This window comes from Buteo buteo, chromosome 10 (genome assembly GCF_964188355.1).
Source record: "Buteo buteo chromosome 10, bButBut1.hap1.1, whole genome shotgun sequence".
Taxonomy (NCBI): Eukaryota; Metazoa; Chordata; class Aves; order Accipitriformes; family Accipitridae; genus Buteo; species Buteo buteo.
In genome coordinates, this window is record NC_134180.1 from 18265815 (window position 1) to 18480830 (window position 215016).

Sequence of the window (215016 nt, forward strand, 5' to 3'; positions counted from 1 at the left end):
CCATTCCACTGGGTGGGGGGGGAGTGAGTGAGCAGCTGCACGGTGCTTAGTTGCTGGCTGGGGTTAAACCACGACATTCCTAAAGCCATATATTATGCTATTAATATGAAAAAACAGTTCTGAAAGAAGCAAACCAGCCTCATGCCCCTTAGCAAACAGCCACCTCCGAACCTGCCACTTGTTGCAACTATAAGTTTACTTAAGGTCAGATTGCAACATTTTAAAATGAACTCACATATTTTCTGAAAAGCACATTACCAGGTAAGAAATTGTAACCTAGAAAAAGTCACCAATAACTCAAACATTTCAGGAGGCTTATTAAATAAAATCTACCTTCACAGTCATGTAAGCAGCAGAGATCATTATAATGAATGAGCAGAATACACTGCAGCAGATCAGGAATTATAAAACTAAATTAGAAACCCAAATCTCATTTGCTATAAAAACAAACGGCTCTTTGTTCTTGAAAAGGATGTTGTTAAGATAATGCAATGAATCACCCTTCTGCAGTCAATTTCTGATTCTTAATCCTTTCTATATTTCTCTTAGCTAATTATACATGCATCATACATTGTAGCATTTTGTGAAAAAGTGGGTATCATTAACATCTCATCTCACAGCTTTATGAAGTTAAATTACTCAAAACTACCCTTCCTCCATATAGTGGACATCTAGGTAAGAGCTAAAATTCCATGGCACATTTCAAGAAAGGCTAGGGAATGTATTCACTTCTTTCTCTTAAATGATTACATTCCAAGATTCAAAGTTGTATGCCAGTAATGACCCTACCTGAATTTGATGTGAACAGATACTCCCGTGGCTTGCTAAAGCACCATGCATTACACATATACACAGCATCCCTGCCTGTCATTTTACCTTTATGCCTGCTGCACTGGGTTTGGCCAAGATGGCATTAACTTTCTTCATACCAGCTCTTACAGTGCTGTGTTTTAGATCTGCAACAAAAACAGTGCTGACAATACATTGATGTTTCAGCTATTGCTAACAGTGTTGCATAGCATCAAGGCCTTCTCTGTTTCTTACTCTGTGCCATCCTCCCAAGCGAACAGAGGCTGGGAAGGGACACAACCAGGTAGATGACTCAAACTAAACAAAGAGATACTCCATATCATATAATGTCATGTTCAGCAATAAAATGGAGAGGAGGGAGCGCTTCCTCTGTTGCCTAAATGGAATAAGCAGTGGTCTCTGAACAGAAGTTGAATTTCAGGTAAAATGGTAATGTAAGGCTCCCAGCATCCCAGTTTGTAGCAAAGAGGTAAGAGTTAATTTACTGTAGTGTCAATACAGTTGGTGAAACTGTATGACAGTGCTAGTGCATAAATTATATCTGCCATTACAGCTCTTTTTCCAAAGTGTTGGCAATATTGATTGTGAAATAGAAACAAACATTTTTGCACTGAACATCGAAGTCAACAGAACAAAACCTAGGTCTGAGGTGGGGTATTTTGTATAAACAAGCCCCACTTTTTTCTAGACAGCACCCCTCTCTCAGCTTTATGAGCTGCTAAAACCTTGAGAAACGACCTTTTCTTCTCCTTCATAGAGCACCTAGAGCTTGCCTGTGAGGCAAAGGAAAAAGGTATCCTGGTTGGCATAATTTTCATTGTTCAAGTTAGATTATTTTTTTTCAAGCTGAGATTTTCAAATAAGCTTCCAAGCCTTACAACTGAAAAAAATTATTCAGAACACAGTCACAAGTGGTTCTTATGCCCTAATTACAGTGCTTTCTCAATTTCTCACCCATCAGAGGACACACATCTCTTCTCGCATATAAGGGGAAGGAGAACGTCTGTGACTGAGTGTGATATTGTTAACAAGAGAATTTAATTGAGAAACATTTTTGCATCTCGCGTTAGGTGTGACTCTTAGTTATGTGATATGTTCATGGGTGACAGGAAAATTATGCCTTACATCTGTAGAGATGTGTAAATGCCTCATTAAGTTTAATAATTATCTGTTAGAAGGGCAGTTCCACAAGAAAATCTCTGCTACTGAAAAATAGAAGGGACAGAATGAAACAACACTGCAATCACATCATCACTGACCTTCCTGAATTAATTCACCTGTTCAGAAATATTTTTATAAACATATCAATAATGAATGTTATATTGTAAAAAATGCATGAATGGGTTACACCATGAAAATATTATCAAGTAGCCCATGAAATTAGACACAGACTATATTTTCAGATTTGAGCTCAATTCAACTTGAATTTGCATGTTAATTCACATATGACAGAGGGAGAAAGCAGAAGGTGGAAGAGAAAGAACATTGCTACGAAACATGACACATAAAAGAAAACTTTTTAAGAACAACTGCTTTTCAATCAAAAAACTACAAGTATCATCTCTGACACAAAAATCAATAGTATATGACTGATTCCACAATGTTCTCCATAGCTAAAAAACAAAACAAAAAAACCCACCACCTTCCTGGATGTGGCAGAAGGCAAATTATCCTGGCAACAAAAAGCTCTCAAGGAAAGCTATACTATCCCATTTACATTGACAGCTCCATTTTACAGCTAAACAAGGATTATACAAATCTGGGAAACCAAAACAGAACATTATCAACCTCTGCTTGCTATGAGAAGGTGGTTAGACAAACAAAGCACAACCTTCATACTAGACAACTACACTTTTTGACGCATACCATTAAACAAAAAATTAACCAGTTTATTATATTTAACATATTTACAAAATAGTACAAATTAAAGTACTGAAATTCCATTATTGCATGACAACAAAACCTCCGTACAGGCAAAAGCAGCACATGAAAGAGACACTCCAGAATATTTAGGAAGTCTTTGGTACTCAAAATATAGTTTAAGATGCAGCATTAACTCAATCAATACAGGGCATTAAACACAGACAATGATATGTAGATTTATGCCACAAAAGTAAGTTTAGCTATGGCTTTCATTCTTATCAAAGGCCAATTACTGGACTCAGGAATTGCGTAAAAGCTTTACAGCAACTTCAGGATGGAGAGACTACTCAAAATTATCCTAAAACCAAGCTGCTGAAAGTGACTGATGTATTTCTCAACTCATATTGAATTAAATTGCCTCCTCTCAGAACTCTGTGACAGCAAAGCACTAAACATTTCACAGGCCTAAAGCTTACTCCTCTACCCCTTGAGAAGGCAAAACTGTGAAAGAATCAACTTCGTCTACTTAAGGAATATAGGATCAAGCTCACAATAGACAATACAACTGCATGGCAAAAAAAGATCAAAACCAGCATACTCTGGTCTACACTGTTGTACACATCATTTACAAAATATGTTTTATGCATAATCTACATTATTTACAAATGGTCTCAATTGCTCCATCAAGTAATGTACTCAACACAATCACAGTTTACATAATTTCGAGGTAAATCCTTGAAAAGTTAGAGCATCAGCAGAGTTTCATCTGCAAGGCTGAATCTCACAAGTGGAGAATTTTTAATTAGAAGATCCTCTCTTTCACCTGGTCACACAGCAGTGTATGCTAGGTGTAGCAGATGGGTAAGATAGTTGCAGAGACAAAGAGGATTATTGTGAATCCTCTGTGCTGTGCTTGGTCCTTCCTGAGGGCCAGAAGGAGGCCAGAAAGAAGCAAAGAACATTGGGGACAGCCAAAGAGAATCTGAAATACGTACTAGCAGATTCTGCTCTGTGGACGAACAGTGGATATGTTTCTTGCAGAGTGGGAACAACTGCAGTGTTAAATTGTGCTGTATCTATGCATGCTAATTGCAAGACACCTATGTGAAAAGAGGATAGGGAAAAGCAAAAGAGACGATGTGGGACACGATGAATTAACTTTCTTGATTGGTCAACATCACCCTAAAAACAAAATGCATTTAAGAGCCTTACTTTCTTAGAAGTTTTCAAGCCAGGTTAGAAGTTATCTAAATATTCAAAACTGCACATCTGAAGACACCACCCACATTTATTTTAGCTTATAACTACAGCACTTCTAACCCTCCATAAATATATTAAAACACTGCCTCACCAAAGGGTGGACACCACTTTACAAGGACTGATGTTTCAGGCTAGCTAACCTAGGCACTTTTTTCCTTGGGGATGCTCATAACACTGCAACAAGACCACTCAATCATTGAACTGCCGTTAACATCCCAGGGAACAAGAGAAGAAAGGGCACAAAGTAATCTGCAAGTTCCCTTTGCATGACTTTGTAAGAGCACAAAAGGTGATAGAAACTCCTGTTTAACCAGGAAAAGACAGTTTAGGATTGGAAGCATCGAAGTTTATCTGAATCAATCAAGAGGTTAAGATAAACAGTTTTGTTCTTGAGAATTGACATCATCTTCCGTTAGTATATTCTCCTACAGAATAGGTCTACAATATTGATTTAATGTTAATGCTGAAAATTTTAAAACTCATCTTGTCATGACTCTCTTCAGTTGCACTTTTATGGTCAGCTGCTTAAATGAAAAGAAACTCACACAAAAAGACTGACAAAAAAAGGATCCCACAATTCCATTTTGTGGATGCTTGTTCAAGCAATACCACGTCACTACACCTTTTTAAAATGTTGTCTTTCAACAAATTGTTAGACAATTCAGGCAGGACCTCAAAGTAGTCAGTTAACTAATTATATATGCATGAATGCTACTCATGTTTACTACATATTTCCTTCAGAATGTTTTTATGAGTGCAAAACTGTTTGTAAGGTGATAAGTAGTTTGATGTTTCAAGACAAGTCTACTGACTGTACTTTATGCCCACTGGAATGACTGAACTCTGTTTTCTGCATGCAGTGATAAGGAATAATAAGCCTTCATCTCCTTGTACCATCACAGATGTTAGCTAGAAGAAAAGAGACTTATTAAATATTCAGCCATAGCTAGTATTCATGGTGTAGTACAGGGTGAAATGAAAAGGAGCATAAAGAAATTTGTTTTCCAGAGATCTTCTGGGAAGGTGAGGGTTGGTCTTTGTACTGATCCCCAGTGATGGCAAACTGGCAGGTTGTTTCTTGCACAGCTCTGGGCAAGGTAATAATCTGTCAGCACAAACTTCTGTATAAATTCCAACATTAAGACTGGAAGGTTCAGACTGACAAAAATGCTGCTGTTTAAATACTTAACAAAACCAGTAACACTTTGAAGATATTAAATTTTTACAATCCCTGAAACTGCTGGTCAGCAGAGGAAAGTTTTTAATTCATTCATCCTCTTCAACATAAGTTGATGGAAACCAGCCCACCTAAAACGGGGAAAAGCAGAACAAAATAATACATGAGATGCACAGGTTTTTTTAAATGGCTGAAGTAGGCAAAACAAGGATGAGTCTGTTCAGTAAATATAAGAATAAGATTACCAAGATAAACTTGACTGATCTGCCACAGTTAGGGTAAGTACCCTAAACAAAAGAATAACTTGCAGATATGACAATTTGGAGACTAAACCTCTCTTCCCCCTCCACTCAAAACAAACAGACAAACAAAAAACCCAAAAAACCAAACGGCCCCATCCCACAAAACACACACCCAAACCACTTTTGCCCAAATTGGAAGTCTAAGCATTCAGAAAAAAGTCTAGAAATGCCAAGAGCAGCAGTAGCTTTACTACAGGCAGGATACTGCTATTTTTTTGAATGAGCAGTTATATATTTAACAGGCTTCAGTCAGGTCCAGGGAATCCTCTTGCGAAGGAAATAGCAACTGATTTGATTGCATTACACAGAGTTAAAATCCATTGCCATTTAAATAAGACAGAACTGGAAGGCAGAGTCCAGTGTTTTATACTTCATAAGTTATAATGCTATCTCCAGTCTGAAATTAATGATTTGTCAAATAAGGATTATATAAGACATACAGGGAAGCAATATCATATATTCCTTATTGTCTTATCTATCTGATTTAGGTTTTTCACTCAGACTTCTTTATATCAAAGTCAATTTAACACTTATGAAAGACCTCAAAACCAAACCTAGAGCATGAGTGGAAGGAATAACTGCGTCAATTTTGTTTTAGGCTACCTTGCCAAAATATCTCCAGAGGTGAGCTTATGATCTCAAGTCCAGACTGTGAAAGAATGCTAGCACATAACAGGGCATCCTTTAGGATGTGGGTAGCTGCATTAGAATGACATGCTCAGTTTTCTTCACATGTAAAATGTATATAGGATGACCACTATTTCTTCTGCTTCCCTATTAGTTTTCTTCACATGTAAAATGTATATAGGATGACCACTATTTCTTCTGCTTCCCTATTTCTTCTTGTCTAATTGACCATCTCACTTTAAGTTTGTAACCAGGCTCATGTACATTAAAAATAAAAATAAAAATTCTCCAAATTGCATGAAACAGCAAATCTGGACATCTGCTTCAACCAGGCTTTCAATTTCCATTTCCAGCTTCCAGCCAATCTGCTTTCTTCCGCCTTGCATTCCTTGACCCTGCATCTCAGCCCTTTAGATATGGAAACAGCAGCCTCAAATACTTCTGACTAATCTACATTAAAGAGCAAGCAATATGCTAAGACTGAAGCAATATAGCCTTTATAGGTCAAAACTTAAACTTTACTTCCATGCAAGTCTCAGAGTGCAGTGTAAAGTGACTCTGTAAATATCCCTGCTAAATACGCCACTTCGTATGAGCCACATTTTTAGAGATCAAAGCAGCAGCCTCCTATAAAAAAGGTGGCTGATTCCATTGCATTGTAGTCTGGCAGAAAGGTGTGGAACTCATTCTGTGTTAAACTGCTACACAGACTTTCACAGCACCAGGAACCTGAGCTTTTGACCCCAAATACATGTGTGCAACACAGTTCAAGAAAGTTTAGTTGTAGCTGTACTATTAATGCTGGTTATTTTCCAACCATATAATCTTGCCCAAATATTCAGCGTAGTAGGTCACATTAAATAACCAATTAATTTACATGCTGGGAAAGCTGCCTGGCAAGAGCTCTACCTGGCTCCTATGAAACACAAATGAGAACATGTTGTATCTTGTGAATTTAAATATATAAAGATTTATGATGTAGGAACACACCTTATTTTTTTACAAAATCACTGTCAGCAAAGGCAGAAATGAGACAAAGGAAAACAAAAAAACCCAACCTTACCCTTCCATTTACTTCACCTCTCCACCAGCCATTTGCACTCATCTTTGTATAAATTTTTACAACATCCCCTTTCAATAAGGACAGCTCTCTCATGTCTCTTGCACAGAAGTCATACCTGGCTATGGCAATGCCTATCACCTTCGGGCTTAGCACTGAAATGAAACAGACATTAACATTATTAGGGTTTGTTAACTGAAGACTACTAAAGTAATGTATATAGCAGTACTGTAAAAAAATAAAAAACAATGATTTCACAACAACATACACTGCCATTCATCTTAGGCAAATGTGAAAGCATCTGCACTACACAGATCAAGAAGGTTTAGACATAGGTGAATGGTGTAAAAGTTGAAGGGATTTTATGGGATTTTTTAAAAAAAGTTCTTTTTTATTTTTAGAAAAAAGTCAAACTAGATGAACCGTAAATAAAATATCCCCCACCCCAAAATTGCTGAATACGTTTGCAATTATTGTATTTTTGTGCTTCATAATAAAACTTGCTGCCAGTTACATGCATCAACATATTTTACAGGTCACTAGTTTCTTTCCAAAAGAATTATTAGCATTTACAGTTGATTTAACTTTAAACCTCTAATGAAGCAAAACAAATAGAATAAGGTGCTGTTCTTTCAAAAACAACTCCCAAGTTAAATACTAATGCACTTAAAATTGGAAGCTAACATCAGCATGAGCAAAAAAGTAAAGAGTTTCCACAGGAAATTTGTATGGATCATTTGTTACAATCTGCATGAACATTGGCTGATGTAAATTTACTCTTTTCAGGACCTTATGCTGTAAATCACCAATGAATTTGTTCTACAAAACTTTTCATGAAGAAGAAAATCCTTACAAATTTTTCTCCTAAGTTTCAGTGAAATTAATACTTAAAAATTTTAAGCTACATCAATGTAAGTATTTTGCCAATGTAAAACCCAGACATTTTAAGCAATGAAAAGTTGTGAAATATTTTTAAAAAGCAAATGTGAAAAAAGCCTAATTTCAAAAACCAACCCCCTTCTCCCAAATAATTTTATAGGAAAGTGTGTTTTCAACCCTGACGTAGAACACTCAAACTTGCAAAAGAAATCCTCAACTCTTCCAATGAGAGGGAAGTGGGCATGGCACCTAAAAGATAAAGGCCTTTGACTTGAGCAGTTTAGGAAAAACATCTACTGTTCTGCTACATTTTGTAGTTGGATTATTTGTCCAAAGCACTCTTGCTTTATTGTTTTCCACTAATGCCATTGTTTTCCTATGTAAGTCACTGTAGATAAGAGTTTACAAGCACAAGCAAGCTTCCCACTGAAAAGATTTCAGAAGAATTCATCATACGATCATGATGGATGACTTGATATAATGTACATATAATCATATTTTTTCTCAGAACCCTTTCCAATTTCTTAGAAATTCCCAATCATCTTTAGGAAATACCATTAAGAGTCTAGTTTTCACAATGCCTTCAACAATGTAATACTAAAAGTTCACAGCTAGTTGCCTTTAATTTAAATCAGGAACACAAAACATGGCAAATGAGCTAGAAAATCTTGACAGTTTCAGCTCTGCTTGCATTTAAGATTTCTTCTGACCCCACTAGGGACATTTTATTGGAACTGAGGCTTTTGCATAATAGTATTAAATATATGAAAATCATTATATGTTCAAATATTTTTAGCTTACAGAGACAATATAAACAGTTTATTTTAAAATAACAACAAATACTATATTTTAAATATTATTAGATATATCACAAAAACAGAATGCCTAAAAACTGTTTTGGCAACAGATCATGCCCTTTTTTATATCATGCCATTAAAGTTTAGTCCAACATTTCAGACTACTTATGTAGAGTATGCTTGCTCATCAGATACTTGATACAGGATGCCATATAAAAGAGAATCAAGATCTCAATTTATTGCTTATATTTACAACATAAAGATGTTGTAAAAATCTAAGTGATACATTAAGTATATTAAAGTTCAAACATACTTTTTCCCCCTCTAAGCAAGTCAGATGTAGATGGTACTTGTTTAGATCCTGACATGAATGTTATGTCCTATACCTTATCAGTATTGCAGTAATCAATTTTACAGGTAAAGAGCACATGATGGGCAGCAATTATTTTGGAGAAAGAAAAAAAAAACAAAAAGAGCAGTTATTGATTGTAAGGTCAGTAAGCATTTATAGGTGTGCAGCAATATCACTGGCAGATTTGGGGAAGCACTGCAGGATGCAAGGAGCGATTCTGGGGAACAGGGTATCATTTCAGGTTCTATAAAGGAGATAAAGGGGCAAGGAAGAAGATTACATGAGGCAAAGATGAACAAATTTGGGAAAACATGGAAGCAAAGAAGTAAGGAGGGAAGAAATGCATGGAAGAATAATAAAAAGGAAAAATGCTGAGGAAAATTAGGGTAGAAAAAGAAAGAGGGGCAGATCTGGGGGAAAGGAGGACTTCTATGTCTTTTTCAGGTTGTGAAGCCAGAGAGGAAAAGGAAAAAGAAGCAAGAGAAATCAAAGCCATATATCTCCAAAAGTCTTGAGGCAGCAAGTAGCAGAATTTAGATTAATTTAGAATCCAACATCCATATTTTCAAATAAAAGTAATGCTCACGATAGGAAATACATAAAAGGAAGCCAGAAGACTGATGCAATACAGGAAAATGACAGTGCTAATTTTGGAAAAAATATTAACCATCTCTCTCTGGTGCCATAGTCACAAAAACAACTTGAGTAGAGTCTATCAGCCCTGAATTCCCAATCAAAGCTGTCTCAGGATAAATGAAACTTGAGGGAAGACAGTCAGCATGTGGAAAGGACATCTGTACAGGTGGGAGAGAGAATAAACACTGAGTGAAGAAAAGAAAGAGGATAGCTACAGGCAGAAATGAGGAAGGAGAGAGAGAATGGGGTTAACAGCAGAGATTGATGGAAAGGAAGTGCCCAACAGAACATGAATGAGAAATTAAAGAGGGGGAAAAAGAAAAAGCAAGAAAAAAAAGAAAATAAGCTATTGAGAAAGCAGTAATAAATAAACCTTGTGTATTAGGAGGGAGATACTCAGAGGATTAACAGGAAATAGAGTGAGAAATCTGAGGGAGGTGGATAAAAGATACATGTGTGAATGAGAAATATACTTTTGCTTAACCTAGCCCTTCCTTCTGCAAACAGGAGGAGAAGAAAAGACAGAGAACTATAGTCAGCTTTGATTCACACTAGAGTATGTTGGAAAAGTTTCTCATTGACAGTGAGATACATGTGCTGCAAATTAATTTTAATATTAGTTTGGGCCACTGATGAAGGAACTGGGGTGCAAACAAGACGTTCCATGTGATCACAGCAGGCTGGTCTAGCTCATGTTTATGCCTGTGCTTAAATTTCACAAGGGTCAATGTATCTTTATAAAAGCTGTGAGTGGGTTTTTCTCTCTCCTGGTGGTACAGCCTCCTAGTAATTCTGCAGCCATATCCCCTAAAGATTGCTCTTGTGTATTTGTTTCCATGCTTCTTGAACCAATGTACATTTACTTGCACTGTTTAACCAAACCTCAGTTCTATTATACAAGCATGGGCAGCACCTCCAGTAGTGCTCAGTAGTCAGCTTAACCCTTTTCCTGTGTTACCAACTTCCATATCAGCAGAACTAAACCAGCTCTGAAGACCCTTTTGAAAAAAAAAAATACTTGTAATATCATGAAGTAAGTATTTGTTCATTTAATATAAGAAAATTCTTTGGCTATTTTTAAAAGCTTAAATTAAGAATTACTAATCAATATTTTCCTTTAGTATTTTGTACTTGTATAAAGAAATACTTTACACAGCATATTGTGATATGCAAGGCATTGAATCCTTACTTATTGTTACAGTTACTTAAGAATTTTCTGATAGAGCAGGTTTTCATAGGAAAAAAAGGAATACAATTATAACTTGTTGAAACTATGCATGGGAATATATGGGAATGTATGATAGGCTTAAAGTAACCATGAGTCTTGATTACTGTTCTATCACTGTAGGCTACTTCACAATTTTGTCTTCATGGAACAGATACCAGTTTCAGTAAGAATCAACTTTATGATCAAGTACTGTGCAGTTGAAGGAAAGAGGTCATCTTCTATCTCACCCAAAAGGATAGAAACTCGCAGTATTTACCTACAATAAAGGGCCAAAACTTAACTGCTTTGTGTTCTCCAATTCAAATGAGGTGAGCGCTTCAGACGTTCCAGATGAATGTCATGACCACAGGGTAAATGGCTATACCAGAATGGCTTTCTATTCATCTTTTCTACAGATGTGTCCCTTTATGTAAGTATATGTCAAATGGAAGAGTGCCTTAAAGCCTGAATTTTCAGTCAGTGCTGTGACTACTGAAAGGAAGTAAAAATATCTGCCGCCTCCCCCCCCAAAAAAAAAAAATCTATGTAAGGAGATAGAAATGGAAGAAAGAGACTCCAAAACATTGAACAACTGAGGGGCAAAATATTCAAGAGCAGTATAGGACATTGCGATTGAAATCCCTAGCATGAATTGAGGGAGGGCTCATCAAAGACATTCTCAGCACAAGTAAGCACGCTAGCCGTTCTAAAACTGAGCTGCCAACTACGTCCTTTTCCCCTCTAGAAACTATGGAAAGCCTTAAGAGTCCATCTTGGAGCACTAAGCAATTTGGATGACCTCTGTGGGGTAGGTGTAAAACATACTGCCTACTCAGATCTCCTAGTCAGATCTTGATTATGACTACATCCATGCTCGCACGTGCTAGACACCTTCCTTTCCCTAGTGCAAAAGCCAACCTCAATCCTGATTTGCACACCTAAGGCCAAGTCCTCCATTCCCTGTACACAGGGGTATGTCAGTGTCACATGAGTGAATGCTGCGTTCTTAACAGTAGTAGCTCCTTCCATATGCTCCTTGAAGGCATTTACCTTCCTACTAGCAAAAATTCTTCTTGAATTGTCCAGCGGTACAGTTCACTTCTTTGAAGACTAGGTCTTAGAGACCAGAGCAAGTCCTAGCCATACTGATGCACTCATTGAGACCACCCACTGCTGCTACTTTACACATTTTTATGCAGTCTTAGTTTAAAATGTTTCCATCTATTAAAGCCAGAGATGGCTAAATGAGAATAAAGAAAACAATATTTAGAAAACAGATGGGTAAAATTAATTAAACAATGTTAATACAGAATATAAAGAAAGCATTTTCTACAAAAAAACGTACTGTATTCTAAGATGCTGCTGCAGTATGTTTGCTGCAGGGATGGGACGAATATATTATTTATCTACAAGCAGTGAAATTTTCAGGTTTGTACATTTGAACAAATACATTAAAATACATATAGCTCATAGATGTCACCTACATAACAAATTAACTGTCAAGTGATCATTGATTGAATCTGGTGCAACTACTGAGCTTTGCAACACCTACGCAAACTTCTTATTGTAATTAACACTTTTTGAAAGGTTTAAGAGTTTAGTTTTTGTTACGCTCCAAGAATAACATGTAAATAACTCAGGTTTTGGAATCAGAGAATAACTGAAGTATTAGATTCGTCCCTTCCCTCACTTGCGGAACACAGAAACAACAGAAGAAAATTTAGAAGAAATATAAAAGCAGTAAAGCAGTACCTGACCAGAAAGGAGTGGAGGAAGGGGGAACAAAGCTGTAGTCTGGAAGAGTTACAAAAGAAAACCCACAGAACAAAGAAGGGGCTTAGAGAAAGAAAGAGAAAAAGAGAAAAGCAAAAGAACATTGAAATATTGGCACAAGATTTAAATATAGTTTTTAAACTATATAATTCATTGATAATAAGGAAACTAAGGTTCCCTACTAAGGATGTCTGGAAGGAAATTGACTATAATAACTAGAAAATTTGGATCTATGATTTAATTTTTAACAATTGCATTTTTCAAAGAGTAACATAGAAAGAAGGCACCCATTCAGGGCTTCAGAGAAGCAAATTAAAACTGCAGACTCTTGCAAATTTTTTCAGATTTAACAGATTATTTTTTTTTCTTCTTCTTTGTGTGCCCCACTTCTTAACAGTCCAAAAGCAGGAACTCATGCATACCTAAGAATTCCTCTTGAATCCAGGAAGACTAGTCACACACCCTTAATTAGGAATATAGCCTAAATACCAGTTGAACCGAGGTCTCATAACATGCATGGGAAAAATCATGCATTTTGCCCTGATAATCATTAACATCAATAGGAATTGCACAGCTAAACTACATCCTCTAAGGCCCAACAGTATTGCTCATCTTTGCAGTTTTCCCTGACTTGAGAGAAAACCCTTGAGCAAGCAAAAAAAAAGCCTAAGTTTGGCATAGGCAGAATCAACACATCACCCTAGTCCCTCCAACAGCTTCCTCGGGTGAAAGGTTAGATGTGCACTTGCTCTACTGCCAACAAACCTAGGGTCAACATATTTTTTAAATACAAAATTAAACAAACTAAAAATCTCTTTGAATGGAACTACAGTTTGTTGACATGTTCTCAAATTTTGTCCCTCTTTTGAAGAAGCAATGAAGATACATAGTGTACAAAGTCTAATAAATTTGGGATCTTTGCTCCCAGCTGTGATTTGGAAACGGAATTCCATCTTCAACTGGATAAATGATAATGTAGCCTCTAAATTATGCCTACTAATATCTATAAACATTGAACAAGAGTGTTCCTTAAAAATGTAGCAGGGTTATAGTCATCACATACAGCTGCTTCCCTGAATTTATTCTTGTGACTACACATGAAACAAAATCATTTTGCTTCAAAATGGCTATTTGCAGGAATGATGACTAGAACTATTTTATGCAAGGAATTAACAAAGAATCCATGGTGGAGGTAATGATACATCTTTGTGCATCTTATCTGGATGAGAACAGATATGTTTGTGACAATGAAACTACCAGCATAAATAAAATAAACAGGACCAATGCTGTATTTTAACATTCATAAGCTATGGGTTATTTGTTTTAAAAAAAACCACAACACAAAACAACAGCAGTTCAGGTTAGGATCTCAAAGTAATACAAAAGAAACATACTCCAGGACCTCCTGCACACTGGAAACTCCCTTCTGATCCTTCACAGTGATGATCCTTTCTCTGCCTCTAATAATAAATGGATTATCTGAGAATGCATGAGGTTACCTGAGGAACTCCTTTATACTGGAGCTAGTAACCCCAGGTGACAGCTCTGTGTGGAAATACATTACATAAACCGAAAGGGCAACTTGACTGAAGTAGTGTGCCCATTCTTAGAGAAAAATAACTGCCTTTATTTCTACAGAAGTACAAAGATGGTGTGCAGAAGTAGCTCACAGGAATAAAGACAAGTTAGGTGCTATATAAGGGGTGGGTGGTCCTTTCCTGTCCACACATTATCTTAATTTTTTGAGAATTTTTCTGTCTGATATAACTGGAGGTTTGGTTTTACATGTGAAATTCTGGACAACTAAACCTATGTGGGCATGGAAATCCTACTAGATTTCTACAGATATTCTGGTTTTAAATGTCACTGATAAGGGTTTTGGTGTTGGCTCTTAAGGAGAAAGGCTGGGTTCTTTTGTTTCCTTAAGGGCTGGAGTGACACTTGTTTTATTTTACTTTATTAACAGATACTTTTACACAGTTAATGCATTAAGTGGTAGAATGATGTGATATAACTAGTTAATGTACCTACTCCTAGTCTACAGGTGATGAAAAACAGTCACTCAAATAGTATTTGGCTTCGTGCTTTAGGTTACATTAAAATCTAAATTTCAGACCCAGATTTCTCAATATGATTGTGCTCTGCATCAGCAGATTAGAATAAAGTGCCAAAAACTATTCTGTAGAAGAATGTCAACTTTTTCTTCCATTTTTGCCTTTATTTCATTAAATGGTCGATCACCCCTCTAATCTAATGTAAGAATTAGTATTCTTCCATATAGCCAAACAGAATTTGATCATACTATGTACAGAAAAGCCTAGGACTGAAAAATTAAGAAGAAAAAATGTACCATTTCCCAAAAAATCTTCCTAATTAACTTGAATTTCTATATTGAGAAAAGTAAATGTCTGACAGCTTTTACAACCACATTAAAAGTGTAAATAAATATCAGAACAGAGTGGGTGAGTTCTGCAAGACCAGGAGACTAAAAAACAAAGTTCTAATTAAAGTGGAAAGCCAAATTAACTATCTCCATAACATGAAGATTTTTGTTCTAAAAATCTAGTAGATGCTGAAGGGAGAATCAAATTCCCTGAAAATTTAAGAAGTTACAAGGTGATTTATTATGATTCACATCAGAAATCAAAAGTAAACTGAAATGCCACTTGATTTTCTTTCCTTCAATGGATAGATGAAAACACAACAATTACAAAAGATTAATATAATCCTTTCTCACATTGTTTTAGAAAGTGCAGTAAATTTGGTATTGCCATTTAATTTCACAGCAGCTCAAAGACTTTGCCAGCAGAAAATGACACAACTCTGTCAAAGTCTACAGTGGTTCAACTCATGTTTTTTAGAAACACTTTTCCCACTTATTCTGTCAATTATATATGCTGAAGACCAGCTGTTTTGAATAAGCAGCTGATGTCTTTTTCAAAAGATGGCCTCATCAAAAATCCAGATATAGTCATGTGAACAGTATAGGGCAAAATACTGAGTTGAAACCCAAAACCTCCTTAAAATCATCTTCAAACTGCCAAAGGCCATTGTATTCAATAGGTTCAGCCCCATGCTTGTTAAAATATGGTGAATGTGACACCAAGTAGCTACACAACTGAAAAAAAATGGGGAAAGTGGGAAGAGGTCAAAAAAACAGCTGTGTGGCTGTTCTCACTGAGGGCTATGAAGTCAATTCAATGTCCAACCAACGCCCCATGACTTATTTGCTTCCTCTACTAAGGAAAACAAAAATGCAGCCTAAAGTTTACCAACTTTTTTCCAAATTCAGCCCAGCAGGGTTTACACAGCCTAGATATATAGTTATTCTAACATTAACTTTGTAAAAACTAACAGGATAGCTATAAAACTGAGCAGCATGACTTACAGATGGGCTGTTAATCATAGAAATGTTGCTTAACAAAAAACCACAAAACAAACAAACAAAAAAAACCCCATGCTCTTGGAGACATGCTAACACTTTAAAAGAAAACTGCCAAATCCATTAAATGAAAGTGTCGTCCAGAATCAATCTAGGTAGGTTAGCACAATTGTGGAAATCTATTAGATTTTGTATGAGGAGTCTGAGAACTGAGAGGGGTTTTTGATCGGTTTGGCCTAAGACAAAACCTGCCAGTTCCCACCAGTATAGTTTGTAACATTAAATGGCTGGTATTTACTGCAGCAGAGATGCACTTTCTCATCCCTTTGACTAAAATGAGAGCATCCCACACTCATTTCTCTTGCTCTTCTATATACTGCCTAAAAGATCTTGTTACAGGAGATGGGTTTTTTGGCATGTGGACTGAAGGTAATAAGGTTGTACCGTAAGTCTTGTATCCTGTTGTTATGGGTTTGTGTGGCGCGGGGGTATTTTTGGTGGTGGGGGAGGGGCCGCAGGGGAGTCTCCTGTGAGAAGCTGCTGGAAGCTTCCCCGGCTCCAAGCCGGACCCGCCTCTGGCCCAGGCCGAGCCCATCAGCGACGGCGGTAGCGCCTCTGGGAGAACAGATTTGAGAAGGGGAACGTGCAGTCAGTAGGGGGATTGGGATGGGAGAGGAACCCCTCTGCAGATACCGAGGTCCGTGAGGAAGGAGGGGCCCCTGAGGAGGTGGATGCCCCCCCCCGCAGCCCCTGGGGAGACGGCAGGCTGTCCCCCCCCCAGCCCATGGAGGGGAGCGGGGGAGCGGAGGCCCCCCAGGATGGCCGTGACTCCATGGGAGCAGCGTGTGACTGAAGATCAGCCCGCAGAAAGGACCCACGCCGGGGAAGTTCATGAGGAACTGCGGCCTGCGGGAAGGACCCACGCCAGGGTAGTTTGTGAGGAACTGCAGCCCACAGGAAGGACCCATGCCAGGGAAGTTCATGGAGGACTGGCTGTCTCCCACGGCGGAGCAGGGGCCGAGTGAGGAGTCCTCCTCCCCCTGAGGAGGAAGGAGTGGCAGAGACCAGGTGTGGGGAGCTGACCCCAACCCCCATCCCCTGTTCCCCTGCGCCGCCGGGGGGAGGAGGGAGAGAGAACCGGGAGTGGGGTTGAGGCGGGAAGGAGGGAAGGGTGGGGGGAAGGTGTTCTCAGGTTTGGTTTTGCTTCCTAATATCCTTGGTTTGTTTTGACTTGTAGTAAATTAAATTGGTTTGCTTTCTTCCCCAAGTTGCGCCTGTCTTTTGCGGGCGACTGTAAGAGGTGAGTGATCCCTCCCAGTCCTTATCTCGACCCACGAGCCTGCCTTTCTATTTTCTCCTCATCCCACTGTGGTGGGGGGAGTGAGCGAGCAGCTCCATGGTGCTTTGTTACCAGCTGGGCTTAAACCACAACACCTGTAAAGCATGAAACAATTGAGTTAATGCTCTTCCAGACGAATAAGTTAGTGGACACTATAGATACATTGTAACTGGCCTACGAAAGGAAAGAAAACAAATTGGTTCTGCTCACAGTCATTGATAACGAAAGCAAATGCAAAGTAAATTAAGCAGGGCATATCTTGTCAACAGTTCAAGCCTCAATGCTGTGAGGAGACAAGGGATGAGGAAAGCATGAGAGATGACAAAAGGAAGAGAAAAGCAAAGGGAGATCACAAGCTAAAGGGAGAAGAAAGGACAGGACAGATAAATTCACCACGAACAGAGATGTACTGAGATACAGCATAGCAGGGAGACAACTGACTGAAATCCTGGGAAGCAGTCAAAGAAAACAGAAATGGAAGGAATAAAGAGGAATTGGGAGATAGAGACAGAGTAAATAAAATGCACAGACACACACATTGGTTTCTTACAATCATCTGTCCTAAATTATCTTCACTTTAATTAGGAGAGGAAGAAAGTCTCCAAAGTTATAAGAAATGTTATGGAACAGAGGCAAGCAAATAAACAAAAGCTCACAAACACAGCAAATGAAAGTAACACAGCCAGCTTTCATCATCACAAAGACAAGACCAGACTCTATGGTCTTTCACAGAAGTCTTCATATTGTTAAAATCCCCATTAATTTTTATTTTCGTCTTATTATCTGTTGCAGTACAAAGATACAGCTATTGTTTGCAGAACTGCAAATCTAATATTTGCTCTTTGACAGAAACATTACATACTTCCCAGAGGCCAGCCATGTGGTAGTTTTCATCATTAACATTGAACTTGTACATGTCCTAAAAATCATGCTAACTTCCATTTAAGTTGTAATAGGTTAAATAAAGGATACCACATGCATTGTAAATCTTCTCAGTTTACTTATAAACTTCAAAACTTAACTGCTATTTACACTCTACAGTAGTTCATTAACTTTCAGAAGCTTAGAGGCCTGTAATAAACATTTAAGGTTAAAAGGCAGGCATAAAAATAATTATGATACAGTAAATCTAATGGGTTTGTTGAGAAATTTATGTGGTATTACTGAGATGCTACTTCATAAGGCTACACTACAACACTGATTTATTTAAATCCCTTTTTAAGGATCAGAAATTGTCACAGCTATTATTAACACTTGCAGCTGCATGTATGCAAATGTCTGAAAAAACTAGGCAGGATGCAGTTTAATCTCTCACCAGCATGCGTAATAGATTTTTGAATATCAGGGAGATTTTAAGTTTGGCAGCAAGACAAACTTGCTAGACATGTTTATAAACCTCCTGGCAGATCTCAATCTGCTTAGCTTCAAAAAATCCTAGCTAAAAGCATTACCATATTAATTGGCTATATGTCAAAAATGGAAAATGAAGATGTTCAAAGTACCTTGTCCTTTTAATATTTATATGAGAGAAAATAATATACAAAAATCTATAATACTCACAGTTGCCACCTGTTCTGTTACTCCTTTGTCCCACTAAGTTTTCAGATTCTTTGTATGGAAATTGAAGAGTAGTATCCAAACTTCTAAAGCCTTCTTTGAGAGAGTGGTGCTTATAGTATTCTACTAGTTCCTTTCAGAAAGGAAAAACACTATGTCATTGGAAATTGAAATCACATCCTTTTCAACATTCTGGTGTACAGTCAATGACCATTTTATCATACAAGTAACCTTATTTTATAATACAACATGTATTATAAACAGTACATGTTTATTTTTAAAACATCAAGTATCCTAAATACTGACTGCTTTTACACTGCCACTTAACTGGATTTTCTTGGGGTTATTCTAAGTAAAACCTCATTGTCAGAGTCAACACCTACTGCTCCTTTGAGCCAGGCTGAGCATGTATTTATGTTTCTGAAGTCAGGCAGAAGGCAAGGTCAGCTGCCTGTTAAGTATATAATGGTAACTTTCTTTGTTTTCTCAAATTTCTTTTCCAATGATAAGTGATTTTCTCCACAAATGCATTTGTAAGTACACATCCAAAATAAAGCATAAGGCTTGCATGTAAGCATATAAGTCAACAGTAACTTAATGAGCAGATACACAGACATTGTAAAACTTTCAAGGCTCTGCCATTAAAATAAGGGGGGAGGGGTGTTGGTTGGAGGTTTTTTTCAGATAGCGTACACTGGCTGAAAAATCCAGCATTTCACATTCTCCTTGAGCCCAATCCAAAAATTTGTTGCTGTGTGTGTTTATGTGTGCATACATATATATAAACATACATACGCACACACAGAGACAAATTTTATGTATATGCACAAATTTTATATATATGTGCACACACACATATATATGCAAATATAAAAAAATGGCTCAAATAGTTTATTCAAGGAGATAAGTTAGGTTAGCTTCTATTCTAAAGAAGGCAACTCCCATCAAAATACTAACAGCTCATGTTATTCCTTCGCAATCTTCAACCCCTGCCATCATCTCTTACATTTGAATTAGCCCTAATAATGTCAATATCACACAGTTTGTACACAGAGCCTAGAATAAGATTAAAAGTGACCAGACAATTCAAGGCAAACATATTTCATTTGATTAATGATACTTCAACTGTGGGATTTCACTCTTCAGAAATGCAAGCACAAAGCAATGTATTTACTGTAAACCCTTCATTCCTACCAGTAACTCAGTCACTCCATTCTACTTACTTACATTTAGATTTCCAAAATCGAAGTTGACCAAGCCAAGCTTAGGTCAAAATAAGGAAATAGTACTGTGTTCAATCATTTCCTTCTAGTTAAAAAAACAAACAAACAAAAAAAAAAAAAACCAACAAACCAAAAACGAAATTACTAGCTTACAGCAGCCTACATCAGCCAAACAAAATGACTCTTGAATTATTTAGTCCAAGATCTGGTGCATAAACCTTAAGTTCTTGACAACAGTCTGAAGATTATCTTCTGAACTCTGGAACACTTCACCCCCCATGCTGTGAGCTGTTGCAAGTCTCTGAAACTGCTTCTAAGGCAGAGTCCAAAGCTAAGTAAAAACTACACCTGCTTTTAACAGTCCATAATCACAGATCTGTCAGACACTCCAAGCAAGCCTAAAGGCCCGGACTCTAAGAACTGTTTGGGCTTTGTTGTCTGATATCAGCACAGCACGCAAGCTACAATGTCAGCAACCAAATTTTCTGTCACATATTAATCATCACTGAGTACCCAGACATTCAAATTACCAAGGCAACAGAGAGGGTGATTTGTAAGTAAGCAGCATTCAAAGTAGGATATCTGGATAAATGGAAAAATAATTAGTATGAAACTTTTGTTAGCGTTTTGCACCACATAAGTAAGAATTATGCTGTTTGGTAAAAATATTAAGAATTTCAACTGGACAGATTTTATCTGTTGGAAAAATGAGTAAAAACAGTTCGAAACCGAGGAAAAATTTACTTTGGGTCACAAAAATTCAGTTCCTTTTAAAAGTTTAGGTTTTTAATACCATTCTTCCATGAAAACAGTCAACAAACAACCAGCCTCTAAAACATTCATTGCAAAAATCACAGTAGCAAGCTTACAAACAGGTAAGTAAAGGTAAGTAGCCCCTGTCAGCGTGGATGGGCCTCCCCAGGAGTCTGTCACATTACCATGATCCACATCGGCAGCAGAGCTGACCTTTCACTGCACCTTGGCCTGCTTTACATACTCAGCACATTTTAATGACTCTTATGAAAGTTTTTCAAATGTACTGTGAGAACTATGTAGGAGCTGTTCTACTTTTGTTACCTCCAAAGTAGTACAGAACACTGTGTCACTGCAGATCACTACTTAGGTTTCCATGGCTGCTGGCTTTGTCTCTCTTCTGCTCTCAGTTCTACTCAGACTATTTTTGTTCCTCTCTTCTTCCAGACACTCTTACTTTTTCTCTTGGATCTACCCAGAACAAAGCAGTTGTTCCACAGCATATGCAAACAGTACTAACACTACTACCACTTGTCTATTTAACTCTCAAGGGCAGAATTCATAATACCCTAAAACTGAGTTATGAAATGACTTTTTCCTAATTGAATGTTAACAAGGCTAAATTGGTAGCAATGAGGCCTTTACACTAGAAATTTCTTTTGTCCTCTCAATTCTTTGACGCAACGCATATTCTTTTTGTTTCTATTTTATCGAAGTTTGTGTCCTGTACTATCTCTGATCATTCAGCTGTATTTTAAAACCTGCATCAGTGCATTAAACTGCATCATTGTCATAAGAAGATATCTGGCAGCATGCAACTCCAGCTCAGATGCTTTGTCAAGATCCTGAGAGGGCTCATATGTTCTCATTAGTTTCTAGTGACTCTTTTGTAGTGTTTGCAGACTAAGTAGCCATCTCCTTCATGCATTTGAGGAACGCCACAATTTCTGTTGCTACCAACGATAAGAACTCAGGGTTCCCAGCCCTGACACTAAACACTTCACTGGTTTTTAAGTGTCAAATGAAGACATTACAGTGCGGAAACAGCTTGATGCATTCTTCATCAGGAAATTTATGTTCTTCCCATTCTAATGAGCACTTATTTCAAATAGGGTCAGGCAAAGCATAGATTTCTGCTTGATTTTTTTACCACTTGTAGAATGCTCTTGCTTTACAGAGTATCAGTGGTTAGATTAAAACAATTTCTAAGGCTTCCTGGTTTTAAAGATTCTCTCCCTACTCTTGTTTTGCATTGTCCTTCATTTTTATTTATCGTTTTAGACTACTTGGACATGCATGCAGGAAGGCTGCAGCATAAGTTTTAATCCAATTGATTGCACTAAATATATTGAATGAGCTTCCTTTAACAATGCATCAGGAAATGCTTAAGCAGTAAAATTTTACAAATGCACTAATGTAATTTATTCAGACACCTTGTATTTATGAGTCTTGTCTGAGCAAAAATGAGCTAAGAAATTCTTTAAAATTAAAGTTCAAAACAAGGAATTTCTTCCCCATACAAGATGACTCTGACATAACATTGAAAACTCACTGATCTGGGCAGTTATAACACCAAACTCTGTTGTCTGGGAATGAACTATGCCTATAGTTGAAGTGAAAGTCAGTGAGAGAGCCTATGTTTTGTGTCTTACTACTACAGTTTGCTAGTGAGTGGTTTGCTGCCACAGAGTGTAAGTTCGAAGTAGTCACACAGTTGCTTTAGTTTAGACTAGTCAATATTGACTGCAGATTACTATTATTCCAACAAGGATTTCTGAGCTATTAGCAGTTAGACAGCCCCATTCTCTAGCTGCACTTCTTTGCCTGGTGCACCAAGAGCAGGAAGACCAGCCTCTCCTGAGTTTTTCTGGGCTCTCTGACACAGCTGCACCTTATATCCTTCTCCCTCTGAACTTACACATCAATAGGTATCATTAAGTTCAGCAATACACATGTACATGTGCTGGGCTGGGAAGGAACCTTCACCTAGCTACTTTTAGTGATCATTACTATATAGAGAAAGATTTCCAAAGACATCAAATTGTCCTTTCAAGATTCAGCCTAACTGCATAGTGGGCTGATGCATAGGATTCAAATTCCTCCTTTCTTCAACATCACTGCAAGGGACACAGTCCAGTCCTAAATATAAATGTGTAGTTTTAAGCACATACTACCATCATTTAGAACATAAATCATAAATATAAAAAATTATCCTATTAGCAGGTAAAGACACAATTCAAATCTCTCACTCTCACAGCCTTCTGTAACTTCACAAACTGAAGTAGCTCTCACTAACAGCAACAGCTACATAGAAGATTGTGCTTTGTTAAAAACCTAATCAATGCTTACCATTAAATTTTTAAATTTTCTGTTTTCTGCAATGTGGAAAAAGCCATCTCTTGTTAAAATCTTGATGTGTTTCACTTCGTTATTGTACCTGTGGGCAATGAATAACTTATGAATATAAATGTGTTTTTAATCAGACACAATCAATAATTACCTGAGGGCATGCCCCAATAACACCACATGAATAAATTCTTAAGACAAAATGTATATCTGTGCCAAAAGAAGGCTGACATCTAATTAACCAAATATATTTATTAAAGTACAGCTGAAGGGGTAATCTGTATTCAGAAAAAAAGTCACAACTAACTGCTCATTCTAATTGGGAATTCCCATATATTTCTTACTTTCATATTCATGTTGATGAACAACATGAAAGTAAACAAGACCCTCACAATAATTTGCATCCACAGAATTTATGAACCCACATTTTACTGAAATGTCTGAGATGCAAAGGGCTTCAACAAGTTCTCACTGAAGTCAATGAAACACTCTTACTCACTTCAGAGAAGCAGATCACATTACACTCCAAACACTTGCTTACTCTTACCCAATATACTAGACCATAATTTTTGTAGACCTGTTTGCTACATCAGCATTATAAAACCATTGCTACTTTTGTACTATAAATCCTGGGTATTTTTGTCAGCAACTTCAGTTTTCCTATATCAACTCTCTTAAAGACTGCATATGATTATATAAATTGAAACCGGGGGGGGGAGGTTGGGGGGGGTGGGGGGTGGGGGGTGGGGGTGGTGTCCTTATTTATTTCAAATATCATCTAGACATAAATGCAAACAGGAAAACTTTCTGTAGGACATCTTATTACACTTACTTAATACTAATTGCATATTCTCCTGACTCTTTGGTCCTGTGCCGCACCAGGTAAGTGCTATTTACTCTGTTAATAAGTTCACTCTCTGCTTGCAATCTTTCCATTGCTCCTGCAAACCTGGAACAGAGAACAATAAAAACTGCCTATGATTTTTTTCAAAACTCCAAAGAAAGGTCTATCAGATATGCAGTGCAGAGTCCCAATATTCTGCATATGATGGGGACCTAAAAATACATCAGTTGCAACTGAATGCCACTTCCAGATCTCTGAAAGAAGAATAAAGCATGAAAAAATTCCACACTGGGGCAGGAAGAATTCTTAATTAGAACAGTACTTGTGCAGGCGTTGAACACAATGCCTGTTAAGGAAAGTACTCAAGCCTGAGCATTAGCTTAATGACTACTGGCTTGAACAGCTCATAAACCCAAATGTTTTTCTGAATCATGTGTTGCAAGTGAAACAATAAAACAGTGGTTCAGAACCTTTGAACCTTCCTGAGTTCTAGTGGGATGTATCTTAACAGAGTAGAGAATCAGCCAGTGGTAGTATATTAGGTCAAAAAAAGACCTATACAGAAATTTGGTATTTCTACAAATGCACTATTTTATTTGCTTTCATAATTATTCATAACCTCTAAAGGCTAAAATGTAATGGGTAGACTAAACATCCACAACTAAAAAAAAAAAAATTCAGCCTAATATGTCCAAATTTGAAAGAGCTGATGCTAAGAGTTGAAAGCTAAAACAAATAAGTCACCAATTCTGCAGCCTGACTGCATAAGCAGATTTGAGCCCTTGATCTGTCTTGCTGGTTTGGGTGGGACTTCCTGAGAGACTGTCAGCAGACATTTATTTGCAAAACAAAAGGTTAAACTGTTAATTGAGGAAAGTGACCTAGCTTACAGGGAAATGATGCTTATTTTACCATTTTACAAAGTAGTCTAAAGGCAGTCAACATCACAGAACACTACTATGTAAAATTTCATACTAATACATCACTACCAATTAGAAGGGAGCTGTAAATAAAAAATAGTTATTTTATGAAACACACCAGGGAACAAGCATTTTGAAGTTTATCACAAAATACATGACTTTTTACAGCAAGTTTCAGCCTAAAGTAATTTTTCAGTTAAGTATTACAAATCCTTAAAAGACAAACTGATCCCAATGATACGCTTTCTTCTAACAAATTATAAATAGAGCAAATGCTAGAATTTAATTTAAAATACCAATTTTAAATATTAAACATCCTATTTGGCTTGTTATGGAAAATTAGTATTTGTTTCAATCTGATTCTGATTTCACTTTTGGCAAACTAGAGGAAATCAGAACTTGCATATAAATGACAAAGCATAAAACCAGTGAAAGAACACAAGTGACACTCATTCTTTTCTCTCGAAATCACCATGACTTTTTGAGAAGTGAGGTGAATTCCGATAAAGAGTTCACACACTACATAAGGCCCAGACCAGCAGTGGTTGTAGTTTCGATCCACTGTCCTTTTATATCTCTACAGTCTTCTCTTTTTTTTTTTAAAGGAAATGCAGAATTATTCATGAGACAAGATGCACTTAACATTATTCCCCCTCTTTATTCACTTAACATGTAAGATCTACTTGCATGCTTCATATTATGTTCATCTCTTACTATTCTATTTCAGACCTCTGGGACTAAGCCTGCACAGCTACAGACTTGTAAACAAAATGTCAAAATCATTAAGCACTTTATTACAACAGAAATACTTTTAGGCAATGCATGGTGTTGCTTTCCCAAACCATTACACAATGCCTTCTTCAGAAGCCTAGGAAGGTTAAACCAATATGAATTAAATTGTAATAAACATAGTTGTCTTTCTATGACTGCTTCTTTCAGAGAGATTCTTGTAAGACTAGACAGGGACTCACCACAGTTGTGAAGAGTAATCTACTGGTTTAGGAACCTAGGACATGAAAAGATACAAGAGAATGAGGATCAAGATTTTTTTCTAATCAACACAAATCAGACAGCATTGATCTAACTGTCAATATCCAGATGAAAAAAGTTAAAAGAAACAGATGATCCAATTCATCTGCAAGTAGTATTTTCTTTTGAAGAAAGTTATAATAAAGGACAAATATTCCATACCATTCTGAAAGTAGTACAGAATATTTTAACCCTTTGCTGCTGTGACAGATATTTTTTTACTTAATAGAACTGTTAGAAGTTTTTCTGACAGTGCCTACATTCAAACTTCATACATAAAATAGCCCAGTGCTACATATTGTTGAAAAGGATCATTAAAATATGCAAAAAATTTACAGTAACATGTACAAAATTCACTTCATGATTTCAGGATTGTATGGCCTTAAAAATACTGTCTACTAGGAAATATAGTATATAACCTTCAGAGATGGATCCATAGATTGCATTGTATGACATCATTCATACCTTCCTATTTGACTTGGTTAACTCTTGTACTGGATTTTAATAAGCATGGAATTTGTTTCTCAAATTCAATTTAAAAATTAAGCAAACTACAAACAGTTTGCAAAATTGATGTTATATGTATACATAAACATATGCATAGATAATGTTTATACATGCACAAGATGCACAGTATAGCAATTCCCATGAAAATCAGCATTTCATCTTTACCATCTCCCACTGGTGTATGATACTTTGGTATTATCCCACTTTTCTAAAACAACGTGTGAAACTTGCAAAGTAAGTATTGAAAAATTGATTTTGATGGAAGCTTAGCATACATCTTGCAGACTTATAACCTAATGTCATATATTCTTAGATAAGCAAATTATCTCTTTTTTTTCTTCCAGTAAAACTGTAATAAAACCTGGGGTTTGTTCATTATATAAACTTCATCCTGGAACCGGCCAGAAGGGTGGTAATAGGGTATTGATAAGTAAATTAGTGGTATAGAAAAAGGGAGGGGGATTGTAATGGTTAAGGTACTAATATGTTGACTAAGCAATGATTCTTTAAACTAATTAAATAATGTGCTGTTAGAGTTGGTTGTGTAAGGCCCATTGTAACATAACAGGGATTGCTTTGTTAGAGTTGATGGTGTGAAACTTAGAAACATGCCTTGTGAGATAATTGTAGCTTTGAAGTGCACACATGCAGACACAAGAGATAAGATCACCGGAGAAGAAACAAATGGGCTATTACAGCCTCAAGGACGAGAAAAACCAGCAGTTTATAACATAAGACAGACCACAGACTCCCCTGCTTCCCTAGACAGGGGAATCTTGGAATTTATAACCCCTAATAGATAAAGGTTAAGAATTTATAACTCATAAGTCATTGTTAACAAAAGCCAACTAACTATCCAAAATAGCTATGTAAAAAAGATGTAATGAATATGTATGATGTACTGAAATAAATACCGAACACATTAACTGTTTGGCGCGACAGGCCTTTGGAGCAAGACTCCTCCTGTTCGCCCAGCGCTGTTTGCTTAGCCATAGCCTGCTAATAAATTACGGACTGGTTATCCTGATTGGCTTTTGGATTTCCCTTATTCGCGTTTATAACAAAACCAAAGAATGTTTTATTATTTTCTAGAATCTAATAGGGGAAAAAGATTACAGTAACATTCTTCTCACATTTTTTTATTTACGATATACGGAATGTCTTCAACAGAGACTTCCAAATACAGATCAACTCAGAAAGATATTATTATACAAGCTTACAAACTTAAATTAATTGAAATGAATTACAACTCCCACTAACTTGACCTCAGGTATCAACAAAGATCTCTATCAAGTATCTAGACCTGACCTTGAAATAAACTTCAGTGATGGGACAAACCCCACCCCAACCCCCCAAAAAATCCCAGAACCAAAAACCAAAACCAAAACCAAACCAACCAACCAATTAAAAAAAAACAAAACCAAACCACAAAAAAACCAAACAAAAACCACCTCCCTGCATATATAATCACAGTATTCTGCAGTTAAAGTTGCAAGAGTCAAGAAATGCAAAATTTTTGTGTTAACCTGTCTAAAATGCTATGGTATATTCTAGCAGTATTGCTGAGGTAGTAGTAGGCAGCTTTTGAATGGAAAAAAAGCAGAATAGGAAGCTATGAAGCAATTATTGAACCAGGATATTGTAAACTAGATGACAGCAGATGGTCCAAATTGAGGGAATGTACAGAGGAATATGATATTTACAACCATTTGTGTTAGTAACATATCTTACAACCTCCTCAAAAAAAGCTCAGTTACTGGAACGCAAGATTAGTAAATTACTGAAACAAGAAAGAATTATTACAATTTCACCATTTTAAGGCTCTCATCTTCATGCTAAGGAAGCATCAACACTAGAATTATATAACGCACTTACTCCAAATGCTTCACTTAAAACCCTGGCTAAGTATATTCTTAGTTAACTTCAGAATATTTTTTTATTGAGAAAGTTTTAAAAAAAACTTAGATTAGGAATTAGATTAGTATCTCTCCTAACTTCTCTTCTCCACAGAAGTAAACAAAACTGCTCAGGTTTTTGTGATAGGATAGGGTTTTGGCTAACTTCAAATTTATTTAAGATGTAACTTCCATCCCTGCACTGTTAAGATTCATTTCCATGAACCGAAATTTGCAGAGTTCACAAAGCTCTGCTTACTGCCTTTGACATAATGGTCACTCATACTAAATACATGACCACTTAACTCAAATGCTTCTCAACCCAAGATTTTTATGATAAAATTCTGAATTTTACAGGTCAGCCCAAAACTCACATTTTTTCTAAACAGCAAAGCAGACACTAGTGTGAAACACATTGAAGTTCTCTGTGATAAAACCAGGGTCACATCTTAAGCTTGCAAAACAGTAAATCTATCCAGGTGTTAAAACAGTCATTAAGTTAGTCTAGTTCGAGACAGAAAAAGGAAACGTGCATTATTCCCAAATAGTGTAGACAAAGGGCTCTCAAACAGTAGCATTTGTAGTGCTGGTGGTATGCAAACCCCTTTGAAGTTTAGGGTTTCTAACACAGCCAGGTACTACCACTGGCAGCAGCAGTGACTCTTCATATCCCTACAACTACTGATGGTGTTACTCTGGCACCTCTGCTTCCAATGGTGAGACTTGGAAAAAAGTTAAGATTATGAAAATGCTGACAAAGAATTCCTATGAGAAATGTTTTAGCAAAGCAACCAAATGAGACATTTCAAGGCCAACTAGGCACTTACATTGTCTTCACATGCTGTGAGATATTTCAACAATACATTTCATCTACAGAAGAATTGCACCTTTAATGATTTGTACTACCCCTATAGGGCTAATTAAATAACATGCATTCTATCAGCAGCAGGAGAAGAAAGAATAGTTTTAAAAAAAAAATAAATCTGTAATTTGTCAAGTAGTCCTACAATGTTGGAAAGAATATAAAAATTCAAGGACGGTTTAAGTCCATCCCCCAGAGAAGTTAAACAATAGATGAGTAATCCTTTTCATTAATTTTGAATGCATAGGTATATATAGAACAAGTGTTGTTCATTGTCATGAAACGGAGTAAAATCAAATGTTATTCCAGAAGCTCTTGGCTCATACTGTGCTATGTATCCAATGCCTCCATAGGAATGAGAAAACTGGAGGAAAGCTAGGAAGAACCAGATATTACTCATATGGTGCAGAAAATGTCTGCTGACATACACTACTTATTGCAAAGAGGGAAAAATTGTTTATAGGTACATCTGTGAAAAGTCTGGAATATAGATATTCTGGAGCTCAGCAGTTTTTCATTCAATATTCATTCCTAAAGTCTTTTGATGTATGTATTTTATGCTGTTTCTGGGCATTTTTATATCAGCTGGCTGTAAAGTCTGTTAGACTTAATAATAACATTAAAAGTTATGGCATGTTTAAAACCTGACTGATGTTTCAGTATCTTTAACTGCATCACTTATCATAATAAGATGTTTATATTTCATCCTTCCAAGTTAACAGTGGTGAAGCATCAATTTATCTTTTTGTTCTGATCATGACACCAGTTGGTGACATTTCATGAATAATATTTATTCATTCTGTAAAACTGTATTATTTTCAATACTCCTTTAAATAGTATATTTCAAATTTAGCAGAAACCTTTATCACTAGAAAGCAATCTTCACAACACCCGAGTAGCATTTTTCCTAACTTTGGATATCCCACTTCCTCTGCTTTAAAGTATAGTGGTGGGTCCTAAAATATTGCTACAGTTGCTGTCAAAAATACCATACAATGACTGACTAGGTGGCTCCAACCAAGAACCTAATGCCAATACACAGCAGGTACTGCCTGCGTTCAGGACAGTGACACCACGGCACGGGAAATCCGCAACTTCTACAATAACCAAGGGGTCGAGGGAATCATAGAATCATTTAGGTTGGAAAAGACCTTCAAGATCATTGAGTCCAACCATCATCCATGCCCACTAAACCGTGTTATGGAGTACCCCATCTACTCGCTTTTTGAATACTTCCAGGGATGGTGACTCCACCACTTCCCTGGGCAGCCTATTCCAATGTCTGACAACCCTCTCAGTAAAGAAATTTTTCCTAATATCCAACCTAAACCTCCCCTGCCGCAGCTTGAGGCCATTTCCTCTCGTCCTATCTCCAGCCACCTGACAGAAGAGACCAGCACCCACCTCACTACAACCCCCCTTCAGGTAGTTGTAGAGAGCAATAAGGTCTCCCCTCAGCCTCCTCTTTTCTAGACTAAACAGCCCCAGTTCCCTCAGCCACTCCTCATAAGACTTGTGCTCCAGGCCCCTCACCAACCTGGTTGCCCTTCTCTGGACACACCCCAGCACCTCAATGTCTTTCCTGTAGTGAGGGGCCCAAAACTGAACACAGCACTCGAGGTGCGGCCTCACCAGTGCTGAGTACAGGGGAACAATCACCTCCCTGCTCCTGCTGGCCACACTATTTCTGATACAGGCCAGGATGCCGTTGGCCTTCTTGGCCACCTGGGCACTCTGCTGGCTCATATCCAGCCGGCTGTCAACCAGCACCCCCAGGTCTTTCTCTGCTGGGCAGCTTTCCAGCCACTCTGCCCCAAGCCTGTAGCGCTCCATGGGGTTGCTGTGACCCAAGTGCAGGACCCGGCACTTGGCCTTGTTGAACTTCATACAATTGGCCTCAGCCCATCGATCCAGCCTGTCCAGATCCCTCTGTAGACCCTCCCTACCTTCAAGCAGATCGGCCCTGCCTACCAACTTGGTGTCATCTGCAAACTTGCTGAGGGTGCACTCAATTCCCTCATCCAAATCATTGATAAGATATTGAACAGAACGGGGCCCAACACCAAGCCCTGGGGAACACCACTTGTGACCCGCCACCAACTGGATTTCACCCCATTCACCACAACCCTCTGGGCTCGGCCATCCAGCCAGTTTTCCACCCAGCAAAGAGTACGCTTATCCAAGCCATGAGATGCCAGCTTCTCAAGGAGTATGCCATGAGAGACAGTGTCAAAGGCCTTCCTGAAGTCAAGGTAGACAACATCCACAGCCTTTCCCTCATCCACTAGGCAGGTCACCTGGGCATAGAAGGAGATCAGGTTGGTCAAGCAGGACCTGCCTTTCGTAAATCCATGCTGACTGGGCCTGATCCCCTGCTTGTCCTGGACTTGCCACGTGAGTGCTCTCAAGACACGCTGTTCCATAATCTTCCCCGGTACCGAGGTCAGGCTGACAGGCCCGTAGTTCCCCGGATCCTCCCTCCGACCCTTCTTGTAAATGGGAGTCACATTGGCAAGCCTCCAGTCCTCTGCGACCTCCCCTGTTGACCAGGATCGCTGATAGATGATAGAGAGTGGCTTGGCAAGGACCTCCGCCAGGTCCCTCAGTACTCCTGGATGGATCCCATCAGGTCCCATAGATCTGTGAGTGTCCAGATGGCGCAGCAGGTCACTAACTATTTCCTTCTGGATTAAGGGGGGTATATTCTGCTCTTCATCCTTACCTTCCAGCTTAGGGGACGGAGTACCCTGAGGATAGCTGGTCTCACTATTAAAGACTGAGGCAAAGAAGGCATTAAGTACCTCGGCCTTTTCCTCATCTCTGGTGGCTACGTTCCTTTCTGTATCCATTAAGGGATAGATATTCTCCTTGGGATTCTTTTTACTGTTAACATATTTGTAAAAACATTTTTTGTTGTCCCTTACAATAGTGGAAGAAAGCTAAGTTCGCATAACATTTTCATCTTGATTCCAGATCTGTTCTCTCACCCAATCTAACATACCTTGTACCTACAAATACTCCGTACATCCCTCTTCAAACAACATTCTGAAAACACAGGGTACTAAAGATGTCTCAAGGTATATTAATGTATTTATACTCTTTAGAAGCACATGTGTATTTGTTTTAGAAACTAGGCACAATATAAGCCTTAAAAGCATATCAAAATGCAGACACTAACATCTGATTCCACCTACTTACAAACCATTTAAGTGGCATATCTTGATTGCTGTAATGAAAGCAATTCTATTAATAAGCCAAACTGTTGTGAATCCAGTTAAAAGAAGTTAAAGCTGTCTTAAAGCTTTGATATGATTCGTCACTGGTTTTATGGGCTTATATCAATTAATCTCAACAAAGGGACATATAGTAATCTGATGCACAATGTTACAGAAGGCAGAGAATGAAGGAGCAAGCATACAGTATATTAATGCATCATCACATCTGTATACAAAATTCTTGAGTACATATTATGAAATAATTTTTCTTATTGCTATCCTGAACTTTTCTAGATTGAGAACATCCTTGTGTGAAATAAAGGCAGGTAAGAACCTACAGAAAGGAGAAAATTTATTGAGCAGTCTGAATTTGAAATTTTATATTAGTTTTCCGCATTTTTAAATTCACTGCTTACGGTGTAATCCCTCTCTCTAACCCAAAGTGACTGAGGAATAGATTAGAACCACAGCATTCTCACCTTAATGCTGTGGAAGGAAGAAAGTGCACTTTCACATAAAACGTGTTTGTTCCATACTCTAGAAACTCTTTAGACAGTTCAATTTATTAATATTCCCAAAAGTTAAATCTGCTTCTCAAACATGTTTTCTTGACATGTCCTACCTACATCTGATAACCGAGAGCATTATAATGCTATATTTTATGCAATATTGAACATACCACAAAAACACAAAGGAACTAGAAACAATATGATTTTCGTAAGGTAAGATTAATAAAGCAATGGTATGAACTAGGCAGTTTTTCTGTAAGATGACAAACAGAATTAAACAATTGTACTTACACATGGGCTGGGCTTTACTGCATCACTTGGGAAGAATCCAAGCTCTCCTGTTGTTAGATTTCTGCCCTAGAAATAAAACCAATATTTTCCATTTTTGAGACATAATGGTGACTAATAGTAAATAATAATACATGCATAGGGATTTAGGACAATAAGAGTATATCAAAGAGTCTTTAAAATAAAATGCTGTTCTAATAAATTGTGTTACTCAACAGTTGCGTGGGTTTTGTTTTTTTGGTTTGGGTTTTAATTTATATAAGCAATAATTACAGCTGATACACCTGAGATCTCTGAGAGATGAGATGCAAGAAGGGGGCGCAGAGCCTGGGTTGTGATTCCCAATTCTGTCAATGTCTGCCAGTGTCTTGTATCTTCATTAACATTAATTATCTCCTTTCAAGTTACTTCCTCCTCATTTGGCATCACTCTAGCGAGAGCTGCCACACCACAACATTACAGATCCCCAGAATGACTACACCACCATGCAGTGGAAGTTGCAGCACCTGAGAAATCATGCTAACTCCAGTGGGAACTTACAGCTAATAATCCATCAGTCAATTCAGACACAAAGTTCTACAGTTAAAGGCTTCCATAAGTGATTCAAATCACTGGAAATCAAGTGGGCACAAGAGTACTAACAGAATTAAAGATTAACCCTCTGTCTGTGATACATTCACATGTTGTAGATGCGCCCACACAACTGGGAGACCAGCTGCAGAAATGCATCCAGCATGGCCTAAACTGAGCCTTTTAAGCAACACAACTGCTGCCCCAAGTTGCAGGACCACCAATTTACTCTGGGCTTCTAAGGGCCAACAGTGACCTGATCATCACAGAGCCATGCCTCAGCAGCTCACAATTCATCATCAAGCTCTCCTGAAGAACATCTCCCCAGCGAGACAGAACAGCAAAATAAAAACACCTTTCTAGTCCTAGTAAACATTCAGCTGTGACCATGCTGACCACATTTTTCAGAGCAGAACAGAGCACATAGCTAAAATTTCTAAACAGAGATACATAAAATAAAGGCATCAAAATGTGTATTTTGGCAAACAAATGTTTTCGTTTAGCAGATTTTTAAAAGTACATAAATGCCTAACCTCCACTAAATTTAATATACTGACTGTAAACATAATACACTATCAGCATTTGGCAATGAGAGTAAGAATGAGTACTTTACAAGCACTGTAATCTTGAAAATTACATTTATTTTTTATTTTTGATGGCATACCTGCAACATAAAAAATTAGAAGGAGAAAAAATGCTTCAGACACAGAATTTCTTTGGGGTTTTAGTTCATTTTGTTTCTGTAACACTAAATGTGTAATTGTACCCTAATACCACCACACAAAACAGAATTCAGCAATTTCAAACAGGGTGGAGCTGAATGTAAAAGCAAGCATTAACAAGGTTTTATGAAAAAATGAAAACATTATTTGATTGTGATACCCTAAGCACAATAAACGAGTACATCATTTCCCTAGGGAGATCATTATGCAATTTATCACACACAGATAGTAACCCCAGTAACTACCACCTTTACCAAATATACAGAGAAGTGCAGAGGAGGTAGAGAAGAGAGAAAAGCAGTCAAGCAGTATTTAAGCTATAATATACTGAAGAGCAATCATATTAAAAAAAGAATTATGCATAAACAAGTGACAATCTTATAGATCTGAACCTGTGTTCAGCAAAGCTTCCTTGCCCTCTTTGCCACTACCTGCCTGAATACAGGTTACCCTTTGCAACTGTATGTTCTATTTACTCCCGAAACTTGAATCCCTCTGAAGCAGACAACTTACAAGCAGATTTCTGACACAGTCTCCCATCTAAAGTATACTTATTTACAATACTAATCTTATCTGAATAGCAAGTGATATCACAGTCAACATGACCAGCCACTGAATAAAATATATTAACGAGAAAAAGCATCTGAAGGAGCGCAACTGAACATTAGATTTGTATGTGCCCACACACCATTGCTATTCATGAGAAATATTTATATAAAGAAGCTGAACAAGATGACACATCATGCAACATATGTCCACAACAACTAGAAAGCAGCCAAGGATCAAAATTTGATGAGCTGAGGGACATACCCTGTGTTACCTTCTGAAAGTGCAAAAAGGGACATAATTTCAAATGTTCAACAGCATTTCATAATGTTTATAGTGCTCCTCCTGCAAGTCAGAAATACAGTCTAGATACTTACAGCATACTCACTCTTTTTCCAGAAATGTGTTTGCATACCCTGAAATCTAGAACAAAAGCTAGCTTTGATTTGCAGACATTTAAATGCTTCAATCTGCACTGAATTATACCAAACTGAGCTGTTCTATGACCTCAAGTAAATGTAAAAAAAAAAAAACAAAACACCACCAACAACAACAAAAAAGCCACATTACAGCCACTAAAGAAACTGTAGGATGTACAGAAAGACCAGACCATGGGACAATATGATGTAGAGCCAGCATTACATTACCTAGCTTAGATACTGCTAGCAGTAAGTACACAGTCATATGAATCGCAGCTTAAAAACTCAGCAGAGCAGCAAGGATTGGTGGAGAGTAGCGGTGGTCCTTACTAGCTAAATCATTATCACAATGCAGACATTATAAGGTATACACATTCAAAATAAGGAAACTGAACTGCAATCCATAGGCTGTATTGCAACACACGTGCATTTTCACTTTAAGTATTCTGTAGGTAACAAATCAATGGAACTTGCAGCAAAAAATCAATCATCTGGAGGACACTGAACATTTGTTGAAATGGTGAGAAACTACACCATCAGTAGACAGACTTATATGATAGGTACAGCATTAAGAAATACTCTCTGCCCAAGCAACAATTTCCTTAGATGTCACCACTTGTTGGAAGAAGGTGTTCTGTGCAGCTGTGGGACACAGATGTGTCACTTCATTGGGCTAGGGGAGGCTACAAGCGAAGCATGCATTCTATGGACAGTACATCAAGACCAAAGCAAGAGCAGCAGTAGAGAAGTCACATGGACAGACTCTCTCATCACACAAAATATCCCCAAGTACTGTGACCAGTACAAAACATTGCTTTTGCATTTTGAGCAATACCATGAATGTAACTAAGCACTGAGACAACCCAAGAAAGGCTTTGTTTTCTGAAGACAATCTTCACATGAGATAACTGCAGATGACTTTGTTAGTTAAATAAATGCAAATCCTTAAACAAAACAGGGTTTGATTTATTACACATTGCTGAAGGAAACAGCTCACGTTAAAATGCTCTGTCCATAATGAGCTCGTACAAATAATTTGATAATGTCCTTACGACTAGGTTATTTTGTTTAGTTTAGAAATCCTAGCTAAATTCATCAAGCCTTGGTGTCATTCATACACAAAACCAAGACCTGTTGTCAAATAATTTCAAAATTTAAGATATATCCCTAAACACATTAACAACAGCAAAATTATTATGCCACCATATTCACCTCTACTTATCATTTCTTTCTACTTTATGTTTCCTGCTTGCTAATTGCTTATTGTTTGATGAGTAAGCATCTCCCTTCAACGCTGCCCTATAATGGCTTATGGTCATTATAAAAGTAGAAACAAAGGACTGGACAGAACTAGTTTTAAAATGTGTATTATGTATATACTATTACATTGTATTTCTAAATTATTATATTATATATTAAAATATATATTATATGTATACGTGTGCGTACGTGCATACACATATTCATCTATATAAGGGCCAATGAAGCCTTTCAGTCTATTTCTTTCAATGACAGTCTCAGCAAGACTAGAGGCTGATTCACGACCCTTGTACCTGTTTTAATGAGGGAGACTTTCTGAAGCCATTTGACACATTTGCTCTAAATTTCCAGACTGCTGCCTGCTACTTAGCTATGCTATGCCCATTAACTTCATTGGACATGCACAGAACTGGAACTCCAGGATAGCTAAAATTCATAAATTATTATGTCCTTCACCCATTTTTGTTTTGTTTACTGCAAAGTGTGGTGAAGAGAGGAATGAGACAGATGAAAAATTACAAACCAAATTACAAACCAAAAATAAAAAAAAGGGCACTTTTACAGTGCTGCCTTACCAATGTTTCAATTTTATATCACAAGTATATTTATAATATACTTAATGCCTTTAGGCTGTTTACAGCAGGACCACTAACTCCTGAAGCTTTAGAAAGTACATCTGTAATAGCTATTACTTGAGATGGGGTTAATATGCATCAAAGAAAAGCTGATTTTCAAATAGGAAAGAATCAGTCCAGGAAATACCTGTATTCTTTCGGCATACTTGAGAAACGTGATTGCCTGAGGATGACAGGTAATTGCAATACAAAACTGTGAAACTAGAATTACATTGTATCTTATGGTAGGCATTGCGGCACCCCTGAAAGCCTACTCTCAGGTTTAGTAGGTACCAATTTACTCAAACCAAACTGAGAAGAGGAGAGAAATATTCACATCTATAATAAAAATCTGACTACTTCAAAGCTGCACTACTACAGCTGAAACAACTATTAGTGCTCTGGTTAAGGGGGCTGACATTTCCATTTAAAAGACCAAGTTTTCTCCTCTCTCTCCTCCCCAGCCCCTCTTCCTTTTCTTATTTTGTTCTGCAAGTGATGTTAGCCAAACACCAGCTAGGCAAGCAGCATGGGTCTTTTAGTCTTGTTGCACCTTGACTGAGCAAAGAAAAGTAGTCATGCACAAGGGGATGCATGAGCACAAGGACCACCCTTCCCTTTTTATGCAGCCAGGTGTTTACTGAGGAGAGTAAAATAACTTGTGACAGTATCAACCCCTTCTAATATTACACATTCTCTTTGAAGAAAGCTTAGGTTTTGGATGATAACTGAAGCGGCAGAAAGGAAATTCATGGAATTCAGAAATGCTTATCTCGGCCATCTTATTGTCTCTGTGATTCCTCAGTTTGCCTCTCAGACAAGTATTTGGTGTTTCATAAAGAAAAAAAAAAATACTTCTCCTGTTTTCCAGACTGCGTAACCAGTAGATTCATATGTGTATATGGTCTTGAATTACCACAGAACTTACCACAACAATTGCTATACGATCATTCAAATATTAACTTAGAAGAATTTTAACATCTATCAAAACACATTTGATCACACTTAAGCTACAGTTTAAGCATTGCTTAGTAACCTGTGGTGTTTATTTGATGTACTTTAAAGAATGAAAAGATTATACTTAAACCACACATACTTACCCATTACACTTGAATTTCTGAACTGAGTAACGGTCAACTTAAAAATCCATTCTAATATTAGTCTTGCAGGTCAGCTGTAAATTACTCTAAAACACCTCTTGAATAAAACTTACAGATTTTAATACAAATTGCATTTTGCAGGGTTTTTTTTCTTAATATACATTTTAAAATGTAGGTGTCATCACAAGACTTATGAAAATCTGTATTAAGCAGCCTGTGACAAAACAGCTTGTGAGGAAAAAAAAATTTCCTGAATGATGCTAATGGAGATGACAATTTCCATTAAGATTCAAATCTATTACTAAGGCTTCTGTGGAAAAAGCCTCACACACTTTCAGGTTTCTGCTAGTTAAACACAGTGAGATTCTAGCTAAATTCTTTAGCATGACAGGTACAAATAACATCTAAGACAAATTCCAGTAGATTGAGTTGACAGATGTGTACGAACATGGCAATACAATCAGTCCCACAAGGTGCCAGTAATTCTGGCCTGTACTAATTGTGTTAGTCAGATGATCACCCTTCTAGCCAGTCCCAAATCAAGAGCATGATTAAAGGCTTCTCTGGATCAGAACTCAAGACCTTGCAGAACCAAGCCCTGCGTATACAACTACATAGACCAAGATATGCCAACCAATGTTTGAAAAAATTTCTTTTCAGTGATGTGAAGTATCTATGGTCTGCTAAATAACGGGGGTGGTGGTGGTGTTCATTTGTTTGTTGGGCTTGTGGGTTTTGGGGTTTTTTTTGGCGGGGGGTGGGGGGGTACAATTATCTACATATTTTTTAATAGATAAAGCAATTCTATTGTTTATGACTTCCCTTGGTTAAAAGTTGTTCAGGATGATGCCATGGCATAGAAACAGAGTTCACTGATTCAGTGCTGGAGAGTTTGGAGAAGATTCAATCCTAACTGAAGCCAGTAAAAAAAAAAAAAGACCTGACTAATGTAACAGACCAAGCAGTTTTTATAATTATATTCATTAACTTATTATAGCCTCAAAGGAAAAAGAAAATCATGAAGACAAACACAGGAACAACAATTCAAGACAACGACAGATGCTTCCCAGTTGTTGTTCTATGAATATCCTGGAAGTTCTATTTATCCCTATTTCCATTTATTCAGTAACATCAGTAGTATGCAGGATTCTAGTACGAACAATTAAGAAAGCAATCAAGAAAAATGAGACATGCTTTAATGCATTTATCTTTAAAGTGAATGCAAAACAGCATTTTGAATCTTTTTGTAGTTATCAGTTAAAAAGAAATTTCAGTAACAGTAGTAGCGATGTGAATCATGTGATGCTAAATTTTGCCATCACTAGAATATATTTTTCCCATGTACATAAAAAACTGTCCTTAACTGACTTGAGAGGTCATCAAGAAGTTTAGGTGATTCTGTTTTGCAGAGCTATTTCTCCCCCTATAAATCTAATATTCGTAACTGGGTTTTGCCAATATAGCTTTCAGTTCTGCTATGTTAGAAAAGCAGTGATTGAAAATTCACAGGACTTTGCTGTTTATGTGCCAAACACTCTCCTTAACTCTTACAATTTCACTAGAAGGACTGCTACCAGTGCCATGTTCTTGCAGATTTATTCACCGGGACTTTTACTCTAAGGCTGCAAGACTGAAGCTTTACACAATACAGGAACTAATGGTAATTGAAAAGTAAAAATAGTAGTATTAGACATTTATTTTGGGTAAAACACAAAGATATTCTTTTGTTGTTCAGAAAGGAAAAAAGTTACAAGAGCAATATAGCAATAAGAATTTAATATTTGGGACTAATGGAATATAGCCATTTGCTCAAGCATACAATACCTGCCAAAATAAGCTATGTGCATCTCCTCTAATTAGTTCTATAGTGTCCCCAATCTGGATATGCAATGGTGGACCATCTTGTGTGGCTGGCTGTGGTATTCCATTGTAGTTTCGAATTACTTGCATTTTTGGTAAACCTGAACAAAAGAAAAAAAAAGAAACAAATAAAACATAATGTCATCATATATATTTTAGTAATGACAATTTATAAAATCTGAAGACCACAAAAGCAATCAATCAACAAAGGGATACTATGTCTTTAATAGCTACCTGACTAAGGCACTAGGGCGATGCCTCAGTAATGTATCATGTACAACCTAATAGAAAAGAACTACTTTGAAAAAAACATCTTTGTCCTCCCTTCTTCTTGGGGTAAAGTTGATTTCATGTCTATGGAGGCTCTTTCCTCTACATGTGCACCCCTGGCTCGGCATAAGGTTGAAATATTAAGGCTATCTTTGTAGTTCAAGGCAAAAATTGTAATGACCCAGTATTAAAGACGCCAATGTGGATAATCTCATTGGCTTTAGATCTGTATTACCAAAAAGCCTGCTGCTGATGTGAATATGTCCAAGAGAGTAAGGATGACAATCCTTCTAGGCTTCTTGTAAGACTTTTTTTTTTTTTTCCTTTTTTTTTTTCTTTCCTGGTTGGTTTTTGGGGTTTGGTTTGGTTTTTTTTTTAATTTTCAAGTTTTGACAATATTTTTTGATACATGTAGCAAAGCCTGGATCAATTTAAGGTTTCATTTTCAAGACAAGAACTCTAGCTGCACACTAGTCCTTCCACATCAGTACTGGCTGCATCTGGACAGCTGATATAGATCTGATTGTCATGTAGTCCCCATCTTTTTTTTCAAGGGGAGCAATCCACTTCTTGACACACAAAATATTTTCCCCAAAGATTAGTCTCTCCGCCTGTACATAAATCACTGTTTATAACTACAGTTCCAGAGCCCTCCACAAGCATGTATCAAATGGGGGACGGGAGGGTGGATTTCAGCAGGGAGAAAAACCTGTGGGTACTGTAACTCCATGTTCTTATAACTATAACAGAATTAAAAAAAAAAAAAAAACCAAAAACCACAAACCACAAACAAACCTTAAAGCATTATGGACAGCTAGTGTATTGCACTAAAAGAGCATGCTGTGATATTATAAGAATTCTTGAAATCAAGTGAAGTACCACCCACTTCATAACAAAGATAGTAAAGACTTAAAAGCTTTTAGAAAAGCATTTTTTCCATTCCTTATACTGCCAAGGAAAGCATCATTTTAATGTAACAGATCTGTTTTAATCACTCTCCCTCTATCTTTAAATAAAGCTTTATATAATAATTTCCTTGTTTTTAACTGCACGTGGGATGTTAAAAATTGCTACAATTAAGTGGGCATATCCATTTATAAACTTAACCAAAAAGTTTTTGTTCAAGTAAGATTTTGTAAGAATGTATATTAATAAATACAAATAAGAGTGAAAGCATGCAAAGTCAAGGTAGAGGAGCTGCCATATTTAACCAGTTTCTTGCTGGAGAGTCGTGATTAACTTAATTCTAACAACAATGTATCAGCAGGCCTATAAAAGACCTATTTCTGTTGCAAAATCACCACTATAATTTAGGTAGCAAGAAATACAAATATCCATTATCTCCTCTAAATTGTATGAAACATGAAAAGGATCACCTTCAATAATTACTACTCTGTATTTAAGAATAAATACTAATCCAAAGTGCTGATGAAATATTAAGCAAAGTAATACTAGTTCTTATGTTACTCAACCCAAATGACACCATAACTTTTTCTATTTCAAGTCACCTGGCATACTGAAAATGAGCACCTAATTGTTAGTAAGCTGTTATTCCAATTAGGTAAATACTAGACTTCACTTCATCTCTCAACGGAAGACTGTCATGCTTTCAAATACTGATTCAGCATCAAGAAATGCTGCATCTATTGCATGGCAAATAGAAGCAATGCTGCATACAAGTATCTACTCAAAACTGACAACTTCGTCCTAATGCAAGGGAACTACCTCATCACACTATGATAGCTCTGCATATGCGATAAACAAGCTGTAAGCATGCACTCACATGGAAGTTGAAACAAATGTGCAAAAAATTATTCATGTTATGAAACCTTGTATCAGGTGATTTAGTTTATCACATTTTTAGGGTGCATATACAATATACTTGAAACACTACCTTTGCACTGATCTCATCAGAAGATAATCAAGAAATACTCTCATGCACTTTTCAGTGCAAATCCTGGGGTTTTTTAAAGATACTATACTGCTGACATTAATAATCACAGACACACGTAAAAAGACTACTTATTTCTATTTCACTGGCAATTATGATTATTGGCATCTCTGAAAACCAGGCTAAGAGAACATGGGGAAAAAAATCACGCTGTGCCAACTAGCAGAATTATTCAAAAGTTAACACAGAATTAATCATATTAAAACATGTCATGCCTAGAACACGTGTATAATTCAATACACTTAATTCTGTAAAAATCTACAGCAATTTTGATTATAAAATTCCACTGGCAGATACAATGTTGGAAGATTTGATCTAACACCTCTTCACATCACTAGAAATAATCCTATTCATTTAAAACAGGCTAACAGGTTAGGGTCTTAACAGACTTTATTACCTTGCTTCAGATCCCTCCTTAAAACTTCTTTGCCATAACACCTACAGAAACTGCGACAACTACAGCACTGATATGCTACCGCTGCTCTCTACTATGGTGACCAACAAATCTTATTCTTCTACTGTAATTTTACTACCTACTTTTATCCAACTGTTGTCTTTGGTCTACTTAGGAGTTCTTTGCGCTCAGTGTTGTCTTTGCTAGGAACACACACTGCCTAGTGTAACGCATACGCACTATCACCAGACCTTATAAACCAGTATCTGGAATAACAGGGATACGTAGCTGTATGCCAGGATTCCCATACATGGCAATAATACAGAACAAGATTGTGATTTCATTATTTACTGTATTACTTTCATTCACCCACTTTAGGAACAATACTATGTCCTAGCTTCAAGGCCGCTGACCAAAGATGCACATATAAACAAGGGAAATTATTTTCTGGTGCTAATTATTTAAGCACGTTAGCCTTGACTCAGATTCTGGAAAGTACTTTGTACCTTGAAGTACAACAACTGAAAGTAAATTCACTCTCCAACAACAGGAGTGTCTGAGTCACAGAGAATATATTCATTTCAGTATCACCAATACCAGACACGCATAAACAGCCTGTATTGATCAAAGATATAAAAGCAGTGAATGTACAACTAATGTGTTCTACTTGTTGTATGAAAATATCATCAAAAGGACCCATCCCTGTTACATGATTTTAAATATTTTTTAAAAATCAGTTTTTCCAGGAATAAAAGACTAAATGAAATCTTTGAAACAATCAATCAGAAACAAGCACATATTATTCTGGAATAGCTATTTTTCTATGGATAAATGTTCTTCTCACAGAACTTCGCTTATATCACCATTAAGCACGGAAGAAATAAATGGGGTACAGAAAAGTTACTAAATTGAGGTAAAGAGTCAAAGACCTCCAAACAGAATACTCAACTGTCTTTTCACCATATAATTACAGATTTGATGATAGTAGCTCAGAAACAGTTTAGCAGATTAACATTCAGATGGTGTACATTTAATTGGATAGAATTTGGTCAGCCCTTCACATCCTAAACCTATACAAAGTACACTGGAGTGTGATGGATCAAGTCCCATCATCATCGCAGGAAGCAGCTCAAACAATCTTTCAGCTGTTTAGCAAGCTTACCCTAAAACTAATTTGTTTCTACTGTTTGTTTTAGAACTTTATTCTCTGAGCATTTAGAATCTTCTACTTTCCAGTGTAAAGTAGTTCATGGCCAACTTACATACATCTAGAGGAGGCAGTCTGAATAGTTTTTTTCCTTGTCTCCATTTATTTTCATAACGTAGTTATAGAGAGTAATCATACCCCTTTTAACCTCCATTTTGCTAGGCTAAACGAGCCAAGTTCTTTTAGACTCTTCTCATAACGGATCAATTCTTCTGAGGCAGTATACCACCCGCTTTACTGAAGTTCAGACACACAAGATGTAGAGTATTTTCCCTGTCTATCTTGAAATTTCATTCTTAATCGGCACATGGATTCATCACAAATATACTCATTAAGAATCCTGAGTGCTGTAGTATAATAATGCAGACAAGAAAAAGCGGTATGTTACAGAATCCTGAAATGCTTAAAGTGTAATTATGGATTATTTGTGATAGAAACAGTATAGAAACATTACACATTAATGACTGAAATGTGAAATATGATAAGCATTAGAGACACTGCCATTGTGATGTACATAGCTGCAGTACTGAGAGGATCTGACAACTCCAGAAAGCTTCTGGAAACATATCCAGCACAAAAATGTTGTTCATGAGTATGTTTACAAGCAGATAAAATTTGAACACACAGGACAAGGTCAGGATTCAGCCATGCATTACTATAATTATATATTTATTTTTTTTTTAAACATTATAATGTTAAAAATCCCATTGGCTTCTATGAGGTCAGATTTCCACATGACAAAGTTTTGTCAGGAAACTTTCTAATTTAAAGATGCAAAACCAGGCCTGCAGTTTCCAACCTTGAAATCAAAAAGCAAACTGATCCAGTTATTCCACCAATAAACAGATGAAATTTACTTCAGTTGGAAACCAGGAAAAACCCCAGATTCCTAGAGAAGTCTTCATAGCCAAGCTCTGGGTCACAGATCTAACACAAATTGATAATCTAAATTGTAGCTCATAAGAAAAGCAGAAAGTGTGCTAGAGTCACGGTTTACAAAGTACCAACTCAGCTATTTTATAGAAAAATAAAACCTTTCATAAACCATACCACAAATTTGAGTATTTAAACTCACAGTTACAAGTCAAGGAAGGTTACATTTTAGAATTAACATAGTACATCGTAAATTAGAATACCCATTATATATGAAATGATGAGGAAGTATAAACAAACTACTTGTATTCCTTACAGCAGCTCTGCATTTATGAACAGCACTGAATGACCCTCAGAGTTTCATGCTGAGATTCAAAAATGTTATTTTTTGCTAACAACATGCATAATGCATGCCCTATGATGACCTCTATCTGTCAAAACTGATTCCAGCATCTGTCACTTCCAAGCAACACAGAACATGGTTTACACTTTGGGCAGGGATCATTTTAACATACAGGATAATGACATAGAGTATAGAAGACCATGGTTCAAGGGTGAATTTGTGGATATACTATATACTATTAGCACAAAGATGTAAAACAGCTTTGTCTGCATTAAACACCCATTCCTAGTTAATATGAGTCTTGAAGGATGACTTTCTCTTTCTCTTGGGAAAATACAGCCTAGTCAACAAATATTTATAACCTGATCCAAAACCCACTAATGTAATGGAAGAAAGCCTCCTGACTTCATGAGGCTTTGAATCTGAAACAGAATTTTAGATTATCTGACAAGGCCGCATCTTAATATTTCCAGAATCTCAACACAATGACACAAGCCTCTCCTATAGGAAATGACATGAAGTCTCACTAATTCTGTCCTTCCTTTCACCAAAAGAGAGGTCTGGGTGTCTGTTTGGAGACTCTGAACTTGCTTTAAACCTTTTTGGTTTATATTTTTGTAGCTACAAAAATAGGGAATGCAGCTCTGCTGAGGAACAGACTGACATTTAGTGATTGATAAGCCTTCCATAGCAAAGACCAGAAGAAACACTCCATCTCAAATCTCAGAGCAAGTGCATCTCCAGCCCTCTTCACCGTCCAACCAGGAAATGAGGGCAAAGTAACCCATAGCAGTATCTCATTGTCTCATTGGATTAAATGTCTGACCAGTGACCCAGAGCATCATGAATCATTTCAACATCACAAACTAAAGACACACAGGTAAAGGAGACCCTGTATTTAAATAAAAGTGAAGAAATACAAAATTAGTATTTACACCACAGTAAGTAAAGTTAGACTGTGAAGGTTTCAAATCAAGAAGCATAACTACAGATAATAAAGTAACAAGGAGTTATGATAAAAAAGAGGAAAACAGATGGGTTGGTAAGGACAGCAGTGTGAATAGCAAGTGGACAGTTATACCCACAATCTGAGCATCCATGACAAAAAACATCAGCTTTTGCCAGCTTTTTTGGCAATATCTTGATCCAATACTAATATTATTAAAAGCTAGTTAAAGGGAAGCTCTATTCTGAGCATGGACTACATGAAAACACAGTCCTTTGGCATTCTCTGTGTGTTCTTCAAATCAGCTCTGCTAGCTTCAGCTGTTTAAAATTCCTGTTCCTAATGATTTTGTTGCAGACTTAACAGTAAACTGGATTCTCCTCTCTTGCATTTATCAAGAGAGCTGCTTCTTAATTCCTAATCAGTGCCATCTATCTCCACAACCAGTGGAAGTCAATAGCTTTGTACAGTTACTGCCAAAGGGAAAACTTGTCTAGAAGGACTTCTCAGCTGGTGAGGGGACAGGAGAAAAGCAATCCTACAAAATTTACAAAAAAATACTTACATTCAGTTTCTGGGGCTGTCTATTAATGACACAAAAGAAAATAGGTGGGTTTGTTGTTTGTTTTTTATTAACTTTAGGCTGAGTGCTTATGACACAAATTACACGTACATGTACTCACATACATGGAACATGCCAGCATAGTCTTTTAAGTGCACTCTTCAGAGTGGCAACTATTTAAATAATTACTATTGGACAACATTAATACAATGAATAAGTACATAGACATACCTCAAAAGATATTTTAATTGAACTTTTAATTCTCCCAGTCTTAATTCATTATTTTTGTATGTCATCATAATTAAAAGTTCTAATTTTAGGTGTTGCTTATAAGCCTTACATTCAGGCAATATGACTGAAATGCTGACAGTGCCTAAAAATCAGCTTTGAGTATTTCACTTGCCTGTCTTCTCTTTAGCCATGTTGTCATTGAGTACTCTTCAATAAAGTCTCAATATTTTTCACATGACTAACCACAACCCCTGAGTTTACTGCTTGACTCAATTTTAAGTCAAAAAACTTCAGAAGGCTGATTATTAAAACATTTAACAGTTACCATAAGCCTTACTCAACTAACTGTTTAAGCTTCTTCTTACATAGTTATACAAGTAGAGCAGCCCTGGCAGAGCTTTCTTACATAAACAGAGAACTCGCAAGCACCAAAAAAAAAAATCTAAAAAAATTAAAAAAAATCTTCACTATCTCATAATTCAAATGACAAATTTGTAATGCACTCCAAACATCTGGTAAACATTCATGTTTCACTTCCACAGAAACAGAAGATTTAATGACTGTCATTCTACAGGACAAATAAAACTACTGAAGGAGTTATCTTCTTTTTTTACAGCCCTAGCCCTGCGTGCTGTGACTGTCCTCCCTCAACTGTTCCTACCATTGTACCTCCTTAAAACCTTCTTGAAGCAGCATTTGGGGTTTCCTCCAGTCCTTTACTACCTGTCAAATCTTCTGTAATTATTCAAAGACTCAATTTTTCCACCATTTCTTTTTAAAGCTGCATATATAAGCTGTATTCTTGGCACACACCTCTGCAAAAATGGTCAACCATCAACTAAAATGAAGATGTGTGGGAGGAAAAATCTGTCTGCTAACAGCCTGATCAACAACTTGTTATCAGAAACAGAAAAACACCACAACTCAAGAAGTGCTTTTGCTTCTTCAGGTTTTGTAGACCTGATCATTAGCAAAAAGCCCCCTTTTAAGTAGCTGTATCTCCATTTTCCAGTTAAGATCCATGCAAAACTTGCAACTACATTGCAGATCATAGCAGAAGTTCATTACAAGGAAAATAAACAAGTCTAGCTATGTTATTCAATTTACATGGTTGCATTTTTGAAACTGTGTGACTTCTGAAATATTTCTACATAGGTTGTTTGGGGTTTTTTTACAGTAGTTTGTTTTGCTTAGAGAACCATGCACAGACAAATGGACATCTTTCCCTGCTCTGAATATCAGTATTTGACTTAGCTCAAGTGTTTTTTCAGCAAAGATATTTGAGGATAACCCTTTATGCTTAGTGACAACATAAATTAGCAAAATCAGCAGCATGGGAACATGGACACTCACTGAGGTGGACAGTACCGTCTCAGTAACAGCTTTTTTCCAGGTCTTCCAAGTCAAGGCCAAACTTTATGCTCAGCTTAGTGCTCCTATAAATACAGCTAGCATTTATTTTGATCAGAAATAAGCAATTTAGCTAAGAAAATTCAGAATCCAAACTGAAGTTTCAGAATTGATTTTTTTATTTAGAAAAATAACTCCAACAGAAGGCATTTTCTTACTTAACTCCTAAGCAGGGACATTTGGCACATCGTGACATTCATTTTAAGGAATCTGGAAGCTTGTTGCCTCTGTGCAAGAAAAAACAGGCACTGCAGAAATGCTTCTGAACAGCTATGTTTTTAAAATTGAGAAAGGCATAAGCGCTGCCCTTTGGGAAACAAATGAACCTATCACTATTTAGATGACCAATGACCATTTGTATCTTACGGTGGTTCTGCTCACAACTCTCACAGATTCAATCCTCAGATTTAAATTTCTTTTTTGTTTCTCAAAACAGAACAGAAGGAAAAGAAACTGTGAAGATTTGAGGAAGCTGGGGGACAAAATGTTACAACAGAGCAAAAGCAGTCTGAAAACTAGTTAAGTACCTGCAGAAAGAATCTACTGACATGCAAATGCCAACCCATTCCTGTTTGCAGAGCAAACATTGTCAGAAGCTGTCTAGGCATCATTCAAACACTCAGTCTTCTTTTAAAATACATACATTTGGTTTTGTACATCCATATGTAACTGCGGCAATAAAGGATCCTATTTTCAGAAAGTCAAGTACGAAGTACTAGAAAGGTCAAGCACCACTAGCTCCAGCTGCACTTGTCAAATCTTTTAAAAAATTTTTTTAAGCTTGACAAAGAAACTTTAGCACATTAATTTAGAAAACCTGGACATGCCCTAGATGGATAACTGTGGATTGCAAATGCAAGAAAGGATGTTTAAAATCATAGAAATTTCATGTGCAATTCCAACATCATGTCGTATTATTTATACCCAAAACCAGCTACTTGGCATTTAAAACTTTGATGTCTATAGTTTGTCCTCTCTCAAAAAAGAGGGCTCTCTCCAGGACTGCACTGAAAGAAAGCGGAATAGAGCTATGAAGGTCACTGACTTTATAATGGTCATAGCCACATATATATTGTGATAAATTAGAGTGCAAACTTACTCTACTTTCGCTGACAGACCTTGGTTTCCTTTTCATAGCACGTCTTCCTCCAAACAAGTGTTAAGGACAAGCTCTTGTGTTTTGTACAATTTAGCTTCAAATGCTTATTCAGACAACTAGTCCTTACTTGCAGTGACACAGGCAGCTGTCTTTGTGAGATCAAGGGGTTTTTTGAATTGTCTAGATTGAGAAGAATCTCAGCACTTTAAACAAACATTAGAAATGGCTGAGTGCTAAATGTCTTATCATGTGACTAAACAATAAAGAATAATCAGGTTTCAAAAATACAGTTTTCATTTGTTTTGACGAAGTAATGAAATTCATCATTTCAATGTAGTGTAGTAGGTGAACTGGGGACATAAGTTTTAAAAATAATGTTGCCTCAAAACTAAGAAGCTTCATTATTTTCTTTAAAATTGAGCAAACTACAGTTTTGGCATATGAATTAAAGTGTGTTACACAAGGTGTTGTTTTTTATAAAAGCACAAGGTATGAAAATTAACCAGTGTTAATTACCACATCTTTTAATGTGGTGCCACAGATAGGCACGGCATTCTAAAATGTGTATTTGTTCAAACAAGTACCTGCCCTGAGGAGCTAGCAACTTACATTGGGCAGATACTATAGGTGAGCTATGAAGGTGTGTCCAGACAGTAGTAGATTATGTGCAGCAAAAGACTGAAAAACAGGGGCAAAACTTGGAAAATACAAATCCATTATTCCACAGAAGTAATTACTCTGAGCTATATTTTTAATACTACCTTCTGCCTGCCCAGGGATGATTCTGCAGCAAGCAGTAAGAGGAAAAAGGCTTGAGAAAAGAGGCCCACTTTGGAAACTGAATTTAATACTGTGAAATCTCATGAATCTTATACAGGACCTAAATATTTTTCTGTTGTTGAGCATTCACAGACTGAATAATTTTGAAAAGAACTTGGTCAATTACAAATATAAACTCTGTCCCTTCTAAAAAATAAATACACTGCAGTAAGAATATGATTGTCAAATCTCACCTGCAGTGTACCCAAAAGCATGGCATGACAGGAAGCAGCCCTACCTTTCAACAAGTCTGTTCAGCATAAATGGATTTAGTCATCCTGCTGAACACACTGTACACTTCAGTGTACAGATACTGTACACTAAAATAATAATCATGGGCAGCAAGATGGTAACCCATAAAAACACACACCTATGCCACCTAGAATCTTTCACGGTCTCACAATTTTAAAACATCCATTGTTGAAAATGTGCTGAGATTTCATTCATCAAACATTGCAAAAATGAAAATTAAATTATCTTTCACACAATTTCTTTTGTGCTCAGTACTGACTAATAGCATCTGCCTCTTCAGTAACAGACTTCACTCTCCATTTCTGCTACGTACAAGAAATAAAGTCTCTGGCAATAGAGGAGTTTTCAATTATTACATAACATGAAGGGGAAGTGGCTGATGCCTGGCAAAGCAGACAGGTTCCAGCAAATGACAGAATAATCTTACCTGCACACACCCTCTTCATACTGATACATAATCCTTCAGCTTTTCAAATTAAACACTCTTGTGATCTTCCTCTTCGAGCAGTTTTTCTTTTCTGTGGCCTCTACCCCGATTATGACAGGTACCTCTCTTACTTCTTAACTGACAGTTCTTAATCTACATGCAAAAAAATTTCAGGCTATATAGACCTTCTTTGCATGGAAGCATCTGTAGATGAATGTTGCCAAGAATTACGGCATTACGTTAAGCAATGAAAAAACACTGTTGCTTTGGCTGAAACAAACTTGCATTCAAAAAGTATGCCTACTGATTTCTGGTTTGTACAGATTACAGCGAATAATTTTTTTTCTTTGGGGAAAGAGCACAAAACTTGCTTTCCTTACAAAATATTTGTGTTTTAAAAGTATAAAAGGATGAGTACATATTTCACTGTTACCGCAATGTAGTTAAAATTGTTTATCTCTAAATAACATACACTTGTGATTTTGGTTTTATGCCACTACTTTGCAAATTTAAAGCATTGGCAATCTAGGAAAATAAATTCTAAGACATCCAAAAGGCATAGTATTTTGTGATACCTCCACCTTTTCCACAAATTTGTAGTATCCCTAGCCTCATTCAGTTGACATACCTATACACAGACATTCAGACCACATTTTAAGTATCCACTGAGTACAAAAATATATATAACTTATATCTTATCTGATCTCACTGTCTTCATTTAGAAGTTACCCTTTCTTTTCTAGCAGGACCAGTGTATCAAAAATTATATACTACTCTGATGCACTAAAGCTTCTGCAAACTCCCTCCCTTTTTATCAAAGAGAAATATTTTCAATTTTAGTACTAGTTTTAAAAATTGTTTAAAAAATTGAATCACTTCATTTTCTGTGTTTACATATAAATAAGTCCTTAACTTGAAAATGGATCTCATGGTGAATAAATAATAAGCAGTAAAAGGGTGTTGTTTTAAAGATAAAAATGAAACTATACAATAAAATCATCCATGATCACTTGATCTTTGTTGCAAAATCAAGAGGTTATTGGTAAATTATCATAGGCAATAAAGATGGGAATCAAGTCCAGTTCCCTGTCAAGATGTCAGTCTTGCCATAATAATCAGGCTCCATCTTAAAGCCTTTTTGTTTCTTTCCCTCCCCCCAAGAAAATCCTCGTATATTCATCTTCCCAATAGTGAAGGTTCTCCTTCTATTTTCTGTGTCCAGCCTGAATGTGTACTCCAGCAAACAATGGGTAATTCATTAGGACATAAACCATACCTGAAAGCAATAAAGGATATAGGTTGAAGTTACATCTAACCGAGGATGAGTGTATTCTGTTGCACCCCCACTAACTGTGCAGTCTCAGGACTGAGCTGGTTCACCAACCGAATCAGAAAGAAAATCACTTATTTCCCCATCGCTGCCACTGCCTCCCATGACCAGTTTTCCATTCTCTCATTGAAGTGACTTAGCCCTATGACCAGACAATCATTAGATTCAAAAGAACGGGCAGTGAGGGAACAGCTGAGTAGGAAAATGCACCACACCTTGTGGCAACAGCCTGTAGTCACATCAAAGAAGCACCAGAGATCAAACTGACACTAGCAGAACACCCAGAGTTGGTTGTTTCTCCCAAAAATACTGCCCTGACAAAGAATACCACTTACACACTTAAATCCCAGCATCAGCTCTTTAAGATTAGTTGACCATTCAAAAGTTTCTCAGATGCCTGAGCCATGTGCAGAGCAATGTACAATTACAGGATTTAAATCAATACCACCAGAAACGGACAAATAACAAAACCAGCCCACAATGCACAAGAACAGTCAGAGACTTAAGTCTCCACCATTAAGTCTTACACTCTTTTCCTTTTGAGCTTTTCTCTTTATTTATCCTCTCTTCTCCCACAATCAAGCAAAAAAGGAAGAAGGGGAAAAAAACTATAGGGCGACCTGTAGAGTCTTACAGGGAAAAATAACTAAACACCCCACCACCACCACCCCAAAAAGACCAACCACATTTAAATTGTAGAAGACATAGGGGCATTAAGTGAATTCCACTGTACTAAAATGATTACTGCTAGTTGCAAGACAACTGCTAATGCCAGGAGTGAGATGCTATTCTGGAAGGAAAGCTAGGATCCATACATGCAGCTTTTGTTGTTGTATCATATTTCATGCAATTTATTGCTGTCAAACCCAATTAAGGAAAAAATCCAAGAACCATAAACATGCTGCTTTATCATCTAAACTAAAAGATATAGTGCCTCATGCTCTCTCCTCTCCCCACATCTGTTCCAAATGGGCTGGTTAAAGAATAACCTCTAAAGTTAGTGGAACCAAGGCATGTTTTCAAGATATCAGATAATGAAGTTACTATTTAATTCCCTGTTACACACTAAAGCTAAAGAAATGCAAGTTCTGAAACGTGCAAGACTGAACATGTCTTCTATTTATTTGCAGGTCAGCAAGAGCAGCAATGGGGGGCTGAACTCAAGTGCTTTCTCTAAATCCCTTATAAAGGTACCTGACCTTTTTTCCTGGATAAACTACATCAAAGAGTTAAAACAACTGGGTTGAATGAATTGATTCTACTGAAAAATCAATCAGATCAATTTTTGTACTGTCACTACTTGGAAAGACTAAGTACTAAATAAATTCAAATATGAAATTGCTGAGCAGTTTGTGATCTGCAACCTATTTCTTAAAACAGCCTCAGTACCATAGAAATAAGAGGTTAAGTGTGAAAGCAATGCTTTAAAGCAACTCAGTTATAATCAACAGATGTCCCAACACAGATATCTGATATTTGTACAAGGCAGACTGGTAAAGCCTACTATAAAATCAAAATTTGCAAATATATGGATAAATATAATATAAAGACTAAAAATACTTTTTAAAGGAAAATCAGGGGATATTGTTTAGAGTTTTTTTTGAAGTAGACAATGAAGATGAGGATCAAGATTACATATTAATACAGATTAGCAAAATAATTTTAACAGGACTCACTCTGAAGCTCCCTTCCAGTTTTCACAATATGAGAGGCAAAGCTCCCCCAAGATAAATAAGCAGCAAAAGGACAGGAAGTGAAATGTTGAAACAGTAACATCGTTTCAAAAAGAAGCTGGTTTCCAAAAGGGTCACCCAAAGGAATCCATGCTTGGACATCCGTTGTTCAAAAATTAATAAGCAGTATTGAAATGGGAGTAAAGATGGATTAAACCTTGTAGAAGGTGCAAAATTATTTCTTTAGAAAGAACACTACTTGCAAAGAATTGAAGGAAGATTTCATGAACTGAAGTGCCTGTACAATAGGATTACAGATTACAGAATAAAGTTGGCTGGAAGAACCTTTGGAGGCCATTTGGTCATAACTTCATGTAAGATGCAACTTAAAAAAATACAAAGTAACATATAGGTTGAATATTCATCCCTAATCATGGACTCTAAAACAGCTACCATCACACAGACAACAGTTCTCAGAGTAATTGCTAACTATTCTTTAAAATCAGTTCTTTAAGATCATAATCTAATTCTGCTATGTATGAATACTAAGAAATTTCTTGGAGCAGACCACAGAAATAGAAAGAACAACCACTCTTGGACCTAGAAGCATGCAGACAAGCAAACAGGATGGTCAGACATACAGAAAAGCTTCTGTGTCAAGAATTAAGCTGATAATGGCTCTTCAGGTTAGAATAGAGATGACTGAAGGGGATATGCCAGAGTCAATTCAAGAGTGGCACAGAGACAATATGCAGAGAAAAAGTATTCATTATTTCTTTATTTATTATTCACTTTCTTGATTCAAAAAATAGGAAGTGTCAAAAAAATAGGCAGCAGGTTTAAAACAAAAAGAAGTACTTTATTCACACAACTAATTATGAAAGTAACAGTTAAAGGATGTTGTGAAAACCAAGAATTTAGGTTGGCTCAAAAAGTGCAATGAAAATACGTGGAAGAAAAATTAAGACCTAAGAAACAAAAACACAAGGTACTGAGGGAAGTTACCACAACACCGTACCCCATATTCTATCCTTAAGCATCCATTTAATTGGCTACTGTTGAAGAAGGGATCCTGGGATAGATTGGCCTGCAGCCTAACTCAGCCTCATTGTTGTCTTCCCTGGGAAGCTCAAAGAGGTGAGCAGATTAAAAACTCTCCTGAAAAGCAGCATCAGTTTCTCAGGCTCTTCCCTCTGGCCCCTTCTACCAAGCTGTAAAACTTTCCTCAGGCAGAAGGCAGAGGCAGTTCTGGGAGCTTTTCTTCTGTGAATTTTCAGTAGTCTTTTTTCTCCCATGGGATGGCTGCTTTCAGTTTTACAATGTTTCCCAAATTCTTTGTGTGAGAATTACTTTGAAGTAGTGATCAAATACTGATTTAGTTAAATGAGTGAGCCACAAAAAAAGAAACCATATGCTTTAGAGTACTGTTAAAATTCAGTAACTTTTGACTATTTTTAATCATTCATTGCCTTACTGTCTTTGATTTACCTTCTGAGAATGACAGTACCCTGAAGATTTAAAACAGATCTGAAAATAGATGGGTAAATGCAATACTCCTCTTGAAGATGAATACAAGATTTCTAAGTCCCAACAAACTTTAGCAAAATGCTACAGAATTCCCTTCTACTTGCTGTGGTAAACTAAAGGCAACTTTGCACCATATGATTTCTGCACATGCCTTCTTTGGTTTTTTTAAGTGCTGTACTAATTTTTTGTGTACATAAAACACAAAACAGTATATTTTTTTTGTTTTATTGATCATACTTGTAAGCCCATTTTGTTCACTTTTTACCTTAATCTTTTTCTCCTTTCTGCCTGCCAACTCCCTTGTAGTTATCTGTAAACAGTGACGTTTTGCTTAGAACAGTCCATGCTGAGAGTGTTTATATGCAAAAAAAAAAAGAAAGATATTGTAGGATTCTTAATGTACCTCAACTTAAAAATTATGCTAATACATGCTAAGCATGTATTAAACACCATTATTTCTCTAAGAGAAAAATACAATGTTAGTTGCTCAAGATACAGAGACAGTCCCAAAAACACATCCAGTAAGACAAAAGAGCCTAAATTACTCAACTACAAACTAATCTTGCAATCCAACCAGACAAGGATGAAAGAGTTTGACAAAATAAATATATTTCACCCTTTGGCATCTGGGTCTTCTGATGTTTAATTAAAAGAAAAGGCTAAAGGCTATGTTCTTCTCTGAATGTTAGCTCACTGCTGAGATGCCAAAGGGACAGGCACCTTTCAAAATACCTCTCCCCAACAGGAATGTAAAAATAATTTTAATTTAAAATATAACAAGCCAAATAAAATTCATTAAACTGCATTTGAAATGCTTCATTGGAAGACAAAATTCTGCTTTGCCTTCCAGAAATGCATTAGTGGAAAATTTCTTGGTGCAAAATATTAGACATGTTCTTTCTTGTATCACAACAAAGATGAATTCGTTATTTTGGGAAACAACAATAGCTCAGCACACGGCATTAGCACAGTAGTAAAAAAAAAGTTAGGATCCTGAATGTAATATGTATTTTTAATAAATGTGAGATAAATTAATTTGATCTCACAAATTAGGTCACACAATTCAGTGTATCTCTAAATTCACTGTTGCTGAGGTCCACCTGGAAGTTGTCCCAATAACTACTCCTAAGAACATGGTGACCACAAAGGAATTCACTGACTCTGGTCTCAAACCCCAACACTGTACCAGCCACATGACGTAAAACATGTTAAAACACATCTATCAATACTAAGAGCTTGTCAGGTTAGAGCTGCAATCCAAGTCCTTGAAGGACTCCAGAACATTCAGAATTATACAGCACATCAGCAAGCAGTATTGCCTTTATCCTACTAAGGAGTCTTCCTTCTGCAGCAAGGGTGCTCCTAGCTGCCCTGTTAGATGAGTTCATACCTACGATTTACCTAGTTCACATAGATTCCTAGAGACAGGCACTGTATATTTTATATGCACCTTGAACAAAGTGTTTAGATCCTGTGTAGACAAGGAAAAAGCATCCACAACGCAATAAAATCCACCCAGAAGTTAAACGTATGTGTTACATATATGTATAATCAAAGCTCAGTTTTGGTTCTGTAGCTTAACACATTACCATGTGGAGAAGTCTTTAGCTACTTAGCAAATCTAATGCTCCGCAAACAGTACAAAATTATACCTAGGGAAAACACACAAAACTATATATACTTTCTTATGATTGTTAATTATTAGACACACTTTATGTCCAAGAGAAGCAGACATTTGAGTTCCTTCAAGTCTCTAGAACAGTAATTTCTCTCTCTCTCTTTTTTTTTTTAAGCCATATAGGCTGCATTTTTATCTATAATAGGAAGTTGCAAAAACTAAATCAAAAGGACATAAACAATCAGGTCATTCTGGTTAGTCTGCATGCAGCAAGCCTCCAAGTCTCCTGGTCAGTTACAGTATGTGATGGATGTTTTACTACTATCAACCTTACTAGGTTATCCCGTACCAGTAAACAACGGGGAAGACCTCAAACTTGTCAAACAACAAACTCTTTGCTAGAGGAAGTTTTGTGAAACATTTCTCTTTCCTCCAGTATTCCTTCAGGCTTTCCCTGATTTAATTTACAGTCAGCTGCTCCTTCACGTACACATTCATTTTGACCAGCCATTAAAACCCATGGTTATGTTCAATGTGAACAGTATCTAAAGCTGAAAAGAATGTCTTATGTATACTCTAGTACTTGAGTTCATGTTCCCCCAGAAGTCAACTCCCCCAGAAACTTTTCATAGATATTTAAGAGAGAAAGAAATAAGCCCGTGGGACTCTGAGCATGGTCCTGAGGGAAGATGCAGAAACAAATGGCCTGTAATGATTTGCTCTACTCAGTCTGAAAGGAAAGACAAGACCTATTAGAGGGGATTGCTATTCACTCCTATGTTTCATTGACAGGAAATATAATTAACACTACCAAATGTCTCAGAAAAATACCTATCGATGTATTTCTTGATTCTATACACAGAAACTCCTTTACTAAAGGAAAAAAATGCTACCTTGGTCTAATCCATCTTGATGAAGCGAGTCATAATAAAGAGATACTATTAGTGACATCAGTCAGCTCCTCACTTCTCATGAGAAAACTAAATCCTGGGGGCTTGTTTAATTGGCTTTTTATTTTTGGTAGACCTTTTTCTGTGGCTTAAAACCAAGATAAATTCTTGTTCTCAGCAATGATATTGACAGTCAGTTAGTAATGGACCACAGAGATGCAGCCAGAATCACAGGTAGCTGCCCCCATTGCTGAAATGGAGAAATAAATTCCTGAACGCCAGTTTTTCAGCACTGGGCTTCATGTTGCACAAGGTTATCTTTTCTTATCCATGAAATTGGGTATTCTCTATACAGGGCTGAACGAGAAAGCCAACAGTCAATCAGGACTACCAAGGACTTGCCTTAATAGTTCATTAAAAGAAAACGAGAGATATGCTTCAAATTCTCAGTTAAAGAGGGTAGTTTTATCTTTAACAACTACATGCTTGGCAAAGAATTATCTGCAAGTTGGGATATCCCAGCATTTGAATTTGGGCCAGATTTTGCTTTTGGCTGGGCATATGGTTGGAATGGCACTGAAAAGGAAATCAGAGTTAGACTTGCATATCACAGAGCACACTGTGTCAGAATTTGTTGAAATATCTCACAGTCTAATATACCTCATTCTTAACTGAAAAGGAAATTTAAACTGCCAATATTACACTATCCCCTAATTTTTACTGTGAAGACAAGACGCAATCATTACCACAATACACAAACATCTGAATATTGTTTCACTGCTTAGTAATCACATATAACAATGACATAACCTAGTTTAAACATTCCACAATCCAATTTCAACAAAATATGAAGCACACAGTAGCTCATTTCCCACTATGTCTAATTAAATAAGCATATCTCCAATGCTGTAGTTCTCCCTGCACAGATTTTTTTTTTTTTTAAACATATATACTTCAGGCCATAAACCCAATTATTCTCTTCAGATCCTTTTCTTTATAATCTGTGTAAAATCAGTATTACAAGATTGCTTCACAAAGCAAGTATGGACCAGGCACCAACCAGAAATACAGATACCTCTATTTAAAATTACTATTTGAACTTTGAACTCCTAGGCTGAAAAACAGCTTTGCCCAGGCTATTGCATTGCATACATTACTTGTGAATATTGTGTTCCCAAAAAAGAACCCAAGTCAATATTTTACTTTCTTTGAAGGGAAAAGACCTGTTGGTTCTGCCCCTCAGTTCAGAACTAGGTTTTCTAAGCTTTAATCCATGCTTATAAAGAAAACAGCTAGTTAAGAAGTCAAAACATTTTCAGTGACGTTCTTTCACAGATCAGATTTTGAGTTTAATCTGCAATGAATCTTGAATATAAGGCTTCTAGTGTTCTACTTTTACCAAGTTTATCCTTCTAATATGAAATATACTTTCACACTTTTAGAGATTACACTTGCAATGTTTATATTAGGAGAAATGTTTAGGGCAAAACCAGTTTTAAAAACATTAAGCTGTGAATCTATCACATTTAGACTCTTTATACCGTTAAAAAAATAAAAATATAGCAAACATACACTGCATTATTCCAATAGCTGAGAAAGAGAAATAAAATAATTTTTACTCTTACTAAAATACATAAAAATTAATTCTATTAAAAACATTGGTCAGACTGCATCATCCTTCTCAAGAAAACATACAAAGTGTTAATTTATGCTTGTGAATATACATTTGTCATTCAAGTCAATAGTGCGAATCACATGCTTAAAATTAAACACATGCATGAAAGTTTTCATGGCATTCCTTACACAAGGAAAAACATGTTATATAATTATCACTCCATATGCCCATTCCAGGCAAAAACTGATACCAATCTAAATCACTTCTCAAATACATTTAAGCAATATCATGTTGTTCTACAGTAAAATGCAAACTCTAGACCAATTTTTTCTGGCTTTATAGGTGCATATGCATTTACAGGTTCATTCTCTCCATGGCTTTTATTATCTGCTGATTAATCCAAAGAAAGGTTATCTAAAACATGTCTCCCCTAAAACTTAGTACATGGACCAATTCAGGAGGCCATCTGCAACTGGACCACAGGCTGAAGTCACAGTGCACAGCATAAAGAAAAGACAAAGTTGTATTTGCTTTTTATTTTCAATTTGTTCTTCACTTGTACAGTTTCTGCACATATTTCTTTTCTCATGACTGTTTCATATCCCAGGAATTTCTCTGCCTCATCATCCATTAATCACTTTTTCTTCTACCCTTCCTTCTTATTCAGCACAAAGCAAATCTCAAGGAGGAAACTGTCACTGTCAAAACTTTTAACCAAACTTCAAAGAACAACAAATGAAACAGCCATGAACAACTTATTGCTTTTAGGGTACTTCAGCTAGATAGGTTCCTCCATCAATGAGCTTCATCACCAGAAGATGAGATAATTTAATCCAGTATCCTCACATTGTTTTGTTTAGACCATCCTTCTACTCACTTCTCACCAAACTTAAATGACTTACCATTCAGGGCTAAGCAGTGTCAGTAAAAGTTGAATTTGGTTCTAACAAGCATAAAAAGAGAAGCACAATGCATCAACTTGACTATGCTATGCCTCCTGCATTCATTATACTTTACTAAAATAGCCAAAGACAGACAACAGAAAGAGACAAGACAGAAAATGATGTTGAAAAGTTTGTGCTAAAATACTTGCAACCCAAAATAATTGTATTTACTGCTGATATCAAACTCCATCAATATGGACACTGCAGGTGCCGGTTATTGATTCACAGCAAATGCCTGCTTTCCTAAACTAGTACCCATGATTCAGCACCATAACATGCAACACAGGTAGCGGCAGCATATTAAACCTCCTAAAGACAAACCAGTCTGGGCAGCAAACTTTTGTTTTTTTAAAAAAGACAGCACATTAAAATGTAAATGTTATCTCTGACTTTGACTACCTCTCTCAGTGAAAAAGAGCACCATGGTGCTAGGATTTCCAGAGATTTATATGCCAGTGTTCTCAAACAGCTCTTAGGATCAATGCTGTAAGTATGCCTGAAACAACTGATGTCTTACAAGTGCTGCTCTCTGGGTATCATCTTCTGTCTGTCAAGGCAATGCACAATCTGATGAGCAATATTACTTAGAATATGCCAAAGAGATGCCAAGAGTTTACCAAAGACATGTCTTTAAATCTCTACCAAGTTACAGCAGGACTCAGAATGCATATACTGACAAAATGCAAATAAAAAAGCTCACTTCAGTTTGAAAACTAAGTATATGTACGGAGCACATTAGTACATAGTATCTTTTTTATTACTATTTATTTTAAAAAATTATACTGTCAGAAGCAATTCTGTAAGACAGTCTTCTGCAACAATCTCTCTAATAAAGGGACCTAACCATAACACAGATGTTCTGCATTGCTACTGGCTTCCAAAAATGTAACAGGGACTAAGAACTTGACTCAATAAGACTATCCCAACACTCAAAGAACTGTTTTGTGTAGGTAAATGGATAGGGTGGGGTGCAGCATAACCATATTTTAGGCACTGGTTACATATAGCTTTTAAACATCTATTTAATTCAATGATTCTGGTGATTTGAATGGTACTTAGTCTTCAATAAAAATAAATTTTAAAGTATCCTTGTATATAAAGATCATGTAAATACTTCCGTCAGACTTCAACAGCAAGTAAACCACCAGTTTACTCAAAAAGTTCTCAAAGCTATATTACCCAACCTTTTAGAAGTCTACATGAGACAGCTATATTTAAAGATCCAGACCTATAAGGACTATTGTGCAAGCACAGATTACACTTCACTGCAACAAATACCACTGAATTGGAAGAACTCAAACAGTCCCACTTAGAAGAAGTATTCTCATCCTCTTCTGCATTATTTGATATTCTTGTTATTTCCCCCTCTGACTGTATTAATTTTCAGAGTTACAGGGCGCTCATTTTTTTCTTTTTTCTTTAATGACTTCAGTCAACAATACACAGAACAATTTAGGAGTATCATGAAGCAATTTTTTTTTTGCTAGAGGGAACAAAGTGACGATACGTGTTCCAAAACATGTCAAAGGTAGGTGAGTAAGAAAGGTGTGGTCTGCTTCAGCTAGTTACAACATTTAGACTTTCAGAGCCAAGGCAGCTGCAGTGCTAGTGGCACAACCAGCATTCCTACTTTTTGAAAAGTGCTTAGTTCTGCCAGGCTGTAATGTGGTGCATAGAGTTGCCAACCTGTTTCATGTTTGACTCCCAACTACTCTCAGGTGTCCGTATCTAGAAATATTTAATAATCTACAGCTTAGTTTTATTCCAAATAATATCTGCATAACAAATCTCCAGTAATTAAACTATACAAGAAACCTAAAGGACAGAAATGTAATTACTATAAAAACATGACACTAAAAATATGACACAGTTACACTGAAAACCATTGAGTATTTTATACAGACACATAATGGGTCTCCAGAGGAAATGTTCACCCACTTGAGTACACAGTGTATAAGCAAGTACTTAATTTTCGTAAGGGCTGCTGCTGCCATGATTCCACAAAAGTATCTACTATAAACAGGAACAATAAAATCACTTTGAAATTCTATATAAAACTGCAATTGGCTTATGCCTTTTAGAAGAGCATCTCGTATTCAATACAGCTAACCACTGAGCACCACTACAGTTAGGAGAGTTGAGAATACCCACAACTTTGCAGATCAGAACCTAAACTTTATAAGTAACTATATAAACTGTCTGCTTTTCATCACTTAGTTACTTCTTTTAAAACTGCAAAGTATAGTAGGGTGGGTCAGGTTAAACGAAAACACAGAGGCATTTTGTTGTTCAGATAGAACTGAAGCACTGCTTAAGAAAACAAGAAAAAAAAAATTAGAGTTCAATCAGCTGACCTTATCTTTGAAATCAGAAAAAGAGCAATCGCTTTAGACTTTCATGACTTTAGCAATAAAGTTCTCAAAATTGCATGCATTACAATAGCGTTCATAATGCAACTTGATAAAGTGAGTTATCTCGCTCTTATTATTTAATGTTTAACTATTGAAAAAGTCATGATACAAACCTGGGTCCACATGTCTAGAGTTTCTTCTAATTCCATTTGTTCGTTTCTGCATAGCAAAAATACAAATCAAGGATATGAATAAACATGTTTTCATGTAGGCATATTGCACTCCTTTGATTCCCACAATCTACTAAGCAAAGCTGGTTTTCTTATTTCCCCCAATCACCACCACAATTATCTTTACCTCGTAGAAAGATCATACTTTGAAAAATATTCTTAGTAATGTACAGGTTTTTTTCCATATATCCCATTTTTTCCTGACACTAGGCTCAAAAGATTCTTAGTCTGTAAAAGGTTTATTCATACACCAACAACTTTTGATACCAAGAACAAATTTATCTTTTAACCATTTATGAATAGGATAGTGGAAAAATGTGCAGTTTGGCACTATCTGCCCCAGATAATGTCCACAAACACCAAAGTATGGAAGCTGCTCGCTTTGCTTTAGTAAGGTAGAAACTTTCACTATTTGTACTTAAGGTAGCTAGAATTTCCTATGGAATTCTTAATTTTCTTATTTTCGGGGCGAGTACTTAAATATATTTAGTAACTCACGTCCCTCTTTCTTTTAAATTTGGATGAACCAGGGCCATGTGAAATCAGAAACTCTGATGAGACTTTTTTTTTTTTTAATGTATGTTGTACTCCAAGACCCTTAATATAGATCCCTGAAAATTTCAGTGTGAAATAAAGCATATCTGTGAACTACTGATCTGCTTTTGCAAACTGGTTTTAACCGGTAGCTTGCACGAAGGTTCATGCATTTATTTCTTTTTTAATCAAACCAAGCAGAGAAAAGCATGTTGCATAACAAAGGGAACAATTAGGTTCCTCTGATTTACTTGCAGTTGATATAAGCTGGTGCAGGACACACACCGAGGCAGGCCAGAAAGCAGTAACCTGAGGCACAACCAAATTACTAAGCCCTGTAGCAAGCTGGCAAAATGAAAAGCTTGGTTTAAAAACAGCTTTCAAGCTCTTGAGTCTCTGGACATGCTCTCTCTGTACCCCACAACTCCAATAAAAGAAAGGATGCAAGTTTTGTTTAATTGGCAGTGGGAAGAAGTAAAATTTAAAACCGCTGTTATGATGAAGGTAGTATTACCGAATAAGAACAAAAGGTTGAACTATATCCTAGTTTGTTTGGTTTTTTTTTAATGGAGGCTGTATTGCTGATCAGGATTGATGCAGACTGGTGATTAACTGCAGATTTGTACAAGAGAGGGAAAGGGGCAGGAGTGGGAAAAGGAAGCACAAAGGGAGATACAGAAATGTTTAACTGAAGTGAAAAAAAATACAATAATTCTGTGACAACGTAAGTCATGCACACCAAAGGACCGGATGGAAAACAATTTTAAGGAAATAATTCTTGAGCCGTATGAAAACATGCTCAACACCCTTAAATATATTGCAGTACCAGTAGATTTCATTACGTTACTGGTATGAAATCTGAATCCATGTTTTCCAAAACGACAGATCCTCATCTATGCTCAAGCTTCCTTCTGCACTGGGAGAATTAAAGCAGGCACTTAAACAAGAGTCTTGGTAAAAATGAAAGCAATCCTGACATTTTGGATCAACTCGATAACACATCAATAGCTCCAGAAAGGAAGCCATTTTTCCCTCACAAAAGAGATTTACCAGTCGAGCTAGAGGGTGAGAAGCCGAGGAGCAGAAGGGATTAGATACAAGCAGCATACTATTTTCTTCATCCAGCCACGGTATGTTCACCACAGTTAGCCTTGCTGAGCCTGGCAGCCTCGTCCACAAGGCCCAGTAAGCCATCTGTTGACAGCTGTCCCAACACTCACTGCCTGTCAGCTGCAGTACTGGGAGAGTGTTAGGCAAACTGACCGCGTTGTAGTTTCCATATTTTAGAGTGCCCTTACTTGGCGGGTATTTCTGGGCAAAGACATGAAAAGCCAGGCAGCAGGTGGCAGGAGGCACGTCCGAGGGAGCAGCGAGGAGCGCAGGCAGGCAGCAGCACAGGCAGGTCTGTGGCAGCGCAGCCCCCTCCTCGCCCGGAGCTCCTCCTGGGCCGCCCGGCCCTTGCCCTGCCAGGCCCCCAGGAAGCCAGTGCCCGCTGCTGCCGCGGCCTGCACCTGCCCGAGGCCCACAGCCAAGGAGCTCGCCAGAGGGTGCCAGGGCTCCCCTCACCCAGCCCCCGCCGCCACCCGGGGTCACGGCGACACCGAGACGGCTCAAACATCAGAGAGCACAGACGCAGTCGGCCCTGCGCAGGACTCCCTCCTGCACCCGCCGCGCCAGCAACGACACCCTCCCGATTCCGTTACCGGTTTTAGTGATAGCACCAAACACACGCGTGCTTACCGAAAGAAGTAACGTACACGCTCCTACGCTGTTCATAACCAGCGTGTCGTTTAAGCAGTTAAATTACCATAAGCTTCTGATCCAAAATAGATGTAGAGTGTAATAGTTTCTAGCGTTTGAAGGGCTTCCTCTCTTTCGTCAGAGCTGGCAGACAAAACCCAACTGCTGTGCCTTTCTGTACTTCAGTGGAAAGGCACCAGGAGCTGGCGAGAAAAATAACCCCGGGCAGCTTGCAGCCTTCTTGGGCTGATAGCAAGGTACACTACGTGCACCATGGTAACTCCTCTGTACAGGGCCCATTTTACCGTTCTCTCCAGCTTATATAAACTCCATAACCACTGGATAGCTCCGCAACTAAACTCTTTTTACACGAAGAGGCAAACACTGCCCTGCCAACCCTTCATCGCCACACAGTCTGGTGTGGCAGAGACTGGGACGCTAGCGTATTACTACAGCAGGACTCACTAGCATTTTAAAACAAAACAAAACAAAGATTACTTTTAACTCTACTGCCAGATTTAGTCAAGGAACAGTAAGGATTATCAGTTGTGAAACAACCTAAGGTTTTTACCTGTTAACTTAAAAAACAAATCTCCACCCCTTCCAGTGCTCTCAGCATTAAGCCATACCAGCTGAAAATCGACTCACACTTTGAACAGAATACATTTATAATCATGAATACCTTGTTTCTTAGACAATTTCTATTCTTCCACCACTCTAAAGAAATCTGTTGTTAAATGCAGAAGAAAAGCATACCTGCTCCAACAGCACGTGCACAAAGTAAATAAGGAGCTCTTATGTCACTGACAATACAAACATCACATGCAAAGGAAAACAAATCCTTACCTCATGTTTCAGGTTCCCATGTTCTGAAACATAAGTAAAAATTGGCATTATTGACGATTGTAAATTGTACGCTTTTTATATAGCAATCTCAGACTGTACCGTGTTGCATTAGAGAAAACACTGCTGCCTTCTTTTGCTACCTGATACCTGCAGCCGCCCCGGCAGCCCGGGGCTGTGCCAGGTCCTGTTGTGCAAACCCTGCTGCGCTCTCCTCCCCACCCATTGGTCCTGCCGGGCTGCGCCGAGCTGGCGACGAAAGGCTCCTTGCCGCAAATCATACTGCGCTTCCCAGCAGCGGCATGGCAATCTAGTCCACTCAACTTTATAAACTTTTAGAACACTTCAAATATACTTCATAAATATTGACTTGTTGGGAATTCAAAAGCTACAGTTCTTCACTGCAAGTCGAGTTTACACCTTTTCGTGTCTCTTGTCTTTTCATAGCATGCCAATGTGTATCAAGATAAGATGAACACCTTTAGCGTCAAAATTTTTTTGTATTTCATGTCTTTAAGTTCAATTCAGCATTGCCTTAGTATACCACAGACTCTGAAGCCATTGGTGTTTTATTTGCTGCTTTTGCTATAGATTTTCTAGTTCTATTTAAAAATGAAGATTAAAAAAAAAAAGCAGCCCTGTGGGTGATCAGGACTGCATCAAGACAGTAACACTTTTGCACACCCACACCACCACACATCACAAAAGACACAAAACCAGGTATTTTTTTACATTTTTCTTTGAATGTCTAATCCAATAACAGGTATTTGGGTGTACCCTAGATTCGGGTTAGGTGCCTTATCAAAGCACACACAGCTGTATTTACCTGTGTGCACTCTAGCACTGCACACACTGTTGAGGCAAAGCACAAACTGCATGTCTGGTCGGTACTTCATCACATTTGAAAACTTTTCCTGTAGTATCTTGTAAACAGTAAGCCATATTCATAGTAAATCAACTAAAAAGGTTTAACTGCAAGTAGATTTTGTTCTGCTAGAAAAAAAAAATACATTAAAGTGTAGGAAAAACAATTCTTTGGCTTTCTACCATTTTATGCAAAGATGATAAGGCATGCCAAGACGATAAGGCATGCCAAGACCAAGCACGCCAGCTGAGGACTCTGGGCCTGGCCAGGGAGGCACAGCCTGTTTACCACTGGCAGAGCTCTCTTCTCACGTACGCTTTCAGTCACTATTTCCTCTCTCATACAGTGCGCCAAAGACGCCTCATCTTGTCATCTGCAGAAAACACTTTTATGAGTATAACCTTTCCAAAAGTATTAATTTGCATTTGTATAGCAAGCAAAGAGAAGAAAATAAGCCCGCCCCAAAGGAGGAGATGCACGTACACTATTGAGGTTTTCTAAGGAGCCTGAGGGAGTTAGTTGCCTAAGTGCTACTGAAATTCAATATAATTTTGGTATTTACTTTTGCAATTTGATATGCCTTTCAGAATTTTTGCCAAAATCTGAATGAAATCACCTTTTTGAATGTTTCATCTCAGCATTATGACTGACTTCGAATTAAGGGAAGTCATTTAGGCAAGTACTCACAGGGGGGCCAAAACTTCAAACCCAGACTAAGGGTTTTTCTTGTTTGTTTGTTTTTAAATGGCCTATATTCAGTTCTGCAGATATCTTATCAAAAAAAATTAAATGGAAACATCATTCTATCCTCCAATGGGAATGAACGAATCTGATTTTTAATGGTGGCTGTTGAATATTATTTTTATCTCTAGGAAATATCCCAAACCCAACTAGATGAATGAGTTCCATTTGGTGATTGCAGCATCCCAACACTTTTCATAATAAATAATTACAAAACTCTTTGATTAACTTTCAATAATTGGATTCAAGAAATCACTACTCAGGAAGGTAATAAATACCCCCGATAATGTGCATAAAATAAATTTCATTAAAAGGGAGGTGGGGGGATTGGATTAAAAAGAAAGCCCGAAACTTCGCCAACACTGACAGACTGAAATGCCATTTGTGACTTCACTATTAGCACTTCAGGAATAGAAGAATATCCAGTATCTGTATTTCCACATAAAAGCCTATTCAAAAAAATAAGACTTATTCTTGTCTTGTTATTTCATTACAGTTTAAATATTCCTTGATTTCAGAACATTCTGTATTGAATTATATTAATTGCTTCCTCATGAGAGATCTTCTTCCCAAATGTTACACAAGTACAAGAGCAAAAAAGCCTCATTTCTATTTATTTTTATTTTTAGAAACAAACAAATATCTGGGGATATTTTACAAATATTTTACAAGGGACAATATTAATTCAAGTTCTTACTCGTCACCAATGTGCCAATAAAATTATCAAGCGAGCGAGTTCTCAGTTCTGACAGCAAGCTACTTTTACTGCCATAGTTCAGCACAATTTTTAGGTTGTTTTGTTTATTCACTGAGGCCATGATACCATTGGGTCACATTTTGATAATTATATTTTACTACAAAAGCAACAGGAGCAGCAGCTGGCCTCGGTAAGTGAGGGAGCACAGATCGGAAAATGGGAATAAGCCACTCCTCGGGGATGCAACAGAGCAGCTGGATTTACATGCTAACTAAATGGAGAATAAGAAGAATATGTATTAAACTACTCACCTTCCTATTTTAAAAGAAAATTCAAAATATTTAAAATGCAGCAACTATGAAGTAAGCCACTTTGAAGGAGCTATGGGACTACCTGCTCCTTTCCAGTCATTTAGCCAGTCACCGCATAATCAGAAGAAAAACAAACTGCGACCTAGAAGTACCATAGTGTAGGACTATGCACAAAATACCAAGCCCCATAAGTGACTTTTGTTTAGGTTGAGCAAGAACGGTTAGTTAAACAACACAGCTCAACCTCTGTTGCAGTTAAATAAAAAATGGCATAACTCCAACGAGCATTGTGGGACTTAAGCATTTACTTGTCAATTCTGTTGACATGGTAGATTTGGAGAAGAGCCAGCAATTTTGCAACTATTGATCAAGCCAGCAAAAAGGTAAACAGTGAAAGCTGCTGGTTTCTTTTTAGTTGTCAAAAACACATGCTTTTTATGAATAATCTCTAATGTGCTGTAGCAAGCAATTATTACATAAACAGCATGGACTATATTACTGGGCATATACATTACCATATGAAAGCAACTCTAAACTTAACCCATTCATATGGTAACATTTTCTTTCAAGTTCATCACACAGCTGAAGAAACTTCTCTTCCACCTAAGGAAATGTAGTACTTTTTCAAATGGAATTATCTGAAGGAGAAAGGAATCATGCATACATTAACTAAAAATTACTATTAAAATGCCCAGTTAATGTTGTTCTAATCAATTTACACCCTGATGAGAGATGCTTCTAACATCCCCTGGGAACAGCAATATAAAGAAGAAAATTTTGTGGGTTTGGCACCGTATTTACAATATTTAAAACATTTTCAGATTCTAGAACCATTATTGGAGGTTGATCTCATTGAAATATTCAATAGTCTGTGGAACAAGCAAACATTTGCCTGAGAATACCTAATTCAATATAATTGGACAGACTTGGAAAAATTCCAGTCTGGCAATAGAAATGGATTGTTAATTCTGCTGGTTTAGACTAGGAAACAGACTGGAGTTCTGCAGTATGTTCTGGGCAGAGTGATACTGTTTTATCAATCCTGAGGACCTCCGCAGAAATTGCAAGGGCCACAGAACAACCTGTAGAATAAAAGTGGGAATAATGAGGGAGACAGCTTCTCCCTTTGTCTACTAAAGGCGGGTCTTACTCATGCTGACTTACCAAAGTTCCCACTCTTAACCATTCCCAAATATAAACCCTTCCAACTAGTGGGAGAGCATCACCAGATAAGTAAAATCGCCCTGTGCCTAGAAATAAGGCATACGAATGCAGTTAAGAAGAAGAGGAGACCTCCACATCAGCTGCCAGAGAAAAGAAAAACACATACATCCTTATAAATGGTCCTGTCAGAGAAATATGTGCATCCATTTTGTAATCACTGCATTTAAAGATTTTGTAAGGCCTTGTGTTTAAGACTGCACAATCAGACTTGAAGGACTTCATCAGAACATTAGCAAAAAAGAGGGGGCATGGAGGGTTTCAAATCACAGAAAAATTAAGTGATAGGGCATCAAAGTAAAATATGTGAAAATGCAGAGAACTACTGCTACAGTGCAGCATTTCAGGGAGAAAAAAATTTAAATCAATGATGACAGAAATGGGCACAGAAGACTTCAACCAGCACTGCCAATTTACAGCAACAAGGGCAGGAACAATGACAAAAAAAACCAAAGGCTAAATGTAGATACTTGGTTCTATTTATTAATTCAACTGATTAACTCTGCATCTTTTATTGCTGCTACTGTTGAACTGGCCTTCTCTGAAGCAAAACATCTGAAGAGCTGGCGTATGTTTGTGTATAAGGCATAGCATGAAAACACAACAATTTATCTTCGGATTTTGTCAATGTGTATCATCTAAATCTGACACTTATTGAATTTGTCATTCTAAAGGTTTCATCTGTCTTTGGATGTCTGTCTTTTGACTTTTTACAAACTGTGACTTGGAATGAAATACAAAAAAGATTTAATCCACTCAGGGAAGTTGTAAAAGCATCATTTCAGAAAGGCTAGCAAAAACATCTGCTCAGTGGTCTAAAAAGAAAACAAAATCTTAAACTGTACAAAACCAGAAAATGCTGAGGAAAATTCAAATGCCTTTAAGAAACCTAATGGTATATTCTCATTGCAGTGTTTGAATTCTGATCACCTCTTTTCAAATAGACCTCTAGAAATAGAAGAGGTCTACAGAATGGGAATGAAAATTATTTGAGGCATAGAAAAGATTCCACTTACAAAGAGATAATAAAAAGCATTTAAGACTATTCAGTTCAGAGAGTGTACTAATAAAAGATCGTGAGAAGTTATAAAATAGTTTATCATACAGAAGGAGTCAGTCAAGACTTCCACAAAGTTGCATGTTAAATTAAAAAGGTAAAAAGGTCAAACATAACCAGGGCAAGATATGCAACCTACCAAAAAAAAAAAACAAAAACAACAAAAAACAAAAGCCAAACAAAAACTCTACAGAACTCACTGTTCCAAAACTTCTGAAACGCAGTTAAATATTTCTATCAACAAAAATAGGGAAGCTATGCAAAAGCATTAACAAGACATAAAAACTCTTAGAAGACCAAAAAGATAAAAAGAAAATTTAACAGGAATAAGAAAGTAGCATCATTCCTGGGCATTGTCTACCACACAGAGGATTTGCACTTTCCTAGGAAGCATCTGGAATCAACCATTGGCAGAATGACAGAACACCAGATTAAACGGACCACACATATATCAAGGGATACGTAGATATTCATTCCATGTCTGTGGCCGTAACTAATACCACATGACTGGGGAATAATAATGTCCAGTTTGCTAAAAGGATGATTGTGTTTCCTGTCCATTATACCCTGTGAAAAAGGCTGTAATAGTCCCCTAGAAACAAAAGAAATACATAGCAATACAATAAATGTTCCAGGCATTTTTTCTACTGCTGAAGCATTCCGGCTATGCTCCACAATTTCTTAGCTAATAGCACTCTCAGGCCACCTTTGCTAATTTCCCACAGGAGCAGCAAATGACACCACTAGAAAAATTAAATTTATCATAAATTTATTTCTCTAAAGTTTTCAAAAGGAAAAGCTTCAAAATTAAAACTATGTTAGAATTTTGTGCATGTAGAGCATACTTTTTCCACAAAATGCAGTGAAAATATTGAATTTTACATGATATCTTTGTGTCTACATTCCTTTAATAACATTTCATAACTTAGCAGGCAAGGCAGATAACTTATGGGAAACCTCATTTCTCAGCATAGCTCTGGAAAAGTGAAAACATAGCTCTGTAAAATCATTCATACTCAAGTTGCACAAACCAGTATTTAACAGTCTGAATTGTCCCATATTTTCTGGACCATACAGGGAAGCAGGAACTGGTAAAGCTACTCCTTAAACCCTTCCTTACTCTGTGCACATTATGAATGGGCAGCACTGCTCAATCAACACTTCTTTCTTTAAAAAGGCAAAGAGTAAAAATAGAAAACAGTAGAGAAAAATATCAAGATTTCCCTTCCTACTCATTAGCCGAAGTCCCTCATCAGGTAGACAGAGGACACTTTTTCAGCAAAGTAGGCAAAACCATTTGTCCTTTCCATACTCATTCATTCATAGAGGAAGGGGGAGCATGGCAAGAACTGTAAATCAGAGTTTGTTTTTGCACCTGTGATCCAGTCTCAGAGCAGGCTGTAAGGAAACCACAGCCTAGCACCTCCTGTCATTCTGCCTCATGAGCAGGTGGAAGATACACAACTCTTCTAGTTTGTACTAGAGCTACAGAAATCTGGGAGCCTTTGCACAGAAGAAAAATAAACTGAAAAGAGAAAGAGAAGTATGAAGAGGACAAAGATCAGAACACCTGGATGTAAGCTAAACACATAACACAAAACAGTATCTTAACAAGTTGCTTCCAATTTCACTAAAGAAAGACTCAGTACAGTATCATTTTACAAAAATCAGGGAAATTATTTAAAGGAAAATCCAAAACAACATTCTGCTCCTTTGAAGTTGTAAAATGATAATTTATTCTACTCACAAAGAAGCAGAAATGTGATTTTTTTGTTTTCTTTATTTTGTTCCATCTAGCAAGTGCACAGCATTAGGTAAGTATATGTGCACAGCATTAGGTAAGTATATATGCAGGAAAACTGCAAGGAATCAGATCTTGTGTTATCTAGGCATTCATGGTCATTCTTACTGATACACATTGCACCATTTGTGTCCTCAGATCTTTGCAGAGGAACAGAAAGACAAGCTCCTGCCTCCTGGGGTGCCAGCTATGCAATTAAAATAAAAACTACAAAAGCAATTAAAACAGAAGGTGCAAAAGAAAGAAAAAAGTAGAAGTAGGGCTGGTTTATACCACAGAAGATAGCTCTCTTGTGAAGAGCAGTATGTGTTTGTTTTTCCACTCTATCAATTTAAATGTAATTGCTTTAAAATATTCAAATTTTAATATAATTTTAAATATTTATTTTCTTTAGAATATCCATAGGAGGTTCTGTGAAAAACCTCTGTTCCAAAAAGGATTTCAATGAAAAATACTGTGATTGCTTGTATGGTTTTCAGATCTACAAAAGATTATTTTTTAAAAGGCCAGACTTGGAGGATAGCATGGAAGATCTCCAATACAGGAAAGTAACTGAGAAAATAAAGTTCACTGACTGCAGCAGAAGTCACTACCTGCCATCCTGATGACTTCATGAGAGAATGGAGCAGGCAAATAGCACAGTGAGCCAAAAGCGAAGTAGAGCTCAGGAAGCAACGCAAACAGGGACAAAGACAGAAACAAGCTTATGCAATTCTGAAAAGAACAAAAAGCTAGAACCAAAATCTTGAAGCAGCAGCTTAGTGAAGAACAGTGGATGAAGTCATGAAGTAATTCAAGCAGTGGGATAGAGATTATCTCTGCAACAGCATTTTGCAAAGACTGTAGATAATAATGTCAAAAGGAAAATAACCCAATGGAGGAGGTTGCAGTAGCTTATGAGAGACAGGAGACATGAGAAGCTTCACAAATGATTATGAAATAATTCTGGAAAGGAATGTACAGGTTTTAGAGAAGTGAGAAGGACAATTAATTAGAAACTTCCCCAACATATACAACTACACTTTCCAGAAATTATCATGTGTTCCAACAGCTTTTCTCTTTCAAACACATTCAAACTACAGGGGAGGGAAATTTGGGGGGGGGTGTTCTCAGTTGTCTCCCCCATCAGCACCAAATCATCTCTAGAAAGAAGAAAGAATAGTTAAGAACCTGGACAGAGGGAAGAGTCAAAAATGGCACTAGAGTTATGTGACTAGCTGGCTGGCATGTAACAAACTCACTGCCACCAATTGAATAGGTACAGGGAAGGGAAGGCGGGCAAATGATGAGAGCTAACATTTGGCACTAGCAGTGGGAGATCCAGAAGATGTCTGTGAGAGAATTACAGATACAATACTGAGCAGAAAGGGAAGAGGTCAAATTTGGAGTCATCTGAGGGAGACCAAATGGTAGCTTAAGTCAAGAGAGTTCCTTAAGGTCCCAAAGAGTAGAACAACAACAGAAGTGCAAAGTGACAAAGGCCAGGGAAGAAAATCACAGAGTACAGCAACCAATTAAAAGAAGAGGGGAAAAAAATGGTCCTTAGATGTGGGAAGTAGAGAACCATCAATCACCTTTTTGTGAATATTGTGAGTGGACAGAAACCATGGAAACCAAAGAGATGAAAAAGGAAGCTGAGGCAACACAAACAGCTTTAGGAGCAGAGAGGAAAATACGAAAATTGACATAGACATAAAGGGAGACCCACAAGGGTGATAGATGATATGCCATACAGTAGGTGTTACATATGAGCAGTCTACGATGAAAACAAAAGCAATTCCTTGTTGTATATGACATTGACGAAGAAATTGGGTTTGACCTATAACAGTTCTCTCCTGCTTTCAAACATTTCAATTTAGTAGCAATAAAAATCCCTATGAATTCTAAATGCAATTCTAATTGTGCTTATAAATGGTAGTTTCACAAGTATGTATGTTACAATAAACTCAAATTAGAGGTAAATTAAACCTTAATTATATCTAGCAAGTTTTATGTCCTAATTAAAAATAGTATTCTAACAATAAAAATGACTTACCACCTGAATTAGCTCTGCCACAGTTGTCTAATCTTCCTAAACATTCTTTGTGTGCTCCAACTCCACACTTAGAACATAAATAGCCTTGATAAAATGTTCCCCTGTAAAATAAAATTAGGTAGTGGTACATTAGAGGTGATAAATTCCACGCATAAAGGAAATAAGAGACATGACAGAAGGTATTAGAAGTCATCTGCTGTTCTGCATAATGATAGTCTTTAACGGCTGGAGAAAAAGTGACAACTGACAAGCGGCTCATCTGCTTTTCGTCACTAGTAGCCATTTAAAAACCACAACCAGACAGTTCTTCTGGACTACTAGCAGAATAACAATCTCCATTAAAATGTAGCCCAAAGCAACATGGGCACAGTACACGTGAAACTGTACCGTTATGTACCTATCCTACTTATAGATCTACACGTCATTTCATCTCAATGTAAATTTGCCTAGACACCATAAAGAATAAGATCCATTTCAAGAGAGTTGTAAGTTTGAATATATGTTTAAGCATGAAGGATTTTATAGGCTATATGGCAAATATTCTTGACTTTATATTTGTTCATAAAAAAAAAAAAGCTACATAGGCAGGTACACTTCAGTAAACATTCAGATCTGCTAAATAAGGGTCACTTTCCTTACTCTAAATGTTCTCCAGTTCCCCTTAAGGAATTGGAATCTGAATTTGAGTCTTAGGAAACTGATTTATTTTCAGATTTCTGCTTGACTTCTCTCTTAGGTACAATTCACTGAATGGCTAACAGGGAAACAGGTTTTTTACATGTACCTCTGAGCAATTTTGAGTTCCATCTACTGATGTATTTGCTTACTCTTCGTACTAGACTTATGTGTCTCCAAGATTATCCTGACCAGTTTGGAGTGATTATGCATCCCAGTCCAACATGACACCTTTAGCTTCAAAGGAAAATCAGGTGTCTCATACGGAACACAGGATTGAACAAGTTAAACCTGAAGGGAATGTACAGCAACTGCTATTTACTAAAGCAATTTCTAGGCTGTTAGTGATGAAATATATTTTTAATTAAATTCAGAAGCACAATATTTTTAAGTATCAGAATACACAAACTTAAAGACAAGTAAGTAGAAAGCATAAAAATTATGTTAATGCAGTCTTCCATTTTTATTTTTTTCCTTATTGCTACACAGGAATGCAAGATTCTCTAGATAAAAGTATAGGACATAACATTATCGCTCACTACAGATGCTTGTAAGACTAGGATTTTATCCCCACCTAGTCTAGGCACTAAGGTTCAGATTTTTTTGTGGGTTTGGTTTTTTTTTTTTTTAAGTATTTACACATTAGCTTATGTTTGAAGCTTAAAATGACAATCCATTTTAAAAAGTGATTGAGGCACTTTAAGAGGCTAAGTCCAGTAGATTTTCAATACAACTTAGATATCCAGGGACATGTCTATATACCACAAGGTAGCACACTTGGGGATACCCAAGCTATCTTTGAGCAAATTGCCATGCTTATGCAGAACAATGCAGCATCAGGTGGGCTGTGTCCTGAAAGCAAGACAGCCGCTTCTCAGCAACAGCAGTTAGTGCAGTAACAGAGACACAATGACTCAACTATACTGCTTCAAATTCAGAAATTAGCCCTGTCATCTCTAAGTTCAGGATGTCTGCACCTCTCTTCATAGTCACTTCGACCTGATTGCATTCAGGAAAAAAAAAAATTATCAAAAAAAAAAAAAATCTCTGAAAATCCAGGTCAGTCTAACTGTTCAGGAAAAAGGTTGCTAAAGTAAAAAATACATGACAAGGAGGAACATACCTGAGGCTATTTTATTCCATGCCTATGCTTAAGAAAAGAACTACCCATACTTCAAATGCCCTTTCTAAAACGCTGTGGCTACATTTTTTGGAACATCAACAATATGCAACATAAGCCCCCGAACTGGCCAAAGTTTACAAAGCTTTTGCATCTGCAACTTAAGACTATGAAATTTAGGTTCAATACATACCTCTTTACCATTGGACATTCCATATTTACAAAAAAAGTGGCTCCTAAAAGATAGCTCAAATAATGAATAAGAAACTACAGATGTGCATGCACATGTGTGTTTCAGAGGAAAGAGGCAGCAAACATGGAACTTCTTAGCTTAAGTTAGCCTTACAAATCCTTGTTCATGAAAGCATTAGTTGTCTGCTAGCATTTCTTACCTAGCTTTGCAACATCTATCTTCAATTTGTCTACATATCTCTGGTTCAGAAATGCCTGTTAATGCCTCACAGTTATTTTCTGTCTCACAAAGCAATCTACCCATATCAAACATTTATGAGCATCGCCATCCTCTGATTTTCTGAAAAAATATTCCATCTGTTCTTGTGACTGGTGGTCTACAGCAACGGGACCTGTGGAACAGCCATGGTAGTCAAAACTGTACAAAACGGTGGTCATTTACATAAGAAGTCCTGTATTAAATAAAGCAATTCACATAAAAGAATCATTATAAAGCAGCCTTCTGATAAGCGAGGAGCATTCTTGAGGTTTTGAGTTTTTAACAGCACTCCTGCTAACATTTAGAAACTTGCTAATACAACAAGAAATACTACATACAACTTCATGGCTTGTTTGTCCTGGACAAGTAAACAGCTAGCCATGTGTTTCCACATACTCCTTTGACCCAGATATTTCACCTGGGAATAAAACAAAATAAAATAAAAAAAACACATAAAAATGTTACCTCAGAAGCATCTGACAGACTTTGCAAGACGTCACGCGACTGAAGGTATGCATTTTGAACTCATGAAAGCTTGTATCTGCATAGTCTGGCCGTATGTTTGACCTAAAAAAAATTTTGAAAATCTGCTTTAAACCAATGAAAACCAGAGCGTAATGCAGCATTCACAGCAGGAAATCTGAATCCATGAACAACTAGTTTTATTTACACTCTGATGTTTTTCACTGAGGTGAACCAGAAATATGGACTTTACCACACACCTTGAAATGAAATCTAAATTATGATATGCGGACCTGGTCCTTAAAATACACCCTGTAACTACCTTAGCTGTCACAATACTAGAAAACTATACATCAAAACAAACATAATTTGTTTTTTATTCCCATTCAGTAACTAGGATCATTTTATGGACCTAAAGAATGCTCACATTTTCATTCTCAAATATTTTGTTATGTGGATATACAAAAAAGAGCAGCTCATATGGAGAACCACATATTGAAAACATGAGCAGCAAATTTGGGACAGTTAGGTCACAATTATGCAGCAATATGCTAGATAACACGAGTGATTTCAAAAGCAGTTAGAAAACATTTACTGGGGTTTGGCTAGTCTTTCTTAAATATGTTGCCCAATGCCTACAGCTGTTGCTTCACACACTTAATTTAACAAAATAAAATAGAAGATCACTGTTCACACTGCTAAGATACCAACACACTATTGGCTTATTTCCAAAGATCACATTTATGTGTGAAGCACTGGTCCATTTACTGTACATGTGTTTTGTTTATCCTCCCTACTGATCCCTTTTAAAAACAGGAGTATAATTTTAAAATGACCCACTCATCATTTTATGGCACTGGTGACTGTTTGCAGGTTTATTTAAATTTTATTAAGTGATCTATTCCTTTTTTTGTCATCTTCCCCATTTCCAAGACTGGGGGTGGAGGAGAAGAACAGGAATTTTTGATTGATTTATCCTTTTTTTTTAATTCAGTGACATCCCCAAACTAGCTTAATACTGTCAAAACCAGTAAAAATGAAATGCTAGGTACATAATTTAATATTAAGCTAGACTCATTCAGACAAGAAAAATATATATACAGTAAGGATTAATGTATTTTTAAATATTATTTACATTGGAATGCTTAGGATTCCATAAATTTCTCATATCTTTCTAGCAAAAACATAGGACTGCAAGACGCATAGGAATTAAAATAGGAAAAAAATCCTGAGACTAAGAATGCAATAATCTACAACACTCAAAGGAAAGACCAGAAGCTTTTCTGACACAAAAAATTACAAATTCATGCATTAAAGTTGGAGATACTTATTAGATAAGTTTCATTTTTATGTATTATAAATAACTTCTAGACTAAAACATAGACCAGCCACAAATTCCAATGAAACATAAATATAGATAATCATGCATCAATCTCTCCAGGACTGAATGAAAAGGCTTATGAAAAAAACATTCAAAGAATCTGTTTAAGTACCTAGTGTCAGAAAGGTCAGTCTTCTAATCCGTCTGCTGAAAATGAACGTGCTGAAAATGAAACTGTACTCAAAAAGCAAATGGGATTTTGCTTTTATGCTTGAGAATAACCTTACACTTAGTACTGTCTTAACTAGCTCACTAGTGTTTCTCTTCCTGCTATGATATACAAGATGTCAATACCACAACTCCTGCTAACTAAAACAGACATGGATACCCATTCACAGCAGGAAAGTACAGGTATCGGGATAAAATTAATCTCAAAAAAGTAAAGAACATTTTAAACCAGGAAAACAATGTATTATTTGGGGGCTGTTAACTCTGCAGAGCAAGGCCTGTATTTCACAACATGTTTGCCAAGGGGCTGCTAAAACCTCTTAGGCTACACAGTTAACTACGGACAATCCTGAAAACTCCCTAGAACAAGTTACAGTAATTACAACCCCAACAAAACCTGCTTTTTGTTGACCATTTGGTTCAGACCAGGATACCTTGCAAAACCGTGTTAAAAGTATCAGCCTAACATGAAGAGACTCATCAGATTTGAAAGGATATCAAATTAATCCTAACAACCTGACCACTTTTCAAGAACAAACCAAAGAAAAAATCCATTCATTTAAATAGAACAGGATCACTCTTCAAAAATAATAAGCATCGTGGATGAAAAGAAAAAAATTTACAACCTCATACGGACAGTTGTTTAACACAAACATGTGACTATATAAATTCCTTCCGTATGTAAAAATTTTCTTCTATTCTTCTCTCAGGCTATGTTCCACAAAAGATTGAAATACATGAACTACTGAAAATATACCTCCTATTAACAGAACAAAAATGATACACTGTGTTCATTCTTCTTTATATTAAAAATAGTGTTTTAATTTCTTCGTATTTTATAAAGCCATTCAGTTTCATTTTACAGTCCTTAATAAAAAAAGTTACTCTTGAGAGGATGGTGTGGTTTAACCCCAGCCAGCAACGAAGCACCACGCACTCTCTCCCCCCGCCCCCACAGTGGGATGGAGGAGAGAATCAGGAAAAGTAGTAAAACTCGTGGGTTGAGATAAGAACGGCTTAACAGAACAAAAGAAACTAATAATGATAATGATAACACTAAAAAAATGACAGTAGTAATAATATAAGGAATGGAATATACAAAACAAGTGATGCACAGTGCAATTGCTCACCACCCGCCAGCTGACATCCAGTCAGTTCCAGAGCAGTGATTCCCTGCCCCCACTCCCCCCAGTTTATATACTGGGCATGACATCACATGGTATGGAATACCCCGTTGTCCACTTTGGGTCAGCTGCCCTGGCTGTGTTCTATGCCAACTTCTTGTGCCCCTCCAGCTTTCTCACTGGCTGGGCATGAGAAGCTGAAAAAGCCTTGACTTTAGACTAAACGTCACTTAACAACAACTGAAAACATCAGTGTGTTATCAACATTCTTCTCATACCTAACTCAAAAACATAGGACTATTACCAGCTACTAGGAAGACAATTAACTCTATCCCAACTGAAACCAGGACAGAAGAAAAAAAGCATAGTGCTAAAATGGCAAAGAATGAAGCTGTTGCCTCACAGAACAGCTGTCACAAGACCTTCCACCTTCTTCCAACATAAGTTGTTTTATTGCACCTATGGGCTAAACTATCAGATTATAATGTGCTAAACAAGACAGACAATTTATTCAGATAAACAGACTTAAAACTTCAGCTCCCTACTGTATGCTAAAATTTGGATACATTTGTCCTACTTGCGTAAGTAGAAGAATATACAACTGAAAACATATAATACAATACAAACTTTAGAATATCATGCAAACTTCAATTTATCTCATCCACTATTACCTACAGGAGGACCTAGTTTGGTTCCAAGTACTACTCAGTTCTTCAGGATCACAAAAATGTATCACAAAGAGTGAATCCCTCTGTTTCTTTAGACCCCACCAAGTTTTAGTTTAGTGATTGTAAGATTCTAACAATTACCTCAATAAATTCTCTATCTAAAAACCTGTTCTATCTTCATCACCTACACATCTTTCATACTCCCTATCAATTCACTGCCATCTAACTTCATATATTACCGTGTTGGCTAAGGCCAAGCTAGCACAATGATCTTCTAAAATAGCTTTTTTTTTAAAAGACATGAGCCTGAGTAGCTCTTTTAGGGGCACACAGCAACTATTCATAAACCAAAAGGACCTTTTAAATTTAGCTAGCCCTTCCTTGCACCACTCAAAAGATACCATTTTTCTCCCTTTTTTCCCCAAAGCCACATCACCCAGCAGGAAAAGTTTCAGAATCCTTAAAATCAAAGGAGACACCACTGAAGTACATCATCCATAGATTAAATGAATCGAATCTGGAGGGGACTAGAGCCTCAGCGTATTACAGAAGACCCTGTGCAGAAAGAGCAGGAATCAACAAGGCAAGAAACATAACCTGCTGCTCAGTCTTTCTTTTTGTGCAGACTTAGAAGATTCTTCCAAGCAGTTGTCTCAAAATGAACAATGCCATTGCAGTCACTGAGAAGAACAACGTTCAAGTTTTCTTTTGTCTCTTCCTTTCTATTTCTAATCATTTGTCCTAATTGTCTTCAGATTTCAGGTCAAACAAGAATGGGAAAATGTCAAGTGTTTCATTTCAGTTTACACATCAGCAAAATATATTCTCAAATTTGAGAGTCCATCACATTTCAAGAAGATCAGGATTTTACCCATTATCTCATTATTCTCTTCATAATGAAATAGTCTATTAAAAATACTAATATTTAGATACATTGTTATCAGTTGATTCATGTTAGACAAGAAGGCACTTCATCACTGCTCAAAAAAAAGTATTCACATTTATGCAAAAGCAAAGTTTCCAGTCATCAATATTCTGATGAAGGCAAGAGAACAGTGCAAAATAAGAAATAATATGCTTACTCTGAAGCCAGAGTCCTGCAAAGTGAAGCACAATATAGAAAGATAATTAATGATACAACAAAAAAACAGAAAAAACTACAGCAAAAAGATAATGTGTATTATCTACTATAAAAGTAGAGGTGGAATAAGGAAAACTTTATAGAAAAATATATATTGCAGGGCTAACAGCGGACAGGAAAACTCTTGCACATTCTAATACCTGATCAGTCATGCTGCATTATGGCAAATCCAGTTCTGTAGTCACATTACACATCACATCAGATCAAGTCTGAGATAATCTGAGATGTATATACCAGTATATATCAAGTAGCAAGTCTTTTAATGTAAAGCCTGAAACTTAATGAATCTAGGGGTTTTATATTTTAGTTTTCAACATATTGTTCTTCAACAAATCAAAAATAATGCAAAAATAACCCAACTCAATACCACATGGAAGTTTCCAACTAGAGATTAAGGACAACTCATCTGTGACTGTTCAAGCCCAAACACTACAAGGACTGTAGGAAATTTTTTTCCACAAAACCTTTCACACTGAATAGCAAATACTATTTTTTGAGTTTTTAAATACAGTAAATAAAGCCAATAACTTCAACAGAAAAACAGCAAAGCACAGCATACAACTTTTCATAGTTGTGTCCAACCATAAAGAAGCTTTTTTCAGTTACAGCATTGAAGTCTTACACTGATACCCTGAGAACACAGACCAGAGCTGCCACAACACACTAAAGAGAACATTTCATCCTTCTCAAATTTTCTTCCTCCTTCTATTTTCCAACCTGTGGGCATGTTCCAAGACATAGAAAGAACCTCAGTATTAGGTCAATATTAATTTTAAGTTTAATACTAAGAATATTTTCTTCTTCAGAAGGAGGATTTCTTGCCAGGGGAAAAAGAGAAAAAAAAAAAAAGGAAAAAAAAGGAACCCACACACAATTGCATACATGATTGTTATAAAACTTCAAATATAGTGAAGCAATTTCTGTGGCTAGCATTAGTAAAGTCTAATTTAGAACTTAAACTGGGTTCCTTCCCTATCACAGTGAAACAGTCACCAGTCAAGCCCTCTCACAGGCTCCTCAGTCCTCTTTCCACAACAACTTCTACTAAGGGGTGTCCCAGCCTCACTGCAAATGAAACGTTTTATCCATTTCTGCTGTTGAACAATATTGATGAGTGGCCAGAGCAGGAAGTCACCCATATACCAGGAATACTTCATCTGAGGAAAATAACGACAGAGATTATGTTCCTCATTTTATGGTAGAACTCACTTATTTTTACAAGCAATGTGGGGAGTCAAAAGTAGTTTCCCTTCCCCTCTACTTTTTCCCCAGGCTGTTTTAACTCCTACACTCTAGCAGAGACAAAATGTCAGGATACAGAAACAGAGTGAATCTGTAATTAGGAATTTTTTTCCAATTCTCTCCTCAATTCAGCAGCAGAGACAACCACGAGTGCCCTCTCCTGCATAGTGCTGGATCCCCCATAATCAGATTTACTCCAGTCACTACAGCAACGTCCTTGGGCTGCCCCTAAGCCTTTGAGTAAAGCTTTCACTTTCCAAGGTACTCGCAGAATATTAGTCCCTCTGGGACCAATTCGCTGCTACACCACGAACCCAGAGGCCTGCAGATGCTTGTCTTGCTAGTCTCCTCTGTCATTTGGACGCACAATTCTTGTCTCTGCATCAGCCATCAAAGCCACCATTGAAGGAGCAGAATGACCGTCTTCTTCAGTCAATCCTGCATCTCTGAACAGATCTTTTGCCTGTAAAGTTTGCAGAGTTCAGTGTAGACAAGAGTTATCTGGGTATCTTATTTGATTGCCCTTGAGATCATCAGACTTTGGAGCACTCCATTTTTGCTGACCTTACATGTATGAAATATTCCCCTTTTAAAAATACTTCTCCACATTTACCATGCCACTTCTTTCTATTGACTCTTACTTCTCAGAAAAGTAAATTGATCATAGGCCAACTCTGTCTTCAGTCACCCACTTAATGCAACACCTTTATAAATGGTGTCAGAATGTGTCATATTATCAACAGTCCCCCACAAGCTTTTGCAGTCAGAATTCATTCTAGTAATAATCTTTGCCTAGATTAGTGGCACAGCTGACCACAGAATAATGCTATAGATAGCCCGAAATTATCTTGTCAGACAAGACATCTAGATGCCTATTCTTACGTCTATAGAATAAGGAATAAATTCTCTCTACTATCCTACCTCAAAACGCCAAAATAACTGTGCACATGAATAAAATGAAACAGTTTAAGCTACAGTTTTCTAACACTTTTGTATAGCGGTTGGGATAACAGTTCAAAAACTTAAAGTAATTCTTAACCCTCAAGACACCAACATGTCACAATCAAAACATTAATACTTAAGTCAAAATAAAGCAATGAACCTTGGCAACCTTGACATATCTGACAGTGTAAGTTCGATACCTCATTTTACAAAACTGAACTTTGATCATCTTGGGTCTAAAGCGTTTCCAAAATGCATACTGCAATGAAAAGTGTACATCATCAATATCAAGCAGCTTAGGTAGGATTTGTTACTGTCATTTCCTTACTTAATCAAAACTACAATCTGATGGGAAAACATAAAGATCAGAATGTGTCTGAATAGCAATAGCATTTGGCTACCTTATAGCAACACTTTAATTTAGCAGCATTCTTACATTCATGTTTGTTTCCAACAACAAAAACTATACAGAGTGCCTTTCACAACAGGTTGGACTAAACATATGAATTGTAGTTTCTTCAGTGGGCTAGGCACAAATATGCTTCCTGTTGCTGTCAGTTTAAACTTCCTCCACACAATTAAGGCTTACAAAATAAAATGCACCAGAAAACCACTAAACTTTCAGCCACAAAACTCTATCTTACCTCTCTACTAAATACGTAATTACTACAGATAACATGTCCCAAGAGAATAAATAAAAGGCTAAGAGATAGTTTACTACAGCTCCTTCCTTTTCCCATGTGGAGAATAAGTGCATTAGAATCCCAGTCTTCCTTTCCAGAAAGGCCATATTTCTAAAGATAGAAACAATGAAAAAGCCCTTATTTCACAAATTTTAGCATACTGAGTACATCTTCCCTTAGACGTTTTGCCCTTCAGATGTTTCAGTATTAGCCTTACAGATTTTAAGAACTATTGTCTCAAGTTTGTTTTGCAGGGACATATTACTGAAAGCCTACTGGCTGCCAACAAATCTAACAAAAATATAATAAAGGGACAAAGTATTATGTTGATTAGCTTAATTAAATTCTTATAGCAAGTTTAAATTTTAAATAGGAAATTAATGAAATGCAAATAACACTGCCTCTACTGAAAAAGAGCATACAAAAGAGAAGAGGTGGTATTATAAAAATGTAAAAAGTAGAAGCAATTAGATTCTGCAGTCTTTGGCTCCTGGTTATGGGTGTCAATCTCATAGCACAGCACTAGCAACAAAAAGGCATCCAGCAGCAGAGAGCACTGGAAGACTACCATCTTGTGGCTTCATATTCTGCAAGGAGTTAAAGGAAGGAGACTTCAGAACACAGCACAAAGAAAAATTCTCCTCTTTCTTTTATTCTAAATCTATTTACTATTACCTTTAATGCTACCAGTTAGAAACTGTAGTTTAAACAACCTGCCTGCAAGGTCCACTGCTGTCCTCCACTAGTGACCAGTTCTTCTGTATTTCTTGCTGTATTTTGAAGGGCATTTCTTTTAATTGCTTCCTTGGCAGCTTTTCAATACTACCTTGACTTCGCCAATTAAGACCTGTACAGATTCCCCCCCTCCCTGGGTCTAGGCCACCGAGAAGGTGTTGCTTAAACCCATTACAAACATCTCAATTAATGTTGAAAAATTGCTTCTCTGGAGTACTTAATTAACAACTCAACTTTTCCTTCCCAGACTTCACATATTTTTAAACTGAATTTATTTTTTCTTAAACTGGAAGGAAAAATGTATTACAGGAAGAAAAAAAACAAACCCTGAAAAATGTTTGCTATTGCTTGGATATATGCACGTCATTTTTCCACCACAAAAAGCACATACACACTTAATTGCAGGAATTGCAGCACATATAGGAAAATAAAGAAAAAATATATCATAGAGAAATGCAAAAGTAACCCTTTGCAAATGGATCAAGAAAGCTCCTTTCAAAAGTGAATTAGCTGCATATCAAGAGCAGGTGCTGACCTAGACACTGTTGAGTAGATCACTACTTCTATTAAATACAGAGAAAGCAAAGGCATTGTAAACACTGACTGAATCAAGCCATTCTTCTCAGGGGACTGATGATAAACCTCACGGGTATCATTTAAGCCCAGAGATGTTCCTCCAGATTGTCACAACTCAGTGAGGCTGTCAACTTGGATAGAAAACGAACCTTCTCTTTCCCCAGCAGCAATGTCACAAGCATGTTTTTCTGAGTGACCTGAACAGCAACAAATGCCCAGATCTGGATGCTCTTCAGTTGGGAACAGGCTGTCCAGCAGAGTCACAGGCTCTCCATAACAGCACAGTGAGACAGCTGCCCTTTCTTTGGGGTTGACAGTTTTCCCCAAAAATGGAAAAACATGCTAAGAAGTTCTAATGATACTACTTTTTTTTTTTTTTTTTTTTTTTTTTTTGACTCATTTTTGCAGAAATGCTATTTAGGTCAGGTTTAAGATCTTTTTCCCATATCAGTCTCTTTAAGAAATGCAGTTGTGTCACAAGAAATTACACAGGGTTCAATTGTATGTAGATGTTTGCAAGATATCCCATAATTTCAAAAGTCCATTATATTTGAAACTAAGTAGCTGTTTCACTTAATTAAAACTTGGCTTTAGAGAGCAGTTAATGTATGTATGCCCACTTGTGAGCCAAGAGGCATAACAAATAAGCAGATGAATGAAGTATCAGAAAAGGAGTCTGCAGTGAATTGCAACTGTTTTAAGTATTAAAAGAAGAAATACTATGGGGAGTTCAGATAAAACTCACTACCTTGAACTCTCCTCAACTCTCAACCCGGAGTTAGACCTTTGCATTTTAGAGCTGTTATTATTCTGCACTCCATGTTAAGCTTAAAATAATTTAAAATGCTCCATACAGAACTGTTCAGAATTATGGACACCCTGAGCATGAACTGCTGAAGAACATTTTAAAATGCATGTGACATGAAATCTGATGCTGTACTTATGCAGTATAGCCTATAAAGAAAATGGCACAGGTTAATAATACCTGAGGACACTGCAATTTTTGCTTCCAGTTTTACTTATTGTACTAATATTTGACATCACTGCAGAATATGCATCAATAAACCTAGATCTGCCATAAGTATTTCTAAGTTATTAATTGCTAACAGAAATTATTTACGAAGACAGTCCAAGTTAAAATTCCTGTTTTGTGCCAAAGTGACCACTTTTCAAAATTTTAAGTACCTTAGAAGTTAGCCATGACAACTGATACTAAGCATCTCAGAACATTTTGGAAAATTTAACTAAGCAATAAAATATAGCTAACATTTATCACATATTTAAATGTTTTAATTAATATCATGGACAGCAGAAGTTAAAAAACAGAAAACCATATATGTTACTGTCAAACAAGACAAAAAGCTTTCAGCCAAACCTCATATGAAGAATTTCATGCAAATGTGGTTCCAAGAGATATTCAGCCTCACTCCCTGCTCTGATACGCAGCAGACTTCCCTTAGAATCCCTAGAATCCTTTCTCTCCGTCCCAACTTTTTTTCCTTCTTAAAAATGTGATACACAGACGTGAGGGGTGGAATGTATTGGTTTTGTGCAGCAAGGCTCGGGGGGGGGGGGGGGGGGGGGGGAGTTACAGGGGTGGCTTCTGTGAGAAGCTGCTGGAAGCTTCCCCTGTATCCGACAGAGCCCATACCAGCCGGCTCTGGGACGGACCCGCCGCCAGCCAAGGCCGAGCCAACCAGCAATAGTGGTAACGCCTCTGTGATAACATTTTTAAGAAGGAAAAAAGTTGGGACAGACAGAAACAGCCGCCGGAGAGAGGAGTGAGAACATGTAAGAGAAACAAGCCTGCGGACACCAAGGTCAGTGAAGAAGGAGGGGCAGGAGATGCTCCAGGCACCGGAGCAGAGATTCCCCTGCAGCCTGTGGGGAAGACCATGGTGAGGCAGGCTGTCCCCCTGCAGCCCAGGGAGGTCCACGGTGGAGCAGATCTCCACCTGCAGCCTGTGGAGGACCCCACGCCGGAGCAGGTGGGTTCCCAAAGGAGGCTGTGACCCCGTGGGAAGCCCACACTGGAGCAGGCTCCTGGCAGGACCTGCGGATCTGTGGAGAGAGGAGCCCACGGAGCAGGTTTTCTGGCAGGACTTGTGACCCTGTGGGGGACCCGCGCTGGAGCAGTGTGCTCCTGAAGGACTGCACACTGTTGAAAGGACCCATGCTGGAGCAGTTCTTGAAGAACTGCAGCCCATGGGAAGGGCCCACGTTAGAGAAGTTCGTGAAGGACTGTCTCCCGTGGGAGGGACCCCACGCTGGAGCAGGGGAAGAGTGTGATGAGCCCTCCCCCTGAGGAGGTGAAGCGGCAGAAAATAACGTGTGATGACCGTAAACCCCCATCCCCGTCCCCCTGTGCCGCTGGGGGGGGTTTGGCAGAGAAATCCAGGAGTGAAGTTGTGCCCAGGAAGAAGGGAGGGAAGGTGTTCTGAGATTTGGTTTTATTTCTCATTGCCTTACTCTGGTTGATTTGTAATAAATTGAGTTAATTTTCCCAAGCTGAGTCTGTTTTGCCTGTGACAGTAATTGGTGAATGATCTCTCCTGTCCTTATCTCAACCCACAAGCTTTTTGTTATATTTTTCTCTCCCCTGTCCAGCTGAGGATGGGGGAGTGATAGAACAGCTCTGGTGGGCACCTGGCGTCCAGCCAGGGTCAACCCATCACATCCCCACAAACAGCAGAACCAGCTTTACATTTGCACTACCCTTTCTTTCCACACGAAACATTCTGGCTCTGTGCAACTATCACCATTTCAACTGATCACTTAAAAGAACATGCTGCCATCTAATAGACAAAATAAGAGTGCAGAGACAAAAACACAAATAAATAATGCTTTTTCAATCTTTACAAGGATTGTATTATTTACTGTAAAAAGGTGAAGAGAGAAAATGGCATTTTTAAGGGGTATTGTCACTAGAGGTGGGCAATGCCATTTCACGAAGGATGATTTTGAGCTTCTTTGCTCCTGAGAAAAGAAGGTAGAAATGCTGATTACTTACAGCTCATTCCCTTTCTCTGTTCCAGCTAGGCTATTATATTTCAGAATCATCTTTGAAGATGCCACTTACTGAATTAATCAATCAATCAATTCTCCACATGCTAATACTTAAACATTCTGGTTTGTCACATCAAAGAGTCTCCGTCAAGAAGACATGTTATATAATTAAATTAACCATATCACAAAGTAAATTGTGCTTTTGATCAAGAACACATAACTTCTAAGACTTTGCTAGGAAATTTGCTTATTTGATCATATGATGAGTGGCTTTTTTGAGATCAAGGAAATTATCTTGTTAACTTTTTGGAAATGTACTGCATTGTTTCAAACAAGATAATGGCTTTCTTTTTCCTTAACAGCCTACTTCCCTAAAAAGCATGGGAGATGGACTGCTTTGAGGTAATCTATTCCTGTGTAACATTTTTAAACACCACCTGATAGGAACAAAGCTCTGTCACACATCAGTATTTGTAAATCAAAAACATCAATACTTTACATACACTAATATTCACTGGCTGAGTCCTATTTGTGGAAGTTCTAAGTCTTACAAATCCAAATTTACAAAGTTGCTTGCCTTGATAATCTTTAAATATGTTATCATATATTTACACTTAACTGAAGACAAATATCTTGTTTTGGAGTAAAAAAATGTAAAAATAGAGGACGTATACAGCCATAAACTTGTAAATTACCAGACAAGCACCTAAATCTGCTAAGAAAAAAGCTATCATTGGTTTGCAAGGTTAAACTAGGACATACGGTCATATAGCCAAAGTATCGGGACAAACATGTAACGCAGCATTCCCTGTTTAAAGACAGAAAAAAACTAACACCTTACGCAAAAAACAATATTTAGATGGCGGTACTTTATGTTTATGATGTAGTGTCACTACAAATTTATTTCACTGAATTTTAAGAAACACTTATTAATTTTCACAGTAATATACCTCACATGTTGTAAGGTAAGTTGTAAAACATAAGGACTGGGAAATCTTTGATTTTTGTGAACCAAAAGACATAATATCAAAGTATATTTATCACCTCCAAGTGTTTACACACTCTTTCCATAAATTCTGTTTTGGTTTCACATTCTATGCTGCCTTTACACTGTGCTCTTAATCATATACGGAATCTTCACACAGTTCTTGCTGTGTCTGGAATAATCTAAAGAAATTGCATAACTATAAATATGGTGTGAATGGTTGCTTATAACCTAAAAAAACATTTGATCAAAACCAACTGGAGTCATAGGAAAAAATTCTTCTTTGGCAGACATGAACTTGGCATTCATTTTTGCAGTACTGAAATATTTATACTGATGGAGAAGCCCAGGCAGACATGTTTGTTTATTGCTTTGGTTACCTACGTGAGGTTGATATAAGTGAAACACCTTTGCAGGCTATTTGAAAAATGCAGCAGATACCTAAGGCTTTTAAAGTGCTCTGAGATAAGAAAGCTTTAATTTGTCAGTGTTCAGTATGTCAGAGCTCAAATATTCTCTCAGAAGAAGTCTTAATGCATATGTATTATTAATGCACTATCTAAGGGAACAGATCTATCTGAGCTGAATCTGACCAACGTCATTAATTACAGAGTGCAAACCAAATTTGGAAATAGGTATGGTAATAGGTAAAAGAACACTTTTCACCTACTTTGTTTCTTGTGTACTAGTTGTCTTTAAAATTTAGAAAACCGATGAGCTCTATCTACAATTTATGTAGCTTGCCTAATCTAAAATGTTGCATACACACCTATCAGATTTGAGAATCAGTGAATCTTGGGATTATTTCCTTACAATCAGATGATGTGTTCTGCGACCCCTGAGTTACAGGGTGTGAATTCATGTCTAACTGAAACGGTAATTTTTCAAAAACATATTAGACTGTACCTGAGCGGCTGCACAAACTCTATGGTGACCTAAAACTTAAATACAGTGTAATTAAAACTAAAACCACTAATTTTTTGAGGGCTGTACAGCTTTCATGTCTGAAATATCTTTTATTTGGATATTAAAAAAAAAATCAGATTCATTAACTCCATGCAATTAATGCATACCCTAATCACTATAATGATCATGTGTTTCCCACTGATTTTTCAGGCATTACTAATTAGACATGACATTAATATTGCAATTTCAGTAACAATGTCAAAGCAGAAACTACAATCATAGTACTTCTGAAGGTGAAATTTTAACCAAGTACATTAAAAAAGAAGGTCTGTTCCTCTGCCTGCAAGATGTATTCAGGCACTTCTCAGTTTGTGAAAGAGAGATGTTGAGTAAAGCCTAATTAAAAGGTGTGTTACAACACTGCTGCATGACACTTTGCAATATTGGTTCTGTACATCTCAAAATCCAGCAGTATTAAACACAAGCTGACAAGGCCCTGAGCAACCTAAGCCCTGCAGGAGACTGAAGCAGACAATCTCCACACACCCTTTCCAACCTAAGTTCTTCTATGATTAAATTTTAAACTGCATTTCTGTGTAATATGTTCCTATCTAGGAATATATACTGAAGCCAAATTTGCTAATGGCCATTTTTAGAGTGATTACAAAGCACAGTTGAGAAACCAGAGAAAGACTTAATTAAATTAGCAAACTGGACATCACAACGACAAAATAAATTCAGCACAAACCAGCATAAGATATTGCATGCCATGTTACACTAATGGATTCAGATATTAAGTCAGTGGGAAAATAAAATATGTGGCCTTTCATGGAAAAGGTCTCGGCTGTTGCGAGGAAGACAACACACACCTGCTCCATGCTCTACTGTGATCAAGAAACAAACTACATACAAAGAAATAATTAGTGGATGGAAGCAAATGTTTAGTGTCAACATGAGACAGCTGTAGTAATAATCAACATATTTTCTTTCAGTATTTATCATCTCAAGATGAAATAAAAGAGAATTAAATTGACCACAGCAATGACGAGCAAAGCAGTAGCTACATAATAAGAAATTAAGCCTGACAATTAGTCAGCTAAGTAATTCCAAAGTAATATAACCGAGGTATATATACACATACAATAGAGGAGGACAACTTCAACTTTCAAGGAGTTTTTTCTTTTAATAAAGAATGGTTAGCATAAATTCATTGACACATATGTTAGTCAACTACTTATAAAAATAAGCTTTTTCAAAATAACACAAGCATCTGTAGGAGAGCTTTCTGGGGGGGGAGGGGGGGGGAACATACCAATCAATGCTCCTACCTTTTAGCATAAGCTGAATAACATAAAAGTATCAAATATTTCACATAATTTGTAGGTATATTATGAGACATTACATATTTGTTCTGATTCTTCTGGTTGTTTTTAACACAGGAGAAAAGAAATAAGACACAATATGCTACTAGAAAATCTAAGAAAATTGTGTCTCACACTGACAACCAGTTTTTGAGGTTTTTAATGGCTCAGTTACAGCAAATAAACCATGCACTTTATCACATTGCTGACAAACTTTCACTTAATACATGTTGTGTTGCTAATTTGGCTGAGTAATTTGGTACAGTAATTTGGCTGTACACTTTTATTAATATTATCTTGGATACGGAGTGACTTTGCATTTAAACCAATGCTATTTGATGTGCTACATTAAATTTAAACATTCCACGTCTAGTACAGTAAAGTCTTTGTAGTACTATGTTTTAAAAGGTGCTTATTTACTCATACAGCTATAAGCTCATCCATTACTATGAACAGAGTTCCAAGAACAAAATAGCAACTGCTCAAATTAACCACTATCGCTGTTAAGCAGCGTATCTCTCCCAAAGCAGTAAGTGATTATGCTCCCCTTGTGCATGCAAAACTTCCATTCACATTGGTGAGGGATAGGCACACCAAGAGACAACTCAGCCATTTCTGATATGATGGCTCCTGTTAAAACATCCTCCACTGGTCTCTGCCTGGTAGCTTTATGAAAACCTCTGAAATTCATCAGATTTACAAGTCCAACCGAAGTTTCAGCTTCAAGAGCTGACTGCAATGTTAACTGTGCTGCCTCAGTGTCCTACTTCATTTTACTGTCACCTAGAAAATCCAGTGCTCCCAAACAACCTGCCATTTTGAACATTGTACACAATAAACTTGAAAAAGGATGGGGGGGCAAGGGGGGACGGGACGGGACAACAACTGGGGATGGACACAGGACGGACAGACCACATGACACACTGATGACACATGAGATGAGGTGACCCAGCCTCAACTGTGGAGATTACTGTGAATAGGTCAATAGCATCAAATTCAGTGCAACCATGCCACAGTACCATTGCTGCTGAGGATGTAACGTGTAGTGTACGAAAAGGCTTCATCAATAACCATTGTGAAATTCTTAGGAAAAATAGAAATTGAGGTGTTTTGGTATTATATATTTTCTAAATAAAGCAACAGTCTCAGGAAAAAAGCAAATACATACTGTAGCAACAGAAATGCCATATGAATAAAACCAATTTACTCAGTTTCTTATGACCAGTAACCCATCGTTCCCAAACTCCCTCACGACAAAACAACTCGCCATATACCACAGTAACAACAGAGCTGGCTAAGAAGTAGAATATTTTCACAGGTTTGTGAAACTAGTTTTCTAACAGAAAGTTACTAGTCTGAAAAGTAACACTCTGGGAATTGCATTGGGATTTCATCCTTCCTTCCTTTAAAGATTTTCCATATCAAGTGTGCCTAATGTATTCCTGCCCTCAAAACCTAAACCAAGGCCAGCCAGCAAAGCAGTGTTCTCCTCTAATTCATACTTCACCAATAACATAAGCTTCCCATATCTGGAGACAAATTCTCATCTCAATGACACCAGCATCTCAACAACAGATGTCTTTTCAGCAATATAACTATCATCACTATTGTTCATACACTGGTATAAACATCTAAGCTCCTAAAAAATAAAAAATTACAGCCTAGCAAACATAGTTATGCCAATAAAACCATTCTAGTAGCAACAAGGTTAATTCTTAATTTAAAAATAATAACAGAGATCCTAATGTGTTCTCTTGTTATGTTCTTAGATTAACACTTGCACAGACCTGACTTCATACAGAATGCTATCCCAAAGGCAACAAAACTGCATTGAAATTTCTGTCTGGAACTCAGTAAACACCATAATTTCTGATAATCAAAAAAGAACGTAATTCACCCCTTCAACTGTGCTGGTTTTGCAGTCTCAGTAAAATTTTTAAGTAATGAGAAGTATTTTGCCCATAGAAGCAGCAATTATAATTGAGTATGATGAATAATAGCATAATTTCAACCATGGCTACTTTTCAGAGCAGAATCACACTAGAACAAGATAACCTACGCAGTAGGCAATGAGACCCCTGAAAACAACAAAACAAACCAACCAATTGTTCAAAACTCTTGGCTTAGTTTATTCCCAAATGCAAACTCTTGTGCCTCAGCATGCATTAGAATATATTTATTGCTACATATATGCCAAGGTACGTTCTAGGAGAGCTGCTAAGGGAAATATGCTATGAAGTCAAATCCATGTAACGGAGTTGGGGGAAAGGTATAAAAACTTCAGAAAGCATAAAAGTTCCCCATTGTTTTCAATCCTAGTGGTTATAAATATAAAGGAGCAAAAGCATTGCCCAATGCAAATAATACCACTATATCATGTTGCACCTCAGCCCTGACCTGCAGCAACCCTTCTGCTCCAGTTCCCATGCCTCTGCATTACAGACTTTAATCACACGGGAAGAGGTTAACTAGAGGTATGGGTTTACGAGAAAGACAAACATCCATGCAAGACAAGGCTGATGCCACCACTCATTTTCAACAACCAACTCCATCTGCCCAGGAGGAAAGAGTAGCACACTAACTTGTCAACCCTTCAGGTTCCGTTTTGTTCTGCTCACATAAGGCAACCAGCAGCAATAAACTATTGTTCACAAAGGCATGCTCGTGAACAGCTCATGAGCGCTGGCTGTGCCTAACACTGTGTAAGGATATGCAGCTGCACTCACTCACCACATGCACAGCGGTGGGGGCAGGTCCTGCACAGAACCATAAAAATGTTTGGGAAGAACTGAGGATACGCTCCTGGGAAAAAACGTAGCTCTCCTACTGCTCTCCTTAGCTCCCTGGCTGACTTTTGTTTTGTTTGGTTGGGTTTCTTTGTACACTGGGCCAGGACACCTGAAGAGTGATCAATAGTTGCAATGCTAAAGCTGATAAATCTGAGTTCCTCATGCTTTTCATACACGTTTTATCTGTGTTTAAGTAAATATCAATAATGACATTACAGCGAGTGCAGCAGGGAGAGCACAGGGACAGAAAAAGGCAAAGTACTCAGCTTTCCACACACATACAAATAAACACGTCTTCCCATCCCCCACTCTGCTACCCAGAAATTTTTGCCAGAACACATGCCATTTTTGCCTTCAATAAAAATCAGCAAGAATGGGAACCCTACTAAGCAGGCCTTGTAATACCTATCCACCCCAGGCTCTTCTCCCTAATGTTTTCGTTTAAATCATTAGCACTCATCATACTAAGGTTTTAAAACATATATATAGTTTATGAGCAAGTTTCACTCATATCAGCTCATTAATAGCCTTTTTTCTGAATCCACATACCTTTACAATCACATCCAAAACAATCTTTATTAAGGCGCTCTCTCTGTTTTCACTGGGAGTATCTCACTCCCCCTCACACTTTCTTTTTTTTTTTACCATAAAGCAAGCATCACCTTGTCATCCGATTCCCTTGTTCACATGTTTTAAATTTAATCAGAATACCTGAGGTGTCAATAATCATGTTTCTCTTTCTGACAAGAATCAGAAATGGAAATAAAGCTCATGCTGCATAACAACAATGTAATCTGCAGTGCTGCATCTGAACAAATTTTCAAGAAGTCTAAAGCAAACTCCTCTTTTAGCTGAAAACATATAAAGGAAGTCAGCCTTTTGAAACTAAATTTAATAAGCCAAGCAACTGGATCCAAACACTAAAAAATAAATTAGTTAAAAGCCACTATGAAAGATGCCAGGATCCCCTCTCAAATCATCAGCATCACGTTTCAAAAAATATATTTCAGTTAATCAAAAAAAAGTGGGAGAGGAAAAAAAATGTCACTATTATGCTAGATATTTATTGCTAAAATAATTAATATTCCCCCTCGTTGCTTAAGACTGAATTACTAAAACAGTCCTAGCAGCAAAGTTAGAAAGTAATACATAGCCTAGAGTGCCCTCTTTCTTTTCCAAGAGGAGTTTCAGGGAAATAGTCTGTTCACGTAGATGTTAGTCAGTTGTTTCTCAGAAAGTCAAATACAATAGCTAACTAGGCTGTATTAAAAAAATCTAAACATGAAAGCAGTTCAGCATAATTGAAGTGATATCCTTGCAGTGGTGATGAACATGATTCTACCTTAATAAAAATATACTTACAGAGCCATCTGAAATTGCTCAAGCCATTTTTTCTTCAAGTCTTTAGTTTTGCAATAAACTTCTAAACCATTTTGACCTTGGATATGAATGAGGTAGAAGCCATAAGACCACTGCATAAAAAGATTGGCAATACAAAGGTCATCAGTTATGAAGAAAGGAAAAGGGAAAAAAAAATAAAGAAGCATTTGTACATTCCTTAATTCCCTTATTTTGGGAACAGCAAGACCACATTATTGTGTTCACTTAGGAATGACTTACTCAAACACTTCAATAACATCAAAATAAGAAAGTTGAAATCCCTAAATATTCACTCCAGCTTACATTTAAAACATAAAACTTCGTAAATAAATTGTATATACATTCTGAACTCCTGAAAAAATGTTTCAAATTGCTGCTAAAAATATACATTTTATATGAATTTGCAAGAAATATTTACCTTCTTATTTTCTTTATCAGTAGTGGGGTTATTTGTAATTTTGTATTTCTGAAGATCTATTATTTCCTTCATTTCATAATTATCACCTCTCCGTTTGCAAACAATTACAGCTAGATCAAACAAGAAGATATGCCTATGAAAATACAATATAAAGAAGGTTAAAAACACTCCAGAAAGCCAACACCCAAAGTCTTATTTTACACAACTTTGCCTGTGGCACTTAAAAATTTGAAGGTGAACGACTAAACTACTGAATAACAAAACAAAAAAAACCCACTGAAAGTACTTCTGCTAGAGACTTAGTACTTGCAAGGGCCTTAGGTGATCTTAGATGATAACATAATGGCTAACTTCCCATGAATCACTTTGCAAATTCACTTGGTAAACAGTGCATAGGCTCTGTGAATGGACAGGAAAGTACTCTCAAGAATCACTGAGCTGACCTCAAATCTAAAAAGAGAGTTACTTTACAGGCTTTTAAATAGCAAACACCAGAAGTCATGCCATCACCTGTCTTGCCTTGCACGTTTGTCCAACGTAGTTATCCTTATTTCCCCATCACCTTGAGGTCTTCCATACTGTAAGAGGGAATGATTCTGAAAAAGAATATGTATGATTCAATACAGCAAAAGCATCAAGATGACAGCACATTCAAATGTTAGACCACTCACTCCTTTTACCCCAAAAAAGGACTTCTCAGGCCTGAAAACAACATCTTTTCCTCACCACCATCTACAATAAAGAATCGGTCCATTCCATTTTTGTCTTCAAATGGGAAAATTTTTCCCATTACAAAAACACCTGAGTCACTGTACAAATACAAACCTTTAACTATGCAAATATATATTAACTACAGACAGAACCCTAAAATAGCAGAGATTTCTGTACTTTAATATTCATGTCATTCTAAACCAAGCAATGCATACTTACACTTAAAATATAACCAAGAGCACTATAATTTCATCTGAAATGTGGAAAAAATACATCTATCAATATATTTGATCAAAAGTCATTTAAAAACTGTATAAGAAAAATATCACTTACCAAATTCTCTATTGATAGCTGAAACTGTCTAATTTCACGGAGCGTTTCATTATCTCTCTTTACTTCATTTACATATTGAGCCAAGTCCTACAGCAGCAACAGAAAAAGGGAGAAAAAAAAGTTTTCCATAACAGACCACTTTAATACCTCATTTTGGCAAATTTATTTCTAATTTTGTCTTTGACTTATCTGCATATTTAGTAGTTTTTTTAAAAAAATATCTTTTATGTTCAAAAATTACCAATATGCATGGCTAAATAAAGAAGGAAAAAAAGCCTCTGCGTATCTTCAATCGTATTTACAACTTTCTTCCTCATATCCATTGAAGCACAAATTGAGTAGTAAGAAAGAGGGAAACATGTAATAAATTGTAAAAAAGGCCTGATTTTTTCTGAATTTTGTTAATGGCTTATATTCAAGATTAAAGATGGAAATGGAATTTATGCAGCACACTGCCAAAAAAGCAGTCAACAACATCCAATATCAGAGAATAAGACAGAAGATAAATAGAGCATATAGTAGAAAACATATATAAGGCAGCTCAAAAGCAGCATGTAAGGTGTAAACGTATCATAAGCCTGTGTGCTTATTAGGAGAGAAGCTACTGCCCCAGTAGTAGGATCTTGCTCTTACTGTTGCACCGCAGAGAGAAGCCATTACACAGCAGATTTTAAAAGGGGCCTTTAATGGGATATACTACCTGAAGTCACAGGTTGAGATCATTATTGTCCCCTTTACCAGAACATGTACTGTACACATTTCACTACAGCCTTTAAAATGCTCTGAACATGCTTGAGTAATAGTGACAATTTGCTGGGGCTTCTCTGTTTATGGCTACGAATGAGGAGTGAGCAGGAGTGGTAATTGGTAAGGTCAGGGATGCCAAGAGCAGGAGTTGGAAAAGACATTCTGGTCTTTACAACTTGCTTTTACAGTATCCCTTCAATATGGTCACAAATTTGGAGGGTGGGAGAAAGGTACATCTTCTTTCTAAGACAGTTTTAATCAAAATCTAAGAATAGCTGCAATCATTATGCTAGCTTCCCAAATGAATCTGTGCAGGATACAGTCACATAAGTCCTGAAAGAGTTAGTGTAAAAATGAAGTAGCCTCTTTTCTTGCTGCTAAAAGAAATCTGACAGCATAATGCTTCCTAGAATTTTCTTTCTTGGGGGGGAAGTACCACTTTGCTCGCAGTTTTTCAAAAGACATTTGATTTTTGAGCAGGCACACCAGGGTTTTTAGAAGCAACATACCACTGCTGCACAGTTAACTTCTACTACACTGGCAGGGACTATTTTAAGAGGATACAGTACATCGGGAGGGTAACAATGCTGCAACCTTAAGAGGAGATGCTCATATCTGGGTTGTTTTGTGGGTGGGTGGTGGGAGTAGTGGTTTTTGTTTCTTTTTTGGTGTGGTTTTTTTTCTCAGTTGGCTGGTAATGTCCTGCCAGCCAGCACGTAACTGCCACAGCCACTCTGGCATGAGATTTCTTAATTGGTCTTTTATTTTCAGTCCAACAGCCACCAAAACCAATGAAGCAAACCAGCAAACAGGAAAGAAAAAAGGGAGGTGGGACGGAATAAAAACCAAGGTTATTCTCCTAGCCAGTTAGCAGCAGCCAGGATGCATGGCTTGCCACTAGATGGAAGCAACACTGTGCCATCCCATTTCAGGCATCCTTCCGTGGGAGATTATCATGGTGGCTCTCTCTGCATTCACTGCACGAAACAGATAACAAAAAAGGGGAACCAAAATCTCATTTGTGAGCTGGTCTGTATTCCAGGCATTCAAGGCAGACAGTCACATAATATGAGACAGCTGTGTGACCCAAAACTAACTTCCATGGACCACACATATTACAACAAGAGATATGACCTATGTCATGTTGGCTGCTTTCCCCCTTTCCCAACAAAGGATAGAAAAAGTTTCACAATTCCAGCACATGAATGTCACGATTCATGCCGTGAAGCCAGCTGAAGCAGAACTGTGCTTCATTTCTGAAGCAGTGCAGAAGAACACATAATGTATTACCTTATACATAAGGCAGTACAGCTATACACAAAGTATTTGTTTGTACCACTTGCAGGTGAAGGTACAGTGACAGATATTCTACCTCCAGAAAGACACTACTGCTTTCAAAGGTAAAGCCACAGAGATCATATTAAGATGACAGGAAAAAAAAGTCTTGTAAAGAAAAATAATTGTCTTCATCTCAGTGGGAAACTACTGACCTTGATTAGAATTGACCTACAGTGGTAGAAATATTCCTAAATTTTGGAAGCGAGACCAACATTATTGAAACACCTATTTTTCATCTCATTATATGACAGCAAAATGATACAGAATTAAACTGAAATAAGGAAGTTCCATTTCATAAACCGTCCACTTCAGAAAACTACTGAACTTGTTTCCCAGACTTGAGCAAAGCCCTCAACTATATATACTTGTCCTGACATACTCACAAAGTTCACAGTGACCTGTGAAAACGTTTGATCTGCTGTGAAGATTATCTCCCCCAGGAAATACAATTCTGAGCTACTATTTTAACTGCCAACAAAGACATAAATACTTCATTGCCATGAATACTTACCTTCATTGCATCAAGCGCCAGTTTTAGATTTGCCTTCTCCATGGGATCAGTAGTGTGCTTTACCAGCTCCTGTGGACAGAGCAGATAAAACCTTTCACCCACTGTCTGTCAGTTTATAATTGAAGTTGTCATTGCTCACCCTCACCCCGCCTCCGCACCCTACCCCCCCCCCCAAAAAAAAGAAAAAAGCCAAAACCAGAAAATACAACCCAACACAATTCACATTTTCATCCCCACAGTTAGTAGCCTATAACTGAGTGGGGACTACTGCAAACAGATAATTGGCAAGTGTTTAAGAACGATTGCTATATAGCCTGAACAGTGACTTTAGCTGATAATAAACCATCACTAATTTGGTCTGTCTAGCACTTAAAACTTGCCAAATCAGATCATTACTGTACGTGTGTGCTGAAAGCACAGGTAAACACTAGAGTTCATTTACACATTACTATACAGTATATAACCCCATTCCAAAGCCTGCACTTGTCTGCTGAGAGAGATGTATGCTGGCAATAAAATCTCAGCTAAACTGTGCACTGCTTAAAAGAAGTCATTGTCTCATTAAGCCTAAGATAAAGCTGACTCAGAAGACATATTTAAATCAAAAGTGAATGTTTAAAGAATTTTTTAGCCATTTCCCATATGGAAAATAAAAGGGCTTTTTAGGTTTTTATGAAGTGAAAGAGTAACCTCTAGGGGAAACAGGTTATTTGTTCTTTATAATTTGAGAATTATATATTTCGGCTAACATAATAACTTGCTAAAATCATAGGAAATGAAGGAATAAGTACTTATACTTCATATTATAATTCTAATAATTTACTGGATTTTTTTTCTTTCAAAGTCTATAAAATATTTTTCTTGTACAAGGTATACTAGTGTCACACAACATAGTGACATATTGTATATCATCTTTTCATAATATACAGGTTGATTATAAAATCAAGACTCAGATCTCCTAAGTTTTTTTTAAAAAGCAGTTTACCATTCATTTTGTTTTTTCCAATTTTCCATTGATCAAAATATTGATAACATTTATAGAAATACTTCAAAAAATTTAACATTACAGAACGCATGTTGCTCTGCCGAGTCAAAATTATGCTTCACATACAAAGAGTAGATCTTTTTTAAATGACATTTTACAAGCATCAGCAGGGTTGACAGTCTAATATAGTAATATATTTCTTTGCAGCTGAATTAATGAGTCTCCTGGCACAGCTATCAAATTAAATTTATAAGACTCTCCACCCTTATTACAGGACTAACTGCAAAAGCTAATGCTTTGTGGGTTATAACAAGAAGCATTTCAAAATAAATATGGCTTTATTGTAATTTATGACAGCAAAGAAGTATCTTAAAAGTATGCTGTAGTATGGTCCAGCTTCCTCTTTTGGAGGGTAATGGCTCACATTTCAAAATACCATGATTATAGTTTGGTACAACTAACCATTTTAAACATAGCAAGAATGATAGGTTCAGTTACTGAGGAAACAATTGTGTTTTATTCTTTTTTCCCCAGATATGCTTCAGCTCTGAGGAACAATTTCTGTAAGAAAACCTGCACTTGACTGGAGTTTATTTCATAACAAATCAGCCTCAAACCTATGGAAATGTCAATCACGTCCTTTTGATAAAGGCCTTTAGCTCTCATTCTTACAATCCACTAGTGATAAACAATCACAGTTTTGCTCTCAGCCCCCTTAAATTTCAAAAATAAAATACCTGGAGCAGTAGGTGATATTTTAGCACTCTCTGCATTGGAACCACTAAAAGATCCCGCAATGTAAATTTCCCATTATTGGCCCTCTTGGAACATTCCTAGTTCAAAGCAGAAGAAAGAACAAGACAAGAGAGTTAGAAAATAAAAATATTCAAGTGATATATATGAAAATTTAGTGATATATGGGCCAAGCAACTATATTAAGCTTGAGATAAAGAATATCAACAAAATGAAGGAAAACAGCTGATAATGCAATGATAGCTAAGCAAAAAAAAGAAAACTGGGTCTAGACACTTGTTCTTAGATATTTCAACAGCATGAGAAGGAGTAGAATAAACATCACAAAGACAACAGAAATTAGGCATTCCATTGAATTAAAAAAAAAAAAAAAAAGACATTGCCTATAAGCACAGTGAAGGCAGAAAACATTACATCTATCTTCAAAAAAAGCAAAAGAGAATCTTGGAAACTACAGGCCAGTCTCACTTCAGCCCCTGCAAAAATTATGAAGCAAGTCCTCTTGGAAGCAATTTCTGGGCACATGAAGAAGGTGACTGGGAATATCCAGCATGGATTCACCACAGGTAAATCAATGCTTGACCTACTTGACTGCTTTCCACAATGAAATAGCTAGATCTGTGAATGGGTGGGGAGAGTCTACCCTGACTTTTCTAAGGCTTTCAACATCATCTCCCACAGCATCCTGATATCCAGGCTGGGATGTTATGCTCCAGATGAACTATGTACTAGGTGTATGAAAAACTGGCTAGATCGTGAGGCTCAAAGAGAGCAGCGACTAATGTTTCCTACACTACCTGAGAGACAGTTGCAAGTAGAGCTCCTCAGGGGTCTGTCCCCGGAGGGAGGGGGACCCCTCTCTTTTAATATCTTCAGCAATGATCTGCAGGAAAAGACAGAAGACACCCACAGCAAGTCTGCAGGCAATACCAGATTGGAGGGTGCAGGTGACACTCTTCACAGCATGTCCAACAGGAACCTCGCACAAGGGCAACAAGGTGAAGACAAAGTCCTTCACCTGTTATGTACTAACCAGGGACATGCTAACCAGAGGGCTGACCAGCTAGGGAGCAGCTCTGCTGGAAAGGACACGGGGGTCGTGGCAGACAGCAAACCCTGTGAGGCTGTGGGACCAGGGCTTGTTCAGCCTAGAGGTCCCTCCCAACCTGAGTGATTCTGCAATTCTGTGTTCTCAGCTGAGGTGTCACGATAAACAGAAGGGTATCACTGATGAGCACTTCCCAAAAACACTCCTAACCATACTGATATCAGTGGCAAAACTCCATTCACTTCAGTGCCAGGATGTGTACTGCAACAGCTCACATATTCATTTGATCAGAGGCTCCAAAAAAAAAAGAAAAGGAAGAGAAACACATGCCTGTATCAGTCCAGCTAGTTTCTTCATCATAAAGTTTTTGACCTGGATGAAAACAGGGCATATACATAGAAACATATATAGGTGGTTCTATATATGTATGTATATATATATGTATTAAAAAATACTGATACCTCTAACTTCAATTTAACATCCTCTTTTGTCTTAGAGATGTTGTCTAAGCATGATATCGCTATCTCCACTTGACTGCAGTACTGTCCATAAATAACCAATCTAAAACAAAGCAAGAGATAAAGAATAAAAGGAACATTTGCTTATTTAAGAACAATCCTTGATCATTTTTCACAAATACATTGTTAACAATCCTCCTTTCAAAAGGAGCAGTGCCTAAATAAACAAGGATAGGATTTAGCCACAGACTTCAATGGGCAACATGAATACAAGAAAGAATATTCAGGAGAACACAATTTTGATCTACTTCAAAATGCTATAAAATCATTGCAATTTCCTTTAATATTCACATGTATATGTTCTGATAAATACAGGACTCATTAAAAAGCAGCATAACTGCTGTTCAACAGAACAACAGTCTGTAGTATTTACAATACTGCAGACTTCCAAGGTTGTCGTGAATAAATTCTGTAACACAGGCTTAACAGGATTAATTACAGCTATCCTTTAAAAAACTTGTAGGTTACCCAGACTGATCCATCTCCAACAGTTTCTACCAGGTTATATCCTGTGAGCTCTCAGATCAAAATAACAGTGGATGAAAACTTAAGAAATTTTCAATAGTTGTCAAGGGCAGCAATGCTTCTTGAAGGAGCCTGGTTTTATGACAGGAGTTTCTTGCCCCTGTTTGGAGTGTTTCTGCTAGTCCCATTGCGAAGTGTACTGTTTCATTTCACCTCTTCATAAATTTCTTGAGGTGTTCCTTTGGATGCTTCAAATCCCTTTTTTGAGGGTCCCCATGAGATTTCCATTGGGGTGTCCTAAATTTCTTTTTCTCTTGCTTAATCTTTACCTTTTTTTTCTTTTTAATTCCTCTTTCACAACTGAAGTGATGATACTGATTTAACACCACATCTAATTACTTTTAATCACTACATGGTTAAGACACTGAGTCTACCTCCATCTATTTCCTTTTTGTATAATATAAACTTGAGGTTTCTTCTCAGTGTCCTTTTTTCCCCTTTTAGCACACATTTCAGAACTACTTTTGAAAGATAAACATTTTGCAGAACAACTTCTTGTCCCCTAATTCCCTCCTACAGCAGCAGAAAGTCTAACAGCCTGGGAAATAACTATGTCCTGCTCCAACATGAAAGCTTAGACAGAGGGTCTCTGAAGGCAAGACTGTTTACGGGCAGGCTGGGACACCCTCCTCCCTCAGAAAACAACTCTCCTTTCTAACGTTTTCTGGATGCTGCTGTCCAGTTTCTCACAAGCCTCTTATTACTGCAACAGTCCTCCTTCCCCATCTCCCTCAAGCAAATCCAATTAGCTCCCACAGGTCTTTCCCACTCCAGTCCCAGAAGGAACTAATTTTTAACCACAACCCAAGGGTTACGTCAAGGTAGGTCAGTACTGTAGCCCTCAGTACAAGTGTTTTTCAGCTAAGTACCACAGGCATGTAAGTTCATCTATACAGTCCAACAGCTGTTCAGTGCTGGCAGAAAAAACAATCTGAAAAGGTGGGTAAAAAAATTGGCAATTAGCCTACAGGGCATGGTATGCTGCCACAGCTACCCTGTTATCAGCTTGGCTGTTTTTCACAGTTGGAAGCTAGAGCATGCCTTCTTCACTGTTGCACCTTTGACTGCAGGGTAGGGTAAGACCCTAGTCTATTCTCTCTTCTCTTTTGCACCTGCTTTCTTGTCTTTCAAGTTATGACTTCCTCTGTTTTCTTGAACCTGGAATAGCCTTAATATATAGCCTTGCCTTATTTTGCCCCTTCTTCCTATTTTATAACATTTTATCTGTTAAACAATACAGGTACATGCTATAAAATACCTGGGATTATTTGCATGAAAAAAATGCTGTGCAAAATAAGCTATTTAAGTTTTGTTCAAAATACAGACGTTACCTGTCTATGTAACAATATTGCCAAAACTGGGGGTAAGAAGAGGGAGGGCTCATATAGCAATAGGTTCCATTTTGACTTCCAGGCTCAAAACACCAAATACTAGCTTAGTAAGTATACTGAAATCAAATTCAATCCTGTTTCAGAAATATTCGTTGAGTAAAAATATGGCAAAATATTTTCCCAAATTGAGCAGAAGTTATCACAATTAGTAAGAGTGCAAAAATCTTACCTTTCCTTGTAGTTAATAAAAATTTGATATAGGTTCTGATCATTTTTATTAACAATAGAATCATTGATGTCCTGTGTTAGACTCCTGTGAATTTTCACCAAATCCTTAAAAACAGTAATGGGGAGAGGGAAAGGTTTTTTAAAAAGAGAACAACTTAAAGCTTTGAATATAAAAATAAATTATTTCATGTTAGACACATTAATTTCAATAAATCGGAAAACAGATCATTTGAGAGTAGAACCTAATTTCAAGGTTTGCCACATCTTCCATACAGTGCGACAAGAAAAACGAAACTCCAAGAACTACCTATTAGAGACTAATTTATTCTAGCTTGGAACGTGCACTGTTAATTCATCTTCATTTTATAATGATAATTTTAAAATTAAGCAAGTCAAGTAAATGCTTTAGTGACAAGATAAAGTAATGATTCATGTCCCTGAGCTGTGAAAAATTAGTTTTGTACATTACATTGGTCAATTAGTGATGTTCTAGTGCTAAGTTAACTGCAGTCATAATGAGTTTCCCAATACAGCAGGCAACTAATGGCTGAAAGGCAAGAATATTACAGAAAGATTTGCTCCCTGAGTATAGTAGTAACTCACCTTACTTGTTCACTATTATACAAAAATCTGTAAGCAACTATAGGAGATTTCATCAGCCTTAATACTGTATGGATACTGTCAAAGAAGTCACAAGAAATTAAGTCAAAGCAGGTTAAAAAGTTTTGAAATTAGGGTAACTGACTGTAAGAAGCGTACTACAAAAATAATATGCAATACTGAGTTGTGAACTAAGTGAAAACATCTAACTTCACTCTGATGAAACTAAGAGTACATATGAGGTCAATCACATCACAGGTGAGGGAGCAAAAACTTAAAACACATCAAATTCCGTTGCTAGCAATTATGTGGCCATATCCTCAGTATCTTAAGTTGCACCAGACAAAGATGTTATTATAGAAAAGCTTCCCAATTAATATATTGCAGGAGCACATTTTCTCAGGAATGCACAGGGACTCAACTAAGCAACACCCCTGAAAAACAGCTTAATGCTAAGGGGACAAAATGTCTTTTTAAGCTTCTATCTCCAATTCAAAACCAAGTTTTAAATTAAACTGACGTTAGCAACGTTAGCAGTTAATGAAAGTTCAAACAAATTCAGTATGTTACATGTACTTCCATCTCTCTTTCCCTCTGTATGTCCATATATACATCTCAATTCAAATGCATTCATAGGTGTACATACAAATGCATCTATATATGTGTGCACACATATATACATAGACAGATGTACATACAAATGCATCTATGTCTACATATATATACATAGAAATATACATACAGAGATAGACACATAGAGCCATACATACATTTTATAGGCCAGAATTTTGAAATCTGAGCCCTAATGAAGGCCACTCTCTTTAGACTGGTGAGTCGTTTGGGGGCTAGGAGGGGAGGTTCTTAAAAACGAAATATATTTTGACATCAACAGATTATTTTGTCCAGCAAGCATCTTTTAGAATCTATATAAGGAATATACCATCACCCTAAAGCACTGATCCTTCACCACAACCCTTTAATAGAGGCAAATTCATCCTGTTCTGAGAACACCACACTTGCTCTCCACATTGCAGTTTGCTGTAGAGCTCTGCATAACAGCTATTTTTAGTTTAAAAGCTTCCACTGCCCTCCAGCCTTCCTGCTGAGGAACTGCCACAGAGACAAGGTCTGAGCAGACAAAGCATTTGCATGCATTTTTGGCTTAGACAAGCCCTATATCTCTTTTAATGTTTTTGGATGCCTATGAAATGCTACTGGAGTCAGAAAAAAGCACCAGCTTGCAACAGCAGAATACTGAATGCTGATAATGAAAAACAAAATAAAACAACCTAAATGTAACAGTTTACTACACGTCTTCCTAGTTTCAAATAAACAGGTTTTGTTCTTCTTACTCCTCTTATCTGATCCCCTTGCGTTTCTTTAACTAGTAGTGAATAGGCTGACCTCCCAGTTTGTGGTTACAGCGTGTAAGCCTTTCCAGCATGTAAGCCTTTTTAATACCCCTGTGCAGTGTTTCACGTTGGCTGGCTTTAGGTCTTTCAATGCACATAAGTCAACATGCCTGGGCACACAGAGCCTTAGGAAAGAGGTTTACAGGAACCTAGGTAGGGTACATCAGGGCCTTATTTGAGATGAATATAAGAAACATTAATGTAGGACAGAATATAAATTTGTTTTCAAAAGCCAAGGGATCTCTACAGGCAGCTGACACACTTCACGACAAGTAGGTTACTGATGTCTGCGGCAGTATTTCAGACTAATATTCAAAGAGAAGGAAATTACAGCAACTGAGATTCAGACTGAAAACTATAATAGCGGGACGAACATTGCAAGGTGTCAGGTATCATCATCAGTGTAATAACTGTTGTAATTTAATTTCTGTCAGGATGGTGCTGGAACAGCAACTAACACAGGTTCCCACAGAACAAAAAAAAAAATCCCCAACACCACTTCCTACAGCCCTGAGAGCCTGCGGGACATGCCAGAGATGGCCAAAACAGAGGTGATGTTTCACAGGCAATAAAGGTTTGATATGGCCCATGGGCCACGCTCTGGGGACCCTTTCTTTACAGTGTGCATCATAAAAGAACATTCCTTTCATTTGTCTCTGTTGAGAGAGGCTTCACACCACATCTGATGTCTTCTTTTAAAGTCAGATAAAGACATCTGCTGAATACTTTCATTAACTAAAAATATGTCAATTGTCATACTATTATGATTAGGCCAAAAATAAATGGAACAAAGTAATAATCACAGAAACCTTTAAGATTTCAGTCAAATAAAGAGATGTCCTAGATACTTCACAGAGGATTCCTTATCCTTTCCAGTGCCATATTCTGAATCCAAAACTGTGAGCTATCCTAACTTCCACATGTCTTCAATGGTGACAGAGCCAGCTTACATACAAGGATTTGCAGAGTAGCTACAGAAATCCTCATGAAAGAACCACTCAGCATATGGTTGTAGGCAACCTAACAGTCACAACTTTGTACCATCACTAAAATACCAGCATGTGTTGGAAGATAACCTGTCTTAGAATCATAGAATCATTTGGAGTGGAAGGGACCTTAAAGGTCATCTATTTCCACCTCCCCTGACATGGGCAGGGACACCTTCTACTAGACCAGGTTGCTCAAAGCCCCATCCAACCTGGCCTTGAACACTTCCAAGGATGGGGCATCTCTGGGCAACCTGTTCCAGTGTCTCACCACCCTCACAGTAAAGAATTTTTTCCTAATATCTAATCTAAATCTACCCTCTTTCAGTTTAAAACTGTTACCTGTCATCCTATCACTACACTCCCTCCTAAGAGACCCCCTCCCCATCTTTCCCGTAGGCCGCCTTTCAGTACTAGAAGGCTGCCATAAGGTCTCCCCAGAGACTTCTGTTGTCCAGCCTAAACAACCTCAACTCTCTCGGCCTATGCTCTAGGGGAGGTGCTCCAGCCTCCTGATCACCTTCATGGCCCTCCCATCTTCTATAAGTTATTAGCTTCTAAGGGTCAAAGATACTCCAGTTTATAACCATTCACTATCTGACATGATAATACCACTTATCTCATGCTATTCCCTCAAGCAGAAAAAAAAAACCAAAATAGTGCACACATCCTTTTTTATCAACTACCCTAATATCTACATAAATGCATTGTGCACCATATTTCAAATAATCATTTTGTGCAGTAACATACAACACAAATATATCATAACCAGCTATGAACCTTTTATCTGTTCATTAAATATGCAATTACTTACAGGAATGTTGATGAAAACAGTATCAAACTCTGATGCTGACAGAAACCTTTTCAATGGCACCATGAAAAACTGCAAGGGAAAAAAAATTTATATATACATTGACTATGTCATTATATTTTCTAGACTGTTATAAAAATACGGAAGTTACAATTCTATAAATAGTATCTTACTTTCTCTATCGATTCCAGAGTTTCAGTGTATTTCTCTTCAGTTTGCTTTATTTCAGCAAGACAACAGCTTCTTATGTCATTTTCAGTATATTTCTGCAATTACAGTGGAGTCAAGTTTAAGTCATTAACAGGTACCCAAAGGATAAGAAATGTATTTATTTGTTTAGAATTAAGGAATTAGGATAACTGCTTCCTGAAATTTTCTGAGTACTGCAGCCTCCAAAGATGATAGCATTAACCAAGAATATTTTAATGTTCAATTAGCTGATGACTTTAAGAGTTTTACAAAAATTCAGCATCAAAGGAGCATTATGAAAAGTTAATGTTTGGACATAAAACGCTGAACTCTCTGCATGTACTTCAGAAGCTGAAATACAAGGTCACATTTAATTTACATCCAGACTGAGAAATCTTAGTTAAAATACTCAGCACTTAATAATTCCATTAAACTTAATGGGGCTAAATCATGTAAGTAACTTTGTACTTCATCACTGTTCGCACTTCTGTTTGCTGTTTTGACATATCTCCTTTACCCTTCTCTCTGTCTCCATGTGACTCTACAAGCAGCTCCTGCAACTGGAACATGGCTTCTCACATCTACCAGATGCTATGTTATCTCAGAAATTACTCTTTAAAACCCAACTGCTGCAGTTTTTAATTTTCCCACAACAAACATTAAACTACCATCCTTATCAGCTGCAGACAGAAGTAACCATTTTGCAAAAATACAGTCTGTCATTACCAGTAGAGATGTACTTAATGAGCATCATCTGATGATCAGCCTCATCTCAAAAATCTATCATTTATTCCCAAATTCTTTGGCAGGGGGAAGCAGGCGCTGTCACAGTTAACCAGAGTTAATCTCAATAGAGTATTAGAATTTGACATTTTTCAGGCTTTTAGTTATTTTTCACCTTTAACTTACTGAGCAAAATACTGTTCAAATTGCTTGCAGTACTTGCACCAATACAGAAGTTGTTGTACCCAATAGGAGTTTATATCCATTTGCAAAATGTGGGGGTTTGTTGTTCACAAACTCTCACATAAGAAATGCAAACAAAATCCTGGGATTCTGCTTAAAACCATTGACTTCACTTTTGTGCTCACCTAACCCAAACAGATCATTCACACAGGCACTTTTGGCAGAAATTGACATATTGGTTTTCTATCTGTACCACAAACATCAAGAATTTGAGTGCAATAAACAAAATGAGAGCGGAAATAAGAAATAATGTGCAAATACCAGTCCAAGTGAGAAAAATTGCCTTTGAAGGTCAGCTATTGCTAGAGAAAATTTAGCGGAACAGTTTACTTTGCAAGATAATGACGATAAATCAAGGATGAGGGAGATGCAAAGTTTTTTGGCTGCTATTGGAGAATCTGAAAAGTATTGGGTTCTTTTAAAAATCTACTTGAAGATTGTCCTGCGCTAGTGTCTTCATATGCAATGAATTCTCACAGAGGATTCAAATGAAGGAACTGCACAAAATCATCACATTATCATGCGGTGTATTTATAAACCTGAGAGGAAATAATCACAAACCAGAAATAATTACCACATTCAAGAAAGCTGTCACAGCAAAACAATTGTAATGTCTCCATTCATTACATGTTGTGGAAAAAAATATTTTACTGTACCATGTTTTCACTTTTCCTTTACTTTCCATAAGAAACAAATACAAGTCTGTTCAATCTAAATTATCTAGACTAAGAAGCAACTAAAATTAGAATGTGAGAGTTCCAATTGCTATATTAATCATTTGTCAGAGACACATATGCGAGTGACATTTGCATCAGGAAAAAAAGAATCAGAGAAAACTTACACACTATCAAATGCCAGAGATTATCACTGTTACAGTTGAAGAAAGAAGGAAAAAAAAAAAGGCACCCACACTCATTATGTGAAACCCAAAACTCAACACATTTTGAGTTTAAGTTGAAAATAAAAACTCAAAAACAAGATCACAATAAAGGTTTCCTATGATTCAAACGCTTTTCTAAAACATCCTGCCTGCAAGTGAATGTGACTTCATTAGATATAAAACAGTGTTTTCAACTCAATTTTTAATTTGGCTTTCATTGAATAATCTAAACTTTAGGAGGCAAACAAATTTAAGCAAAATGTGAAAAAATAACATAACTTTCTGCTTATTTCATCCTTGATATAAATGCACTACCTGCAGGATTTTGTATTAACAGAAAAACAGGCTTGAAAACAATATTGTTATACTCGAAACAATAGAGATTAAAACAAGGCAGTGATCTCCCAAAGACAAGGTAGTGGTAACTCTGGGGAATCACCATAAAAGCAGAGAACACAAATCACACTAGCTATTTGAATTTCTCACTTCTTCATGTAACTATATTACTAAAAAGCAATATGGAAAAGTAGAGGCAATTTTCCAACTTAAGACAACAGGAAGCATAACATATGTTCATGTCAATATAGAGGAAGAAAACAACTGTCCTAAAAAACATATCCTGTCATGGCCACAGACTAACATTTTCCAGATCAGAAAGCACATCTCTGAGGAAGGGCAGACAAGTACATTAGGGTTTCTCCCAATTTGCAAGTAAATTTTATTGCCTAAGTTTAGATTTTTTTTCAAGACAGTTTTGAAAACTGACCATGGTACCTTTATATAATAAAGTAAATAAGCTACTTAAGTCATTCTCAGTAAGACCAACCTAATGATCAACAAAAGTTACATGGTTGAATAAGCAGGAATTTCACTGGTATGAAACAATTATCAGTTGTCCTCGGTAGATCAGTTGTCCAAATTATGGCTGAAACAACAGCATTTCATAATATTATAACATAATTTTGGAAGTAGGACACTTTGAAGCAAGCAGTTAATTTAATAGCTCTTAAAATAGCTGGTAAATCTTACTATTCGTAACTGGCAAACTTAACAAAATAAGTGATTATTGTATTTGATTTTTAAATTATATTTCTTTCAAAAAAAATTACCATAGTTAAGGTTCAACCCTTTGCTAAAACAGCCTGCAAAATCTTACACAGGAGATAATGCACTGCACATGACAGCTCCGGATGCAACTGAAGGTGAGTGAAGTTTCAGTGAAACTAGCTATAAAGAGATAATTTCACAAATCTTAACTTTCAAAAATGTAACTGCTATTGTTCGAAAATAGCTAGGAATTGGAAAACGTACAGGCTGCTGTGCTGCTTCATCTTTCATCAGGTCTTCATAAACCTCCCCACCTTCGTCTTCTCCATAGACGCAATCATACAACTCCTCATCTTCATCAACACCAGTTTCACTGAAAGGAGAAAACAATTAAAAAAGGGAAAAAAAAAAAAAAAAAAGCTGTGCAGTGCTGGCAAATTACCATCAGCTCTGCAAGGGACCACTCCTCATAGGAAAAGATTTCTACAGTAAACAAAGAGATTAATTAATAGAACTATCTAATGAAAATAACTCATTAAGTCCATTAATTTTCTTTCCTCAATGCATTTAAAATATGATTATACGAAATCGACACAACACTGAAGACTGCATGAATTTAGAACCACACAGGAACTAAACCAGGCACTGAAAGCAGCTTGTCAGGACAGTTTTGTCATGAGGTACTATCCAGCTGCTTTCTTCTCTTTGTCCCTTTTCCCACCATATCCAGTGAAGAGGAACTGCTTCTCCTTACTGCCTGGCATCCCACTACACTGAGATGCGAGACACTGGTACAGGTCTCCTTCCTGCCTAACGGAAGGATTATCTGGGGTAAAATACACTAAAGACTGCAGAGCCAGCAGCTGAGAGTCTGTACCTCCATACCATAAGCCAGTATCTTGATCAACTCATTGCAACCTCCAGCTACCCAAAAAAGAAAAAAGCAACCTTTCAAACTGAAAAATCAGACAGTTCAACAAAATAAAGTATACACAAGAAGTGTCCTCCTATTACCCAAGTTACAGAAATACCTCAGGATAAAGTCAATGCTCAACTCCACCCTCAGCTAATTCAGCTTCATTAGAGTCAGTCCTGCTGGAGTTTTGCCTACTTCGCACTAGGACCATATCAAGCCCATAATATCTCTTTCACCCACATTTCTTAGGGTATGTCTACAAAAGAACTCTAAAAGATACTGGAAGTAGTGCAGTCATGTACTGGGTTTGTGTGGCATGGTTTTGGCAGTGGGGGGGTTACAGGGGTGGCTTCTGTGAGAAGCTGCTGGAAGCTTCCCCTATGTCCAACAAAGCCAATGCCAGCCAGCTCCAAGACGAACCCACCGCTGGCCAAGACCAAGCCCATCAGCAATAGTGGTAGCACCTCTGTGATAACATTTTTAAGAAGGAAAAAAAAGCTGTGGTGGACACAGAAATGGCAGCTGGAGAAAGGAGCGAGAACATGTGAGAGAAACAACCCTGCGGACACCAAGGTCAGTGAAGAAGGAGGGGGAGGAGATGCTCCAGGCACCAGAGCAGAGAGTCCCCTGCAGCCTGTGGTGAAGACCATGGTGAGGCAGGCTGTCCCCCTGCAGCCCAGGGAGGTCCATGGTGGAGCAGATATCCACCTGCAGCCCGTGGAAGACCCCATGCCAGAGCAGGTGGGTGCCCGAAGGAGGCTGTGACCCCGTGGGAAGCCCACACTGGAGCAGGCTCCTGGCAGGACCTGTGGCCCCGTGGAGACCGGACCCCACGCTGGAGCAGGTTTTCTGGCAGGACTTGTGACCCCCTGGGGGACCCACACTGGAGCAGGTTTTCTGGCAGGTCTTGTGACCTCACAGAGGACCCGCGCTGGAGCAGTGTGTGCCTGAAGGACTGCACGCTGTGTATGGGACCCATGCTGGAGCAGCTCTTGAAGAACTGCAGCCTGTGGGAAGGACCCACGTTGGAGAAGTTTGTGGAGGACTCTCTCCCATGAGAGGGACCCCACACAGGAGCAGGGGCAGAGCGTGATGAGTCCTGCCCCTGAAGAGGATGAAGCAGCAGAAATAACGTGTGATGAACTGACCATAACCCCACTCCCCATCCCCCTGTGCTGCTGGAGGGGGTAGGTAGAGAATCCGGGAGTGAAGCTGTGCCCAGGAGGAAGGGAGGGGTGGAGGGAAGGTGTTCTGAGATTTGGTTTTATTTCTCATTACCCTGCTTTGGTTGATTGATAATAAATTAAGTTAACTTTCCCCTCATTGAGTCTGTTTTGCCCGTGACAGTAATTGGTTGAATGATCTCTCCCTGTCCTTATCTTGACCCACGAGCCCTTTGTTATATTTTCCTTCCCCTGTCCAGCTGAGGAGGGGAGTGATAGAGCAGCTTTGGTAGGCACCTAGTGTCCAGCCAGGGTCAACCCACCACAAGTCATAATAATACAGAAACTTCATCAGATGTTCTGATATTTTTGAGATTTTTACTGTTAGAAAACAGCACTGAAATCCTTCAGAGTAAAAAACAAATTGAGGATCGGTCCACAAGAACTAGGAAGGAGAACCAGTTCTGTAAGTGGATCATCAGTACTCAAGAAAAGGACATCAGAAGCTTTACTGGCAGAGACTAATGATTTTGAAGAAATCAAAATTAATGAGAATTGCTACCAACACAGCTGCCACATGAATTACTTGGAAATGCCAGACAAAGTCACTATGTCTATAGTCAGGACTACATACAGAAACCAAGTGAATTTTTTGTTTCTCATTAAATATGAGGGGGTTTGTTTGTTTTGTTTTAAATCAAGGGGATCAGAAGGATAAAGTTAGCAAGCACTAGAAGTTTCAATAGATGGAATGATTAAAAAAAAAATTTATTTGGGGGATTCAACAGGAAATTCCTTTCCTTTTCCAACATATACCATGCCCCAGGAGCACTAGAAAGCTCAGGTGCTCCAGGGTAGTCTAACATTTCAGCTTGCACCAGTGATGATGGTGTGTTAGCATTTCACATTGAACACTAGCAGCTGTGTCAGATGCAGCTGGCACCCTCCCTTTTACCACCTATGCTCCAGGGAAAAAAAGCTGGCAAAAAGGCAGAGTAAGGATAGAAAAATTTTAACTACTACAGCTCTTTCTGACAAAAAGCCTTGAATTCATTCTAAATTCTTTAGACACCATTTAAACTCAGGGACATTTAAGTTAATTTTTGTCAAATACACTTAGTAATTAAGAGATTCTAAAAAATGTGGGCCATTTGCATCATTCACTGGCACTTCTGTTTCTTATGGAGAGAGTACTTCTTGAATTGCTTCCTCCACAATTGAGACAGGATGTAAGTATCAAATTTCAGTGAATAATATTTGTAATTTGATGCAAAAAAAAAGTTAGGAATCGCAATTTCTTTTGATATGATTTGTTAACTTTTTTTTTTAAATGAAAACTGTCTCCGAGTACTGAATTCATGTACCTATTTAAAAACCGATATAAATATTCTTTTCAAACAGTGCTAATGCCACCACTAAGCGATGAGGACATCAAGTCTAGCCCACTTGAGTCTCAGAGGAGTCTGCAACTTCTACCTTCTGCATGTTCAGCTACACAGAGTGAAAAGCAGCTATCTATGAGACAGCCAATCACCTGCAGGAGACAAGGATGAGCTTTGCAGGGAAGGTGATAAATTGAATAATGCCATCCATGGTGGGGTTTCCCTTCTTTATAGGCAGTAAAGAAACAAATCTGCAGTGTGAACAGCAGCTACTTCAACCACATCACAGCAAGTGACATACAATGTGGCCAGAGCCAATATAGAGCCAGATGAGCACTAGTGAGGTGAGTGCTGGTGAACTTTGAGCTTTGGGACAGTGAACTCTGATCCAAGCTCTTGTCCAACATGATTCCTAATGGATCTTGAGAGACCCTAGCCATAGGATACAAGAGTAGTTCTTCCTGACAATTTTTATGCCCAGATGTATTCATCTCACCAGTGTGCAAAATAAAGCTGCAGTCTACTGCTCAATACTATACAGTATGTTCATGGCTATCTTACTTGCACCTCAAAGCCAATGTGAAAACTGGCAACAATTAATAATCCTGCAAACACATACCCAGAGAGGTAAATGCACTCATACAAAGAATTTCATTGACTGTAGGGAAACGACCCACTTGAATTATGATCCAAACATGCATTTTCTTTGCAAGTTCAAGACAATTTCCTTGGGTCCCTTACAACTGATATTGTAATTCTATGAAAGCTTTCTCACAGTACAGACAGATAATTTAAAAACACATTCATGATTTACTTTGCTACCAGCACCCTCTATGAAACATGCTTCCTTACATATATAAATGTATTGCAATCATTCAGATAAGCTCTCATAATCAATTCTTCCTGACCAGCATAACAGCTAACAAAATCTTTTTAAATCAAATAAATACCCCATTCTCATTAAAACCACGTGTTCTATAATGTCATATAAATAATAGCATGCAACTGAAACCACAATCTTTCATTTAACTAAAGATTTAAAACATACTCTATTAAATCAGGAAGACCTTTGTAGACATCTTCATCATCAACGCTTTCTTCTGTAGGGAAGGGCCTATAGAAAGAAAAATAGCATGAAGTACAGAGAGCACTAGTCTAGTCACATAGTGCGTTTTTGTTTGGTTTCTAAAATTTTCACACAGATTACTGTATGTTAATGTGTTTGTATGTTCCCCTCCTTCTCTGATAAACAGTATACGTGTATTTAGACTTCTCTATATGAATTGATACTTAATATAATAAAAAAAAACTACTGGATGGGGTTGTTATAAATCACTAATATACATCACTGTCAGTTGTTCAACTGAGAATATTAACTGTTCTTTTTAGCCCAGGACATGATTATGGGACTGGCTAGGAATTTTGTCTATGTTTTAAAAACATCATACATTTATATATTATAGGATTGCTGAATCAAACCATTCAAAAAGATGGAGAACACCAAAGCATGAAGTCTTTCACCTTCTCTCACAGCCCACAATTATAGTTCATGAGGTTAGGTTTGATTGGGGTTTTCTGGTTTCTTTCTGAAAATTAGAATCTCACAAACTTGGCAGTTTTGCTGCTTTTTAGAAAGGAGAAAGGAGAGAAAAATCCATTTTTCTTTACAAAGATCAGCACTACATCAGACTGACTTACAATCCGTGTATCACAATTATCACAAGTTCTGTAATACTAACTGCTCATTTGTTCACCTTGTGTTTCAGCATGAGAAGTAAATGTAGTTCAGGCACTTCAGTAAGTGTACCAGAGGCAAAAAAAAACCCTTTGGAGATCCTCAGAGGTCCAGAGCCTTGGTTAGCTGTCCACTGGGCAATATGGTTTACAACCAGAGAAGTTCTTATTGGGGGACACTGTCTACACTGCCTCTAACAACTTTGCCAAGGAGCATCATGCAAGAGGCATTATTCCCACCATTCACTGGGGCAAAACCATACCTTATTCCTGTGCCTAATGCAATAGGAGTGCGAGAAAGTTTTGAAAGTGTTTCTATCACCTGGAGAAGAAGGAAACAGAAACCATGATTAGTTGTAGAACAGAAGTAATAAAACATTCTGTTCTCTATTGTTTAATTATCAGCAACACCATTTCACACCAAAAGATATAAACAGACACAGAATCTGGCTGTGGCAAATACTGAGGGCACTGAACTTCCACGGATTTCCCATGAGCTGGTCTTCGGTGCTTTTGTATTGAGGGATGTGATGGAAGCACAAAGAGAGGAAAAGGGAAATTTGTTATTTACAAGTTTTAGCACAAGTAAAAGCCAATTTAAGTGGATTTGAAACCAGGTCACATATGTCACAAATATACATTCAATTTACAACTGGACCTGGATGAAACTGTAACCAAATTTTATCTTACAGACTGCTCTGAAGATTATTTTTTTTTAATTGTAGCTCCAGAAGAAAATCCAAGTATTAATTTGAGCTTTTCCAAACACTGGCCAGAAGAGGGAGCCAAATGCCAAATCAGCAGAAAGCCACCTTCTCAGGACTGGCTTGCAAAGGAAAGGTAATGTTTTATTAGCCAAACAATTAAAGAAGCTGCACATTTGAGCCATAAACTTTATTTATTTTTAAAAGATGACAGTAGTCTGAAAAATCTCATTCTAAGAAAATACCTCCTTTAAGTGCTCAAGGTTATACAATAAGAGAGGAAGAATATTAGGGAGGGTAGAATACACGTACATATGGTCGCACACACAGAATTATTTTGCTGTCAGCTGTAATAATACAAGACCAACTTGTACTCTGCCTAGCATGTCCTCTCTGTCACAAATATCTTCTCTTATTTTAAGCACTATCAGATTGGCAAGTCTTATTTGCTAGAGAGAGAAAAAGAGGCAAAATGACAGCCTGTCTGAATTTCCATACTTCCAATGACATGAGGGGAGCAAGTCTGGTGAACTAAATATCCGTTTCTTGTTTCAACATGTTATTTCCCAGCACACAGAAAATCTTTTGCAAACTATTCCACCCACGCAAACCCTTTTCCTTAGCGGGATTCTCACTTATCTAGCATAATCAAACCCAGTAGAAGTATAGCTTATTCTTCACAGCTAATTAGGGTTGCTTCAAGATAACATGAAAAAGATCTGTACAAAAAAAAATTATGAATTTTAGGAAGCTAACTAGCAAATGTTATTCTCAAGATGTACCACCAAATTACATTTTACAGCTATCAATATGAACACAAACAAAAGCAAGACTTAAAAATCATGAGGAATAGAAAAACTTTTTCACAAACTGGTGTCAAACCTTCATTTAAGGGAAGGAAAAGAACGGGAAAGGGAGAGGGAGAGAGGGAGAGGGAGGGGAAAGGGGGAGGAGAAAGGGGGGAGGGGGGGGGAGATAGAAGAGAAAAACAAACACACCACCACCACACCACACACACTGAGGAAGCCAGAAAAGTGTTCATGAGGACATGTACACACAGAAAAGGAGAGAAAGGAACTATGTGACTAGAGACAACAGAAGACTACTAATAATTTTCACTGCTCTTGGAACAGAGAAGGTCTCGCATTGCAGGAAGAGCAAGCTAACATGCTAGGAAGCCAATGGGCAGATTTCCATCCAAAACTGAACACCAGATAATCCACCAAGAAGAAAATGGTAATCATCACAACAGCAGTCAGTACCTCATCAGAGACACACTGCGTTCTCCAGAAGTACGTGATAAAGCATGGCCACACTGGCATCGCAAAGGGGAACAGTAATGGGCAGAGATCGCTATTCTTCTATTTCAAAACAAAACAATTAAGAACTTAAGACCATTAACCACCCCAGTGTGTATTTAAGAGCAAAATACCTAACTGAAAACAGACATAAATTCTACAAAATAAAAGGTAATGCTTGCCCGTTAACCGCTTCTATTAAAGCACAGCTTAAAACAGCACTCTGTCAAGAAACAGAATCGTTTCTACTGACGGTCTTCTTGCTGTTGTGGTTTCCTTGAAGAATTCTGACAAACTGTCAGGAATACATACACAAGTAATCCTAAGTGAAACTACCACTTCTGGTCAACACACTTTCAACATCACATACATGTAAATGTATTTGCTCCAACATGAAGTGAGGCAAGGAAAGATTCTCCTTCCACGTAAAATTTCAGTTCTTTGGTTCTGAGCCACTGCAGGAACTCTTTAAAGAGTTCCCGAATTTCTAGGTCCATGGGGAAGGTCACAGTTACGTATGGGCTGAGTTGTCAGAAAAACAATCAGAGTTTCAATAGAAAGTCATCAAAACAATCTAACTAAACACCGCAAAATGTCTGATTTTCAACAAACCAACAGACTCTGGAGTTTTTCAGAACAGTGCTGGTTTGAAGCCCTATACAGCTGACGTGGGAAGCTACAATATAGTGCAATTCTGAACTCCAAAATTACAGTGTACCATACATGTGAAAGTCCATAACGTTCAATTTAATGCTTTTCATGTGCTTTTTTTGCCTTGCTCGCTTCCTTTCAGCAGAGCTTTAATCCGTTCTACCCATTTAACCCTAAATGATTGCCTAGTTCTCTTCCACAGCAAGGACTCAGACAGATGCTCCTGTACTTTTGAACGAGGCTAAACTGGATCTTAGCTTAAAAGCAAAAGTAGCACTCCTTGCTTGTACAAAGTCCACAACAACAGGGCTTCCATGGCTGGCTCTGCTCTGCACCAAACAAATGTGCAAAGGACTGCAGGGCCTTTGCACACATGCTATTACCAGGAACGGGCAGTAAAAACTAGATACCAAGTAAAGATTCATATTTATGTTCTGGCTAGCTATGACACATGAAAAAAGAAACATTTATATTCCAAAACATCCTGCAACAACTACATCCCTTTGCACTAGAAAACTCAGTAACTCTATGACTCTCCTGCAGCAAACCTGAAATTGGGAGGTGTTAGCAACACACTTTCAGGCATAAAAGGAAGTCCCCCCTGCACCCACCTCTATATAGCTCCTTTGCACTGACTAATGGCATCAGACAGAGGTTAAGCAAGTCTTTCTTTAGAAGTCACATCAAAGCCACGCTCGCTTCAAGACGATGTGAACATCCAAGTTTGTTTTTCAGTATATAATCCTTTTATGCAAAATATGACATGAAATTCAAATCTACAGCCCTGCAAGAGGAAGCGTGCCTCAACCTGCGCCCCGGCAAGTGGCTCTGCTCCTCATTCATGTTTTGGGCACAGCTGGCAAGAGCAACGGTCTCGCACTACACATTAACTTTTTACTTCATTAATTACTCTAACAGCAGATTTTTTTTTGCTTCGCATTTATTATTTCACTTGACTTGCTGTTTTAGGTCAGACTCTCCAGTTTATGTAAGCACTTTTATATCCCTTGCCAAAACGTTATTTTGTAATTTCCTGCAGCCATACTCTTCAGTAAATCACATCAGATATTCCTATGCATACTTACAGCAGCAGTACACTAGAGGGACTATTTTACTTCTTTCCACAGCAGTAGTGTGTCTGAGTTTAAAACGTGCCTTATTAAGTATTTTGGTGGAGGTCACTTTTTAATCTCATTTCTTAAAAAAGAACTTACAATCATGCAGTTCAAGAGCAGACAAAGTACATCTTTTAAAAGTACTTTTCCACTTTTAGAAGAAACAGAAGTAAATAATTTTGCAACTTCTTGTCTCCCCAAACAGGCAACATTTCCTTGCTGTTGACAGCTGCTGTCAGGACTAGGCCCATGTTTATATTTCTGACGTTTACCTAAACTGAAAACATCAAGTGATCAACAAATGTTGATAGCAATGGTTTCATAGTTCATGCGAATAAAACCTAGAAAGACTTACTTGCGGGTTAGATCTTCAAAGCAGCCATTTCCATGTATGCACTTAAATCAGGATATGTTTTTCTAAGACACAGTAAAAGTCACTAAGAATTCACAACCATATTGCCTATCAAGTCTTTTTTCAAAATCTGAGCATCTAGCTTAGTATTTGAGTGTTGCATTTTGTTGAAAACTTAGCTTTACTCCCTCCCTTGAAATGAATTTATTTCCAATACTAAGGTGCTTTTTGACATGCTACTTTTTGATACATGCACATGGGTTTCTTCCCAAACCAGTCTTATTTTACTTCATCAAAGGGGGGGGGGGGGGGGGGGGGGGAATCTTCAATTATAAAGGAAAATGAATCCTTCAAAGAGTTGATAAGCTCCTTGGCTATTGTCTGTCTCCATCCCAGTCTCCGGGTTGGAAGAGTGATCTCGAGCACTCTTATATTCAAGAAAACTTTAGATCTCTAATTACACATCTAACATGCCCCCTTACCAACTGACACTGAAATAGTTCTGTTTGGTTAGCTGCTTTTCAGTTATATAAAAGTAGAGCACTGTAAATAGTACGTAAAAATAATACCTGCTTTACATGTAGTTGTAACTACTCTCACGCTAAGGTCTATGCATGAAGAGAGCCTGATGGCTGCATAAGACTGGTTTAGTTACCACCATCTCAAAAGAAACTACAGAGCTGCCATTTGCTTTCTCAGAGAAGCAAGCATACCTGCATTTTGTCATTCAGAAAAGAGGAAGTTTTTCTGTCCATGCTTGACAAAATCTTAGCGTCCTTCACTTTTGCATGCAATATCAGTATAATTAACCATTGTCGTTTCAAGAATCAACTCCTTCAAAAGCCCGTCTTGAGGACACTCAAATTTCCAATAGCAAAGAAGGCATTTGCTCATTTAATACAGGGTATGTTATACAAGAGAAATACTACACTCCATTTTACATGAGCTTCCAACTGGTTTCCAAGTAAAATTTATCAGCTAGACAACCATGAACATAAAATGGTTGCACATACTTTAGGCTACTTATCAAGGCTACATTATATTTTCTGTGGGTTTTTCTCACTTCATAACCTGAAAACTTTGATTGAAAGAAGAGCATATCGGTTTTGATATGGCAAATATCAAAGGGTTTAATTTAGTAGGAGAAATTCACCCTAGAATCTTTTAGACACTCAGATTAAGAGTACTGAAAGGTAGGGAGTGTTGAGATACATATGTGCACATATTAATTATCTGGATATATACATACACTGCCCAGAGCTCAGAGCACATTATGAAAAACAAAAAAACCTAATGCAAATAGAAAGCCATTGTTCCTAAAGAAAACAAAGACATATACACTCTGCATCACTAGGGTAAGGCAGGCTCTTACAAAGCCACTTCCAAGTGCCTCATATCCAGCATACTTCAAAGCCAAAACTGCTACTCATGCAGACATGCTGAGTGAGTTTTCATTAAGCTGTTTTCACTCATACATCAGATCGGGAGAGAGGGGGAGAAAAGAGAAGTCACCATTTTGCATCTCTGTCAGAGATAAGATGAAATTGCTATACATAAATATATTCTCAAATGACTTCTATTAAGACAGAAGGTTTATTATTTGCTACTCTGCAGTTTACCAGGCCCCGGACAACCCTGGATCGATACTTCATTTGGCACAGACGAGAGGGAGGGGAAAAAACATATCTTAATATTTGACAGTAATCCATCATTAACTTTTGAACCAAAAGACCTCTAGGAACTGTTACGTTTATATCTGCATTTAACTTGGCTGACAGATGTGAAAAAGAACATGTTGCCAGACAACTCCCTGGTGATTGCATAGCTGCTGATCTAATAAGCATATTACTCCAAGTAAAAGGTGTTCAAAAGTCAAACTGAACATTTTCTCTCCTTCTGCCTTGTTCTGGTATCGTGTTGTTACTCTGTGTTGGTTCAGGTTAGTTTTAATCAAACCACAAGCCTCTAGGGAAGGAAAAAGAATGAGGGTTTTTCCAAAAAAAGGCAGAATGAATGAAAACTCATTAAAGAGAAACGGAAGAAAGGGGAAAAAAGGGGGGGGGGGGGGGGGGGGGGGGAGAGATGGCCTAAAAGCAAACCCTTCGTTTCATGTAGTGGCACCTCTAACAGGCACTTAGAAACAAACAGCAAATTTCAAATATCAGCTATGCAAATACGCCTCTACCAAATACTGCTATGGCATACACTGAAGTGTCGAGGTGACACAGACACGTGAAAGACAATTTACAGCCTAAATTGGCACCCACACCAACATTTCCTTAGGAACACAACAGTCTGCAGACCTCCAGCAGGTAGAAATGTAATAGCCTGGTTTTACAGAAAGCTTCACATATAGCTGAATACTGATTTTCATCTTATTCAAATAATGAAATCCAAGCTTTAGGTGTAGAGCACTGATAGCTGCAATCCAAACGCAAGTCATAGATCTACTTTCCACAGGGGTAATCACCAGCTGCGGGATGCTGCCTGTTTCCTCCCTGACATCGCCTTCGGCTATGCCGATTCTGGCATCTCTCGTTGTCCACGTCTATTCTTCCATTTCCACTGATCTACATCCTCAGGAAATACACCCGAGGACTACTCCATCCTTCTTTCCCACCAAGGCTTGGTGCTGGCATAGTAGCAGTAAGGAAAATAGCCCAACTGTCCCAGGGAACCGTGGCAGAGAAATTCACAACCCCGAGCCAGGGTTATTGTGACTGACAGGAGCCTGCCAGCAACTGTGAAAAACAGTTTGTAACCAGGTGCCAAATGCTTTTATGCAGAGGCAGCAAGGGTGACGCGACTGCTGTAAAAGCTGGTTTTGGCAGTCGTGTGCGTTTCCTCTGAACGCCGAGCCCCAGCTCGCAGCTGTGAGCGCAGACCGCAGAGGTGATGCTGTGCTGCGAGGGGAAGCCTGGCTGGCTCCGGGCATGCAAACCTCGTATCGTACGTGCATTGCCCGAGGGAAGTCTCAATCTTCTGTCCATTTTCTCCAGCGTCTCCACAGTGTCTTCACGAAAAAAGGGGCAGGAAGTCTTTCTCCAGACTAAAAAAAAAAGAAAAAAAGCAGCCAAAAAATAGCCAAGACAAAAAACCTCCTGGGTATTGCCTCTTTCTGTTTGTAGATAAGCTAACTACAGAGATGCAAACTGCTGGGACTTCAAAAGCCCTGGGGAATCAACAACTATAAAAGGCGCAACGTTTTCTCCGAAGCCTTGCAAAAAGGAGAGGTGAGGCAGGGAGGAGGGCACTTTGGCACCAGGAAGGCAAGCAGAGCCAGAGCGACAGAAGAACATAATTTTAAAAAAACACTCTGGAAGATGTAAGAGGACAAATGACCTGATGTCCAAGAGGACAGGTTAAGGGTGGGCATATTTTTCCCTTTTAGTAAAAATAAAGCATTTGACATTAAGTTAGAAATATCTAAAACTGAAGAGTTCTGTTGTTGTTTTCTTTTCACATGTCTAAATTATACCAAGCAACACTTGATGTCATATGTTTACATTACAGATGTAAACTATCTATAGCTTTTTTCTCTAGGGCAGTACTTCAAATAAAAGCATAAATGTAGTTTCCAACAATAGCAAAGGGCAGGTTGGACCCCTCACTAACCAAACCCCTCCTCCACCCCTTTCGCACACTGAACATTTTTAACAGTTTAGCCCTTTTATAGGGAATGGTATCTCTGATCATGCAAACTCCTCAACTGCAACAGTGGGACTGGCAGACGTAACTACACAGGACTGCACACACGACTCCTAAACATTACAGGGCAGGGGACAAAACTGAATGCTCACCAGGAATTCATAAAACTCAATGCCGTATTATTAGGACTATAACGATCAAGTCTTTAATAATCGATATCCAGATGGACACAGATATATACACATTAAACAAAAGTTGTGCTTAAAATCCCATTTTTTCAAACTTTAGGCCAGTGAGGAGGTTACAGTTGCAAGTCCATGAAAGGTTCCCTAGACAGTTCTGCTCTTAAAAGGAACTGAAAAAGTCCAAATTGCACAAGCAGCACAGTCCCATTAGTCTCTCGGTTCATTTCGTCCAAAAGGCTGAGAGACTCACCAAAGCAAGCACGGGGAGGGGGAGGGAGTTTTAGCAGCCGCTTCCTGCCTGCAGCTTGTGGTTTTGGTTCTGTGAATACCTTCCAGACCTCACCAGGCCTTCAGGGCATTTAGGTTTGGGTATAGCTTTTGTTGGGTTTTTTTGGGTTGGTTGGTTGATTGGTTTTTTTAAGATGTTGCTTAAAGAATGACAGCCTTACTTCAAGCACTGCTGTGATATAAAAAGAGCACTTGAACGCTGCCACTAATAGCATGAACGCAGACTGCCTTCAAGCATAGTATCCTTGTAAAAAGATGAAGAATGAAATAGGATTTTGTCCTTTCTGGTGCATTTTCTCCATTCCAGGTTTTGCATGGAGGGCAAAGGAATAGAAAAAGCATATGGCTAGGACAGTACTGCAAAAGCTAGCTGCTATTAAATCATTCCAGTTCCCTTCATAGTAAACTTTATGAGGATAACCTGTACTTACAAACAGCATCTTCAAACAGATTTCAGCTTTGATCAAGTGCTCACTTTCAATGCTTTGTAAACACTTATTGATGATACCACAATTTTTTACCATGTTTTATATGGGTCAGAACACTAAACAATCAAGGAAAAACCAGCTTTTTCCTGCATTTTAAGCAGCACGTTTTAATATAATCTTAATTTTTTCCTAAATGTAAGCATCCATTTTCAGAGAAGACTGCGCGATGGAGCTTTCCTTCCTCTCCTCTGCTAAAAGGAAAGGAAGATCTTTCTCTTCCTGTCTTGAGTGAACCAGTCACTGCCACACTTCTCCCTTCTCTGAATTTACTTTAACCATTGACTTCGTAAGTTCAGCTGGAGCATGGCTTTGCTGAATGGTACCAATTCACACTTGAACCATGAGCTGAATTTACTCCAGTACACAATCAGACAAGGATATGTATTAGGGGTAAACACACACCGTATGTCCCCTTATTCTCTGCAAGAAGAAAAAATTTCCCCTGCTACAGTAAGCAGTGCAAAGGGAAGTGAGCTGTTCTCTTTGATGCAATTACCCTCCAACTCGCTCACAGTGGCTTACAAAACCCCCGGGCTATCTTTCAAGCCTTAGGTTCTAGAGATCTCTCTTCTGTACCAGAAGAGACAAGGGATTGTATCAGTCCATTGGAAAAGCATCGCACTTGCCTTCAACGCTACAAAAAGATACACAGCGTAGCGTAACTCACTTTAACTGTCTTCCACTCTTGTTTTAAAAATCATCATCTTTGATAGAGGATAAAAAAATTATACTTGAGAAGACATGCTGCAATGGGAATGGCAATACTATCAACTTCTATTATAGAAGCCTGATAAGAGCAGTGGTTTGGTGTTCTCCCTAATCATCTGTTCAGTTACATAAAAAAATATAACTACACTTACTATAGTGAAAGAAAATACCAAGTGAGATTTATGTTCTCATTATGTTTGTAACTAATTCTCCTTGAGCTGGATCCTGATACTGAAAATTACAAAATGAATGAAACTCACTTGCTAATTTTATTTGCTACTGCTTAATTATTCTCTTGCTTTGTTCCCTTCAACATGCAGCAGCTTGCAGGTTGTATTATCTATGTATATATCTTTCCCCTCAGAAAGAGTACTGCACTTCCAAAATGCCACTGCAGAACTGCACAACCAAGGGAAAGCGGGATTCCTCTCTATTTTCTTTTTTTTTTTTTTATGTTTGTTATATATTAGTACTTAACAGTGATAAACTACAAAATACAACTTCTGTGCTAGTCAGTGTCTGACATCATATCCTCCTTTGCACTGACATTGATGTTGTCCTTATGCCGCCTATGACAAAATTAAAACAACCAGACCTCAGAGAGCTTACCATCTAAAAGATCAGTTTGAAGACAGACAAGACAGACAAACAAGACACTTAAAGGTAGTTCACTTAAAATTACTTCTTTTTTGAATTTTCATGTTTATCTAACACACACATATCTATTTAGGTCAATACTTCTTGCAAAGCCAGCCACCTATTAACATTGTAAAACAATGTACAAAAGTATTTGAACACAAGAATAATTGCAGAAGATAAAAAACTCCTAACCTCTGTACCAGGCATAACATCATATTAGGTGTTATGCCCATATTATTAAAAAACAGAGTCAGAACCAGATCTCGTAACAACTCTACATACCCAGTCCATCCCATCCCAAGTCCTTCCTGCCCACCAAATATAAAATAGAGGTACTTCTTAAGCACTCTACACTCTATGACATGATGCCATCTCTAGTTAAGGAAAACAATATTTGCTTTAACTCTTCCTGCCATTGGGGGGGGGGGGGTGGGGGTAGGGAGGAGCGTATTCATGGATGCTCTAATACAACTGTGGGGTTTCAGGCACTCTTATTTCTCTTACTGAAAAAAAAAGAAAAAAGCTATAAGTACTGTTTTGAAGAATGCTTTATTCTGTTGTATCAATATCTGAAGATGCACAGCAGCCAATGTGTCTGATACTAATCAAAGAACTGCAGCACCAGATATAAACTGCAGAAAGAAATCAAATTTCTTTATAATATATCTAACAATGTTAAGTGACTCATATGAAACATTCTTCGGATAGGGACTCGTTCTTCAGTTTTCACCGGTCTAGAGATTTAAAAGAAGATTTAGAGTTCAAGTATATGATAGGGATCATACCATGTATTTTAGATGTAGATACTGTGATAAATAAGAGCAAACCACAGATACCTATCACTAGCCATTTAGTTAAATTTAATATTAAGATGTCTCTTGGGATTTCACCAGCACTATTGACTTCAGAAATTTCTGTCCTCTGCCTTGTGCTCTTCATCCACTTGTTTCTGCCTTGCGCTTCAGCTTGCTACTGTCTTAGCTGTGCTAACCCAACTGTTAGCATGGTCATGTCATAAATTACATCAGAGAATTGATACACAAAGAGGGAGGAACTCATTTCTTAAAATGTTATTTTAAAGGACAGATGAGCTCCTCTGCTTATTTCCCAGTTCAACCACACCAACGGGTACGCTGGCATGACAAAGGGAGCAGAGCAAAGGAGATGCAGTAACTTCTGTTAATACTGCTTCTTAGAGTACATAAGACTATACCTCACATTTACTCTATAGGGTTTTATAGGCATTTCCAAATATTTTGTGTGGAACTGTGTTTAAAAGTATTTGTGAAAGGGCACAGGACCTAACACATGCCAGATTGGTAACAGGATATAAAGCTTCATCTAAGGCTGACTTCAGTCCTCATTATTAATGATAAAAACACCAGTAGCACATAAGAGTTCAATGAAACTCTTCACACAAATGGAGTTAGGCATTTCAGTCCAACACAGCATGTCCAAACCAAACACAATATCCAGACTGTAATTTAGTCCCACTACAGTCCATCTCAGCAGAGGCCTAACAGTGAACGAAAACAAGGATCAAGCGTAGGCAAGCACATGCAGCTAGGTAACATGCCATGAGTAATGCTGGAAACTATTTTCTGTCCTAGACAAGAATAAGCTACAAGAAAAGGCCATGCTTTACAAACAACAGGCTCCCACATCTTTTGCAGTCAACACACAAAGTCATTTTGGGGTGATAAAACTGGGAAAAAATATATTGCAATCAACCAACCTTGTATAAGCGTTCTGGTTTTAATACATTGCAACCAACCAACCTTGTATAAGCGCTCTGGTTTTATCTAACATACAATATGAAAGATAAACCTTACATGATACCAATATACTCCTAGTACTTTGCCAGGTATTGTGGTCTCATTGAAAGGCAGTGTTTCTGGTAAAGACAGTTATGTTTTCATGGGTCAACTGCCCTGGGGAAAAAAAAAGAATTTCAAATATCTAAAACTTTTTTCAGGTCAGCAACGAAATTCACAAGTTTCACTATAAGCACAGGGTGGGAGCAAATGTTTTGAAGTTGTAGTCCATGTCCAGCAGCAACCTAACCAGAGTTACACCTCTGCCTTCTCCATTTTTTAGATCAAACCTCAAATCTAAAACAGAGATGAGTTAAAATGTACGCAAGTTGATGAATGCTAAACAAAATGACTGAAACAGCCTCAAAGCCAAAATTTCAGAGAAGGTGTTAAGCATTAGTGCGTGTAGTTTTATCCCACGCTAACGGTAACGTTTCTTAAAATTGTGTCCCTCAATATATCCCCATTTTTACTTGGCAAGCACTAATTTTACTGTTCACAGATATTTCCAACATCACAGAAATTCCCTTGCTGCACTTGTACCAAAAAAAGTAGCTGCAGGGATGAGACAGCATCAAAAAACAGTGAAATAAAGCAATGCTTAACTAAAGCAGATGTGTGAAATGTAATCTCCAGGCAGCAGTGAAGTTGGAGGGTTTTGAGAAAGAGAAATTTTGGGAAAGATGAGAGATGTCAACAGGAGAAGGATGTGAGAAAGGAAGTTGAAGGAGAGAGGGTGAGGCAATGGAGGAAGAGGAGAAATCTCATTCTAGGAAACTAATGTTGTCAGCTTCTGAAGGGGTTTGAGATGACAAAAATGTCATCTCAAAAACTAGGAAACAAGATAAGAAAAATGAAACCAAACCTGAAAAGCAAATGAAATACAAAATGAGAACAAAGTAAGTCACGGTTCCCTCAATGGTAATTTGTTTCCAAAAATGATGCTGCATGTTTTCCACAAAAAGGAACAAAAATATCAACATATGCATCTTCTTTGTTAGCTATGTTAACACCGTTAGTTTGTTGCTGTAGCTGACATACCTACAGCATGCACACACACACAACTTAGATTTTGAGGTATGTGGATCAGGTCAGTACAAGGTACAGCATTTGTTCTGAAGTTAGATGTAACTTCTGAAAAGTTTTAATTACTGCTGTTCAAGAATAACACCACCATTAAAACCACTCTTACACAATACTTTTTGGTATCACTTGTACTTTAGACTATGGAGAAAAGCTTTTAAGACCTACATTACAACAAATGATAACTATTTATTTTATATTAAGATGAAGGTCTAGTTCTCAGTCAAAATTTAGTGTTACATATGTAAAACAGGCCAGGCTACTACAGTACAAGTTTAATTTTTCAGTGGATTTTTGATTACTGATCTACTTACGTTTCCCAGTTTATGACACTGGGAACATGCACCACATGACCCCCATCTTCAGAAGCCTGCTACAGCTTACTAACATCCAACAGAGCAAGCAAGGAAAAAGGGCCTCTGACAGGATTCACTGCCTTGCTAGCTCAGGGCTCCTTGGGCTGTAAGAAGCTTCACAGCAAGGGGATTTTTCCCTTAAGAATTTAGCCTGCCAAGTCAGCTAACATGGATCAATTTAAAGCCATCATAAAGTCTGAGGCACGCTGTCAGAGGATTCTTCTCCACCAGCTGAGCAGCTTTGATACAATACTACCAAGACACAATACTTTTTTGAGAATGCTGACCTTGCTTTTAACCTTTTACCTAACATTATGAAACAAATTTATAGCTGAATTCCCCTGCATACCCAGAGCTCTGCACTTGCAAATGTGCAAGGAAACCCAAGTTACTTTGATAGCATACCTACATGAATGACCAGTTTCACTGTGTCTGAGCAAATTGTTTTCAACGTGCACACAAATAGCAGAACAATATCTAACATTAGTAAGTTTAGCCGAGTAGCTTCATCTACTAGCTACTATCTATTAATGAGTACATTTTACACTATATTAGGGGACTGAAAAAGTTTTTAAAATAATGGGATGACTTAGCATAGAATGCAGCTCAACTTCTACACAAGCTGATGTTATTTTTACTTGGCAAAAGCAATACTTTCTCTCAAATGCTTGTAAAAAACAGCTGCCTCTGAACCAGCACCCACATTCATCTTCGCCTCCCATTTCTGGGAAACCACTTGGAAAATAACTTAACATTTTGGGTTTTCTTTCTCAACAGAGTAATGCAATAAAGCATCTCTTGTGCCTCCCAGAAAAATACGTCTAAGGAGAAAAAAAAGCTTATGTTCACTAACTTATTCACTCTCCTAAATAAAGCACATCTTTTCTCTTAGCTATAACCAGGAACATCCAGACTACATCCCCAGTTGACTTACTTCCACATACTCATCTACTTCACCGGTAGGAGGTGAAGAGCTGTCTTTTAGCATCAAATTGTGTCTATGTTATTAGGCACAGGTGCCCAAATTAAACAAACCAATGCATCAGCATCCAAATTAGCTTCTACACGAACAAGCAAATACCATTATCTTAAGCACTCTATTTGTCTCCCCTGAACTAGGCAGAGATTTGAAATCATACTAGCCCTGAACAGTAACACACATAAGCTTTATAAGATCTCCTCCTGTATGCCTCCTGCCTTCCAGACACTTGCTAGTGGACAAAACAGCAGTAAGAGTGGCACAGAGAACAGCAACCCTTGCTAGCAGGAGCTGCCACAGCAGAACACACACCAGCAGCATGAGTGAAAAAAAGCCAGGGTCTTTCCATCATAACTCGAGGGTCTCAACAGTCAAGCTGTAGCCTTCTCCATGCAAAGGGAGAATGTAAGTAATTCGAGGCACTGCAACAGCCTCGCAGCCTGACTTGATGTCACAGTTTTGTACTCACAAAAGTAATGTCTCTGATTCCCCCCCCCCCCCCCTTTTTTCCTTTACATGCCTCGGACAACTCAGACGGCCAGCACTATATGGAGTCTCTGCTTCTGCGAACACACACACACAAGCAGAAATGCATCATAAAAGCACAAACATACCATAGAGCTCACTACACTTCCATGCCTTGCACTGCGCTCTCTGTTCAGCCCAGAGCTGTGCACTGGCAGGAGACTCTCTTGCTATTTCTACATAGCATTTTCTCTGGAAAGATCTTTATCAGCTTCCAGAGTTCATAATCCAGGCTTCTAAAAAGTGTCATCACTCAGGTACTTTTTATTACCTTATTTTCTATGACACGAGCCTCGTTTTCTGTATTCAAACACCAGTAGTAGTTTTCACAGTCATATTTGTGAGTACTGATTTGATTAGAAATAGAAAGCTAATGTTAGATTCAATGTTCTCTAATTCAGCTTTAAATGATGAATCAGTTACTGCATCTTAGAATTTGATAAATGAACTCTAAGAAACTCAGGAAAAGTAAACCTGGTATAAGTCCAAATTTCTGACCTCTTGAAACATCACAGTTCATATGTGCATGCATTGATCAATATTTGTTATAGACACCAGTACATGAATGATCTCTCCTCAACAACCCTCTAACTGCATAGCAAACTGACTATTTTTTAATGTCAACTTTTTTAAAAAATTAAGAGAGAGAAACATGGTTCTAATAAAAATCTACAGCTCAGATGTAAAACATCCTTTTGAGTCATTCCAAATAAATGAAAACATATTTTATGGCTTGCAAATTTTAAAATTTTAAAATAAATTTTATTGAACAATTTGTTTGTGTCAAAATTGTAAGTTCCTTCTTTGCAGCTTCATTTCAAGAGTTTGGGGGTTTTTTTCAGTTTAGACAGAGGAAATAAAACTTTACCAGAACATCAGTGCTAAGAATTCTTTTTTCTTTCCAGAGGTTTGCTGGTGCCAGCCAACACTTAAGACTGGTCTCACTATGCTATTCAACATATAAAAATATGGTCTGAATCAGATGCAAGAGGAAGCAAACAAAACCACACTTGAAAATTTCTTCTTTACATGACCAAAATGAAGAAAGAGACCCTCATATTCAAGTTCTAAGAAATGCATAAGAGGAAAAGAAGCTGAATTGCAGGATTTCCAATAGACCTCTAGTACTTCTCTTGCAAGTAGCGAGTACTTAATCTGGTCGGCAGAAAAATTTGAAGTCGTATTTAAATAAGCACAGGAGTAACAGGACTAGTCTCCTGGTAAAAACCAAGAGACAAAACTGCAGAAACAGATCTCAAATGCAGCAATAGAAAAGGCCCAAGAAGCACTGCAAGGAGGGGGACGTACATAAGGTGAAGTGATGAGAGAGGCAAAGGATGACGGCAGCAAAGGAGACAAGGCAGTGATGAAGAGCAAACAGTAATTAACCAGGGAAAATGAGTTTAAACATTATGTGATGAGAGCATAATTAAGTAGAAAGGGTTATACAGCTTATGTCCTTTAGGTGTAAGGCTAGAGCAAGGGAGAACATAGGCCAGCACCAAAAGCCAAGCATGGAGGAAGGAAACCAGCAGCCCTGCAGCCCAGAGCCTGTGGCAAGCGGTCAGAGCAGTCTGCTGTCTCTGCTCTTCCCACTTCACCACCTTTCTCTATCTCATCCCTTATCTCTTCCTTTTCACTTTCATCCAGACCGATAAAATATTGTCTATATTACTTCAAAAACAACTAATTTTAAGAAATCCCAGCAAAGCTATGAACAGAAAAGCATGGAAACATTGTATCCCGTACATGTCCCATACTTCTGAACTCGTACCATGAGGGAGGTAGGCGCTGCTTCCTGGTATGATTATTGCTTTGTTAACGTGAAGTTTGTCAGTAGCACCTTTTCCTAGTGTTTAGGAGACTGTTGAACGCACAGGTGGACTACTTGCTTCCACGAGGGAAACCGATGTAAGGAGCTATCTAAAAACTCTACAATTTGAAAAGAAATGTTCTCATGCACTCCCATTTAACTCCACATCCAGCATCAGCTTCCTTAGTGCTGCTGCACCAAGGCAAGATTTAAAAGCAGACTGGTTGCAGCTCCTACAGATTCCAAATTTATACCACCCACCTGTGGGTGGTAAATGTGCATCAAAAAACAAAATGTAAATATGAATTACTCTATAAAAGTTCAAAATGAAAGTGCATATTATGCTTAAGTTCCTAGTGTTTGAGCTCTTTCACCAAGTTTTGGATAATATTATCTAATGCTTGCTAGATAGAGGAAAATTACTTTCTTTCCTATGTTCTGAAAAAAATGAATTCATCTTCCATTTTGTTTCATTTTATAAGGAAAATGTCTGTAGAAAGTGAGACAATATTGGGATTTTTATTTATTTGAAATCAGATGCATGGTCTAGAATCCACTTTTTCAATCACAAACCACATGCTAAAGTGTGTTAATAACAATATTAATATAAGTAAAAAATACTTATCCTAATTTAAAGCAACCTTGTACTAATTTGGCCAGGAAAAAACTGTTTGTTTTCTCATTAAGGTACAATCATGCTTTAAATAAACATTTTTTGCCACAAAATATGCAACTGAGAAAAAACGTCTTATATCCCGTCTACATCCCACCTCCAGATCAGCACATACAAAAACATACACCTCACCACTTTGAAAATGGTATGACGACATTTCTAATCAGGTGGTTTAAGAACTTTCATTAACTTCACTGAGCTACTACTTCAAGACTCATAATGAAGCTTGTTTGTAGCACCCAGATCATTTCCCACAGATGACAGACTGACTGTGTCCAACCACTACATAGGGTACTGTCTAACCTTTCTTTTTAGCTAGCTGAAAAACTCTAAGGGAGGTCCTCCCCCTCCCCAAATCAAAACACATTAAAACTCAGTCTCAAAATAAACCCAGAACTATGACACTCAACAATATTTAGTATACCAGAATAAGCTGTAAGAGGAGCTACCATATACACAAGTATTTAAATCTCAACAGATGTATATATATTGTACTTTTCAAATAAACTGGTGGTGACCAAGAGATAAGATGAAATCATAAGAAATCGCAACAGTCAAGTAAATACCTTAAATGCAAAAGAAAGTGATCTCAAGAGAAACATACACAGCTATTCCTGGCTGGCCATTTGTTCCAAACAGCTATGAAGTTTCCTATTCATTAGCTATCCAAATGAGGAAAGCATTTAAAGGCAAACTTGCAGGTAAGGAAAAAAAAAGAAAAAAAAATTAAGAAATTCGGTCTCAGTCCCTGTTCCACTGCTTTTGAAGAGACAGCTTCTGAAGGCAAGAATACATTGTATGGGATCATTACACCACACACAAACTACAATCTCTTATCAGGACTTCAACAGCGATAATATTTACACAACAAGTAGAGCCAACTGTCTGAACAGTGGCTGCCACAAGCCTGGCATTGTTTCCTTTCCTAATGCCATCTTTTACTTCACACCTCTTCTGTGATGTGCTGGGTGATGTCACCTCCTAGTCACCTCCCCAAGCCCAGAAGCAACTCCCAAGGTATATTCAGGTACATCAGTCAGAGGGCATACACCTACTGCTATGCCTCGTACCACACAGGAAGATTATTCTCTTTTTACCTAGCACTGGTGGAAGAAAAAGCTACATAATATACTATTGAGTCACTGTGAAATCAACAGCATCTCTGCTTGACACTTTAAATTGCACTGTGAGTTTTGGACAACAGCTTACCCCAGTGAAGGCTGAATGGGAAATTGTAGAAAACTCCCCACCCCACCAGTGACCTACATTCAATATTTTGCACTACTCTCCTGCAAGGCCACAGGCAGTAAATCCTGCCTCAAGTCACTTATATATTTTGGTAAAAACTGGACTATATAGTGCACTGAATTACTCAGCTAGTATCAACTAGCCACTGCAGGAAACACATCATGTGCTTGTACAATGTCACTGGTGTATTTTTGCTCAGATCAGCTTTACTTTAGAAACACTTTAAACCTTTGAGCATCTTAAAGTTGATTTGGGGGGAATGAAATATATTCATGAGAACTAGTCCTCAACTGGTTTTCTTAAGTAATTCTGCCAAGTGTCCCTTACATGTTCACAGACCAAAATGGGTTTCAGTTGAAGATATATTCAGACCTATACACAACTCTTTAATTTGGGGATTTTATTTTATTAAGGTTAAAATTTGCATAAAAATATGCTCAGAAGACCACCTTCCAAAAACTCAAATAATATACTTTTGTCAGCTACTTCAGCATCACACTGCATTGTGCAGTGTGCCTATGTTACTACTTTGTATCAAAGGCTCTTTACAGGCAGGTCTTGAGACCTATGCTGGTATATTACAGTTTTAAACTGTAATTGGGTGAAATCTAAGAACTGATTTACTTGTAGAGGTTAGCAGCAGCTGAAGTGTGTCATTTAATTTCATTTTTGTTACTCATTTTATTTGACTGTACTTTTAACTTCTTCTGTAATATTACTTTTTATTTAGCAACTGTAATTATTTACAACTGTTTTTAAACAGGTTCTAAAGTTTATCAGCTAATACATTCATTATAAAATTTTACACTGAATGATTTAATTATTGAATGGTTATTTTGGAAATTAAATCCTCAGTTTTCAACCACCAATGTTTCACCTTTGAAATCTCACGAAGAAAGCCAAGAAATGCAAACAATCTGTTTTATAGAACTTTTCCAAATAAATCTCATCTCATGCTTCAGAGTTAAAACATTTAAGATCCAAAACCTAAGATCCAGCATTTCTGCTGTAACATATTTTGACCAAAAGAAAAAGCCATCTCCCTAAATATACTTAGTGTTTGCAGAGAAAGATGCATTAATTTTCCCAGCAAGGTTGTCTTTGTGATTTCAATCACCTACAAACCATATAAGCTTTTTCAGATTTATAGATAACTATGTTGGAGTACACTCTTCCAACTTATTTTTCCATTACCAAACTATTTCAAGTATCAATCCTTTTCAAAGGCATGCAGTAGCTGTGCATCTGACATTTATTCATAAGACAACTACTGTGTTGGAATGAAAAACTGCAGAACAAAATTCTTTATTAGCAAACACCTCTCTAGCCCTGTCACCAACATGTTAAGTAAAAGCTCTCTAACATTTTGTAAACATTTCTCATTAACTCATACCTATTTCCGTTTTATGAAATACTCAAAATGTTATTTCCTGCTGCAAACCATTCACTGCAGGTTTCACTTTCTATTGAAATTGGACAGAAAAAGCAGTGAATGAAATTACAACCAATCTAACTACCAAAGCATTCTTCATGCTAAACAAGCCCTGAAATTTTAATACTTACAAAGAAACAAGCAGCAACTACTGTCTTTGAAAATACGTTATTATTTGGGACTTTTCACTCAAGTACACTTCTGCTTTACGCAGGAGAACTACCAACCATAAACAGCTGGCAGGTGGTCTCCCCCTTGCCTGCACGAAGAGGGGAACTCTACAGACTGAGCGTAAAAATCACAGTCTGGCTTTCCACCAGCATACTAACAACTCCTGGGTTTGGCCCCATAATGTCATTAGCAGCTAGTCTTGGAGAATGCTTACATATGCTTGACTAACTCTTCACAGGAAATCCCAACACTGCATAAGAGATGGTTTGAGCTACCACCTCCTTAGCTTGCAATTTGTGCTTCTCGGGTAGAGTTCAAGAGTGGCCCAAACCTCTCTGGTAGAGGTTTAGCAATGTTTTAAACTCATTATATATATACACATATATATAGGCTAGGAGACATCTTTCAGTAAAAGAGAAGTTTAGCTGTTTCAAATCATTCCAAGGAAAAAATAGGAGGAAAAAAACAAACTTAGCAATTATACTTTCTCTAACTTTTTTATATTGGAATGGAGCAAAGAAAGTCACCAAATTTATTATTTTAAGACTATGCATAGATAATGTGTATCAAGTTAATTGAATTGCCTGTAATCATTAATGCATACAGCAAAAAGACATTTGGCAAGAAACATAGGGACTGATAACTACTTCAAGTTGCTCACCTCTTAATATCCTTTTTGCTTGTTTGTTTCTGCTTCTCTGCCTCCTAATCTTTGATTTTTATCAAGATGCAGTCACCTATGATTCAAAGTGAGCTGCAGGAAACAATAAGCAAAGCAGGTAATAGTGGGGGAAAAAAAATGTGTTCTAGGTAATTCATAGTGTTGCTCGTGTCAGTCTCTTGCTCAGACAAAAGGCCACGCAGAGGAATGACACTGAACTTTAGTAAGAACGGTTTACCAGTATCATAGTAATTAAGCTAGGTTTGTTGTAATCAAAACTTTTCAAGGATATACCATTAAGAAACTGAATGCTTTCTCACGTAGATCCTACACAAAATCATCTCCCATTTTAAACAGGGTGCCCAGTTTAGGATTACTTTTGAATAATCAACCTACTGTATCTTGAACATAACCTCATACCACTTATTTAAAGAAAAAAAATTTTTTTTAATCAAAGATCTTCTCATATTCTCTTCTATAGCCTTTATTAAAATCTCAAGTAGACAAGTAGAACTGAAATATGTCAAATGGGTTGATTCAGATAGATCCAAAACTAGAAAATACACAGCAGAAGAAAAAGAGGTAGAGACAAGTAAAACCAGGAAGGAGCATAAAGGTCCAACAAACATAAGAAGTGATAAGCCACATATTAAAGAGCTGAATAAATACTTTTACAGCAAACACAGCATCAACAAATAAATCATGAAGATACATTCCTTAAATCCAGAGGAAGGTGGTGGCATATGCATTTTTCAACAAGAATAGGAGACCACTTTTTGCATGCTAATTAATTTGAGACACTGAGGGACAGGATGCCATCCAGAAGGACCTGGACAAGCTTGAGAAGTGGGCCCATGTGAACCTCATGAGGTGCAACAAGGCCAAGTGCAAGGTCCTGCACCTGGGTTGGGGCAATCCCCAATATCAATACAGACTGGGGGATGAAGGGATTGAGAGCAGCCCTGTGGAGGACGACTTGGTGGTACTGGTGGATAAAAAGCTGGACATGAGCAGGCATGTGGAATCACAGCCCAGAAGGCTCACCATATCCTGGGCTGCATCAAAAGAAGCATAGCCAGCAGGTTGAGGGAGGTGATTCTGCCCCTCTACTCCACTCTGGTGAGACCACCTGGAGTACTGCCTCCAGCTCTGGAGTCCTCAAGTACAGGAAAGACATGGACCTGTTGGAGCAGGTCCAGAGGAGGGCCACAAAAATGATCAGAGTCATGGAGCACCTCTGCTATGAAGAAAGACTGAGAGAGTTGGGGTTGTTCAGCCTGGAGAAGAGCAGGCTCCAGGAAGACGTTATTGCAGCCTTTCAGTACTTAAAGGGGGCCTATAAGAAAGATGGGGACAAACTTTTTAGCAGGGCCTGCTGCGATAGCACAAGGGGTAATAGTTTTAAACTAAAAGAAGTTAGATTTAGACTAAATATAAGGAAGAAATTTTTTACAATGAGGGTGGTGAAACATGGGAACAGGTTGCCCAGAGAGGTGGTAGACGGCCCATCCCTGGAAGTGTTCAAGGTCAGGTTGGAGGGGGTTCTGAGCAACCTGATCTAGCTGAAGATGTCCCTGCTCATTGCAGGGGGGTTGGACTAGATGACCTTCAAAGGTCCCTTCCAACCCAAACTATTCTACGATTCTATGATTCCGAAGTGCATCAACGCTAAAGCACCTTGTACAGCCTGCTGTCCCCTATTACCTAAAAATCTGGAGATATTGTACTATGTCAATACAGCAGAGAAGCACACAGTCTGTCCTTGACCTGCTTATATTTAAATACAATAACCAAAGCTGCTCAGTTACCTCCATCTCTTACCATCATTTAATAGTTATAGTGGCTTACTTCTTCAGATAGGAGAGTAGCCAAGTGTTCAAAACAACCCACCCAACCCTGGAAAAAGACTATTCTTGAGTCCACATGGCTTAATGAAACATTAGATTTGAATGTGACTTAACAAACAGACAGAAAGTGTAGCCCAAACCACTCATTAAATTCTCTCCCTAGAAATATTAATATAAATTTTAAACAAAGAAGAGTCAAAGCAAAGCCTGAACGTGACTTGCACAAGTCTTTTCTAATGGTCTAAAAAAGTATGTGCAGTCAACCATGTCAGTATGTACTGTTACGGAAAACTAGTATATAAATGAAGATCACAGATTTAGATCTGAAATGGAGAGCACCTTAAAAAAATACTCTCATAAAACAAGCCCTGAACTCAATGCGAAGTCCAGTCTGAGACTGCCATGAGGTAAAATTAATTAAAATAGGAAAACATCCAGGTAGTTTGGGTAGCAATAAATGTTAATGGTAAAACACTAATTGTTGCCACAGATGTTAATGTAACTTTGCTCTAAGCCTTAAAGCTCATAGCTCTATGGATCGGATCAAGCCTTCCCTACCTAGGCTGTGGGAAATTAGCTAGGCAACTAGAATAAATTACTACATTGCTTTTACCCAATTCCTGGCTAGGGAAATAAAAGGCTGATGTGCAATGGGTGGTCTTCCCCAGAGCTCAGACCGTGCAGTGACATCAAGTTCTCTTTCTTTCCTTCATCACTCCCAAAATATAAAATGGAATTAACAGGAACAAAACTGGGGGGCGGGGGTGGGGGGTTTTTCTCCTTCATTACACAGTGGTGATATTTTTTACTCAGAATCAAATACCTACAAGCAGACATGAAAAGTATCAACAGAAGCAACTGTCCTCCAACTCAAAAGAGGCAGAGGATCATTAAGTGAGTAAAAATCCTTTAAACGTACAACAGAGCCCTATTTCAATCTCTGACTTAAATATTTAATTTGCACCATTGATGACAAAAATAGAAGTGCATAGGTCTAAAAATCAAGGACCAAGCCTTTTTAACTTCAGTGGAAAAAACAATCTTGCGTTTTAACGAGTTGTGAAATTCAAACACAATTTGCAACAGGCTTTTTAGGCTGATGTCAAGCCCATTTCGTGTGGTAACTGGAAATATCAGAATGACCAACAGGTCCAGGTAGCTGCAATAGCCATATACTATTTGTTTCTAGAGACATGATAATTTTATGCCTATGTCATCTGAATCTCAAAATCCCAAAGCAGACAGAGAGAAGAACAAGCAGAGAACCCAGGCAGCGAGCAGGAGAATCTTGGTCAAAGTGGGAGAGAGATTCTCTTAGAAATTAACTATATGGCAGGGATGAGAGAGCGTGGAGCAGCTTATACAAACTGTATTTCAACTTCCCTTGTTCCCCACCCCCACCCCACCCCCCCATCCCTTCCATCTATCCACTGTACTAACAGAAAACTGTCATGCTTTTCCTCCTTGGAAGCCTCCAGGCTTTGCAAAAGAGGGAGAAAAAAAACAAACAAAAAAACATGTTTCCTACCCTTCTTAAAGGGTGAACAATTTCACCTTCACAGAAAAAAGATACATACAAAACTCTTCAAAGTTCATATGGACTTCAGCTACAAGTCACTCACTTATTGCCTTCTGGTTTTATTTATAGTTTATATTTGTGTTACTTTGACCAATATTTATAAATTCAGGAAGTTTGGGGTTTAGTTGTCAGTTTCACCATTAACTTCTGGTTACCAAAATGCCTGTATTGCAAGTGCTGCAGGGAATTAATTCCCTGTTTAAAAATAAGGTTTAAAAACATTTCTATAAACAAATGTGTGAGAAGACATAAGTCTTAAGCCCTGTTAAACCTACTCAAGCTCAACTGTCCTCTTCCTCCAAAAATTCTTCCACCTCAAAGAGAAATGGACACTACCAGAATTCAATGCTACGAGTTCCGTGTCTCTGGGATACATCAATCAGATACACCTCACATTTGGACAAGATCATCTTAATAACAGAGAAACATGCTCAGAAACTTGGTTTTATTCTCTCATATTACCAGTTTCTCATTAACCTTTACTTTCCAAACCTGGTCACATTTGCTGAAAAACTGAACAGAAGCCTACATTATATAAGGACTCAAGCTCTTCTGATACTTCCAAAACATCCCAGGCACTCCCTGAATGAGAATTTTTCATTAATGATCAAATATTTGTAGTATGATCAACACTTTATGATGTGGTCAAAAACAAAGATTATCATTACCATTTTCATCAACTGGAAGCAAACATTATAACTTGAAAAGTTATGACAAATCTTTAGGAAATTCATGAAGATTCATTCGCAAAGACCAGTGAAGTGATAGTCCACTAGTATTCTGTCACAAAACATTCAAGACCATAATCCTGAAATATTTAGGCCTAAATATATATAAGATCACAGAGAAGCTATAAGCTCAAGCTAATGGTTTTAAATTTATTGAAGTTATATGCCTCGCACTTTGTACAGACTCTTTGGTGATGACCACTGCAGCAAATTATTACAGATAAGTACACTGAATTTATCTAGTGTTTGTAATGGCCCACCACAGCAATCTATTTCCATATATTCTTCAGGACTTTTCAAAAAGGTGGCTGATGAGCTATACCATTATTCATCCTGCTTCTTCACCCACTTCATCACTTTGCCCAAAACTATGATTTATGTTCTTTGGGACTGGAAGTCATTTTTTGTTGTGATTCAAGGGACACTTTTAGGGAGGCTACTGAGTGCTTGACCTTTATGTAACTCTATACAAATAGAAATAATACCTAACAAATAAGGTCTTCCATACATGCCAAGCATTTCAGCAGTTTTGCAACAGGCTAGTGTTTCTTGCTCATTTTGTCCAAAGCATTTCCACAGAGGAGGAAGCTGAAACCTGTCTTTATCTTCTCTTTCTTCATTCTCCCACATTCACAAGTACACCTTGAAGGAGTTCACGTGTCATTTATCCCAAACCAGTCCATCTCTCTGAAACACTTGAAAACATTAAAATGCTACTCCTAAAAGCAATTGTACAGCTAGTTTCTTGAGCAAACCACTACGTTGTGGTTTGTTTTTTTTTTAATTCTACCACTAAAAGAGCTCAGAGAATGAAGATACAGAGCTCTGGTTTTAACGATAGTCTTGTTTTTACCAGCTCATTTCTCTTTATCCATTTTAATATCTTTACAAAAATATGCCATAATGTCTTCACACATTCCCCAGTATTCTGCAGTTTTAATATGACTTTATTAGTGATAGTGCTCATACTTTGCTCTATTACCTCACTCATTAAATTCACCAAATAAAACGTGAAACAACTGAGGTTCATCTCAACTGCTTCGGTTTTACTGAAAATTTCCTAAACAATTCTTCCTCCTCTCTCTTTCTGGAAAGGTATATAACTTTTTATAATAACTGTTTCTCTTTGTTGTGTTGATTTTGGTGTATCTCATGCACATGTGCATGATCTTCCTGGAATCTGTTAAACCTGAGGGAATACCAACACACCAGGATCCTCAACTTCAGCGTGACTTTCTGCTGCATCATAGCCCCGATTTCCTTTGCACTAAGAGACTGACTAAAATTAACACAAACTACATGACCTTAGTATATGCACTCAGTATTTTCCCAGCAGTTGCTTGCTTTTACATAAACTAGCCTTTTAAGCGTCACTGGAGAGTTAGCTACACTAGACATTATATTATATGCTTTTAAACAATTAGGTACTTGTTTGATTGGTAGCAGTTGGTATTTGATCCCCTTGTTTGCTTTTTTAAAAATCATGATTGAGTATTGTAGGGGGGGGTCTGTGGCTATGTTCATGTTATATCATGAAAGTCACTCTGCGCTCAGTTATACATTGCTTAGAATATTTAAAAGCAGAGTACACAAAGTTTTGTTTCTGACAATATCTGGACACCGTTTTCCCCCACAGGACCTCAGACACAGCTCTCTTGAGGCCAGGGAGCATCTATTGACATCAATGGGCACTGGAACTAATCCTCAGATTCCCATTTCTGCAACACATTACTTGCAAACTTCCTTCAGAGAATACAGATAGCAACAATTTGTTGTGGCATACCAAACAGCAAAGGCTGCTGTTCAGGAGTGTGGAGGGCTCACAGAGCTGAAAGAACAAGTATCAACATTATTTGTTGACTCTGGCACACAGGTAGAAAGGAAGAACCTGACAACCCTGCGGTAGTGAGAAATGACTCTCCAGCATGGAATTCGTATGAAAACACTGTCTGGCACCCCATGTGCGTGGGAGGGCATTTCATGCTCCGTCAGGAATTTAATGCAGCAACAATGAAATCTACTGATAGAAAGGTGAGTGGAAATGGGTGAATACTGTAGAACTCAAGGAAAAACAAGTTTTAGGTAGTTTTAGAAAGCATGATTTAAGAACCTTCCTATTTCTGTGTAATATAGCCCCTCTTTTTTCAAGCACAGTCTAAAAATAAGAAAATCTGTGCTATTATACTTGAAATAGAAGAAATCCCTCATCTTGTTAACAGCTGATATCAATATTCATACAGAATGTACACATTAAAAACATACTCATGGGGTTACCTGCTTCCCTGTTTCTTCACCTATTCTCTACTTAGGTGTTGCTACTTCAGCTTCACCTCTGATTCCCATCCACACCACATAGACCCTTCTTTTTCTCTAATGACTGAGATCAAAGAGTCTCTGCAAAGTGGAGCACAAAGTTCAAGTCAAATTTTCATACATTATGGCAAAGCATCTGGAAACAGCTCATTTACCCTTAGCTATTAAATGCAAGTTTCACCCTTACATCAAACATTTTGTAACCAGTATTTCACAAGGCTGTTAAAAGTCTTATGACTATATAGGCAGTGTACAGCTGCTACTTCTACCATGCACAGGGTTTTGCTGCCATTGTCTTTAAAGAGTTGAAAAAGATCAGAGTATTTAAAAAAAAATTACAGTTTCCATCACCAGGCCTCTCATCTGATTCTTCCCTTCAATTTTATTTCCTTGAAAGCACACTGTTCATTTACAATTGACACATTTCTCCTGTTCCCTCCACTAGCATGCTTAAATAGTCATTTAAATCTGTCATATTAAGCAGAATATTCCATCATAAGATGACAAATTCAATAATCACTTCTTTATAAATTCAATTGAAGCATTTAGAAGTACGTGATATATAAGGCTTATCGAGTCACCTCAGCTACAACTTATTTACACCTCACCACTAATAAGTACTTGCCAGCTTCTAAGATCTCAAGACAGCTCCCAGTACGTTCAAATGTGTTAGAGGCTGTAGATATTGCACACACGTCACCTATTTGGTCAACAGTTTGGAAAACAGTGTTTCTAAACCATTTTATTCTTTCTGTTTGTGCCTGTAATCATTTTAAGATCATTCATATTTTGTACACATTTAGGGACAGCAGTTCAAAGAATTCTTTTAGAAACTGCAGAATGACTTGGTTGCAGTAGCAGGAAAAATCCGCAGCACTTTTTTTTTGCCTTTTCCATATATACAACTTCAATTCAAGAAGGCTAGAGATTTAGGACTATATTTGAGTTGTTATTCATAGGAAAAAAACAATGAAGGGGAAAGTTGAGAAGCAAAGAACAACTTGAAAAATATAAGCTTTCTTATTCTCACTGCTGCTACGAGCAATCAGTATTTCCAAAGTAATAAGTAATTGCATATCAGATATGCAATTGAAATCCCATGCCACTTTACAGATATTCTCAGCTAACTGTACAAACAATACACTTAAAACCACAGAAATAACTCAGCATAGGGCTAGCTATACATTTTAATACAGTTGGAAATTTCCCCTCCACTTTCTTAATGGCCTCAAGCTCACCAACTGCTTTAGGAAGCTGACTACATGTTCATCTGCAGAGGCTAGTAAAATACATAGATCAGCCTATCTAAATACAGCATATTGCAACCTCCACCTGTTTGTGGCAAGCTTCCACACGAGCACGCAATGGAAACAGCTGAACAGCAGAGCCATTATACACCTAAAAACATGCCCAACGCAGCTATTGCAAGGATCGCACAGGCTTGTTCAATTTAGCATCTTCACCTCTGCACAAGCACCTGTTATCATGCACATAGTTAGCCTCATTAAAGAATCCCACATGCCAGTGTCTTTAAAATTTGTCACTGCATTTTTATCAGGTAGCTTTCCAAGAAAGGTGACAAAGGCCACTAAAGAGGTCAAGACTAGAGAAACCATTGCTTGTAAGCACTATCGCCATCGCTAAAGCTGAAATACCAATACCAGGAATAGTTAGTCTATTTGTGCTATACTGTGGCAACAAACACAGTAAAAGCTTTGTCTTAAATATGATTTATGAGGACAAAAGATGTTCAGCATAACTAAACAAGTGGAATTACCAGTTTTATGTAATTTATACTCAAAGGACTTAAAACCAGACAAAAGATTCAGAAAAATAATTAGATATTTTAGTTAACAGCAATCACTGAACCATTTCAAACAGTCATATTGCAGCCCTGATTCATGCTTGCACTCTTACATCATCTTTACCTCTATGTCTACTTATAAAAAGAGCACTGCATAAAAATGAAGTAGTAAAATTATAATCTTATTAAAAAAAGTAATAATGCTTGAAATATACTAGATTTGAATAAATAACTATTTTTGGTGCTACTTTAGGTAATTTTCAGACCTTTTCCTGTGAAATTAGGGTAATGATACCCTATGACTCAAAAGCAGAAACTGAAGTTGAACTGAACATATGCTGGCAATGACAGATCAAACAGATATGTAGGAGGTTGTGAACAATAGACTGGAAAAAGCCTTTATATATAGAATAACTAATCAGAGGCTTACAGAATATACTTCAGGCTGTGTAAATTAGAACAGTCATATTAACCCACCATAGCTGTATCTGAGCTATACAGCAGGTTAGGAAAAAAAAACAGATTTTAAAACTAATGGTAAAAAATAAATAAATAAATAAATTTTCAAAGGGTAGATACATGAGTAAATTTTGAGCACTTGAGACTAATGAAACATGCTCTGTGCCATGTGGTCTTACAATGTATAAGCCCAGGGTTTCTGATTCCACACTATTTATGTCAAAAGTGATATCACCAGACAGCACCCGCCCACAGTTTGCCATCTTCACACATTTAGTTTACCTTTAACTCAGCATCTTTCAAGCCTTTTTTTTTTTAACTTATCTATGCTTTTCACACCTTCAGAACTTTCCTACCAGGGATTTTTCCCTGCCCTTTATTAGCCCCTCCAATGTAAATCTAATTCTTCTGCTTTCTTAAGTCTTTCCCACTGTTTTTTTACTAATGAACGCTTATCCTTTAGTCACAACTTCTACACTATATCTACCATGAAAGTCTTCTATACTCAAGTAGCAGAACACAGGTGTTACTCAGGATATAATTAAAAGGATCCTTACCTTTCCAAAATCTCTCACATCAAACAAATCAAATGCTTCAAAAAGTTCACTTTTCTTCATCCCAAATATTTCACAACATGCCGAAAGAAAAGTCCTTATATTCTTCAAGCAAAGAAACTAGGGGAAAGAAAACAAAAACACTAAGCATCAAATGTGTCAACTTTTGTGCTCACTTTGTTCACAAATACATTACAAAATTCACCAATACAATTATTTGCAAGTCCGCACTTCTACTATGCTGTGATCTTCCACTGGTTCTAATTCAGCCATAAAAGTTCCCTTCAGACTCAAAAGTATTAATCAAATTCTGAGTAGACAATTTGTGAACAGAAACTATTTTCTCTCTTTTTATGTAAACAAAGAGAAATGACAATATGCTACTAGATACAAATTGGACTAAATACAGACTTACTTTTTGGTTCTCTACAGACAACATATAACTAAACAAATAAGGTTACCTTAATTAAAGTATATTAATATGAGAAAGTTATTCTTCATGTATACATCAAGTGTCTTCAGCTGTTAAGACAAAAGTCTAGTCTGAATGTTTAATGAATACACGTGCACTGTTTTAAAACACTAAAGACATTATGAATACATATTCTCTGTCTGGAACACAGGAGCAGATGAGATTTGCAATTGAGAAGTCATTTACAATTCATCTTGTGGAGATTTAAGATCCTCAAACCACCTTGATTTCTGTACTGAATTAAAGGCTATTTCTCTTGAAGTTATCCACATGCATCAATGATCATCTGAGTCTGAAAAAGAATAAAGCTTCTGCCACAATACTCTCCTTATAAGGCTTTTAACGCATTTTCTTGTAGACTATTTTTTGAAAGACCTTACTGGTACAAAACACAGTAACTATCAATAGCATTGCAGTAATTAAAGAGGGATAGCTAAAAAGTGCAATATCCATTCTTGATAATGGTTAGCACCATAAGGTACTAGTACCTTACGAAGACATTAGCTCCATAAAGGTGCTGTTGTAGAGTCTTACAATCCACTATGCAGTACAGTTCAAAAGCAAATACAGTATTTATAAGCAACAGTATTTCAAATGACCCAGCACTGTGCTTTGAATATGCATTTTAAAAGTACTGATACAGCAACTCAGTATTAAAACTGAGTTCCTAGAGTTCTCCATCTTATAGTGGATTCATAAGAATGAGGATCATTTACATTAGGACAGATTATAGAATTGCTATATGTTCCAACTTAATGTTGTTTATAAAAGCAGTATTTTTTATATTAATGCTGTCACAGCCATACCTCTCCTGAGTGCAAAGTAATAAATACCCAAATTGCTTACTCAGCCAAATATGTCACTGCTTTACCTTTAGCATGACACAACAAAATACCAAATTCAACAGAGAGCCCTACTTCATGTCTTAGATAGAACTAACCAGCCAGACATAGAAAAAGCAGAGCTGATACATCAGATTTACAGCAAGGTTACACATGTGAAAGCACTGATTCAAGAAGAGAAGCTTCAAGAGCAGACAACTCTAGTAGATGGTTGTGGACATCAAGACAACAGCTGACAAACTCATCGCAAAGCATCACAAAAGCAATCCCTGCACAAGCCGAAGCTCCCAGGAAGGCATCTGTGACTGACAACTGCCACATCACGTGTAAGGGGCCACAGATTATGAGGTGGAGCTGTAGGGTCCACCATTCCCTCCACTCCAAATAGCCCCATCTGTACATGCTCCCAGCTCACATGGGGCAGCTGGTGCTGGGCTACACACTGGGCTGCTTGGAGACAATGCTGCATTTATGCTGGACTGCTTTTATGCGTAGTGAAATTTGAAAAATGAGTCTAACTTGCTTAGTCAATATCACAAGCTTCTCTGGTTTTGCAAAGATTATAATTTTCAAGTCAAAATTACAATGTTAGAAGGCCAAGAGATGTAAGACATATGTGCTTCTTCCACCATGACACTCACAGAAAGAACCAGAAAATGAGCTAGTTTGGGTCCCCACAGCTTTAAAAACAAGATGGCACATACAAAGTGATCATTGTTTTTCTGATATATATTTTTCCCCAGGTTTTTTTATTATTTTTCTTAAAAGCCATCAAGGGCCACTAGGTTCGCCCAATGCAGAATACTGATTCAACTTGAATACTGATTTACTTCCTTACGTTGAAATTCTCACATCCACTGACAAATTTTTTCCTCATGGGAAAACTCAGCTGCCTTTTTAAAACCTAAGTTTTGAGTTTAGATTAGTTAGTGCTGAAGTCTGCCAGTGCAAAGAAAGCTTACAGCTGCATTAAGTTGTTCACCTCTAAAGAGAGCAAGAAGTTAAGAGAGAGACAGATATCATGGGCCTAAAATCTGGCCTAGATTTCCTACAGAGCATTTTAGTGAGTTGCATTTAGTTTCTTAATATAGCTAAAAGAAAGATTTATCAGTTACTTCAAATTTGGTTGGAGTTTTGTGACATCAGCCTTTTGTGTTTAAATTATCATTACTATGAATTATATGCAAATAGATGGGAGAGCATATTACAAGAAATTAAGTTTCCTTTAGCTCACATGTTTTAAAAGGAAATGTTAAAAGTATCTACACTGTAAGTAATGAATTAAATTCTTTGGAATATTCTAACAGAGAGACCAAAGAAGAAACTAATTCCCCAAACCCTTTTTTTAAATACTCACTAATTCATTAAGTGGTAAAGTGCACTTTAACATGTATCATATATTAAAACAGACTTGACATAATTATAATCTAATATTCAATAACCATATGACAACACAGCAGTTCCATTACATTTCTTGTAGGCTCTAGAAACCACAGACTAAGCATCTGTCAAATCTACCTGCACTTGATATGGGACCACATCATCAAGAGTATGTGCCAAATGGTGCCTTTAGCAGAATAGGCCTCCTGACAAAACAGTCTAACCCCCCTGCTAGTTCAAAGACTGCTTAGTGAGTTTAGCTGGGCATCTAATGATTCAGTATCCATCAATTTTCTCTTGCAAAATGAAAGGCTTATTACTAAACTATTAAGCTAACTGCAGTAGCTATAAGGATAAAACTGTGAGAGTACTAAAACCAAAAGGTGTTCTTATTTATATGCACTCATTTTGCAATAAAATATATGAGGGAAAAAAAAAAAGAAGTTTTAAGAAGAACTCATTATATGCTACTCATGTTTTGGAAAAGTTATTTGATTATACTACCCAGAAAACTTTCAGAAATATTTCCAAAACTTTATATTGCAATCATCTAAAGAAACAATCTTCCTCAATGAAAACAAAAGATTTTTATCGCTGTGGTTATTGTACAAAGAAGTACAAATTAGTAAAAGAAACCTCCAAATTAAAAAAAGAGTGTACATCTAAAATCTAGGAAGTTCTATAAAAGACAACCATCCTTGCTGGCAATAAGAAAAAGGCACCATCAGTCTGCAGTCTCTCATTACTAAGTACAGTCCTCAGGATATTTGGAAACCTACTACATGATTGCATTTCTTTTTCAAAAGCAAAACATTATACTTCAGCACACCACAAGGGAGATTGTTAAAGGCATAAAGAGCAGTTGGGTACCCAGTTCTCTTAGAGATGCAAGGAGAGCTAGACATCTCTCACTTGGTCGGATCTCCAAAAGTCTCCTCCACAGGAAGTGTTGTCTTTCAGTACAAGAACTGGTTTCTTTTCATTAAAAGATAACATAACTTAAAAACAATCTTTTGAAAAAGTTAACATTGCCTTTTTTTTTTTTTTTTAATTACATGGCTATATTAGGAGGCAGCAGTCCAGAATTCTTAATACGCGGATCAGTAAAAAGACTGCAGTAGGGTAGTATATGCCATGAAGCTGAAAAAAGTTCACACTTTTAAAAGTAAAGGCTTAAATCTGGCTTATCTCCAGGTACACCATGAGAGGAGAGCACACCCAGCATCCAGACACAGATCGATAATATCACAACCCATTGGGGTTCAGGACCCTGAGAACAATTTTCAGTATTAACATCTGTAGATTATCAAGACATTCCTAAAGCACCCTAATGTTTCACAGCATAAGTAGCCACACTTCTACAAACCAATAATGTTGTCATTGTCAGGGCTACTGAAATGGTACTACTCTTGTGATAAAACACAGTTTTTATGGAACAGATTAGAGTTTTAGTGGCCTCTGGTCCATTCTGCACTAAATTTCATTTTTTAAGAGGCATTAACACAACATTTATTGAAATGAAGAGCAAGTTTGCAGAGAAAAAAAAGTCTACCACCTAAAAAAGCGGGTATGGTTTATATAACTGGAACTGTATTTGTCTGAACTTAAAAGCAGAAGAGAGTGAGCAAACCAAATTATACTAAGCTACACAGAAAAAGCATGCTGTTTTCTACATTTGCCACTTCACACAAAAAGAAACATTTATTTGAGGCTTTTTCAACACAGTACATGGTTATGTGTGCTGACAAAAATGTATAGAAATATTTTACAAAGGGTACTGAATAGAAATTACTAATTAGACACAAAAAGCACAGGCAGGACTACAGCTGCCTACAGGGAAGAGGGATTTCTCTAACCAGGCCTCTAATGAAGTGAAAGACAAAATACAAAAGAAAAAAGAAGAAAAAAAAATCAATTTCATATATCCTCTATTCATATAACTTTAGCGGTATTTCTCAGAAAATACATTTTAGCACTGAAGTACTTCAATGGAATAAAGGTCTGTTTAGTACAGACCATAATATTCAGTATCTAGATATACCTTTTGTACTACAAGCACTTTTCAGGGTGTTCAAAGACCAGCACAAAGAGCTCTGAAGATCAAATTCTGCCGTGAGACATTTATATGAAATTCCAACATAGCAACACCAGTCAGGCAAGTGAAAACTGAAAGGCCAAGAAATAACAAGTATTTAGGAAAGACAAGAATTCTAATCTACTTTCAACTTACTTTTTTTTTTTTATTAGCAATAGTGGAAAAAACAGCTAGTTGTATTTATTTCAACTTCTACCTCCTTTTTATTATGGTGATTTAGTCACAAGCAAGGAAGAAAGCTTGGGTAGCTGGCAGTTTCCTTATACTTCTATCTGGATCAACAGACATTCTTACTGCATTTAGGACAAACCAGAGAACATACTGAAGCCTGAGCATCTGAGACAGTCTAAATAGACGCTAGACTATAAAGTGGTATTAAAAACAAAATGGATCACTGTCACTATGTCAGAGAAGATGTTTTGGAGGTTTTTTTTTCCAGTGTGATTTGATTTACTTTTGCTGACACTGTATACCCATCCTTTTGTCACCATATTTTCCAGGCTTTTTTTGCATGTTGCATTAACGGCCCCGCGCAGACTTCAGGAGGATCCCAGTAACTGCACAAGAACTGAGGCCAGTCGCTCCTAGCCACCATCACGTAGAAGCTATGACGAAAGAGTGAAAACATAGAAAAAGTAGTATTCTGCTTAGCCAACTGTCCACTAAATGCACTTTGCCTCCTGTGGGAGAAATAAGGCATGCCAATCAGGGAAAGTCCAGAAATCTTCCCCTCCTATTCCTCTTCTAAATGGCACCACTTTTGCCTTGTCTTTAAACAGCCTTATAGGCATAAACAAAAAATGGTGGGATTTTATGTAACAGCAAACATTTTATGACAAAAATAGTTGAGGAAAGGCCAGACATTCAAAACAAGTATATAAAAGGGAAGTAATCAGATGAGCAAATTTGGCTTCAATTCATGCATCTCAGAAGGCAAAGTCACTTTCTTTTGATTTGTGAAATACTGATGTTACATGCAAGGAGGCACATACAGGCTTGTGAAGATGGGAGATATTTCTTTTAGTTGTTTATGGTCTTATAAAAGCAGATTTACACAAGAATAGAAGGCAGAAGAATAAAAGAGGAACAGACCATTACCATAACATTTACATGCTCTTCCTACACCTCAGCACTTACTGCAAAACATGGGCTCCTGACCTTTCCTGTCCATTTTTGGGATGCTGATGAGAACAGATTAATTGGGAATATTTCATTTTGATTTCCACTCTGTTCCTGAGAATATACACAAAAAGGAAAATAATGCAGTTATACCTCTCGAGCACAAGGAGAAATCTGAAAATTGCCATAATGGATTTAACTGGAAGAATTGCTTTTCTACATTCTGACACCAAGATTGGTATGTGCAAGTTGTTTCAGTGAAAGAAAGCACTGAAGCAGAGCTTGTCTCCTCAAAGTTTCCTTCAAAGAAGTTGCTTAACGCCCTGAGGGTTGCAGATTTTTCTCTTCTCACTTGTTTCAGTATTTGTTGCAACAACTGTGTTGATAGGAGTAACATAAATTCCACACTAACGCTGTTTGAATCCTGCAAAGTCCAAATCTAAGAGAGATATCCAGGAACTCCCTACTGTGACCGAACAGCACCATCACCTCTTCCAGCCACAAAGTGAAGATGCTGTGACCATAGTGAAGCTATTGCAGCAGCAAGACCGAAGTTGTACCTTAAACCTATATACATAGAAAAGCAACAGTAACTAAAGATACAAACCCAAGGGTTTCATCAGCTCCTACATAATGTGTGCGCGCAGGAACTGTCTAGCTTCTTTTAAGTTCTTTCAGCCACATCCAATACAGGAAGAAAATTAGGTACTTAGAGAAACAGCTGCTCATGTATCAAGGGCTCCTTTCCATAAACCAGGCTGGACAGTTCCCCAACACATGCCATCTTTGACAGACCAATCCCAAAAGCAGGGTTACCAAAACAGGAGCATGCTATACCTCTATTAGATTACATGATTTTTTTTTAATTTTTTTTTTTTTTTTTAATATCTGTACATTCATTAACACCTGATTACTAGGTACTCACACAAAGCAGGGGCCCACTGTGGTACTGACAAAATTGTACATTCAGGGTTAACAGTTCAACACAGAAATCATTTCTGGCTCCTTCACAGATTTCAGCAGCCAAAGCAGATTAGATTAGTTCTGCTCTGCCAACAGGAATAATTATCACTATATGCAGTAAAAAATAGCTGGAAGGATTTCTAAGTGAATTAAGTACAGACCCACTGATGAAGTCTTAATTCAACATCTATTAATGTCTTTTCCTAAGCCAGCAAGAAGGAAAAGAGCAATATCAGAGTCAAGAATGGAAGTTTTAACATTTCTATTGTTCCTATGCATGCCACTTTTCTTGTGAAGATCTTTAAATCGGAGCCTTACTGAGGTGTCCTGGTTTCAGCCGGGATGGAGTTAACTGTCTTCCTAGTAGCTGGTACAGTGCTATGTTTTGAGTTCAGTATGTGAAGAATGTTGATAACACTGATGTTTTCAGTTGTTGCTCAGTAGTGTTTGGACTATAGTCAAGGATTTTTCAGCTTCTCATGCCCAGCCAGGGCACCTGACCCAAACTGGCCAACGGTGTATTCCATACCATGTGATGTCCCATCTAGTTTAGGAACTGGGAAGGGGGGGGGGGGGCAGGTTTTTTTTTTTGGCCGCTCGGGGACTGGCTGGGTGTCGGTCGGCAGGTGGTGAGCAATTGCCCTGTGCATCATTTGTACATTTCAATCCTTTTATTACTTACTGTTGTCATTTTATTAGTGTTATCATTATCATTATTAGTTTCTTCTTTTCTGTTCTATTAAACCGTTCTTATCTCAACCCAGGAGTTTTACTTCTTTTCCTGATTTTCTCCCCCATCCCACTGGATGGGGGGGAAGTGAGTGAGCGGCTGCGTGGTGCTTAGTTGCTGGCTGGGGTTAAACCACGACATGAGGGTAGGCAATGCAAAAGGACCATAAGGAATTTAAAGACCAAGTCAATGCGCAAGGATGAGTGCTCCTATTTTCAGTAAGCAATGAAAGCTACAAGGCTGTCTCCAGAGACTTTTTTGGTTTTAAGTGTCAAAACACCACAAGTAAGCATTATTCTTTTTCTCACTCTTAGATAAAACTTATTAACTTGCAAATTACATTTAAAAAAGAAACTAACACACACAGGAAGAACATGTCACTCACAGCAAAGGAATTCAGTTTTAGGTTCTGCATTTGGCCTCTTGTTCTGCAAACCATCTCCATCATTTGGATGATCAATATTTTTAAAGCTCTAAGCAGGAGCAAACAAGCCAAATATTAAATACCACCTAACTTTGCTCTCCAAAGGTCACAAAGCAGATACACTAATAAAGATGGAGGAGACATCACACTGAGTTCTGGAAGAGGCAGGCTCATTATCAGTATCTCAGCAGCTTAGAGCCTATACCTTGGCTCTTTGCATAGTTGCTTAAGAACCATTTTTGGGTTACAAAACATGCAAGACTGGTACCATTATATAACTATTAAGAATTTTGCTAAGAAAGGTGCTATGCAAAGAACAACAGACATTTCTTATTTCAGAGAATTAAGGTATAGCTAGGGAGATCTATAGTGTTATTAGCTGACTAGATGTGGGCATTCTTTGAAGGCCTACACAACGCATAGGATACTGTATGAACTATAAAACCTATTAAATTCCTTTGAAGCACTGCTAACACAGTATGAATATTAATAGCATGTTCTTTATTTGCTCAGTTAATGTAGTAATTAAATATTCATAGAAAAGCTCCTCTTAAAATTCCTAACTGACTACTATTCAACTGTGTCTATGGCATTTTGGCTTGAGTATCAAGTTTTGTTTATGTACTTTTGCTCTTCTTTGTGCTTCAAAGAAAGAAAATGGAAACTGAAACTTGAAAAAAAGCTGAGGAAGCAAAAAGGATGCTTAGCTTTTATTAGTAATGATATGGAGCGAACAGAAGGGAGGGAAAAAAAGCTCAGGACTTGTTACGCATTCCTGACTCTCTCCTTGGCTATGCTAGGGCTATAGCACTGGTTAAGCAAGTGGTGGCAAAGCAGCATTTAAATTCTATGTGTCCCTTAAGTCAATAACTCCTACAAGCCATGAAAGTGGCAACTTCTAGTCAATGGTCACTGGAACACATTCAGCAAACACCTTCCACATCCTACCATGTGCATCAGGAGTCACTAGGCTGCCTGAAGAAGCAAGAAACCTTTTATCCTTTACCTATCGCAAGATGAAAAATAAGAGAGAGCTTTGGGAAAGCACACAGTCACTAACCAGATGGGAATTTTCAGACCACAGAGCCCCAACTACAGGAATTCCCAAAGGGTACTTGGCAAAAGGTATGGGTGGATGCTCAGGACAACATCCTGTTACAAAGGGCAATTTTTTGAGTAGCCCTTTGCTCCCCGCTAGCAAGATTTCACAAGTCTATTCTGCAGTATCTTGTCAAAAAGAACAGCAGGTGGAACACAGTAGTGAGCATGCAAAGCACACAGAGATTAGTTAGGGGGTTCCTGTGCTCAGTTACCTTTCCAAATGACTAACTCTGTCTTAGATCCCAAAGTTGTATCCCTAAAATGTCTTTCACTAGGGATCTCAGTGTCTTACAAATGCAAAAAGAAGGAAGACAAAGGGAACATGGAAAACACTAAGGAGAACAAAAATAGGAGGAAGACAGCAGCAAGGAAATTAAAAGAGGACCACAGGAAAAGGAACAGGAAAGGGACAGACACACAGTGAAACAAAAGTTTAAAAAGAAAATCAAAATAGACCAACAGAGGGAAAGATCCAGTGGGAAAGACCACTGAAGTAAAAAAGGGACTTGACTCGCTAATGATTAAATTGTGGGAAAACTTTAAATAAAAGCCAAACACAAGACAATTATGTGTTAAAATTTTGGTGCTAAAATGCTTCAGGCATACCTATTTATGAAACTGCCATTCAAAGTAAGACAGTAGTCACTGTGCTGTAAATTGTATTTACAATTGTGACGTGAAAAACTGCTTCTGTAAGAGGCAGAACTGTAAAGGACACTGATATTCTACTTGGATGTACTGTCATTGGTCCTAACATTGGGTTTCTAATTACTCACATTTCAACTTAGTTGACGAAGTACCAGCAGTTGCATGAAACTGTTTTATAGACACAGAAACCTCAAAACCTACACCTACCTAATGTATTTAAACTTAGGGGGGGGGACACCCTAAAGTCTACAGCACAGCTGATACACTTAAACAACAAAATGAATGGAAAACCTCAAACAAATTAGCACTCAATGGGGGGGGGGAACAAACTGAAAAACCTTACAGCTATGGTATGAAATACAAATCTTCACATCAGTGCTAAAGAGAACACCCAATGCATTTGTTTCATGTTGTTAGCTCAGCACACTAAGATGCTGCTTCCATTGTATCTTAATATCTTTTATTTATTTATTCATGACTATGCTTGGTTTTTACAAGTCTCTCATGTTAGTGTAATAACATCAGAAGAATTGAGGCCCTAGTGCCCTGGACACAGGCCCTACACAAGGCCAGGCCTGGATCTCAACTATGTAATTCCTTTACAAAAACCTACAGTGTGGATTTTTTAAGATCATTTTTTAAGTTAGCATGTACTGGCTTGTTCTCTTCTAAGCACTTCAAAAAGTCTCAAAAGCTGTCCACAGTGAATCCTGCATGGAAATTCAACATAACTGGGGGGGGGGGGGGGGGGGGGGGTGGGCGGAATCTTCACAGGGTTAGTCAGTGTCTGTTAAAGGTGAATGTAACCCAAATAACTCAAATAACTCCTATGCTCTTCTATTTCTTGCCATCAGATCACATAGATCACGTACTAAGTCTATGATTTCACAGGAAGGAACAATATTCTTATTAACATTCATTAGTGTTAACATACATGATTCATTAAATACTTCAAATTTTTTCTTGAATTGCATATGAGTAGTCTTTTCCAAGCTCTTATGATCATGGAATAAATTCCTAGCAAGACCTTAAGGATGTAAGTACAGCTCTCTACCAATTGCCAAATACGAATACAGCTGTCATCTAGTTACCTACTTTAAAATTCCACTGTTCTATTTTTGCTGGTGTGTCACTTCAGGTTTGTAGTTTATTAGACCATGCTCTCTGTGGCAAGGACGGGGGTTTCTGTTATATTCAGAGAACACTTCTCAAGGATTGCAAGTCAAGTAAGTAGAACAGCTAGGTCCAGAAGCCCAAACCACAAACCAGTGGGAACAGCCATGAATGAAAAACAAACTCCAACAATAAATTTGCAGGACTGGAAGTGAAAATTCAGTGGTCACAGAATGGACTGACTACATTTATACACTTTGTGATATTCTGGAGCTTCAACATATTGACTTGGCACCAAATGTCATCTTTCATGCACTGAGTGCCATACAGTTTGGATCTCCAAAGCTGAGGAAGGAAATCGAACTCTTAACTGCTCTAATTAAACATATACTTACATGGAGCTCCATCTTACTTACCAGGCTGAGAAAGTTAGATGCTTCTGCAATCTTTGTTACCACAGGTATTGCATTTGAGCATTTCCCAGTAACAATGAATAATCTATCAAAAGCAAATCTAGAGTTTGCTTTACTGGTCTGCCATGGTTTAACCCCAGCCAGCAACTAAGCACCACGCAGCTGCTCACTCACTTCCCCCCACCCAGTGGGATGGGGGAGAGAATCGGGGCGGGGGGGGGGGGGGGGGGAAGTAAAACTCGTGGGTTGAGATAAGAACAGTTTAATAGAACAGAAAGGAAGAAACTAATAATGATAATAATAAAATTACAATAATAATAATAAAAGGATTAGAATATACAAAACAAGTGATACACAATGTAATTGCTCACCACTCGCCAACCGATGCCCAGTCAGTTCCCAAGCAGTAATCCCCCCAGGCCAACACCCCCCACTTTATATACTGGGCATGACATCACATGGTATGGAATACCCCGTTGGCCAGTTTGGGTCAGCTGCCCTGGCTGTGTCCCCTCCCAACTTCTTGTGCCCCTCCAGCCTTCTTGCTGGCTGGGCATGAGAAGCTGAAAAAGCCTTGACTTAGTGTAAATGCTACTTAGCAACAACTGAAAACATCCATGGGTTATCAACATTCTTCTCATACTGAACCCAAAACATAACACCATACCAGCTACTAGAAAGAAAAGTAACTCTATCCCAGCTGAAACCAGGACATGGTCCCAGATTCACAGGCAATTTTAAGTAGAGCAATGGGTACCGGATACATCATCTTTTTCTGCTCAATAGTAAAATAAAAGGACCCAGGCTAGGCTGTGGCAGAAAGTTCACTGAGCAAGCACCAGGTGTTCCACCTGCATTTTTGTCCTCAGTGAAGCCAAGGCTCAGACCAAGTGTTGAGCTCTTCTAACAGCTAAATAATCAAACCAAGGCAGAAAGCAAAACAGCTCAACACTTTTAACTATTTAACAAGGGGGTTTTGTCCTACTCTGTAGGAGAGGCTTTCTGCCCCATTGCCTCATATTGAAGTAAAAGAAGAAGAGGATGGCCCTAAAATCTGTATTGCTCTCTGTCACAACAGTGAGGAAAAAAAGTCATACAAGTTTATAATACAAATTTGTGTAACCACCTAAACTACAGGAACTGGATAGAAAAAGCAGCAGCTACCTTCACTTGCTATTCCATTGTTAATGGAAAAAATAATTTGTTATCTGAATGGTTTTTTAATGTATGTATTCAGGTGATTTCACCTCTGAAATGTCTTAAACTATAAGCTTTCAGCACATATGTAAAGATTAAAGCAAGACGAATTCTAAATGTGATTAAAAATAGGGAACACTGATTCCACTACATTACAAATAAATGGTTATTACTGTATAAGTAATCTAATTACATTACATAGTAATACAAATGTATTTATAAACCTGCAGAAAAACGACTCCTCTTCCTAACATATCAAAAAGCTGGGCAGGGTGGGAACAGAGCCTCCTCCTTTTCCAGTCATTAGGCCACTGCACTGACATGGTGAGAGGCAGGACACCATCAGCACGCTGACTGCCACGGCCTGTGCCGCTCTGCTGACCTTCCCAGCAGCACTGCTGGGCTACTGAGGGCCCGCGAGGCGGCTGCCGGGGACAGCCAGCACCTGCCGGGAGGGAGGCAGTTAGGCCGGCCTCCGCCATGGCAGCTTACCTCCACCTGCCACTGGAGGCCTTCGGCCACACACCACCCTTCCCGCAGGCACCCACCCCGCCAAACCTCTCCGACTACTTCCTGGTGAGCCTGTCAGGACCCGTACAATGCAGACAGGCTGAACACTAGCCAGAATAAAGACAAAAGACCGGACTGGATGCAAAATCCTCCAGGGCACCAGCAGGCCTTATACTTCAGAGGTTTATGAAACGATTTCTAAGCAGCTGATAAAATTGGCCAGGATGAGACAGGCCATCCCGAACATCCACAAACCATAACCTTCCGAAATACCTGGCTCAGCGAGGGGAACCACAGGGCCGTTTGTTCCCCCTCGTCACATGAGGCCTCAGCCCAGACATTCATGCAAGTTCAAGAGACCTTGCTGCCCGGATCACCTACACCTTCAGAGACTTTCGTTGACCACACCAAGAGAATGGGAAGCCTAAGGTGATACAACTCCACAAACATTTAACATTTCTAGATAACACAGACCAGGTAAAGCAGTATTAAAAGCAGATGGGTACTATACTACAATTCATTTTGTCAATGAGATTTAAATACACAACTCCACGCAGACAGTGATTTTAACAAGCACACGCCTCGCCTCTGAGAACATGTTCTCAAACAGATGGTGTCACCCCAGGACCTGCAGGAACCATACTAACTATAGAAACATAGCTATTTCAAGTAAAATAAATATATGTTGTTCAACCTAGTGAGGAAAACTGTTTAATACCATTTATTCCATAAATAGTTAGAATGTTCTAAAACTCTGATGCTTTATCTTACACACTACAGCAAGTCTTTCAGAGGAAAGATGTATTTAGATTTCTAAGACTGTTTTTTATTTGGTTCAGTCATTTGTAGTACTGCATTACCTCAAATGAGAGTTAAAAACACTTTCAGTGTTAATGACACAGCTTTTTGGAAATATTTAAAAGCTACTACAGAGACCACACACCATTTGAAGTTTGGGGTTTTGTTTTTGATGTTGTCAGGTTTTTTAAAAAAAAAAAAACTAGAACAACACACTTTAATTCAGTTTGGTGAAGAAGTATCACCTCTTGCTTGCTGTGAACATGCTACCTACTTCTTCCATTGGATATCCCTCTGTTTCCACACTGGAAAGGACAGGAAGTAATTTTCTCTTGCCTCAGGCCTCATATTCTCCCCCTATGTTGCCTCTTTTCAAAGCTGAAAAATCTTTTTCTAGTGAGCTGTTCCTTATTGTTTCGTACCTTTGAAAACCTCTACTGCCCTTTCCTGCACCTTTCTCATTTTATTACATCATTTTTAAAACAAGAGACCACAACTACATAATACAGGAGCACTGTGGCTTATGCAGTAGACTGCAATGACATAATAAGCATAATGCATAATAGCATAATGAATGTTTTGGGCACAAAACAAGCCTCTGCAAACGCACTTTGCAAAAACCCTTGGGTACTACACCCTCCACAGATCTCTACCAGAACAGATTACTGTTCTGAAGAACCTGGTCTGGATGATGATGACATATTAAAGTAGATGAAACATTGGTTTGATCCACAACTGCAATTCCTGTGATAAACAGGACACAAAAAACATTTAATAGTTCTCAACTTCCAAAAATTCTCTGAGGGAGAAGTCAGTTAAAATACAACTCTAAAAACGTAGAGACTAGTGTCTTTGTACCCACAAGTGTTTTCCACACAGGGTCACTTTGAAATCCAGCCAGTGTTAGGCAAACTGCACTCCATTTCTTCAGTGACATGTAACCTTCCTAATTAAGGAATTAAAAGTGAAAAATCGATATAATGCAAGAATCAGTAAGTTTTAGAAGAAATTCTACCATCAGCAACATTAATTTACAACATGAACTTAAAATCATGTGACTCCTTATGAAGCTGCCATAGGTCTCCTTCCTTAAGAAGGCTGACAAACAATGAAAGATAAACCTGATGTAAAATGTTTCAGCTGTACATCATCATTGGCCCTTGCTGTCTAAAAAGCTGCATTCACTCACCCCAGCTGTCTGCCAAAATGAAAGGCATCATTGAAGGCAGCCCAAATTTGTGTGAGATATGTGTCAAAAAATCACATAAACACCTACTTCCACTAGTATGAATTAACATCTGTGATCATCTCAGCAGTGGCAAATCAGCGAATGCTCATGGAAATTCAACTGTCACCTCTATATGTGGCCCATTTTATGTCATGGCTGAATTGTATTGATGCCTTGCCTCACAGTAACATTCAAAGTACACCGACAAACAATCCAAAACTTTATTTCGAAGGATGTCAATTTGGTATCTCACAAAGTAAAACATAACCATGAGCATGGTCTCATGAGAAGGAAGGATATTTATGAAAAGAAGAAAAAAAATTTAAAATTAAAATTCTAGAGCACAAACCAGTATTTTTTAGATAGCCCAAAACAATCAATCAAATGGTGAATAAACTGAATACTATGAAAGCTCTGCAGCAGAGTATAAGTTAGAATTATCCAGACTCTTCGTCTACTGAGCAATTTGCTACAGTACAATCAGTGTTTCAAATGGAGTACGTGGGCGCCAATGAGAAGTCTGCATTACTGAGCCATACTATGTGCTGAGTCTTAAGATACTAATATCACATTTTTCTCAAATTCAATTAAGAAAATTATTCTTAAGTTACCGTAATATAGATGGCTGTTTCAAACAGCTCATTAGAACCAACATAAAGGCAGGTTCAGTAAAGAACCCAACATAATTGTTAAAAGATTTGGTCCTCAGTCTTTAGCAGTTAGAGTCCATGGGAGATCATATAAGACCACATGTGAAAGCTGCCTTTTCAATGAGAGAGCAGCATGGAGCCCAAGATGCAGAGCAAGGTTAACACCTCCACACAGCCTCCAGTGCACCATCTCAGATCCCATAATTAAATCCTTCAGCAGTGCAAAACGCAACCTGCAAACTGGCAAAAAGGTTTATTGTTATTGTGTATTGGCAGTACCTGCAATATAGATTACAAAATCGAGGGGTGTTGATAAAGCCCAGGAGCAGCTGTTCAGAGCAGGGGGCAGAATGGGATGTCACGCATGAGAGCGCTCCACTTAACCACCCGGGGTACTCTGCCACCAATACCTTATCATATACAACTATCTTGCCACCAGGTATTTTCACTCTCTTGCTATGCAATCACCTTGGGAAAAGAACTACAGAATATTCTACAAAAATAATAATTCCAGTTATAAAAGTACAATGTGCTTTGAGTTCTGCCACTTTATTCCAAGTGTCTGTAGATGATGAACTGTGCTAAGGATAATTTTAAAGTAGTTTAAAGAACTCATCCTAGTCTTTAAGCTACTGACTTCCAGCTGAATGACTTCAGAACAACACTGCACATATATTGGTGACCTCACGAAAAGCGAATTTCCTGAACCATTGTTAAAAACACCTGTAAAAGGTATTCCCCATCCCTGGAAGAAAGGCTGCATAAATGGTTACCGTAAGTTTCATGCTCATATTTTCATCCCTCTTAAATTTACAAATAATACACACATCAGTGCCAGAACTGTTCTACCACAGAGGGGACCTGAGAACCACTAACGTAGGAGGTCCTCACACAGTGCTCTGCTGGTCTTCTGAACTTAGTGAAGAGGGCTGGATCCAGCCTATTCTATTCATAAAATTAATCCTATTGAAATCATAAAGTGCTTATACACATAGAACAAATTAATTATTTACTATTTTAGTAACAGTGTATGCTACCAGGACACAGAATTTAACTTGGTTTTATGAATACATCCCTATCATCTTAAATTTAGTATCATCAACAAAATTAAGCTAAAAAACGCACGCCAAATTGTAGCAAGATACTGGCTACTTGCACAAATCTACAGAAAAATCAACAGTCATTCTTGTCATGGCAAAAAAAAAAATCTGCATGAGCAGTAACCTATTACTGGTCGTGGCACTGATGCATACATAAAGGAAAACATAGCAACATAACGTAGGGGCAGTGAAAGCATCTGCCTGCAAGCTGTAGGCAAATATTTTTTTAAACCTATTACACAAAAGAACACATACAAAAGCAATACAAACAGCTGCTATAACATACTTTCAGACCTCTGAACAGGTATCAGCTAACTAAATTGCCTAACAGAACATCACTTCAACACAAATGATTCCTTAAATGTTTTGTTAAATAACATAATGAATGCAAACATTGGAGCTAAGCTGTAAAAATGTCTAGGATGCCTAGATTTTGTCTAGGAAGCCTAGTTTTATGTCTGATTTTGTTTAGTATTATTTTGTTCTACAGACTATTCAACTAAATACAATGAAATCTAAGTAAAATACAATACGGTCATGGACCAGTTACTGTCTTCTAAAAGGCGTAATAGCTTGGTGAAACAACAAAGCAGGTGGAGATTAGAAAGAATAACAAAATCAATATATATGCAATTTGTAACTGGGAATTTATAACGACGACAGATCTTTCTCTGCCTCTCTATGGAGATAGTTCTCTGCACAGGACAAGTAATAAGAGCGATTTTCAGACAAGCGGACACAATAATACCACAAGGTATTCTTGCTTTTAAGTCAGATAAGCAGAATAGCAGCACAGAGTCCCTGTAACAGAAGACAAACTTGTTCGATTCGTTGAAAGAAGATAATATAGTGCGAACAACTAGACAGAAAAATTATTCAGCAACATCCTTCTGAATGGATCAGAGGTGAAGTTATGTGAAACAAGGGCAGGAGAGTAAATAGGCAAAACAATTAGAATAGACCCTTGCAACTAGTTTTGTGGCTATATTATTCAGGAAATATTTGTATTAAGATCCTGTTTGCTTTTTTCAGAAACTAGCATTTCTCCATTTGTGACAATAATATGCTATTTCTCAATATGTGTTTTTTAAAAAAAGACCAGAAGTCAGTATACAGTAGGGATCTGAAGCATACAGCCTAATTATTTAACTTTTGCACTGCTCATTTACTTCTAAATGAAACCACGAGAGCAGCTACATGGGTATTTTCTATACCAAGGACTGGAAACTCACAAGTTTGTGACTCATTGTTCCTCGGCTGAGAACGGCTGTGCCACACACAACTGACATCCTCTAAACATGACTCACAGGTCTACCAAAACCTTTGTCAAGATCCGCTACCAGCCAGAGGCCATCCCATCGGGAGGCGAGCCTCTTTGTACCTATTCTTGGCAAACTCTCCCATCACCACTCTGCTCAAGCATTCCCACCTGCTTCAAAAGTCTCCTCAGGGCAGAAAGGGACAGCAGTCTAAGTTGTGGAGACACAAGTTATCCAAACATCTGCTAAAGCCTGTTAAATGTGTAACACTGCCAGCAATAAGCACTGCAAACTAAAGTTCATAGAGGTCTGTTCTCTGTAATTCAGAGAAAATTACTCTGTAAGGATGGCAGAGGAACAAAGAAACTGTCCACCCTCTATATTATTTTTTACTATGTCCACCCTATCCACTTATGACAGCAACATCACAGTTAAGGGATGCAACTTCTCTACATGGAATTTATTTTTTAAGTAAAAAAAACAAGCAGAAATATCAAATTGGATATCGGGGTAATAGTTATCAGTCTATGTAAGCAATAAGTGATAGATGTAACAATAGATTATTTTATTTCATTTTTGTAATCACTAGATCTAACCAGCAAGAAATAGTTTCAACTTCAACAGATTTTAAACTTTTAAAACTTTTGAGATATGTTCAAAGCACATTTTGTGGGAGATAATTAGCACGATTGCTACTGAAAGTAATAGATTTGAGGTCAATCCTGTAATGTCATCAGAGAGCTAGAGCAGAAAATAAGTCTTAGATCCTCTGGTTCAAGTGAAATTCCCTTTCTAACACCAGTATGCCTTGTCACTGGACAGTATTTTTTATTTTATTCTTTTTTTGACAGCTGCAGAGAACTAGTGAAAAATAAGTTGTCCTATCTCTACTTCTGTCAAAGCAAGTCAAGTTACTGCCCAGTCTGTCTGCTAAATGTGGTAATTTCTTGAACGCAAGAGGACATTGAAGAACACGGATAGGAAATCCAAGGACCTCCTAACACAACAACACGGAAATCACTTCCTTTTGTCAGCTGCTACTGTTTTGAAAACTTGAGTTTTGATGATTTAAAAAAAAAAAATCATACCCATTTCAAAGCCAGCTGTAAAAAAGGAAACATCTGCCATTCATTTATTCCTTCCTTCCTTCTAATTCTTGGAAGACTTCTACCTCCAAAGAAGGTTTTAATCATCCTAAGGCAACCAACAGTGTGTTATCATTAATACTAAGGGAGTAGACATAACTGAAATAATTTTTCTAATGTTTACAGAAAAACCCACAAAGTATTTGGTCATCATGTGTCCTTCCGGTGAATCTGTAGCCACTCAAGATCCCTAGCTTACTTTCCCCCTGGGACATTAACAAACTTGCTATCAATAATATTAAAAAAAAAAAAAAAAAAACAACACCAAAAAAAAAAACCCACAGAGACACAGACTAGGGTACAGCATTACTTCCCAAAAATGCAGAAATACCTTCACAGTGTGATAGCCCACGCCTAACATGTTTGTTTACTGGAAAAGGGAATCGTACTGAAAATGAGGAAACTCCACAGAAGCAAGCATCAGGAATTCAGTGAAACAGGCCAAAGATGTAGGTGATACAGGAGGGGCAGCATCCTCATAAGAGAAGGAAAACAGCACAGTCACTCCTGTCCTGCACAGACAGAGACTTAGAAAACTAAGCACGTCGATAAGTGAATACAGAGACATGATAATGGCTGGAAAAAGAATATGACTAAATTAAAGAGTACAACAAATTTTTAAAGGTATTTATCTAGTTAAAAATCACTCTTACAACTACAAAAAGAGAATAAAGTTGAAGGAAGCATAAAAGAGTGGGCCAGGCTTTACAGTGGAAAACTTTGATGATGGAAGGCATTGATGCAACTAGAAAACTAAGCAAAAGCCACCTCCTTCCCCAAAGTATATTTCATTTCTGAAGGGGCATGTGAGGAAAATGATTCTGAAGTTATGAAGGATCCAATACAAAAAAAAAAAGAAAAAAAATCGCTGACCTGAATTAAATTCTCATCAGCATCTCATCATGAAACAAATAGTTTAATGCTGCTCTAGTACTTCAAATTATATAAAACCATAAAATCAGCCAGCATAGTAGGATGAATGTCACAATAATTATTCTTCAAATACATGTTCCCCATTAAACCAGGAACTGCATGACAAAATTTTAATTTAGTTCCACGAGAGCCTTAAAAAAAAAAAAAAAACAAACCTCTCAAATGGTAATATTGAACTGCTTCACCCTCACAAGAGGAGAAATGATATGAACAAATCAAGACCAGAGGTGCTTGTTTACAGGACAGTTACTGACCATTTACAACTTGACCCTACTGAGCTTTCAATTACAGCACATCCACAGACTTTGGTGGAGTACCCAGCCGGGCATCGCCTCCTTCTCTGCCTGCAATGTCTATGAATTATATCAGGCCTATAAAGACTGTGTCCATCCACAGAAAGCAAGCAAGCATAACTTCAGAAACCTGAAGAAACAAACTGTAGTCTGAATAAAATAGAAAAGAGTTTCTAAGTAATCTCTGATAAAATTATTCTTAAATTTCCATCTAACCTGATTTATAGTTTCCATTAGCTATCAAGGTAATCCCTCAGGGACACCATAGTGTTGCAAATGCTTTTATCTCACAATACAGATACTTAGTTGTAGTGGTTGCTTCACCTTGAGTATAAATAGTTCTCTCACCTCTAGCCTGGGAAGCAGAAATAAAATTATCATGTCTGTCAGCCCCTGAAGAGCAAGTGGAGCTTACTGGAAAAAGAGAGGAAGAAACCATGGAGATTGATGCCCAACACAAGGGAGCTGCAGGATGAGCATGCTGGCTAGCAGGGCTGGCTATTTCTGCCTTGCAAGCAACATATATAATCAATCTGAAAAGTGGTTAAAAATAACTACAATTCCCATCCCCACCTGCTCCCTCAGGGCACAACTCCAGAAAAATTATTGCTCAAGCACTGCCACTGTGGCACAAACCTTCAGAGGTTGGTGGGAAGGGCAGGAATCAAGTGATGCTGCCTTTGAAAAGAACAAGTTTCCAGCAACAGTGGCTGATTCACCCTGCAGACTCCCAGCACTAGCATTCATCCTCACTGCTGCCCACTAGAGTGGTCTGCCCTGTCACCTGTAGCAAGCAGCAAAACAATTTTGGGGACATGTTCATGTATGTTGGAAACATCTGACTGCAACAGGACGGAGGCAGAAATTTTTTAAATAATGGGTAAATTCAAAGCAATCACAATTTATGAAAATTAGTCACTGAAAAGCAGCTTACAACAGCCCAACATGCGATTGCTGTTCAAGCACTGTCTGGTCCCTTGAAACCCCTGTGTTCACTGGTCCTAAAAGCATAACTTCCACTTAAGCCTTCCTGCCCAGCACTCTCACCTACACAGGAAGCAGCTTCCAGAGGGGAGACACTCTCATCCATGTAGGAAACAGATTTCAGAGGATTTGCAGAGAGATGAGGCCAACAGGAACAGTGAAGACAACAGGGCAGGAAAAACAGCTGAAAGGAAGAAAGAGCATCAGGAAAGAAGTGAAAGAGGAAACAGATGCACTGAAGGGAGAAGAAAATATGAGGGGAGGGGGAAGGCAACTGGAGAAGGTGAAAGTAATATAATCCAGATTGACAGGAGAGAGCACAAGCACAGAACAAACTGCAGAATTGAGATGAGTCAAAATGAGGGAGAAGTAGAGACAAGAAGGAAAGAAAGAAAAAAAAATTTTTGAAAAAGAAAGCCCAGACCTGTCAGAGCAATACTTCTTACTGATCACAGAGCAGTCTGGGTTTCTGATGGATAAGATCAAACCACCTGAATGAAGGTAGAAAAATGTGAGAAACAGGGAAAATTGAAAAGATGTTGTCACTAACAGAGCTGACAGGAAAATGAAGCATTCTACAGAAATCCTAACATTTCAAAATCTGCTGCTCTTTCAAATCAAGATGAAAGGCATTGTAAGTTCATTAAACTTTAACGTGACTGTATTGAAACACTGGATTCTGAGGTCAAACTCTAATGATATTCAGCACAAAACAGGAAAAGCTAAATACTCCTGCATTGCTTTTCCAAATAGTTTAAAGAACACCTCTCAAGAATGGCATTCCTGCAAAACATTTTGAGGACTAATTTTCCTGCTCCACCATAAATTTTACAAACAACGTTGGAGGAAATCACTGCTCCTCACCGGAATTAAAAAGATACATCACTTAGGAGTCATTTCCAAACATAAACCTTTTAGCAAAATATATTTGTGGTCCTGCATGTTGAACGACAAATTTTGAAAACTGTTTTTAAGACTTAGAGAGCCATTCCCCACATCTGCCTTCCCATAGCATAGAAATGGCAATGAGTTCTAAGCCAGAAAGACCAAGTCCTTAATTAATATGACAACCACCATCAGGAGACCTATGGAGAGAAACACCATGAAAACACCAGTTCTGTCCCAAAGGAGAACATCTCAGCCTTTCTTCACTGCTAATTAGAGACCACATGAATTCACAGCAACTGTTATAATACTGATAGAAGAAGGATCTACTCCTCAGGCCTATTCCTAGCAAGGTGTGCTAAGAGAAAACGTTACAAAATACACTCCCTCTTGTTTCAGGAATTTTTTAATTAGCAGTTGTTTTCTTACGTTCCTCCCACCGGCCATGGCAAACAACTTAAAATTTCTTTAAAAAAAAAAAAAAACAACAAAAAAAAAAAAAAAAAACAAAAAACACCAACCAACCTCTGGGATTACTTGTCATTGTAACTGAGAACTCCACACACAACTGCAAGAGATGTTTTTCATTTCATAATAGGTATTTTTAACACTAGAAAAAAATTCACATGACATTTATTATTGCTATAGCTTTGTGCTCTTGAAATAACATGATGTGCTATGGGGTATACAAGCTACAAAAAACCTAAATTCTCAGAAAAGAGAATGCAGATAGTTTAAATTAAGCAGATTCCCCAGGGATCCATGAATCTGAGCAATTATAGCTGGGAAGACACACAAATCTGAAATACACTCCAGTCTGCTGCTCAGGAGTGTCTTATGAAGAGCAGACCCCTGTTCCCAGCATGGTTCAGCCATTCCTACCTCCACACCCTCTCCCATCACCATGTCTGTATTCTCATGCAAATCACATGGGTCCCAGTCAGCAAAGGCTTTCATCTCAGCTAATCAATTTACCAGGGTCTTCCACAGGAAGGGAAATCTATAGGACTCTGATACAACTATAGAGGCATTCCAATAGGATTACTGGAGTCATTTCCATAACACTTCATAAAACCTGCAACAGCACAGAGACGATAGCTACAAGCATTTTCTAAGGCACAGTCCTTCTAACCAACAATATCGCTTAAAGGCTTCACTGAGAACAACAAATGTGGAGTTAAACCTCAGCTTTTACAAAGATTGCCATCTGTTCAGCGTACTTTACAGTGATATCAGTGGCCTCAGCACAATCCACAGAGAAGATGCATCACCATTTTCAGTGCTGCCAGCCACAACTGCTAACTAAATGAACACAGACCCTGAATAACTTTCTCATGACTACTTGTAGTGATTCACATCAAGGCAAAGCAGTGGGTCAATTCACACTGCCCTCTTTGTGATGGATAAAAAGATCAGGACATAATGGGAACAGGCAGAACTCAAAACAAAACATCTCAAGTGAACCTCATTTAGGGCTCCCATAAAACATCAGTACATTTACACACCTGTTAAAGACTGCTTAAGGTTTTAACATATTCTACACTTTTGAAAATGCTCTAGGAATTCACTAGAGCCAAACAGCCCTAAGAGGACACACTCACATCCCAAACAAGCCCTCTGGGTAAGGCCCAAAAACTACTACTTTGTATCAAGCATCCCAAAACCTAAGCAAGATCCACAAAAAAATAAGAGAAAAGGAAGGTGTGAAATCAAAGCTCAGCAGGAATTTTCAACAATATTTAAAAAAAAACAATTGCCAATTCAGAGAAGTATTTGACACAACCTGAAATCCTGCATCACTTTGTGCACACGCATGGAGGGTAATCCACTAAGAGAAAGTGAAACTTAAATATTTCCTCACACAACTTGGTGCAATTTAGCAAAACCAGACTGCTCTGAAATGCAAAACTTGAGCCATAAAGTAGCATGAAGAGATTTTCAAAATATCTGCCTAAATACAAGCTAGGTTTTTAAAGCTTGGCAGAAATCCCCTTTCAACCAACCAGACACCAACTAATCATGAGCCCAAAGGCAGCATCCTGCAAGGGCACTTCAGGGAGACTCAGTCTTCCTCTTTTGAGAGTAAAAGAAGCTACAGGCAATAGTTTGAATATTCTCTCCAGTGTTTCCTACTTTCACTTATTTTCCAGACAAAAGAAATTCAAAGCTTGATCTAAATCCTGCAGAGGTAAGTAGGATTAATGGGTGTTTACCCTGAGTTACAGTTCACATGGTAGGACTATATCATCACCATACCTCCATCCAGAGACACCTAAAATCTGACAGGCATGTTACTGCAGTGAAGGTGTGGTCCTCCATCTACTTTTAACCATCTCTGCACTGGAATCAGACATATTTACTCATAGATCCTGCGGAATTCAGAGGGAAAAATAGCATGGCCCTCACGGCCTTTTATGAGTTGATACAAGGCATCAGTGCTACATGGGGTAGTAGTTGGTGGAAATTTGAAGTCAATCAGTGAAACATGTAAGTATAATTTAAATCTTGCCTGCCAACATGTAAGCAAAGCACAAGGAATTACAGAGGCTGTGATGGTGCTGTCATTATTACACTATTATAGTGTGGGGAGACAAAACAATGCATTAATTTTTTTTTAGCATCAAATTCCTACACAACAGTGAAGTGAGGCTACTTTGACAGTCAAAATTTTCAAGGGCCAAGCTCTAATCATTCTGCTTTAGTGGACTATAAGGCTTCTTTCCATGTAGAAACAATGCGAATGTAGGAACAAGCAATGGTACAAAGTATCCTAAGTATAGATTATACAGTATACACCGTTACACAACACAGAAACAAATAGGTAAATTTGATGGTGTCAGGATTAAAGGGCATATCTAAGAATTCTGGAAATACAAATCATCTTGTCCTGCTAAGTTTCACCAGTTTAAAAAATACTCTAAAAAAAAATGCTTTATGTTTTAGTATTTTCAGAAAACATTTGATTATAACAACATCGTCAAATATACATTTTGTTTGCTTCCGCAAGGCAATCATACCATATTCTCTATATCATTTAAAATAACTTTCAAGAGATTTTTAGAGGGACAAAACTAGTGAAAAATAGGTAATGACAGATTAAATTAATGTCTAATAACCAATTATAAAATAAAATTCTGTAAAGGCAATTTACAGGCCCAAAATATTTTGGAATGTAATACAAGACAGCTGAACTTTATGTTCCCAATTACATTAGTTCATACCTGTAGATATGTGAGAGTGTTTTAAATAGCACGAGTGGCTTTTATACAAATTGCTATGATACCACTGTACTACACAATTTGTGACTAAGGTTTCACGTTCTGAATATATAAAGAATCAAATATCCTGTTGATAGTCCTTCAGTGTTTCATGTTACCAAGACATTCACTATTGTTATTTAATATAGGATGAAAGAAAGGGTCAATGACTGATATTTTTCTAAAAGGTATGTTCTCACTTGACAATGCGTTCAACTGGAGCCAATAGCATTCACTGAGCTTTAAGGGAGCATCTTTCTCCTAAATATAAACATTCAAAACCTTAGTATAGAGATGTCAGTTCAGATTGCATTTTACCTATCACAAGTCTTAGCAAACAGCTGGTATTTCACAATACCTGAAGTCTTAAACTTGGCTTGTCAAAGCAAAATAAGAGGAAAGAAAAGGTAGCTCCAGATGATGCCAAGTAAACTGGAAAGTGCAGGGAAAAAAATTAATAGCCGATCTGACAAAGTACACATCAATTCCTACTTCTCTGTGAAATATGATTTTTGAAATACTGAAATAACATGGTGTAAGGTAGTACAAAACATTGCTATGGAGTATTATGGAATAATATGGAAGTACCACAATGCTGTTTTGGAGCAACAGAAACAAGAATAAAAGTCAATGGGTTTTGATGGGGTTTTTTGTTTGGTTTTTAAAGAACTACAAACACAATTTTAATACTGGGGGGAACGAGTTCAAAAACTGACACCTCTATATCAAGTAAAACTTAAAGAAGATAAAACTGTCAGTGACCTAATAAAACAATACCTCTTCCTCTGTATTCAGAGATACCCACGCAATGCAGGGCATGAGCCAGGACTTCCCTGCCTGTGACAGGCAATGACCCCTTCATGTCTGGATGCGAGCTCTCCTCTCCCCGGCACACAGCAGGTGTACGGAGGGAAGCACACTCCAGCAGGTTTCCTTTGCAGCCACATATACTTGTCCTATTCCATCTGGGTCAGCTGCTGGTCAGGGAGCAAACATCACTTCAGCAGAAAACAGTCTCTTTCCCTCCCTGCCTCTATTTTATCATGTTCTGAAAATTCTTCCTGCCCATGCCTCTCACCAGCCTGGTAGCTGCTGCTCCCAGTTAACCCTCCTCCCCAATGCCCGCACCAGTCAAGCCCATGCTCAGCTATGCCAGGGCCAGGAGCTGCTGTGTCCCCACTGGCACAGCCACAAAGGATGCACCACCACGCTGCCTCCCTCCAGGGTCCTCCCCCTCACCACTTGCCCACCAGCAGCTGCCTTGCCTCTCACCTTGCAGCCCTTTCCCTCCGTACCCCCTGTATTTCCTTCTTCACACCTGTGATTTACCCTTTACACCCACAATTTAATAAACTCTTTTGACCTTCAAAGGAGAGGAGGAAAGGGATGCGGGTGAGAAATCAAAGATCCTCTATCTCACCACTGCACAAATTGTACCAACATACTGTACTAACCCATGCTGATGTGCAGTGCTGCAGCCTGATAAATAACCTCCTGGGCCTCACAGTTCTAAGGCAGTACATTATAACAGAGACCAGCACGTCACCATTAAATGATAATGCTGTTATCATTAAAGAGTAACACAGCATATCCAAGACTGTACTGGTTTTCTGTACTTACCTTGGGATAAATCTTAAACGATTTTTCCTGTCCTCTTTCAAAATCCCCAAGTGTCTTGCTTGCTGACACCCCCTTCAGTCCAGCTTCCCAACTTTTCACGACCATTCTCTCTAGTTCATATTTGTTTCTTTTGATTGTTTCCTCCTACTTCTTATATACTCCTCTTACATATCCTTCTCTCTCCCCTTCAGCCCTTTTGATTTACTAGTTTCTCTCCATATGCAGTCCTTCAACTTGCCACTACCACAGGCCTCCCACCTTTGTCACACAAGGCTCAGAAATAACTTGGCTTCTCCCACACAACACAGCAGCATGCCATACACAGACATTAATTTAAATTATCCACTACTGGCACACACTATAGCCTCTGTGAGAAACCAGTACAAATATTTTTCCTGTTAATACATTAGACAGCTTCCAGCACACTAAAATTTTGTGCAGGAGGGGACATTTGAGACAATTCTAGGCAAGGTGCATATGCTGCATTTAATAACTGTATGATAAATACAGCATGTAAAATAAGCTTTACAATACAGTACAACTGCAGTTTTCCCTTCCCCCCAACCAAAAAGAATCACTGTGAATAAATTAAAAAAAAAAAAATAAAAATCATTACATCAGTTTTCAAATACTATTTTCTCCATCTTCTTAAGGTAACAAGAATTACCTAGAAAAACTGGGTCACTACTTCTTTGTCAGTTGCGTTTCTTAGCACAAAGCATAGAGGTCATATTAAGGTTTTGCTTTGAACAAATATTTGTTCAAAATATTTTACCAAGTCCAACATGTATAAAATATGTATATATAACATACATATGGATAAATATATCTTTTATAGATAATACCGCTTATGGATATACCTTATGGCCAATACAGTTTTCATTTAGATGAATCATGGAAATAAAGTTAAATGCAATAAAGAAGTTGAGGGGACCAAAGTACCAGCAAGTAAGCAAAGAGATTGAAAAAATCTGAAGAGTTCAAAAACATTTTTTAAATAATTACATGGAATATACACAGTCAGTTTAAATAATTCATAAAGACAGGTTATTTTTTTAACACATCTCTTCTTTCTACACACTTATAAAAGCTAAACCAGTTCCCAAACTCTTGTTCAAGCCCAAAAAGTTCTGCAGTTTCAGAAAAACTGTATTAATCTAAATACATCTTTGTGGTACTTCCTTAACTCAATAACCTAGCACCTAACATAACAAGCAAACACAGAATAAGAGTTATTTTGCACACCACTTCCCTCAAAGATCTCTCTGTCCAAGGAAAATAGATTACTGATATCCCATGACTCCTGGGAAGGGCCACAGGCACCACTCCGTATCAGTTTTATTTTCTCATTTAGCTCATCTGGTCCCTCCTAAGATCCCAGAGCCAAAACACATCCTCATGCAGAGGTCAGCACATCCACTCACATCCCACTCTTTCTCTTTTAGATAACACGCAGAGTCAAGAGACAATTCCTTTTCCTCCTTTGCAGAGCTATGTTGCACACGAAGTTTTATACCCTGACATTTGGCATGCTGTCCTATGCTAAAATTTGGGGGGGGGGAGTCAAGCAGCATGGCTGCAGGCAGGCACGCGTGGGGAAAGCACGAGCGAGCGTATCCACCTGCGGAAGCTTGCAGAGGTGGGATGCACGCTCACCGAGTTAGGGGCAGGAGATCATGGTTATCATTTGTGGGGGATGGGAAAGCTCCAAGCCAAGGGCAGGATCAGAGGAAACGGAGAGGTATGTCTCTCGGCACACCCACATCCTGAGGCTACCTGATACGACTGTAAGCAAGAAAAATAAACTCCTGCTCAAAAGCTCAGTTGCCACACCAAAATATGACATGGATGACAAAGATAATGAACTTCCTTTGGACTACATGGTCACACCAAAAAAAGTAACTCCCTAAAATTAGAAAACATTTGAACTTTTAATACAAAGTGAGGGATATTTTGTTTATTTTTATTAGAATAATAGGAAATAGTTATTTTTAATATTTATGTCAACATCCCCTTTAGTAAACTCCCATGCCAGTATTGCATTAAGTGCAGTTTTCCTGTTTAGCAATCTCTCACAAGTTAACGAAATGCCTTGCAAAAACCATTTCAAAGCTAGTTTGCAAAGTATTAAAGATAAAAGATAAGCATTAAACAGACGACATCTTCTGCAAATCCATCGTAATCTGTTGGTTTAGGTTTTACATTTCTGGTGATAAATTATTTAAGTTCTTGTATGATTATGATTAAACATTAGGATTTGTACTCTCTGTTATGGATCACTTCTATTTTTATTATTTTCACCAGCCTACATTAGCCAAGAGGTGGCATCTGAGCAAAGTGAATTGCTACACTGAACAGCTCCCATGGAAGATGCAAATGCTGAGCTGCAGTGCTCCATCCTCCACCTCACTGTCAGACATTGATGCTACACTTCAGGGGAAACCCCGCAACGCACTAGCATACCAGTCACATCTCTGCAGTTCATTTAGCACATTCCCTCTTCCAGCTCCGTTCCCAGTAGCTGCAACGTTTAGTGTTTCTTCACATGGTGCCTGCAATAAGACCTCTTTCACAACACCAACTCTCAAGTCTGAATCGGGCAGACTCCCCAACAGTTAAAGGCCAAAAGACACTATTTGATCCATCTTCCAAACTTCCTTTTCTGATGGCACATGCACTGGTTGAAAATAACAACTAATGTTGCCAGCTTGTGGGAGTTCAAACAGTGAAGTGTTTTTGCACCTTGACACAAGGGCTCTTAATAGAGCCAACACTCTCCTGTTCTGTTCAGTCACAGTGAAAAAAAAAAAACAACTGGATGTGAATGTCCCTGAACCCAAGAGTTTCCAATCTCACACAAAGCCCATGTGTAATTTTTCACAGGGGACCTAGCACTGAGACACGCCAGCTTCTCAGACAGGAGCTAGGCAGCATTCATCTGGCAACCCAGAGGTGGAAGATTCATTGGCAAAGCCACAACACTGCTCATCCTTTATATATGCAAGGTTTATACTTTCACATCTGAGGCTTATTTTCTGGAAAGTGTAACTGACTGAACAGCTTCTGTTCTTCAAAGGACAACTTCCACTAACCAAATATAAATATTTTCATAAACATACAGAAACACAGACAAAACCAGCCAGCATTCAAATAGCTTCTAAACCCAATGTTTTGCAGTCTAAAACCACTGAGACATTTCTCTAACACAGGCATTGTTATCCCCAAAAAGGTAGGGAGGCTGAATCCACAGATTTCAAATGCATAAAACAGCCCACCCACGAAAACAGCTGCGACACAAGGTGCATTGCTGGTGGTGTGACAAACGCATGTGGTTCCCTGTGCTAGCCAGCCCATAGAAGAGAACATACCTGCTGCCATTTGGTCAAGCACATGTTTGCGTTGCAATGCTGAGCATCGCCAGTCTTGGTTTCTATTCCTGCCCTGAGAGCCAGCAGCAGTCGGGTGCTTACAAAGCAAAACAACAGTGCTCCTATTTGACTGAACGAGGCTCCACCAAAAAGCATCATCTGAAGCAGCAGCATCAGTCACAATCCCTCTACACTTTTCATGTAGCTTTTAAGGGGTTACCAAGGTCTACTGAGCAAAGCTGATGAGCGTCACTGATGTCTGATCTGCTACATTCATTCTGAAAAAATAAGTATGTAATGAAATGGAAGAGACTTGACTCTTCTGTCAGAGGCCTGACATCTACTCCCAGGTTAGCCTGAGGCACCATCTCTCACTTTCCTGTTCTTTGGCACTGCTGCATTTATAACTAGCCCCCAAGACATGAAAACTTGGTTTGTAGAGAAAGGTCTGACAGATGTCAACAGCAGTAAGAGAGAAGGCTAAAACCACGCAGTCCACTTTCCATGAGGCCCACTTGTGAAGCCTTCATCCACCCTTCTCATTCTCTGTTCTTATTGCTCAAAAACTGTGTGGTAAGAATCTCCCCAGCCATTCTAAGATCTGCAGCAGAAAACAACATCAGATCAGGGAGCATGGGAGCTGCAGCTCAATTCTAGAAGATGACAGATATGGCCCACATAAGGTACAAACGGTTCAGCTAAGCAGTACAGACACAGCAGCATGTTCAGGCGGACTGCGCAGTCAGCGGCCAAGACTATTTCCATCCTAATGCCAACTCTGCTCTGGCATCCCATGCCTCTGATGACCATAAATCACTACCCCCACAAGGAACAAGAGTTAGCTAGTGTTTCTACAAGACCCCAAGATCCTATGATGCAGCAAATGTATTAATTTACTGACAAGTATTATTCTGACAAAACTCTCAATTTAGGGCTTGACTCCAAGTGGATCTCACCGAATTAGTAATCTCTAAGCCTCTGAGGCTTCAGCATAAGGTACTGCTAAGTGCTCTTTACAGTCTTAGCAACAAACTACAAGCAACTCGCAGAATGTCAACCTACTACATTTTTAATAACAGTTTCTGAAATTTTCACTGAGTGATCCTTGCCAGCAGAAAGTATCTCCTCCAAAAGGCTTTTCATTAAACCCCATAGAACCTCAATAAGATGGCCAAATCTTGATCTCGCAGACAGCAAAGGTAACATTCCCAGCAAATTTAATGCTGCGTAGAGTCATCCATTACAGGTTTTGATCCAGCAACAGTTCCCCCACTTTAAAGGGTGAAATCAAAATAGGGCAGAAATGCACCACTGGAGAGAGTGGTCTGCAGCACCACGGAGTGCAGGTTCCTCAGGCATACAGCAGACACACAGATAAGGCAATTGTCATAGCTCTGAAACAATTCCAGTAGCTATGTTACACATATATAAAGCTCAAGTTCAAAATATGCATTATAATTAATCCAAGATCTACAGTTCTAATCCATAGTTCAAACACACTTAGAGAAATAAATATTAATCTTGATTCCCAAACCTGCTCTAAGAAAGAAGACAGCAAAGCATTTTGATACTTATTTTTAGTAGACATAAGGAGACTACCATAGTTTTAATCCATCAAAAATAAAATTAAATAATATTGGTCCAGACAAGCAACATTAATCACCAACTGAAGTTCATTCAATGAGTTAGCTATCCCGAAAACTGTGTAATATCACGAGGACACCTTTCCAGTTCATTAAAAAAATGAGAATCTGTTTCCATACTTTTTATCCATTCTAAGCAGGGCAAGAAACCATTTCCAAAAGTTCAGATACAAAATATTTATAGTTCTGCAAGCTAAACTGAAAAAAGGTCAGTTTGAAAGGAATCAATCTATCTATAATGAAAATATAAACCAGGGCTGCGGTACAGTTTAGCAAGTCCTGAAACTCTCACGGAGTTTGAACAGTGCGGAGACAGAGCTTACCAGAGGGTTTCTTCCGTTCAGAGGAGCCCACCCTCTCCACCTCTCTCCATCACTCAGATAAAGTGTTGCCTCCACATAGGCAATTCAAGCAGGCACTTGAGCTCTCAAGTACGCGGGGATAGCCTTCATACCATTCACATCTAGTACAACGCTCTGGGAGTTTTTATTCTGACTAGCTGAAATATACCTGATACTTTTCTCCCTTTTTCCACTGTGGGCTTTACAGAAAATGTCCCATTGGTAGTAAAACATAGCTGCTAAAAAAAGGAATTAAAAAGAAAGAAAATAACTGGCTTTGTGAGTAAACATGGACAAAGAATGTTCCTCCCAAAAGTGTAATTCACTACTAGTGCTGCTTCTTGCCAGTGTCCTAAACATGAATAGCAATTTCTATTCCTGTAAATCTAAAACTGAATCGTAACTCGGAAACGTTACAATGTACCTGTTTCTCAATGTTTTAAAACACATGAAAGGCTCAGCAGCTTAGTTTCCTTTCACACAACATCTGCTTGGCTGCCACCGGCTCTGCAGAGGCATAGGTGTACACGAAGCTGGACAGGAAGTCATTTACACATAGACCCTCTTCTCATTGAATTATTAATACAATCTTATCTCGATATCTGAAACCAGACTTCGGAGGAACTGTAACAAAACATCAGTCCCAACTAAAAAACGCATTTAAAAGGGGATAAATTTGGAAATGCACGTCATTACTATTTAACCAAAATATCAATTCAAAAAACTAAAGGTAAAAGGGTCTGAAGAAAAAAAGAAGACGCTACAACACAGGCAACGAGCTACCGAGAGCACCATTTCTCGTCACCAATCGCTCTTTAACATGCAACTTCATCGGTCGCAGGCAGATGCGAAGGCCAGCTGACAAGCGCTACCACCACCGCCTCTCTCGCCCGCTCCCCCCCAGCGCCCCTGCCCGGGCCTTCCCCGGCCGGGGCAAGGCTTCGCTCCCTCCGCCACGCCAGCCCGCCCTCCCACTCCCAACGGCACCGACCCCGCTCCTTCCCTGTCGCCGCTTCCCAAGCTCCCGGTCCCGCCGGCCCCCCTCCCCCCCCACGTCTCTAGGTGCCTCCAGAAAAACCAGAAGCAAGAGGTCAATTTGTGTCCTAAGCCGCTCGTATTAACTATTAGCGTACACAGAAACGCTGAAGTGCTGGCTCTGGGACTGCTGCAGGGAACTCCTCCTCAGCACAGCCACCCCAACGTGAGGGGCCCGCGGGGCTCCGGGCGAGGGGGCTCGGGCAGGCTCCCGCCCGAACCGCCTCCCGCCGCAGGCAACCCGCCCTCACGGAGGTTCTGGCAGCCGCCGGCCCGCGGCTTCGGCCGCGCCCTCGCCCCACCGCCCGGGACGCGCCGAGCCCGCGGGCCGGGCCGACCCGGGCCCGCGGGCCGGGCGGCCGCACCGCGCAGGGAAGGTGCCCGGCGGGGGGCTGCCGGGCCGCTCGGGGTCCGGCCCGCCGCGGCTCCGGCTGACGCGCACCGCCCTGCGGGAGCGGGCCCGCCCTCCGCGGCGGCGGCGGCGTGGACCTGCGCCGGGCGCGGAGCTTCCAACTTCCCGAACCCCGCGGTTCGCCCTCCGCGCCGCCAGAAGCCGCAGACAAAGCACGCGGAGAGCCCCGCGGGCAGCGCGGCCGTCGCACCTGGGACATCTGCGGGCGCAGGTTGATCTCCTTGAGGTTGATGGAATGGCTGCGGAGGTTGTTGAGGAGCTGGCAGAGCAGGACGCCGTCGCGCAGCGTCTGCGCCAGGTCGAAGACCTGGGCCGTCTCCCAGGTCACCCGGTGGTTAGGCGGCAGCACCTTGCAGCTGATCAGCCACTGCCCGCACTGCTTCCAGGGCTCCATCCCTGCCACCGCGCCGCGATGCTGCGGCCGCGGCGGACCCTGCTGCTCCCTCCCGCCGCCGCCGCCGCGGCCGGTCCGTGTCGCCCCGCCCCGCGCCGCCCCCGCGCCCGCCCCGGGAGGCGGGACCCGCCCGCCGCCGCGCTCCGCGCCCGCCGCCGCGCACCTGTGCCCGCGCCTCCGCGGGCGGGCGTGAGGGGCGAGCGTGGGGTGCAGCCCCGGCCTCCCCCCGTCCGTGAGGGTGCTCCCCTCGCCGCACCTGAGGCGGCATAAACAGAGCACCGGCCGTGCCCGGGACGCAGCTGTACCAGGCGGGTATATAAAATGGCATCACGTCACGCTCTGGGTTGTTTTCAGTCTTTTACCCACTCACTACGAAAACAGTGAAATGCTCGGAGGAGGTCAAAGCGGCAAGCTGTCAGGCATTATGGAAGATGCCTCTCTCGACCCTTTCCAGAAACGGTAGGGAATAGATCACGGCGTGGCATTGTTTTCCCTCCGTTCTCCCCTAAAACATTTTGCACTAACTGACTCGGATTTTATTTGCACTTCAATTAAGTTTGGAAAAAAAAAAACCAAAACGCAATAGCTTCTGCCAAGCATTCAGACAACTTCAAATTAAAAAAATATATATTCAAGTGATTTTAAGTTACTAAAGGTGACAGACTCCAAAAATAGACAATACAAACACCAGAGTTCACAATACCCTCTGCATCTGCATTTCAAAAGCTATTATTTCCTTTGGATTTCTGAAGCAGTGCTGGAAACTTACTTTCTCAGAAAAAAAGTCACTTAAAAGGATACAAAAACTGTTTTTTCTCCTCTGTTAAAGTGTTTATTTAAAAACAAAAAAAAAAGAGAAAACATTTTTAAAGTACTTTTAATGGATAATTTATGGGGGAAAAAGACCCACAGTCCAGGATGTAAGAGCTTTCTAACAGCAAAGAACTAACATGACTATTCAAGACAGCCCACAACTATCCCTAGTTTTCACATCTCCTCTGTTAAAAGCCTGACACTTGCTGCTTTCTGAGCTCAGAATAATCCCACAAATGCTTTTAATAATTTCTGAAAGAATTAATACAGAAGTTCTGGGAATTTGTTTCAGAAACTGAAACCTAGCAAGCAATTTGCACATTTGAGTAAGCTTAAAATGCTGCTTCACTTTTTTACTTTATTAAACAGGTGATATGTCTGCTATTCCAGGCCTTTTCCTGAGCAGACAGCGGTATTAACTTTGAGTCATGAGTGCCAGGCTGCAGAACATGCCACAGGACAGCTCCCTACTTCACATTGCAATCAGCCAAAAAGAAGAAGAAAACATGGCCTTCAGAAAATAAGAAGGATCCAGCTCCACCATCCGTAACACCTGTGCCGTCACCCAGCAGATGATGAAATGAGATAGGTGTGACTTACTACATAATTAGAGGCACAAACGTTGCTCAAGGACATCTGGGAACAGCATTTGGTTCCACTCCTAAAGATGCACGAAGTCACAAGCAGTCAGCTTGCTTACAAGACCTCTGCTTGTGTTAGCTGGGCTCACAAATTAAAGGTTTCCAGCTTTGACCGGACACAGAGGGAGCTCACAAAGGTGCTCTGTACAGGTCTGGCCGGTCAGAGCAGGAACACATTTTAACAGAACATAAACTCCAATTAGCAGCAAGTGATCTGGCATGAATAAGAAGATTCAAAGGATTGGTGGTGGTGCAGCTGAGTGTCAGAATAACCCTTACATGGGAGAGCACGACTTCAGGTTGAGTTGCCTCAGCCACGCTTCCTTCCCTGCTCTCAGCAGGTCCCTCCTGCTCAGTGGCTACCACCAGGCAGCCACAACCCATGTCTCTCCCATTTATCAGGAGAGATGCGAATTCTCTATTTAACCACCTCAGCCCAAACACTAGGTCACTGGTAACAGGTACCTCTGCCTACTCTGAGCAACACTGTGATTGAGAAGTTTGCAATGTAAACATGCTATCAAAGTATCAGACTGCCTACAACCAGGCAGAATTGGAGAGAATTTAATTCCTAATTTAAATCAAGAGGGACTGAAACTAACAGTCTGTTAGTCTGTTTCACTAACAGACTGCACTGTGATTGTTTGGTTATCATCATCCATCAAAATGAACATCAGAGCAGTTTGATCAAGAATACAATAAAACACTGTCCTGTAGTAACATATATTTTATCTGTGACAAGTTGAACGTGAAGTGAATAAGAATTTGGTCGCACCCACAAGCTATCCACTCTCAGATTGGCAACAACCATAACACCAAAGCAAATGCAGAAGGCAGAAAAAAAATATAGATAAAAGAAACAGAAAAACATCCACACTATGTTATCCACATCCCCACTTCAGCTACCTCCAGCCAGGATCAGTGGTACAGCACCCCAAAAGCAACATAAACTGTTGGGATGCCTTTGCAGACATACAGAAAAACAAGCACTGTTCTTATTCATAAACAGCAAAAAAAGCACTTCAGGCTCGTTGCTCAAATGGATCTAATCTTTTTACACGGTTTAATTGAAGCAGTCCAACACTCCTTAATCCAAACTTCACATCCACAGAATATGTATACTTTAAAGGTGTTGTTTGGAATTCTAAATATCTGAAAAACCTATACTGCAGTTTTAAGTTGTTTATAAGTCATAGGCTGTTATACTGCAATATAAGAACTCAATTTTGTTCAAAATATATAGGTTTGTTCCTCTACTGGATCTCACATAATCAGCTAAGTCACATTCCTCCAAATGGAGGAGAATCTGTATATCCACATAAATTCCAGAAAATCGGCTCTCTACAGAGTTACATGGTTGAGAGAAGGGAAGGGGCAAATGGATTCACAGCTGAAATTCATGGTCAGCACAGCCTTGCTAGAGCAGAAGGCTGACTGCTACTGAGGTTCTGGAATATCTGCACATTCACTTTCCTCCCCTCTTGCAGTACTCTTCACTTCCTTCTTCAGCTTCCTACATTGTCCACAGTCATGTATTGGAAGGGGTTCAATTTTTCCCTTAATCCTAATTTTGTTTGTGTTCCAGAGCTACTTTTACACCCAGTTATTTTTTTGCTGTTAATAGATACAAAAACCAGAAAATCCTAAAGCTCAAATAGGTACTTCAAATGAGCCAGCTGCTGAAGACATACTGAAAATTTGAGCTATTTCCATCCTGTTCTTCTCCTCATACTCCAAAAATTGCTTATAGATCTGTCTGGTTGGAGGATCCTCTGGATTGAAAGAGGGGCCAGTATAAAAGTCACCTCAGTCCATCTCCTCCAGTTTCACTATCACAGACTGATATTCATCAACCTGGCAACTAGGCCTCAGTTTAGATTGCTCAAAAGATTCAATGTACGTCACTTATTTTTTTCTTAACACATCATTAAGCCATTTGCTAAAGCAGTTTTATCGTCAGATTTTTTTATAAAGAAACCAGTAAAATTTTGGACATGCATTCCCACTTTCAAAACACTGCAAAGCAGCAACATAAATACAAAAAGAGAAATCTCTATTAAAAGAACAGCAAGCCTGAAGGAGAGTTGTTCACCAAGAGGCACCCAAAAATAGCTATTACGTGGTTTTCTCTCTTTCCAGGAGACAACTGTCTCCTTACTGAAGACATCATCATAAATTTTTCTTTACTCTTACCCTGTGCTGCATTTCCACCTCTTTTCTTGTTGCTTTTTTTCAAAAAAGAAACTAAATTTGTCTTATAAGGGCACATTTGCAAGCTTTCTGAAATAATTATTTCCCACTGTCACCACACTTGCTGTGTTTAAATTACTTACATTGCTCAGGTTGGGGAAAATAAATAAATACAATTTTAAAATAACCACCACACAAATATACACATATTCCCTCTTTTTCAATTACTCTTGCAAATATAATAGTGCCCATGAGCCCTAGGCACAGACCCCTTTGTGCGAGGTGCCAAACAAGGATAACATAATGGTAGATCTCTTCCCAAAGAGCATTGCTCCTCACTTCCTTTTCCTATTTATTCCATTACTCTCTGATGGGTTCATCGGTTCTGGCGCTTAAAGTATTCCTGTCTTCTGACGATTGCACTTGAGTGCACTTTTTAATGCTACAGGGAGAAAGCGGCGCAAGCCCGAGCGAAGAACTGCCCTCATTCATGGGTACTAAAGGCCCACATCTTGGCTGAGCCAGCCCTGAGCTCATGCTCAGCACGTCTCAATTAGACCAACTTAATTATACCAGTAAGAAAATTCAGTTACATGCAGTCTGCAAGCGAGCAGGAACATGCTGTCTTGTGTCTCAGCTATTTGTATCTTCCTCCCACTTGGAAATGCACTGGGCTACCATGGCTCCTGGCCAGAAGTGTCCCTCAAGCTGTTCTCTTTTCTGGTGGATGGGAATAATAGGAAGGTGGCCAGAGTCCAGCATTTCTTAAGTGGCCTGCTTATCTCACAGTAAAAGTAAATGAGGGTACGATTGCTGACCAGAATTCTTCAGTAACTTCTGTCTGCCACTGAAAATGAGTATCAACATGGATCAAGATCTCCCAGATGCATCTGGCTGCATCCTATAACTGTAGGCTCCAGTTTCAGAATTACTTTGGGAATTTTGCAGCAGAAAGTGAAAAAGCAGTGCTACTTTTAATCAATTGCTTATTAATTATTTGTTAGTGATATTGTAAAAAGTCTTATACTACAAATCAGGCTTTAAAAAAATAAACATTTTAAAATAACAGTCCTATCTGAATTTCAGCAAAGCACTATATTTTACTTCAAAAAACTATTTCAAATTTTCATGGAAAGAATCATAGACAAGAGACCTGAAATCTAGATGAAGCACTGAAAACAAAAGAAAAATGATAAAAAGTAAAATAGTAAGCTGGGAGGACGCATAGAACCGAGTGGAACAGGGCTTTGTATTGAATTTACTGTGTAACAGAGACCTGAAAGATGCAGACAACATGATATATAACGGTATAGATAATTATAAACTGAGAGGAATTCTAAATGCTAACACACCAAAAGAACACCAAGATACTGTTTTTAGTATAAAATTGCCTGAATACATAAAATGCATTTGAATGTTTCAGAAGCCTATTCAGTGATGCTGCAAGGAAAGATCCATCTAGACCAGTCAATGTTAAAATAAGACATTAAAGCAGTCAGACTGCCCAGCTCTAACAACCACCTACCAAATAATCATCTGAAGCCAATGTTTTCAACTCTTACCTCCCCTGCCAGAAATCTCCTTTTCACTGAAGTCAACAGAAACTTGCCGCATTTTATTGGGTCCAGAATCTTATGCCGAATTCCTAGAATAGGATATTTGCTTTATAGAGGCCCAAGTTTCAGCTTTCCAAAAATCATTCCTACAAAAGGAATAAGCTGATGATGTGCCACCTGTCTGTGCTGAACAAAAAGGGAAGCAAGACTCAGCCAGCCAGCCTCTCGCCTCCTGCCAGTGGTCAGCCATGGCATTTATCATAAGGAAAACGTTTAAGGTCAGAAAAAGAAAGGAAATTGTCATGTACTACTTCACATATTTTAACCAAAATATCAAAAAGGCTGGTTTCTTAAGAACCCAAGCAACTTGAAACAGTAAATAAAATCATAACCTTCCTCCTGTGTTAGTAGGTCCTGTTAAGTTTTCTTTGACATTTTTTAACACCTCTAAGCAATATACCTGTTTCTTACCCCTTTCCCCCAGTTCATCTCCATTTCTTACCTTCCATATGTTTTTCTCAACAGCCTGATGATGATTTTTTTAATACAAAACCAGATCAGATGACACAGTTACAGGATAGCAAAACCTCCCCTCTTCACTCAAGACAGAAGGAAAGGAGATGCCAACAAAAATCAGGTTTGGGGTCCCAGCTGACAAGAAAGTGATATTTTTATGAAAAGTCAAGATGTTCAAGTGCATATAACTGAGATATGAAAAGCTACAAATTGGCACAAGTAAGACCTAAGGCAAGAAAAAGCTGTTTTTATGTTTTCATAGTCTACTCAGGACCTAGAACCAAGAATCCAGAAAGATTTTCCTGCATTGTTGGAAGAAGGGATCAATCACTGAAAGTGTGACACTTGCAGGAAACTGTGCACTGGATGATGTCTGAATACATGGAAATCCAGGACAAAAAACTTCACATGAAAATAAAAAAATCTCCTCTCTACCTAAAGTTTGGAAAAACTGAAAAGTGCCATGCATGAAATATCTACTCAAACAGTGAAAGAGTATCTGGAGTAACATTTATAACTGTATTACTAATAGAATATTTATTTCAAAATTAGTACTATTAGACAATTTAATTTTTCATATCCTAAAGGCAAAAATTACTATCAGTCTCTAGTCTCATGCTGTGTTAACTGTTATAATAAATAGGCCAGTCACATATAATCCCTGAGACACTGTTCCAGTTTTCCACTTACAATGTTAGATCTGTATTTACATACTAATCTAAGTTTGCTAAATAAAGGTTTCCTTTTATGCTTACCAGTCAAAAATATTAATGATTTTTAACAACAAAACATTTAAATTTATTTTTAGAGAATTCAGCAGGCAAAATATTTCTAAACACTTCAGCAGGCAGTGCAGCTTCATCTCTAATGTTACCCATACTTGTCTCACCTCAAGAATAAAGAATATAAATATTTCAGAACATTCTGCTACCTACTTTTTTTTTTTTTTTTAACCTTTCATAAATGAGTGTACTTGGGTATTGCTTGTCTAATGAGGCTGGGCCAACACTAGACTGAAGATCAGCAGAGGCTGAAGAGTTAGGGGACTCTTTATTCAGCCCATTGGGATTGAATTTGCAGTAGCAAGGACAATGCTAGATTAGGGCCTGAAAGTAATAGGGGCCATGAACCTTCATCTTCAGTTCAGAAGAATAAGCCATCACAAGCTCAGGACACTAATTATCAGAACTGTCCTCTGAATGTTGTGCACTTCCATTTCTGCAGGCTCAGTTTTAGACATGGTGTGAGATCCCGCTCCCCTGGGTGCCAAGAACATTTCTTTTATTCTGAAAGGAACTAGATCTCAACCCAAACCTTTAACTTTAAGGCCTATGATCCCCACTTCAACTGAAGTCAGTGGTATCCGTGGCTGCCAGTAACCTGGGTTATAAAGCTGTGTATCCCAATCCCTGTTAAAATAACAACCAGTAGTATCTTAAGTCATACCACACATCATTGACAGGCACAACAATGACAGACAGGAATTATATTCTATCTTGAGACATTAAGTCCCACCCACTATGCTGATATCAAAACTTCCCCAATCCTGATTGAGAAATATTACTCTTGAGATAAAACTATCCAAGTGAAATAATGAGTTAGAAATGAAAATATTTAGATTCAGATCTACTACATAGATTAATGTCAGAAACTAAATAAGCTGTTCTCACTGTATTAGAAATAGTGGTAGGCATCTGCCAATTTAAGGCATTTGAGATTTACCCATCTTATGAAAGTAGGAAGTGCCACACACCAGCAGTATGACCCTCATTAGCTGTCCCTCTTCATGCAGCAGTGGAAAGCTGACTTCCATAGTATCTGAATAAAACAAAAAGTCACACAAAGAAGTTCCTCAGTGGTTCATTTAAAGGTACGTTACACCTTAAAAGACTCTAAAACTGCTAAGATAACATTTATGGAGAAGACAGAAGTTGCTTTAGTAGCAAGGTGCATTTACAGCTTAGGTTTACATTCAGCCAATGTCAGAGTGGTCCATGTGGCAAACCCAAGTTGTGAAACTATTTCACTCTCCCACCTTGTTTCTTACAACACTATACTAGGACTAAAATAGGAGTGAAGGTCCATTACTGGCTGCATAAAGACCAACAGCTACCTCTGGCTTATCTATAAACTTGTATTGTGCTCTGTGGGCCCTCATCTCACCTTCAGGAGAGTGAGGGACTGCCAGAGAATGGCTCACTCAAGAAATCAGAACTGGCTTCTAGTGTACAACAATAAAGAAGCAATACTCTTTGTTAGGATGCAGGTTATGTTGAAGGCACAGAGACAACATAAACACAACTTGCCTTAAAGACCTTGCCAAGATAATATGAACTTCAGACCAGTAAGATTACTTTAAGCCAAAGATATGACCACCCAAAGACAGAATCAAAACAGTTCTGTCTACTAAAGAACTGATTTAGTAGACAAAACTGAGGGAAAATGCACTATCCAAGTACCCCTTAACCTTCCTCCCATTTTTGTTCTTCTGTGTTTCCTGCAATCAGGCCTTCCTACATCACTGCAACTTGTACGCAAGCTTCAACCAAAGAAAACAAAGCTGAACTTTAACACCTGTATACCATACTATAGCACTTTCCTCATCCTGCGTAGAAAACCACGTTACAAAACAGCCTGAAAATGCAAATAGCTTAGGTAAAATTTTAATGGCATAAAGGCTTATAAGTTATCAAAAGTTTTCATATCCAAATCAGATAAACTTATGAAAAATATTTTTTAAAGGACTACAAACATGCCTACAAGCAACAGAAAAACAAAAGTATGACCAGCACAAATTCCTCCCCAGCAAAGCCAGCCTGTCAGCATGAACTGCAGCAGAATCTGACACCGCAATCGCAAACAAGATATTTTCCCTCGCTGCAAGGGAGTCTTGTTCCTACTAATCCTTTTCTCAAATAGCTGCAGTTATATTGCCTCCTTCATGGGATTTACAAGCAGGGCATACAAATGAACACAGACTGAATTACAGGGTTTGATTTGTTGGCTTTTACTTCCCTTTTTCCCTGGGAGGTACTGAAGGGCAGCCGAAGCAGGGGCCAGGCAAAGGTCTGGAAACAGAGACGCTGTGCTGGGATCCAGGTCCTGGAGCAGGAGCCAAGTCTGAGCAAGCAGAAGTACCAAGCACCAGACTGACCACCAAGACCCCCAGAGGCAGCAGCACACACCCCCTCAGCGGTGCACGGCAAACCCATCAGCCAGCCCCAAAAGCCAGCCTTTAGTCTCCTGGGTAACTAATGGGGGCCAGCTGGCCCAGCCAGAGCTTAACTGGACAGAAAGCCCTCACCAAGTTATGCTAGACCAAACTTCCTCAAACAGGATTCATGTAGGCTTACAGAGGTCCCTGTTGGGTGTCTGAGTGAATACAAGTTAGGTTAAACTTGTCTGAAGGCTGTTCTTGAAGTGTTGTGGGCTGCATAAAACATTAAAGTACTGTAAACAAAAGCAAAGCATATATGTGTACATATATAGAGAGGGAGACTTCACTGATCTCATGCACTTATTAGTTGCATTAATCAAGGTGATTAGTAAGTCTCCTACAAATTTGTCTGCCCTGCTAGTTTGCCAAGATCATCTTCATATGGAAATAAATGGGGGTTTTGTTTTTTCTTCAAATACTTTTTGTGTTATAAATGCAACTAAACAAGGATTTGTACTGAACCAGAATTATGCAGAATGATGGGTACTACACTGATAATCGATCCCTTTAACTTCACCAGGTATTAAATTCCCTGCAGCAGGAGACAGCAGAAGTAAGGACAGCAATCACTCAGGAGCTCTTGTTTGCAGGTGGTGCATATGCAAAGAGTCTGCCATGAATCTGAAAAGACAGAAGCAGGTTTCAGCCACCCGAGTGGTGAAATGTGCTGTGTTTTAGCACAGCTGATAAGGTGCTATTCAGCTGCTGTTAAACTGGCTAAACACTGCCTTACACAGCAATTTCTGATTACAAGATCCCCACCTGTAGCTCAGAAACCCAGCCAGGTGTGCAAGGGTAAGAGAGAGAGAACTTACAAATTCACTAATCTGAGAGGAAATAAAATAAATGGACACATTTGTGGACACAAATGTCCACAAAATAAATGGACATGTACAATGATATGCTTACAGTGTCATTTTCCTCTGCAATTAAAAATTAAATAAATATTTTCAACAGCATGACCAGTCTACCACCGCTTTCTCCAAAATTAGAGTGTGGAGAATGTTAAGTTGTATAGATCTAAGTGAACAAGCTCCTTTTCTGGGTAGCAACAACATTGCAAATGTTTGGCATGGCCTTTTGCCCCTTCTTTAAAACATCTCCTTTACCACTGCTGGGTGGAAGCTCTGCAGCACAGCCTGCAGCCGCCTGCCCGTGTGCCTGCAGCCAGCTGGAGCCACAGCCGCCCAGGGGCACGGCTCCTCCACGCCTGCTCTCTGCCAGCTCCAGGTCACCAGCCAGACAGCACACGCCTTTAGGGAGAAAGTTTAGCAGATATCAGCCTCCAGTTGTGCAGGATTATATTCTGAAGATGGTCTTGTTCTGCTCTTGGCTGCACACTGTGGGATGGTATTTGAAGTGATGAAGGATTAGCCGACTGCGGAGCCATATTGGCCTTTTGGATATCACGTTTCTCAACAGCAAACACAAAAAATGCAGGACTGGAGAGGTCGGTAGTCCTCTGCTGCAACAGTCACCATACAACAGGCCCAAATTTCTGTTTAATTTACAATTAACTAGACTTTTAAAATATTTCTGGGCATTTAAGAGGTGTCTGTTTAAATTTGTGTTGGAATTTCACTGCCCATGAAAGCAAGTGTCTGAATTTTCTTCCTATTTTCAGAAGCTGCTCATGGAGTTTAGCATAAATCTCAGTTCCCCCTCAGCAACCTCACTCAGCACATGTGGTTTTTGTAGGAGTTTGGGTTTGGTTTTTTTTCCAGGGGGGGTGTGGAAAACTTTGGGGGGAACACCCAGAAAAACTCATTTAAGTGACACCTTCAAAGCCAGGCAGTTAGGTGACTGGCTGCTCAGCCATGTAATTGTGTTATGTTCAGGGCCCACTGCTAATGACCCCTCTGTATGCATTAAGGGCACTTCTAGATACTGAGATAAATTCATCCCTGGTGAAAAGTGCTAATTTCAATAGAGTTATACTAGGCACGAATTTGAGTCACTATGTCCTTTTAAAATGAGCCTATTGGGATTAGTTACAGGAATGCAGTTCAGCTCAGATATAACAGCAAAATCAAGGCCACTGCTGGATCACAATTACAACGAAGAAAAACAAATGTCCTAACCAGCTGCCAATCAAACATATGAAAATGAATAGCAATTGTAAGTATTAGCTATTTGTAACAGCATGCTCATACTTGGATGTTAAACAATCTGGAAGCTCAGCATAATGATTACTCTAAAAGGGGAAAAAACCCCAACATGTTGATAATAGTTGTTATGAGACAGTAAGATTTTAAGCAGATGGTAAAAAGTGTCAGTCTGAGGCAAAATATAGATTTCCCTGCTGTTGAATAATTAATGAAAAACTCCTTCCCCATTATAGCCACTGTAACTGTGTGACTGAATAATCTCCATTGAATAAGGCCTTGTGTGAGCTCAAGTCACCTCTTACAATCAGATTTTTTTTCCAGGGCCGAATTCTGTTGTGCTCTCTCCCTCTCCTGATCCCTTTCCACAGGATGAATTCTGTTGCACCTAATCAAGCAGAGCTGCCAGTGAAAGCAATCAAGGCAGTTTGATTTAGCAGCGCAGCCTTTATTAGAGAAATCCTGACCCCGCTGTAGTCGGTTGGAACCTTGACATTGACTTCAGCCATGTAGACATGCCATGTTCTCCCTTTTAATTGGATCGTATCCTTCTACTGGTTTACACCAAGACAAATGGGAGTTTTCTCAGAAAGAATTTTCTTTTTAGGAAATGGAATACATTAATTGGAAATGTTTAAATACACCTGAACTAAAAAAATAAAGCATGCAACCAGCCCTAATTTCAGGGATATTACTCTAACATTCAGATTTTTCTTATCATGTCAACTGCCATGAACTACTGCCATTATGTTCTCGCATACATTTCATAACAGAATTGAGGTTCTGGGAGCCTAAGCAGCCAGAAAAAAAGAAGCAAGTCAGATAAAAAAGGGCTTTGCAAAAAAAATGACAAGGAAAAGGAGGTGGTCAGAGACAGGCACAAGAGATTACACCCTAACTTATCACAGGCTGAAAGACAAAGCTGATGTGGACAAAGTGATGGGGCAGGTCATGACAGGCCATTGGAAACCAGCAGGTCAATGCCTGGCTGCAGTGCTGGCAGTGCAGAGAGCATGAGCAGAGTACCAGAGGGCAATCAGAAAGGATCACTGGGTTACCTCTGAGGGGAAAGCTGCTACTTCATACTTGCTCTTAACGAATGCACTTAGCTAGGGTATTTGTCCCAATGTATTGAGTTTTGTCCAACTCCAGTGCTAATAGAAACTCAGAGCAGTTGTCAAATTCTCTGCGTACTCGGAGATTTAAGACCCAAAAGCCACCTCTATCTCCATGGGCAGGGAAGGCAAACCCAGAGAGCCACACTCTGCAGGCAGAGCGGAGAGCTGCCAGCTCGGCAGAGCCTCTCTAATACCTTTAGCCTGTGCCTCTTGGTCTCCATCGCTGCCAGGGCTTGCATCCCCGTTAGCTACAACCCTCAGGATCTCAGGGAATCTAGCTGTTCTCTGGGAAAAGAAAATATTGATGACAGGTGAGGACTGCGTGGTGAGGACTGCTCACATTTCTTTACCACAGATGAGGTCACAACTAAGGAGTTTTTAATGCAAAGTTATTGGTTTTTTGAAACAGGGTACTATGGCTTTTCATCACCAGTGAGGGATGGCTGTGGTAGCTGGAGGGAATGCATCATTTGCAGTGTCAGATCACTGCAAAAACGGAAAAGAAGGTGACAGCCATTATCATTCACTTCTTGTGACTTTGCTACGTGAACTTAACAGTGTAGCCCAGGTTTCTACATTAAGCTCCTGCTCTTGCTACATCAAAGGTTAGTAACCAGAGAAATGGAAGTTAAATTCATTTGTGTTCACGTAGGGTGGGCAGATGGAAACCAGACCTCTCTCTCCTCTCTCTGCTGCCTCTCAGCTCCAGGGCGAGACCCTGAAGTCCTGGGACACTACAGCCACAGGAGAGCAGCCACTTCGCTGGAGCTCACCAGCAGAACCGCACAGATCACTGGTTTATGGCAATAAATGCTGGTGGGTGAGATGAAGCATCTATGGTCCCTCTTACATTCACCTTAGCTTCTGCAACTAATGACAAAACATAATTTCACATCAGTGGGCATTTCATTCAGTCCATGCACACAAAAGCCTTTCACCACGGCAGAAATGTAACTTGGAAATAGAAGCATTAACCACACTAAATTTTTAGTATGGCTGTCAGAGTAGTGTAACAGTTCTTCCTATTTGCTGCTGTGAGCCAGGTTCTGCCTGAAATGAAATCTTAAATCTTCGCTTGGAGATTGCATGCTAGCAGATTTCTTTGCATAATAGTCACAGCTTGCCTTCAAACATGTGCTGCATAAATAGCTCAGGGAAAGGAAACAAACTCAAAGTCACACTTGTAAATGATTTGATCATGCTATTCGGTGTTTGCCAAATTCTCTCATCTTTCTACAGACAAAAAAGAGGTTTCCTGATGCTCTATAATCACAGCGAATTCTTTCCAGAGAAATCCCAAGCTGACAATCCACATTCCCTTGCAAGGCACAGCCAGGCCAGCAAAAGACATCTGATACAGGTGACTCTGAACAATGCCAATGCAAAACAGGTAGCTGTATCAGTGTCAGGGAAATACCAGGGTATTTCTTATAGGTTGACTGCCTTCAACTTTCTAAGAAGGAAAAGCATCTGATGTAATGTTGCCACAAGTTTACAGAAGTAAGACCAGGTACTTATTTAAAAATGAAAGAGCAAAGACCAATGCAGGAGTTCTTAAAAATCAGAAGGCACAGAAACCTCTGGAAATGGCTGTGGAGGAGGAAGCCTTTAAAGTGCCACGCAAGTGTATTCCATTCAAGTAAAATGTCATTTAGATAGTAAAAAACTAAACCAATTATTCTAACAAAAAGTAAATAAATGAAAATTGAAAATATTTAAATGCAAGTCCAGGCAATGAGCTCAGAGATAAGGGTTTGTCCATTATCTGCTGGGGCACAGGCAGTTTTTCCTGATGTGTGACAGCATCCTTCCTCAGCTGAATTTGCAGGGCAGGCAGAGATGCTTTTGTCCATTTGCACGCGAGCCAATTGCATCACACAAGCCGACTGCATCTTTGATACATGATCTGCCCAAAGCATCAGTGACAACCTGTTTCCAACCCTTGCTCATTATGTGTATTTGGTGTGTTCCTAGCATTGTTCAGCCCTGCCAAGTGTAACACTGGGTAAGAAACGGGGATCACTTTCCCTTTTCGTGGTGCTACCTTCAGCTTTAAAAGCCCATTGATTCAGTAGGAACAACAACAAACAACTCGGGTAATAACCTGCAACCAAATGTTGCAGACAACAACAACCTTCACATGAAATTTTCAGCTACAGCACTAGGGATTGCTCAAGGAGACTACAGCTAAGAGCTGCCCTTTCTCTGTGTTGACCACGCCATCATTTTAAAGTGCTGTTCAAAAAGACAAGTGGGGTTTTTTTGCCCACTCTTATTTGCCAAAGTTAGTTAATGTTTCAAAAGTGAGAGCTACAAATTTGCAAGTTAATTCAATTCCTGCCCCTTCTGACCCTAAAAGCTTGTCCCTCTGGGTACCACTGGACACCTCACCAGCTGCCGAAGCAGAACTGGTGTCCGCAGCCTCTGCACAAGCACAGACAGCTATGAGAAATGTACATCAGCAGAAAATCAGCTTCTTTGATAAAGGAGTGCTCAAAACATTAGGAATAAAAGGTTCTTGTTTTGAATTTAGGGAGATAATTGTTTTTATTGTCATCACGAGCCTTTTTGGATATTTAAATGAATCTATTGATGAAGATAAAGGAAGTGCTTTTTGGGAGATACCAGCTCTTACTTTACATTAATTATCATCACAAACTGTAAGAATAAGGGGTGGCAGGTATGACTACAAAGGAAATGAGCGTTACATTTGTATATTTTCCACAGAGAAATAACCTAGGAGCCTGCAGAGAACTGAGGAGAGAGGCACGATGCTCCTTCAAAAGATATTGTGATGTTTTTTCTAGCTAAAATTCTTCCCAGACCCAGTATATTGTGGTAAATGAGCATATAAATGTGCAATTTACTATTTCATACTGCACTGTTTTCCTTTTACTGACTCACACCTGATCGTCTTTACTTTGAATCTCGGGGTGAATGTAGAGGATGAATTGACAACTTGGGAATGTGTTTATTAAGCAATGCGAAACATCTGCTTCTGTCTTTCAATACACCCTTTACCTATTCACAGGAGACACAAATTTATATTTACTTCACAGTTACACCCACCGAGCTACTACAACTATTAATGTAATTAGGATATAAGCTGTAGTGCAGGGATGGAGGAGTTTCCTTAACTACCAAGGTATTCGGTGTCTGTAAAACCCCATACGTTTGATGTCTCCAGAGTATGTTTGCATGCCTCACCATCTCAGCCAGCAGATCCCCCAATAGCGATTTTCTTTCTGCCTTAAAGATATTCTACTGTTATTAAAAAATTGTTAGTCCTTCTCTGTGTGGAAAGTCTGATTATTTATAAAATGCTATGAAGGATGTGGTGCTTTTCACAAGTTGATACTGTCCCTGTACTAATGCGCTGTCAAACAGAAAAAGCATATGTGAGTGCTTAACTTCAAGGGCAGCAGCAATCCTGCTGTGTACAGTGACTTTAGCAAAACTCTCTTAAACTTTATTATTAGACTTTGAGCTCTGAGGGCTCCTTTTACCCATCTGCTCAGTTACTGCACGTAGATCTTTACCCTTTTTATGGCTGAAGCAGCTTACAGAGATCTAGTTTCATCACTGACAAGAATGGAAGCTTAATATTATTAATATCAGTTCAATACAAGACAGCGCATGGAGGGAAGGAGAATTAGCTACCTGGATTATTTTCATTGACCATCACATTACTTTCCACAGCAATGATATAATGTCGTGATGCTATAACATAGCAACAATCCTGCTTTCAACACCTTCTTTGATCCCCAACGCTCAGTTCCACTATGGATGCCAGTATGGAAATTCCTTCAGTCATGGTATTAGATATAACAGAAATGTCCACCATAGAAATGCCACTCACTCATCTTTCACACACGGAAAAAGCCACTGCTTGAGCGTAAGAGGCTGGTGCAGCTCCTGCCCTCTTCCCGGGCGTGAGGCTGGCACACAGCACTGGTCTGTGTAGGACAAGATGAAAACACAGCTCTGCTGCTGAACAGTTTTGCACGGCTACGCCATCTCTCATGCACACAGCACCGATCTCCTAGGAGGGATAACAGCACACAAGGGCAGGACCGCACCTCTGTGTAAGCTCCTCTTACCTTACAGGCATTCAAATTGCTGTCCTGCTCCCGGTGCAATTCTAACGGGTGGTTACACAGCAATACCTGCCTGTGGTCTAGCTGTACTCCTCACTTCAGAAAACAAAAAAAACCCACAAAACCCCCACATTTTTTCTTACTTTAACTCTGACAACTAGTGAGCTAGGATTAAAGGGTTTCTACAGTCTGACAGTAAGTAAACAAAAGCAACCAAAGAAAAGGTAATATGTGTAAAGCTAATAAAAAAGACAAGCTAAAAGCATGTATACTTATGATTTCTTACAGTAAAGAAACCCTTTCTTTTCATTCATGAAATAACATGAATTCAAATGATTTGGGCAAGTGACCATCTTCTAATAGGCAGGCTGCATATTTAGGACTTAAACCAGATTGAAAGTGAAAATTATGCTAAAATCATTGGGGAATGTAAATCCTTGTTTAATTGACGCTGCATGAGCTGCCAGGAATAATTAATAAGGCTAAATTTAACTTCTCTGGCAGTATTTCCCTTTCAGATGCAGATTGTTTTGGCCAAAGCCCAGGCGATCTAAGGCAGGTCCATCTTTCCAGTGCTGCCAGGGAGGGCCAGAGCTGAGGGAGAGGTGAGCTGGGTTTCTTTCTTCGGAAGAGATGCAACCATTTTGTGTACAAGGGTGCTGAAAAGGAACTCCTCTGCTATAAGGTTCTGTTTTAGGCTGAAAACTCTTTTCAGCCCAGCTGCAAACCAGTGAAACCAGATGAAACCAAACAGGCAGGGTTACCATTCTCTGTTGTGCTTTGGTGTGTGAGCTCTCGTTGAACTCACGTGTTCAGCTCAGGAAGGAAAGCAAACGCAGACACCGTGCAGGCGAGTAGTAGAGGGTGAGTGGTGCTACCCCACTTCTGGTGCAAGAGAACTTGGTTTTGTGAGATGTAAAGAGGCGAGTGACCTTTTTAGCCCAGCCCAAAGGTCTGGCTTGCTCAATTTCCTGCCTTTTACAGCCACGCGGGGGGAAGAGCAGAAGAAACAAGTATAAACTTGTTAGCCCCTAATTTCATTTTAACACCCTCCTCCCAAAGCTTTTCCTGTGAGAAGTTCAGATATCCAGAATAATACTGTCATATTAAGAAATGAGAAACAAATTGCTGAAAAGGCACTGGGATCCGGGCAATCTAACCCGACACCTTCTGCTGGTGAAAATAGCTGCCCCTACCAAAATCTGCCCGAGATGCCACCTTCAGATCTTGAGGTGCAATTAGTGCATTCCTAAATTTGAAGGCAAATCAGGCTTCCAGTGGGACAAGAGCATGGTAACCCAGATGGCTCAGCAGCAGCTTCAGCACAGCAGCATCTCAGAAAAACCTCAGCTCAAGCAGCAACTCAGAGGAGAAAACCAACCTGCCAGTCATGGCAGCAGGACCTAACCTAGGTGTTAGATCATCAACTCGTTTTGTGTTCTACAACAGGAAAAGATGACTCCAAAGCTCATCCCTCTTAGCTGGCAACCGCCAGCCCTGTCCCATGCACAACCTCAGCTTTTTCTTTCCCTACTGTGTAATTAAAGAGAAATAAAAAGATCACAAGAATGACCCATGAAATCCAATGGAGTGACAATTGACAAATAATTGCATTCACATTAATTACCAAAGTATTTGTCTGCAGGACAAAGAGCCAGGCAGTTTTATTATTGTTGTTTTACCACCAGAAATAGTGCAAAGCTCATTTTTGGATGATGCATGCAACTGTTCTTCAAGGTACAATGAAGAAAAGAAGTACTCGTGGCAAAGACTGTCTTGCACGAGGTAAGAAAATTTGTATTTTCATCAACAGCGGGAGAAGAAAAGGCTGCAGCCATAAAGCTAGTTGTCTGAGCATCTAGGGAGCAACCATAACACAGCAAGAGTTTTGAATTATTTTAGCACTCCATTTAAGAAAGGTTTTAAAATTCAGAACAAATCGTCCCTACTCAGAAAGAAAATTTGTTTTTGTGGTTAAGGTGAAACTGGAAATTCAAGACGCATGTTAATTCCTAGTCTGCATGAATGGGAGTAATTTGATTCTCTGTGTCCCAGTTCCTCACCTAAAAAATAAAGCTGAAAATACTACCTTTTTTTTAAAGGCACTGCCTTTTAGATTAACAGCTCACAGAGCAGGTATTACAACTTACTTTGTATTAGGTACAGCATTCAGAGTCAAGATGCTATAACCTATACTAAAAACTTCAATTTATATGGTAGGATTTTAATTTTAACCTAATTCCATGTCATGTCTTGTCTTACTTGGGATGTACTGACTTAAAGGAAAGACAATAATAGCATCATACCTATGTTTCACACACCATAATAACCCTTGGAAGAAAAACTTACCAAAAATACTAGCTGTGAAAGTAAGAGAACAAGACCTGAAATATGATTGTAAATCTTGCACTGATACCAGCAACAGCTTCAGCTCACCCATACAAGCTGTAATTTGTTGCAGAGCTGAGCCTTTTACTCCAAGTTGCTCCATCAGCGACCGCCACTGTCACTGTATCTCCTCATTCAGCATCCTGCTGTTGCGTCCTCGCCGGCTTCTCACCCCTCGCATCTCCACTACCCTTCGTACCCAACATGCCGTACCACCGAGGGAGCCAAAAGCTGGAGGGTTACGGGGCGGGGGGGGGGGGTGACGCAGGGGTCTAGGGAAGGGGAGCGACCCTGCGCATCCCCCAGCAGAAGCATTGCTTTGCTGCCTGCCTCCCCTCAGGAGCGTGGGCTCTCATGGGGGCTTACTCTGCTCCGCTCCACACTGTCCTTCCAGCGTGGACATACCTCCCAAGAGGAGGCTCTCTGACCTCTTTGAACAGCTGCTGTTAACCCTAGAGCCTACAAAACCCCACTGCTCCATGACTGGGAACTCAGCCGTCAGCCTGAAAATCTGGGGTTTCCACGCGCTCGCATGTTATTTTGCACGTTTCGAGCCAAGATCCCACCACACCAGCACGATCTCTCCGGGCCCTACTGCTCGGCTCGCAGCAAGCACCCTCATCTCCACGGGCAGCTCCAGACGCTCGCCCATGCGCCGAGCGTCCCCCCTGCCCCAGCACAGCCCCCGGCCCTCGCCCCGCACGGAGCCGCTGCCCGCCGACCGCCCCGGCCTGCACGAACCAGCCGGGCCGGTTCCCCTCCCGGGGCCGGTTCCCCCCTCCAGGGCCCGCTCCGCCACACCCCGCGCTCTCTTCAGGCACACTTTTATTCTGCAGGGAAATGCGGGCAAAACCGGCGCCGCCCCAGCCCACCGGCTCTTCCCATCACTCCAGGCTGGCTTTTGGTGGCTCTCTCCTCAGGCGAAGGAATGGCCGGCTCCTCTCTCTCCTCAGGGGAAGGAACGCCCGGCTCCTCTCTCTCCACCGGGTTTCGCTGGCTGACGCTGGCTTCAGCGGGGGCGCCTCTGGCAGCCTGCACCAGTTTAACGGCCAGGGCCTCTGCTTCCCGCCAAAACGGCCACTCCTTATGGGCCGACTTTGAGTGGGCTGCTCGAAGCACCTGCAATGGTCACCGTTCCCACTGAGATTAACAGAAAGACTGCAAGCGTTTCCACACCGATTGCAACCGCTGACTACCAAACTAGCCTGGCATCTCGAGCTGTGAAATTCCCCGTCAATGACTTCTAGGGACAGTCCTGCTTCTACCTTCAAGTTAATTTATCCGTTCAGAGCCCCGAACTGGATCCCAAACCCAGATTTCATACGTATGCAAAATAGGTCAATGAGTTAATTCATAAGAGGAACCGTAGAGGTCTGGACAGCTGGCAGCACACGCTAAATGATAATTCAGACAAACACCGCCTTCCTATCATGATAAAGGACAATTGCACAGCACAGGCAAACACATCCCAAATAGATCGCGGTGCGATCTCTCTCCATACAGCCCCATGAGTCATGCTGAGTTAGAAAATACTTTATAAATGCTAGTAATGGCAGGCAATCCTTTTAATTAGATATGGCCTAATTAAAAAAGAATAGAGGCTTTTATAGTTCATGCCTCCCCAGTGTGCACTAGGGATCCCCACCGTTTGGCAAACAAGAAAAATGTCTGTATTATTTAATACGCATAATGTTATCAGCAGAGCTTTAATGCAGGATTTAATGCATACACTCTGAATGTTGGCTGGTCAGTGTGCAGCCTAGATGGAGGAAGGTTGCAGGCATTTCACATCTCTAAATGAGATGCCAAAATGTCTCAAAATGATAAAGTACGCACAAGGAATTAGCTAAACCTCCTGGGTGTTTATTAAGCTGTATGTGGGTGTTGGGCAGATTCATTCAGATACAGTAAAAATTGGCCTAAAGCCACAAAGCGACACCTCAGGTTGATGAGCTTCTCTGCAGACGTCAAGTAAGGAGGAGAGAGAAGTGATGCCAGTGCCCTCCTGCCCAGCCCTGTGCCTGCCCACAGCCCACAGCCCACCCTTCCACTCCCCTGCCACCTTCCCCAAAGGGGACCAGGCATTTCTGGCTGCTGAGAGCTGGCAAGCGCCACCGTACCAGCCCTCGTCCCTTGCCCCTCTGCTGCCAAGCCGGGAACAGCCACAGAAAGCAGAAATCCAGTGCTCCCATGACCTGGTCCACTGGTGGCGCAGGTCCCTCTCATTTTCACATGCTGTTGTGTAATGCTTCCACTCTGCTGGGGGAGGAAGAAATACCACAAGAAAAAGCACTTCCTGCAGTATTTCTGAGCTAGTCAAACCCAGGAAATAATGGAAATTACAGTGATGCACAGGCCACCAAGTTTCTTGAGCTTATTTTGCATTTCTGTTATTTCCTGTGCTCTTCACAGGAATATTTAAAGTCATAAAGAAGTTAAGCCTGCATGTATGATCATGATGGCATTAAAGTAGTAAAAGCTTCTCTTCTCCCTGCACATATTTAAAGTAACAGAGAGCAACACCCTTTAGTGAGCAATGGCCGTGCATCATGCTCAACACACCGCCCCAGCCAGACTGCTCAGCCTGCAACCCCTTCGATCCTGGTGATGCTACAGACTAATCAAAGACCGTTATTCCTGCTCAGGGCTCCCAGCAAGCCTGTCTCACAAAACAACCTGGTGAGCTGAAGATCTGCAGCATCTCCCTGAGAGCCTGCTGCTTTGGTACAGCCGAAGGACATCCATGGGTTTAAATCACCCTCCATGTTACCTACCTGCATGTGCAGGTGCCAGGGGCCAGCCGCTCCCCGGAGCCAGGATGAGGGGCCGGGGTCGCATGTGGACAGGGCCGCCACAGGGCCGGGGTTGGCTGGGGCTGCTCGACTCAGGCGTCGGTATTTCTGCTGAGAGTGAGTGCTGCTTTCAGCAGACCAGTATTGATTTGCCTCACCCGAGGTCACCTTAGAAGATGATTTACATGAAGAAAACCAATTTTTTAAAAAGTCATTGCTGGGAGCAATGCTTGATTTCTAAATTCAGAGCACAACTGGGCACGTGTCCGAGTTCAAAGAGTTACTCAGTTCTTACTAAAGGCAGCAGGAAATCTTCTGCCCTCTCCATAGCTTTACACTGAAGATATGCACAATAAAATTTCTATCACTATCTCATCATTATAGCTCCAAAAGACTTAAAAGCAAAAGTCTGCTTTCGTATCATTTTGGCTTTTTCCCACCCAGCCTCAAGTCATCAGTGGCAATTCCTTTGTCTTGAAAAGGAAAAAGGGGTTTTGAAATTGAGTTCTTTCCAAGTATGTCACCCCAATTTCATCATTTCCTTCCTTAGTGAAACACATACATTCACCTACTTTTTAATAAGAAAGAATCAGATGATACTTAGTCATCCGTTGCTCAAGGCTCTGCATGGATGTCAGACAATGTGCACAGGACCTCACCAGTGTAATGTCGGGAATATGGCCTTGTCATCAAAGTTCTTTCATGTTTTTTTCCTAATGGCTAGCTAGATGCCGTACACGCATAAGTGTTCCGCATCACTCCCTACAGAGGTCCCCAAAAGCTTTTACTATGCTCTTTTCAGGTCTGAGGGTCACTCTTCACAATCTCTGTGAAGACTCCTTTGAGTACCACAGTCCTGGAGGCGAACGCTTGTGCCACCCATGGCAGCGAGCTGGCTGCTGCCCTGGCTTGCTCCCGCCAGCAGGCAGGGTGCAAACACCAACCAAAACACAAATGTCGCAGGAAGAGGCAAAACTGGAAGAGAGCTCAGTGGGACAGAGGCCCCAGCTCATTCCAGCCTGCCTGTGGCTGCATTAGACAACCAGGGCAAGTGTCCAAGGAGGGTGTAGATGGTGGGATGATGGTTAAGGCTTCTTGACGTGGGATTTTCTTCTCCTCATATAGTGGAGCAGTGTGGAGAATGTCTGAAGGACCTGGGATGAAGAGCGAGAGTTGAGCCATGAGCAGAAGAGCAGAGGCAGGAGCTGATGTCTCTGTAAACCCAATGTTCAGTGTTCTCCTGAAGCAATTGATTAATACACAGAGATTTTTCTCAAACTGTATTTCAGAAATCTGTCCTCTCAGCCAGAGCCTGTCAGCCAGAGCCATATTTATAATGGCTTGCTGTGCACTCACCTTCCCTCGGAACCAGACCAGGCCCTTTGCCACCACCTGGGTCACCAGCTGGCCACGCTGCTCTGCCTCACGGGTGGCTGCAGGACATGCTATGCTGGGGACCTATAGCCACCACCTGTATTTTCACTACAGGAGTACTCAAGCAGCATGGCATTTGTGCAAACGCAGCCTGGTTCTGAGAGCAAAGGGTCTGCACATCGTGCCTATGCATCCACACTCGAGCTGGATAAGGCTAAGCTTGCCATGTTACGCTCAGCTGTGCATGGCTATTCCTAGCATCTCTCTCCAAGACTTCATCTGCCATCAGTCTGTCTCCTTGGACAGCCATCGATCACCAGCCCCTTCCCTCCTTCACTCTCTTTCCTCACCCCGCCTCTCCAAGGAGTCACTCCTGGCCATGTCCAGGGGTCTGTTTCTGCTCCAGTTTGCCAAACTGTCCCTCCGTTTGTGGGCAGAGGACATCATGCTAGTCTCCTGTTACAAAGGGGATTGCAGATGCAGGAGCAGTAACTTGCCAGTCAGCCTGCACAGCTCCTATGCCCCACCACCAGTGCCTTCAAAGTCTGAACTATCAACCTAAAAAATACTGTATTCTTAAAATAGTTTAAAATTTATTTACACCTCAAAATAATAACCTTAATAACTTTAAATAATACATTAGACTGTGATAGATGGTAACTTTTTGAAGTCTTCACTAATGTACATATTTATGCACATAAAAATGTAATTATATGCTTTTTATAGTCATTTATCCTCTTTTCAGTCCACTACAACTATCTGTCAGGATGCTGTCAGCACTCCAAAGTGCTGAGTGCACGCGATGCCTGCTAGCTGCATCCAGGCACTTACAAAACGCACGCGTCAAGTGCTGTACATTTCCCAGTGTCAGCACCATTTGCTCGACACATGACAGACAAATGGATGGATTTGGGCATTCCTGCTGATCAATTTTTCCAGAGAATGGAGGCGTCTGTTCCTGAATCTGTTAATTGAAATACAGATAAGGTGTTAAGATTATCAATAAAAAACAAAGGTATTATTGCAACCCTCCAGTACGTTACCTTTGGAATTACACAAGGCTAATAAATGGTTGTCCAAGTCCACAGTAATTGGGAAGCGTCACTGAGATGCTGCTACCAACACAGCTGGGCCTGGAGCAAACATTTATTAAAGTTCCTTAATCTGGGCTACTTAGCCATCCTTAACTAGGCTGAGTATTACTGTACTTTGCATTAAACCCAGTGAGATGAGCTATGTACACACCAGCTGAAGGAAAGATGGCGTATTATGAATCCCAACGCTTGCAAGAATCATCTGACAAATAGATGCCCACTCTCATTTGGTATCATGGTAAGTTTGGCAACTACTTGCTAGGGTTATTCAGTGTATTAAGAGCTTCCTCACCACAGAAGTCTCCTTTGGCTCAGAAGGACCTTCAGCTTTGAATTTTGTATTAATCAGTCCTGACTGGCCAAAGATGTGTTATAGTCATTTTCTGGAGCCATTAGCACCCAGGTATTTTCATCTTACATTTTCAGCCACCTCTGAGCAGACTAATACAGCAGTACCGTCAGGCTCTTCTGTCTCCATGACTGGATTATGTGAATTCAATTACACACTCCAGACAATTTTTTGTTAAGCATTTGCTTTACATCCCCATCCTGTGCATTTTCTGTCCTTATCTGTAGGACAATGCTCTGTACTAACTTCGTGTTTTGGTTTTTTCTTCACACATTTAATTGCTTCATTTTAAAAATATATGTACACACCAGGCCCAATTTGCCTCTAACTGAAAATCGGAATGTTGAAGCTTATGAATTATCCCATTTTAAAATGGGTAAAATGAGAGGAGAATTAGGTAATTATGTGGGGGACAGTAGGGAGAAATGAGATACATCCATGTATTAAAATAAAAATGCAGGATAGTGTTTCCTACCCTGTTTTAAGTTTTATGAAGTTAATCTTTCTTTTCTTGTCATATAACAATATTCTACAGAAGTCTATTGTATTTTAGGTTCAACTGGATTATTTCATGTGAACGTATTTTTTATTCATCCTGCTGCTAAAAGAAGAGAAGGGGATCCTGATATCAAATTCAAAACTGAATTTACGAGTGCTGCCATTCAAAAGCAAGGACCAAGCAGGGGTGGAAGGATATAATGTTCTGGAAACATCAGAACAACTCAGGTAGAACTGTATGCAACTCTAGGAAAGGAAAACAGCACCTGTCTACAAACACCAAAAGAAGGTCTTCAGCCCCTTCTGTCTCCTGTAATGGTGTTATGAATCCTTTTCATCAAAAGTATTTTTTCCTTCCATGATTTGAAATGCTGGAAATATGTGAACACAATGGAAAGGAGGAATTTAACCAATGTTTAGTGGAATCAGATAGGACAAAGAGTGAATTTTCCAAGTCCTATAAGTTTCACGGAGATATTAATGTTGCTAAGATTTTTGCTTTGTAAATCATCCAAACTCAAAATTCTGCCAGGAAGAGCCCTGCTGTCACTGGGAAAATAGATCCCTGTACGACAGGAGTACAGACTTGCCGAATACTCTCCAAATGGCCAGCTCCAGCTTGTGGATGCTGAACCGCCCCTGTGTTGTGCCGTGTGGCTGCCAGACATGACCCAATAACCCAGTAGGTACAGTTATGTCAAAATTATCATAATTCTACTAAAAATTCTGAAGGAAAAGCAATTGAGATAATATAAGGTTCCCAGAAGACACTCTATTGAAACAGGTCTGTGGCTTTCATAGCAGGGCCCAAGAGACTACCTCCAAAAAAGACATCAGCCAGTTCCTCCATGATAAAAATCTGTTTGCCTGAAGTAAATGGACAAGACATCACGCTGATATAAAGGGAAAACAGATCGATTATCACAGCTATTTTATACAGCTACTTTCTATGATAAATAAAGATTTCTGGTGAAGCAATCTCAATTCCTGTATGGTACATTATATATTCCTACTTATTCATTTACTTTCTAAGATGAAAGACCTGAGTGACTGCACTCAATCTGATACAATATTAATTAACGCACAACATTCCAATGTTGAATTTAGCAATGGTCTAAGCACATGATATTCATAACTGCTGAATGATTATGCCTACACATGCAAGTAAGAATGTTCTTCCTAGAGAAGCCCAAGAAAGCATAGCATCAAAGTTTTAAATGTACAAATGCACAGAACAAATGAAGAGAAAGAGGGAAAATGATTAAAATTTTTTTTTTTTAAACTGAAAAACCTCAAAACTGTATTTTTGTCTACTATTTAGAAGACCTATGTGTAATGGCTGGCGAGGAGCTGGGAGAGCTGCAGACAGCAAATGTTTTATCCACGGTGAACACAGTTTCCCTTCCTTCTTAGCAGCTGGCTGGGAGGAACTAAACTTAGCAGGCCTGAGGTGTAGGAAACCAGATAGCACGGTGTATGGCTAGATAGGAAATACAGGGCTCAATGTGTTTGAGGTTAAGATTAGGCCCCGACTTCCTTTGGGTCTATTTTAAACAGTGGCAAATGATGGCATGCTTTCTTACAACAGAATGACAGATGATGAAAGGTTGAATATGATCTGTATGTCAAGCATTTGTACAAGGACCTTTCTTTGAGGGACTGGGCAGGAAGTGTTTTAACCTGGTGTCTCATACTTCCCCTCATCTGTGTTTGTTCAAAACATACCAGTAACTGGGGAAAGCTGGAGAACTGGCTGCAGATAATCAGCCAAATAGCGTGTGCCTGCAAAAGGAGAGCAGTTGGGTTTGGACAGCATGGAAGAAAGATCACCATGGCCCCCGCCATTGCTCATGTGAGGAAAACAGTAAGGCAGCACTCGCCATGCTCACGCTGTCAGGTGTACAGCTGGGAAACAAAGACAAAACATGTTGAGGGCATCTTTACACATTCATCTTTCTGGAGGTAGTCAGGGATCAAAGCAGAAAAAGTGAAAAAATGTTTTGGAAACTGCATTTTCTAACTGCTATTTTAAATACAGTTTTGCAACACCTGCCAATGGCAAACAGGATGCAAGAATCGCTGTGTCATGCTGACTACAGATTGCATAATTGCTAAAATTGCTATTAGTATGTATGACCCATGATTGGTGCTGAGGCAACCAAAGGAAGACTTTACCTTCACGCAAGATTGAAAAACACACAAGAGAAAGACAGTCTTTGTCCCAGAAAGCAAGGGGGTACCGGTACATGGTAAATGCCACAGCCACGCCATCTATCATAAGGCTCACTTCCCTCTCACCCTCCCTCTCATACCTAGAAATCTGCAGGACAAAAGCCTGTGTTTGAAAACTCCTTTTCATCAGATTTTTCATCTTGCTTCACAGTGCTGCAACAGTCCACATCTTTTCAGCTCCAGCTCTGCTCTGGAGCCCCCAGGCACCTCTGTAGCTGGCCCTGCGAAATATTTGTCCTACTTCACTAAGGCAAAGGAACAGCTTGCTAAGAAAGATAACTGCGATCACTTTGCTCCTCTGAAATCCATAAAAATCAATTTATTAATTACAGCAAGTGTTTTATTAAGATGAAAATAAAGCTATCTGTTCAGCCCAGAATTTCTGAGGATCCTGCTGACAGCACCTCCTCTCATGAAAAATGATGTCATTTATAAGTGCAGCTGTGTGCACTCTTAAAAAGCAGCATAAAGCCTGCTTCCATGGCGATCTGATACTGGCTTAACAGAGCAGGGAGAATTTTAAAGTATAGAATATTAAATATGTATCTGAATCAGAAAAGCATTTTCTGGTGTTAGGTAGGTGAGAAATTAGGAGAGCATTTTGTAAAAACCCATTGTGTTTCCTCTACACCCTGTCCTTCTGCCTCTGGCAGCACAGACCATTTCACTTGCTCTCAGGATCCTAGCAGGAGTCGTGGGAACGGTGATCTGAAGCACAATTTTAAAATGCACACTGTGGTCCAAACAGTGAGAGGAGAATACCCTCTTAAACTCCTCTGGGTTGTACAGAGAAATACTGGTACCATTTACACGTGACCTTTCTAGACTTTGTTAGCTTTTTGAGTGTTTCTATGAGCAATATCAGACTACAGCCAGCTCTGAGTGTGAGTGAACCCCCACGAAGAAAGAAGATGGTGGGTATCTCATCCTACAGAGGAAGTTAAATGTGATGTATGTCCCCATCTTCCCATGGACAGCAGGAGGGAACCACATAGCCCTTCTCCTGCTCAGCCGGCTCTTGGCAGGTATCTCCAAGCTTCTACAAAACAAGCAGGGGAAGGAGCCTAAAGCTCATTTGCCAGCCACCATAAAGAAACAATTTGGCACAAGCAATAGATGGGTATTTTACCACTCCGAGCAAAAAAACTCATCAGCAAGGCAACCATTAGCGGAAAAAGATGGGGAACACACAATACATGTACATAGAACTAGACTAAGAGCCAAGATGTACAAACCATAGGTTTTGGGCTAGTGGCTGAACTACCAAAAAGTTGGGACCAACACAAAGATCCAAAGCATTCTCATTCGATGCAAACTACTCGTACTGACAGAAGAACTGGAAAAAATATCCCAAATGCCATTCTGAGTTAAAACGAATATGTTGTTCAACAAGTTTTAAGTTTTGGATTTTGTAAAAAACACTTTATATGGTTTTTTTCCCACACGGAAGTAGTCACTTTCAAAATAAAAACATGATTTTGCTCAATAACATTTGGGGGTAGAATTTTCAGTGGTTTTGAAATTGAATGTTCTGTTTAGAAAACACTAAAATATTTTCCAAGTGCCCTAATTCCGCCTTGCATCTCTGGCTGAAAGCTTTTGCTAAATTCAAGATAAAATCACTCATGGTTCCAGTCCCTGTAACCTCTTTTCTGACAGATGGTCCAGCTCTAATGGGCAATTAACAAGTGCGAAATAGGCACAATATCTCAACAAAGCGTTTAGCTCAGTTCTGGCCTATTCCTCTCTCAGATGTCAAAACAACAAGCAGGAGCAATTCAGGTAAAGGCAGACTGTGTGACTGGGATAAGCTGACAGGAGGACATGAGAATCCTCTACCTGGCACCTCCTTGTCCCACAGCTTGAGTGTCTTCCTACATCATGGCAGCTGTTAACATTTCAGCACGTACACTACAGTCCAGTATGAACAGCGAAGCCATGGGGAATAAAAAACACAAATATCTCTGCCTTCAGGTTTAAAAGTGCAGCAGAATTAAGGTATTCATTCTCTCAGCTGTGAAGGAGCCCCCAAAATGTGCCTCAGAGTAGACAGAAAGAAGAGATCAAATGCTGCCACAGTGACAGGTACGAAGGTCGACAGGGCCGCACTTCCTCATTCATTGTACCCGTTTTAGATTGACCACCAGCAAAAGGGATCACTCTCCAGTATGACCCCCATCAGAGAGCTGCCACCACCGAGCCCTCACAACCTCCAAAGCGTACGGTGTAGGGAACACAAAGGAGCACATCTTGGGGTAGGAAGGGCTATGGCTGCGCCATGGGAGCTCTCTGCAGCTGCTGGAGTGGATCCCAGAACACATCCTCATGCTCCACCTGACACTGTGTGGCCAAAGCTATTGCCAAGGCACTGGTGGGAAACCATTTCATCCTTACTGTGACCACCCTTCTGGAAAAAGGATGAGGCTGACAAGGCAGAAGCTGAGCTTTGAACTACATATCCATTAAAAATGGCATCCTTTATGTTCACTAACATAAATATTTTTTAGTATTTAGACCATGTTTTTGTTTGTATGCTTTGTCAATGTAGAAACTTACCCAGAGCTTTCTGGAGTCATTTAAGATGTGATCTCCTTGTGGAATGCAGAAGCTTCGAGGAAGGTTAAAGGAAAAATCATTTACACTGCTTAAAATAATTTACAACATTTTGAAATATTCACTATATTTAAGCATATCAGACAGAATTTCCATAGTTTGACAAGTGTTCCTTGAAGACTGTGGGTGAGAGTGACAGAATTGTCTCCACAAGTAAGACTTGACCATTTTCAGGTCCTCCAACTTTAATTCAGCTTTGAGTGAGATAGCAGTGTAAATAACTGATATTGTTCTATAATAGCAATGGCCAGGTATTCAATGTATTTTAATCAGGCCTGGTGAGAAGGCTCAGGATTTTTTTTCTGAATAGTGCCATTCTAAAGATAGGCCTGGCATGGATTTACTGGGGGAAGTACAAGGGAGTTGTAACCTCCCTCCTGGTATTGTCCACATGTTTCATGCGATGGGACAGGGGAAGATCTGCACCACTGGGCAGCATCCATCCTTCAGTACGATAGTTACGACCACCGATGTGACATAAACTTTATGTCTGAAAAGGTACTAAAGTAATCAGAAAGGCTGCACAGGATAATTGCAAACACTATAATTCACACTGAGCCAATGGGGCTGAAAGGATAAGCACAAGTGCTAAAGCACAGGAGTTCTCTTGCCAGCTCTGCCACTAAGTCCATGCAAATCACTTAATCTTCCTCTTTGGTTCCCCCTTTGCTAAAAGGGGAATGTTAATATTTATTTACCTTCCAACTCACAGGCATGTTGTGAGGATTAATTAGTTAATAACTGTTAAGTGCTTTGAAAATACAAGTGACTGTGCAAAATACTAAATATTATTAACTAACACATTAGGCTAATGATGCAGATGGGAGTGGGAATTTTCATTAGCTGTATCAAAGCAGAGTCCAGGATTCAGCCCTGAGATGCATGCTAGCTAGTGAAAATTAACAAGGTTATGAGAAAGATTAAAAGAATAAAGTAAACTTCTGTCCACTGGAACACAAGAAAAAATAAACAGCTGTGCCATTCCCGACCTAGTAAAGCCACAGCTCTCTTAACTCAAGACCACAGTCTGAAAGCTGCTGCTCTGCACCTTGATTAGTCATTTCCACCAAGGTGCAAAGTGTTACAGTTTTGAGCTGGTGACAATTTCCACTCCTACAACTTGCTCTGCACCTGTGAGAATGGTGGCATGCAGTCTAAGGCAAGCAAGAATCAAGTGCAGCATGCATACGTTACATACTGCAGTTTTGCAGCGCACTTGCTTGGTGTTCTTTAACTTCTATGAAACTTCTGTGAGAAATTCTGGACAGTTTTGGTACATTTTTATGAGAAAGTTGTTTTTTGCATTCAGGTAGCTCTCCTGATACAAAGGAAGGTACAATACAGGTGACCAGCCTGAGGTTTGTGAGGGCCAGCTGCACAGGAACAGCATGCACCTCTGCCTTATGCTACTATTATAATTCTAGCAAAGATAGATGGCAAAGACACAGCCTGGAAAGTTGAGACGGCAACTAAAATAACTTTGGAAGATGCTTCCTCAGAGCAGCTGTCCACATACCTCTGCTGAGGAAGCCAGGCACAGCCCCTAAGAGCCATCAGCAACTTACACCTGTGGACCTAAATCACTTGTTGCTTATAAGAAAAGACCAGGAATTGCCCAATTTCAATTGCAATCAAGTCTTCTGTTGATACCTGCAAACAATTTGCAATTCATGTATATAACAATAGGTACCTCTATCTTCATATCTGGATGATTCCATACTGTAGCTCCAGGTGCACAAGGCAACATTTTCTCAATTCTCTTTTTTCACCTCTTTGCCTGAGCTGGCAAACTTAGTTTTGGTTCTTTCTTTAATTACTTTAGTGGTGGCAGAGGTGGGTAAACACATAATGATTTTAGGAGGGAAAGAAGATAACAGTCTATAGGCCTCTATTTTAGTAACTCTTCATACAAATGTTCTGGTCCTGGCCAAAATTTTAAACTTCTATTATCTCACAACATCATTGTGCAAAATGAAGATTAAAATAAGCCTTATGGGACAGAGAAACACAGAAGTGGAAGAAGCTGAGGAGAGAGAGAAGGATTCCAGTTACCTCAAAAAATGTGCAAAACTCTTTTTTTCTTTTGAGTGATACATAAATACCTGATGCTGTGAATGGCAGACATAGGACCTGCTGTGAGGCAAAGATGACCTATGATACCCCACAGACTCCTTTAGACTAAAAATGCAGGCTCTCAGGCAGATGGATGATTAAGAAACCAATGCACCCAGCCTCTGCTGCACTTGTTTGACCTAGTTACGAGGAAGGAAGCAATTCCTCTAGCCTCACTTCCAGATTACAAAGCTCAGAGACACAACG

General features: G+C 38.7%; 1 protein-coding gene across 1 annotated transcript; it reads right to left on the reverse strand.

The window, feature by feature from the left end:
* Positions 1-514: 514 nt before the first annotated feature.
* On the reverse strand, positions 515-183136 carry VAV3 (vav guanine nucleotide exchange factor 3). The gene is made up of 27 exons (XM_075038815.1): positions 182901-183136; positions 148756-148872; positions 118901-118959; positions 117952-118017; positions 113707-113815; positions 110534-110626; positions 110364-110432; positions 106553-106656; positions 104411-104510; positions 102886-102981; positions 101164-101232; positions 98568-98654; positions 98034-98119; positions 97524-97656; positions 97088-97197; positions 78022-78123; positions 75311-75411; positions 66586-66608; positions 63409-63454; positions 40468-40604; positions 33416-33481; positions 26079-26113; positions 24176-24292; positions 23347-23434; positions 19025-19154; positions 7103-7254; positions 515-5241 (listed from the first exon to the last, which is right to left on the reverse strand). The coding sequence occupies exons 1-27, from the start codon at positions 183102-183104 to the stop codon at positions 5200-5202; spliced, it is 2541 nt and encodes an 846-aa protein (XP_074894916.1). The 5' UTR covers positions 183105-183136; the 3' UTR covers positions 515-5199.
* Positions 183137-215016: the final 31880 nt, after the last annotated feature.

What these genes read in the sequence shown, in the direction of transcription:
- VAV3 (XM_075038815.1), bottom strand. Translation starts at nt 183,104, where the DNA reads ATGGAGCCCTGGAAGCAGTGCGGGCAGTGGCTGATCAGCTGCAAGGTG. An exon ending in ATGTGAGAGATTTTGGAAAG is followed by an intron (nt 118,960 to 148,755) that starts GTAAGGATCCTT and finishes CTTCTTCTCCAG; the next exon opens with GTGATAGAAACACTTTCAAA. An exon ending in ATGTTAAATTGAAGTTAGAG is followed by an intron (nt 102,982 to 104,410) that starts GTATCAGTATTT and finishes GCTTTGAACTAG; the next exon opens with GAATGTTCCAAGAGGGCCAA.